The following is a 288,358-nucleotide window of genomic DNA, read 5'->3' on the forward strand; positions in this document are numbered from 1 at the left end:
AGGTGGCTATCAGCTCTACAACTCAGCTCCTCATGCACTTGATTCTTATTACCTGTCACATTAAAATGCCATTAACACAGAAGTCATCTCTAAATACATTGAATAGAATTAAATTAGTTTAATTGATAACAAATCTAGCTGTGGAGTCTTTTCTACCTTAGGCAAACTGAGAAACATTTTGCCCTTTTAGATCCCATAATCAGATTCCTAAGGAACAGTCAATAATCATTTTGCTAGCCAGAAATTTCATTGTTCTCACTGACGACGAAAATTTATCTTTGTGACTGAACCTGGCTCTGGATAAAAAGACTAATTGTTAGGGCTGCTTTGGGACAGTGGAGCTGAACGGTTGAAGAATAAGTGTGATTATGAGTGAATAAGACCTGTTTTGAACATTAATTTATACAAACCCTAGTAAGTACTTGATTTATCACTTCCAGTTTTCTAAAGCTGACTGCGTGGTTTGGAGATGTGATACTTCTGCTTTTATTCTGTGTTGAATACTTGTGGCTTTGTGAACTACAATCCTAAATGAAGTGCTAGGACAAAAAAATTAAATGGCATTATTACAATTCATAAATAATAATAATAAGGGACATTTATGTAGGGCTCTAAGGTTTACGGAGCCCTTGACCTACATGATCTCATTTGAGCCTCATAACAGCCCTGTGAGATAGATACTGCAGATATTATTTTCCTATTTTACAAATAAGGAAACTGACAGATGAAATGATTTGCCTGCCCACGTAGGTGATCAGAGATGGAATTGGAACACATTCCTCTGATTGCTTCCGAGTTCCACTCTCTATCCACTTCTTGTTGTTTTCGGTCATGTCCAACTCTTCATGAAGCCATTTTGGGCTTTCTTGGCAAAAATACTGGAGTTTTGTCATTGCCTTCTTCGGCTAATTTTACAGATGAGGAAGCTAGGGCAAACCGGTTAAGTGACTTGTCCAGGGTCACATATCCAGTAAGTGTCTGAGGCCAGATGTGAACTCAGAAAGCTCAATAAAAAGTTGGAATGATCTTTTAAATTAGTTATAAATGTTTTTATAATTTTGAATGATTGTTTTAATATTTTGAAGAAGGATTTCAGCTTTCTCTCCATGATTTTGCACAGCTTTGCTGCACTTAAATCCAATTCACTTGCAAGTCAAGACATCACCCTCCTGATGTCATTGGTCCTCTTGGAGAACAAAGGACAAGCAACAACAATCTCCATATGGCAGAGAGATAAAGATTTGATACGTCCTGCTCAATTAGCTTATGCATTTTTGAGGGAGGGAGAGAGAGGGAGGTATGCAAGACAAGCCACCTATGTGACAGGCATGAAATCTTTGAAACTTTGACAACAATCATACACTCAGCCTTCAAAGGTTTTAACTTATTGGAGCCTGTTACATTAGCACCCATAACAGCAGGGAATCCATCCTTATTCTGCTTAAACCTGGAGGGAATCTAATTCATTATATCTTGCTACTGTAGGATTTGGCAATATTGTCAAAATGGGCTACTTTCGTGATGTAGAATTGTTGAGAGGATATATTGAGTCAGCAGTCAAGTCTGAACAATCTACCCAGTTGTTCTACTTGTCACGGTCTGCTGATTGTTTTTCACTGGGAACATGGTCATGTTATGGTGAACTCGAAAACTCTAAAACAATGCTTCTAGAAGTATATATGGTTCAGTCAAACACTTATAAAAATCCTTTTTTTTCTTCTTATGGATCACAAGGCCCTCAATAGAAATACCTTCTGATTGTTTCACTGACAGCCACTTGCAGAAATAGGATCAGTGATGTATGAGACCTTGGATATCTTTTAGTTCAATCTCTTCCTTTTACAAAGTACTCTGGTTTCACAGGGCTTCCCTGTTGGGCTGTCTGGAGACAGCATCCCACGTGGATTCCTGGCTCCAAGGTCACCATGGCTTCATTGTGGATCATGGGAATTAGAGCCTGAATCTAGAAACAGGACAAATGAAACACAACAAACAAAGCCTCCAGTCCGTTTCTTGGAGAAGTGGGGTAAAAGGAAGAGCAGGGAAAGGAAATGTCCGTTTCTCCAACCCCCAATAGTTCTATTCATAGTACTCATGCTAAATCTTAACCTTTACCCTCTCTGCAGTCTAAGCAGAAAAGGGAGAGAGATTGTCTCAGTCTGGCAGTTTTTAAGACAAAGAAAATAGATGGAGGTAACTCCTGACCACCAGAGAAGCATGTGCCTCCATGTTAGGTAATCTGAACATGCACAGCAAAGCCACCATTACATACAAATAAGCAACTGAGGCCCAGAAAGGTTGTGACTTGACCAGGGTCACACAGGTATAAGAATCAGAAGTGGGATTTGAATTCGGCTCCCATAACTCCAAGACCAGTTGCAAAGTATTTTTACTGACCGGGCTGCTTTAACCTAACTGTGGCAGTCTATCCTTCAAGACCCATCTCAGGTGCCAGCTCCTTTATGAAGTTGCCCATATCATCTAATTCTCCCAATTACAAATGTTTCCCACCCTTTTTCCTCACTATCTTATCTCTCATAGCACTTTGAGAAATAGCAAGGAGTAGTGGAAGTAGCACCAGACCTGCAAATAGAACACACAGCTCCGATCTGACTCTGCTCCTTAGTAACCAGGAGACATTTGGTAGAGTATTCGAAGTCACTGGTGCACCATTTCTTCATATATAATTTCTCAGAGCCTTAGGGAACTATCGAAAACTTTGTTACAAAGCACCTGTTGATATGAATTAATGGAGGAACTTTCTGTACCAGGAATTCCTTGCATCCTAGCACTTTATATATTCATTCTCCTCTGCTTTTCTGTACCTATAAATCCAAATAGTAAACTACTATAGCTACCAGACAATCTGCAGCATTCTATTGGTTATGTATATATTTCTACATAATATTCAAGTGTATCAATTTTCCGCCCATATCCCTCAGTTGATCAAAAAAAGTCTTTTTCCCACAATGCATCATCCCCTATTTTTTTCTACCCCTACTTGCAGCTGCTTCTGTACTTTTCCCTCTGCACTCTTCCTTCATCCCTGCTTCTGGCACTTGCCTCTGTGACTTGGGTTTAAAGTCAGGAGAGATCTCTTTGGACTGGGAAAGGTCTGAATGGTGATGGAAGAGTTTTATAAAGGAGAAGGGACTCAGGCTGTACTTTGAATTTAAAAGAAGAGGAGAGAGAAAGGCCTAGAGACTTTGTAATGACACCTTCTTTGGCATGTGTCACTTCTAGTCTCCAAATTTGGCCTTATTTGTTTTTCTTAGCTAGTGGAGGATCAGTCAAGAGAGTAAATATAGGACCTTGTTAATGACTCATTTCGTAAGTAGTAAGGAACACTTGCCCACTTGTGTATAGCCATCCCACCCCAAGAGATAAAGAGAATTCCAAATCTCTACTCCATTTTCCTTTGATGTGAACTTTCACTTACATTTTTGGTCTTTCACTCATGCTAAATACATTCTGTTCACATCCTCTTGACATTCTCAAATGTCCATGTTTTCTATGATGTTCCTACTATGAAAGGGCAGCTGGTGGATAGAGGGCCAGGCCTGGAGTCAGGAAGAATTATCTTTCTAAGTTTGAATCCAGCTTCAGACACGTACCAGCTGTGTGATCCTGGGCAAGTCACTTCACTCTGCCTCAGTTTCCTCATCTGTAAAATGAGCTGGAGAAGGAAATGACAAAGCACTCCAGTCTCTGTGCCAAGAAAACGCCAGATGAGGTCATAAAGAGTCAGACATGCCTGAACAACAATTTCCAGAGGCTAAGCAATAAACAGTTCTTTGCCCACCTGCCTTACTTTGCAATGGACTTGTCTTGCTACTTATTGCCCAAGCATCCTTCACATATTTCTCTTCTAAATGGTTATTTTGTATGCCCCTGACAGTATGAAGCAAAGCTAATCAGCTTAACAAAACTATTTTCCCTGTATGGACAAGAGCAGATGTGAAAAATCTGATACTTTTTCCTTCCCAGATTGCAAATTTACACTGGGGTGATAAATACAAAAGAGCCGTTTTATCTGAAGAGGAAAGACCCTAACACCAGATGTGTTATAGTCCGCATGTGGAGGGCTTTGTTGAAGATTAAGGATACCATCTGGTTTATAGTATATCATAGAGAAGTTCTGGGCTGTTTCTGTACACTACCCACTCAAGGTTAGCAGCACTGCAGTGATCCCTGTGTGTTTTAAACGTCTGTGCCACAGAAAACATCCTAGATTCCCTGGGCTTTACAAAATATTATGTGGGCCTCCAGGGCTGCTTAAACAGCCTTTAATGTCGTTTTAAAAAAAAAAACTTCCAGGAGAATACGAGAAGTGTGCCTGAGAGGTCGTTTAATAGAGTCAGCATTCTTCCCAATCCACAATTCATTCATTCAACCACTTATAAAGACCCTACTGTGTGCCAATCACTGTGCTAGCTTCTGTGAATACAAAGATAAAAAACAAACAAAAACAAACAAACCCTTGACCTCAAGAAGCTTATATTCTAATGGATATTGTTTTGTTGTTCTTCTTCAGTAAATTAGTCTCGCCTGATTCTACATGACCCTATTGGAGGTTTTCTTGGCAAAGATACTAGAGTCACTTGCCATTTCCTTCTCCAGCTCGGTTTACAAGTGAGGCAACTGAAGCAGGCAAGGTTAAGTGAATTGTCCAGGGTCACATAGCAGGGTCACGTAGCTACCTCCTAAGTGCCCCGTAAGGGGATTGGACGCTTCAGTCATTTTTCAGTTGCCTCTGACTCTTTGTGAGCCCACTTGGGGTTTTCTTGGCAGAGGTGCTGAAGTGTTTCGCCATTTCCTTCTCTAGTCCATTTTACAGATGAGGAAACTGAGGCAAACAGGGGTAAGTGACTTGCCCAGGGTCACACAGCTAGGAAGTGTCTGAGGCCAGATTTGAACTCAGGAAGGTGATTCTTCCTGACTCCAGACCTGGCACTCTATCCTCTGTACCACCTAGCTGCCCAACTTAGGTTTAGTTAATAATAATAGGATTATTAAAATAAATTATGGTGGCTGATCCTCACAACCATCCTGTGTAAGGGAGTATATACATATATGCGTGTACATATGTATACATACACGTATACATGTGTATATATGTTCTATGTGTGTATATACCTGTGCGTATATATATATGTATGTATGTATATATAATTATAAATATTATTTTCCTCATTTTGTAGGTGAGGAAACTGAGGAATAGAGAAGTAGATCTTATATGGATAACATAGCTGGTTCGAGGCAAAGCCAGAATATAAACTACAGAATTTCTATTTTTAAATCTAGTGCCTTTTCCATAGGATCACAGATAAAAAGCTGAAAGAGACTTTATAAGTCATCTAGTCCAATCCCTGCATTTTCAGATGGAGAAACTGAGACCTTGAGAGAAGTTAATTGGCTGACCCAAGTCACACACAGAGCATCAGAGATGGGAATTTGAACCCAGGGCCTCAGACTCCAGAACACTATACCATAGCTGCCTCTGAACTTCAAGAATACATATTTTTTCCAGGATATACATGAGAAAGAGAGAGAGAGAGACTAGGAGAGAGACAGAGAGAAACAGAGAGACAGAGCCAGAGCCAGAGAAAGTAGACAGAGTAAGTAGATAGATAAATAGGATAGGAGAGAAGCAGAGATCCGATGGTGGGAGTCAGTTTAATGGGAGGAGTCTTAGCACAGTGCCTGGAACATAATAGTTGCTTAATAAATGTTTATTGATTTGTTGATTGACATGAAATTACAGGATTTGGGCACTAGTAGAAGAAAAACAAGTCACATTCATGCAGCACTTCATGTTTACAAAAAGCTTGACAGATATTATCTCATTTGATTTTCATAAGAACCTTTTGAGGTAGGCAGTATGAGTTGCCTTATGCCCATTTTACATATGAAGAAACAGAGGTTCAAAAAGATTGGTGACTCACTTAAGGGCCGATAGATAATTAGTAAATGGTAGATCTGAGATCCAAACCCAGATCTTCTCACTGAAAGCCCAGTGTCCTTTGCACTATGCCAGGCTAGATCCTTCGGAGCTACACTCAGGAAAGTGAGAGTCTCTGTTCATCCCTTCAATGCCATTCTTATCCAAATTATAATATAACTTGATATAATATAATATAAAAATAATGAGCCTGAACTACATCTAGTCACAACTGGCTATACCTAAAACAATATTAGTTACTGAAATGTGTACAGAACTCTTAGGTTTGCAAAACCTTCAGTCCTCAGCAAAGTAGTGCTATCACTTACCCACTTTACAGATGAGGCAGCTGAGGATGAGAAAGGACAAGAAGCCTGCCCAGGGACGATAGACTGGCAATCATCTAAGGCAACATTTAAACCCATGCTTTCCTGACTCTGAGACCAATGCTCTACCCCTGTGGCCAAGACCAATTTCTTTACACACTATAGACAGAGCATCTTTGCTGCTACCTGTCCCAGCCCTAACCACCCAAACAGTGCCCTTGCCACCACCCCTTGCCACTGTTTTTGTTCACCCTCTGTGCCAATGTTAATGGTTTCTAAACGCAAGGCTCCCTTTGCAGACCTTTCAGCTCAACACATAAACCACAGAGAAGGTTGCTTATGCTAATGAGCCCATCCCAAGCCAGGAGCTCTTTTTTTAGGTCTCCTCACATGGTGAGCTGAATTAATTCTTCCTGATAGATTGAAGGCACCAGTGTTCTCTTCATGCTGAGGAAGAAGTGCTGGAGGGTTTCATTGAAAACCTTTTCTGCCTAGTATGCAGAGGTAGGCCGTCTATGAGCACATGTCATTCCTTTTGGAATGAAACCTGTCAAAAACAGGATACTCCGAAACTGTTCGCTCCATTTTGCTGTACTCACTTTCCACCTCAATTAATTTGCTTGGGTATTTTTCAGTTCAGCAAATCCCCTGGCCTGGGTGAGTGTGTTGTTCAGGGCGTAGCCGACTGGCGAATCTCTGACTGTATTCTCCCAACCTCAGCACCGGAGCTCAGTGAGGCATATTTGGCAGGTACAAAGATGCTGCCTTTTCAGCTCATTAAAAACAGGAGTCAAGCTTCTTTTAAAAAAAATCAAATACAGTGGCAAAAAGTGCTTGGCTCACAAAGAAAAAAAGCTGCTTCCTTAGGGAAACTTTAGTGTGGTTACATTAGCATTGACTAAGAGACAAGGGTTGGTATTTTTAAATTCCCTGGGAAAACAGGTTTCTCAGATAAAACCTACTGATAAGAAAAAAAATAATAATGTAAGATTATTAAGGTGAAGACCACAAAGAAAGGCAAAGAGGGGCTCTTAAGATGAAGGAAATTGAACAGGAGGTTCTACCAGCAGCTAGCTGTGTGACCTAACTTAAATCACTTGACCTCTCTGGGCCTCCTTTTCCTTAATTGAAAAACGAAGTAATTGGACTAGGTCAGAAGTTCCTAACCTGGGATTCACATATCCCCAAGTTGTCTGTGGATAGATTTCAGGGGCTTCATGAATTTCTTTTATTACTATTTTGATAACTGTATTTCAATATAATTGATTTCTTTAGCACTCTTACATATTTTATTTTGGGCATTTAAAATCTTTATTCTGAGAGGGAGCCCTTAGCCTCCACCATATCACAGAAGTAATCTGTCACACACACATGCACACACACACACACACACACACACACACAGAGACACACACACAAAGAATCCCTAGACTGCTTATTTGTTGCTTGCCTTCTCAAAAAGTAGGGAACGGGCTGGAGAGAGGGAGAGAATTTGAAATGCAAAATTTAAAAAAAATGTTTTTTAAAAAAAGCACTACATGATCCTTCCGAAGGAATGCCTTTCCTTATCAAAGTCTTATGTTTCCATGGAAAACAATATATCGAACTTTGTGGTTCTCTTTTTAACACACAAACTTGTATATTGAGGCCCAAAAGTCACACAAATAGCAAGAGAGTAAAGAAAAAGCTTTGAACTCAGGTCCTCTGAATTCAAATACAACACACTTTCTTCCTTCAGCATATTGCCTCTTTACTGAAGGAAAGTTACTCCTATCCTTCACCCCAAGTACTCAATTTTTCATTTTCATCTTTGCTGGTCTCTCTTAGAGGTGATGGGAAATTAGCCACTGATAGAGAAGTGAATATTTGTGGCTTTAATACAATCTTCATATAACCTGAAAGTGTTCCTGTACCTCCCAAAGTACATGTAAGACCCTTGAGGGTAAGGGGGAGACCCTTTTGTTTGTATTCCTAGTGTTTTCTGCTCAACTGTTTTTTCAGTCCTGTCTGACTCTTCATGACCCCACTTAGGGTTTTCTTGGCAAAGATGCTGGAGTGGTTTGGCATTTCATTCTGCAGCTCATTTTACAGATGAAGAAACTGAGGCAGAGTTAAGCAACTTGTCCGGGGTCACACAGCTCCTACATGTCTGAGGCCAGATTTGAACTCAGGAAGATGAGTTCCTGACTTCAGGCCCAGCACTCTATCCACTGTGCCACCTAGCTGCCTCATTCCTAGTGCTTGATATATAAATACTAAATAACTGTTTGCTTATTTGCTTTCACAAATGCACAGTTGTAGGTTTTCATGGGTCTTAGAGAGCTAGATCCCCCAGTCTAACTCCCTCATTTCACTGGTGAGGAAACCCTAGGTTCAGAGAACCTAGGTCTTATGTTAACTAATTTATCATCTTATTACTATTATCATTTTATCTTCATTTCTTTCTGTCTTTTATCATTATTTTGTCCATAGTCTCACAAGTAGTAAGTAGCAGAGTAAGCTGGAATAAATGGTAAGGAGCAGGCTCTTCCCGTATTTTGAAAGCAGAATTGGATTTTGGAGCTGTCCGTGGACACATGTATGTGTGAATGAGGGCATGTGTGAAACCACTGATGTTTAAGTTTGTGGGAGAATATATTGCCTGAGGTCCCTTCCATGGCTAAAACTGTAATCCTATTACTCTTTGAACTCAATCGCCTTTCCTTTCTCTACAGATTACATTCCTATCTGCACCATGTGGCCATTCATTTGTCCCCAAGTATAATGAAAGAATGTACCTAATGGCAGAAAGTTCATTGTATTTGTGTTACTGTGACCAAAATAACCAAGGTACAACAAAAGAGGACCATTAGACCACTAGACCATTAGAACTCCAACCGCATTCACTGCCAACCTTAATGTCTTACGATTTGCTCATTTATCTTTGTTGTTTTGTTAGTATTTTGGACCTTTTCAACTTTTATACAAACAACTACAAATTTATCTTTATTAGTTTTGGCCTTATATTTATTTCTACTTCAAAAGATGTGGATTTATTTGTATTAACCTTATATTTGCCTCCTACTTCAAAAGATGTGGATTTATTAGTATTAACCTTATATTTGCTTCCTACTTCAAAAGATGTGGATCTATTAGTATTGGCATTGTATTTAGTTCCTACTTCAAAAGATGTGCATTTCTTAATGTGGATACCCCCTTCTCTACAACCTTTCTATACCTTATCAGATAGTTTCATATACTGCTTTTACCATTGCCAATGATCAAGGCTGGTCCTTGGTTATAATGGCTCATAGAACCCATATCCAAACTCCAGATTGTTAGGAGCTGCCAGACTTTCCTTGCTGCCCTACCTGCATAGCCTTAGAGAACCCTGGGTTACCTGAGTCACCATGAGGAACCAGATTGGGATTTTGGAGGAACCTGGCTCATTTAGATCATAAGGATTTTCTGATTGATCAGGGTTCTAGGATATAATCTATGGTTTCAAAAAGGTGGTGGGAGGGAAGCCATACTATGAATAAGCATATTTCTACTATGGTTTGCATAGATTTCAAGGGGAAGGTGCATTAATTTCATAGTTTAAAGCCCTTGGAAATATATTAGAAAGTATCTCAAAGGTTCTGCAAAAATCTCATACAACTCAGAATTTCCAAAAATGGAGTTGGTCATAAAAATTTCTTAACCTACATTGGACCTTAGACTTCATCTCATCCAACCCCCTCATTTTACAGATGATGAAAGTGCGGTCAGTGAAAGTAAAAGGATTTGCCCAAGGTCATGCAGTTAGCTGGTGGCAGAACCCACATAGGAAACTATGTTTGCTTCTTTTGTTGTGTTGTTGTTGTCTCCTTCCCACTATACCACTGGACATTCCTCATGGATGTAAAGAGTGTCATGAAAGAAGGTAAAGGGGTATTTCCTCAAAGATTTCTGCTTTCCTCTTTTATTTGATGTGGAACAGGGTTAGTTTCACAGATTGTTTCACAGAATTATAATTTCAGTGGAGGTGACCAGAGTTTTGTCCCAAGGCACCAAATTTAGAGGAAACTGATGGTAATTGCAGGTCTTCAGGATGCTGTGAAGAACTATTCTCCATCCTTCCTTGCCCCGTTCCATCAAGGTGGCTTCTCCAGCAATGGTCCCGCATCTATACCAGAGTCTCTGCAGAACTGCCACAGAGTAGTGCCCTAACCCTTTCAGCCTTTCCCTTAATACTTTAGACATCTTTCATGAATTTACCCCAGGAGCAAAAAATTCCTATTTCAAACTCTGCTCTTCAGCACGGAGAGTTAAAAATTGCCTAAAACTCTCCTCTCCTTGAAGGCAATTGTATAATTGTGTACTGTTTCACAGTTTGGGTTTTTTTTTAATCTCCTGAACCTTGCACGATGCCTAGCACAGAGCAGGTGCTCAATAAATGCTAATTGAATGGTTAAGCTCAACACCAATTTTACACAGTCAATTTCTGATAATCTGCATGATATGATTTAAGGGCTTCTGGAAAGGCTCCCTGCCCTTAAATATTTTTCCTATCCATAGTAAATGAAATTCTACCATTAAAGATTCATTCCTTTAGATTCTTTTCCCTGCTCCTATTTTAAAATTCAAACACACCTGGAGAGGGTAACACAATCTAATTCACACTAAAGTATTAATGACTTATCAGATACTCAAACAGGAGAAAGGCAGGCAGGGAGAAGGGAAGAGCACTGAGTATTTAAGAAAGTTACAGAGAATGTGGAAAAAGAGATAGAAAAATATTAGGGAGAACGGGTCAAAAAGACAAATGTATATTATTAATTCTGTTGGATACTATTACCATACCGAACAGGCTACTCACCATATTTAGAGGAAAGCAATCAAGACTTTCCATCTTTTTTCTACTCGAATTTCAAGGAGGTATTATTTCAATCAAATAAACATTAATTAGGAGTCTTGTCTCTGTTCCTTGGTCCAAACTGTTCCCCATGCTTGAAATATACTCTTTCCTAAGCTCCACATGTTAGGATCCTTAGTCTTGGTCAAGGCTTAGCATAGGTGTCACCTCCTACAAGCCACTTTTCCTGATCCATCTAGTTAAAGAGATAATTCATTCTTAGGACACCAAGGATGTCATGCTTCCCTTCATCATGAAGGCAGGATTTCACCATCTCTTCTTCATCCCACAAGGAAGCATGAGGGTCATACCTTCCATCATTCAAAGGAGAGAAAGCCCTACTTCTACCTAATCTAGATCTTCTCCTAGAGGAAGAGTACCTTCCCAGCTTCAGTTGACTACCACTTCAAGGCAAAAGGACATTGTCAATGTTTTTTTAAATGGCTGCTCCTTCTGTGACAATGATCCTTTTAGGGTATGGGGGGAGAGGGAGGGAAGGATAGAGGTAGTTGATATAGAATCATCCCAGTTCCCTGTGTGGCCACTGGTCCAGCCTGAGGTATCCACACAAACCATCTTTGAACCCCTTCCAGGACTGTATGGTTTAAGTGACATTTGGGAACCATACTCCCCTGCCAGTCCTGTTACCTAAAGCTGTCATCCATACCTGCATTTTATCATAGTCTACTCACTATCTCTTGGAGGGGAAAAGAACCTGATTCAGTTTTAGCTCTTTCTGGTTTACTAGAAACTCCTGACACTAAGAGTTATACATAAATGATTCTCTCTCACAACATGAGAGCATTTTTTCTACCAATCTTTTTGCTTGTCAGGATTTTCTAACTTTAGCTGGGTAAAAAAAAAGTGCAAGGTGAAGTATTTGAGTTGCTACCTCACTCTTATCAATTGTACACAAGGAGAGTCTTCTGACAGCTCCCATACCATCCCCACCCAAATCTCCAGCCACCTCTTTTTTTATTGCATTCAAACCATATGCTTGGCCAGATGGCATACCCACATCTTCTAGGGAATTATAAAATGACCTTCTTTAAAAGATTTTCTCTTTGGAAAAGATTAGAGAGAAAAAATTGAATTAACTCTGAGGCTGTAGTAATCATCTTGGCTTTGATTTCATTGAGCAGAGTTCTCATTTTCAAGCTGGTCTCTTAGTCCAGGACATAAAAGGTGAGCTGCTTTGGTTAATAGAGATTTTAAAAAAAAAAAACCATTAAACTCAAAGTCAGGATGCCTGGGCTATAGCTCTGCATTCCACAACAGTCCATGTGACCTTGGGCAGGTCACAGACTCATAAGATCATAACTTTAGAGATAGAAAGGATTTTAGATGTTATCAAATCCAACTCCATTTTACAAATTAAGGAAACTGAGGTCAAGTGACTTGCCCAAAGTCACACAGTTAGCAAATGACAAACCCAGGATTAGAATCAGGGGTGGGGTGGATCCAGTTCAAACTTGTTGGGAGAGCTGAAGTTAAATTTTCAGTGTGAGCATTTATACCCTGGAAATTGGCAATTACTACAAATGAGGTGTTAATTAATCATATTTGATTGTCTAGACCTAAGGAAGTGATGGAGAAAATATTAATGTTAATGAAATAGCAAAATAGCAAATATTAATGGTAAATGTAAATGAAAGTGTTAATAATACAAATTAAACTTAAAAGTGTGTATGCAGTAATACTGCTTTTTTTCCCCAAAAATCTAATTGTTAAACTTTTACTAGCATATCGCTGATTGGAGCCCAAGTTCTCTGACTTAAATCTGTGTGACTTTCCACCATACCACATGGTCCCTTAAATTATTAGAACTTAAAGAGAGTATAGAGGTGACTTAGTCTAACACCCTCATTTGGCAAATCAGGAAAATGAGACCAATGAAGACAAAATGACTTCCCCACGTTATTCAGACACAGTTATTCAAACTGGTTCAGTTTGAGCCTCATATTCCTCATCTGTAAAAGTGATAAGTACATTAACTTTGATTATCACTCAAGATTACCCCAGAAATCAAATGATGTCATGACTGTGAAAGCCTTTGAACACCGGGTTGCCCACATGTAAGATATTGTTTTTGGTACTGTTACATTGGATCTATGACTATCGAACCAATTCGTAAAAACCAGTTGACATTTTCCTAGGAAGGTAAATTCCACTTCACCAAGAGACCCTCAAAAATAGCATCAAAGAAGGTCAAATGAGATAATATTTGTACAGTGCTTAGTATAGTGTCTGGCACATGGTAGGAGCTATCCAAATGCTTATTTCCTTACACCTTCCAATATCAGGATAGTCTAATGACAATATACTGACTTGTAGGATTTCAATTTGGGTTTTTTTTTTTTATTTTTAAGTGATTAGTATTTGTAATTTGTCATCATTTAATAATTAAGATAATATTCATAACAATAACAATGATGTAACAACAACCACAAATTACAAACTGGATGAACCTCTTTTTTATATACATGTACTATCGTGTTAAACATATTTCCACATTAGTAATGTTGTGAAGAAGAAGGAGAACAAATGGGAAAAACCACAAGAAAGAAAAAATAATATAATGAAATTATATGAAAATTTTGCACATGAAAATAGTGTGCTTCAATCTGCATTCAAACTTCTTAGTTCTTTCTCTGGATGTGGATAGCATTTTCCATCGTGAATCTTTTGGAGTTGTCTTGGATCTTGTATTGTTGAGAAGAGCTAAGTCTATCATAGTCGATCATTGCACAATGTTGACATTACTGTGTACAGTGTTCTGCTGGTTCTGCTCATTTCACTCAGCATCAGTTCATGGAAGTCTTTCCAGGTTTTTCTGCAATCCATCTGTTCATCATTTCTTACAGCACAATAGCATTCTATTACATTCATATACCACAACTTGTTCAGACATTCCTCAATTGATGGGCGTTCCCTCAATTTCCAATTCTTTGCTACCACTGAAAGGGCTGCTATAAATATTGCGTACATGTGTGTCCTTTTCCATTTTTTATGATTTCTTTGGGATACAGACCTGATAGTGGTATTACTGGATCAAGGGGTATGGACAGTTTTATAGCCCTTTGGGCTTGGTTCCAAATTGCTCTCCAGAATGGTTGGATCAGTTCACAACTCCACCAATGATGCATTAATGTCCCAATTTCCCCACATCTTACCTAACATTTGTAATTTTACTTCTCTGTCATCTGGTAGGTGTGAGATGGTACCTTACAGTTGTTTTGATTTGCATTTCTCTAATCAATAGTGATTTAGACAAATTTTTCATATGACCGACTATAGATAGCTTTAATTTCTTTATCTGAAAACTGCCTGTTCATACAAGATTTCAATTTAGCCAAAGCCTGAGGCCAAAATTTCAAGTAGCCAGCTTTCAGAGACCTTTGAGAATTTCTGTTGTGATTAGAAAAATGACCACAGGCAAATGTGCAGCCTTCCTTTTTATTGTACACATAATTCTATTTGGTACTTTCCACATTCAAAATGTATCCTCAAATACTTGAAACAAATAAGGATTTTTTAATGGTATGGTGCAAGACTGGGGAACCTGCAGCCTCAAGGCCACAAATGGCCCTTTAGGTCCTCAAGTGCAGCCCTTTGATTGAATCCAAACTTCAAAGAACAAATTCCCTTAATAAAACGATTTGTTCTGTAAAACTTGTAGTCTGTCAAAAGGTCACCCAAGGACCTAGAAGGCCACATGTGGCCTCTAAGATGCAGGTTCCCTGCCCCTGGATGGCAGGAAGGGGAGTGTAGGGGTAAAAACTGAAATGAGGATTGGGGAGGGAAGGAAACTTGTGAAAGGAAGAGATAGCTTTCTTGTAATTCACCACTAGACTAAAAAGAAGCATTGGAATATTCTCATGATACCTGTGATCATGATTTGGGATAGTAAAATGATACAACCCTAGGGTCTGTTTGGAATAAATTAAACTTTGATACTAGAAGAATGAACAAGGAGAATGGTCAGAATGAAAGAGAATATAGTATGAAAGAAGGACATATATTATGGATCCACTTACATGCATTCATAAACAGTTTACCATTTGGACAAAACGGTCACTAATTACATCCTTACTAAAACTCTGGGCTCATTGGCTTCAAACTGATTTCTCTCTTTTCCTGTGAAAAAAAATGAGTGGGGTATCAAAATGGTGCTACAGTTAATCCTCAACTTTTGAGTAGGTAACATTTCTAGAAAACAGCACGAAAGTCAAAAACATGGATGATGATGCATTGAATTTATGGGAAACAGGAAATTGTTTCTGCAACCACAAAAACTGTAATTTCTTGCTATAGATTGCTGAAAATACACTTTTCTGCATAAACTCTTTATTAACAAAACATTAGTTCTGATTATATGCACGTTTCCTAATACAGTAACCATTAAATAACCCACAAAAAGCAAGACACAAAATAAAATTGGTAACATGCAAAACGTTTTCCCACTCGTAATTTTCTAGCAACATTTTGTGCTAATGTCTCAATAAAAAACCACATTATTTCAGATAATATTCTCTTTTCATAATACATGACATCTACAGTATCATAAATACTGTATAACAAGTAAACATCTTAAAACTAAAACATTTTTAAACTCAATCTTACCTTCCGCCTTGTCAGATGGAGTGTGAGGGCATTGTTACTATACTGGTGTAAACCACTCTACCTTGGTTGCCCTCTGAAAACCAAGGGAGAGGTTGCTGGGATTTTAGTCACTAGTGGCAGTGAGATCAGAGAAGTCTCACTATCACCTTACAACCCAGAAGACCTACACTATGCATTGGGGGCATGATTGCAACACAAAACTTGAATTTTAAAGGCAAACAATGAAAATATACAACAAATGCACAGGAAGTCCTTGACAATGATAGAGTGATCAAAACCAGGAAAGAGCATAGTAGGATCCAAGCCTCTCCACAAGCTTAATACATCATACTTCTCATTCCTTTTCTCTACTATACTTAGCTACAAATGTGTGTGCTTGCCAACGTGAAAGTGAAAATGAGGCTACTAATAAAATCACATGAAAAATGCTTGAAGTCTGGAAAGTTAAATGCCTAAATGTCGAAAATTGACTATTTAGAAAATGTATCTGTCAGATACTATCTCCAGATTCTGGTTCCAAACATAGAAGATTGGCCATAAGAGCCATAGTCACCACTCAAGTCAAATGTCACTAATTAACACTGCACCCAGATTATATCCAAACATTTGTAATCAGATGACCTTTCTTCCTCCTGTATATCCCCTAGGATTCTGCAGCTGCTTGGACTGCACACAATACCCAATCCACACTTTGCTCTCTCTCACCTATATCTTGTATTTTTTCATTCCCTCAAAAAACCATTGTTGTTTCTGGATGTTTGACCAGAAGGGCACACTGCCAGCTTTTTAATGCTGTGTTCAATTCTGACATTGTGATGGCCTGGGATTATGTCATTTGTGTTTCATTCAAAATGAAAACACAATACAGCAAAAAAAAAAAAATAAAGTCCTCATAGTGCCGTAGCTTTCATTAGAATGCAGGTCAATTCGCAGGTTCCCTGCACACACATTGTAACACAGACAACCTCAAATGGATTAGTCTGGTTCTCCTCCACCAGTCCAATAATGAGTTCAACTTCATTTTTCTGCAGTGATAATACTTGGCTTACTAGAAATGCTGAACTCTGGGAAAAATAAGCCTCCCATGGTGTGATAGACTAGTCTAAATTGGGTTGTGTATTTGGGTTCAGAAAAGAATGTTAGAAAGTTAAGAGATCATTGTGTCCAAGCTTCATAATTTACAGATGAGGCTACTGAGACCCACAGAGGCAAAACGGCTTTTCCAAGGTCACAAAGTTGGTCATTGTCGCAGATCTTATCACAGAATAGAGAAAGTTACTTTCTTATGTTTAAACAATTTGATTATGGTGCATATAGAATATACATATGAGGTGTTTTTAGTGGACATGCAGGGATTTATAATCCACTTTTTTTGGTTGTTCTGTAGCATACGAAGAGCAAACTCTAAAGGAAAAAATGAACAGCTAGACTGAGCTGAGAAAACAGAAATGCAAAAACACTTTGTAACTGAAAAGCACTGTAGCAATGTGGGGCATAAGGACTGGACCAGGTATTTCATCAGTGTGGGACAATGGTGCCAAACTCAAGTAGAAACTATGGACCACTAAACTAGACATAAGAATCACTGCAGGCTTTATATTCGTGCAGAAAGCCACGTATTAACATTATCTATGTTCTATTGTATTTTTACTTATTTTGTTAAATATTTCTCTGTTTCATTTTTTAAGGGGGGGTGGGGAGCACCTGATAATGTTGCTGCCAGAGGGCAATGCATTTGACTTAAGAGAACTGCCTAAAAGTGAAGCCACTTAAGTGACTTGGCTATGGTCACAGTCAATATGTGTCAGAAGTGGGACTTGAACCCAGGTTTCCTGGTTCTGAGGTCAACTCTTTATCCACTAATGTGGTAAGCTGTTATTAGTAGTTTTCATGATTCCTTTCTTCTGTGTTTGTCCACAGTCACATGACACAAGGGGTCACGTTTGAAGACCCTAGATTTGAAAGCTGCCAAATCATCCCTCCTGCTCCTCGACAAGTTGAGATGAGGAGGGATCCAGTGCTGGGATTTGGATTTGTGGCAGGGAGTGAGAAACCAGTGGTTGTCCGCTCAGTGACACCAGGTAAGAAAACCTGCAACCCTCCTGCCTCCTGCTGCTTCCCCTTCTAACCTTATCCAGCTATGAACTACAATGTAGGTCTCCTCCTAGAGCCCACCATAGGCATGGCCACCAAACAGATCCATTTATCTTTACAACTAGAGTTGGAGTGGTTCTTACAAATTTCTTGTAGAGGAAATTTCATTCAGCTGTACATTTTCAAACATGAGATTGGCCATTTTGATTGACCATCAGCAAAACTGATGAAATTTTATCCTTGGACACTGTTTCTTTAAGTGTGAACACATGATAGGAAAGACTATCAGAGAATCATAGATCAGGAGTTGGAAGGGACCTCAGAGGCAAGCTAGTTTGACTCCTTTATTTTATAGAAAAGGAATTGAGGCCCATGGAGATTAAGTCACTTGCCCACCCCAGCAAGTAATAAGTGGCAGAGGTTGAACTTGAACCAAGGCCCTCTGCTTCCAGTGTTCTTCCCACCATACCACAATGCCTCCCAAATAATTGGGGGGATGGGGGGAAGAAAGGCTTGTGCTATTATTGGTGCAAGAAATTCCGGATGCTGAAAATCCTTCTACCATTGTTTCATCTATTAAAGAAATTATTTATCCATTTCTCTGCTTGAGTCCTACACACACACACACACACACACACACACACACACACACACACACATTGTGCTATTTCTCTAATCCTTAGAGCCTTTAACATCATCCTTAAGGTATCCCTAGTTCCTCCACACCTTTGCAGAGTTCTGGAGCTATACCATTTAGAGTTTGTGGTTCCAAGGAAAAAAGTATGAAGGCTCATATCCCAAACTCCTAATCCAAAAGGATCAAATGTTCTGTTCTTCACGAACTTTACCAAGAGCTATTCAAGTAAACTCAAATTAATCAGTGACTGCCAAGGGTCTAAGTCTTCACTCATCTTATGTCATTCTCAAGATTCTTATGTCCTTCAGTATAGCATGGATTTTTCCATAACTATGGTACTTGAAAAATTGGTTCTTCCCTCATCTACACATCTGGTTGACTGAAATGATTGATTCATTTTTCTGTACTTGAAATATGGTAAGATAGTTCATGGCGGTAGTACATATCTAATGAAAAGATAGCTGACCTTATAGCCAGGACAGCCTGGGTTTAACATATGTGTGCATGTATACATATATACACACATATACATAAATACATATATGCATATATAGATACACATAAATGTATACATATATATTTTAGCTTATTTAAAGCTTAAAACTGCACTAAGTCTTTTGGGATACTGTGTGTATGTGTATATGTGTATAATAAATATAATAAAAATATAACTTGACTTTCTGTGGGCCGTATAATCAACTCTGAATACTTCACAGGCCTTGGTCATTTGGCCATCATGAGTCCCTTAGAGTGGCAATTCTCCCCTTCTCTGTTTATACTTTATAGCACCATATAATAACTTACCCCCTCTTGCCCCTGTTATCCCTTCCCAAATTCAAAGTCACTAATGCTTCTGGATAGGGAGGTTTGAGGGGCTAAGGATAAAAATGAAAACAAAATGATTTCCATTCATTTTTATCCTTAAAAAGTTAAATAATATGTGTTGCTGTCATGCAACTGACAAGATGTAGATTTTACTTCTGTGGAAGAGAACCCAGTCTGTTTAATGAAGTGCAAAGAATGACTTCTTCCCTGAAGAGCTCCACTGATTCATAATTTGGAAGGAACAAGGAATTGTGTGTGCAGAATTTATGTTTCAAATCCTTCAGCTATCAACCTGGTGGCTTTTAATGGGGAGGAGGTGGTTTGGGCTAATGATGGACATAGGCAGTTTCAAAATTGTATTTATAAGTTGGTTGTTTGGGACTTGGTTTGTATTTTTCCATAAAAACAATGTTCTGCATGGTGCTTGGTTTCCCTGGACAGCCCTATTTAACTTGGAATTGTGCCTGAAATATGGTCCCATTCTAGTAGTTCTATTGAACTTAATCATGGCATGTAATAATGTTTCTATGGGAAAATGTGTTGATCATTCTCTCTCCCTGGCTTGTGTCCCCAAACACATATACCTAACTCTACTGTATCCCTGGTACATGAATTGGGGATTCCACCTTTTTCATCCCTAGCACCTTTTCTGGAATAACCACTGGTAATGATTTCCATGGTCTGGGCATCAGACAGCGAGGAGGGGCTCAGACAATTTGATTCAAGTCAACCAGCACCTTTTATTTGCCAGATATTGTGGTGGAAAACACCCACTGATCTCAAGGCACTCGTTTATCTCATATCTCTTTTACCTACTATAAAACCTTCCTGGGAAAAGCAAAAAGATTTTTTTAAAAAACAGATAAAAGTAATCTATAAGCTTGCTAACTCTGCTAACTTGAGCTCTGCCAATGGCTAGAAGCAGTCCCCATCTGTCCCTTGGGCCTGCTGTCACCACCCTAGACATGCATGTACCTGGCACCGATCTCTTACTGGGTCACAGCACAGGTTCAGGACAGATCTTCTGTGAGTTATCATACCTTATCTCTAGGCATGCTGCCCACTTCCCTGCCCAGATCCCCAGTTTCTTCTCCCTGCTTTTTTTTCTGGCTTTCTAGTCTACACTTTCTACAACTATCTCTTGCCAAAAGGAAAGGCGATGCAAACCTTGCAGTCAAAATCCGACCCTTGCCTGAGCCTCTCTGCCCCAAAAACAACCTACACTAGTGTGGGGGTAGGAGAGAGGGCCAGAGTAAGATGATAAGAAAAGCCATTTATTGTCATTTATTTTCCCCTCCTCCTCTTTGCCCCTGCTGATTTGATCACAGCAGACTCTCCTATACTTAGCAGCAGGTGCCATGTTTGGAGGGTAGAGAGAGAGGCCTGGGAAAGTCCTAGATAGTAGAGAACTCTGCATAACGAGGGAAGAATCAGAAAAAGGAAAAGGGATTTCAACGTAACAGCTAAATTAAATAGGGCATCTTCCTTCACATTCATATTTCAGCTTGAAATGCATGAATCTAGAGCTACAATTAATATTCAAAGTAATGACTTCAGTGTGGTTGAATTCAAAGAGCTGATTATTTTGAAACAGGTAGTTAGCAATTGGTTACTCATGAATTTGATTATCCTAATGCTTGCTTTGACAGGTCATTAAAATGAGTTCTACAAATGATTTTATAAATTGCTTTGCGAAGGTCAATTCCACTTAAGTTTCAGTTTTGACACTTGTAACATGGATGCTCTCCTATGGATATAGTGGGATTTCTCTATCTCTCTCCACCCCTGACCACCCAAAATTAAATATGGATTTCAGTTTGTCCCATTCAGAGAGAAGAGTAATGAAAGCATAAAATAGGAAGCAATATGGTTTACAGGAAAAAGCACTAGATTATAAGTCAAGACACCTAAGTTTCAGGTCCATTTCTGCCACAAATAAGCCATGTGACCTTGAACATGTTGTGACTTCACTTCTCCAAATCCTCAGTTTCCCTATAAAAGCAAGAAGTTAGACTAGACGATCTCTAACATCCATCCAGCTCAAAATGTCTGTGTTTCTACCTTTATTGGCTATATGCTCTGTCATACCTAAAGACATGTTCATATTCATTGCTTTAAAAAATAATTCAAAAAATAATACCATTGACATTTGAAAGGAAAGACTTGGATTCTATCTTTATGGGGACTGACATCTGGGTGAAAACTGAAAAATTCAATCAAATGTCAAGTCCATCATCTACCTAGGTACATGTAAATAATATTCTACTTCCAACTGAATGATATTTTCTATTTTTGCCAGATGTTTGGCTCAGGCAGATGTGACTTTACCATATGTAATAGAATTTTAAAAAAAGACTTAGAAGCCAAGAACGTATTCAGTTCTTGAATCATAAATGAACACTCAGAGCCTTGAAGCATTGGCTGTGCACCTAGGGAGAAGCCCTTTGCTTCTAGAAGAAGCACCCTGATCCTTTTGCTATAGAAGATATCAGTTCTGCAAGAGAATTGTTTCCAAGTGCTGAGGCACAAGAAATGAGGCTGTCAGTGTGTTAACAATCATCAGCTAACTGGTACTTAACTCTCATTTGTCTCCAGGTGGCCCCTCAGAAGGAAAACTTATCCCAGGGGATCAGATCGTAATGATTAATGATGAGCCGGTCAGCACCGCTCCGAGGGAGAGAGTCATTGACCTTGTCAGGTAGCTGATCCATCTGTGACTTTGTCCTGTAATGTACAAGCATTATTACACTGTCCTGCCATAGAAATTGGCAGAGAGAAAGGTTTTTCCTATGGTTCAGGACTGAAAAACCAAAATAATACATTCAATTTTTAATGAATATCCAAACAAGTTCTGGTGAACTGTTCATTATGCATCTTAATGAAGAGAAACCCAAGGTACCTTTTCCCCTTTGACGAAGTATAGGTCTCAACTCATAAACTCTTCTATTTCTGTTGCTAAATACAAATCGGGTTGTTTTTCCTTCGTATTTTCCCCATGGATTGTCAAAGTACTCCCAGTTTATCATCAGAAGTTAAAACACCTAACTTCTGAACTAAACTCAAGTGAAATGTGTAAGAATAACTATGTGTATTTGTGTATGTGTACATCTCTCTGGATACAAATGAATGCCAATTCATTCAATTCTTTTCACATTTGAGTGTGATCCATTACTGAATTTTCAGAAAAGTAAGCAAGACAAAAAAAAAAAAACACCACGATGTGTTCAAATGTGCTTAGTTTATTTGTGTAGACATCTTGAGAGTGACTTCATTATTTCATGTGCCTGATAAAACACTACAGAATATCATTTGTATTTTTTACATAAGTAGTAAAACATTGATAGGATACATTATCTTAGGAATATATCAGTATTAAAACCTGGCTGAGAATTAAAGCAAACAAATGAAAAACAAAATAGCATGTTGGGAACTCTACTTTCTACTCTAGTTTCTGCTTTCTAGTTGCAGTAACAATAAATTATAGACATGTATTGAGAGGCCATGGGGTAGGTGGGATAAGCACCAGCCCTAGAGTCAGGATCCTAATCCCAGACCTGTGTGATCTTGGTCAAATTACTTTCTGGACCTCAGTTTCCTCAACTATAAAATAAGAGAAAGGATGTTGGACTAGTTGTACTCTAAGAACCCTTCCAGCTCTCATTCTTTGATCTTATGTGCTGTGGGAATATACTATAGAAGCAATCAACCAAGTGTTTTATTGTCTGTTATGCTCCACATCCTGTTCTAGGTACAGGTGATGTCAAGACAAAAATGAAACAATCCTTGCCTTGAAGGAGACTATAATGAATGATCTATAGTCATCATTTGAGTACCATATAGACTGAAAATTTCTAATCATGACTAAAAGGGCAGAAGAATTGTAAATAGAGTTGTAGGTCACTAATATATACAATCTAATGCTTTCTGTCAATTTAAATAGAGATAATTATCTTAGCCCTCTTACTTGTGTTCCTGTCATGGCTTCCCTCTACCAGATCCCATAAGGAAGTGGAAGTCACAGAGTAATGTACAGATAAAGTTTTCAGAGCAACATCTTAGAAATTTTATTCTCCCACATGACTTGGCTTGGGCATGACAAAGGGAATGCTCTATACTGATAGCTAAACTCAACTTGCCAGCAACCACATAAGAATTCTTATACCTTCCTTCTCTGTGGATTATGCAGGCATGCACCTATCATGCCTTCCTCTTTATCATCCTTCCAAATTCCTCTCCTCCCTTCCCAGAAGCACATCTGATAACAGACGCTCTCTGCTACATCTGTGAATTAAACTGTAAGGTTATTATGGTGCATTGTTCCATTATCTCTTTTCTCTCTGGATTCTAACTTGGTTTTTTTCTCTTAGAAGCAGCTAAAATTCTTCATTATTGTGCTTTTCTTTTTTCCATATCTTCCCATCTCCAGTCAGTTTTAGTTCCCAAATAACTAGTCATCAATTCTTAAGATTTTGCTACATCCCCTACCAAACAGGGGTTGGTGAGGACAGAAAAATAATTCTCATGATTTCTCTTAAGGCATTAAATTTATTATTGGACTCCAAGTTCTTGAACCCGAGTCTCTTCTTGCCTGAGGTTCACTTATCCCAGTCCTGAGCCAGTTTATTTCTTTGGCTATCAAAAACAGTGTATATTTTTAGAATGGTAAGGTGTACCCTTGAAGTGTCCAGGGATATTATAGAGCTGGCATGAGAGAAGGGCAGACCTAGGAGGCTTCTGTCCCAAGACCAGTTCAACTAATCTAGATAGTTCTTAGACAGGGAATTCCTACCTAAAAAATCTTAGGAGGAGGCAAAAACATGGAAGTGTCCCTTTGATCCTTAGCCCAGTGCCTTACACATAGTAAGCACTTAAAAGTAATTTCATTCAGTTCTCCCCCAAATGGGTTGGAGCTCCTCACCAAAGTAATAGACTCAATCAAGATTCTTAAGAGCCCTCCAGGCTCCCCTTCAGCAGTCAGTCCCAGGCTCATTTCACATTTAACCAACACCCCAGAGAAGACCCTGAACAGATGTATTTGTCTATGCATAGAGATACAGTAAAGGGATACCCCATGGCTGTACCACACGTCACAGAGCACACATTGAAATGTTTCGGTGTCCTGGTGAGGGGGCTGGAATGTTGCCCAGTTCCAGACTGCACCTGTGCAGTCCAGTCCACTAGGGAAGTAAAGCATCCTTTCTCATACAAGAACTAAGAATGGTTACAGATCCAACATCTTGGGAAAACACAACTGAACTAGATTGAAGGTAGTTTGGACATTTTGCTTTATAGTGGGAGTAGGATCACTGTGATATGTGGCCATTGAGCTTCACATCCTAAGGGACAATGAAACAAAATGGCAACATTTGGATTTTAGTTGGGCATAACTGCACAACAGAGACATGTCCTACGTCCTGTCAGCCATAAGGAAGTGTGTGACAATTTCTTAGCAGTCTTTCCAGAGTCATTCAAGAGAAAACAAAGACTTTTCCTTTCCAGCTATACACGCCAAGAAAGAAAATGGCATTATTTATCTGTGAGCTGGTTAGAATTCTAATAGACTAGCAAAAAAACAATTATCTGGTTCAAAAATAGCATTAACCATAGCATATTTCTTTAAATTATAATAAGTTCACAGAAAAGTGCTGAAAGTTCTCTGTACCCACTGCTAAATAAGACTTTAAATCCTGATGACTCAAAAAAAAGAGCTTAGGTCACTTGGATTCTAAGAAGAAGCAAGGTATAATGAATAGAGAGTTGACCTTGAACCCAAGAAGACCTTGGTTCAAGAATCACCCCTGGCTCATACTAGCCATATGACCTGGGGCAAGTCACTTAACTTCTCAGAGCTCTAGGCAACTCTCTAAGACTATGAGTTACCAAGAAGATACCAACCTCCACTGATAAAAGCAGTTCCTCCCTGGAAGCTCCTGTCAAGCATGAAATTAGAGGTCTAGTCCCTGTCCTCAAATGATTTTTATTAGGGGAGTTCTCATTGCGGTCTGTGCTTTTAACTTGAAGGTTAAACCTACATGCTTCTAACATTAAAGATTTGAACTACAATTTTCCTTCTTTAAAAAGGAGGGAGTGCGGAAAGTATTTAGCATTTACACCAAGGCCAACAGTCTGCATTTCTGCCTATTTCTCTCATTAGAGAGAGTAGGGAACTAATCAAGTAACTAGTAGTCTTTTTTTCACAGCATCGGAATGATTGTTTTGCATCAGTTGCCATTCCAGTGACTGTCATTAGTAGCAAAGCTCCTCATGGATTTCTTCTCCCTAATGAGTTTTCCAACACAGTACAATGACATTCTCTTAAATAGCTTGTTTCTGATACCAACTTTAATAAACCCAAGCACTGGGGACTCAGAGAAGCTCTTGGTATTAGACACGTTGATATTTCATTGAGCTTTCTTTCCAGTCTGCAATTTTAATGTTTTAATTCAGGATGAGGGAATCCTTGTGATATAAAAGCCCTCCTAAAACAGCGCGATGTTGAAGATTTTATCCTTCAAATAAATGGGGAGTTCACCCTTGTTTGGCAATCAAACATCCTCTACACAGATCAGGAAAGACCTGATGGTTACTATGTTTTGTACTAGTTTATTTTTACATTAAGGAATACTACAACAGCTGGGGTGAATGAGGAAGCCCTAAGCCTTGAGCTCATGTAAGAGTCAAGTGAGTCTGCAGGGAAATCTTACCTGCTTCATTTCCCACCCTGCTTTTTTTTGGCCTCAGGGTAGCATTTAATTGAAGCATGCACGTTTTAGTTTTGAGACCACATTTCCTAAATGACTGTATGGGGCTTATGGTCCCATTGGCAATTGGAAACTTCTCATTAACAAACACAGCACGTCCGTGCTCATTATCTTAAGTTTTGTTTAGCCCGGGTCACTTGTATGTTCATTGGGTGAGGCAGTTTGAGAATGAATCCCAAAGCTTCAGTTTCTTTTTTTCAATGTAGGTTTAGATGTTGCATTTACCAAATGTTCGAAGGTAAGGTTATTCATCATATTGCATTACATTGGGTTGGGTTGGTAACGATAGTATACATAGACACACCTGTGTCTCATCCTCTGGTTGTATCTCCAATGTATGCACAGGGTGGACCCCAGGAGACAGGTTACAAGGATTCCCTGCAGTAGAAAGATCGTTGTGCCTAATTAAAACCTATGTTCACATCTTGGCTCTCCTACTTCATTTGGGGACATTGGAAGGGTCAGTGGTTCTGAAGTCAGAGCCCCTGGGTTAACAATCCAACTTCTGACATTTACTGACCTGGTGAAATAAGGGAGTCAATTTAGCCACTCTGGGCTTCAACTTCCTTATGTGTAAAATGAGGAACATTGACAACGAAGTCCCTTGTAGCACAAACTTTTTGGACTCTATGAACTTGCGTCATGACTAAGAATAACTCAAAACCCTCAGCCTCTGTTTGCTCACGGGGGATTGGGGGAGGGGAAAGGAATAAGAACCTACTGTGTGCTAGGCATCACGCCAAGCCTCTTACAAATATTATCTCATCTGATCCTTATAACAACCCCACAAGATAGGTGCTATCGTTATCACCATCTCACAGATGAAAAAACTGAGGCAAACAGAACTAGCCCATAGTCCTAGCTAGTAAGTGTCTGAAGCCACTTTGAACTCAGGTCTTCCTGACTCCAGGCCCAGTGCCTCATCCACTATGCAACCTATAAAATAAGGATAATATATGTGAACTAAAAAGATAGAAAGTTGATCTGGCCTGAAAGCTGGGAAGATCTGGATTCAAATCCCACCTCTGAAATATAAGGTCTGCATAACCCTGGTGAAGTCACAACTTCTAAGTGCTCTGAGGCTATAAATTTCAGATAGCCTGCCTAGATAGAGTGGGGATGTATGGGGCATTCAGGGAAACCTCTGATGTGAGGTTTTGTCAAGCCCTTTTTCAGGCTGCTCCTTTGGTGTCCACCTTTGGTGTCCGCCTTCGCCCGATTCTCAACTGTAGCTCCAAGAAACTGTAACGTGCAGTGGCCACACTCCAGTAAAACTGTCTTGGCAGATGGGCTGAACCAGGTTGAGGGTAAAGGACAGGCCTCAAACCCATCGGTGATTTAGGGAGATGTCTGCTTCGAGTACATGAAGACTTTCCCTGACAGAATGAGAGGATGAAAACGATTTGTTCCAAAGGCCGTGAAGATGGCTGAAGTAGACTCTGTGGAGAGCTTAGAGCTTGGTCAGACATTGAAGATGCCAAGGCCATCCACAGCATCCTGGGTCATCGCCAGTCGTCCTGACTTTTGTCCTGACCCTGGACTTGGATGACTCTGGAAGAGAGAGTGAGGCTGCTGACCTCGTGCAATTCATCACTTAAATCCAATTCACGTGTTAAGTCAAGACATCACTTGTGATGTCATTGGTCCTCTTCCAATGAAGGACGAACAACAACATCTCAAGGAAATCTCAGGTCCAACTTCTCTTCCTGTATTTGTGCTGCTTGTCCTGTGGGGCTGTTAATGCGAAGCAAGTGCCACAATAGAGAGCACTTTGTAACCTTTAAAGCCCTGTGTTCATAAAAATCATTATACTGCCCTACATGAAGAGGATGAGAGAAAAAATAGGAAGAAAAGGCAAAGATCACATTAGTGCAGGATTCTTATGTAGCAACCCTCCCCCCCACCCCCACTGTGGATTTAGTTATTGAATATCAGGGTTGGAAAGGGCATTTGAGATCCTCAATTCAGGCTCTTCATTTTACAGGGGAGGAAAGTAAGGCCCAGAAAGGCGACTTGCATAAGGTCACACAACTTGTCCCTGGTTCAGCTACAACTTCAGTCCATGTCTCCTGACTGCCACTCTACACTTTAATCTTTCCAGTATAGCTGTATTCTGTTCCTCTTCATTTTTTTTGCCCTTTCCCCAAAAGCCACCAATCTCCAGCCTACTTGTTTTAAGCAAGGCAATCAGGGTTAAGCAACTTGCCCAGGGTCACACAGCCAGTGTCTGAGGCCAGATTTGAACTCAGCCTTCCTGACTCCAGGGCCAGTGCTCTATCCGCTGTACCACCTAGCTGCCCCCTCCAGCCTGCTTTTCTCCTGCCCTGTCATGACCTTCCTCCCCACAAAGGTGAAAACAAGCTACTATGGGCTAGTATAACGTGTCTATCAGGCAGGTAAGTGATGCAAGTGTAAGTGATACCTATGTAGAACGCTAGCCCTGGAGTCAGGAACAACACTTAAAACAACTCAACAACAATAACTTATCACTAAAGACTTAACTCATACTCTGATAATTTAACGATCTGGGATCTCACTGGTCTATTTCTTCACCTGCATGAATCCCTTCAGTCATTCCACTGTATGAGCTCAAACAAGGCATTTACCCTATGCCTTCTCAGTTGCCTCCTCTGTAGATGAGAGGGTCAAACCATATGGCCTCCACAGTCCCAGGTCTAAATCTAGGAACCTGTGATCTACCCCTGCCTTCTTATTCTATTGTACTCTTTTCATATTTCCTAGAAATTTTCTACAAGAGTTCAACCCCTTATGCTCAAGTCTTTCCTCTAGATTGTTTGATATTGTTTAGTTATGAGTGAAGCACTTGGGGTATCTATCATTAATACTGATTGTCCTGTGAAATTCCTTGCCTACTCATTCCTACTGTTCACTTTTACATTGCCCTTTGAGTAACGCTCATTCTTTGGGAGGTGTGATATTCTATGACTCACAGCCATACAGCATCATGGAAAGTACTTGGGAGGGAGGAGGGTTAGAGGCCTGGACCTCTTAGTGCATGTGCTCTATCAACAGCACACTACAGCTCAGAACTCCAGAGCTCAAACTATCCACCATCCTTACTTAGCCTCCTGAGTAGTAGGGATTATAAGCGTGATTCACTGCACCTAGCCTAATCATCTCTTAATCCAAATCTGATAGTCTTTTAGCAATCTTCTTACTTCTGGACCTATCTGCTTCATTTGATGCTGTTGATTACAGCTGATTATTCTCCTCCTAGATAATCTCTTTCTGAGTTTTCATGACATTTTTGTTGTTGCCGTTCAGTGGTTTCAGTCCTGTCCCATTCTTTGTGACCTTGTTTGGGGTTTTCTTGTCAAAGATACTGGAGTGGCTTGCCATTTCCTTCTCCAGTTCATTTTACAGATGAAGAAACTGAGACAAATAGGGTTAAGTGACTTTCCCAGGGTCCACTGTGCCACCTAGCTGCCCTCTCATAGCATTACTTTCTCCTGATTCTCCTCTTAACCTGCCAGACCAGTCCTTCTCTAGCTCCTGTGCTAATGTATCATCCATATCATTCCCCTAACTATGGGTATTCCCCAAGGTTCTCTCCAAGGCCCTCCTCTCTGTCTCTGTCTCCATCTTTGTCTCTGTCTCTGTCTCTGTTTCTGTCTCTCTCTCTCTCTCTCTCTCTCTCTGTCTCTCTCTCTCCCTCTTTCTGTCTTTCTCCTTCATCAGTTCAATTATCATTCTATTCTATGTAGAGAGCCTCAGTCTCCCCCTCCACCCACCCATCCCCAGAGTTTCTGACACCTATCACAAAATGCCTATGAGATATTTCAAATTAAATGGCCCAGAGACATCTCAAATGCAATACTCCTAAAACTAAACTCATTTCATTTTCCCCCAAACCTTCCCATCTTCCAAATATCCCTATTTCTGTCAAAGACACCATCATACTTCTAGTTTCCCAGGTTTATATCCTCAACATTGTTCTCAATGTCGTCATTCTGCCTCAACATTCTCCCTCCCTCAGTCTCCCTACAAAACTGCCTCCCTTAGTCTCCCAATATATACAATTAGTGATAACTCTTGGCACTTCTATCTCCACAACATCTCTGATAACATTCAAACACTTCTCTACTCACACAGCTATTGCCTTAGAGATATTGCCCTCCCCAACACATTCTAGTAGTTCTCTATTGTATCAAGAATTAAATAACCTACCCCCAGCCTCTTTCTAGCCCATTGAACATTACCCCCAAATTCTGTGGTCCAATGAAATTAGCTTTCTCTCTGTTCCTCAAACAAAACATACTGATTTCCAATCTCCATGTTTTTACACTGGCCATTCCCCCTTCCCCCATGTCTAGAATGCACTTCCTCTTCACCTCCTTCAAATAGAATCCCTCTCTTCCTTTATGATCCAGTTCAAGAACCACTCTAACTGAAGCCATTCTTGATCTTCTCCAGTACCCTTCTTCCCAAGTTACCTCAGATTAATTATTTTGTATTTATTTGTATTTTTCCTTTCTGTATAAATCATATACACCCACACATGCTTACATATACTTACATTGATGCTTGTGTCCCTTATTAAAATATGAGCAAAGATCCCTCTCTCCCAAGATTCTAAGATACTGGAAATACACCATGTCCTCTGGTTTCCAGTGATCTCAGTTATGACTTTCATTCTACTATTTTTTGCAATAACATTTTAACCTAGAAAAGTAACCAGTGATCAATTTAATTAATTAATTAATTTAATAACTATCAATTAATTTAACCCTGCCTCTTCAGCATATTGAATATGGTGTCATTCCTTGAATTGGCCATCCACCATCAGTTGTCCTAGACTTCCGGCTGCATAGAACCCTTTAACACTTGGGACATCTGGGGCTGATCCTTCCCAGAATTACTATATTTTGACCAAAAGACTTATCAGTCTGAAATTGTCACTCCCTTTTACCAGCCTAACATCACCATTTTGCTTTCTTTTGTCATTCATGGGAGCAAACTAGTAAGGCTCACAACAGAGTTGACTATCTTCAGTGTTTTGAAGCACTGTATATCTTTCTAGTAGAATAGTATCAGAATGCCCAGATGATGCTAAAATAGCCCATTCAGCTTCATCACTGTTGGGGAAAATTGCTACTGTGTCTTTTTATCAGTTTAGTCATCTGTCTGCAGTATGTGCTAAGCTAAAAATTTAGGTCTTACAAAATAACGGTCTTTTTATTTAGCTCTTCAGCCAAAATGTATCTTAATGTCTATATCTTCTAGAAGATAAATTATCTTTCTCTTTAATAAAATATCCCATTTTCTTATCCTCTGAGAGATGTAGGAAAAAACCACTCATCATTTTAATAACTGTAAAATTCTCTCTAAAAATTGGCATCCTTTTCTTTTCCTTAAATGATATGGGCATTTTAAAAAATTTTCTTTTCACCATTTGTTCATGAATCAAATTTTTGCTTTCAGAAACATTTGTGGGTTTTGGTGGATTATTTTTCTTGCCTTTTGGTTGTTTTATTACAGAAATTTATTTTTCTTAAGAAAAATTAAAGGGTCTCTCTGAGACCAATTTACTGCTATAGTAACATCATTTCGGTTTTTCATGTCTCCTGTAAAAGGCCTTTAATTGCAGTACTGAAATTATCCTAGTTTAGTTCATTCCATGGTGTTTTGTGTTGGCAACTCTATCTCATTCTTTGCAGTGTTGATTTTTAAAAAATCAAAAAAATTTTTTTCTAAACCTCTAAGGAATCCATATATTTGAAAATGACCACTCTCTTCTTCTTCACAAATGTCTTAAGAATCTTTTCCCTAGACAATTACAATCTGCAAAACTAAATGTGAGCAGTCTTCTATTTATGATAAGATATAAGCTTTTTGAGGGCAGAGACCATTTCATTTTTGTCTTTGTATTCCCAGAGTCTAGCACAGTGTATGGCACAGAATAAGTGCTTAATAAATGCTCACCGATTGATTATAATTAGGTTGTATTTAAGGGGCTAATTTTAAAAACTGATTGAAACTGAAACACACTTTCTCATAGAAACAATATTATAACTGACAGTCAGTTTTCCGGGTTAAAATGCTCTTGCAAAAAAAAATAGATAGAAATATGAAATAGAAAATGATAGTGTTATAAATGTGCAACTCCTTCTGAGTTAAATATCTGTTGTCTCCTGACCTAGAAAACTAACCATCACTTATAACACTGTTGCTAGGAGAAAACTCCATCCTTAGCACATGACAAGGAGGTAAGCTGGTCTTAGATTGAGAGCCCATGTATACTGGTCATAGATTCAGTGCTAAAGAAACACAGACAAGGGAAAAGATGTATATGTGGAAAAAGCAGCAGGTAGGGTCTTATTCACCATTCGCTATCCCCAAATACCACCTAGAAAGTTCACCCACTTAGAATGATAAAAGACTGAAGGAATGGAGTCTGGTGGTACTTGGAGAATTGTTGATAGGTAGCCAAGGAGATGCACCAGGGGATAATTTATGTGCGGACTCTCAGGGTCCATAAAGCAGTTCATTTCTCCTGACTATTTTTTATGTATGTAGGACATTAATAAGTTGATTATTCATAAGCAGCAAAGTCATTATATTTTAATAATTACTACAAATATAATTAACGATCAGGATTGTAGAAGGGACTTTAGAAGAAATAACTATCATAATCTAATTCTGTTGTCTTCATTTGTCTGAGTGTCTTTGCTCTGGTTTAAAAAAAACATTATCATGTCCTTATATATTAAGTTTTTCAGATCCTGCAGTATGTTGGGGAATATACAGTGCTCTTCATATTAGGAACTAGAAATATGATTGAGATTTGATCTTCAGATTTTAATTTCTCCTTTATTCCCTCCAGTGATACAAATATTTGAACACTTAAAAAGGAAAAATGTTAATCACTATAATATACTATGGTTTCTTAATAATGTAACAATAGCTAGCACTTTTATTTTCTCCTCATAATAACTACATGTGATAGGAACTATTCCCATTTTACATATGAGGAAACTGAGGCAGATGAATTTTTTTAAGTGTGGGCCCAGGTTCACACAGCTAGTATATGAGCTCATACGAGTATCTGAGCTCAGATCTTCCGGACTCAAAGCTAAGGGCTCTAGCCACTGCATCACCTGGCTGCCTCATCAATAATAACTCATACCAGACTGACTTCATTTCCTTTTTTGGTTATATCACTAGCCTGGATGATGCCTGGATTCCATCAAGAAAACTGATCAAGTCTCTCATGGTGTGGTTGTAGGCAATATATGGGCCAGATGGCTGTTTATGTGGATCTGGAATTGGTTATCTAACCAGATCCTGCAAGTTATGCTTAGTGGTTCAATAAGCTAAAAGAAAGACCCTAGTAGAATGCCTTAGGATTCTGTTCTTGGCCTTGTTCTCTTCAATATTGTTACTGATGACTTGAATAAAGGTATAGATGACATGTTTATTAATTTTATGAATGACAAAACATTAAGAGAAATAATATATGTGTATATATGTGCATTTATATTTGTTCATTCGTTTCAATTGCATCTGACTCTTTGTGACCGATTTGGGGTATTCTTGGCAATGATACTGGAGTGGTTTGCCATTTCCTTCTCCAGATCATTTTACAGATGAGGAAACAGGCCAAAAAGTGACTATTGCCCAGGGTCACATAGCTAGTAAGTGTCTCAGGAAGATGAGCCTTCCTGACTCCAGGCCCCGTACTCTATCCACTGTGCCAGCTTGTTGCTCTCGTGTGTATATTTTGAGAGAGAGAGAGAGAGAGAGAGAGAGAGAGAGAGAGAGAGAGAGAGAGACTGAGACAGAAAGTATGACATAATTAGAATCCACGATTACCTCAGCAGGCTAAAACTAAGAGTCAAATCTAATAGAGATCAATTAGAGTACTACATCTTGGTCCAAAAAATCAATTATAGAAATATAGAATGGGAGAATTGTGGCTCATAAAATAATTGATGTGAAAAAGGTGGAGATTTTAACGAACAAGTTCAATATGAACACACAGTGTAACAATGACCAAAAAAGCAATGTCATCTTAAACTGCATTAATGGATACATAATATTCAGCATGAAAGAGGGTACCACCACACACAGCATCTGGACTATTCTGTTTAGTTCTGGAGCTTGTCAAAAAGAGAGCACCAGCATGATGTGTCTCTAAGTACTCTAAGTACTTTAAAATATTTTCTCCTTTTGGAGACAATAAGACACAGAAGATAATAGATGTTTTCAAGTATTTGAAAGGGAAGTAGTATGTGGAAGAAGATTCACAGACTTGTTTTATTTGGTCCTAGGCAGATTTTAACTCAATGTAAGGAAAAACCTAGTGTACCTAGGTGGCACGATGGTTAGAGCAGTGGGTACGGAATCAGGAAGACTCCTCTTCTTAAGTTCAAATCTGGCATCAGATATTTACTAGCTGTATGGTCCTGGGCAAGTCACTTCACCTGTTTGCTTCAGTTTCCTTATCTGTAAAATGAGCTGGAGAAGGAAACAGCAAACCATTCCAATATCTTTGCCAAGAATACCTCAAATGGGGTCATGAAGGGTTGGGCATGACTGAACAACAAGGAGGAAAATCTATTACTGTCTGTGATCCCTTCAGATGCTAAGATTCTATGATTCTCAAATGGTAATTGTTTTCCACAATCAAAGTCAAGAATATACCAACTCTCAGCCGATCATAATCGATACCATTTCTCACTTGCCAAAGAAGATGCAACCATCAGGCTGGCAACCATTAATTCAGACTACTATTGATTATGACACTATGGGGCACCAAAATATAAATACAATTAAATTAATAATAATAACAATAGCTAACATTTATGGTTTGCAAAGTGATTCATAAATATTTCCTACAACAACTTTGAGAAACAAGTGCTTGTTATTATCCTCCTTTCACAGGGAAAGAAATTGAGGCTGGCAGTGGTTAAGTAACTTCCCCAAGACTACATAGCTAGAAAGTGTCTGGGATTGGATTTGAACTGAGATTTTCCTGCTTTCAGGTCCAGTACTCCACCCACTGTATCACCTAGCTGTCTATTTAAACAAACATTACATTTGTTTAATTAAGTTGCTTAAAAATGATCAAACAAGGATTTATTAACTACCTGCCATGTGTCATTCACTATGCCAGATAGAAGGCATACAAAGACAAAAAAAATCCCTTCCCTCAAGGATTTTATATTCTACTGGGAGAAAATAATCTGTACAAAGATGAGTAAATTAAAATATATGCAAAGTAATTTAGGCAGGGAGAACATTAGTAACAGGGCAAGTCAGGAAAGCATTTTTGTAGGAAGTCACTCTTGAGTTAAACCTTGAAAGGTATAAAGAACACCAAAGATCACGGTGAGAGAGACCTTTCCTAGCTTGAAGAATACCCTTCTGCAAAGACAGAGAAATAGAAGGTAGAATGTTATATATGGAAAACAGCAAATGAGTGAGTTTGACAACATGGAGTGAGTTGGGATTTTGTGAAATGAGCCCAGAAATGTAGATTGAAGCCAGAACACCAAGGGTTTAAATGGCAAACAGATGTTTGTATTTTTTCAAGAGGCAATGGATACTATAGTCCCTATGCTGATCCTTGAAATAAAAGGATTCAGACAAAAAGAATTGAGGATGTATTATCATTCAGTCACTGACAGAGGCAGCTTGTGCAAAAATGGACAGCGGTAAGAGATGAGCTATTACATTCATGAAACAACTCGTGCCTTAGTTTAGCTAGAATATAGCACATGTGTTTGGGAGTAAGACAAAAGAAGCTGGTAGCCACATCGTGGAGAATATTGTGCACCAAGATGAGAAGGCTGTTTTTGTAACAGAAATAAGAGAAAGCAATTAAAAGCTTTTGACAAGAAGAATGACACAGTGAGACTTGGGCCCTAGGAAGATTATTTAGGCAGCTTTGGAGGTAATAATGGATAAGTATTCCACAGGAGAAGATGTGGCGAGGTGTTAGTAAAGGGAGAATCCATGCATGTGTAACCATCCCAGGCCTATTTAAGCTCTTGGGATATGTTTGGGTCTTTACCTATCCAAACCCCACTTATCTCAAGTGCCCATTCCCCACTGGACCTCTTCAACTTCATCAGCATTAAATACATGATTAAATACTAGACTTTTTAAGAGTCAAGATCAGTTTAAAATGGAATACAAAGTAAATAACAAGAAATACCATAAACAATAGGCACTTTTACTACCCGCTGCCCAAGACTACAGATTCTCCCCCTTGGGTCCAGGCTGGATATGAGTCCACTTGGGTTTCTTTGTGTTCCCTTTTTAGCACAGTTCAGAAATATAGGGAACAAGTAGGATGTAATGACTTGGCCAATAGATGGGCACTGTAGCCTCAGAGCCCAGAAGGTGCTATGCCTCAGCACATGGACTCTTAACATTTCAGAGAGCCTTGTTCCTTCCTGTCAGGGATCAGGGATGAAATAATTCCTGGCTGTGCTTCTACTAGGAACACTGGCCCCCTCCAAATCAGATGCCGCTACAGATGGCATTAGCATTGGCTGTCTGCTAGCTCCAAGTTGAAATAGGCTTCACTCTATTTCTCCCTTGCCTCTCTTTCCTTAGCTCTCCTGTGATTTTTCTCCAGCCAACATCTCTTTCTCTTGCCTTTTCTCACAAGAGTTCCTCCCTAGCACTTCTAAATTTCTGTGCTGGAACTTCTTATCACCTTTCCTCCGCTAATCCCCCATGCCAACCCATGGACATCCCCTCTACTCCAGTGTAAGCACAGACAAGGTATCTGACTAGTAAGAAATGTCGCATTTTTCCAACTTTGAGACATAAATCAGGATATAACTTCTTGTACTTTTGTCATGAGTGAGATGAAATTAAGTCAAGTCAAAGATTAGCCAATAATAATCTAAAGTGTTTAGGGTCCTATATGTTTCAAAATGCCTGCTAGTACTACTGGTTTGTCCCATGAAGATTTTCTCTTCTGATATGATAATTATGTGATATTAATATTTATTATTTATAATTGGGTCAAATAAGTATATATTCTATTTGTCATAATTAATGTTAACAAATAATTAAGGCAGGAAATGATGATGATAATAAATCAATTAGAATTTCCATTTATATGGTATCTTGCAAGTTACATAGCATTTATTTTGCCCCTAGTGCCCCTGTGAAGTGTATTGAAAAAAAACCTGTTTGCTATAGAACTGAGGAAAGAGGGTAGTAGAGATCAAATCACTTGTCCAAGGTCACATAAATAGACAAGAGCAAAGCTAGGATTGGGACACATTTTTCCTGACCCTTAAGTCAAGTATTCTTTTCACTAACCACATTACAAACAGTTCCACATGAAATGTTTTTTACCCTGTGAGGCTACTTACATATAATTCATGACCAGTTTCCTAAGCCCTTCCTAATCATGCTGTTTCATCTAATGAGGTACCATGTCTGAGGCCTGCCTTCCTCACCAAGGACACAGCAACAAAGCCAGCAGAATTAGCCTTCCATTCATAGCCAAATAAGGAAAGAATAGCATTGCCTTCTGGTGCTTTGCTCAGTAAGCAAAAATGAAGCCCTAGACTCACATTGCCAGAACCTACAAATAAATTTCAAAGAGAAGGGAAGCAGTGCTAAAGGAAGGCTCTGAAACTCAAGAAGTATTTAGGCACTTTTAAGTGTACTACCAAAGCATGAAAGATGCTTATGGGTCTATGAGAGGTTCTGTGACCCTTTTGAAATGAAGATATGTTCTGCTCACTTTTGGTAAACTGAAGAGAAGGTGGCCTTCCAGACCATCACAGATAATCAATCAATAAACATTTCTTAAGTGCCTACTATGTGCCAGGTACTGTGCCAGTGGCCAGTGATACAAAGACACACAGCCCCTGCATTAAGGACTTCACAATCTCGGGGTAGACAACATACATATGTGTGTATACACACACACACACACACACACACACACACATATATATATATATACATATATATTGAGAGAGTGTGTGCATATATATACACATACATATATTAAAAAATAGATACAAGGTAATTTGGGAAGGAAGACCTTTTCAGCTAGAGAAACAAAGAAATGCTTCACATAGAAAGTGGTGTTTAGGCTTTTTTGTTGTTCAGTGTGTATTTGTATTATATATATATATATATATATATATATATATATATATATATATATATATATATATGTTATATATATATATATAATATATATATATATGTTATATATATATATAATATATATATGTGTGTGTGTGTATGTGTGTGTGCATATATACACATATATATATACATACATTATATATATGTATATTCAGTCATTTCAATTGTGTCTGACTATTTATGCCCATTTGGGGTTTTCTTGGCAAAGATACAAGAGTGGTTTAGCCTTTTCCTTCTCCAGCTCATTTTACAGATAAGGAAACTGAGGCAAACAGTGCTTGAGTGACTTGCCCCAGGGTCACACAGCTAGTAAATGTCTGAGGTTGGATTTGAACTCAGGAAGATGAGTCTTCCTGACTCCAAGCCCAGTGCTCTCTCAACTGCACCACCTAGCTGACCTGTTTGGGCTTAGCCTTGAAGGAAACTAGGGATTCTAAGAGACAGAGATGAAGAGGAAATGCATTCCAGCCATAAGGGAGCAACCAATGCAAAGGCAGAAAAATGGGACATTGAGTATCATTTATGAACTCTAGTAAGAAGACCAGACTGGCTAGAATGTAGTAAACATAAAGGGAATTAATATACGATATGGCTGGAAAGGTAGCCAAGAGCTAGGTTTTGAAGGGCTTTAAATACAGGACAGAGAAGTTTATGTTTGATCCTTGAAGTAATAGGGAGCCACAGAGGTTTATGAAGCAGACAGTGCTAGTAGTTGTGTGAGCAGAGAGAAGAAGGTGAATGAGAGAGCTTTGTAGAAATAGAGTTGATTTTTTAAAATTATAATTGATTAGATGTAGGGATGAGGAAGAGTTAGGAGTAGAGGATGACACTGGATGACTGGAAGAATGGCAGTTCCCTTGCCAAGAATAGTGAAGTCAGGTAGGGACAAAGGCATTGGGAATACTGGACAGTATTTGTTTTGGACAGTCTGAATTTCAGGTGACATGAAACTGGAGCTCAGGAACATGGCACAGCATCCATCAGACTAAGTGATGCAGTGGCTAGAGTGCTCCACTTACAATCAGGAAAACCTGTGTTCAGATCCTACCTTAGACATTCGCTTAGCTGTGCAACCCTCAGCAAGTTCCTTAACCTTATTTACCCTTAGTCAACAAAGGATAATAATAGCACCTACTCCATACGGTTGTGAAGATCAGATATGCTATAGAAAGCATTCTGCAAACCTAAAAGTACTATATAATTGCTTTTTGTTGTTCATAAGAATCAGTCATGTCTGCCTCTTTGTGACCCCACTGGGGTTTTCTTTGAAAAGATACTGGAGTGGTTTGCCATTCCTTCCCTGCCTCATTTTACAAATGAAGAAACTGAGGCAAACAGGGTGAAATGACTTGCTCAGAGTCACACAGCTAGTAAGTGTCTGAGGTCAGATTTGAACTCAAGTCTTCCTCACTCCAAGCCTTTCTCACTCCATTCACTGCACTACCTAGTTTCTAGATATTTATTATAATCATTATATTATTAATCAGCTTAAAGATGTTAATTAAACCCAATGTAAGCTAATGAAGTCACCAAAAGAGAGAGTGTTGAGAAGGAAAAGGGTACAGAACCAGTGGGTACTCACACAAGTAGGAGGCATGATATGGATGATCGCAGAGCAAAGAAGATGGAGAAGGAACAATTAGAGAAAAGAGAACAGCATCATAAAAAAATGGACAGAACCCAGGTGTACCAGAACATACTGGTAATCCCTGCTACTGGAGAAGGCTAAGGTTGGGTGGATAGCTTGAGTTCGGGGCTTCTGAGCAGCAATTGGGGATCTGCATGGAGACGGGAATTAAGATGATGAGCGTCTAGGAACAGGTTCAACAGGTTGCCTATGTAGAGATGAATCAGTCCAGGTCAGAAAAAATGGAGTAGGTTAAAGATTCAGTGCTAATTAGTATTAGAAGATTGTCCATAAGCTTCATTTATAGGCAAGGCAAAATAGGGAGCTCCAATCTCAAACACACACACACACACACACACACACACACACACACACACACACAAAATAGAGTATTCAGGAGGAGAGGGCATCCAACAGTGTCAAGTGCAAAGAAGAGGTAAATATGTATAAGGATTGAGAAGTCATTAGATTTATCAAGTAAAAGATTATTTTCAGTGGAGGGAGCATTTTCAGTTGAGGGGTGAGGTTGGAAGTCAGGTTGCAAAGAACTAAGGGATAGGTAAGAAAAGGAGAATTGGAGGCAAGAGGTGTAGACAAAGACAAAGTGCAGGCTGAGAAAGGGAAGACAGATATAGTATGATATCTTGAGGGGAAGATAGGCTCTATAAAGGATTTTCAAAAGATGTAGAAGGCTTGGGCAAGTTAATAGGCATGGATCCTGTAGAAAAAAAAAGATTAAAAAGAGTAGAGGCAAAGAAAGGATAATTGAGGAGAGCAATCTACTGGTGCAAACAGGAGCAGATGGGACCAGAGGTACATATATAGGAGATGTCTGTGAAGAGAATGCTGCCTCTTCATCAGAGACAGAGATAAAGAGATAATTCTTCAGACAGGGTACGAAACAATGCATTGTTGGTGGAGTTGTGAACTGATCCAACCATTCTGGAGAGCAATTTGGAACTACACTCAAAGAACAATCAAACTATGCATTAGCCTTTGATCCAGCAATACCAATACTAGGTCTGTAACCCAAAGAGATCATAATAAAAGGAAAAGGACCTACATATGCAAAAATATTTTTGGTGGTGGCAAAGAGTTAGAAATTGAGGAAATGTCCATCAACTGGGAAATGGATGAACAAGTTATGATATATGAGTGTAATGTAATATTATTGTGCTATAAAGAAATGATAAGCAGGTGGATTTCAGAAAAACCTGGAAAGACTTACCTGAACTGATGCAACTGATGCAGAGTGAAGTGAACAGATCCAGGAGAACATGATATACAGTAACACCAACATTGTGTGATGATCAGCTATGATAGACTTCTCAGTAATGCAATGATCTAAGACAATTCCAAAAGACCTATGATGGAAAATGCTATCCATATGCAAAGAAAGAACTACAGAGTCTGAATGCAGATCAAAGCATACTATTTTCACTTTTTTGGTTTTTGTGGCTTTTCCCTTTTTTCCTGTTCCTTCTTTCACAACACGACTAATGTGGAAATATGTTTACATAATTGCACATTATAAACTATATCAGATTGCTTCCTGTCTTAAAGAAGAGGGATGGGAGGGAGAAAAAAATTTGAAAATCAAACTCTTATAAAAATGAATATTGAAAACTGTCTTTACATATAATTGGAAAAATAAAATACTATTTACCCAAAAAAGAACAATTAATAGAAGACAGTTATGAAATGAAGGTGTTATGGAGGTCATTTCCAGGGTTCATGACCATTAATTAGGACAGAAAGTCTAGTCAGGCCACTATAGGAAAAACTCCTTTCAGGAGTGACAAATAGGGCCTAAGCCAAGCTAAGCAAAACACTGCATTAGTAATGACCCAATTGAGTGATAAGCAGCAAGAAGCAGATACCTTTAAGAGCAGTTAAAGGGATTTTTTTATACAAGGACTAAAAGTCAAATTGGGAGGCCAAAGCTATCTGCAATGAAAACTTTGACCTTCTCATTTTTGTGGCAGAGTACACAAGAAATCTGGCTCAATCTGAGCTTTAAGTCTTTCAGAAGATCCCATTTCCCAAATTACCATGGGTGGAAGAGGAATGAAACTATTATTATTAATATATATATATATAATATATAATAATTATGTATATAATTAATTATAATGAAACTATATTGTTAGAGTTATGGTTTTGTATTCTTTTACTGTTCATTTCTACTCCAATTAAATGATTTATTGTTTCTTACCTGAGTCTCTTGGCATAATTAATCAAATACTTAGAACTGAGTTTATTTCAGATATTTCTGCCTCTTGAACTGGATGAGGACAAGATAACCAAAGGGAAAGGTCAATTATTAAAACCTGAGTGTGAGAGGATTCAGTATTAGGGGAACAACAATATAACAGTGGCAAATGATAGGATCACTCCTGTCCTCACATAAGTTAACAATTCCCTATGGGGTATAAAATGATAAATGCATGATGATAATATAATATAGACTATAGTAAGAACCATAAAATTCATCCCAGAGGTAAAGATGTACCAAGATTAAATCAAGTATTACATGTAGTAAGACACTTCTTTAGGAGCTAGATGGGACAGTGAAAAGAATGCTGGGCCTGAAGTCAGGAAGACTCATCTTCCTGAATTAAAATCTGGCTTCAGAAACTTGCTAGCTGTGTGACCTTTCCCCTGTCACTTTACCCTATTTGCCTCAGTTTCATCATCTGTGAAGTGAGCTGGAGAAGGAAATGACAAATCACTTCAGTATCTTGGCCAAGAAAACCCTAAAATGGGGTCACAAAGACTGAAAAGACTGGGACACAACTGAAAAATGACTGAACTACAACTGGAAGCCACTTCTTATCTCTGCTGACCAAGTGGTGAAGAGCAGTGACAAAACACCAAGATATGATGGAAACCCTTCTCCAGATGGGCATCCTTCTCATTAGAAATGAGACGGTCCCAAGTCATAAGCATTTAAGAAGCAGTTAACACATTTTTTGCTGAATTTTCTTATCTTTATAGACCAAGGCATGAAAGATGAATGATAAAACACCCAGAAGTTATGGAAAACCTAACGCATCCTTCTCATCAGAAACCAGATGGTACCAAGTCATAAGCATTCCAGAGGCATTCAACACATTGCTTGATGAGTTGAACTGAATTATGCAAAGTACTGAGAAAAATCCCCAAGTATTTCAAGCAATACTGTTGTTACCTCCTCCTGAAGGAAAGGTATAGCATAATATGGCAGCTGTCTGGTTCTATTAGTCTTTTCATTGGAGGCAAGACTCAGAATGGAGTTCTCCCAGATTGAATGTGACACTCACTTGTCAGCAGCTGTCCCTGGAATCACAGGATCATGCTAGGCTCCAGTTTCATATTGCTGACATGACATTAAAAGCCACACAAGGTCGAGGAAAAGTAAGGGAAATCGTGCTGATAAACCCTGGACAAGGAATTTAACCCTGCTTGTCTCAGGGCTAAATCTGTAAAAGGAGCTGGAGAAGGAAATGGCCAACCACTCCAGTATCTTTGCCAAGAAAACCCCAAATGCAGCCACAAAGAGTTGGATATGACTGAACAAAACCCAACATTTATATGGTGCTTACTGTGTGTGAGGCTCTGGGCTTTACAATTTTTATCTCGGTTGATCATCCTAAGAAACGTGGGAGATGGGTGCCATGATTATCTCCATTTTATAGGTGAAAAGAACTGAGGCAACCAAAGGTTAAGTCAACTGCACAGGTCATACAGCTAGTAAGCATCTGAGGACAGATTTGAACTCAGGTCTTCCTGAGTAGAGGCTCAGCACTGTATGCACTGAGCCTCCTAGAAGGGATTTGAACCCGAGTCTTCTGACAACAGGGCCAGAGCTGCCTTCCATCTGACTGACTGATGAAATTTTTAAACTTTTCATTGAGCTATTTTAATATCTTGAGGCTAGAGCACAGTTCAAACTAAAGATTAGAAGAAATGAAAATTATCACTTTAATGACAGTTATTCTGTATACCAATTTTCTCACTAATGCGGCAGATATACATAGAATATTGCTTTAGAGATACTCTTATCTATTCCATCCTCCTCATTTAATATTGAGGAAATAGGATTTCAGAGAGACTGAGGGATTTGTCTAAGGTCACAAAAGCACCATGAAACCTTTATGAAGAAGATATGTCTAAAATCCTCTCAACTTCTCCCCTGACAGTTAGCACAATAATGAAATTCCCCACAACGCAGGCTATCCTTAATGTATTTATTTTATGAATTATTATTTCTTAAATTCCTCCCACGTGTAGCAATGCAAAGCTAGCACCTTTTTTTTTGGTAAATCACAGCTTTTCAAGATTTCTTTCAAGTCTTTCTTCTTAAGTGATTTCTTCAGATACTATCTTGTTGGCCAAATTACAAATCCAGTCAGCTGCTCAGTAAATCTGGAGATGTGAAATCAGGCTTCAGAATAGCTCTGTGGATAGTCACTTTCTGAGAGAAAGTAGTTAGCACAACTTATGTTTTTATGATGAGATGAGAGCAGTTTTTATTATGTCGTTACACAGGCTGGAGGCTTATTGGCTATATTTTTATGACTAATTTGAATAGAATAAAACATTCAGTATTTTTTGAGCTTCTTTTAAAACTAAAATTTTTTAATTTGTTTAAAAAAATTTAAGATTTTAAAAATCTTTTTAAAGTGACAAAGCAAATTAAACGTTAAATCTTTTCTTGCTTGGTGATTTTTACTGTTTTAGCATGCTTGAGAATTCACTTTGTGATGGACTAACAAAGTCAACATTCATCAAACTGTCAAAATAGAATCTTCCTAGGACACAAGTCTGACTACTCAAGAGCCCTCCATTTCTCCCTATTGTCTCTAAGATGAAATACAAACTCTTACTTTGACATTCAAAATGCTTTACATTTTGACTCCAGCTACCCTTCCTAGGCTTATGCATGCTACATTCCAGCCAAACAAAACAGCACTCCTTCTCCCACCTCTTTCTCACAGACTGTTCTATATACCTGGTATAGAACGCACTCCCTTATTACCTCTGCCACTTAGAAATGGGACTTCCTTCCACCTATAAGGAAGTGGGTGTCATAGTGGATAGAGTGCTGAAGTGGAGTCAGGAAGACCTAAATGTAAACCCTGACTGAGATACTTAACAACACAAGACACTTAACCTCTGATACATCAATTTCTCCAACTATAAAATGAGGATAATGATAGCATCTACCTTCCAGGGTTATTGTGAGGATCCAATGAGATGATATTTGTAAAGCATTTAGCACAGTGCTTAGGATATAGGAGGCACTTAATAGATGATTATTTTCTTTATTTTATTTCTTTATTGTCTTTCCCTATCCACTTTTGATTATCAGCTCACATACCCCCTCCTAAAACAAAAAAAACTTTTCTTGAGCCACCCCCCCATTGTTAGTGATTTCTCTCTTCTGAAATTATCATCTATGTACATAGCTGTTTACATATTGCATCCCCTAGTCAGAATATGTAAGCCCCTTGAAGGGAGGACTTTCTTTTGTCTTCGTATGGCTAGCACCTAGTAGTACCCTGCCCCTACATAGTAAGTGCTTAATAAATTATCCTTGGACTTAATTGATCGTCTCAAGCCCTAGTAGGGAGGGAAGATCTCTGAACTGAAAGTCAGAATAGCTGAGCCCTGGTCCCAGCTCTGCCAGTGACTGCCCAGGCAACCTTGCAAGTCATTTAATATCCCACTGCCTCAGTTCCATCATCTAGAAAATTAAAGAGGTTGAAGTAAATGATCTGTATGTTCCCTTCCAGCTCTATAATGTTCTGACTCCAAGTTTCAAGGACCATTAGAAGGGATGTCTCATTATACAGAATTATGGACAACCATAATACAAAGCCTATTTCTTTGGGCTGACCTTCAGATGGAGTTAATCTTGATCTATGAAATACTGGTTGCAGAAATGCTTGAGTGTATTATGCTTTTCTTTCATGCTTCGCTGAATATGGAATCAGAGGGCACAGGTTCAAATCCTAGCTCTGGTCCTTATTATTTCTCTGTCTATATTTTGTTTTCCTCATCTATAAAATAAAGAGGTTCGATTATATTGACAATTCTCAATCTTTTGGGGGAAAGGAAGGGAATAAGCCTTTATTTAGTGCTTATTATGTGCCAGGCACTGTCCTTAGTGGTGTAGAGATATTATCTCAATTGATCCTCATTATCAGTCTTATGAGTTTGGTGGTACTATGATTGCCATTTTGCCATTGAGGAAATAAAGGGAGATAGAAGTTAAGTGACTTGCCCAGGGTCACACAGCTAGTGTCTGAGGCTGGATTTGAACACAAGTCTTCCTGACTCCAAGCCCAAGATTCTACCTATTACATCACCTAGCGGCCTCTCTCAAGGTCCTTTTACACTTTTTAAAATTATTGACAACAACTCAAAAGAGCCTCTTTATTGATACTTTATTTATATGTCAATATTTACCATATTAGAAATTAAAATGTCTTAGTATTATTATGAAAATATTTTTGACCTCAAGGACTTACTGAATGGCTCCCTTAGGACCCCCAGGGAGTCTCACACCACATTTTAGAAAACCCCAAACTAGACGACTTCCAAATTTCTTTGCCAGCTCTAAATCCTGTGATATTGTGAAAAGAAGAGAAAGGAAATAGTCACTGACCTCCCTGGTTTACAATATAGGAGATAATAAAGTATGTAAAGTAGGTGATGCTATTTTTCTTCAAACATGCAGCCACCTTTAGGGAAAGCAAGTTGTGATTATGAAGATAGAACCCCTCTAAAAAGTAAAATGGGTGATGCTGGGGTAGCCCAATGGAAAAGAAAATTTCAATCTATCTTTTGTTCCTTGTTTTCACCTTTACCACGCACCTCCTAACCACGGAACTTCCTCTCTTACTGTTAGACAAAAATGAATGGAAGCCAGGTAGGACACTGTACAATGCAAAATTGGACAAGAATTCTATTTTGCAATAGGAACTTTTTGTACCTGTTTGTAATGTCACCTTCCCAGCTAATTTTAGCTGATCTTAGGGGCCTTGGATTATAGCTGAGTAAAGTAACAAAGAAAGTACTTTCCCCTGACATCCAGCATACAGAGTATCCATGATGATGTATGATCTAATAAGGCCCCATTATAGTCAGACTACCAAGCAATTTAAGTGAAAACAAGAAAGAACTGGCCTTTCCCTCAGTGTGCTGACACTACAGATCTAGTTGAGTGCATAACACATGCTTGTAGTGGGGGCCTTTTCTAATGTGCGGTGGGGGTTGGAGAAAAGACAGTCAGCATTTCTAGAGAAGTGGGAGTGCTCAAAAAACATAAAAAATAACTCTCCTAATGAGGGGAAAGCATACGGAGGTAACAAAAAGCTGGGAACAAAATGTTTTTGTTGTTTCAGACTCTTTGTGACCACATTTTGGGGTTTGCTTGGTAAGGATACTAGAATACTTTGGCACATCCTTCTCCAGTTCATTTTTACAGACGAGGAACTAAGACAAACAGGGTTAAGTGACTTGGCCCGGGGTTACACAACTAGTAAATGTCTGAGACTAGATTTGAACTCAGGAAGATGAGTTTTCCTGATTCTAAGCTCAGTACTTTATCCACTGACCCCCAGAATATGGGTCAACAATTGGGAAATAATTGACCAAATCAAGGCATAGGAATGAAGCAGAATATCATTGCATGCTACGGAATGACAATATGAAGAATTCTGAATAAATGCAGAGAGATTTATTTGAAGAGATGCCTAGTAAGGAAATCAGAGTAAAAAGAATGCTATACACTATGGCAAATAATGTCGACATGGATATATAAAAGAGCCTCCCCCCTGCCAAAAACAAAAGAAAACAAAACAATTATCAGTATCGGTACCATTCTGCCTAAGTTATGGAACACGTCTCTTTAGGTTAATAATCAATCATTTAAGCATTTAGTGATTTATCTTTTGCTTTTTTTAGGGAATAAGTACAGTAAAAGGGTTTATTCAAGTATGTGTTGGGAAGATTTTCTCGTGACAAAATGGAATATAACATTTTTAAGCAATGATGTGAGCCCCCAGTTCATTCATAATGATTAGAAATGAGTGACAAAAATCACTCCTAATTATTAAGGGAGTTTCTAACATTTTTGTGTGTACTTAGCCTTTAGGGCAACCTATGGACCTTTCCCATGAATAATATTTTTCAGCGCGTAAAACAAAATATAGGGGCAGCTAGGTGGCACAGTAAGTAGACCACCAGCCCTGGAGTCAGGAGGACCTGAGTTCAAATCTGGCCTCAGACACTTGACACATTTACTAGCTGTGTGACCTTGGGCAAGTCACTTAACCCCAATTGTCCTGCCTTCCCCCCTCCAAAAAAAACCCATAAAAATAAAATATATAGGATCACAAAGCAACCCAATTATATTTAAATAGTTATCAAAATATTTTTAAACACACACATTTAAGAACCCCACAAGAACTAATGGGATTATGGATCAGTGATGTCAATAACTATGTCTTCCAATACCTTGTAAGCATCTTTTGTACAAATTGCAATCCTTTATAGCTTAAGGTGTGTAATAAATGTCAGAGACCAGTGGCAAAGAAGAGGGAAAAAGATTGCCTGATCACAGTGCTCTAATAGGTTATTCTTCTCTGATGGTCACAAAACCATAAAGTGATTTAGTGTTGCAGATGTTATAATTATTTCATTTCCTTGAGATAATATTTTATCAGTTAATTTTTTATTTAATATTTTATTTTCCCCAATTACAAGTAAAAACAATTTTAACATTCATTCTTTTTAATCTTGAAACCAGATTCTTTCCCTACCTCCCTACTTCCCCACTCACTGAGAAGGCAAACAATTTGATAAAGGTTATTTATGTGCAGTTATGCAAAATATATTTCCATATTAGTCATGTTGTGACAGAAAACACAGACCAAAAAAAAAGAAAGCAGAAAAGCTAAAAAAAGGTATGCTTCAATCTACACTCAGATTCCATCAGTTCCTGGTTCGGAGGTGGATAGAATTTTTCATCATAAGTCCTTCAGAATTGTCTTGGATCATCCTGTTGCTGAGAATAGCTAAGTCCTTCACAGTTGATCAATGTGCAATGTTGCTGTTATTGTGTACAATGTTCTTCTGGTTCTGCTCGTTTGACTTTGTATTGGTCCATGTAAGTCTTTCCAGGTTTTTCTGAAATCATTCTGCTCATCATTTCTTATAGTATCTACCACAATTTGTTTAGCCATTCCCCAGTTCTTTGCTACCACCGAAAGGACTGCTGAAAATACGTGTTCATATAGCTCTTTTTTCTTCTTGTTTTTTTAATCTCTTTGGGATACAAATTTAGTAGTGCTATTGCTAGGTCAAAGAGTATACATGGTTTATAGCCCTTTGGGCATATTTCCAAATTGCTTTCCATAATGGTTGAATTGAGACACCATTAGTGTCTCAATTTTCCCATATCCCCTCCAATATACATCATTTTCCTTTTCTATCATATACACTAATATGAGAGTTGTGTGGTGCTATTTCAGAGTTGTTTTAATTCTCATTTCTCTAATCAATAGTGATTTAAAGCATTTTTTCATATGACTATAGATAGCTTTGATTTCTTCTTCTGAAAACTGTCTGTTCATATCCTTGCCTATCAGTTTGGAAATAGCTCTTATTTTTTATAAATTTGACTCAGTTATATATTTGAGAAATGAGGCCTTTATCAGAAAAAAACTTGGTCCAAATTTTTTTCACAGTTATGATTACTGTGTATTTATTTCCATCCTATTTTCCCCTGTTTATCCTACTCTCTCTCGCCTCTCACCTTGTCCATTCTCAAAAATGTTTTGTTTCTGACTACCCTCTCCTCCAATCTGCCTTCCCTTCTATCTCTGCCCCCTCTTCTCTTATCCATGTCCCCTTCTACTCTCCAGTAGGGTAAGACAGATTTCTATACCCAACTGAGTATGTATGTTACTCCCTCTTTGGACCTCTTCAAATGAGTGTAAGGTTCAGGCACTTGCTCCTATATTCCCCCTCTTTCCCTTCACTGTAAAAGCTCTTTCACACCTCTTTTATGTGAGATAATTTACTCCATTCTACCTCTCTCTTTCCCGTTCTCTCGCTTCACTCCTCTTTCTCATCCCTTAATTTTATTTTTTTAGATAGCATTCCTTCATATTCAACTCACACCTATGCCCTCTGTGTACATACATTCCTTCTCACTGCCCTAATAAAGAGATAGTTCTTAGCAATTAAAGTATCTTCATTCCATGTAGAAATGTAAATAGTTTAACCGTATTGAATCTCTTATGGTTTCTCTTTCCTATTTATCTCTTTATGCTTCTCTTGTCTCATATTTGAAAGTCAGATTTTCTATTCAGTTCTAGTGTTTTCATCAGGAATTCTTGAAAGTCCTCTACTTCATTGAATATCCATTTTTTCCCTGAAGGATTATGCTCAGTTTTGCTGGGTAAGTGGTTCTTGGTCATAATCCTAGCTCCTTTGCCCTCCAGAATATCCTATTCCAAACCCTCCAATCCTTTAATGTAGAAGCTGCTAGATCTTGTGTTATCCTGAATGTGACTCTGTAATATTTGAATTGTTTCTTTCTGGCTGCATATAACATTTTCTCATTCACTGGGAGCTCTGGAATTTGGCCATCATATTCCTGGGAATTTTCATTTTGGGATCTCTTTCAGGAAGTGATTGGTGAATTCTTTCAATTTCTATTTTACCCTCAGGTTCTAAAACACCAGGGCAGTTTTCTTTGATAATTTCTTGAAAAAAATATTACAAGCCCTTTTTTTGATCACGGATTTCAGGTATTCCAATAATTCTTAAATTCTCTCTCCTGAATCCATTTTCTAGGTCAGTTGTTTTTCCAATGAGATATTTCACATTATCTTCTATTTTTTTGTTCTTTTAATTTTGTTTTATTGTTTCTTGATGTCTCATAGATTTATTAATATTTATTTTTATTCCACTTGCCCTGCTCTAATTTTTAAGGAATTACTTTCTCATGTGAGCTTTTGTGCTTCCTTTTCCATTTGGCCAATTCTTTTTAAGGAGTTCTTTTCTTCAGTGAATTTTTATATCTCTTTTTCCATTTGGTCAATTCTGCTTTTTAAGGAGTTGTCTTTGGTGGATTTTTGTGCCTTTTTTTACCATTTGGCCTAGTCTTTTTTTAAGGTACTAATTTCATCAGTATTTTTGTGCCTTCTTTACCAAGCTATTGAATCTGTTTTCATGATATTTTTGCATCATTCTCATTTCCTTTCCCAATTTTTCCTCTACCTCTCTTATTTGATTTTTAAAATACTTTTTGAACTGTTCCAGGAATTTGGGGGAGAAGAAATCAATCCATATTTTTCTTTGAGGCTTTGAATGTAACAGTTTTGACTTTGTTATCTTCTGAGTTCATTTTTTTATCTTTCCTGCCAATATAGTAACTTTCTATGATCAGGTTCATTTTTTATTGTTTCCTTACTTTTCCAGCCCTTTTCTTGACTTTTAAACTTTATGTTAAAATGGGGCTCTGCTCCCAGGGTGGAGGGGACACTGTCCCAAGCTTCTTCCAAAGTGGTAAGATCTGAGAAGAGATGTAGCTGCTGCTCTCCTGGCCTGTGAGAGTGACTACAAGAACTCTTTTCTGCCCTGGAACTGTGATCAGGGTCCCTACTCTGCTGTGACCTCAAGCTCTGGTGTGCTAGTGCTTTTCCTTGCCCTGAGACTGTGACCTGGATATGAGTAAAAGCAATGCAACAGTGTCCTGCACACAATGTCGCAAAGGAACTCCTGTAATCTCCTTCTGACCAGTTGTCCAACCACCTTACTGTCTGTGGGTTGAGAGTTCAAGAAGCCATAGCTGCTGCTGCTACTGCTACTAATTCAGTCACCCCAAGATCTCCTGCTGGTTTGCAGGTCGTGCTTTGGAGTGTACTCTGGTTGATTAGTTGGTTGTGTCCTTCATTCTCAAAGAAGACCAAAAAAGACATCACTATGTTAGAGAGAAGTTATGGGGTGTCTAACTGTCACTGATCAGACCAGTATGAGCTTGGAATGCTTCACCACAGGTTGGGCACAAATAGTCCATGTGAACACTTGGAGTGGATTTTCTAAGTTTGTGCATCTCGCATTTCTTTTGAGCTACTTCAATTCTGTTTTACTTATAGAACACAGCATCTTCTCTGATGGAGGCATGCCATGCTGGGTGATCCTGTGCCAGTGTCTCCCATGTCATGCAATCAATTCCAAAGTTCTTAAGAGAGACCTTGAGAGTGTCCTTGTATCACTTTTTCTGACCACCGTGTGAGTGCTTCCCCTGTGTGAGTTCTCCATAAAACAGTCTTTTTGGCAAGCATATGTTTGACATTAGAACAACATGGCCAGCCCATCAGAGTTGCATTCTCTGCAGGAGAGACCTCAGTGCCTGCTATCTTATCCTGCCAAGTTATTTTCAGAACCTTTCTAAGACAGTTCAAACAGAAGCAATTGAGTTTCCTGGCATGGCGCTGGTTGACCATCCAGGTTCCACAGGTATACAATAACGAGGTCAGCACAATGGTCCCTGTAACCCTTCAGTTTGGTAGTCAGTCTACTACCTCTTCTTTCCTACACTTTGCTTTGGAGCCATCCAGACACTGAGCTAGTTCTAGCAATGTGTGTCTCAACCTCATTATCAATGTGTACATCCCTGGAAAGTATACTGCCAAGGTAAATGAACTTATCCACAATATTCAAAGCTTCTCCATTTGCTGTAATTGATGGTTCCACATATGGATGGTGTGATGCTGGCTGATGGAGTACCTCTTTTCTTGGTGTTCATTGTTAGGCTAAAATTAGCACAAGCAGCATAGAAACAATCCATTCTTTGTTGCATCTCAGCTTTAAAGGCTGCATTGAGTGCACAATCATCTGCAAACAAAAAAATCATGCACCAACACTCCATCTACTGTAGTCTTGAAGAATGTATTCTATTCTCACCCTGATGGGGCATACCTTTCCTGTCAACCTTCTAAGTTGTGTTGTGCTGGAAAATTGTTTCACCCCATCCTTTTGTAGGTTCTGACACTTCAGAATTCATTTTGAGGCTTATTTAAAGTTCTTTGAAGAAGAATTTGGGAAAGCTCAGGTGACTCCCTGCCATTTCTCCACCATCTTGGCTCCACCACCATCAATTCATTTTTAAAAAGCATTTCACATCTCCTTTGTGCAAAGTACTAAGCTCAGCATGTAAGGGGATGAGTTTTGAGGAAGGCCAATAGATTCATCAGAGAGCCTATACCCCAAATCTGTTCTCTTCGTATGGCATACCAGTGGACATACATAGTTGAGCATTACAAAAATTTCAAAAAGAGAGTCACCTCCCTACCAATGGGGAAGTGAGACTTCGAAGGACAACCAAAGTAAAAAAAAATGTAATTCATTTCAGTTCAACAAATCATATAGAGTACCCACCTTCAAAAATCTGACTACCTAATAGAGAAGATAAAACTTCTGAATAAATATATACATTATGTGTGTGTATAAAATCTGCAAATTACAGAATAATCAACACTTTAGAGGATGTAAAAAGTGCTTTGATATCAAATAACAAGAAGATTATTCCCAGATCTTGCAATAACCATTTTAGCTGTATTTTAATGCTTAAAAGGATCTGGGAGGGGGAAGGATCTGTGATTTCCATCCAAGGCGTTATCCTCCCTATACCTTGTTAGTTGGCAGGAGAGATGCACCTTTGTCCATAATGAGTATTTGTGACACATTTCAGAAGTAGTGTACCCAGTGATATACTGGAAAGTATCTTACAAATAGCTCTGAAATAAACTAGTATGCAGGACACATTTTTAAGTGTAATCTGCATTATTAACATTTTCTCTATCACTTTCTTAACTCTAAAGTAGATAATTAAAAAAAATCAATCCCTGATTTGAAACACTTGCCTTTTTCTGAAATGTAAATAGTCCCACCAAAAATTTAACAATGAGATCTCACGAGCCAATCTGAGCTGGATACAGCATATCCCTCAGGTTATCCTCAGTTTCCCCCACTTATATTCTTAGAAACCTAGTGATAGAGTACCAGCCCCAGAGTCAGGAGGACCTGAGTTCAAATCCAGCCTCAGACACTTGACACTTATTATGTGACCCTAGGCAAGTCACATAACCTTGATTGCATCAAAAAAGAAAGAGAGAAAGAAAGAAAGAAAGAAGGAAGGAAGGAAAGAAAGAAAAAGAAAGGAAGGAAGGAAGGAAGAGAGAGAGAGAGAAAGAAGGAAAGAAGGAAGGAAGGAAGGAAGGAAGGGAGGGAGGGAGGAAGGAATGAAGAAGGAAGGAAGGAAAGAAACCTGGTCATAAAGCCATGACCAGTGTCAAAAAAAAGTGTGTCATTATCTATTTGTATTATGAGATGGCAACTGGGCCAAAGGCTGAAAGTTTTCATTGCTCTGTTTTTTGTGTCTGTTTCATTTGTTTTATTTTGTTTTGATATTAAGAAACTGAAAGAAGGACTGAAGGATGAGCAGATTAATGTGAAAAGATATGAACTACAGGGTCTTGTATACTATTAAAGGAGAGATTGGTGACTTTTTTAAAAAGCAGTCTGAAGCAGGTATTGCTTCCAGTGTTATTGTTTGTTCAGAAATGCTTTTTAACCCAGTAGAATCCTTTGGTCTTATAATATGGTTATCCAGTTATCCATTAAGTTACATAACTATGAACATCTCTTCTACTCCTTGGTTTAAATGTTAATATAAAGACTTCTCTTTGTACTCCCACTAAGTAGAAGCTACAGATTCAGCCTTTATTAGATGAATATAGTGGCTATATTGTTTCATATGTCATCAAATGGCAAACTTAGGTAATTTAAATGATAAAACATGGTATTGACTGTCATATGAGTTAGTATAATCCTTGTAGACACATTTCCTATTTGCAGTCAATAAATGCATCTGAAGAATGCAACCTAAAGTGTATTTCCTAATCTGCACTAAAACAGATTTTGTACATCTCTCCCAACAAGCTTTCTTTTTCACTCTAATGTGTTTGTTTATAAATATTCCTAGTAATTCAAGTTTAATTAACCAACCAGGACAAAATCTTTATTGGTTCTAGATCAAGTAATAGAGGACCCAAAAGACACTGATCTTGTTACATCTGTCCCTTATGAGAGGAGATAAAACTGAAACATTCACTTCTCTTTTAGCTACTTGCTGTTTTTTCTGGTTATATTTGTGTTTATAGTTCATCTCTCCTTCTGATAAATGGGGGATTCTGTGAACAGAGCTCTCACATACTAAACCATAGCATATCACAGCTGAATTTTGATCACACATGCTGAAATTTTACTCCAGGGTGCTTCATTAGTGTTTAATGTGATATCAAGGATATTAGAAATGGAAAGGCTATTTTTTTTCATTGAACCCAATCAATAGGATATGCTCACTTCACATTGGGGAAACAACACTACAGACATATTTTTGATGCAGCACTTCAAGGTGTCTTGGGTAACTCAGAGTACTACTATTTCAAAATTGTACAACCAATCTTTTTCTGGGCAGGGGCAGGGGAAGGAGTGGATAGCTGACTCTCCTGTTTAGATTTTATTTTTCTACAATTACATGTAAAAGCAATTTTTAACATTCATTTTTAAAACTTTGGTTTCCAAATTCTTTCTCTTTCTCCCTTCCCAATCTACTCGTTGAGAAGGCAATCAATTAGATACAGGTTATACATGTGTAGTCATGCAAAACATATTTCCACATTGATGGTGTTGAGGAAGAAAACACGGACCCAAAAAAAAAAACTCAAGAAAAATAAAGAAGGTTAAAAAGTATGCTTGAATCTGTATTCAGACACTGTCAGTTTTTTCTCTGAGGATGGATAGCATTTTTCATCATAAGCTCTTCAGAGTTGCATAGGATCATTGTATTGCTGAGAATAGCTAAGCCATTCACAGTTGACTGTCTTACAACATTGCTTTTATTTGGTACACAGTACGTGTCACTTTGCATCAACCCATGCCAAGTCTTTCCAGGTTTTTCTGAGAGCATCCTGCTCATCATGTCTTATAGCACAATAATATTCCATCAAAATCACATACCACAGTTTGTTCAGTCATTCCCCAATTGATGGACATCCCCTCAATTTCCAATTCTTTGCCACCAGAAAAAAGCTGCTATAAATATTTTTTGTATACATAAGACCTTCTCTTTTTTGTTTTTTATCTCTTTTTGGATACAGACCTGGTAATGGTATTGCTAGGTCAAAGAGCGTCATGCATGGTTTTATAGCCCTTTGGGCATAGTTCCAAATGGCTCTACATAATGGTTGAATCAGGTTACAACTCCACCAACAGTGCCCTAATGTCTCCTTTTTCCCACATCCTCTCCAACATTTGTCATTTTCTTTTTCTGTCCTATTAGCCAATCTAATAGGTATGAGGTAGTACCTCAGAATTGTTTTAATTTGCATTTTTCAAATCAATAGTCAGAGCATTTTTCATATGACTATAGATAATTTTGATTACTTCATCTGAAAACCATTCCTATCTTTTGATCATTTATCAATTGGGAATTGGCTCTTATTTTTATGAATTTGACTCAGTTCTCTGTGTGTTTGAGAAATGAGGCTGTTATCAGAGAAACTTGCTACAAAATTTTTTTACAGTTATAATTACTGTGTTTCCCACTATCCTATTTCCCCTTCCCCTTAGTTATTCTATTGTCTCTCTCCTTGAACCCTGTCTCTCCTCAAAAGTGTTTTGCTTCTGACTACTGTCTTCCCCAGTCTGCCTTCCCTTCTATCACTCCCCTCCTTCTCTTATCCCCTTCCCCTCCTACTTTCCTGTAGGGTAAGATAGATTTCTATACCCAATTGTGTGTGTATATTACTCCCACTTTGAGCCAATTCTGATGAGAATATGGTTTGCTCACTCCTCTTCACTTCCCCCATCTACCACTCCAGCTTTTTCTTACCTCTTTTATGTGAGACAATTTGACCCATTCTGCTTTTCCCTTTCCCTTTCTTCCAGCTCATTCCCCTCTCACCCCTTAATTTTAGTTTTTAGGTTCACACCTGTGTCCTCTGTCTATGTACATTTCTTCTAACTGCCCTAACAATAAGAAAGTTGTTGTGAGTTACAAGTATAATCTTCCCATGTAGGAATGTAAACAGTTTAACCTTATTAAGTCCCTTATGATTTTTCTTTCCTGTTTACCTTTTCATGCTTCTCTTGAGTCTTGTATTTGAAAGTCAAATTTTCCATTCAGCTCAGTATTTTCATCAAGAATGCTGGAAAGTCTTCAATTTCATTAAATGTCCATTGTATCTCCTGAAGACACCCAGTTTTGCTGGGTAGGTGATTCCTTGTTGTAATCTTGAATCATTTGCCTTCCAGACTGTCCTATTCCAAGCCCTGTAGTCCTTTAAAGTAGAAGCTGCTAAATCTTGTGTTATTCTGACTGTAGCTCCATGATACTTGAATTGCTTCTTTCTGGCTACTTGCAACAATTCCTCCTTGACCTAGGAGTTCTGCAATTTGACTATAACATTCCTGGGAGTTTTCATTTGGGGATCTCTTTCAGGAGGTAATCAGTGGATTCTTTCAATTTCTACTTTAGCTTCTGGTTCTAGAATATCATGGTAGTTTTCCTTGATAATTTCTTGACAGATGCTGTCTCTTTTTTGATCATGGCTTTTATGTAGTCCAGTAATTTTTACATTATCTCTGCTGGATCTATATTCTAGGTTTGTTGTTTTTTCCAATGAGATATTTCACATTGTTTTCTATTTTTACATTCTTTTGGTTTTGTTTTATTGTTTCTTGATTTCTTATAAAGTTGTTAGCTTCCCTGTGCTCATTTCTAATTTTTAAGGCATTATTTTTGTCAGTGAGCTTTTGTACCTCTTTTTCCATTTGGCCAATTCTATTTTTTTCCTTTTTTATTTAATATTTTTAGTTTTCTTCATTAATTTTCACAAGAGTTTGAATTAAAACTTTTCTCCCCATTTCTACCCTCTCCCACACTCCAAATGGCATATATTCTGATTGCCCCATTCCCCAGTCAGTCCTCCCTTCTGTCACCCCACTCCCCTCATCCTCTTTTCCCTTACTTTCTGGTAGGGCAAGATAGATTTCTATGGCCCATTGCCTGTATATCTTATTTGGTAGTTGCATGCAAAAACTTTTTTTTCAACATCTGCTTTTAAAACTTTGAGTTCCAAATTCTCTCCCTTCTTCCCTCCCCACCCACCCTCCCTAAGAAGGCAAGCAATTCCACATAGGTCACATGTGTATCATTATGCAAAACCCTCCCACAATACTCATGTTGTGAAAGACTAACTATATTTTGCCCCTTCCTGTCCTATCCCCCTTTATCCAATTTTATCCCTTGACCTTGTCCCTTTTCAAAATTGTTTGCTTTTGATTGTCTCCTCCCCCATCTGCCCTCCCTTCTATTGTCCCCCCTTTCTATCTCCTTCTTCCTTCTTTCCTGTGGGGTAAGATACCCAATTGAGTGTCTATGTTATTGCCTCCTCATGTCAAATCCAATGAGAGCAAGATTCACTCATTCCCCCTCATCTGCCCCTTCTTCCCTCCCAACAGAACTGCTTTTTCATGCCACTTTTATGTGAGATAATTTACCCCATTCTATCTTTCTCTTTCTCCCTCTCTCAATATAGTCCTCTCTCATCCTTAATTTGATTTTATTTTTTAGATATTATCCCTTCATATTCAACTCATCCTGTGCCCTCTGTCTGTATATATATATATGCATATTTCCTTCAGCTACCCTAATACTGAGCTCTCGTGAATCATACACATCATCTTTCCATGTAGGAATGTAAACAAAACAGTTCCACTTTACAAAGTCCCTTGTGATTTCTCTTTCTTGTTTACCTTTTCATGCTTCTCTTGATTCTTGTGTTTGAAAGTCAAATTTTCTATTCAGCTCTGGTCTTTTCACTGAGAAAGGTTGAAAGTCTTCTATTTTATTGAAAATCCATATTTCGCCTTGGAGCATGATACTCAGTTTTGCTGGGTAGGTGATTCTTGGTTTTAATCCTAGCTCCATTGACCTCCGGAATATTGTATTCCAAGCCCTTAGATCCCTTAAGGTAGAAGCTGCTAGATCTTGTGTTCTCCTGACTGTGTTTCCACAATACTCAAATTGTTTCTTTCTGGCTGCTTGCAGTATTTCCTCCTTGATCTGGGAGCTCTGGAATTTGGCTACAATATTCCTAGGAGTTTTCTTTTTGGGATCTTTTTCAGGAGGCAATCGGTAGATTCTTTCAATTTCTATTTTACCCTCTGTCTCTAGAATATCAGGGCAGCTTTCCTTGATAATTTCTTGAAAGATGAAATCTAGGCTCTTTTTTTGATCATGGCTTTCAGGTAGTCCAATAATTTTTAAATTATCTCTCCTGGATCTATTCTTCAGGTTAGTGATTTTTTCAATGCAATATTTCACATTATCTTCCATTTTTTCATTCTTTTGGTTCTGTTTTATATCTTGATTTCTCCTAAAGTCACTAGCTTCCACTTGCTGCAATCTAATTTTTAAGGTAGTATTTTCTTCAGTGGTCTTTTGGACCTCCTTTTCCATTGGGCTAATTCTGCCTTTCAAGATATTCTTCTCTTCATTGGCTTTTTGGAGCTCTTTTGCATTTGAGTTAGTCTATTTTTTAAGGTGTTATTTTCTTCAATATTTTTTGGGTCTCCTTTAGCAAGTCATTGACTTGTTTTTCATGGTTTTCTCACATCACTCTCATTTCTCCTCCCAGTTTTTCCTCTACTTCCCTAACTTGCTTTCCCAAATCCTTTTTGAGCTCTTCTATGGCCTGAGACCAATTCATGTTTTTCTTGGAGGCTTTTGATGTAGGCTCTTTGACTTTGTTGACTTCTTCTGTCTGTATGTTTTGGTCTCCTTTGTCACCAAAGAAAGATTCCAAAGTCTGAGTCTGAATCTGAGTCCATTTTCACTGCCTCACCATATTCCCAGCCAACTACTTGACCCTTGAGTTTTTTGTCAGGGTATGACTGCTTGCAGAGTAGAGAGTACTTTGTCCCAAGCTTGAGGGGCTGCACTGTTGTTTTCATAGCTATTTCTACACAGCAAGCTCTGCCACAGCAGGGGTCCTCCTCCCCCAAGAACCATCAATCCAGACTGGACTCAGATCTTAAGCAGGCTCTGCACCCCCACTCTGATCCACCACTTAATTCCTCCCACCATGTGTGCCTGGGGCCGGAAGCAACTGCAGCTGTAGTTCTGTCCTCAGAGCTGCACCACCTCCGCTGCCCCCAGGGTGGTGGCCAAATCGCGAGCTCCTTTCACTCTGTCCCAGTAGCTTTTCGCACTAACCTTCTCTGTTGTCTTTGGTGTTTGTGGGTTGAGAAGTCTGGTAACTGCCACAGCTCACTGATTCAGGGCATTAGGGCCTGTTCGACCTGGCTCCTGGTCTGGTTGGTCCAGCCTGGCTCATGCTGGGCTCTGCTCCACTCTGCTCCCAGCTCCGTGAGATAGACCTTACCCAGTGACCATCCAAGCTGTCCTGGGCTGGAGCCCTGCTTCCCTCTGCTATTTCGTGGATTCTGCAGTTCTAGAATTTGTTCAGAGCCATTATTTATGGGTGTTTGGAGGGTCCTGAGGGAGAACTTTAGGCAAGTCCCTGCTTTCCAGCCACCATCATGGCTCCACCCCACCAATTCTATTTTTTAAGGAGATTTTTTCTTCATTGAATTTTTATGCTGTAGCAACAATGTGGCAAGCAGCTGCTGTAGGGGTGTGAGACCCAAAAGACCAGTGACATAGGAAGGCTGCTAGCACAGGTTCTTTGATCTGCTTTTCTAAGGAAAGCAACTTTAAGGGGTTAACAATCTCACTTTAATCAAACATACATATATCATTCACTTAGTTCAGAGAGAAAAGCCAACACTCTGAACTTCAGAGCAAATACAAATAGAAATTACAAACAGCAAATATCAACAAATCAAATAACACAACTCAGCAGACAGGCTTTGTCTAATCAAGACATCATGGTATAGTTACCAAAAAGAGAAGCACCAAGATCTGGGTTTTCTTCAAAGCTGGTGGGCTCCAGTGGCTACCCAAGTCTCCACATCAACACTCTTCCAGTGAGTGAGAGCCCCAAACAAAATGCTAACCTCTGAGTTTATATACCTTTCTTAGGACTTCACATCTAATCAGCAAAAGAGGATGGGTCTAATGAGGTCATGAATTGTAGGCTATCACAGTTGTGCAGCCAGTGATGGGAGGAACCCAGTTTGGGTTTTATCTAAAAATCTATATCTCAGGAATGTGCAGTAAGCTTTGCCAGGTGGGGACTGGTAGAATTAGAGGACCAGAACCTTTGTGTTTGTCTCTGAGATGCCTTCTCTGGGCCCAGCAGGCTCAGAGAAACTGTCTGCTGGTTCAGTAGGGCAGAGTTCAAGGGCAAAGGGTGATTCCCAAAGAGCCAGGTTCACAGAAGAGGGGCATAGCTTTATGACCTTCTCTCCTGAGACTAAGATTACCTAGGGTTGGGACTCTGACAGAGGTAATTTGACCATTCAAAATGAATTTGTCCAGCTTTCTGTGAGATGTTTCTTTGATCTTTGGAGTGTTGTAGTTTGGTCTTTTGACGACAGATTTTTACAGCTTTGAGTATGGTGTCGGAAGGGGAGCTGTGAAGGAGGGTCGGGGTGACACTTGTTTTCCTGTCAGTGGTGTCCCATTCAGCTTCCAAAGGACAACATGTTGAAAGGGCTGAGGAATAGCTCTGGCCAGGAGGCACTGTTCGGTTTCTGTATGAAAATCTTCGATTTGGAAATAAAAAGAAACTCTTAAAAAAAGGGGGATGGGCCTGGGGCTTTATACATAGTTAGCAAAAGGGTGTGGGCCTGGGGCTTTGCCCCTAAGTAAGACTTAATCAAAGGCTTTTCATTACTTTAGCATTCTAAAAGAGAAAACAGTAAATAAAAAAAGTCACACCCTAATTACCTGTACATATGCCTCTTTTTCCACTTGGTCAATTCTGCTTTTCAATGCATTCTTCTCCTCATTGGTTTTTTGTACTTCTTTTACCGTTTGGCCTAGTGTGTTTTTTAAGGTGTTATTTTCTTCAATATTTTTTGTGTCTCCATTACTAAGCTGTTGACTCATTTTTTCATGATTATCTTGTATCACTCTCATTTCTTTTCCCTCTTTGAGGGAATCTTTTTTTAACCTTCCATGGCCTGAGACCAAGTCATATTTTTCTTGAAGGCCTTGGATAAATGAGCTTTGATTTTACTATATTCTCTGAGTATGTGTTTTGATCTTCCTTGTCACCATACTAACTCTCTACAGTCAGATTTTTTTCTGTTGTTTGCTCATTTTTCCTATCTATTTCTTGACTTTTAACTCTCTGTTAAAGTGGGGCTCTTCATTCAGAGTGGAAGGCACACTGTCCCAACCTTCAGCAGTTTTGTACAGCTGTTTTCAGAGATACATCTAGGAACCTGTAAGTTTTCAGTTCGTCCAAGGTGGTGTGCTCTAAGGAGAGGTTTTTACTACTCTCCTGGCCTGTGCTCCAATCTGTGAAGGACCACAAGTACTCTTTTCTGCCATAGAACTATAGTGAGGGTCCCTAGTCCACTGGGGCCCACAAGCTCTAGTGTGCTAATGTGCCTCCTCATCCCAGGACTGTAGCCCAGATCTGAGTATGGGCAAAGCAACAGAGTCCTGCCCCCAGTGCCAGCAAAAGGAACCCTGTAATCTCCTTCTGATCTACTGTTCAACCCCCTTACCATCTGCGGGTTGAGAGCTCTGGAAGCAGCTGCTACCGCTGCTGATTCAATGGGTCCCAAGGCCTCTTCCCAGTTTTCTGGAGCCCAGTCTGTGCTGGACTGTGCTCCACTCTCACCCAAGTGCAACAGATCTTTCATGCTGACCTTTTAAGTTGTCTTTGGCTATAAAATTATTTCACCCCATCCTTTCTAGGTTCTGCCCCTCCAGGAATTGTTTTATGGCATTATTTAAAGGTGCTCAAAGGGTTTTTGGGAAGAGATCAGTAGAATTGCTGCCTTCACTCTGCCATCTTGGCTCTGCCTCCCTACAACCAATTCTAATAACAAAAGATAATCTCTCCCTGGACAGATAATGAAAAATACCAGTTTTGTTGAAAGATTCTAAAAAGCATAATGATGATTCTTTTAAAAATTCATTTCTTGCCATTCCAATTTCCTGCCTTCATTCTGTTTCTTCCATACATTAAAGGATGATTTTTCCATTAATGATGAAGTAAAGGAATTTGCAGCTAGCCCTGGGAACTAACATTCCCAGTTATCTTTTTTCTCTGATTGCTTTTGCTTTGATTTTCTTTGGTACTCTGAGTTCTCCAGTCTGCAATTTGCTGCTTATAAAGGCATTATAAAATCAGAATAACAGGTCATTTGTGGCCACGGATTTTAAGTAATGCAGCTGGATTTGAAGAATTATTCTTGAATCCTTTGCAGCACCTGGGATTTCTTGATATTTTTTAATTTGTGCAGTTATCCAGGAGTCATACCTCAACAAGTGATATTTCATACAGATATTTTTATGGACTTCTAGAAAAAATTAATAAACTATGCATTGAGGCAAGTAAATGGGAACAAAGGAACTAAGCTGTCCTCCTGGCAGTAAAATTATTCTGTATAAATATACCTATCCTTCTAAGTGAATGGAAGGTCATTTTTATAAAACAAACTACGTTTAATGCTCATAGCTAATAAGTTTCTTCCTGATATCACATACCTATATACACAAACCAAACCCTTTGTGCATGCTAAAGTCTTTCTACATAACCTGATGGGCAGCTAGGGATTCCTAATTCTTCTTGTGTCACACACCCCTTTAGAACTCTACTGAAGTCTGCAGACTTCATCTAAGAATTAAATTTGTTGCCTACATTCATAATTTCAGTGAAAGGTTAATGAAAATAAAGTTGTAACGTTTTTCCTATCTGAGCTCATGGGCCCCCTAAAAGTCTATCCCCATGGACTTCCTTCTCTGTGCCCGTGTTAAGAATCCCCTGACTAGTGTATAGAAGCTAGCATTGGAGTCAAGAAGAAACCTGACTTCAAATCCTTCTTCTCCACATATTCACTGGTGGCCATGGGCAAATCATTTAACCTCTCATTGCCCACAGGCAACTCTCTAATCCTAATTTGCAGATTAATTGCTTTCCTGATCTGTATTGATAAAGGCAGTATTTACAACAGGACTTCTCTACACTAATAATAATAAAGTAGATAGTGCACTTAATAGAGTACCAGGCCAGATACTTACCAGTTATGTGACCCTGGACAAGTCACTTTACCCTGTTTGCCTCAGTTTCCTGATATATAAAATGAGCTGAAGAAGGACATGGCAAACCACTCCAGTATCTTTGGCAAGAAAACCCCAAATTCTGTCACAAAGAATTGGACACAACTGAAATGATTGAACAATAAAGTTTTAGAGATGAGAAAAGTGAAGCTTAGACAGGTTGACCTAACCAGCAATGATGCAAAATCTGAAGGCGAGTCTTCCTGACTTCAAGCTCAATACTCTTGCACTATGCCAACAATAAAATCACAAATGCAAAGCAAAAATAAATCTTGTGTTAGTAATATTACTCTTCAATAGTTAACACAAAAAAGAGGTCACTACTAGGATCCTTTATATACAAGACTTTCTGACACCCTCAGGATAGGCAATTAAGGTATACCACTACTCAAGTCTTCTTACCTACCAACCTAGAACTTCAAAGAAAATGCCCCTCATCCTTGCAGCTTCAAATATTGGCCTTAAGTGGACCTCTACACAAGATATGTGTTATTCAAGATAGGACTCTAGCTTTTCATTTCCCAATACAGGCAGATTTTGAATTTCTTACCTATACATTTTGATTCAATAGAAATTTTCTAACTTTTCCAAATATTAATGTGAATTCAATTGTAAACTTCTGGGAAGTCATACAGTAAATGTTGGGAATCAGGATTTGAATCCAGGTCTTCTGCTCCAACACTGGCATTCTTTAAACTATGTCACATTCTTTGGAGGGACAGAACACTTGAAGCCAGGTATTCTGGCTTCAGGGCCACATGGCTAGAACATGGCTACCCTGGCACAGAAATCCAGGAGCCCTGGCTCCTAGCCTGGTATTTATCCTACAATTATTCCATTCTACTTTCTGAGGGTTATCATGATTGCAGATTCTCTGTAATGAAAGGTAAATCATGTGCCCTATGTCTAAATCGTGTGCCCATTTTGACCTTATCATGATATACATCATGAGATGTTGGTCTATGCCTAGTTTCTGCCATACTATTTTCCAGTTTTCCCAGTAATTTTTATCAAATAGTGAGTTCCTACCTTGGAAACTAGAGTCTTTGGGTTTATCAACAATAGATTACTATTGACATTTATTACTGTGTTTTGTGTACCTAATCTATTCCACTGATCCACCACTCTAGTTCTTAGCCATTACCACATAGTTTTCATGATTGCCACTTTCTAATATAGTTTTAGATCTAGTATGGCTTTCATATTCCTTTGCATTTTTTCATTATGTCCCTTGATATTCTTGATCTTTTGTTCTTCCAGATGAATTTTGCTATTATTTTTTCCAGCTCTGTAAAATATTTTTGGTAGTTTGATTGCTATGGCACTGAATAAGTAGATTAATTTAGGTAGAATTGTCATTCTTACTGTATTAGCCCAACCTACCCATGAGCATTTGATATCTTTCCAGTTGTTTAAATCTAACTTTTTCATATTAAAAGTGTTTTGTAATTGTGTTCCTGGGTTTCTTTTGGCAGGTAGACTCTCAAATATTTTGTATTGTCTATGGGCATTTTAAATGCAATTTCTGTCTATCTCTTGCTGTTGGGTTTTGTTGATATTATATAGAAATGCTGATGATTTATATGGGTACCTTTTATATCCTGCAACTTTGATTAAGTTGTTAATTATTTCAAGTAGTTTCTTAGTTGATTCTCTAGGATTCCCTAAGTATACCATCATATCACCTGCAAAGAGTGATAGTTTTGTTTTCTCATTGCCTATTCTAATTCCTTCAATTTCTTTTTCTTCTCTCATTGCTAAAGCTAACATTTCTAGTACAGTATTGAATAACGGTGGTGATAATGGGCATCCTTGTTTCACCCCTGATCTCCTGGGAAAGCTTGCTGATGATTTTAGATAGATGCTACTTATCATTATAAGGAAAACTCCATTTATTCCTGTGCTCTCTAGTGTTTTTTAATAGGATTGGGTGCTGTATTTTGTCTAAAGCTTTTTCTGCATTTATTGAGAGAATCATATGATTTCAGTTAGTTTTGTTATTCATATGATCAATTCTGCTGATAGTTTTCCTAATATTGAACCAGCTTTACATTCTTGGTATAGTGTATTATCCTGGCAATAAATTGCTTTGATCTCTTTGCAAATATTTTATTTGCAATTTTTGCATCAATATTCATTATGGAAATTGGTCTGTAATTTTCTTTCTCTGTTCTGGCTCTTCTTGATTTAGGTATCACCACTATATTTGTGTCTTAAAAAGAATTTGGTAGGACTCTTTCTTTATCTGTTTTTCCAAATAGTTTATATAGTATTGGAATTAATTGTTCTTTAAGTGTTTGGTGCAATTCATCTGGCCCTGGAGATTTTTATTAGGGAGTTCATTGATGGCTTGTTTAATTTCTTTTTCTAAAATGGGGTTATTTAATTACCTTATTTCCTCTTCTGTTAATCTGAGCAATTTATATTTTGTAAATATTCATCCATTTCACTTAGATTTTGAGATTTATTGGCATACAGTTGGCAAAATGGCTCCTAATTGTTGCTTTAATTTCCTCTTCAATAGTGGTAAATTCAGCCTTTTCATTTCTTATACTGGTAATTTGTTTTTTTTTAATTAAATTAGCCAAAGGTTTATCTATTTTATTGTTTTTTTTTCATAAAATCAGCTCTTAGTTTTATTTATTAGTTCAATAGTTTCCCTACTTTCAGTTTTATTAATCTCTCCTTTGATTTTCAGAATTTCTAATTTAATTGGGGATTTTTAATTTGTTCTTTTTCTAGAAGTTTTTTTTTTTGGTGTTCCATATCCAATTGATTGATCTCCTCTTTCTGTGTTTTGTTCATGTAAGCATTTAGAGATATAAAATTTCTCCTAAGAAGTACTTTGGCTATAACCCATAAGTTTTGGTATGTTGTCTCATTATTGTCATTCTCTTTGATGAAATTATTGATTGTTTTTATGATTTGTTCTTTGACCCATTCATTCTGTAGGATTCATTTCCAATTAATTTTTAATCTATATTTCCATGGCCTTTTATTACATGTAATTTTTATTGCATCATGATCTGAAAAGGGTGCATTTAATATTTCTGCCTTTTTGCATTGAATTGCAATGTTTGTATGCCCTCATAAATGGCCAATTTTTTTGTAGGTGCCATGTACCAGTGAGAAAAGAATATATTCCTTTCTATCCCCATTCAATTTTCTCCAAAAGCCTATCGTATATAACTTTTCTAAAATTCTATTCACCTCCTTCTTTCTTATTTATTGTTTGGTTAGACTCACTGAGTTCTGAGAAGGAACAGTTGAGGTCCCCAATTGTATAGTTTTGCTGTCTGTTTCTTCCTGTAAGTCACTTAACTTCTCTTCTAAGAATTTGGATGCTATACCACTTGGTGCCTATATGTTTAGTATTGATATTGCTTATTGTTTATGGCACCTTTTAGCAAGATATATTTTCCTTCTTTATATAACTCTTTTCATTAAATTTATCTTTGCTTTTGCTTTGTCTGAGATCAGGATTGCTCTTCCTGCTTTTTCTACTTCAGCTGAAGCATAGTATATTCTATTCCAGCCTTTCACCTTTACTCTGTGTGTATTTCTCTGCTTCAAATGTGTTCTTGTAAACAACGTATTGTAGGATTCTGGTTTTTAATCCACTATGTTCTCCACTTCCATTTTATGGGGAAGTCCATCCCATTAACATTCACAGTTATGATTACTAACTGTGTTTTTCTCCCCATGCTATTTCTGCCCCCCTTTATACTTTTCTCTCTCCTTTCAACGTGTCCCTCCTCACCAGTGTTTTGCTTCTGACTGCTGCTTCCCTCAGTCTGCCCTCTCTTCTAGCAGCCACTCTCCCTATCCTTTCTGATTTCCCTTACAACTTCTTTCCTCCCTTTTCTTTCCACTTTCCCCTCCTACTTCTGTATAGGGTAAATAAATGTCTATACCCAACTGAGTGTGTATGTTATTCCCTCTTTGAGACAAATCCAATGAGAGTAAGGTTCAAACAATGCTCACCACTCCCCTCCCTTCTTTTCCTTTGCTGTGATAGGTCTTTTGTGCCTCTTCATGTGATGTAATTTATCCTATTCTGCCTCCCTCTTTTCTCTTCTCCTAGCACAATCCTTTTTTTATGCCTTAATTCTTTTATATCACCACATCAAAGTCAACTTACACGCGTACCTACTGTCTATGTATGCCCCTTCTAACTGTCCTAATATAAATACGGTTCTCAAGAGTTACAAGTATCATCTTCTTGTGTAGGAATGTAAACAGTTTAATCTTATTGAATAACATATTGTTGTTGTTGTTGTTGGTCTTTCCTTTTCACCATTTTATTCTTTTCTTGAGTCTTATATTTGAAGATCAAATTTTCTGTTCATCTCTGGTCTTTTCATCGGGAAAGTTTGAAAGTCCCCTATTTCATTGAATGTCCATCTTTTCCCCTGAAATATTATGTTCAATTTTGTTGGGTAGTTGATACTTGGTTGTAATCAAACTCCTTTGCCTTCCAGAATATCATATTCCAAGCCCTCCTATCCTTTAAGGTAGAAACTGCTAAGTCCTGTGTAATCCCGACTGTGGCTCCTTGATATTTGAATTGTTTCTTTCTGGCTGCTTGCAGAGCAAGCTTGATAATTCTAGAATGTGGCTACAGTATTCCTTGGAGTTTTCATTTTGGGATCTCTTTCAGGAAATGATTGATGGATTCTTTCAGTGATCATTTTACCCTCAGGTTCTAGGATAATTTAATCTAGGCAATTTTCCTTGATGATTTCTTGAAAGATGCTGCCCAGGCTCTTTTTTGACCATAGCTTTCAGGTAGTCTAATAGTTATCTCTCCTGGATCTGTTTTCTGAGTCAGTTGTTTTTTTCCAATGAGGCATTTTACATTTTCTTCTATTTTTTCATTCTTTTGATTTTGTTTGACTGATTCTAGATGTCCAATAGAGTCATTAGCTTCTACCTGCCCAATTCTAATTTTTAAGTAATTGTTTTCTTAAGTGGGTTTGTGTATCTTCTTTTCCATTTGGCCAATTATATTTTTTAAGGAATTGTTTTCTTCAGTTAATTTTTGTCCTTTTTCTAAGCTGTTGACTCTCTCTTGAATACCTCTCATTTCTTTTCCCAATTTTTCTTCTACCTCTCTTATTTGACTTTTAAAATCCTTTTTGAGTTCTTCCAAGAAGGCATTTTGGGCTTGATACCAATTAATATTCACCTTTGAGGTTTCTTTTTTTTTTTGGAGGGGAGAAGGCAGGGCAATTGGGGTTAAGTGACTTGCCCAAGGTCACATGGCTAGTAAGTGTGTCAAGTGTCTGAGGCTGGATTTGAACTCAAGTCCTCCTGACTCTAGAGCCAGTGCTCTACTCACTGTACCACCTAGCTGCCCTGTCCTTTGAGGTTTTTTATGTAGACATTTTGACAAAGCACTCCTATTCTGAGTTTGTGTTTTGATCTTCCTTATCACCATAGTAGCTTTCTGTGGTCAAGGCTCTTTTTTTGTTTCTTTCTCATTTTTGCCTAGTTTGTGGCTTTTAAAGTTGAGGTCTGCTCCTGGTGCACAGGGGGCACTGTCCCAAGCTTCTTGTGTGGGGCGCCAAGGGGCCTAGGCACTGGCTTTATGCACTGGGACCTTAGGTGATAGTGCTTGCTTACTGTACTGGGGTGGCCCAGCCTATTCATGCCTGTTGCCTGGGGTTCTTGGGCCCACAATTTGCCTTCTCTGCTGGAGCTTGAGCCTTCACTTCTGGCCTGCAGAGCCAGGACTGAGGGGCATCAATCATTGATCTGTGATGTGGCTAAGAGCCTCTCATTGGCTTGCCCAGACATTGTCTACACTGGGTTGCCCTCCCCTTTTACCCAAGTGAGACAGACCTTTTCTGAAGTCCTTCTACCTTAAACTGAAAAATTGTTTCACTCCATCTTTTTGTAGATTCTGTTGCTTCAGAATCCATTTAGAGGCTTGATTTAGTGTTGTTTCTTAGGGAAACTGGGCAGAGCTCAGGCAACTTCCTGGCTTATCCCTTCCATCTTGGTTCTGCCCCTAATTATCATTTTAAAATACTGTTATTAGTTATGGTTATATCAAAGCCCTTGACATGGGAGATTCATTCACTAGTGAGCAGCAAATACATATGTAAAGAAGGTTTTCTCTTCCCATTATTATTTCTTTGTGCTAGGGCATGCTGATCAGTGCTCTAATATAAAAAGCCCCAGAATGGGATCAGTTCAAATCCCTGCTCAGCCACTGGCTAAGTCTGGGTCTGTTTCCTCCTATTTAAAAAGGATTAGTTGAGACTATTTGATAAGATTTAAAACTAGATAGGAGATTCATTATCTAATCTAACCTTCCTTTTGCACATGATAAAAAGAAATCTAGAGAAGTTGAGTTTCTTGCTGAAGGTCACACAGATAGCAATTAGGAAAAACAAGTCTCAAACCAATGTTCTTTGATTGCAAATCCAGTATTCTTTCCATCATTCCAAGATGGTGTTCAAGATCCATCCTAGCTCTCACAGTCTGATTCTAATGTGATAATTATTGAAATAGATTTATTCCAACTTCAAAGAAATTTCTTTTTGTTTGTTTTTTCTGCGACCAGACATTGCTTTGAAAAATATTGTTTCCCCATTCCATTAAATTTAAAAAAAATTACGTAATACCTGCTTTGTAAACAAAATACTTTCATAGGGACTGCAAGTAATTTTATGACATGGTCTCTGCCCTCAAAGAATTTAACATTTAATAGAGAAGATAAGAAATCCATACAAATAAATATAACTCAGGACAGAATATGATTAGTCCTTTGCCTTTTTGTTCAGTCATTTCACTTGTGCCACAAAGAGTTTTTCTTGGGATTTTCTTGACAAAGATACTGGAGTGATTTGTCATTTCCTTCTCTAGCCCATTTTACAGATGATACAACTGAGGCAAACAGGGTTAAATGACTTGACCTGGGTAACACAACTAGTAAGTGTCTGAGGCCAGCTTCGATCAGGAAGATGAGTCTTCCTGACTCCAGGCCCTATTCACTATCCCACCTATCTGCCCTGATTAGTCCTTTAAGAACTAATGAAATGTTTAAGTACTTTAATGAACTAAGGGCAGACGAGTGCTCTAGCGGATAGAGGACCAGGCCTGGAGTCAGGAAGACTCATCTTTATGAGTTCGAATCCAGCCTCAGAAACTTACTAGCTAGGTGACCCTTGGCAAGTCACTTAACTCCAGTTTCCTCACCTGTAAAACGAGCTGGAGAAGGAAATGGCAAAACCCTCCAATAACTTTGGCAAGAAAATCCCGAATGGGGTCATGAAGAGTTGGAAACAAAGGAAACTGCTGAACAACAACTGACTGACTGACTGGCTAACAGTAGCATGTGGCTATAATTGAAGAGAGAGGGTGGAGGCAGAGAAAACAGTTTGAAGCCTATTAGTCAAGTGAGAGGCAATAAACATGAACAATATTAATAACAGTTCACATTTCTATAATATTTAAAAACTGACAAAAGACTTTACTCGCAAGACCCCTGCGGGATTGGTATGACAAGTGATATTACAGATATTACAGATAAGGAACCAAATAATTTGCTTGCTGTCACAAAAGGAATGAATATCAAAGTCAGGCTTCAGATCTAGGTCTCCTGATTCTTATTTCAGCATTTTGGCAGACAGACAACCACATTAGCTAGACTTAGAAGCTGATTGATTGTAATTGAAAGAGAGAGGGAGGAGCCAAAGTTCTTGAGCCTGGTTGATGGCAGTCAGTACAAGCAGGTGGTAAAGTGGATAGAGTACTGAGTCTGGAATCAGGAAAACTTATCTTCCTAACTTCAAAACTGGCCTTAGATATTTACTAGCAGTGTGACCCTGGGCAAGTCACTTAATCCTGTTTCCCTCAATTTTCTCATGTATAAAATGAGCTGGAGAAGGAAATGGCAAATCAAACCAATATTTTTACCAAGAAAACCCCAAATGGGGTCATGAAGAGTTGGACATGACTGAACGACAGATGGCAACCAATTTCTTTAACAGAGAAGATAATGGGAAGAGCAGGTGTGACCGAGAGGGAAATGTGAAGAGTGCAGTTTAAGAATGTTGAGTTTAATTAGAAGGATATTCCCATCGAGGTGCCCAGTTAAAAATGTAGGTTTTGAACCTAAAAAGGGGTCTGTAAGTTTAGAAAGTCATCAGTTTGGAGATAATAGTGAAAGACATCAGGGATTGCTACCAGTTAGAGCTCTGGACCAGTATATGTCAGAGGCAAGACTCACACTCGGGTCTTCTTGATACTAGGACCAGCCAACCAATGTTGTCAAACTGAAATGGAAACACAGGCAACTAAGCCATATTTAAGGATAATAAGCCATACATAAGGATTCCTGTACACCACATAAAACTGAATATTATTTTTATCTATATTTTATTGTATTTTTATTTATTTTGTTACTTCTCAGTTACATTTTAATCTGGTTTGAGCCACAATCAAGATTGTGAGCCATACATCTGACATATTTACACTGAAATATGCTACCTCAGGTTTAAAAATAGAGACAGTTATGTGGACAAAGTGAACTTTCTAGGATTTGCTTATGAGCCAGTCTGGCAGAGTGGTTAAAGAACTGACCCTGAAGCTGGGAAGACCTGAGTTCAAGTCCTGCCCCGATACATATTGTCCATGTGATCCTAGGTAAGTCACAACCTTTCAGTGTTAAACACCTCCATAAGTCACCACCACTTATAGTCTCTAAGACTATATGCAACAGAGAAGGTGCCAGCTTGCATTGGCAAAGAGACTTTCCACATCCAGAAATTCCCTATAGTAATAAAATTTCAGGTCCAGTTCTTATCTCTATTCCCTTCACACACAGAATGATGCACATAATTAATATGTTAACTACAAGTTGGGTCAAATAGCCAGAATACACTACTGCTACCTTCTCAATGTAAGCAGAAAATGAAAACAGCCTCCAACATGTTGGTTGAACCATAAATCTCAATGGGGAACTTTGGGAAGGACATAGATGAGAGCAACTCAGGATGGGTGGGTGACAATCAGCATCACTGATGGGGATCTGGAATCAGTGAGATCACAGGCCCATTGGAAGTTCTGAGACTAGAAGATGAATTATATGGCAAAAAACTGGCAGTCAGGAGGCAGTGCTGAGGCTCTTATTTTAAGACTGCAGATGAAAAGTAAAAAAAAAAAGGTCTGAACTAGTGTAGTTAACATGTGAATAGAGAGAAGGGTATAGATGGGAGAGATGCTGTCTCTGTGAAGAAAATTATAGGGTTCTTTATATAGATCTAGGAGGCATGTGCATGAAGATAATTGATCTCTGGGTCAGCCAATAAGATCACAAAAAGAGATGTAGAGACTAAAGAGAAAGTGGTCTAAAAAAGCTGTGGGGACGTCTGTGGTTAAGGTGTAGGACATGGATGATGAAGAGAAGGCGAAGGGAACAAGCATTTATTAAGCATCTACCATGTGCCAGGCACTAAGTGCTTTACAAATATTATCTCATCTGATCCTCACAACAACTTTGGAATGTAGGAGTTACTATTATCCCCATTTTACAGTTAAGAAAACTGAGGCAGACTGAGATTAATTTACTTGTCCAGAGTTACAAAGCTAGCAAGTATCTGAGACTGTATTTGAATTAAAGTATTCCTGACTCAAGATAGTATTGTATCCACTGAACTACCTAGCTGCATCTTATGACTGAGGAAGACTACTCCAGACAGGGAGATGAAGAACCATGCCACAAAAAACTCATGAAGGAGAGGAATACCCAGGGGAAGATACAGTCAGAAGGATGAAATACCATAGGTCCATCAAGAAAGGTAAAGACTGAGAAAAGGCCATAAGATTTAATGATTGAGAGATTGCGGATGACCTTGGAGAGAGTGAGATAAAATTTTATAGGTGAGATAACTGATGTCAGAGCACCTAAGTGGTGCACAGTGGATAGAGGGCCTGGAGTCAGGAAGATTCATCATCTTGAGTTCAAATCCAGCCTCAGACGCTTAATGGCTGGTTCGACCTGGGCAAGTCACTTCACCCTGCTTTGACTCAGTTTTCTCATTTGTAACATGAGCTGGAGAGGGAAATGGCAAATTGGTCCAGTATCTTTGCCAAGAAAACCCCAAATGGGATCATGAAAAGTCAGACATGACTGAAACAAGTCAAGAACAACAACCGATCCTCAGAAAAGTTATGGGACTTTGTAGTAACAAAGTTAGCAAGTATCAGAGTAAAATTTGAATCTGTGTTCTTCTGCCTCAGGTTCCAAAACTCTACCAGTTTTGCCATTTGAAAAGACAAACACATGCTATCTCTTCCCTGAAGCCTTCCTCAATCACTCTGGTCCATGATGGTAATGACAATAACTCATTTACTCTGTGAGATAAGTAGTACACACACCATCATCCCCATTTGAAGCTCAAAGACTTTAAAGTCTCTTGCCCATGATAATTCAGCTAGTAAGAGCTGAAGCCAGAGCTTCGTCCCAGCCCCTGCCCTCAGAATACATATAGTATACTACGCTTGCTTTCTCTCATGCGCCTATCATGCATTATGGTACATCATGGTTATTTGTGAGTGATATGCATCATGCCCCCTACTAAACTGTTAGCTCTGTGAGGGCATAGATCACATCTTACCAAGCCTAGTACGATGTTCTGCCCATCGTTGGTACATGTTTATTGACATTCAGTCAATCCTCAAGTACTGGCATGTCTCCAAGGAAATCCCAAGTGTTCTGGGCCATGAATTTCGAGTAAAAAGGAACCATAAAATCATTGTAACTGCTGACTGGATCCAATTCTCACTGGATTCAACTCCGTCTATAGAGGATTTAGACAGTAGGAGGTAATATGGCTCCACCATGGTTATCAGTCACACCAGGGAAGGTCTAAACCATCCTATGCCTCCTGGGAGCTCATTTAAATCCCAAGATTTACTCCTTTCCTCCTCAGTGATCAAAATTCAAATATGGCATGCCTTTAAGAGTGAAGGTACCTTTCTGCATCCTATTCCAAATCTGCCCTTAGAAAATTCCATTTGGGGAAATCCTGGTAGAGGTTTTTGTTAAAAATTATTATTTTTATTGACTATTAAGGGACTGAGTAGTAAAGTGAGAAAGGCAATTTTTTGCAGTAACTTCCTTACCTGTTCTGTTATTACTTTCCACAATGGTTTTATGATACATATGCTGAAAGATGTACTTATGTGATAAATTACAGAGGCTTCAAAGGAGCTGTTAAGGTCTTTTGGGTAAGTGAAGTAATTTTTTAAAATGCCCTTAATATGTGTTTGCAGAATAGCCTCTTAGAGCTGCTACTGTTTCTCAGTGATGAAAAAATAAGGCTTTGAAATAGTCTCAAAATACATATTTACATAGTAGCATTTCCTTACCAACTTCAATATGTTGTTTCCCCTTTTCATAAGATGTTATTCTGTATTTTTCTTACTATTTTTCCGCAAAATATTGTGATGTGTTCAGAGCCTTGTTCAATTGGGTTTCATGCTGCCTTTTTTCCATGCCTGAGTCTGTATCATCTGTTCACTCTTTTAAAAAACATGATATAATAACTTGTAACTCTCTTCACTCTTGTATTCTTCTTTTAACCCTTCCATTTTTACCTTTAAATTTACTCATGTACTTATTTGCCCAATAACTCTCACTGAGTTATCTTGAAAATTAATTAAAGCTCTGTTCAAGTTTAAAAAAAAGTGGATACTGAATATTAAAGCTGGACTTTGATTTAGAAAGACAGATCTATCTATTTTGATTTTCATCCTCCTTAATCGCTTTGGGTTTGAACATAATGGCTTGTTTTTTGAAAACAGTAAAAGCTCCAGGGATAGCAAAGGACAATAATTGTCACTGTACAATGTTTTGATTCTTCCTGTCCTTGGAAACAGAGAGAATCAAATTAGGACACAATAAAATTCAAAGCGAACAGTAGGGGTAAGTAGTGTGTGTAAAAGGACAGCTAGGTGGCACCATAGTGCATAGAGTGCTGGGCCTGGAGTCAGGAAGACTCATCTTCCTAAATTGAAATCTGGCCTTAGACACATACTAGCTATGTGACCCTGGGCAAGCCATTTAACCCTGCTTGCCTCAGTTTCCTCACCTGTAAAATGAGCTGGAGAAGGAAATGGCAAACCACTCCAAGATCTTTGCAAAAAAAAACCCAAATAGGGTCTCAAATAGACACGACTGAAAAACATAAACCAACTTATTACCCTATATTTGGCAGCAGAGATTCTGGGTTTGAATCCTAGCTCTGTGACCCTGGCCAAATCACCCTCTCCCTATGAGTCTTGGTTTCCTAGTCTATAAAATGAGGAGGCTGGGCTTAGGACCTTGTAGGCTCTAAATTCCACAATTAATAGGGAGAAAGGAATTAATTCATGAAGCAGGTGTTAGTGCAGTGGATAGACAACTGGACCTGGAGTTAGGAAGACCTGAGTTAAAATCTGGCCTCACACACTTAATGGTGATGTGACCCTGGGCAAGTCACTTAACCTAGGTCTGCTCAGGTTAACAGTAATAATAGTAGCTTTTATCAGGCTTGTTGTAAAATACTTTGTAAACTTCACAGATCTATATAAGTGTTAGCTATTAGAAGAACATGAGAAACAGTCTTTAGGGTGCTGAAAGGAAGAGGGCGTTCTAAAACTTGCCTTTACTTTATTTTCTGATTGTTTTGAGCCATGACAGAGGGGCTGCTGGATGACTGGGTTTTTTTCCCCCTGAAAGGTTGTTATTTCAAGACTTTGCCTATAATAACTGAAAGTCCTTCGTAAGCGACGCTGGATTTTGTTTTTCATGTGGACACACCAGAATGCAAAATATTATTTTATACTGCATAAAGAACTCTAAAAATCTGACCACAAGTTCATAGCATCCAGGATTCCAGATCAATTTTCCCTTTTGTTATAGTTAACATAAAATAATTGGCTACTCAAACATCACAAATTCATTCTACCCAATGGCTAATTTGTAGGAAAACCTTCCTAGTATAAGACTGAGTTTATGTGGTATATAGACTTTAAAATGTTTTGTTAATCTTTCTACCTTAATTAAAATGTCATCTTCATCGACTGGAAATATATTCGCTTTCCAAGTGGGTTAAGGTCTGACCAGGTTTTCTTTAGACTAAAGTCTTTTCAGAAGGACTACCTTAGACTTAGCTAGAAATCCAAGACATCCATCTTTACCTTCCGCTAAGGAGTAACATTCAGACCCTCAGCTGTTCATAGGTTAAATATTGTCTCTATGGAGCACTTCGAGGATTGAAGTTTCTCCAAAGAGTGGTTCCTAGCCAGAGCCAAAATTGGAGTATCCCCCTTTTGTTATTCACGAGTCTAGGGGCAAATTGGAACGACTGCTTTGGAAGGATGATGTTTCATTCCTTCCACTAAAACTCTCCTCAGCTGTATCATCAAGGCATGCAGGTGATCCAGAGTTTATGAAAATAAGGTCAATGAAGCAGAGACTCCAGCAGCTCCTTCCAAGCCGGAAAAACCTTTGAGTCCAGGTCTGGTACTAGACTCAGTCAACAATGTTTGTTAAGTGCCTGTCATGTACCAAATGCTGTGCTAAGCTCCGTGCCTGTCATTTGGAGACTATCAAACAATCATCAATCACTGAACATTTATTAAGTGCCTACTATGTGCTAGGCACTGTGCCAAAAGAGGCAAAATAGGGTCCCTGCCCTCAAGGAGCTTATAATCTAATAGGAGAGAAACATGCAAACAAATACACACAAAGCAAGCTACATGCATGATAAATTTTTGTCATTCAGTCATTTTGGCTGTGTTCAACTCTCTGTGACCCTATTTGGGGTTTTCTTGGCAAAGATACTGGAGTGGTTTGCCATTTCCTTCTTCAGCTCATTTTACAGATGAGGAAACTGAGGCAAGCAGAGTTAAGTGACTTATCCAGGGTCACATAGCTAGTGTCTGACAGCAGATTTGAACTCAGGAAGATGATCTTCCTGACTTCAGGTCTAGCACTCTATCCTTTGTGCCACCTAGCTGCCTCATGCATAACAAACAGAAAATAAATTAAAAGAGGGAAAGCACTGGAATTAAGAGGTGTTTGGTAGAAGGTGGGATTTTAGTTGGGTCTTAAAAGAAGCCAGAGAGGTCAGTAGACAGAGCAGACAGGGGAGAGTGTTCCAAGCATGGAGCCAGCCAGAGAAAATGTCCAGAACCAAGAGATGAACTGTCTTATTTATGGGACAACCAAGAGACAAGTGTTGCAGGATACGCTGGCTATATCTCAAACGAATCATGGGGTAGACCATCAGATGATGCATTTTTTTTTCTGCAGCAACTGATGAAGGTTGTTCCCTGATGTATGGAGAGGTCAAAGGCAATGTCCACATAGACAAATGCACAAATCCATTAAGAACTAAAATATAATGATTTCCTTATGTAAAAACTTAATGTTTTTATCTTGATTAAGCTCAAAGAAAAGTATGACTTCTAAAATCTCATTTTATTTTCCTGACATCCTTCTGAAAATGAGATATTGCCCTTCTATGTTCTTGAAGTAACGATAATCTTTTCAGAATTATCTCTGTTGAAGTCAGATACACTCAAGTCATGGTCATCTGTTTTTTAATTTCATATATAAATCAATCTGATCACAGACACACAAAACTAATTCCACTTATTTATAGTACGTTGATTGGACAAATTTCCCCTATTTCTTTCATGGAAATGTGGTTACCACCAAGGTCGTTTAACTTATATTGACAAAGCAAAGCAAGGTTAGATGTACCACAAATTTTATTTTATTTTTGGAATCAATTGGGGTTAAGTGACTTGCCCAGGGTCACACAGCTAGTAAGTGTCTGAGGCCACATTTGAATTCAGGTCCTCCTGACTCCAAGGCCGGTTTCTCTATCTACTACACCACCTAGCTACCACTTATAATTTTTTAGAATGATAAATGAAATAGGAATAGGAATCATAAACACTGTGGAGGTATTACTCATTCACAGCAGGGTTAAGATTAGGATTTAAGGAGTTATTGTAGGGACAATTAGTTGCCAGAAGACATAGGTTTACCAATTACTGTTACTAATTTTCTTTATGACTTTGGGACAAATAACTTCCCTTGTGAAGGCCTCAATTTCCTAGTCTGAAAAATGATGGTATTACAGTAGATGCCCTCCAACACTCCTTCAAAAATTAACATTCTATTATTACATAAGATTGTCACACAGTGCAACATACTTCAATGAACAATAACTGCTTGGGCTTTCATTTCCAGGATTACTGCAAAAATCTCTGAATTTGTCTTGCTGTCTCCAATATCTCCTTCTCCATTCCATCCACCTCCCCAGCATCAGTCATTGATCTAAACGTATTTCACTAAGCAAAAGCTCCAGTGACACACTACCGTGTCTAGGATGAGATACATACTCTTCAGGTTTGGTATTGAAAACTCTTCCTGAGGCAGTCGGTGGCACAGTGAATAGAGTGCTGGCCCTGGAGTCAGAAGGACCTGGGTTCAAATCTGACCTCAGATAGCTATGTGACCCTGGGCAAGTCACTTAACCCCAATTGCCTCCATACACGGGGGAGGGAGGGAGGAAACAAGGAAGAAAGGAAGGAAGAAAAGGAGGGAGTGAGGGAGGCTCTTCCCAATCTGGCTCAAGCTTAGCTTTCTAGTCTTAATACATAGTATTACCCTTCATATGCTCTACATCCTAGCCAAGCTGATATACTTACCAGTCCCCATACGTATCATACGTTTCAACAATCTGGCTGGCAGCTTCTGTGGGGGTATAAGATTCACCCACAGCCAGCACCCAGAAAGCTGCCAACAGCACAGGTTCTTTCAATCTGCTTAATTAAGGAAAGCAAGGTGAAGGGGTTGACGAGCCTACTTTTAATTCAGCATTCAAATATTATTCAGTTAGTTCAGGGGGAAAAGCCAGCACCCTAAACTTCAAAACAAAATGCATACAAATTACAAACATCAACAGACTTTGTAACATACATGCACACACATACTTCTACACATCTGCATGCATACATATACATACGTGTATGTATTGTGTATGTGTACACACACACACACATACATATACTAAGTGTCTGGCACCAATTATAGCCAATAAATGAGTAAGCACTTGTTAAGTATTTACTAGTGACAGGCACTATGCTAAGTGCTAGAGATACAAAGAAAGGTGAAAACACCGTTCCTGCCATCAAGGAGCTCACATTCTAACAGAGGAAACATATTACCAGATCTGTGCATAGTAGATTGAAGGTAATTTCAGAGGGAAGGGGGAAGAAGGTGGGCCTTCTGAAAAAAGTATGGTTTAAATCAGGCCTGCACAATCTGAGGCCCACCAAAGGATTTTGGGAAGCCCATGAAAAATAGTAAAGGATGTTTTCCTCTACATTTTCGCTGTAAGTGTCCCATGGGGCGCAGGTTGTACAGGCCTGGTTTAAACCAGATCTTGAAGGAAGCCTGAAAAGGGAAGGGGCAAAGAATTTCAGACATGGGGACAGATAGTAGAAATACACAAAATAGCAATAACGGGTCTTGCGTGCACAAGAGTACTTATTACACGCTTATTGATTATCTAATTGAAAAAATATTCCTCTAAAAGCAAAAATAGTAATATGGTATTTTAAGGTTTGCAATGTACAATCCACATCATGGGGGTTAAGGGCACAGCTTCCCCACACAATCTGGAAAATCCACATAAAATTTTTTGTCCCTCCATTTGTACCAGAGAAGATGTATGAATCATTAAAGGTATTAAAAAGATTAAGGTATTAAAAGTATTAAAAGATATTAAAGGTATTAAAAGATAGAATATGTTGATATCATACAATACTATATATATATATATATATATATATATATATATATATCTTTTATGTGTTTCTGAGTTTTTAAACTTTTTCTGTGTTGTCTGCTAGCCTTCATGTGTCACCTGTGGCTTCTGCAAAACTTCCCCAAAATTTCCATTTAATTTCTTATTTCAAAACCAGAATGGAGAGAGTCGCAATGTGGATAGAGATAACTGTACTTTACAAATATCATCTCATTTGATCCTTACAAGTACCCTGGGAGGTAGAGGCTGTTATTTCCCACATTTTACAAGTGAGTAAACTGGGGCAGAAAGAATTTAAGTGATTTGCCCAGGGTCACAAAGTTAATTTATTTGAACTCAGGTCTTCCTGATGCAGTGGATAGAGCTGTGGACCTAGAGTCAGAAAGATTCATCTTCCTGAGTTTAAATGTCACCTCAGATACTTCCCAGCTGTGTGACCCTGGGCAAGTCACCTAACCCCGTTTGCCTCAGTTTTCTCATCTGTCAAATGAGCTGGAGAAGGAAATGGCAAACCACCGCAGTATCTTTGCCAAGAAAACCCAAATGGGGTCACAAAGAGTTGGACACAACTGAACCACAGCAACAACCCCAACAACAAGCAGCTTCCTGACTCCAGGACCAGGGTTCGATCCCCAGTCCCTCCTCAGCTCCCTAGGGCCTTAGATGCCTGAGACTTCTAATCACGCCCAGACGTTTGGACAAATCCTTCATTTTTCTCACCTTACCCGAAGTAAGAACATTCTTTCCCAAAGGAGTCTGGTGCTGTGAGAATAGACCTATTTAGTGTGTCTACCTGACAAAACAGCTGAATAGGAGAAAGCTTCCAGGATTCATTTTTAATGTTGGCTGACTCCATACAACAGGAGATTTGCATCTAGATGGAAAGGTTAGGGATTACACACCTGGTGAAGCATCTCGCTGGAGCTTTTTCAGCCAATATAAAAGAATGTGGGATGGAAAGATAAATAGATGCTTGTCAAGAGTTGCCACAAGGCTTTCTAGAAAATGCCTTTGGCATATATATTCTCAGAATAACTGGAGGCATCACTACACGAAACTATCACATTTTTTTGCAGTCCCACCTCCACCCCCACGTGTCTTTTATTTATATTAATCTGGAGACATAAGGAAACTATCTACCAAGGGAAGGGAAAACTGCGACCTCAAGGCCACATACGGCCCTCTAGGTCCTCAAGTGCGGCCCTTTGACTGAATCCATGAAGTTTGGATTCCAAGGGTTACCTATTTGAGGACCTAGAGGGCCACATGTGGCCTTGAGGCTGCAAGCTCCCCAGCCCTGCCATTTTCTGAGTCCTGTGGTTTAAACCTCAGGGAAAGTTGCCATTAGATGCCCACCAGCTCAAATCTCTCCTTCTCCTTGGAGACTTCTCTAAACACCCCAGCTTGAAATTTGGCGTTCAGTCATTTTCAGTCATGTCTGACTCTTCATGAATACACCTGGGGTTTTCTTGGTAAAAACACTAGAATGGTTTTCCATTTCCTTCTCCAGCTCACTTTACAGATAAGGAAACTGAGGTAAACAGGGTTAAGTGACTTTTCCAGGGTCACACAGCTAGTAAGTGTCTGAGACTGGATTTGAAGTCAGGAAGATGAGTCTTCCTGACTCCAGGCCCCATGCTCTAGCCACTGTACTACCTAGCTGCCCTGACATTGCTTAACATTGCATTATGCTGCACAGTTCCCTCTTGCTCACACCTGCTCTTCCCCTTATCTTCCCTAACTTTGTTAAAGAAATTGATTGTCATTGTTCAGTCATGTCCAACTCTTCCTGACCCCATTTGGGGTTTTCTTGGCAAAGATACAGGAGTGGTTTGCCATTTCCTTCTCTAACTCACTTTACAGATGAGGAAACTGAGGCAGACAGGATTAAGTGACTTGTCCAGGGTCATACAATTGGTAAGTGTCTGAGGTCACATCTGAACTCAAGAAGATGAGTCTTCTTGACTCCAGGTCCAGCTCTCTATCTCCTGCACCACCTAGCTGCCCCTAGCTTAAAAATAGGAGCATAGGATTTAGGGCTAGAAGGGGCCAGAAAGGTAATGTAGTATGATCTTCCCCTTCTCAAACTTTCTGAGAATGCTTTGTCCCTTTGTCACATTCTAGGTGGCACAGAAAAAAGAACACTGATTCTGCAGCCAGGGGACCTGTGTGTAAATCCCATCTCTGACACTAACTCTCTGTGTGTCATTTACCAGATCACCACTTCCTTGCGCCTTGGTTTCTTCATCTGTAAAATGAGGCCATTAAGCTAGATGGTGTCTGAGGACCCTTCCAGCTCTCTATCTAAAATCCTATTGCCTCTCATTATTGGACATGTACCCTTCCCCTATTTAATTGTAAACTCATCAAAAGCAAGGCATCTTTTCTTTTTTTCCTATGTATCTCTAGCACTTACCACAGTGTCTTAGACATAGGTATTAATAATGGATTTGCAAAATTAAACAGGAGAGTTATTGTCACAATACATTTTTAGCTCTAAACAAAGGCATTGACTAAAAAAATGTAAGAATGCCCCTTTCCCATTGACTTAGGAGTCACCATCCCACAAGTAATCATATCTTTTAAACCAAAAATCAGGTTTGCCTGAGGTTTGCCAAAGGACATTCCTTTCCCAAAGTCTCAAGAAGACTTCTTTTTCTTGAACTCGGGACTGTTCCATGAGTAGAAATCTTAATTTATTGGGCAGTATTGCCTGAAGGGTGTGGGATGTTGCCAAGCAATGAAATATAAATATCTGTGTTGGCATAGCACCCCTCATCCAAAAACCCCTATACTCTTAGAACATTCCTTTCATGTATGGGTTGGACTAAATGGCCTCTGAGGTCCCTTCCAATTCTCCAGTTCTGTTATTGTGTGATCCTATGTTTCCCACAACATCCTTGAGAGCTTGGTGTAAGTAGGGTTGCTAGAGACCCAGCAACTAACAGAATTAGGTGATTTGCACAAGACCTCATAGTGAGTCACTGTCAGAGCCAGGAGTAAAAAGCAGGCTGTATTTTATCCTGGGAGGCTGAATTCACTCTTGACAAGTGTATCAGAAACCTGCTTTATAAACCCACTCACTCCCATGGTTCCCTGAGTCACAGCCAGAATTCATATCAGCTTCAGCAGGAGTTATTTTCAGTACCTCTGGGATGGGAGTCTTGGACAGATGTTTGGAGTGCCTGCATTATGAGGTATGGTCTGATTATTCCACCTCGGGCAATAAAATAAGCCGTCAGAATCACTGGGCTAATACTGCCTGTCGTGTTCCTGGAGGACACAAGGGACAGGGGAGAAACTGCTACCATTTTCTTTCAACCTAAGCTCAGAAGTACAGCAAAATTACCATCTTAATAACTGACTTCTAACATCAGAACTATCGTTCTTACCTCTGGATCAAATCTTCTCAACCACTGAGTTAGATACATCTGTGAGTTGAAAATCTAAGTTGGCTTGTTTTGGCAAACAAGGCTTTTCCCATAGTTGGTATGCTGTAGCAAACGAGGCTTTCTCCAAATCCTGGCACCTCCCCAAGGGGAATGCACTAAGGTTCCTACTTATTGTCTTGTCCCTCTTCTCCTTCCCCTTTCAGTACTTTTCTTCCAAGTCCTGATACCATACTTAGAATTTCCTTTTTGATGTAAATGATCCAAGACTCTGATCTGTTGCAGCAAAGTAAGCTTTGAGTTTTTTCTCTCATCTCCCAATTCCCCATATCTACTCTCTTTCTAATCATCAGTTGTTGCTGCTGTTGTTTAAGGGAAAGGGGTTATTTGTATGTTTTTAAATTGTCATTTTTGTCTTTTTTATTATTGGAATTTATTTTAAACAAATACAAAATAAGAAAATTTTAAAAAATTAGCCGCCATGGATACAGAACATAAGAGAGGATTCGATATAAAGCAATAAATTTCCACTTAAAGAAAACCTTTATAATAAATACTACACATTATTTTCAAAGCTGTCCATCTTTTCTTTGCTTCCTTGTTTGTTTTCTTTTGTCCTCTGCTATACTTTTTACTTTGTTTTTTTTTTCTCCTTCCTCCCCCACCCCTTACCAACAGAAGGCTACAAGTAAGTGTGGATACATACATATATACATATACAAATATATATACATATATGGATATATACACACATATATACATACACATATACTTCCATATATACATGCATATACACAAACATATATACTTACAAATACACACATACATACATACATACATATACATAGATTTCCATAAACATACACATATATACACATATATACTCAGAAGCATATACGTAAGACCACATTATGCTTATTTCCACTTGCCTTTTTATCTGTAGGTGGATAGTATCTTCCTTTATAAGTCCAAGTCTTTCAATATTTTTCTATTATCCACCAGCTCATCACTTCCTACACCAAATCAATATTCTGACCCAATCACATTCTGCCTGGGAGACTGTCTATGAGACTTTTTTCCCCAAGTTTTCTGTATTCCCTTTATTCTTGGCTGTATGGGCTTTACTTATGCAAGAAAATTTATTAAAGTATTCAAAAGTATCCATTTTACATTTCAGCCCTGTTCTCACCTTACAATATGATTTAAGGTCTGATACTACTGAATCTAGTTCCTTCACACATTTTTCCCCTGGTTTCCTTGTAACTCCTGACCCTTTGCTCTTCCAAGTGAGCCCTGTTATTATTTTTCTGATTCAGTAAGATAATTTTTTAATGATTTAATTGGGATGGTACTATATAAATGAATTGGTTGGGTAAAATTGTCATTTTTATTATATTAGCTTTATCTACCAATGCACTGCAAAAATTACTTCAATTATTTAGATCTAACTCTGTATAAAAGGTGTTTTGTGTTTATATTTGTATAGTTCCTGTGTCTGTTTTGGCAGGTATACTCTCATAGTTTTTGTACTCTCTAGTTATTTTATATGATCTAAAATGATTAATATATCTGACACATAGTATAGTTTCCTTATTTTTCTCTTTTGATTAAATTTGATTTTACCTTTAACTTTGTCTGAGATCATGATTACTATCCCTCCTTTTTTACATACTAAATTCTACTCCTGACCTTTATTTTATGTTTTTGTGTATCTCATTTTTATAGCATTTCCTAAAAGCAACATATTGTTGAATTCAAATTGTTAATCTGCTATCAGTTTCCATTTTATGGGTAAATTCAACCCATTCACATTCTAAAATATAATTACTTGTATATTTCTTCCTATTTTCCTCACTATCCTTCTCACCCTATTCCTCACTCTTCTACTTTACTTCTGTGTGCTACTTTGCCCTCCTATTCCTTAACCTACCCCCCTCCAAGAATCTGTCTTTTATCCCCTCTCTCCACCCCTACCCTCTTATTTCTTTCTGAATTTAGAAGATTTGTATGTGTTGTTCCCTCTCTATCCCATTCCCATTAATCTACATGGCCTTTTATACCCACTTATCCTATTCCCTTTCCCTTCTTTATTTTCCCCCCACCTGCCTATTCCCTTGCCCTCTTATTTCTTTCTGAATTTAGAAGACATACACACACACACACACACACATATTATATATATATATATATATATATATGTATGTATGTATGTATGTATTCTAGATATGTATGTATTTTTCCCTCTTTAACCCATTTCCAATGAGAATAGGGTTCCAGAACTACCCAGCCTCCTCCCCATCTAATCCCTCTGTATCAGTTCTTCCTCTTGCACCTCACTTTTATGAAATAATTACTCTTTTGGCCTTTTCCTACATCTTTTTTGCTTTTTAGAATCACATTATACTCAGCTCTACCCCAATCTTTCTTTTAAACTACCCAATTACTAAAGGCAATCTTACTCATATGGTTTATATTCCATGTATGAAAGTAAACAATTTGTCCTTATTCAGTCCCTTGTAATTAGTCTTTGATGTTTATCTTATATTTCCCTTGAATCTTGTATGTCAAATTTTCTATTTAGTTCTGGTCTTTTGGTAATAAAATCCTGAAAGTCTGTCAATTCATTGAATATCCATTTTCTTTTTGTTCAGGATTATACTTAACTTTGCTGGGTATGATATTTTTGGCCATAACCCCAGTTCTTTTGCTCTTCAATATATAGTGTTCCAGGACCTGCAGTCTTTTAGTGTAGCCACTGCTACGTCTTGTGTAATTCTAATTATGGCTCCACCATATTTGAGTTGTTTTTTCCTTGTTGCTCATAATATTTTCTCTTTAACCTAGCGGTTTTGGAATTTGTCTATCATATTCCTATAGGCTTTCCCCCAAAGATCTTTCAAGTGGTGATTGGTGGATTTTTTTTCTATTTCTACTTTCCCTTCTTGTTCTAACACTTCAGGACAATTTTATTTAATTATTTCTTGTATTCTTGTATCAAGATTCTTTTCTTAAGTGCAGCCTTCAGGTAGTCTGATTATTCTTATGTTTTTTCTTCTTGATTGTTCTCCGGATCAGCTTTTTTCCTATAAGATGCTTCACATTCTCTTCTATTTTTTCAGTCTTTTATATTTTGTTTTATTATTTCTTGGTCGCATAACTGCTGGCTTCCCCTTTCCTAATTCAAATTTTCAAGGAGTTGTTTTCTTCCTTAAGATTCTAGATCTCCTTTTCCAGTTAGTTGACTTTCTTTACATAATCTTTTTTCTCTTGGATTGTTTTTACTTTTTAAAAATTTTTCATCAATCTCTCTGATTTTTGGAGTCTTTTTTGAATTCTTTTTTGGGCAAGTGACAATTTGACATTACTCTTTGGGGCAGGAGAAGCTCTTTTGCTTCACTTTCTTCCTCTAAAGATGAATCCCAGTCTTCTCCATTGCCATAGTAACTGCCTATGGTTGGGTTCTTTCTCCTTTGCCTGCTCATTTTTCTTAAATTTTTTTAGCAGCTTATTATTATAATCACCTCCAATCCTAGCATGTGGGGGAATTGTGCCTCTGGCCTTAGGTCCTTCTTACTGTTATTTCTTGAGCTTTGTCCCGGGTCCAACCCATGCACTCCTTTCCCCCTCCGAGCCACAGATAGGGCCCCCAGCACCCTATGCTGGAAATACTCTTGTTCCCTGAGTACAATCCAGTGTCTGTGGCCTTCAATTCTCCCCTCTGGTCTGGAACTAAGACCAAGAACTCAGCTCTCCTGTAAGCACCCACAACTAGCAATGTCCCCGCTCCACTGCTTCTGCACTCACCGGGCATGTGCTGGTTCCTTCTTGCCCAGGACCACATCTCGGCAGCACAGCTGGGCCTGGCATCCTTTGTCAGCAGAGGCTCCCTCAATCTTCTACCACTCAGATGCCTGACTCCCCACACTCTCCAGGAGGTGAAAATTCCTGTGGTTAAGGTTGAGGATACCTCTCAGCCCAGCTACGTCCAAGGCTCCCTGCTTTTCTGTTTCAGTGGAGCTAGCCTGGAGGTGTTTACACTTCACTCAGGTAAACCTCCATTCTGGTATCTTTCTTCAGATCTTCTCTGGTTGTTCCAGGTGGACCACTGTTCTGCCCTGACTCTCATTTATTTCTGCTACTCTATGTTGACCCTGAGATGCTATTTTGTCTTGTTTGTGGAGGAAATCTGGAGAGCTTAGAATTTTCTGATGTACTCCACCATCTTCCCAGAATCCTCTCCTTTGTATGATTTTTAAAATCTGCACAGTGATACACAGAGTTAAAGGAGGTTTCTGAAGGAATAGTGACTGAAACCAAGTGGGGTTCATCTGGTAAGATTCCTTAGAAGTAATTATTGGTCAGTGTTCTGAAAGAAGGGGATATTGTTAAAATAGAAATGGGGCCATTTTAGGTGGCAAGCATAAGAAAGCCTCTAGAAGTTTGTAATAGTATTAATAATAACTTTTACTATTTTTATTATTGTTTATAACCATATATCTAGATTTGTAGATGAGAAAACTGAGGCTTTGGAGAAACTTATGGGCTTTGTCCATGATTACATAATTAATAATGCCCAAAAACCCAAAGCTTCCTGTATCTAAGTCCAATACTCTAATCACAAAGCAACACAGCCTCTCATGAGTCAATCAAAAAATAAACACTCATTAGGCACCTACTGTGTGCCAGGTATTGCGCTAGGCAGCTGGATAGGTCACCAGGTTTGTATGGCTAGAGCAAACAATCATAGCATTTTAGAGGAGTAGGCTTATCTATCACTTGTTCCAACCCCCTTATTTTACAAATGAAGAAACTGAGTCCCAGGAAGGTGTATTTGACTTCCTCAGTGGAACACCAGTAATTAGTGGCAGAGCTGGGTCTCATTGCTCTCTGTCCAATGCTCATTTTTACTGTACCTCGCTACCAAGCTGAGCTGTAACACAAAATGAGGACAGTTAGATAAGGAGAGGCTAATTGGCAAAGAGCCTGGAAGCCCATGATTAGGAGTATTCATTTGATTTGAGAGGCAATTTGGAGCCATTATAGGCTTTGGAGAGGAGAGTGTTATGATCAAAATGTTATTTTGGATAGGTGATTGGTGTTACTGTGTGGAGGGTGGGTGGGAGGGGGCTGAGGCCAAATGGAGGTCACCACTTCCCAACAACATTTTTTTTCAAAAACATTCCTTCCCCCTCCCTACTCTGAATTTGGTTAAGTTCCAATGAATTGACTGGAAACTTCATTGTTAGTTGTCATGGAAAACCATTTACACTGCCTCTAACATCAAGTCTGATGTGTCCATAGAGATGGTGATATGAGTCAAACCTCTGTTGTAGTGGATTTTGACAAGTCTATTTTTAATCATGCATCTTGAGACACGCCATTTAAACCAGAAGATGCATTCGTGTCCTTTGCATGCTAAAGCTTTCAGACACCAGAACCTCTGAGTGCCAAATTGTAATCTCTGCTCTTGGAACAAGGGATTTGTTCTTGTATAGAGAAAGCATTTCTCAGTGCATACAGATCACCAACTTGGGCATGTGAAATCATTACACATAGAACTTAATTACAGCAAAGGGAAGAGCGATGTCAGCCCTAATGACCATCCATGTTAACCATAATTGAAGGAGTGCTCTTAGTGAAGCCAGTCAGAACTGAATGTGCCACCTAGCTATTCAAGATCACATAGGTGGAAATCATTTCACCTCAGACCTAGGCTTTAGGTTAAAGAGGTTAAATTCCCACCCTAGCTGACTCAGACATAAGGATATGCAGTGACCCAGAGACACTTTACATGATCTTTCTTCTCTGGTACATTTCCTTTGCTTCTTTTCCCCTCCCCTCCCACCCTCAGACCCTCTTCCTATCCACCCATTAATATCTTTTATTTGGCAATCTCCAAGTCAACATACAATAAGAAAGAGAATTTGAATTTACATAATAGCTTCCTTCCAAGAAGCTCAAAGCACTTCTCCCATATATAATTTGTCCTCACAACAATCTTCTGAACTAAGAAAGGGTCTATCATTAATATCATCATTATAATCATTATCGCTAGACCTGTTTTACAGTCGCAGAACTGGCTGGTGAGAAATTCTGGTGACATGACAAGTTTCTTACACAGTTTTTGAAAACTGGCACATATATCGATGATTACAGTAGAAAAGATTTCTACTTCTGCCACTCCTCATCAGTGGCCATGTTGCACACACCACTAAATTCACTAACCCTCATTTTAATCTTATTTTTAAACTACATCACAAGCTTCAGATTGTTAGAATAGTGCTAGATTTGAGCAAAAGGTGGCAGAGCCTACAAAAGAATTCTGAATCAAACATGAATATGTGCTAAGAAATAAGTTCTAAGAAAGTTGCTGTCAAAGCAAATTGATTTGAATTATGTAAGACCATTCTCATTTTCTTTTTAAAGGTTTGACTCAGGATAAGAGCTATGCTTTATAACAGCCTTAACTTCTCAAATGACAATACATATCTCTTTCTACCCTTATACATTCAAAACTTCAATTGGTTTCAAAATTTTAACAGCTATTTTTTTTTCATCTCACAGAATTGCTTATGCCATTCCTAGATCTCCCATATTAATAACACTTCTGGTAGATGTGACCTTCAAAGGACCAAACCACTATTTTAGTTAATATTTTCCACTGATCCAAACATTATCTTAATCATTTACTGACTTCCTTAAGGAAAAAAATCACATTTATGCCTTTTGTTTTATATATCATAATCATTTCTAGGGATATCCTCCACCTCCACCCCATAAACAATCTCTTGTAATAGCCACAAAAATCATTTAAGCAAAAGCACCCAGCATAATAAGAGGCAGCTAAGTGGTGCAGTTTATAGAGCGCCAGGTCTAGAGTCAGGAAGACTCATTTTCTTAAATTCAAATATGGCCTCAGACACTAGCTGTGTGACCCTGGGCAAATCACTTAAACTTGTTTGCCTCAATTCTTCATCTGTAAAATGAGCTGGAGATGGCAACGGCAAATCGCTCCATTATCTTTGCCAAGAAAACCCCTAATGGGGTCACCGAGAGTCAGGCACTACTGAAAAAATGACTAAATAGCAACAAAACCCCAACATAATGACTGTGTTTAATGGTGTATTCAACATTCTGTTCTCTGTTCTACCAGCTTTTGCTTCTCTGTTCTCTGGGACCAAGAGTAGAATCATAGGATCAGCTATCTCAAGCTAGAAGAGACCTCAAAAACCATCTGGTCCAATTGCCTCATTTTATCCATCAGGAAACTGAGTCACAAAGAGATTAAGTGACTTGCCTAAAGTCATACAATTACTGTCAGAAATGGAATTTGAACCAAAGTCCTCTGACTCCAAAGAGAGTTCAGTTTTGTTTTAATGTTCTTTTAGTAAATATCATTGTAAGTCACCATACCCATTGCTTTACCAATTCTGTATATATCATTCTGCATGAATTCACATGTATCTCCATTTTTCTCTAGATTCCTCATATTCATTGCTTTTTATAGCCCAATAAGCTTCCATTACCTTAATATGCTACAGTTCATGCAGCCATTTCCCTCAATCAAAGAAGCAGCTTGTATTTTATTCTAGAGGCCATAGGGAGTCACTAAAGGTTTTTGAGTTCAGCAGTGACACGTTCGAACAGATAGAGTGTTTATTAAGTGCTAGGTGGCAGCTAGGTGACACAGCGGATAGAGCACTGGGCGTGGAGTCAGGAAGATGAGTCTTCCTGAGTTCAAATCTGACCTCAGACACTTTCTAGCTTTGTAACCCTGGCAAGTCACTTAACCTGTTTGCTTCAGTTCCCTCATCTGTAAAATGAGCTGGAGAAGAAAATGGTAAACTGCTCTAGTATCTTTGCCAAGAAAACCCCAAATGGGGTCACAAAAAATTGGATATGACTGAAAACAATTGAAGAATAATAGCAAAAGTAGCATGGAAACTTAGAGCCTTTCTTGTAAAACACACACACACACACAACAACAACAACAAACACTTTATCCTGCTTACATCAGTACTTCACAAAAGTGATTATGGTTCCTCCTCATTTTGCAAATTCTTTCTGTATGTAAGTTCACTTGAGATGGGTTCAACTAGTGAGTGGAAACACCAAGAGAGGACTTTCACTTTTGGGGTTGTGATAAGGGATACAAACTATTAACTTAAACATTCCATCTTGATAAAGGCCACACTATATCAGTATAACTCCAAACCGCCTTAATGCTAAGCTGAAAGATGATTGCACATATTCCCCAGATAACTTCTTACTTCACAACTAAGATGAATTCTTCATTTTACACATAAGGAAACTGAGGCCCAGAGAGGTTAAATGATTAATCCAAGGAGGTCTGTAATAAGACCTGCCCAATATTTTTTTCTCTAAGAGGCTGTAACCTCCAGCTGATTCACTAACTGAATGAGCCACAGGGGTGGGGCTTGCTATCCCTATGTTTGAGATACTCATAAATAAATAGAGTATACAAAGCTTCCACCATGCATTTCAGCTCCCCACCGATGTGAATTTCTCACTGTTTCTAAGATCAGAACAATAATTTTTCATACCAGTATTTGTGGTATGAGAGGAATTCCTAACATCTAGGAACAAGTTGTCATTTTAGAAAATTATAAGCTTTTAAAATAACTAGCAAGAAATTGCTGAAGTACAATCAGCCTGCAAGAGAATACCCATTATGGGGCATGAACAACTGTGCATGGTAATTGTGCAGTTTGTCCTTTCCACTGCAGATCACTGCTTTTATCTCTGGGTGCATTTCTTATATCTGATCAAACCAGCAAAATCTGCCCTCTTTGGAATCCCCTTGCTCTTCCAGAGGAAGTCTTTTGATGTTTCTCCCTGGAATTCCTTGAGAGAGTCCTTCAGATGTTTTCAGACAATTAAAATGTTCTCTGATTTTTAACCCTTCAAAACAAGGCACCACCCCCCCAGAGGTACATATAGATAAAAGCAGGGTGAGAGGTAAATCTAAGCAACAGGAAAATTAACAAGAATGCATGCACTAACCCCTTTGCACTCCCAAAACAATGTGGTAGGCTCAAATTATCGCTGGCTGCCAGCAGGGCTTCTTGGCCCACCTGTAATTATGGCATAATTCATGCTGCTTGGTTTAGATTCACTTGGTGAAGCAGAAACCCATTCATCCTCCCAGCATCACTTGCCAACTTACACAGCTTTGCCCACTCCTTAAGTAACCTTTTTCAATTTATTCACTAGCCTGGATGTATAAGGTTAAAATTTATCTCCTGTTCAGCATGATATCTAATGGTCACAATAGCACTTATTTCTCCATACACCTGCAAAGAGCATGCTTCGATGAAAGAATTCACTTCAGGGGACCTTTTTGTTCCAGGCATTAGTGGGATAGAAGTAAGTGGAATCAAGGAATAAGAATTCTCCATAAATGCTGTTAGAGGTCAAAGAACTAAGGAAGCTTTGTCTCTTCTTCACTGATGTAGGCAAAGTTGGGTGAACACAGAAGGGAAGGAGAAATATGGCCAAACTGGAAAGCTTTGCTACCATTATGGTCCTTAAGTTCAATGGCTCCACATCCTTTTTCAATGATTCTCAATCTTTTCCATAATGATCGTTTTCTAGTGTTCTAATGATTGTTCACTTAATCTCTCACTACCTTGTCCCAAGCCACCTGTGCACTAAAACTCTACCCCTCATCTATGAATTGTCCATAACTAGGGTAGGTATCTAGAGAAGATACCCCACTATGGGAAATTTCAGGGATGCCAACAAGCCTGTCCTGGGAGGCTTCTTTCTTTCTCTGTTCTAGCTCTTCCTTGGGATTATTTCTGTCTTGCTTGACTCACTCCTAAGGTAGTATTGGTGGAAGCACTCACCCCAGGGATGCCTCAGCCTCCAGGGGTTACTCCCATGATAAATCATTCTATCAACAAGTATTCACTAAGCACTTACTCTGTTCTACATTCTGGGGGCACAAAGACAAAGTTCCTGCTCTCTATGAGCTTACATCCTCTCCAGAAAGACAAGTACACATCTAAGTATTTTAAAAATAAATACATAAATACAAGGTCAGCCAGTCAAAAGGCATTTATTAATCATCTACTAGGAGTCAGGCATTGTTCTAAATGCTAGAGGTAATAGGTTATGAGGAGAAGCACTAGCTTGCTTGAGCTGAGCGCTGAAGGAATCTAAGTCTTCTAAGAGATAGAGATATGGAGGGAGGAATGGCCATGGCAATACAATGGAGATAGAGAAGTAACAAGAAAGTCAGTTTGACTGAACCATAGACTATGAAGGAAAACAATGACTCAACAAGACCTGGAAGTAGGTAAAGGATTTTAAGAAGGATAAGCCACTGGAGTCTTTGAGTAACGAAGTGACATGATCAGTAAAATCTCTTTGGCAGCTATGGGAGATATGGAACGAAAAGAAGAGAGACTCGATGGAGGGAAACCAATTCAGAGGTTGTTGGTGAGCCTATTGCCCAGTTGCTGACAATTTCTCAACCAACACATGCCCCAGGTGAAAAAATTGCTAGTATATTTATTTATCCCCATTGCTAAAAAATTTCCAAGAGCTATAACCTCCTTTTCAATAGTTACAAATATTGAAGGCTGCAAAGAAGAAACTATTTGAGGTAGAATGAGGAGGTAGAGCTTCACCCCATTCATTTCACACACAAGTCAGTCTTGTCCTGGCTACAGAGCAAGCACTTTTTCTTACAATTTATTTTTATTTTATTTTTTCTCCATTACATGTAAACAATGATTTTTAACATTTTTAAAATTTTGTTTTTTGCTTTTTTTGCGGGGCAATTGGGGTTAAGTGACTTGCCCAAGGTCACACAGCTAGTACAAGTGTCAAGTGTCTGAGGCCGGATTTGAACTCAGGTCCTCCTGACTCCAGGGCCGGTGCTCTACTCACTCATTTTTAAAAATTTTTAGTTCCAAATTCTCTCCCTCTTTCCTTCCCTTCACTCATCCTTAAAAAGGTAAGCAATTTGATATAGATTACAGATTTGGCAATCATGCAAAACACTTTCATATTAACCATGTAGCAAAAGAAAATGCAGACCTAAATTAATCAGAACACTAAAGAAAGTTTAAAAAGATGCTTCAACCTGTATTCAGACTCTACAAGTCCTTTCTTTTGAGGTGGATAGCATGTTTCATCATAAGTCTTTCATAATTATCTTGGATCATTGTATTTGAGAATAGCTAACTTGTTCATAGTTGATCATCTTACGATATTGTATTTACATGTACAACGCTCTCCTCGTTTTGTTCGTTTCATTTTGAGTCAGTTCATATAAGTCTTCATCATATTTCTGAAGCCATCCTGCTTGTCATTTCTTATAGCACAACAGCATTCAACCACAATCACAAACAACTTGTTCAATCATTCCCCAATGGATTGGCAACCCCTCCTCCGGTTTCCAATTTTTTGCTACCACAAAAAGAGCTACTATAAACATTGTTGTACATGTAGGTTCTTTTCTTTTTCTTTGATCCCTTAAAGGGTATGCACAGTTTCATAGCCCTGTGGGCATAGTCCCAAATTGCTCTCCACAGTGGTTGGATCTGCTTATAACTTCAACAAGAGTGCATTAGTGTCCCTATCTTACACATCCACTCCAAGATTTGTCATTTTCCTTTTTTGCTTAAAGCAGTTACTTTGCAATCCATAGCTCCAGTGTTTGTAATGCACTCAAGACATCACCCATGGCCCCCAGTTGGAGAAAACATGGCCTAAGCTATTCCTTAATGTCCTTATTCCTTAATTCCTAATTAATGTCCTAATTCCTTAATGGGAAATATCCCATGTGAACAGAGTTACTTGTTGTCGTTGCTCATTCATTCAGTTGTGTTTGACACTTTGTGACCCCATTTGGGGTTTTCTTGGCAAAGATACTGGAGGGGTTTAACATTTCCTACTCCAGTTCACTTTACAGAGGAGGAAACTGAGGCAAAAGGGTTAAGTGATTTGCCCAGGGTCACACAGCTAGGAAGTGTCTGGGGTCAGATTTGAACTCTAGGCCAGGCACTCTATACACTGTGCCACCTAGCTGCACTGGTAGCAACGACTAATAAATGACCAATATTAGCCTCTGAAAAAGGAATCTGCTATCTAGGCTTAACTATGGGCCTTCCCCCTTCCCCTTCTTCCTACAGACTAGTCTCTCTGTCTGTCTCCATGTCAGATAGATAGATAGATAGATAGATAGATAGATAGATAGATAGACAGATAGACATATAGATGGATAGATGTCTGTATGTATATGTGTCTTTGTGTGTGTGTGTATATGTAGGTATATATCTATACACACATACATATTATATACACATACACAAACACGCACCCTGGAATTCCAATATGTGTGTACATAGTTCATATATATAGTATGTATGTATGTATGTATGTATGTATGTATGTTTGTATGTATGTATATATGTATGTATTTATATGTGTACATATGTATATATACATATATGTATGTATATTTAAACATGTGTATATGTGTACATGTGTATAATTATACCAACCTCACTCTGAAAATCCATAAACACCATGGGACTGGTAGTTCTTTACAATTACTACGGGAGTGAGGATTGCTGCCTCTAGTGTCCTGATGAGAAGCAGTAACCTGCAGTGAGGCAATCAACTCTTCTCCTTCCTGTGGTCAGTTCCAGTAAGAGCACACAAGCCTCTAGGATGGTAAAGAATTTAAATTGTAGGTTTTTAACTAACCACTGGTGTAACTGGCAGAATTTTTTTTTAAATCATTCTGTGTGTGAAAGCAGCATGGCTATTTCTGTAAGCATAAATTCCTCCCAGTCCTCCCTGCTTTCAGGGGACAGCAGCTGATACCCTCCCAGTCAGAGAATCATTGACACTTGTTGCTCTTAAAGGATCTCTGATATCACCTGGTCCAGCACATGCTGGGATAAAAACCCTCTCACCCACCCTTTCCAGATGCACTATGCTCAAAGATCTCCAAAATGACAGGAAACTCAATACCTTCAGAGGCAGCATATTTCACTTTGGAATAGCAAGTTTTGTTAAGAAGTTTTCCTTTCAGTCAAGTTAAAATCTGCAACATCTCTCTATAACTCCTACTTACTGCTCCAACTTCTGCCCCCTGAGACAATACATAAAAGGCTAATGCTTCTTCAATGTGTTAGTACTACAGATGCTTGAAGATGGTTATCATCTCCATCCCCCTCCATCCTCTCATTCCCACTTCAAAGCCTTCACTTCTATAGGCTAAATAGTCTTACTCCCTTTGACCTATCCTCTCAGGATCCTCCCAACCAAGTGGCTTCCTGATTAAACCTCTTCTGAATATGCTCCAATCCACCATCGTGTTTCCCAAGATGTGGCACCCAGGACTAACCAAAACATCCCCAAAACACCATAACATTGCAATATGGCCTAATATGGAATTTTTCACATTTATTTATTTTATTTTTTAATTTATGAAATAAAATAAACATTTCAATAACATTATAATAAACAAGATAATTGTACATGAAATGGCAAATTTATTGTGTACATACAACTTGCTGTTCCTTTTAAATATATGATAAAGTTAACATATAAGTTTCTCTTTTTGTTCTTCCCTCCTTCTCTCTCCCACCCTAAAGATTTTAGTTTTCTGGCTGCAATATTGCACTGCTGACTGACTCCTATTAAGCCCAGGTGTTTTCTGCAGGAGCTAGTGTTTACCCATCTCTCCCTCCACCTTGCACTCATGCAGGTGATTTTTAGTACACAGGTGAATGATGCTATGTATGCTCAGATTAAATTTTGTCCATGGTCACAATTTGTCCTTTGGGATAAGAGAAAAGATTGGGCAAATTGACCTGGACAAGAAATGACTAATATGAAGAGAAGAAGGAAAACAAAACAATAAAAGTATGCGTGTCTCAGAAGGCTTGAGAAATACTGGCTGAAGAATAGCAGTGACCAAATCCATTCCCTTCCTCTTCCAAAGCAAAGCCATCTGCCCCAGTACATGCTCTCAGGACTGGCATGAGGAGATCTTCCATCTTTTCTGAGCAGGAGGTCTTAAAATCTTAATTATGTCAGCAGTACACATGGCCATAGTTTCTCTAGATTCCCTGCTCTAGATACCAAGAAAAAACCATTCACATTAGAAAATTTTCACGTCACTTTCACTCTTCTCACCTGTCAAATCAAGAGGCTGGACTAAGGGCCCTTCTTATTTTCTGTAAAAAGAAAATATGAATATATTTATCTGGTATTTGAACCAGAGCATTCTTTCTGGCCAGTCATATCAATTTTTTTGCCCTCTTAGTTGTGAAATTACCTTCCCATGAGCCTTTTAAGATTAGATTATTATACTCTTTGTTGTACTATGTTATGGAAATGTTTGCTTTGTCCCATAAATAAAATATAAAAATTTTAAAAGACTAGATATGGTTTGAAATTCATCAGGCATTCATTTTAAAATTATTTATTAAGCACTTGGTGTGTGCCACTGGGATAGCCAAAGACAAAAAGACAATACAATTTCTCCCCTTAATGACCTTTGTGATCTCTTTGTGGAAAACTATGAATAGGGAAAATTATTTAGGCTTGGCTGTAATCACTGCTGCTGGGGATAGTGAGGCTGGAAGACCACTTGAGCTACAGAATTTTGAGGAATAATAGGGCTAAAAGGTGATGGGGTATCCACACTAAGTTTGCCACCATATAGAGAACCCCCAAGAGCAGTCAGGCTGCTAAAGACAAACTGGTCCAAATTAGAAACAGAGCAGGTCAAAGCTTCCAGGCCGATCAGCAGTGGCCACTGTATTTCCAGACTGGGTGAGATAGGGAAACCCAGTCTAAGGATGGGAAGAGGTGGGGAGGGGAGGGAAGAGAAGGGGAGAAGATGGAAGGGAAGATATATACAAAGTAATTTCTATTTCATTGTCTTTGTATCACAAGCATCCAGCTCAGTCCATACTATATAAAAAGCGCTTAATAAATATGTATTAGTTAGTTGGTTGATTGATCATTTTAGGGGAAAGGCATTGGCAACTAAGAGAGAGGCTTCCTACAGGAATTGACGCTTGCTCTAAGCTTTGGAGAAACTGAAAGAAACCCTCCCCCAATCTGTGTGACCAAAAGAACAATAATGAACCGGTACACCATTCTATGGGGTCAAGATGCCCTAAATTTCACCTGTTAGAAAGGCAGTGGTTCTCTATATTAGACTCACAGGATAGTTATTACCAGATTCCTGTGGTGGAAGAAGACAAAGAAAAGACCATTTTCATCTCCCCAGCTGGATTTTACCAAGGTCAGTGTATGCCTTAAGGAATTAGAGGACACCTTTTGATGAGGAAATAGTTGGAACATGAACTATCTGCAAGTGTTGGTGTGCCTGGGCAACATCATTATATTTGGGGAGGACAGAAGGACAGAAGGCAAGGATGATGAAAATGCTGGATCAGCTTAAGGATCAGAACTTTCTTTTTTTTTAATTTAAATTTATTTATTTAACATATTTGGTTTTTAGCATTGATTTTCACAACAGTTTGAATTACAAATTTTCTCCCCATTTCTACCCTCCCCCCCACTCCAAGATGGCTTATATTCTGGTTCCCCTGTTCCCCAGTCAGCCCTCCCCTCTATCACCCCCCTCCCCTCTCATCCCCTTTTCCCTTCCTTTCTTGTAGGGCAAGATAAATTTCTACGCCCCATTGCCTGTGTATCTCATTTTTTAGTTTCATGCAAAAACTTTTTTCTTTTTTTGAACATCTGATTTTAAAACTTTGAGTTACAGATTCTCTCCCCTCTTCCCTTCCCACCCACCCTCCCTAAGAAGTCGAGCAATTCAACCTAGGCCACACATGTATCATTATGTATATCCCTTCCACAAAACTCATGTTGTGAAAGGCTAACTACATTTTGCTCCTTTTCAACCCATCCCGCTTTATTGAATTTTCTCCCTTGACCATGTCCCCTTTCCAAAGTGTTTGTTTTGATTACCTGCACCCCCATCTGCCCTCCCCTCCATCATCCCCCCCCTTTTATTTTTTTTTTATCTTCCTCCCTCTTCTTTCCTGTGGGGTAAGATACCCAACTGAGTATGTATGGTATTCCCCCTCAGGCTAAATCTGATGAGAGCAAGGTTCACTCATTCCCCCCTCACCTGCCCTCTCCCCTCCTCCCACAGAACTGCTTCCTCTTGCCACCTTTGTGCGAGATAATCCACCCCATTCTATCTCTCCCTATCTCCCTCTCTCAGTATGTTGCTCTCTCATCCCTTAATTTCATTTTATTTCTTTTAGATATCTTCCCTTCATCTTCAACTCACCCTGTGTCTGCTCTCTCTCTTTTACATATATATATATATATATATATACACACACACATATATATATATATAAACAGACATATATATATACACATACATACACATACATACATATACACATAGATATATACATACATACACATTCACTTATATGTATACATAAACATATACATATATATATGCATATTCCCTTCAACTACCCTAATACATGAGGTCTCACATCATCTTTCCATGTAGGAATGTAAACAAAACAGTTCAACTTTAGTAAGTCCCTTGCAATTTCCGTTTCTTGATTATCTTTTCATGCTTCTCTTGATTCTTGTGTTTGAAAGTCAAATTTTCTATTCAGTTCTGGTCTTTTCACTGAGAAAGCTTGAAAGTCCTCTAGTTTATTGAAAGTCCATATTTTGCCTTGGAACATGATACTCAGTTTTGCTGGGTAGGTGATTCTAGGTTTTAATCCTAGCACCATTGACCTTCGGAATATCGCATTCCAAGCCCTTCGATCTCTTAATGTAGAAGCTGCCAGATCTTGGGTTATTCTGATTGGGTTTCCACAATACTCAAATTGTTTCTTTCTGGCTGCTTGCAGTATTTTCTCCTTGATCTGGGAGCTCTGGAATTTGGCGACAATATTCCTAGGAGATTTCTTTTTGGGATCTATTTGAGGAGGCGATCGATGGATTCTTTCAATTTCTATTTTGCCCTGTGGCTCTAGAATATCAGGGCAGTTCTCCTTGATAATTTCTTGAAAGATGGTATCTAGGCTCTTTTTTTGATCATGGCTTTCAGGTAGTCCAGTAATTTTTAAATTATCTCTCCTAGATCTATTTTCCAGGTCAGTGGTTTTTCTAAGGAGATATTTCACATTGTCTTCCATTTTTTCATTCCTCTGGTTCTGTTTTATAATATCCTGATTTCTCATAAAGTCACTAGCTTCCACTTGCTCCAATCTAATTTTTAAAGTAGTATTTTCTTCAGTGGTCTTTTGGACCTCCTTTTCCATTTGGCTAATTCTGCCTTTCAAGGCATTCTTCTCCTCATTGGCTTTTTGGAGCTCTTTTGCCGTTTGAGTTAGTCTGTTTTTTAAGGTGTTGTTTTCTTCAGTGTATTTTTCAGTATTTTTTTGGGTCTCCTTTAGCAAGTCATTGATCAGAACTTTCAATTAATAAATGGCAGTTTTGGAGCACCTTTTTAAGCAGGTGGCCCTCCTAGTATCTTGTCAAGAAGTGAGCAACAACCCAGAGAAGATCGAAGCATTCCTAACTTGGTCACATTCAGTGTCATTGAGATCTAATGACTTTTTCTAATATTTGGCAGCTATTAACACAAATCTATTTTTTAAACTGCTTTTGCTAAGCAGTGATCTAACTTGAATACATATGTTTAAAGAGCATAGAAGCAGAAAGGCAAGAAATTTGAAGTTGTCTTAAACCCAACAAAGTTTTTTGGAGACCAATGGGACAGAGAGATGGGAACAAGCTTTCAAAGACCTGGTCAGTTGCTTCAAACATGCATCAGTATTTGCTTATATATACACTAGAAAACTTTTATCTTGTAGACATATTCCGACCCTGGAAGAATTGGATACTGTTCCATACCTACAGAGTGACGGTCACCAGAAATCAAATGTATTTGCAGCAGAAGCTTGAGCAACTTTGTGTAACAACAGTGCTACTTGCTGCTTCTGTGGCTGTGTAAGACCAATAATACCAGCACACAGGAGGGCTGCTAACACAGATTCTATGATCTGCTTTTCTAAGGAAAGCAACTTTAGTGGGGTTTACAATCTCACTTTAATTAAACATACTTATATCATTCTCTTAGTTCAGGGGAAAAAGTCAGCACCCTGAACTTCATCGAAAACACAAACAGAAATTACAAGCAGAAATTATATAAACAGAGCAAAATAACACAAATCAGCAGACAGGCTTCTAGCTGTCTGTCCAAGCCATTACATATATAGCTACCAGAAAGAGAAGCACCAACATGTGGGTTTTCAAAGCCAGGGGGCTCCTTCACAGCTACTCAGAGTCTTGTCTGGTCAAATCACAGGACACTCTTCCAGTGACTGAGCCCCCAAAGCAAAACGATAACCTCAGAGTATATATACACTTCTTCAGGGTCAGAGGGCATCACGACCATGTGACTCAAACCCATGTGACTTAAGCTTTCTTGTGACTTAAGCAGGTCATCAAAGACTCCAGATTCAACCAAAGCCTCTTGATTGAAACAAAGGCAAGACTCAAAGGTACTTAATTGCCTTAGTGCTGAGAAATAATCCAAAACAAAAGACAACAGAAAGTCCCACTTTACTTGCCATTACACTGTAAAAGTGAAAATCTCGTATACAAGCTAGAAATCTTGGCTTTGAAGTGAGTTGACATTGAAAGTTCAATGACTATGTATGGAGAAAAGTTACAAGAGTGACCTGACAATAATCCACTACACAGACTTGTATTCTGACCAGTACCTAGTAGTGCCAGAGAAGGAGGCAGAGGTAGACAACTATGTATTCAGCATATTTTCCACCCAGGGAAGACAAATATGGATTCAAATGTCCTGTCCTACATATCATGTGACCATGAAGCTATGATGCTCCCTAATGATGGAATGAACTCTATTTGTATCACCCAAAGCAGATAATATCACCAAGAAAGAGTATGGAGAGACTAGAGGACATCCAGGACAGAGCCTTGTGATGAAATTATACATGTGGGTTAGGACACAGGACACAGGTGATGATCTCAGAAAGAAGACTTAGAAGTGTCCACCAGCATATGATTGTAATAGAATAACCTGGAAAGACTTACATGAACTGATGCAAAGTGAAATGAGTAGAACCAGCAGAACTTTGTACACAGTAACAGTAATATTGTAAGATGATAAACAATGAATGACTTTGCTATTCCCAGTAATACAATGTTCCAAGACAACTCTGAAGGACTTATGATGAAAAATGCTATCCAACACCTGAGAAAAAATTGATGGAGTCTGAATAGAAACCGAAGCATGCTTTTTAAATTTTCTCTCTTGTTCTTGGGGTTTTTTGTCTATGCTTTATTTCATAACACGACTAATATAGAAATATGTTTTGCATGACTACACATGTATAAGCTATATCAAATTACTTGCCTTCCCAATGAGGGGAGGCAAGGTTGAGAAGGGAAGGAGAGAATTTGGAACTCAAAATTTCAAAAATGAATGTTAAAAATCATTTCTACATGTAGTTGGGAAAAAATAAAATACTGAAAGTAAAAATTTTGAAATACTGAAAGTAAAATAGTAAAAATAGTAAAAAAAAAAAAAGTCACAGTAAAAAAAGTAAAAATAAAATATTAAAAGTAAAAATTTAGAAATTTTTTAAAAATTGTTCACTAACCAAAGTCACATGAAGCAATATGTTCATTGAAGTCATGTGAGCAAATAAGGCCACCAAGTAACAAAGCAAGAGAGAATAGAGACATAAGAATTAGTCATTTAGTAGTATCCTCCCTAAATTGTAGTGCCATTCTTTATATTATCCAAGTTAATGAGTCATCCTAACAGCCTTTTAGGCATTCTCACTCACAATGCTTTACAACTCTACACATTTTTTCTTCATTTTGCATGGTAGGCAACATGTTCTGTTTTAAAGTCATTTCAAATGCACTTGCTATGCAAATATGTTGTGTCATTGTTAAGGAGTCCAATTTTTCAGAGATTGATTATCTATCCCATGGATTAACTAGGCTCTTTGATTGCTTTTTTTCCCCTTTTCACTACTTTCCTTTGTCTTTTTACTGATCATTAGCAGGGGGAGAAGTGGTCAAGGAAGAAGAAGTGAAAATCAGAACTGTCAACTTTGCTTCTTGTCAGGCACGTCTGATAAGATGAAAGGGTTGGAGCTATTGACAAAATGACATCTTTGATTCATCCTGGGATTTCACTAACCCATTCACTCCTGTCTCAGTTGGCATAGGTCACTCTTGTGGTTCCCTCACCCCATTTGCTTCCATAGAGTCCCTGAAAATAGCTAAGAAACATTGAGACTCTTTTCTTCCCATAGAGGACTTTGAGGTAGAGTCAAGGTTCAGGGCCAACAAACAGAGTGTTAACAAGTCAAGTAACTGGTGACAATAGTACTGAGTAGTAGTATGCTGACTTTTTTTTAGTGCTTTGGAATTTGATTTGATAGCTATTTCTCCTTTTCTCTGGCAATGGGTTTAGAACCTGTTAGGAAGAGATGTGATACACAGTTATTATCACAACACAGGATATTGAAAAGGTCAACTAGAGGAGGCATTAAATTCCTATTCATGTTACATCTTGCTTTCAACTATTTTCCTGAAAATGAGAGTAGATACATGGTTCATTCCATTGGTTGTAGTTCTTCTTTGCAACTTGACTATTGTGAAAATATGTTTAGTGTGAAGGTATATGTAGAACCTATATCGGATTGCATGCAGTCTTGGGTGGGGAGGGAGAAGGAGAGAGAAGGAGAGAAAATTTGAAACTCAAAAACTTGAGGAACTGAATGTTGGGAACTAAAACTAAAAATTAATTTTTAAAAATGAAAGGAGATAACATTTTCCTTTACCTTGCCGTGAACAGACTACAATGTCTAAACTGATCCCAAGGGACCAGAAACCACAGGATTTTAGTCTCCCTATCCCTGTCTCCAGGGTAAGAGGCAGAAACAAAATGAAAGGTGGAAAAAGTGCTAGAGAAGAAATATCTCTTCCAATGGTGCTTCTTGGATTTCTCAGAAAGACCACTAAGATCTCTTCCAAGAACAGGAAATTTGAGGAAAACTAAAGCCCTTATGAAAATATGTGGGTGCTATTAGAGGGGAAAATCTACGTGTAGCCTTCAAAGTAGACCCTGAAAGTGTTGACATAAAACTGTGAATGAATAAATGTATGTATGAATGAATGAATGACTGAAAAATATTTTAGGATTTACAGTATGCCAGGCACCAATCTAAAATCTGGGAGTGCAAATGCTAGCAAGCAAAACAATCTTTGTCCTGGAGGAACTTACATTCTAATAAAGGAAGACAATGAATACACTTAGGGTAGCGGTGGTCAGGGGAGACAGGGGGAAAGTATTCATTAAGCTTTTACTATGTGCCAGGCAGGCATTGTAAAGAGGACTTTACAGATATTTTCTCATTTGATCCTTACATCAATCCTATGAGATGGGTATTATTATTCCCTATTGAGAAAACTGAGAGTTTAAATGACTTGTCCACGGTTACACAGCTAGTAGCTGAGGCCAAATTTGAATTCCAGACTTTCTGACTTCAGATTCAGTGCTTTTTCCACTGCACATAGGAGCCTGCCTAAGGTGAGGAGTGTTATATATAGGGAAGTCATGGAATCAGTGATTGTAGTCACAGGACAATGCCAAGTCTTGGCATTTCTACTTCATGATATCTCTAATATATGTCCACTTTTTTCCTTTCCCCTAGACATCACCCTGGTGCAAGCCCTCATCACCTCATACCTAGACTTTTGCAACAGTCTTCTGATTGGTCTCCTTGCCTCAAGTCTCTCCTCACCCCTCCATCTTCCCCTTAGCTGCTAAAGTGATTTTCCTAATGTTCAAATCTAATGATGTCAATCCCCCTCTCCCTACTCAATAAACTCCAGTGGCTCCCTATTACCTTCAGAATCAAATGTAAAATTCTTTGATGGATCTTCAAAGGCCTTCACACACTGGTCCCTTTCCTAACCTTTCTAGTCCTCTTATAGCTGACTCTCTTCCATGTACTTTACAAATCCAATGACATCCAGCCTCCTTGCTGCTGTTCCTTACACAATGTATTTCTTCTCCTGACTGCTTGCTTTTTCACTTACTGGCTGTTTCTCAGGCCTGGAATTCTCTTCCTCCTCACTCCTGCCTTTTGGCTTTCCTGTCTTCCTGTCACATTTCAAATCCTACCTTTTATGAGGCCTTTTCCTAACCCTTCTCCCACCAACGGCTAGTGCCTTCACTCTGAGATGATCTCCCATTTTTATTGTATATCTCTTGTATGTATAGTTATTTACATGTTGTCTCTCCATTAGAATGTCACTTCTCTAAGGGTAAAAACCACATTTTTGCCTTTCCTTGTAACCCTAGTTTGTTTGCCTTTTATTGGATCCCTAGTTCCCCAGTACCTGGGACCCCATAAGTATTTAATAAACACATTGATTGGTGTGTTCTGTCCAGGAATGTCCATGTTAATTTGATTACTGCTGTCAGAGAATTGGGGATAAGATAGAAGAGGATGCATGTGCAATGACATGAAGACAACCATGAAGTTGCATGGTGGGGCTAGGTTCTGGAGAAGAAAAAGTGGGTGCTTACCAATCAGATTCCCAGGGCCCTGGGATAGGAGCTTAAGTTCTAGGTAGGAGGGAAAGGAGGCTGGAATGCAGGAGCATGACATTTTAAACATGATCTGTGGTTGTGTGGTGGGCGTGGATACTTGGCAAGTGGATAAAGGGAATATCTACCATGTAAGGTTGCATTAGACATTTGACGCCAATAACATAATTTCTAATTGTTGCTCCCCATCTCCCTGTTTTCCTCACATCCACGTATGTACTTTGGGACTGCTGGAGCATGTCCTCATGGATGTTTGTACTTGGGGAGAGAATGGAAAAAGAGGAAGACAGGGTAAACCAATTAAAAACAAGCATAATAACATTGTACAATGATTAATGATGATAGACATAGCTCTTCTCAGCAATATAATGATCCAAGACAATTCCAAAAGACTCTTGATGGAAAATGCTATCCACATCCAGAGAAAGAAATGATAGAGTCTGAATACAGATTGAAGCATTCTAGTTACACTTTCTTTATTTTTTATGTTTTTTCCTTTTGTTCTGTTTCTTCTTTCACAACATGACTGATGTGGAAATATGTTAACATGATTGCACCTGTATAACCTATATCAGATTGCTTACAGCCTTGGAGAAGAGAAAGGGTATGGAGAGAGGGAGAAAAATTTGGACCTCAAAAATCTAATAAAAAAATGAATGTTGAAAAAACTATCTTCACATGTGTTTGGAAGAAATATTATTTACTATATTATTTGCTACAAAAATACTATTTATATTTTTAAAAATTTAAATTGAATTATAGAACACTGATAATTAAAGTTATTTGTTTTTGTGGGTAGAGAAGCTATTCCACATGAAAGAACATTATAATCACACAAGAAAAAATTGTTCTATAAATTCTGAAAGAATATTGATTCTGTTTCAAATGGACCTGTGTGTGCTTTCATCCATTTAGGAAGCTTCTTGTGAAGAACTTCCCCCAATAATGCAGACTGGCACCTTCTCTTCAGTTTTTAATCTTGCACAGTTGTTTGAGGCAGAAGAGGTTAAGTGACTTACCCAGAGTCACACAGGCAGTGTAGGGCAGAGAGGAGATTTGAACTCAAGACTTTCTGCCTCTCTATCCACTATGCAGTACTGTCTTTCACAACAAAAACACTAGCTGTTAGGAATTGGTGACATTAAATAATAAATCATTTAAAACTTTGTATACAATTCTGAAAAAAATAAGCATACTCCAATGGGTCTCTGATCTTATATATGTGGATGTGCCCTAAATAATATTAATATAATAATTATTATTACCATTATTATTATTATAGCTCACATTTATATAGTGCTTACTGTGTGCCAAGTATTTTACAGTTGTTTCATTTGATCCTCACAACAACTCTGGGAGATAGGTCTTATTGTTATCCTCAAGTCACACAGACAGTAAGTGTCTGAAGCTGGATTTGACCCAGATCTTCCTGACTTTAGGCCCAAAAATCCAACCACTACATCATTTAGCTACCTATGGGGAAACTACTCTTTTTCTCTTGACATTGTAAAAGATTTCTGGGGCTCCAGAACCTATTTCTATCCTATCAGACCTTTGATTCATAATTGTGACTTCCAAGATCCACTATCTTTTGCTCTTTTTCACTTTAAAATATTTTCTACTCCAATCATTTGTAGGATTCAAGTAATTGGGATTATAGCTACATATGCATCAGGTTTTTGTTTTCATGCAGAATTATCTGGGATAGTCAACACGGAGGACCAATCTGAATGGATAGAACAAAGCATTCTAATAAAGACAACATGTGCTGATTGTCTTTAGATGGTCAGTGTTCTCGTTTGTCTTTTGAAAGCCCATCACTTGAGCTGGATTCCTTTTTTATAGCTGGTCACCTTACATAAGTCTGACTCCTACAGAAATTAAAGCCACTTACTTAAATTTAAACCTCAGAATGTTCCTCTTTGAGTTGTCATCATCATTGTTGTTTTTTTAAAAAAATCAGAATTTTTAAACATCCCTAAAATGTTTTAGCTATTAATATTTTTTATAAATTCATTGAGTGGACCACCTGTTCTGTTCTCTTGGGAGAACATATTTGAAAGTCAGAAAACAGGCAGGCTTAAAGATAAATTGTAAGTTGATTACAAATAAATTGGAGAATAAGAGTTTGCAGCATTAAAGTATTTCTTTTCACTGAAGGACTCCATCGACTCTATCCACCAAGTTGGTGAAGGCCTTTGGGAGGTGTGAAAGGTGATCAAATGATGACCTGTACTGATCCTATCCATGTATGCAAGTTGTCATTTCCTTACACATTTGTTCTTTTAGTAGTTGCCAAACATAGAAAATGAATTAAATTTTAGATAGGAATAAAGGGGGTGATGGGAGGCAGAGTAATTCAGGAGGCTTGCCAAACTGGGCTTCTCTGTGTAATGGTGGCCTTGGGGAGCACCAGCTTCCTCATCACTTGGAATAGAGAGGAAGTTCATAATGCATTCAGAGCCCCACCTCTCTTGGATTTGGGCTTCTCCCTCACTCAGCCTGGCTCTCTGCAGTAGAAGCACATCCAATGAAATTATAAAATGAAGCTTGATACTACAGCATGCCTTGCAGCCACTGATGTTTGGGGTCCCCAAAAATGTTTCTGTGGAGGCACAAAGGACTCTGCAGGAGGAAGGGCTAAAGAAAGACTTTTGCGGCAACAATGAAAAGAAAATAATTAAAGGTAAACTTTGCAGAAGAGGTTTAAGGTAAGGTTATATTGTATTTCTCCCAGCAAGTCAGCACAGTGACTCAGGCATTAAAATGACTTTATAACCAACTCATTAAATCATTCTAGAAGAGTTTGGCCCTTAAAAGGGATCTATTTTGTGAAAATAGAAAATTCATTCACTAGGAATATGATGACATAATGTTTTGTTAAGTGATCCTGTACTGGTAACTGGACTGGAAATGGGTTGGGCAAGGATATGCTTGCCTGTGGGAAGTAGGGGAAGAGGTGGGAGCAGGGATGAGGGAAGAAAAGCATAAAGATATTTGGTTATTCTGCTAGTGGTATTGTCCCTTCCTGGGTTTTATCATCTTGGTGTTACTTCAAAATCATTTTAGAGTTTGTTCTTCTTTTCTTAGTGATGGTTAGTTGGGGGACCTAGGAGATCCAGGGGACTATGGATTTCATTCTACCTGCCTGACAGATTTTAATTAAATAACTAGAGATGAGGGTGGCATGATATTGAGGATGAAAGACAGAATTTCACTGCAGCATATAAGAATATTTGATTTCAAGTCAAACTTAGTTATTCATTTAAAGTATATAATTAAAGTCAACTGGGGGTACATACTGTAAATATTTCAGAGGAGAGTACCAAAGACTACAAATGAAGACAATGTAATTGAAATGCTTTAAGAAATGTTCTCATTATCAAATTAATGCTATTTGATGAGTGATGTTTATTCCTAAAGTTCCTAATAGGAAAGTGCAATGGTGAGCAGAGATCACTGGAACAGAGTATTTTTGAGAAACTTCATGAAACTTCTTCAAATTTCCTATGCATATTTGTCAATCTCCAGGTGTTGGCATGCTACAGATGGCATGACCATGGCCTTTAGTCTATGCAACAATCACAACAACATGGACTCTTAGAGACAGAAGGCACTAGAGAGAATCTAATCCAATCCCTTCTTTAGACAACAGAGGAAATTCTGGCCTAAGAGAAGCTAAGCAACACACCCAAGGTCACACAGCTAGTTAGTGGCAGAGAAAAGAGAAGTCAGGCTCTCTAAATTCACAATTTGGTGAATCCAAAACAGCATGGACTGAACTCCAACAAACTCTGTTTTCTGCTTTGCCCCCAAGAGAACAAGGAATACACCTGGTGGTCTCAGAAATAGCCTGTAACCCTTTGTGATTCCCTGCTTCTTTATCCTTCCTGGTCTGCTTCACCTCCTTGACAAAAACATACACACTTGTGTCCCTGATCTTTCATTACTTCTCAAAAAAACCCATCTTCCAATTCACCCAAACCATAATCCCACCATGACCCACATCTTTTTTTTTTTACCTAGTAACAGAGATACATAGGAATTCCTTGGGAGGGAGAAAGGGTTAGGATGGACAATTAGGCAAGAAACTTATTATTTAAATAGAGTATTATTTTAATTCAGTTCCATTTAGTTGAGTGGGGAGTTCTGTTGTAGTTGCTTCCTTCAACAATCATTTATTAAGTACCTACTGTATTCAAGCATTGTACTAGGGGTGGGGCAAAGAAAAAGGGAGAAAATAGGATACAAATTGGAGATAAAATATGACCATGCCTTTGTAGAGCTTACAGTCTAATAGAGTGTTATAACCTGCAAAGAAGAGAACACTACAAGACAAAATAATACATGATCACTAGTTAGTTCATCAAGGGCTCCAGCAAGGGGGATCAGGGAGAGCTTTCTAGAGACTCAAGGAGATCCAGGGAGGGAAGGTGAGGATTTAGATGACCTTTAAAAGATGGATAACAATTCATTATGTGGAAGAGGAAAGTACTTCCCAGGATCACACAGCTAGTAAGTGTCTGAGGCCAGATTTGAATTGAGGTCCTCCTGAGTCCAAGCCTGCTGTTTTATCCACTGTGCCAGCTAGCTGCCTCCTATTTCCAAGTACTCTACTATATCTATTTTATCACCTAATTGCCTTATAGAAAGCAAGATGAGTAAGGTAGGGGAAAAGGAAAATATATGTAGGACAACAAATAACCTAGTTTGGTTGGATCATAGGGTAGGTAGAAAAGAACATTATAAAATTGGACTGGACAGGGCAGCTAGTCAGGAAGACTCATCTTCCTGAGCTCAAATCTGGCCTCAGACACTATTAGCTATATGACCCTGGGCAAGTCACTCATCTCTGTTTGCCTGAGTTCTTCATCTGTAAAATGTGCTGGAAAAGGAAATGGCAAACCACTCCAGTATCTCTGCCAAGAACACCCCAAAATGGGATCACAAAGAGAAACAACTGAACAAGAAGATTGTGAATGCCAGGTTTTGGAAGACCCTGAATGCCAGGCTAGGCAGCTTTGTTTTATTTTTACAGAAATTGTGTGTGTGTGTGTGTGTGTGTGTGTGTGTGTGTGTGTGTGTGTGTTGAGCCCAGAAATATTTATGATTCTCGATTCACCAAATCCAGATAAGAATCCCTCACATTGTCTGATCATCTCCCCCTCAGATAAAAATGACAAAAACCTTAGTTCTTAGAGTTGCTATGCTCTGCCACTTTGTCCTTGTAATTAGATTCAGCATTATACGTAACCCATTCTAATAATAATGCTTGAAACTCATGCTAGTCCTCTCTGTCTGCTGTCCAGCAGCTGTGGTTCTGAAAATGAGACAGTAGCATTGTAGAATGGATTGAAGGGACCAGCTTCATTCTCACTGTTCTTTCACTTGCTCCTCATTCTCCCCTGAATTTCTATTCCATTCCTGTTTCCCACCGCTCCATTGATTTCCCCCCAGCAATATGTCAGTAGGACACAGCAGCAACACAGCCAGAAGAGTGTGCAGGCCCGACAACAAAGCAGTTAGTGTTACAAATGTGATTTGTGGTGGGTTGTCTAAGGAAGCAGTCCTTGCATACAGATCATCTTTTCTTCACACAGCTAAGCAATAAATCATACCACCAGGCAATTAACTGCAATCTGAGGAAAAGAAAGCCTGGTCCTTCTCCACGAAGTTGCAACTAGCCTTTCTCTAGTTAACAAATGAGAAACAGAGAGACAGGAAGGCAGGCAAAGTCAGAGAGACACAGACGTGGAGAAAGATAGAAACAGAGAGAGCCAGAGAAAGAGACAGACAGAGACACAGAAAGGGAGAGAGACAGAGAGAATGAAAGAGAACAAACTGCAACCAGTGATGTAACAATATAACAATTATTATAGATGGTTTGCTATTTGGGGGCAATTAAACCATTGCATAATTCAGTTACTAACTACCAATGCGCTCCCTTTGCTACCAAAGCACTCCTTTTAGCCTGAAATCTTCCCCAATAGTTTCCTCTCTATAATGTTTATGGGCACAGTATACTATGCACTGCTACTGTTCATTAAGTGAGTTGGCACAATGTGGTAGGTGATGTACACCAGGGCATGATTTTCAGCATACTGCTTTTACATAAAGTGCCATAAAGATTTTTCAAACTGATGTTGACCCTTATAAGATAATTAGTTTCCCAAGTAGCTGAAGTAATTTCAGAAATCTTTCTTCCCTTCCCCCCGACCATTGTGAAAAACTGCCCAGATTAATACTGCAGATATGGGGAAATTTTTAAAACAGAAAAGAAAATTGGAAACACAGAAGGGGAGAAGGAGAAATCAATTTTCTTAGCAGGAAAAAGGTGCAAAGAACAGATTGAGCTGATGGTTTTAAAACTGTTCCCTACTCAACAGAGCATTATTTTAGTGCACAACTACATGGTGAAGCAGGTAGTACCTCCAAATGTGAACTGCATGGGAAGTTTTAAACCAGGTTGTTTGTTACACTTGGGATACACTTTGATTTTAGTTGTCACAGCAGATTCAAAGCTTGTTTTGTGGCTTTCTGATCTGTTCTGTCCTGGGATTCCAATGAATACTTGCCAATGGATCACAGCATCTCATCTCCAAAGAAAACTATCGGAGCCTTTAGAGCCCTGGTTCTCTATATTTCATAAGTGTTTGTTTTTCCTCTTTTACAGAAACTGCAAAGAATCGATCCTCCTCACTGTCATTCAACCTTACCCTGTGAGTGTGCCGTGAGTAAATAGCTCCCTGCCCCCACATACTGTTAGGCTTCCATTTTCTTGGCATTTTCAGAGTTGTCTTTAATCAAAATGTTGCCAAAATGTGGCAACATGGGGGAAATGATTTTTAGTTGTTTTTATTTCAATCTACATGTAAAATTTCAAAAGTGTAGGAAAGTCCCAGCTTGAAAACTCTTCCTAGGATATGGATTAACAACTCATTTGTAATATAGTCTTAGAAAGCTGCCAAGAGCACTTACCTGTGGCCACACAGCTATTATTGGCCAAAAGCAAGACTTGAACCTAGTTCCCACTCCAAGTTCAAATTTCCATCAGATATGCCAAGCTTCTTTTCCATGTGCCTTCCTTCTACTAGCTAAAAGAGTTATAGAGATTCTTTCAATATATATCCTATTTGGAGATAGCTTTCATGAGTAAGGGCAGCTAGGTAATACAATAGATAGAGTATCAGGCATGGAGTTCAAATCTAGCCTCAGATTTTTACTAGCTGTGTGACTTTGGGCAAGTCACTTAACCCTGTTTGCTTCAGTTTTCTAATCTGTAAAATGAGTGGAAGAAGGAAATGGTAAACCGCTCCAGTATCTTTGCCAAGAAAATCCCAAAATGGGGTCACAAAGAGTCAGACATAACTGAAATGACTGAACAACAGTAATAAGTATATGCCAAATAAATATGAAGGAAATAAATACAAGGCAATTTCCTACAAGGTAATTAGGGAGGGAAAGCACTAGCACTGAGGGAAAAAAGGAAAGCTTCATGTAGAAAGTAGCACTTGCACTTGACATTGAAGGAAGAGAGGGATTCTACAAGGCAGAGGTGGGAGGGAATTCATGCTGGGCATGAGGCCAACCAATGGAATGATACAGGAATAGGAGGTGAACTGCTATGTGTGAACAATAGCTAGATCCATTTGGCTAGATTGTACAGTACAGGGAGCAAGAGCAATGTATGCACAGACAGAAAAAAGCTGGAAAGTTAGATTGGGAAAAGGTTTAAATAAGTGCAGACACACTTAAATACCTGAATAAATAAGTAAAAAAAAGGAAAGATGGAGAAGAAGGAAGGAAGGAAGGAAGGAAGGAAGGAAGGAAGGAAGGAAGGAAGGAAGGAGGGAAGGAAGGAAGGAAGGAAGGAAGGAAGGAAGGAAGGAAGGAAGGAAGGAAGGAAGGAAATTGTTAAAGACTTTAAAAGCCAAGCAGAGGAATTTATACTTTATCTTAGAGGCAATAGAGAGCTACTATAATTTATTGAGTAAAGGAGTTACATGGTCAGAGTTATGCTTAAGGAAAATTACTTTGATAGCTATATGGATGATGGACTACAGTGGGGAAAGACCTGAGGCAGAGAAACCAGTAAGGGGACCCTGAAATAATAATAATAGCTAACATTTATATGGTGCTTCCTATGTTCCAGGCCCTGTACTAAGTGCTTTATGTTTATTGTCTCATTTGATCTTCATCACAATTTTGGGAAGTAGGTGCTATTATTATCTTCATTTTACAGATGAGGAAACAGAGGCAGACAGCCATTAAATGGCATGCCAAGAGTTACACAGCTAATAAGTGTCTCAGGCTGAATTGGAGCTCAGATCTTTCTTAGTCCTGATCTAGCATGCTATCTGCTGTAACACCTAGCTGCCTCATCAGGCTAGGTGAGAGGTAATGAAGGCCTGGACTAAGGTTGTAGCTTTGTGAGTGGAAAGGAATATGGTGTGAGAGATATTGTATAGATAAAAATGGCAAGATGTGCCAATTGATTAGATATGTGGGGTGAGGGAGAGTGGTCAAGCAGAACTCCCAAGATTCAAGGTACCAATGGTACTAGAGGGCAGATACTTCTAGTTACTGAGACATTGGGGACCAAAATCTTTCCTTCTCACCCCATGGTCTACATGCATGACATCTTCTCAGTGTCCTCATTATCTTGAGCTCAGTCTACTGGTCTGGTGCTGCATACTAATTCATTGTGGCTTCTGAGACCCAGACATCAGTTATTTCCTGATCCCATTTCCTGGACAGAATTCTCTACTTCTATACTAGTGTTCAGAGTGTCAATGATGGGAGATGATGCAACTGCCCCCATACTGATGTACACTCATCACAGGACCCTAGAGGATTGAATCTTCCTCTATCCTAGAGAGGACAAATTCCTAACTCCTATTTCGTTATCCATGTGAATTGCCATCTTCTGAGGCAAAAAATCTCTTCTCCCTACTCTTTCAACCCATAATTTTATCCCTATCCACCTCAATCCTATTCCTTCATAGTCTATATCCTTCTCTGCCTTTCCATTCCATGGCATCCTCTGAAAGCTCTGCTCTAGAGTTAACAAACTCTCCTTTAACCTATATCTCTTACCTTCAAATTCCTATTCTTATGTGTCACAAAAACCTTGCCATCTCTGCCAATCACTGCATTCTTGACTACTCTCTCAAGTCTGGATGCTCCATATCTCATGCCCACCTTTAGGTCACTGAATCAGGGGCAAAAGTAAAAATATTCCTTCTTCACTGTCACTTCCAGCTCATCCCTTTGCTATCATTATTCAGCATATTCTCATCATTTGAAGGTTACTCTATCTGTCTCTATTCCTCCATCTCTATCACTCAATTCTTCTGTATTACCTGTTCAGAATACTAGTCATAGCCCTCCACCTGCCACCAAGTCAGTAAGTGCCTGGGTTATAGTCTTCCTCTCTGTAACACCAATGTTAATAGCAGCTGCTGTGAAAGTATAAGACAAACAACACCAGAACAAAGTAGAACTGCTAGCACATGCTCTTTGATCTGCATTTCCAAAGGAAAGTAACTTAAAGAGGTTTACAATCTCACTTCAATTAAGCATACGTATATCACTCATTTAGTTCAGGGGAAAAAGTCAGCACCTTGAAATTCAGAGAGAACACAAACATAAATTACAAGCAGAAATTATATAAACAGAGCAAATAACAAAAATTAGTAGACAGGACTTCTAACTGTCTATCCATAGCAATATATACATAGTTACCAGAGAGAGAAGCACCAACATCTTGGTTTTCAAAGCCGGGGAGCTCATTAATGGCAACCCAGAGTCTCGTCTGGACAAATCACATGAACACTTTTCCCATGAGTGAGCCTGAAACAGTAAGGCAATAATAACAATGTAGATGATAATCGTCAAAATGCCTATGTAGTTCTGTATCACAAAGTATAAGAGACTCTCCACATAGAAGGTAGAAGAAGTAAACCATTTATTCAGACACCAGAGAACCATAACCCACATTTATCCAGTCTACCACAGCAGTAAAATATTCCACATACAACATCACAACCTAGAGACTCGCCATCCCAAAACTTCTCTGACCCCCTGCTGGGGTCTTCCCCCCAAAAAACTCACAGTACAGCTAAGTCAGCCTGTTCAGTTCTAACAATCATGAGGGCGGCCATTAGCAGCCATAATCTCTTTCTCTCTCAGCATTTTCTCTGACACAACTTCCTTTTCTTTTCAGAAAGTTCCTCTCACCATGTAACTTAGGCTTCCTGTGATGTAAGCAGGTCACATGGCCTATTAATGGGTGGGAAAGATCTTCAAATCTAATTGCTACTACAGAGCCCCAAAGCAAAATGCTAACTTCAGAGTATATATACACTTCTTCAGGGTCAGCCCACAGAGGGTGTCACAACCATGTGACTAAACCTCACGTGACTTAAGCCTTCTTTTGACTTAAGCATGTCATCAAAGACTCTTGATTCAATCAATTGCTCTTGATTCAAACAAAGGCAAAACTCAATCAAAGGCACTTGATTGCTTTAGTGCTGAGAAGCACTCCAAAAGAAAAAAAACAGCAAAAAGTCTCACTTTGCTTGCCATTACATTCCACTCCTCCAGGATCCTTAGCCTTACAATCTAAATGGCTATGGATCCCAGTACAAATAGAAGCACTATATTTTGTGATCCCATCACATAGTAACTTATTAGTAAGGTTGCCACATAGTCTTAAATAAAACATATCATTCAGCATATCTTATAGCATTTCTCAGAATACCCACACAGCATATATCATTGTTCAATAAACTAAATCATAACATTCATAGTAACATCCTTAAGCAAAACATCATTCATTAGCATTCCCCAAAATACTTGTTTATACAACCGGGGGGTCCCAGACCAGGGTCTTCCCTAACACAACATATAGTCCTTAAGAGGTAGCAGAAAATACAAATACCAACCACTTCTAGGTCACAGCAAGTTACAATCTCTTCAGTCAATACAGAGTATCCAAGTAAAGTCCTTCTTGGGGGTGTGTCCTTCTCCCCACATTGCTCCAGCCCCCACTTCCAAGTCCTGAGGGGCGGGTGGGCAACAGAGCCAACAGGGCGGGATCCTTGGGGGTCCATGGCACTTCCCTTCGCCCACCATAGACAACTCCACCCTCCCCCTGGTTCCCATCCCAGGGGAATGCAGCAGAAAAGCACACTCATAGCCTTACTGCAAAGTTTTTATCTTGCTCCAGGGCTGAATTCCAAACTCCTGGGTTCCTCTTCTTCCAGCAGGAGCCCCAGTGCAGGCAGCTCTCCATTCTCAATCTCACCTCCACATGCAAGCAGCTCTCCACTCCTGATCCAGGGCTCCATTCCAACTCTACTGCTGCGGCTGCTTCCAAACACTGCTCCAGCTGTGGCTTCAAGATCGGGAGGGTGGTGGTCCTGCCTGAGCTCCACAGAACCATAGCCACCACAAGTATAAAGAACAACCCAATAACTGGGAAACATCTAACTGCTATCCCAGGCCCCCAAAACCCCATACTTTCCTTTTAATTTATGCAGATCCTGTCGACTATGCCATTTTGTAACACCAATGTTACTAGAAGCTGCTGCAGAGGTGTAAGACCAACAACACCAGAACACAGGAGGGCTGCTAGCACAGCTTCTTTGATCTGCTTTTCTGAAGGAAAGCAACTTAAATGGGTTTACCATCTCACTTTAATTAAATATACATATATCATTCACTTAGTTCAGGGGGAAAAGTCAGCACCTGTCAGAGAAAACACAAACAGAAATTACAAGCAGAAATTACATAAACAGAGCAAGTCAGCAAATAGGACTTCTGTCTGTCCATAACAATACATACATAGTTACCAGAGAGAGAAGCACCAACAACTGGGTTTTCAAAGCGGGGGGACTCCTTAACAGCTACTCAGAGTTTCATCTGGCCAAATCACAGGAACACTCTTCCCATGAGTGAGCCCCAAAGCAAAATGATGACCTCATAGAATATATATATGTGTATGTATATATATATATGTGTGTGTGTGTGTGTGTGTGTGTGTGTGTATGTATATATAGTGTGTGTGTATGTATGTGTATGTATATGTGTGTGTGTATATATATACATATATATACATACATATATACATACATATATATATATATGTACTTCAGGGTCAGGCAACAGAAGGTGTTACAACCATGTGACTCAAACTCGTGATCTAGGCTTTCTTCTGACTTAAGCAGGTCATCAAAGACTCTTGATTCAATCAACAACTCTTGATTCAAACACAGGCAAGACGCAATCAAATTCATTTGATTGCCTTAGTGCGTAGAAGCATTCCAAAAGAAAAACTAGCAATAAGTGCCACTTTGCTTGCTATTACACTCTCAACTACAATATCTTTTGTCCTTAGATACTTGCTGATGTCTCCTCAAACACTGTGGCTTCCCAATTGCTCATCCTTCTTACCTCCCAAACATCTTCACTCTGTCTTAGCCACACACAGAAATGGTTATACTTTAGAACTTAGTATCACAGTTGGAACTGAGCAACTTCCATGACTCCGAACACTAAAATTCCTATAATTCCATAACTTCCTAATCTTATACCTTTCCCTCTTTTTCTCTTAGGCTTATTCATCCTCATCACTGTGACCTTCAGTCTTTCTTTTTTTTTACTTTATGAAGGTAGCATACATTTTTTTAAATTTATTTAATATATTTAGTTTTCAGCATTGATTTCCACAAGAGTTTGAATTACAAATTTTTTCCCCATTTCTACCCTCCCCCCACTCCAAGATGGCATATATTCTGGTTGCCCCGTTCCCCAATCAGCCCTCCCATCTGTCACCCCACTCCGCTCCCATCCCCCTTTCCCTTCTTCTCTTGTAGGGCAAGATAAATTTCTATGCCCCATTGCCTGTGTATCTTATTTCCTAGTTGCATGAAAAAACTTTTGTTGTTGTTGTTGTTTTTGAACATCTGTTTTTAAAACTTTGAGTTCCAAATTCTCTCCCCTCTTCCCTCCCCACCCACCCTCCCTAAGAAGGCAAGCAATTCAACATAGGCCACATGCGCATCATTATGTAAAACCCTTCCACAATACTCATGTTGTGAAAGATTAACTATGTTTTGCTCCTTCCTAACCTATCCCCCTTTATTGAATTTTCTCCCTTGACCCTGTCCCTTTTTGAAAATGTTTGTTTCTGATTACTTCCTCCCCCCATCTGCCCTCCCTCTGATCATCCCTCCCTTTTTATCTTCTTCCTCCTTCTTTCCTGTGGGGTAAGATAGCCAATTGAGTGTGTATGGTATTCCCTCCTCAGGTTAAATCCAACAAGAGCAAGATTTGCTCATTCCCCCTCACCTGCCCCCTCTTCCCTTCCTACAGAACCACCTTTTCTTGCCACTTTTATGCAGTATAATTTACCCCATTCTATCTCTCCCTTTCTGCCTCTTTCAATATATTCCTCTCTTATCCCTTAAATTGATTTTATTTTTTTAGATATCATCCCTTCATATTCAACTCACCCTGTGCTCTTTGTGTGTGTGTATATATATGTATATATATATATATACATATACATACATAGACACAGACATATGTGTATATATATGTATACACACACACACACATATATACATATATATATATATATGTATATATATACACATATGCATATTCCTTTCAGCTACTATGATATTGAGGTCTCATGAATCATACACATCATCTTTCCATGTAGGAATGTAAACAAAACAGTTCCAATTTAGTAAGTTCCTTACGATTTCTCTTTCTTGTTTACCCTTTCATGCTTTTCTTGATTCTTGTGTTTGAAAGTCAAATTTTCTATTCAGCTCTGGTCTTTTCACTGAGAAAGCTTGAAAGTCCTCTGTTTTATTGAAAATCCATATTTTGCCTTGGAGCATGATACTCATTTTTGCTGGGTGCGTGATTCTTGGTTTTAATCCTAGCTCCATTGATCTCCAGAATATCATATTCCAAGCCCTTCGGTCCCTTAATGTGGAAGCTGCCAGATCCTATGTTATCCTGATTGTTTTTCCACAATATTCAAATTGTTTCTCTCTGGCTGCTTGCAGTATTTTCTCCTTGACCTGGGAGCTCTGGAAGTTGGTGACAACGTTCCTAGGAGTTTTCTTTTTGGGATCTATTTGAGGAGGCGATCTGTGGATTCTTTCAATTTCTATTTTACCCTCTGGCTCTAGAATATCAGGGCAATTCTCCTTGATAATTTCTTGAAAGATGATATCTAGGCTCTTTTTTTGATCATGGCTTTCAGGTAGTCCAATAATTTTTAAGTTATTTCTCCTGGATCTATTTTCTAGGTCAGTGGTTTTTCCAATGGGATATTTGACATTGTCTTCCATTTTTTCATTCCTTTGGCTCTGTTTTATAATATCTTGATTTTTCATCAAGTCACTAGCTTCCACTTGCTCCAATCTAATTTTTAAAGTAGTATTTTCTTCAGTGGTCTTTTGGACCTCCTTTTCCATTTGGCTAATTCTGCCTTTCAAGACATTCTTCTCCTTTTTGGAACTCATTTGCCATTTGAGTTAGTCTATTTTTTAAAGTGTTGTTTTCTTCAATATTTTTTTCAGTATTTTTTGGGTCTCCTTTAGCAAGTCATTGACTTGTTTTTCATGGTTTTCTTTCATCATTCTCATTTCTCTTCCCAATTTTTCCTCTACTTCTCTAACTTGCTTTTCCAACTCCTTTTTGAGCTCTTCCATGGCCTGAGACCAGTTCATGTTTTTCTTGGAGGCTTTTGTTGTATGCTCTTGGACTTTGTTGACTTCTTCAGGCCATATGTTTTGGTCTTCTTTGTCACCAAAGAAGGATTCCAAAGTCTGAGACTGAATCTGGGTGTGTTTTCACTGCCTGGCCATGTTCCCAGCCAACTTACTTGACCCTTGAGTTTTTCATCAGGGTATGACAGCTTGTAGAGCAAAGAGTACTTTGTTCCAAGCTTGAGGGGATGTGCCATTGATTTCAGAGCTATTTCTATACAGTCAGCTCTGCCACACCAGCACTCTTCCTTCCTCAAGAACCACCAACCCGGACCTGATGCAAATCTTCAGCAGGCTCTGAACTCCTGCTCTGATCTGCCACTTAATTCCTCCCACCACATGGAGCTGGGGCCAGAAGTAACTGCCACTCTAGTTCTGTAGCTGCACCTCCCCCACTGCCCCTGGGGCAGTGGCCGAACCTTGAACTCTGTCCCCCACAGCTTTTCCCACTAACCTTCTCTGTTTTCTTTGGTGTTTGTGGGTTGAGAAGTCTGGTAACTGCCACAGCTCACTGATTCAGGGTGCTAGGGCCTGTCCTGCCCGGCTCCTGGTCTGGTTGGTCCTGCTGCCTCCCACACTGAGCTCTGCTCCCCTCTGCTCCATGCACAATAGACCTCATCCAGCGACCATCCAGGCTGTCCTGGGCTGTATCCCTGCTTCCCTCTGCTATTTTGTGGGTTCTGTAGTTCTAGAATTTGTTCAGAGCCATTTTTTATAGGTTTTTGGAGGGATGTGGTGGGGAGCTCAGGCAAGTCCCTGCTTTCCAGCTGCCATCTTGGCTCCACCCCTGGAAGCCACTAGACCTTCAGTCTTTCAATCCCTCTCTGATCTCCCAACCTATTACCTCTTCTCTGTCTTCACTTTCCTCCCCTGACATTCTTGACCTTGTGGTTAACCAGTTTAAGTAAAGATTATCTTCTGTCTTTGAATCCTTTGTCCCTTTGTCCACTCATGCTTGGCTAAAACAGAACCCTGCATAACTCCCACTATCTTTACCAGGCTTTCTTTCTTTACTTGATTACATATAGGCAAGCTCATGATGTATGAGTCAAAATCTGTGTGTGCGTGCATGTATGTGTGTGTGTGTGTGTGTGAGAGAGAGAGAGAGAGAGAGAGAGAGAGAGAGAGACAGAGAGAGAGAGAGACAGAGAGAGAGAGAGGAGATAGTCCATTCTCCTAGCTTGGTTCAAGGCAACACTAGTCCTCAGATGGACACAAACGCAGTTGAATGTGAGGAAGTCAGGGAGGGAGTGATAGAACAAGCAATCATGCATAAAAGTATAAGACTTATCAAGTGAAAATTTGTATTTATGAGAGTTTATTTGAGGGATAGCAGTGAGGGCTATTCCATCCTGGAAACTGGCATGTGTAAATTGGAAAGAGTAGGAGAAGGATGGAATGGAGGACTAGAGGAAGGGGAAGTCCCCACTCCTTAATTCCCTGAGTCTGGATTTGACCACAATCCTTTCTTCTGAGGGTCAACTGAAGCCTTCTGTCCCAAAGAAAAGAGCTGCTCCTGGTGGTAGTACTTGGAAGGGACTGGGTGGGAGTGATCCAGAAACTGAAGATACAGCTTCCTATGGGGGAAAGAGCCCCGGATTTGAAAACAGAGAACCTATCTATTATTTCTGAACCCTTAAGAAAGTCATTTGATATCTGAGCTTCTGTATCCTAATCTGCAAAATATAGGAGTTTGATTATTGATGTCAATCAGCAAAAGGACTTACCATGTTTCAGGTACCATGATAGGCAGGGGGGTTACAGATACAAAGAATGAAACAATCCCTCCCTTCAAGAAGTTTCCATTCTAATGGGGGAAAAACAAATCCACATATACATTCATAAAGTCTAATACAAAATAGTTATATACCGTTGTTATTCTTGTTGTTGTTCATCCTTCGCTCTCGAAGAGGACCAATGACATCATCAGGGTGATCTCTTGACTTGAGTGCGAATTAGTAGCTTATGAAGGAAGGTACCCAGCTGCTAGTTGGGCAGGGTTCAGAAGAAGTCTTCATGTAGAAGATGATGCTTGAGTTGCTCCTTGAAGAAAAGAGGAATTCTATGGGGCAGAGATGAGGAAGGAGTACATTCCACTCATGGAGGACAGCCAGGGTAAATGCAGAGAGAGTACCACATGTTAGGAATAAAGAGGACGGTTTAGTTAAAGGACTGATTTCATAGAGGGCCATAATGTACAGTGAGCCTGGAAAGATAGCCAAGTCATAAGGGACTTTAAAAGCTAAACAGAGGAGTCTACATTTTATCTTGGCAATATTAGGGAGCCATTTATGGAGTTTATTGAGTAAGGGTGTGATGAGGTTAGATCTCTACTCAAGGAAAATCTTTTTGGTAGCTGTGTGGAAGGTGGACTAGAGTAGGAAGAGATTCAAAGTATAAATTCTAAGGTCCCTTACATCTCTACATTTAGGAATCTTTACTACCACACTGTTGGAGAAATTCAAAACCAAAGCAATGGAATACACTTCAAGTTTGTGCTATGCAAACAAACAACCAACAAGCATTTATTAAGTGCCTACTACATGCCAGGCACTGGGAACATCAAAACAAATAATCCAACATTTTCAATTTGACCTTCACTTCTTCATTACAATCATTATATTTTTCCGTGAATAATTCTCTATCACCCTCCCCACAACTTCTGTTCCAAACTTACTCTTCTGCCTTCAAGCCATCTATGCCATCTTGTTTCCTACTTATTTTGTTACTCATTCATTATTTCCCTCTTTTACATATTCAATTTCTTCTTGTCCATTAATTCCTATAAGTATTCTCAGATCTACTCTGTCCTAAAGATGGGTCAGTCTTCACTTGACTCTGCCATCCCTTCAACCTATCATGCTGTATCTTCTTGTTACAGCTAAATATCTCAATGCTCATCTATACTTGTTGTTTCCATTCCCTCATCATTCACTCACATCGCAGCCCCCTGTAATCTGGCTTCCAACCCACATCCCTCACTAAAACTACTCTTTCCAACATTACTAATGATCTTTTAACTGCTAACTCTAATAGCTTTTTAACAGTCTCCATTCTACTTGACATCTGTGCCGTTTTTGATAGTATTCATAACCCCCTTCCCTCTTTCTGGATGTTCACTCTTCCTTTGGCATCTGTGACACTTCTCTCTCTCTCTCAGTTCTCTTCTATGTGTGTCTGATTTTTCTCAGTCTCTTTAGCCAAATCACCATGTATCTCTCACCCACTAGGCATTGACATCCATCAAGATTCTATTCAGAGTACTCCTGCCTCTCCATTCTGGAACTCTGGTGATCCCATTAGTTACCATGGGTTTAATTCTAATTTTTATTCAGGTGCATCCCAAATCTCCCTATTCAGCCCTGATCTTCCTCCTGAACAGAGTCCTACATTGTTAACTATCTCCCCCATAGGTCACTCGGACACCACAGAGGCAGCTAGGTAGCACAATAGAGTGCTAAACCTGGAGTCAGGAAGACACAGGTTTAAATCCCACTTCAGACACTCAATAGTTGTGTGACCCTGGGCAAGACATTTAACCTCTGTCTGCCTCCATTTCCTCATATGTGAAATGGGGATAGTAATAGTGCCTGTTTCCTAGGATTCTTGTGAAGAAAAAGTGAGAAAATAATTGTGAAGCATCTTATAAACCTTAAAATACTATATGCATTCTAGCTATTATTATTAATTAGTGTGTCTAGCATGAAACTCAGTAACTTTCTCCTAAATGCACCCCTCCCGTAGATTTCCCTTTTGCTGTCAAATGCATAACTATTCTTCTAGACAACCAGCTACGAAGCTTTAAATCTTCCCTGGCTCTTCCTTCCTCACTCTCCTTATCCAATTAGTTGCTAAGTCTTGCCACTTCTACAGAACCTCTCACATTCACTCAAATGACCATTACCCTAGATCAAGCCCTCATCACCTCTCACATAAACTACTAAAATAGCTCCCTAAATTGGTCTCTCAGCTTGTAGTAACTTTCTTTCAACCTGTCATCACATAGTTGCCAAGTTAATGTTCCTAGGGCCACTGAGTGGACCATTTCACTTCCCCACTCTAAAACAGTATTAATAATAAGCTAAAATTTATATAGCACCTTCTATGTGCTAGTTAGTGTGCCATGTGCTTTACAATTATTATATCATTTGATTCTCACCATAACCCTGCAAGGTAGGTATAATTATTATCCTCATTTTACAGATAAGGAAACTGAGGCAAACAGAGGTTAAGTCACTTGCTTGCCCAGGGTCACACAGCTAGTAAGTATCCAAGTCCAGAATTGAACTCAGGTCTTCCTGAGTCCAGGCCCACCCCTCAAAGCACCATACCACCTAGCTGCATTGAGTCCCTATTACCTTCAGGACAAACTCAATCTAGCCTTGATAGCCCTTCACAAATATGGCTTCCACCTAATTTTTCAGATTTACTTAATATTATTCTCCCCATGCTCTCTACCTTCCAGCCAAACTGGAAGCTGTTCCCCACATTCAGTCTTATGTGTAACATCACTTACCTCTATCCCTTTGCACAGGCTATCTATCTGTACCTGGAATGCAGGTACTCTCCTCATCTCCACCTGTCAGTACCCTAACTTTTCATAGCTTAGCTCAAATGTCAGCTCCTTTAAAAAGCCAGGCTTGATTCCTCTCATTTGCTAGTGCTCTCTCTTTCCTCATATTCTCTCTATGTCTCTCCATCTCTGTTTTTGTCTCTGTCTGTCTCTTTATCTCTGTCTCTATCTGTCTCTATCCATCTGTCTCTGTCTCTCTGTTACTCTGTCTCTCTCTGTCTCTTTCCCTCTCTCTGTCTTTTTTATCTCTGTGTCTCCGTCTCTCTGTCTCTGTGTCTCTCTCTGTGTCTCTTTCTGTTTCTCTCTTTTTCTCTGTCTCTGTCTGTTTCTCTCTGTCTCTGTGTGTGTCTCTCTACATATGTCTCTGTGTGTCTGTCTGTCTCTGTCTTTGTGTCTCTCTCTGTCTCTGTCTCTGTCTCTCTGTCTCTCTCTGTCTCTGTCTCTCTCTGTCTCTCTCTCTCTCTCTCTCTCTCTCTCTCTCTCTCTCTCTCTCTCTCTCTTTCTCTCTCTTTCTCCCCTCACATGTTGTACTCCACCCTCAATAGAATATGAGTTCCTTGAGGACTAAAGATACACTTCCTTTTGCCCTTACATCTCAAGCACCTGACACAGTGCCTGGCACAGAGTCGGTGCTTAATCAATGTTTATTCAATTAAGTGGAATATGAATCATAGCTAAGCTTTTGCAAAGATTGCATGATTTATTTCTTAGGTGATAAAGTTCAATGTTTCTTTTTCACTTAACTCTAAGGCACTCACATTTAATTATTTTCTGCTGTCTAAAACATTTCTGTGGCACCAGTCTGAATATTTTCCAATGAGAAAGACATTGAGCATTTGTGGTTGTTGATAGGACTTAAAGTCTGCCTTTTATTTGGTTAAATTATCCTTTCAATCCAATGGAAACATGAAATCATTACCATCCTGTTCATCCTTGCTAACATCTGAAAGCTTACTTAACAAAAATATGATGTTTCATCCACTGACTTCAGTGAGAAGATTGGAAGGAAAGGCAAGTCATTTGATGCACAATACGGGAAAAGCCCTGGACTTAGAGTCAAGATGAACTGTATTCAAATTCTGGCTCTTATGCTAGTTGTATGATCCAGAACAAATCATTCATTTCTTTAAGCTTCAGTTTCTTCATATATAAAATGAGGGTCATGATACTTCTACTATCTCCATGATGGGATGGTTGTTAGGGAGTAATTTTATAAACCTTAAAGTTCTTTTGAAATGTGAATATTATGATGATGGTGGTGGTGATTATTACATCCTTTGAAAATGTCTCACTGTTCATTAGAAACCCTCCTCTCTCTGTATCTGTGATTGTATATTTGAAATCAAAATTCAGCAACTCATCCCAGGGAGGCATGTATTATATGTGACTTAGAGTAGTTGCATCACAACTTTTTAAAGCATCTCTCCCCTCAAACTGCGTTTTTCCCTAATCCATTTCTTCCTTTATGGAATAGCTTTCTACTCTTCTCCATTTACTCAAGTTCTTCCAATATTTTAAGATCAAGCTCAAACCCAACCTTCTCAGCATAGTGTAGTAAAGAGCATAAAATTTTGAGTCACTGGAAGGACCTGGGTTTGAATTCTGGCTCTGATATTTACTACCTATGTGACTTAAGGCAAATTAACTTAACTCTCTGCATCTCATTTTTTTCTTCCTTTGTAAAATGATGAGGTTAGACTAAGTGCTCTATGCTAACTCTACATTCATGTGATAATCCATATAAAGCATGAAACACGCACACACACATACACACACACACACACACACACACACACACACCCCTCCAGTTCACAGCGATCTTCCCTCTTCTGAATCCACTGTGTTGTTGTTGTTGTTCAGTCATTTCAGTCACGTCTTACTCTTCATGACCCAATTTAGGGCTTTCTTGGCAAAGATACTGAAGTGGTTTGCTATTTTCTTCTCCAGCTCATTTTTACAGATGAGGAAACTGAGGCAAGCAGGGCTAAGTGACTTGCCCACAAGTCATAGAGCTACTAAGGGTCTGAAGCTAGATTTGAATTTACAAAGATGAGTCTTCCTGACTCCGGGTGCAGTACTCTATTATACCACCTAGCTGGCCCCAAAGGGGCACAGTGACTGCCTAATTGCTAAAGCCAGTGTCCTCTTTTTGGTCCTCATCCTCCTTGGCTTGCGTTAGATACCATCCACCACAACTTCCTTCTTAATAGCCTCTTCTCTGTTTAACTTCTGCAAGATCCCAGGCTCTTGGGAGCTACTCAGGATTTTTTTTAAAGATTTAAAAAACAGACAGTGAGAAAATTATGTCTCCTCTTGCAAGTCAATATGCTCCATTCTGGATCTTCCCTTCATATTTGCCATATCTTGCTGTGTCAATGTCACTCTTGTGCGGTCTGACCATGAGAGCTTTCAGAGAGTGTAATGGGCTGACTCACTAGAGGTTATTAAGCAAAGGCTGCATGATGACCACCTATAGAGCATATTGCGGAGAGATTTTTGTAAATAATAATAACTGACATTTATTTAGTACTTTAGGTTTACAAAACACTTTGCAAGCATTATCTCATTTTACCCTAAAAATAACCCTTGGGGTGATAGATGATGTTGTTACACCATTTTACACATGAGGAAACTGAGGCTGAGAGTGGTTCAGTGATTTGCCCAGGGTCATGTAGCCCAAAAGTATAATAAGATGGATTTGAACTCAGATCTTCCTCACCCTAGGTCCAGTGCTCTGGCTATTACCCTACCTAGCAATTTAGATAAGAGCCGGCCTAGATACTCCCTGAGATTTCTTCTAATTCTGAGAATCTTTGCTTCTGTATCTTACTACTGTTTCTATTATTATCACCTACATTGTACACAATTTCAGCTCTATGAGTGAAACATTTAGTTATGAAGCTATTAATATAAACATATATTTTGAATGTGCTCACTTTATCCACAAATAAAGCAATTTGCTGTTTAATTCACTAAATTATTCCTACTCCTGATGCTGGGTTACATTTGTTTGCTAAACATAGTCCAGATTCCAGGTTTCATGGACAGAAACAGATGATCCAGTGGACTGAAAGTCAATAAATTCTACTTTTATTACTGACAATAAAAATTAGCATTTTAATTACTTTTACAACTTGCTGCCCGGCATTTTTATGTTTGATTTCCTCTGCATAATATTACCAAATAAAGAGATGGACTCATGTTTGAAACCCTTTTGCCAAATTCAATATGTAGGTCTATGCCCATGCTACCATGGCATGGCATGGTGTAGGTATAGAATGAGTCCACAAACAGCTGGTAGGATCACAGAGAGGGCCACACAATGGCAGTAGTTCCCAGATATCTGCCACTTCTATTTGTAGATTATACCATATATTTGATTTTATTTCTGAAATTCCATTTTTCAAAGAGTTTAAAAATCAAAATGGGAAACTTGCTCCTTTTTTAGACGAATTTTTGCATTTTATCTATGCAATGTTACTTTTTCCAGTGATATTATTTATTCCCATAATAGCTTCATTCATTTCATAATCATTTATTAAGTGCCTACTATATCCCAGGCATTGAAGATGCCAATACAAAAATAAAATAGTGCCTGTGCTCAAAAAATTTACATTCTAGTAAATAGATGATATAGATGGTGCAATACAACATGGGGCTTGGAGTCAGGAAGAGCTGACCTCAGATCCAGTCTTTAGTCACTTAGTAGCTGTGTGACCCTGAGCAAGTCCCTTAATTTCTGTTTTCCTCAGTTTTTCAACTGTAAAATGGGGACGATAATAATAATAGCACTGACTGTGTTGTTGTGAGGATCAAATGAAATAATATTTACAAAGTGCTTAGCATAGCACCTGGCGTATGGTGAGCCCTTAATAAATGCTTGTTTCCTTCCTTTTACTGGCGGGATAGATTAGCATCAGTTCAGAGAGTGCCAGTTTCTCTGATCTTGCCATGATAAAGATGTTTGGTATGTAAGTTTGTGTCAGGGACTTCTCAGACTCCTTGTATTAGGAAAATGTAATGGTAAGAGACGTTACCTTCTAAATATGCTAATGGACTTACATCTCTATCTTTGGGTACAGTTACATGAAGGTTACTAGCGCCTACAGCTTTCCACCTCAATAGTCACTAATTGGGCACTGAGGACATTGAGAGCCTCTGAAAATGGAAATCGTGGAGAAGATACAAACTTTAAATAAGACACCATCTCTCTCTCTCTTATGGAACCTTTAACCTAGGAGGGAGATACGCCGTATATGCAAATAAACATAATGTAAATGATACATGATACATGCACAAGAGAAGTAGAGGCTGAAGAGAGGGCAAGAATCATTCTTGGCTGGGGAGACCAGGAAGCTTCATGGAGCAGATGAATTAATGGATAGGACTTCCAAGAAGAAGAGATAAGAGATAAAGTAATCCAAGCACAGGGAATATTGTGGACATCAGCATAGAGGAAACAGCTTCAACAGCTGCAAAGAATACATTCATACTCTATGCTGCAAGATGAGGGCAATGTTCTTATCCAACAGGAATGCAAATAAGAGAAAAAAACAGGGAAAATGGAGCTACTATTAGTATGATCCACCACATGTGCCACCAGTTGCCCGCACTTCTGAGATAAGCCAAATTTTACCTCTATTTGCAGAGGAGGAAACAGATGCAATGAGACCGGGCCAACCATCCCCGTACTGAAAGCAGTCTTTCAAAATCCTTCCCATTCATTCCTCTATTCAAGAAGCATTTTTACTGGACCTGTCAAGTTCATGGCACTAACCTGAGGACTACAGGGAACAGGAAAAAAATTAAAGAAAACAGTCCCTACCTCCACACTGTCTGATTGGAGAGAGAAAGTATACATACACATAACTGATATGAAATCAATCCTCAAATTTCTTAGCCCAAGTATCTTTTTTCCATTTTTGCATTTAGCACAATTGAAACATTTTCTTTTCTCTAGATAATAGTTCCCGATAGATGGCTGAAATTATTATCACCGTGAAATATTTATTGCGCTCCCTCAGAATGCATGTCACTGTACCAGGAACTGTTTTAAATAGATATCAATGAATAGTGAATCCAGGGATTCATTAACACTGTTTTCTAGTGGTAGGTTAGACAATAATTTTTTTTGTAATCTACTTCCTTCTTTGTTCTACACTTCAGCATCTAATCTACTGACTTTTTTTTTTTACTGTCATCAGAAATAACAGAGAACTTGCTTTTTAAACACACATACAAAAGCACACATATGCGCATACACACATATGCAGGTATTTTCTTTCCTATTTTTCACTTGGCATCAAATTATGTCTCCACCATCTAGCCTCTCATCCTGTTGCTTCCATTTCCATCTTTCCCAAAGCTCCTAAGCTCTTCTTCCCAAACCCCACACACTAAGACTGGAAGGAGAGTTCACTAAAGAAACCAAAAAACTTAGCCTAGTTACCTGAATACATTGAAACATGTAAAAGAAAGTTCTTTTTTAATACTAATCACCTTTTGTTAAAACGATATTGCAAAATAAAGTGAAGCTACATAACAAATCCTAAGGAGCTAGGATTAGATGGAAGAAAGGCCAGTCAATTACTGAGAAGTCTGAATTATAGAATTTTTAATAAATATATTGTTATTACTTTTAAATATTCAGAGTAATGCCAAGGGCTAAAAATGTACTGTAAGATGGAGGTCCCATATGGCCTTTTTAAATAAGTAGATAAGACTCAATTGTAACTAATGCTATTATTCATTTACTCTCTAGACAATGTGTTGAAGTATGTTTGGTCTTAAAAAGTCTGAATCCTTCCCATACGATACTTTTAATTTGCTGATCTGTGATATTTACTGGCTCTGTAACCATGGCTAAGTCATTGTACCTCCCTAGTCCTCACTTCCCTCACCAATAAAATGATAGAATTGGATGAGATAGACAACCTCTGAGGCCCTTCAGCTTTAAGGTCTATGTTCTTCACAGATCATACACAAGTGACCTTTATCCTAGCCCAGGTCCCATTTTTCACAAAGTCATTTTTAGGGAAGTCCAAATTAAAGAGACCTTCCCTTCAGTACCGAAGTGTCTCATGACCACCTAGTCCCATAGCATCCTCCTCCTGTGTCTCTCAGACTGTACCCTTCATTGACTTTTATGGATATCTGCCATTTATCATCATCCCGTCATTTATCTCCATCTCTAAGTACTTTGTGCAAAGGCACTACACACCAAGTTATAACGAGATACTTTTTATTGTAAATTAATGAAATGCTTTTGGGGGAGGGAGAGAATTGGATTCAATCAGTGGCTTTTTTTCAAGATATTTATAATCCAGGATTAACTGATTATCTTGGGAATAGCAACTTTAGGTGTTAAGCTCTTTCAAAGGCAGTTTTGGTAGATTAAAAGGGGGGAGGAGAAAGGGAAGTACTTCAAGGAAAATAAATACTGCTAGAGGTGAGCACATTGACAACAGCAGAGAACAAATGGAATAACCCTGGAGTCATTTATCTCACAATGGTACTCCATGTCTCAATATCCCTAAAAGCATCGATGTATTATAGTCCCTATGTCATAATTTATGCATATAATCATGAGAAATTAATGGTAATGAGAGCTAACTTACATAGCTCTTACTATGTGTCAGACACTGTGCTAAGCACTTTACAGTTATAATCTCATTTGTTCATCACAACAACCCTCAGATATAGATATCATTACCATTCCCATTTTACAGATGGGGAAATTGAGTTACAAGAGGTTAAGTGACTTGCACAGTGTCAAAGAGCTAGTAAGTGTCTGAGGCCAAATTTGAACTCAGGCCTTACTGACTCAAGGTCCGGTTTTCTATCCATTGCACCACTGCAACACCCAAAAAAAAAGTTGCTATGTTGAGTATGCTTTTACTAAGGCAGAGAAATATGTAATGCATTTTAGGAAGATGTCTCTTCTTTTGGAAGAGGTTAAAACTGCTTTTAAGGTTTTGGTATTTAAAGGAATAAATTTCAGTTATCTGGAAAATTCACCTATGTGCTCATTCCCTAATGATGATGGATAAGTAAGATGTTCTGTCTCAAAATAGCTCGCCTAATGTCATTCAATATAGCTGTCACACAGACACAAAAGCTTCACTTATGATAAACCCGTTGTGTCAATGTAAATACCACCTGCTTCAATGCACTAAGGAAGAATAATGTTTTCCCTTCTGCTAAAAGGTGGCGGCATTTCAAAAGCAAATTAGACCTTCCCTATATTATTTTTTGTTAATCATTATTTATCATGGACCATAAATAGGAAGATAGATGAGGGTACTATAACCTATGGATTTTTTCTTTGCAATAGAATTTTCTTAATCATAAAATTTGTCAAGAAAAATTGCTTATTTGATTGACTGTTTCTTTTTTTTCTTTTTTGGTTATTTGCTTCTGAAGAACAACCTATCAGAAAATAATTTCTGTCCCGATGCTTTAGATAGAGAGCTTCTGTCTCTAAGGATTAATGTACTGTAAGTTTCTCTAAGTGCTCAGTTCACCACAAAAAGGAATGGAAATTAATTACTGGACTTTGATGATATTCAAGCCAAAGATTCCAAACAGAACCCCTAAAAATGAACCCTGGAGGGATATGAATAATTATAATTTAATTAGTCTACCTGTACTGAATTTAAGATGAAAATAGTTGATTTTGCTGCTTACTCTCATTTGCAAAGGGAATATATAATGTAATATATAATGTATGAATATATGAAGAATACAGTAAACTGGAGATGTGTAATTCAGTGTCTGTCCATAATAATATAAATCTGGGTTTTGTCCCAAAATATGAAATTACCTTAGACATAGATTTCTATAATTAACAATCATGTCTTTTAAAAATATATTGGGGAAGTATGTTATGATAGCTATTAATGATAACTATTATTAAAATAGCATTACTGATCACCACAGTGTTAGGTAAAAACCTGAATTGTAGAATCTTGAAGTTGGAAGGAACATGCTAGATTATGTAGTTCAACCTCCTATCTCATTTTAGGAATTTCTTGCCTCTACTAAGCCACAATTGGCCTCCCCATAACTACTGACCTTTGGTCCTGTTTCTGCACTTTCTGAAATCTAAGACTCCTTCAACATGATACGCCTTCAAAATTTTGAAGACAATTACCACATCCTTCAGTGAAATAATATCTTCTGCAAACCAAAATTATTTTCTTCAACCATTTTGTATGATGTCACTTCTAGACCCTTTGCCATCCTGATTACTCTTCCTTGAATGATACACAGCTGAACCTGTCAATGTATCTTTTAAAAATATAACAGGCGCCCAGATCAACTCACAATCTACTTACCACTATTTACATTCATGCTCAAGCTTTGGGTCCGTTAGCTTTTCCCCACACACTGTCTTTTCTCACGCAGAAACTCAGAATTGTGCCAACCAGATTTTATGTCCATTAGGGCTTGCTCATTACCATGCCAAAAATTCCATGGACGTTATCAGATCATCCAAAGCCTACAACTTCTCCAATCGGCTACCTAGCAAAGGGTCCTCTGCTTCTGCCTGACCCTAGAAACACCACCCCATGCACCCAAGATGAAACTGCCTCCATACATTCTGCTTGGACAATATTCCTTTCACTCCTTCTAAATGAGAGAATGATCTAGGAAGATCTTCATTTGGATGCCCATCCTCCTTCACCCTCTGAATGTGCATTCGTCTCCAAATATGTGCACTCATATACCTATTCTTCCTCATCCTAGTTCACCAGTATGTAATAATAATAATAATACCCGGCATTTACATAACGCTTAAAACTTTCCAAAGCGCTTTACACAGATTACCTCATTTGATCGTTACAACAACCCTGGAAGGGAAATACTATTATTATCCCCAATTTGCAGATGAGAAAACAGAGGTCAAATGACCAACCCAAAGTCACACACAGCTAGTAAGTCTCTGAGGCGGGATTTGAACTTGGGTTTTTTCCTGACTCCAGGATCACTATGCAACTTAGCTGCAACATCTATTTGCACACATTAGCTCCGATCTCTATTTCACTTCTTCAGTAACCACGTGACACAGTCACAAATGTACCAAGACTTTGCTTCATTGATTCAATAATGATACCAATCTCCATAACAAGTACACACAGGGACCAGATCTTACTATCATAATCACCCCCTTTGGGACAATATCCCAACCTATGCCCAAGAGATAGTTTATAATTGTACATAGCTCTACAAATTCTGCATTTTTTCCTCTCAGCTGTCTGCCTGGCCCAAGGATTCTCAATCTTAATAGTATAGTACCCAGAATGATGCTTCAGCTATGATCTCACCAGCAGACTACAGTGGAACTATCCCAGTGTCATATACTGGTAAAGACAAATTGGATCTGAAGTCAGAGGAGTTAGGCTGAAATCCAGAGGAACCAGCCATGTACAACCTGTGTGACCTCAAGCAAGCCTCTCTGGCCTTCCTTTGTGTCTACAAAATGAGGGTGCTGTTCTAGATGACCTCTGAGGTCCTTTTTAATCTCTAAATCTATGAAACCATAAACAACTCCCTCATCCTGGGCCTCATCCTTGGATTAATGCATCCTAGGTTTGCATTAGCCTGATGAGTAACCATATCATTCTATAAACTCATATTGGGCTTGCTACTAAAACCTCTTAAGCTTTTTCCCCCATTAACTATAATAGTAACTGACACTTATATGGTGCTTTAAAGTTGTTTTGAAATATTTATTGATAGCCTTTGTTTTTACATCATCATTATGCCCCAATATATCTTTTCCACTTCCCCCACCCGGAGATCCATCCTTTATCATAAAGAATTAAAATATGAGAAAATAAAAATTCAGTAAATCTAACCAACACATTAATCAAATCCAACAGTACATGCCGTATACCACCTTTAGAGTCCCTCTGCCTCTTCGAAGAAGAGAGAGATACACCTTTTCAAATCTCTTCTATGGCCAGCTTGTCATTCTAATTCCCATTTCTAATTCTAATGTCCCATTTCAATTGTTACTGTTGTACTTACCATTTCCATTGCTGTGTTCATTATGATGTATTATTTTCCTGCTTCTGCTTATTTCCCTTCATATCAGTTCATATGACTCTTCCCATGACTCCCTGTCTTCTTCATATTCATAATTTCTTACAGGTCATAAATATTAAATTGTAGTCTGTTTAGCCATTCCGCAATCAATGGCTATCTACTTTTTTTTCTAGTTCTTTACTACCTCAAAAAGTGCTACTATAAATATTTAGTGTATGTTGGCCCTTTCTTTATGTCTGTGTCTCCTTGGTCTATATGCCTAGTGGTGAAATCTCTGGGTGTGGACATTTTAGTCACCTTCTTAGGACACTTCCAAATTGCTTTCATACAGTGCTTTCAAAATGTTTGCAAAGGAATTTACATTCATTATCTCATTTGAACCTCAAAACCTACACCATAAAGTAAGTACTATTAGCAATATTACCTCTGTTTTACATGAGAAAAAAATTGATACCCAGCATGATAAAGTGACTTAAAGTGACTTTCCCATAATTAAGAAGATAGCAAATGTCAGAGGCAGTACTCCAAACCAGATCCAACACTCCAAGCCCAACACTTTCTACCACATTACCCTTTTATTGAAAAACCACCGCCTTCATGAATTGATTGTTTGAACCTAAGTTCAAAGATTTCATATTTATACTAAATTTCAACATGTTAGATTGTGCCCATCATTCTCTACCGTTCATGGTTTAGCTCCTGATTTTGTCTTACAGTGTAGTAACTATGTCTCCTAGCTTTTTGCCATGTTCAAATTTTATTAGCAAGCCATCAGTGTCATCCAAATCATGAATGAAAACTCTGAACAGACTTTCTTTTTGTTGACATCTATTAAATAAGAATTGCCCTTCAGGTACAGTCATTCAACCAGGTACATGTCCACCCAACCAGAGTATCATCTAGCCTATATTTTTTTCTTCTTGTTCACAAAGATACCATGAAATAATTTATCAGACACTATGCCCAAATCTAGCTGTATTATATGTATAGGATTTCCCTGATCCACCAGTCTAATTATGCTATAGAGGATTTCCTGGAGCCCATGAACTTGTTGTGGTGGTGGCATTTTTGTTTTACAACCACTTTTCAGTATGATTGGTTTCCTTCTTAATCCGGATCCATAGGCTTTATCATCTTGCCAAAGGAGTCCATGACATTAAAAAGTTAAGAACTCTTGATGTAAAGAAAAGGAAGTAGATGAGTTTGGTATGGCTTTCTTTCTACATGCTCACAAACCATCCATATGATACACCCTAGAATTACCAGGAAAAGACATCAAATTTACTTGTCCACAGCTTTTGGAGCCCATCTTTACCCCCCCTTTTGACAGTCAGGACCTCAGTCTATTCCCCACCTTCTGACATCTCCAGCACTCTCCACAATTATTCAAAGATTACCAATAATAGTAATTCAGTGATTATATTCTTTCCATCCCATTGGATGTCATTCATCTGAGTCAGTTCAATTTAGGATCATAGGCTCATAGGATCTAATATGATCCTAAATCAGACTCCTGTGCTCTTACTACATTAATTTAATTATGAACCTTGGTCTTTTATTCCTTCCTCTTCTTCAGTCCTTTTTCAGTTGTGTATGACTCTTTGTGATCTCATTTGGAGTTTTCTTGACAAAGACATTGAAATAGTTCCGCATTTCCTTCTCCAGCACATTTTACAGATGAAGAAACTAAGGCAACCAGGGTTAAATGACTCACCCAGGGTCACACAGCTAATAATTCTGACTCCAAGCCCAGCATTCCATCCAGTATACCACCTAGCTGCCCCTTTTTCCCTTATAACATGTTTATTCTAGTCTTTTCAGTTTAAAGAACCTTATCTTGATGCAAAAGATGGAAGCAAAATAGAAACTTGAATAGTTCTGTTTTCTTCTTTTTCCCCATTAGCATTACACCTTCCACTTTGTTGCCAAATGGTCCAAGAACAACCCTGACCCTCCTCCCATCATTTCACTGTTTGTCTACCAGCAAGCCCAAATCTCTAGCTTGCTGATACTTCCCTTCAGATTGTCCTTACCATTTTACCTTGACTTCAGGATCCTTTATTCTCACCTGGGTGTGGGAAAGGACAAAGCTTCTTCTTTTAATTGTAGAATTAAAGTTCCTGGTGCTATATGCAACAATACTGGGAATTAGACTTCTTTTGGCTCTATTCCATTCATGTCTGACTTGTCTTTCAGATCCCCACTCAGCCCTGCCTAAAGCTTATAAACCACCTTCTTGATCTTCCAGTGGATTCTTCAGAGGTTTCCCTCCTTTCAGTAGCATCCAAAAAGTTCCTTCCTGTTCTCATCTTCCATTTCTTCCCTATCCTAACTCAACCCACACCCCAATTCCCATTTTAATCTTCTCAGGGGCATTCAAGGTCCTAAGATTGAACAGTAGGTTTAAATGATTCATCTTAGTCTATTCAGAATGAATTTAGATTTCAAGAACTTGAGGCAGCTAAGTGGCACAGTGAATAGAGCCCCGAACCTAGTGTCAACAGGACCAGAGCTCAGATCCAGCTTCACACACTTAGTAGCTGTGTCACCTTGGGCAAGTCACTTAATGTCTGTTTCCTTTAATTTCTTCATCTGTAAAATGAGGATAATGATAGCACTTACCTCCCAGGATTGCTGTTAGAATCAAATGAGATAATCTATGTTCTGTGCTTTGCAAACTTAAGTTTGGCTCGTGTGAGGAAGGGAAGGTAATGTGAGTGCACATGTTTGAGATAAATGCATTTTCAATGAGTGTAGGGAGGATGGGCATCTAGGTGAAGGTTCTTCATAGATATTCTCTCATTACAGGAAGTGAGAGGAATGTTGCCCCAGTAGGATATCAGCCTACAAAAGGAGGTTAATAATAGTCCCTACTTAATGGGTGGCGGGGGTGGGATAGGATGGAGGGAAATACAGTTAGTCTTTCACAACATGACCATTATGGAAGTGTTTTGCATGACTATACATGTATAAACTATATTGAATTGCTTGCTTTCAATGAGGGTGGGTGAGGAGGGAGGAAGGAGAGAAAGGTGGAACTCCAAAGTTTTTAAAATGAATGTTTAAAAATTGTTTTTACATGCACCTTGTAAAATAAGATATACAGCAATGGGGTAGAGAAATCATCTACCTACAGAAAGTAGGGGGGAAGGGAATAAGAGAGAAGGGGTGGGTGATAGAAGGGAGGGCAGACTGGGGAAAGAGATCATCAGAATGCATGTCTTCTTGGGGTCAGGGAGGGAGAGATGGGTGAAAATTTCAAATCAAAATCTTTGTGGAAATTAATGCTGAAAACTAAAAATAAATTAATTTTAAAAAATAAAAGGAGATAGGGAAAGGACCTACTTAAACAAAAAAAAAATGTGTATAGTGGGGTCTAATAAAATGGACACAGGAGGATTTGAAAAAATATAGTCCTTACTTCCCAGAGTTGTTATGAAGATCAAATGAAATAATGTTTACAAATGTTAGTGCAGTGCCTGACACATAAATGCCAGCTATTGCTGTTGGCATTATATTATTTCTGAATGGTCTCTTTAAAAATATTTCTTGCCCCCAGGTAGAGTCATCTTAAGCAAATTCTATCTGGCTCCAAAAATAGATCTACTCTTTCATTTTTCTACTTCTTATTCCAAACATGCTTTTAAAAGTTATTTTTATTGTTCTTAGGATTTTTCTTTGTAACCTATCCTGAGTTTTATTGTGGGCCTTTGCCCCTTCTTTTTGTTCCTTCTTGGTTCTGTCACCCTATTCTTGTTTAGTAGATGTTCTAATAAAATAGGGCCTCATCGGTGACCCCCTTATGCAACCACATTGGTATCTTTTGATATCTAATTTGGGGGTGGAGGGGAGAAGTACTATAGCGATCTCCTGAACTCAACAAACCATCTCCTATCTTTGCATGTTTGCACAAGCCATCCCCCATTGCCTGGAGTGCACTCTGTCATCTCTGTCCATCAGTCCTATCTTCCTAAGGATCAGCTCAGGTGCCCTCTCTTCCATTAAGCCTTCTCTGGTATATCATTAATGTTATCTTCCTCTTCATATTTCTTTATATTTAACTATTTGTATACATGCTGTATCCACTTTTCTCTTCCCAGTAGAACATAAGCTTCTTAGGGGCAGGGACTATTTGATTTTTGTCTTAATATTCTCAAAACTCTGCACAGTGTCTTTCTCATAGAGGAATTTAAGAAAAATATTGGTGGTATTTTGGTCTTTGAACCAAGATTCCTTAGTGAATCAATTGAGTGATCCCAGAATTAAAATTGAGAGTTCATTCATTCTGCTACCCTGGACCACCCTCCCTTTCAAAGTAGATTAATCCATTTTGCTTTTGAACGTCAAAGAAAGAATACTCTCTCTGTAGGTCTGTTTCTCAATAAAAGAACAAACATTTAAATGCAATGATTCATGGAGATAAGATTAGATGATATCATCCAAATTTGAGAGAGTTTGGGAAAGGCAGAGAGGGAACAAAATATCCAGCCAGTTTTCAATTGGCTGTGATTTGGCTGATGACTGTGAGCTAGGATTTACTCTCCACTCCTGTCCAGGCAGATCCTTGCCACCAACAATAGACTGAGCCAAAAGGATAAATACTGAGGAGTAAATACATGGATGTATCTGTACGTGTCTATTCCCAAAACAGATGCAAATGATAGCTGAATTATCCATTGTTTTTAATTATCTATGCCTCTTTCCCCTCTATCTGAACAACTTATTCTCAGCTGGCTTTGTACAAGGATAGCATTAGACAATGCCATCATTTTCTCTTCACAGCTTGCCTGATAGGGCTATAATGAGAACAGAGCTTATGCACTCATGCAAACAAACACGGTTTAGAGCAGTCACTTAAAAAAAATACTTGGAAATGTGTTCCATGACACAGAACATACTTTTGGTATTTTTCAGCTCCCTATTGGCTATAGAATATACATCGGGGCTGGTTCTTTGTGAAACACTGCAGCATAGTTTATGCATATGAGGATATGTTTCTGTGTTCATTGGTAACTTTTTTGCCATACTTTGATTTAAATGATTATTTAAATTTAGTTCTTTGAATGGCATGTGCCAAACCTTATATTTTTAGGTAATTTTAAGGAACTTATGAGAACAAGAAGAGAACCATTATGTCACAGGGACGTATAGGTTCTATTCCAAATTAATCTGAAAAAAAAATGTTCTTTCCCTTCCAGTCTCCCAAGTCAGCATTTATTAGTGCTGCAAAAAAGGCAAGGTTGAAGTCCAATCCTGTTAAAGTGCGTTTCTCAGAGGAGGTCATCATCAATGGCCAGGTTTCGGTGAGTTTAAAATTCTCTTCTTTGTGAGGCAGAGATTTGTTAAGGTCATAGATATTCACTCAAATTTAATCTTTATGACTGGAATAATCAATCACCAATAGTCACTTGCTGATTATGCACTAAGGTCTATTTTTAATTACAATTTCTTCTGCTTTATTTTTTAGTAACTCCATACTAGATTGTAAACTCTTTGAGAGTGGGGGACCATGTCTGCTACTTCCCCCAACATTGACACAAAGCCTTATACCAATGGTAGATGCCCAATAAATATTTATTGAGGGAAGTAGTTACCAACTAGGCCAAATTCCATCAAAATGAGTGGAGTATTCTATACCTATTCCCATAGTCTAAGATAAAAATCCATAGATCAATAAAACAGAAATAAAAGAGAATGCCTAAGTTCTTCATTCATGTTCTTGAGCTAATATCAAACATACTAGTACTAATTATGTGTGCGCACATACCCACACATGTACATCTTTCTTCATCCTTTCTGACTGTTGAATTCTTATGCATCCTTTAAATCCCAGCCCAGGTGCCATTTCCTACATGATAACCTAGTTTGCAATGATTTTCGTGCCCCCTCCATACTTCACATAGTCTTTTGTCTTGTGCATCCCTTAATGTACTTAGCATATGATGTTTGGTATAAAAGTTAAATACATAAGTGTCTCATACCAACTGGCCAATAATAGGTCCCAGCCCAAGCCTCACTTACTCACTGTTTGGTTTTGGTGGCTCAGAGTGAGTGTAAATAGCAATTGTTGCTGTTCTGGCCAAAAGTTCTGAGGGTCTTCCCTCCTAGACTGATTCTTTCTGCAAAGGCAAACTAGGCCATCTTTTGTCTCAATTCTTGCCTAGCCTTTAACTGCTGAATGGGTTTTGCCTTAGACAAACTGAGACCTGAGAAAGACCTTAGCTTCAAAAGGCCAAGGTCTCTCACTGCATCCAGGACCATCACCAGTCATCTCGATCTATGTCTTGCCACAGGATTCCAATGACTCTGGAGGAAAGAATGAGGCTGATGACTTTGCATAGCTCTGCCTCACTTAAATCCAATTCACTTGCCAGTTAAAATATCACGTTCCTGATGTCTTCGGTCTTCTTTGAGAAAGAAGGATGAATAACAACAGTGTTAAACTACATGAGGGCAGGGATGATATCTTAGGAGGCAGTGTTGTATAGTGGAGGAGTACTGATCTAACTACAAGTTAGGAAGACTGAGGGTCATGTGCTGCCTGTGTCACTTACAGGCAGCATGACTATCATCAAATCACTTCATCTTTGAGGTTACTCATCTGTAAAATGGAGATATATATATATATATATATATATATATATATATATATATATATATATATATAACAGTATAACTCCAACCTCTTATGGTTGTCTTGAGTCTCAACTGTTAGATATGCAAGCTTTCAACTACCACATGAATATCAGTTATTATCATCATTTAAACGGTCTCCACCTAGCACAAGACTCTGCACATGGTCAGTGTTTTTATTTGTTGAATGAAATGATTAATGAATGACTATGATGTTCATTTAATTTCCTACCAAAAAACACAGGTTATTTTGAATTTTTTTAAACTAACAACAAATATATTCAAATTTTTGTCCCTTTGAAGTTTATTTGCTTGTAAAACCACACCGGAATTGTGATTATGCAAGCTACTTTCCAAATTTGCCCCATATTTAAATTACTTTAAAAGTCAATGAGTCCATTGTAGGATAATATTTCCACCATTATGGATCAAATTTCTTCATTTCGTAATAGATCTGGTTTCATAAGTTCTTTGGTCAGAAAATCTTCAGAAGGGTCATAGATTTAAATCCTGGAAGGAATCTTAGAGATTATCTAAAATTTTGTATGATGACTAGTTGTTCATATGTTATCTTCCCCTTCAGAATATATGCTCCTTAATATCAGGAAAAGTGTGCTTTGCCTCTCCTCACATCCCCCAGCATTTAGAAAAGTGTCTGGCACATACTAAACAGTTAAATGCTTGTTGGCTGGTGCAGCCCCTTCATTCTACAGAGGAGGGAACTGAAACACAGATAATTTAAGTGACCCCCCCCCCAAGATCAAGTATTTCAACTCCTGCCTGTCTAAGGCAGTGTTTGAACCTAGGTCTACTTGACTCCCAAGTCCAATTCCCTATCCACCCTGCCACACCTAAAGGTTGTCCCTTGACTAACATCATGGGCATAGTAAATGATCAAAGTCAAGACTTGAACTTATATCATCTGATTCCAAGTATATCACCCTTTTCACCATTTATCCATCATTGAATGGCCAGCCTTTTAATGATAAGCCTCTCTTAAGGGCAGCTAGGTGGTACTGGGCCATGAGTCAAGTTCAAATCTGGCTTCAGACACTTACTAGCTTTGTGACCCTGGGCAAGCCACTTAACCCTGGTTGCCTCAGTTTCCTCATTTTTAAAATGAGCTGGGAAAGAAAAGGTCAAACTACTCTAGTATCTTTGCCAAGAAAACCCCAAATATGGTAATAGAGAGTCAGACATGAGTGAAAAAACTGAACAATAACAACTTTCTAAATTTAGCTAGACTGGTCTTTATGGGACGTGTGTGTGTATGCGTGCGCACGTGTGTGTGTGTGTGTGTGTGTGTGTGTGTGTGTGTGTGTGTGTGTTTTCCCCATGCCCCTACTTAAAGTCGCTCCAACTTGGTAGAACCTTGTGCTGTTGGCAAAGTATTCGACACCTCAGGACTACCTCCATCACATCAGGAGTCATCACAGGCATCCGCCATAGTGGAGGATTTGCTCCCTATTGGCTATAGAATATACATTGGGGCTGGTTCTTTGTGAAACACTGCAGCAGGCAGATTCTGTCTTTGCTGTCACCCACCTCAAGCTAGCCCCTTAATCTCAGGTCATCCCCTCACCTATCCTGCTTCTTGCTCTCAGAGTGCCCAGAGTGTCAACTCATTTACCAAGTGCCCTAATCCAGGGAGTTTTAACCTTCTTTGTGTCATGAACACCTCTTGGCAGTCTAATGAAGACTGTGGGCCCCTTCTCAAAATCATGTTTTTAAATGGAGAAATTAAAATTTATAGGTTTCCAAAGAAAGTTTCTTATATTGAAATGGATGTTTTTAAATTAAAAAAGATGACTCAAGTTGATGGTCCCCAAGTTAGGACCCCCTACATTAATCTATGCTAATGGCCCTCCTAGGTTACATAGGTGCATTTTAACTCTATTTCAGGAGAAAATATCCAGCCAGGCTCCAGACTTCCTCCTGGGCTTTAGGTCTTAGATAAAACAGAAGCAGATCTGTTCTTTGGCCAAGACAACACAGCCTGTTGCTAAACAAGCAAATACCTTGTGCATCTGTACAGGGAAAATTATTCCAGAAGCTGCTTTGACAGACAGTTTCAGGCAGTTCTAGGAAATAACAAGGCTTACTGGAGATGGTTCTTTCCCTGAAACCCAGGGCCAGCTGACGATTGCCTCTAGCAGCTTCTCTCTTATAACTGTGGAATTAATGTCATGGGATACAGGTTGATAGGTTCACCCACACCTATGCCTTTGTCACTCCTTATTCGTCTCTATGATCTAACCTCCTTCTTCTATTCAGATATAAGCTAGTTCATCCAAATTCATTAATACTTGGCTCCAAACCCACAAAATCCAGTCAGTATTCAGTCCATCAGATTTGTAAGTGAAGAACACAGCTCAATATAGTGATTCACTGAGCTCTTTCAAGTGTAGCTTATTTATATTTTGTCCTTTTCCACTCCCCCCAAATGTCAATATTTCCACTCAAAGAGAGAGAATTTAAAAGGGTAAATTTCTATAGTTCACTACTTAGCATATATCACACCCCAGTGTCATTTTTTGTGTTCTTTCTAAACATGAAATGTTGATTGGGGACTTCAGAGGATTCTAACCATAGGGCTGGCAGTCTAACTCTCTTATTTTGTAGTAGAAGAAACTGGGGCCTAGAAAGCTTCCTTAACTTACCCAAAGTCACTCAGGGCAGAGCTAGGATTTGAAACCAGGTCCTCCAAATGCAAATCCATCACTCTGCCCTGTACCGTGTTGCTGCCTCCCTACGTCTGGCTGCTAGATGGCACAATGGATCAGATGCTGAGCCTGAAATCAGAAAGATCTGAGTTCAAACCCTTATTAAGCTGTGCAACTCTGGACAAGTCACTTAATCTCTATCTGCTTCGGTTTCCCCATCTCTAAAATGGAGATAAGTTACAGCACCTACCTGACAAGGCTGTTGTGAGGATAAAATGTGATGATATTTGTAAAATGCTTTGTAAACCTTAAAGCTCAATATAAATGCTAGCTAATGTAATCTGTTACTGTTAGAAACTGAACAAACTAGTCACTTTCATATGCTTTCCCTTCCTGTGGTATATTCAAAGAATATCCTATATTAGTTTTTTAATGTAGAAAATTTTTTTAAATTATCTTTAATATTGTTATTTGGAACCACCAAGGCAAAAGCATGCTAATATTTACTGAATATCAATTTGTAAAAAATAATCTCAAATGCTTAGCACTGTTAAATGTTGTCAATGTTTGGTGCTAAATATTGTCACTTGAAATCAAAACAATTATATTTATACAATTCAGATTTTATGATAATGCATCCAGACCCCAAAACATGTGATGAATTTTGTCCCAGAATTTCTCTTGTCTCTAACAGACCAATCATTTATGGCTTGAGATCTGGAATTCCTGCTGAAACCAAACCTTTACTTTGCCTTTGGTCATCCTGGTAGGTTGCAGGATCCTCAAACCTTTAATATTGGTCATTCTGGTAGGTTGCGAGACCTCCATTTCCTCTCACTGCAAGTAGTCTCAAAAGATAGGCTCAGAAATATAGGCTCAGAATTTGAGATATTAAATTATCATATACTGATTACCTGATGTTTGAAGTACCCAGACTTCACTACAGATATGCAAGAATCCCTAAAGGAAGAATGTGTGGGACAGCCCTCTTAATACTCTCTCTACCTGGAATAGGAGATAAACCAGCTGAACCCACCGACAGGAAAATCTATGGACCCAAGACTATTGTAATAACACTTCTCTTCTTCCTTAGTATTCAGTTACTCCCTAACCACAAGAGTATCAGGACCAGTCTAAGGAACACCTGCAATCATTGTATTGTTCTTCTCTACTTAAATGTCATATATTGCTTAAATGTGGGCTCAGAGGTTTCTCAATCAATCCGAGTCACATCTTCACAGCATGCAGAGTTATAGGAAAACTTTCCCCCAAGCTTGGAAGGAAGGTTAATGTTGATCAGTTATAATCCTAGCCTGGAAAGAATAATGGTGTATCATCCTCCAATAGCATCTGTATCAGCTCACTTCCCACTCACTTTAGTTCAGCTGCATTGCCTTCCCCACTGAGCTAACAGCAGGGATGACCAGAATACAATAGATTATAGTTTTGGCTTTGTCAAATGACTGCCCATAAGAAAATTATGGGGTTTTATTCATTGTACTACTTTTACTATGGAACAACTCTTTAATTACTCAGAATAGAAAGATACTAATTTGGCTGACTTGCTCCTTTCCACAGGAAACAGTAAAGGACAATTCACTTCTTTTCATGCCAAACGTTCTGAAGGTCTACTTAGAAAATGGGCAAACCAAGTCATTCCGTTTCGACTGCAGCACTTCAATAAAGGTAAACCTATTTGGCACAAGCTTATGCGGCATACTATGTAGCTTCGACGATAAGTCTTTTGAGGCACCTCACCTTTGTCTATTCTTAGTCGGTTGCCTGTATGTCAAATGTGAATGCTTAAAAGCTAATGAAGTTCTGCTCTGTTTTGTGCCTATAAAAAAAGAACATTATATGGCGTTGGTGAAGTGAAAACGGAGGCAGTAATCTTCATGTGACTTCGGATTAATTAAAATTGTCTACGTGTCACTAAGATGACTTGGTATACTGCCAAACGCCAGCATGATTTGTCAGCAAAGTCAGAAGCCAAGTAGATTAAGATGTTGCCTACTAATTGAATATCAACTACTTTGTCAAGCAGCAAAATAGAGGTGTAGGGTGATCTGATGATAGGTTTCTTCTTCTGTCCACATGGTTCAGTTTTCATTTCTTAAAACCTATTTCATGGAAATGATGGAGAAGTCTGGAATAATCTAGATATAATAATATATTGTATATTATATGTAATATATCTTGGGTTAAGGAATAACTTAATTTAAATAACATATTTGTAAGAGGCAACGTGGAGCGGTGGAGAGAGGACTGACTGGCTTACAGTCAGTAAGACCTGGGTTCAAGATGCTCTTCTTACATGTTAGCTGTGTGATCATGATTAAATCACTCTCAGTGTCACAGACAACTCTGTAGAGCTGAAAGTGAGCTAATAGTAGTAACCACTGACATATAACACTTTAACAATTACGAAGGGGGAGCTAGGTGGCACAGTGGATAGAGCACCAGGCCTGGAGTCAGGAAGACCTGAGTGCAAATCTGGCCTCAGACACTTACTAGCTGTGTGATCCTGGGTAAGTCACTTAATCCTATTTGCTTCATTTCCTCATCTGTAAAATGAGCTGAAGGAAATAGCAAACCATTCCAGTATCTTTGCCAAGAAAAACCCAAATGGAGTCATGAAGACTCTGAAATGACTGAACAACAACAAAAAGATTACAAAGTGCTTTGTATATATCCCATTTGATCTTCACAAGAACCCTTCGAAGTAGAGGATCCTGCTATCTCCATCATACAGATGAAGAAACTGAGGCTGAAAGAGTGACAAGTGACTGGGAGTCCAGGAATACACAGCTTACTAGCATCTCAGGCAGGGTCAAATTCTGGACACCATGATTCCCTGTCCAATACTTCTTCCACTGCTGTAACTGCTAACAACTGCATCTGTGGAGGCTGCTCCTGCTCCAGGACTTCCCCAAACCAATGAAGTCACATTTGCACATACACTTGTATAACATTTTACAGAAAGCTTTCACATATATTATCTTATAGGATCATAGAACCTATGATTTAGATAATAGCTCTAGAGCTGAAAGGAATCATCTAGTCTAACCCCCACGTTTTACAGATGAGGAAACTGAGGGCAATGGAGGTTCAGTGACTTACCCAAGATCACACAACCAGCATCGGAGGTGAGATTTTGATCCTATCAACAACTCTTTTCAATCTCCATTTGACCATTAAGAGAAACTGAGGTTGAAAGAGACTAAATTCTTTATTCAAGTCGAAGGGCTTTATGGGTGGCAGAATGAGGGACTAGCTCTCAGGTCTTCTGATGTCCCACTGTCCACTGTTCCACTGTCCATCCACCCCTCAGGAAGCTTTAAAAGCAATCAATTTATGCCAGTCACTGGTAACTTTCAGACCATTCCGTGGTGCGGCAAAGGAAATGATGCTTTCTTATCTGCCCACTAAGAAGAAAGTGCATATGGCTTCTGTGTTCTTTTTTTTATTGAACAAAAATGTTTTTGGATTTTGATTACTCCCTAATGCTCCATCAGCTCAGGGCAGGTTTTCTTCATCTGGAGCCATAAAAAGGATTTCAGGATAATAAAAAGTACCTGGTGATGACTGAAAACACTAGGAGGAAAAGGATCTGCATTTGTTTTTGAATTCTATGAAGTGTCAGGCTGCCTCTTCCCTCCCTCCCAACATACACACACACACACACACACACACACACACACACACACACACACACACTTCTACTTATGTTTTGTGTGAATAACTCACTTGAAATACAACACAAGTTGTTGAATTAATAATTGTGGATGTGACATAAGGAAACATTTTATAAAAGCACTATCTACATTTACATTGTCTATTATCTCTGTTTGCAAATGGCTTACTTTAAATTGCTGTTAAGCATCTGGTAATTCAGCAGGTATTAGAGCTGACAGGAGAAGATTGATGCTAGTAGTTTTTACTTCCTCTTGAATCATTTCAAAAGAAACATTTACATCCTTTATGGGGGATTATTAATTTGTAACAGGTTTCAAATGAAGAATCCATTTTTCCTCCTGCCCACCTCCTAGCCATTGGGGGAGAAAGGTCAAATCATGAGAAATGCTTTACGAATGATGAATTTGTCCTCCACTAGGCTATGGCTCCTTTTAAAAGCATTTGGCTTTTTTCTGTACATCAAATTTAACCAGTCAATTCTCTCTCTTTGGGGACTTCAACAGACTTCCCCTAAGCAGTAAGCTCTATAGGGAAAGGAAATATGTCTTTGGTTAAAATTTGTATCTCATCCCTCGCCCCACGCGCTATGCCCAGCGCAGTGGTCTTGCCACGGTAAATTCATAATGAATGCCTGCTGAACTGAATTAGTTGAACTCCTTATGATGGAGAGGAAGGCTACAATGATTTTCTAATATAAATAAATATAAACTTAAAAGAGGCTTCCACTGTGCATTATCTTGTATTTTATCTAATAGGAACCCAAATGATTTCAGATTACAGATAACTCAAACAGTGTTGATTTCCTGAGTGCTGCAGATGGTTGTGAGGAGGCTGGGGGAAGGGCAAATACTCTTAAAAAACAGGGTGGGTTTTTTTTTTCTTAAAAAGTTATAGCCTTTATTTTTAAATTGCAATTTAACAGTATCCTGGCTCACAGTAGGGTAGGTGTAAATAGAAATAGTATAGTTTTATTATTTCTCTTACACTTTGTAATGAAAGTTTCCCAAGATTCTTCACTCCAGATTCACAATAGGGAATAGCTATTGATGCTAATTTGCTAATATTATCCCTGGTGGAAGAGAATGATACCCTATAATGTGTATTTTGGCACACACAACAACTAGAAAACTCAATTTAGTTTTTCCCTCTATGGGCCTTGAGTTCGCTTTAGGAATAGAATAAACATACAGTCAGGAAGGGTGGCACACATCTGTAATCCCTGCTACTGGAGGAGGCTGAGGCTGGTGGATGACTTGAGCCAGAGAATTCCGAGCTACAGTCAGCTTACCAGTTGTCCAAACTTAAGTTTGACACCCATATGGTGATCCATCTGGAGATGAGGTAGAGAAGGGACAGAACCTGCCCAAGTCAAAAAAATAGAGCAAGTCAAAGCCATCTTTACCTTTACACAGGTAAGATCAGGCTTGTGAGTGACCTTTATACACCTGACCCAGGCAAAACAGGTAGACACAGTCTCAAAAAAAATGGAACATGCATCTTGAACACAGGAGACAATAACTGTTGAATTAAACTGAAAGACTCTTCCTATTAGATTCAGTTTAAGCAAAGGCACTATTGAGAGTAATTTGGGGCTCCACATTTTTAAAGGGTATGAAGAGGGCCAAAAAGAGCACAATCAAAAAGAGTCAAAGGATTGGGCAATGAAACCTCTGAGGAAATGTTAAATACCTACAGAGGATTTATCTTGGAGAAGAGAAGCTTAAGGGGTAACACAATAGTTTTCAAGTATACAAAAAAGTAAAGAAGGGAGACCTGTCATAAACTGTTGTAACAAACAAATATAAAAGAAGCATTCCCTGACAGGAAGTATTGTTAGACCCTGGAGTCGGTGCGTGTTTATCGAATCCCCTTCATGGGATATATTTAAGAATAGCAAAGCCTGTTTCAAGGCTGGTTTAAGTGTATTCCTCCTTGGGCTAGACTAGAAAATCTGTTATAATCCTTTCTAATAATGTGATTCACGTCAGTAATCTACAATTCCACATCTACAGAGATTTGTCTAGTAACCTCTCTAGCACTCAGTAACGTAAAAGACCTTGTCTGGTATGGGGGACAGGGAGAGAGGACCACATGTTTCTAGTTCCCATAACTCCATCTTTTAAGGCTCAGAAGTATCCACTAGGTCTATATCCCAAAAAGATCATAAAAAAGGGAAGAGGACCCACATGTACAAAAATATTTATAGCAGCTCTTTTTGTGGTGGCAAAGAATTGGAAATTGAGGAAATGCCCATCAGCTGGGGGATGGATGAACGAGTTGTGGTATATGAATATAATGAAATAGTGTTGTGCTATAAGAAATGATGAGCAGGCAGATTTCAGAAAAATCTGAAAAGACTTACATGAACTGATGCTGAGTGAAGTGAGCAGAACCAGGAAAACATGGTTCACAGTAACAGCAACATTGGGCAATGATCAACTATGAGTGACTTAGCTCTTCTCGACAATACAATGATCCAAGGCAATTCCAAAAGACTCATGATGAAAAATGCTATCCACATCCTGAGAAAGAACTGATGGAGTCTAAATACAAATTGAAGCATATTATTTTCACTTTATTTTTTCATAGCTTTTTTTTCTTTTTGTTCTGTTTCTTCTTTCATAACATGACTAATGTGAAAATGTTTTACATTATTTCCTATATTAATATATAGCTTATATAAAGTTCCTTGTTGCTTGGAGAGGAGGGACGGAGGGAGGAAAACATGGAACTCAATCTTATAAAGAAATGAATGCGAAAAACTGTCTTTACATGTAATTTTAAAAAATAAAATGCCATTTTTAAAAATAAAAAAACTTCTAAAAAAAGACTCAGAAGTTATCACCAGCATCAGATCTCAGATTCACCTAAATAGAACTTAAACATCTGTAGCTTAAATTAGAAAAGCTTTTAGGTCACACTAGACTCATTGAGGGTGTTGATACAATTTTGATAACATCTTGTAACTGTTTCCTTAATAAGGATGTCATCTTAACTCTTCAAGAAAAGCTTTCTATCAAGTGTATTGAACACTTTTCCCTGATGCTGGAACAGAGGACAGAAGGAGCTGTAAGCAGACTTCTCTTGCTACATGAACAGGAGACTCTTACTCAGGTCTGTGAAATAATACACTCAAGTAGTCACTAGTCATTAGTGATATATATGTATATATATAGGGATTGGCTAGTTTCTGTATTATCCATCTCTCAGATGACTTAAATTAATTAACTGTTCTACACACTGAAAGAAACACCAATTACTGATCTCCATAAGTGATTACCCACTTCAGGATATTTCCTCTTTAGTCGATTTTTCATAAGCTGTCCATTTGTCTAATAAACAATTGTTTTTGAAGGCTTCTATGGTTATTCATTGGTGATATGTCTCTGAAAAACCATATTTATACTGAAGTATTTACCTTGCTTGGAAAATTGTTTTTTTCAAATCTTTTAAAAAAAAGAATAAAAAGAGGTTTCTGATATTATTTAAATGAGACTGTGATTGTGTCAAATGGTGTTCCATTCTGTGTAGCAACCTAAGAATATTTTTAAAAACTTGAAATTCCTGCCTCAATTCTGCCCACTCTGCATATGTGAGGCTGCCATGAGCCCCGGCTTGCTTATTGCCAACATGTCATCACCATCTGTTTGCTGATAAGACAAATAGTCCTGTTACCTGCTCCATTCAACCATAAACTCTGTATCCACTATCCTAGTGAGGACAATGGAGGCAGGTCCAAGGATATCGACTCAGAGTGGAAGGTTGATGGAGACATTTTCTGGTGGCCACTCTTAGACATAAGGTCAAGTTGGGTGGCCCAGAGTTGGAAGAAAAAGAAGATAGAGATGACAAAAAGAGGCCTTTATATATATATATATATATATATATATATATATATATATATATATATGCATAGGCATTTTGTATGTAAATAATTAAAAGCATTCATCTAACTGCCATTTATCAGTCCCCCTATAGATTTCTGCTTCATTGGAATAGGCCAAACATACTGTGATGGACTTGTCATGTGTTGCCATTTAGACTGATCTGTATGCTCATAGGCTTTCCACGTTTATATGCTATTCCTGATGCCTGCGTATAGATATAGATGTGCCCCCAAATACATTTAATCCCTCTCCCAGATCTCCTACCCTTGGAAACAAATGCATCTGTTTATGCTTTAGCAGTAGTGAATAACCAATGATTTACTAAATCCCCCATGTGAAATGTCAGCTGCTACAATGTGAAGCTAATAAAACCAGCACTGTGTTTAATATAAAACTGTCTCTCAACCACTTGATGTCTCTAGGTGATAACCTTCAGAACAGGCTAGCCTATAACCTATAAAGGAAATCTTTATGCTCATTTGGATAAGCAAAGGAGTTTGTAAAATCATTTCTAAAGCTAGATGGTGCTAATTTTTTTTATTGCAGCAGTTTGTGTCCAATGTTTATATCTTTGAATCTGAAGTGATAGAATGAAAAGAGAAAGTCGCTAATCTTTACCTGCCTAAGAAAGACCTTTGGGATCAGGACCCATGATGGAATATCTATTTCAAGGCATATTTCCTCTGACAGTATTTTTGTAACATAATGACCACAAATAAAACACATATATGCATAGCAATGAATACATGTGAAAAAATATATTCGAAATATTTTGAAGTATGAAAATCTAGGGAGAAATGTCTATAAGAAATTATAAGCCTTAGAATGCAAGCACTGGAAGGAAACTTAGGGATCCTTTAGCTTGACCCCCTCATTTTACAGATAAGGAAGCCCAAAGGGGTGAAATGACTTGTCTAAATAACAGGTGAGACAGTCAAGATTTGAACTTTGTTCTTGTGATTTAAAATCCAGGCCCCTTTCAACTGAGCCATGCAGCAAAGTAATGCAACATCTTTTCCAAGCATTTGAATTTGACGAAAATGCTCAAGGGATTTTTAAGCAAATGTGTTTAAAAATAATTAATACACACTGATTTAATGTCAATCTGACATTTAGACAATGCAAACAGTTTAATATTCGTTTGTGCCTTATGAAGTGTATTGTGTGTTAAACAGAGTATTTACTGAGGTTTTCGATGAAAAAGCGCTTTCAGCCAGACTCTAGTCTTCTTGCTGTTACCTTCTTCTAATGAATTCAGAGCAATGGTCAAATTATACTAATTAATTTCTAAAATCTAATCCCTATCACTTCTGCAAAGTAGAGGGGGAGCAGGGCAGGTAGAGAAGGAAGCCTTTGTTATTATTCTCATTTCTCTTTTCAACAGTTCCTTCTATGGCAAAGATTTGAAGGGTGCCTTAAGGAGATTTTCATTGGTCAGTTCCACATTATCTGTCACTCCTAGAAAAAGGAATTGAGGGGAAGGGTCACTATGAGACTGGCAGTAATTCAAAGATGAAAAATCTTAGTTTCAGAAATGATTGGCCATGGGGCATACAACAAGTCAGTGACAGAACTGGCTTATTCTTGGCAAGACAAATGCATATGATTTATGGCTTTACCATCATGAAAAGTTCAGAAGTGAATATGGACTTTATTAGCTCAAGAAGTGATAGGAGATGAAAAACAATAAAGAGGCAAGGTTTTAGATCAATTCATGCATAGTAACTGTAACTGATACTAAGGGGAAACTAGGGATGCTATGGATACAACCCTGACCTTTTCTGGTCAGTGTTACAAAAAGCAAATAGAACTTCTGAAAAAATACCCCTTAATACCATGGTCAGAGATGGAATAAGGGATGGATGCAATATTGTTCTGGCCCAGTACTGAATTCCTTATTATCTCTTATGAACCCCACTATACTGCTCCACTCATTAGATAAGTATTTCCCAATCCAGTCTATAATGTGGCCTTGAAAAACACATAAATACTCTGCTGTGGACCACTTACACTCCCCACCATCTCAGTTAGGTGGATGTCAGAGTATCAAGTAAGAGATAGGTAACTGGAAAGAAGAATGGATCTAAAGGTGAAAAAAGCAAGATAAATGGGACACTTGTAAGTTTTTAAAGTTCACAACTTTTAAGAAATAAAAATAATCAATTACAAAAATTTTGCGAATTGAGAAAAATTTGCCAATAACTAGCAGTTGGAAAAATTGAACCAGACCATTCTGTAATTTGTTTTGAATTTAAATTTTATTTCGTCTTGTTTCATTAGGCTCTTAAGTTTATTGTTTTCAGTAAGAATGAATTGGTTAGCGAATTGCTTTGTCTTTTAGTTGGCTTTCAAAATCTTTTAAACTATTTGGAATGTTAAGCTTGTCATTTAAATGACCTCAAATCACAGAACTTGAAACTAATTGAAAAGCGTGAACCTTAAATTTTGATGTAAGTACCAAATCTTCCAGCAATCCTAGCTTCCTCTGAGGTATCTTTCCATGCCCTTAGATAGGATTCCAATAGACAATGAGTGATGAGGAATGCATGTGATTCCTTCCTAACTGTTTACACTATGGGATACATACGTCGGGAAGAATATTCAGTTGTAATGTAAATACTTAAAAGAAAACAAGAGAATGGATTGCAAAGTGTGAGTAACTGGAATAATGCTGCTCTCTAATGAACTTCAAATATTTATGCTTTATTCAGGAAAGAGAAAGCATTGTTTTAGTGTCCTTTGATGATGACCTTCTTTCTGCTTCTAGCATTGAAAGATTTTTGTGTCATTGATTCAATGTCTTAGGTGACACAGAGACCCAGCTCCCATAAGATGAGATGTCTTTTCCGAATTAGCTTTGTCCCAAAGGATCCCATTGACCTTTTGAGAAGAGATCCAGTTGCTTTCGAGTATCTATATGTGCAGGTATGTGAAAAATATGACTGGTTTGTTATTATATATTTATATATATGATATATACCATATATGTGTTATATATGCTATGCATGTAACTCTTTTATGTTCTTTCATTGAAGGACTTCTTTTGCCTCTTCTCACCACATGTAACCTCAAATGTATTATTCGATAAATTCAATTTACTAAACACCTAATATAAGTCAGGCACAGTGCTAAGTAGTAGGGATACAAGTAAGAAAATTAAAGACAATCCCTGCCCTCAAAGAGGTTACAATCTAATGGGGGAAAAGAACGCACCAAAGGAAGCTGGGAAGAGGAGAGGACACACCAGTGAGCATGGAGGGGCAGATGACACACCGGAGAGTTCAAACCAAGCAAAGCTGCAGATGAAAAGTGGAACAAATTTGTTCTGTGAAGTTTGGATTCAGTCAAAGGGCTGCCCTTGGGGACCTAGGGAGACACATGTGGCCTCAAGGCCACAGGTTCCCCACCCCTGACGTAGACCATTCATAGAGCTTCTTTTTCAGGAAAGAATTTATATTCTTCTTCACCAACTGCCCATTATATATCATTTGAATGTAAAGTTTTATTCAGTTATACACTAGCATGACTGACTATGCCTGGAACACTTCTCCTTTAAGTTTCAGCTAAAATCCCACCTTCTATAAGAAGTCTTTCCCAGTCCTACTTAACCTTAGTTCCTTCCCTCTGAGACTATCCCAATTTATCCCCTATATATCTTGTTTGTACATAGTAGTATGCATGTTTTCTCTCCCGCTCCCATCCCCATGATTGGACTGTAAGTGCCCTGGGGTCAAGATCTCTTCTTTGACTTTTTTTGTATCTCCAATTCTTAGCACAATGCCTGGTACATAATAGGTGCTTAATAAATGCTAACTGATTGAGTAGCACCTCACCTCTCTGGTAATTTCATGCTTGGGGCCTTTAAGAATCCATAATAATTGTCAACTTGAAAGTAACCAGAAAAGCCAGTGGGTGAGAACTAGTGTTGGAAATAGCAGAGAAAACCTGAAGACTGAGGACTACAGGAGTATGAAGTCATCTACCTAAGGAAAGGAGTGCTATGCTTGGCTGCTGATGGTTATGACTGAGAATACCTCACCAATCAGGGTTGTGACTGACAAGACCTCACCAATCAGAAAGGGGAAAAGGACAGAAAAAAAAGGAGAGGACAAAAAAGTGAAAGGACAAACTAAGCCTCCTTCCTTCAGTAAGCCATGCAAAGCAATGGTTTACTTTATATATGATGCTGAAGGAGAAACCCATATTTAATATTAAAGATCCTGAGTCATCAAGAAAAGGTTTAATCACATTCAGTGTCCTCAACTTACAAAGGCAGGCCTTGATATTTTAGAAAGATTTCCATTTTTAAAAAAGAAATCCAGTTTGAATAAAGTTTTTGACAAGTGAAAAGTTACCTTCTGGATTTTTCAGTGCCTTCCCATGTCCAGAATATCTCTTCATTGAACGTGCCAAATAACCAGGAGTCACCTTGTAATTAATTCAAGTAAAATATTGTTCTCTGCTGAGAAGACTGTTTTATTAGAATTTACCCATACCAGGAACCTATATTGTCATGATTCCTCTGCTACAGTAGTGATATTCTAGCTTAAGTGACCAGTCATTACTTCAAGAACAGAGAAGTCAAGTGTAAAAGCAAGAAATAAAGGCCAGTACGACAGTTCGATGACTGCCAGGCCTGGAGCCAGGAAGACTCATCTTTGAGAGTTTAAATCCAGCCTCAGACACTTACTAGCAGTGTGACACTGGGCAAGTCACTTAACCCTGCTTACCTTAGTTTCCTCATCTGTAAAATGAGCTAGAGAAGGAAATGGCAAACCACTCCAGTATCTTTGCCAAGAAAACCCCAAATGGGGTCACAAAGAGTCAAACATGACTGAAATGACTGAACAGCTCTGTGTGTGTGTGTGTGTGTGTGTGTGTGTGTGTGTGTGTGTGTGAGACAGAACCATCAGCAGCCAATGAATGACTTTATAGTTTCTATAGTCCTCAGTCTTCAGGTTTTCTCTGTTATTTCCAACATTAGTTCTCACTCGTAGGTTTTTCTGTTTATTTTCAGGTTGAGAATAAGTTGTTATTTATATGCATCAGATAGATCTTGAATTTCTGTCATCATATATGCATGCCTGTGTCTAATCTTATAAGCAGGAATAAATAGCCTTTGCATGTTAAAAGCCAGAGGCAAAGTAATCCTACATCTTCACATTTTGATAGTGGTATATAAATGACCTCTTTCATATATATATATAATATTATATAATATATATATATATATAGTATATAGTATATATATATATATACACACACACACATTTATATATTAATATTTCTTATATAATATTTAATTTGTATTTGTTGTATGATATAACATATTTATTTACATGTTTATAATGATTATATATAGAATATATTTATGATTATATATGATATACATGTATTAATTTGTGTTTATTATACATAATATATTTTTATGTATTATTTTTTTATATTTATTATGTGATATATATCATACATATACCACTATCAAGAAATGAAGAAGTAGGATTCCTCTGTCTCCAGCTTTTCACATCCAAAGCCTGCCCTTGCTTATATGTGATTAGACATAGATATGCATATATGATGACAGAAGTCCATCATCTAATGCACACCCATAAGCAGCTTAGTCTTAATCCAGTGACTTACTTATTTAACTGATGGTTGGGGTTCTTATCAGAAGCTCCAAATGCATTCAAAATTCATCCAGGGAACAGAGGAGTAAATACAAGCATAATGCATAATTTTGCCAGGAAAAGACAAAGAGGGAACAATTTAAAGTACCAGAAGCCCTTAATGAGGACACTAACGATTACTTAAATAAACAAACTGTTAGGTTAAAAAATAGAAGTGTCAGCATAAATATTGTCAACTAATCGCTAGTTCACAGAATTTAACATAAATTTACAGTAAAAGCGAATTAATTCAGGCTGCACTCATTCATAGGCATAATAATATGGACATGGGCTGGACTGAAATTGACCTTCGTGCTCTCTATGAAGAAAGGAATTGATCACTAAACAAAATAACAAGAATGTATAACCTACTCAAGAGAACAAAATATTTTCAAGCACTTTAATAATACTCATTTGCATATTAACAATTAACATGCAGTTGTAAATTACATTTATCTCTCCATCACAGCAGGCCCTGGGTAGTACCTCTATTTGGAAAGTACTTTGCTGGCCATTAGGCTTTTTTTTTCTTTTAAATAAATACATTTGATTCCCTGCCCTCCTCTTTCATCTTCCCTATCACAATAGTCTCTGGGAAATGTCCACTCTCCTTGCCCAATAGTCTCCAGATTGAACCATTTCCTATAGCAAAGAGAAAAACCTAAGAGAGAGAGAGAGAACCTGACATTACCCAAAATGCATATCTTCTTCCACTGTCCTAATCAGTTTTTGTTTTGGGATGTATTTAAAATTAATAAAAACTCTTTACAAATATTCTATAATATAGATATTTTAACAATTCAGACTATCTCCCCAATGAATTTGTTATATGATGTATGTGACTCATTGATAAATAACGTAAGTGACCGACAGCTCCTACCAAAAAATGGGCTTTAAGGGGACAGGAGAAAGGGATATCAATAGACTCAGCCCCAATTCTGAGGGACTCTCAAGTGTCATAGAAGCAGCCCTGGGGGGGGGGAGAGGGAAGAAAGAAGTGAGTATTTCCTTCACTGTTCAAGAAGTTTGAAGTGACTCTAGGGAACCCAAGCAACGGTGGTCCCCAACTCTGAGATGTAAAAAAATCAACAAATTTTATAGTGATATCCCTATGAGGTCTATAACCCAAAGAGATCAAAGAAAGAGGACATATAACCACTTTTTTGTAGTAACAAAGAATGTTTACTGGTAGGGTGCCCATCAACTGGCAAATGGGTAAACAAGTTACAGTCTATGAATGGGATGAAACAGTATCATGCTGTAAGAAATGACTGTTTCAGAGAAATCTGGGAAGACTTGTATAAACTGATGCAGAGTGAAGTGATTAGAACTAGAAGAACAATTTATGCAGTAGCAACAATATTGTAAAGACAAACATTTTTGAAAGACTTAGGAGCTCTGTTCAGTACAGTGGCCAATCATAATTCCAAAAGTATTCATCATGAAGCATGTTACCCACCTCCTGAGGCGGAGATGAGACTCAGGGTATAGACTCCACTTTGGTGAACATAGACAATACAGGAATTTGTTTTGCTTGACCATGTTTATAACAAGGGTTTTGGTTTTTCTTCCTTTCTCAAAGGAGAAAGGGGGAAAGAAGAGTGAGAAGGCAGATTTATCTTCATGAAAATAAAATAAAATTTGATTTTTAAAAACTACTATTATAGAGGCCAACAGAAGAAGGGCAATCATAGCACTGAAGAAGCTGAGAAAACGCCCTTTCCTCTTCTTGCTTGTCTCATCTGTGGCCCAGGGAACTTTGTAAGATTTACTCATTCAAATGGCCCAGGTCCAGGTCTTCTTACTCTCACAAGTCTGATGACATCTTCAGCCTTCAGATAAGGGGTCAGTGGGCAAAGCCAAGAATAGAGACAGTATAAATGGAAGAAGGTAATGTTTCTATCAATAAGCAAGTATTACTATGTGTCAGGCCCTAGGGATACAAGAACAAAGAATGAAACAACTGCTATTTAACAACGAGCTTACACAACAGTGAGATAAGTACATGCAAAAATGTTTACGGCATAAATAAACGAGTAGATGAGAAAGACCAGAAATTTCATCTAACAAACTCCATACCTGCTATTCTGTTGCTACTGGTTTGTCCTTCATCTCCTTTTTTTCCTAATCAGTAAGCTTTTTTTAAAAAATGTATTTATTTATTTTTAGTTTACAACATTCAGTTCCATAAGCTTTTGAGTTCCAAATTTTCTCCCCCCCCACTCCCTCCCCTCCCTCCCCAGGATGGCAGGTAATCTGATATAGGCTCTACATATACATTCACATTAAACATATTTTCACATTAGTCATGTTGCAAAGAAGAATTAGAAGCAACATAATGAACTACAAGAAAGAAGAAGCAAAACACCAAAGAGAAAGAGCAAATAGTATGCTTCGATCTGCATTCAGACCGTTATTCTTTCTCTGGATGTAGATAGCATTTTCCATCATGAGTCTTTTGGAGTTGTCTTAAACTTAGTGTTATATAGTCTACAAAAGTTAGTCATTGTACCATGTGGCTGTAACTGTATACAATGTTCTCTTGGTTCTGTCCCCTGACTGAGGATATTTCTTGCATTGATCCTTTATGACCCACAGGCTGCAACTCCTTCTGCTCTCTGCTGCCCCTGTCTGCCTCTTTTGTACACAAGCTTCCACCACTGTTCACTGCTTCATCTTCGTCAGAGACATGTTCTGAATCGTATAATGAGATAGCCAGGGCCAATATGTCTGTGGACTTAGTAACACATTTTCATCTATTTTTAAGATGTTCCCATAGTCAGGATCCTAATAGGAAGCCATGAAGACCTTCTGAAGACTTCATCAACTCATAGTTGGACCTAATTCCAACTCCAAGGGTGCCTTGGTCCATGGAGACCAGTGAAGCAAAATAGAAATAGTATTGGATTTGGGGTCAAAGAACCTGAGTTTGAACTCCAGCCCTGCCACTGACTACCTGTATGACCTTGGACAAGTCACAACCTTCTGGACCTCAGCTTCCTCATCTGTAGAACGAGTGGGGTTAGGCTAGATGACTTCTAAGGTCCCTTCCTGTTCTGAATTTACATTCTTATGACTCTTCCCTATCTCAGGACTCAGGTACTCTTGGTAGATGCCACATTGTGAGGTATGTCCATCACATGATGACTACTTCCCACTGAGGTTTTTTTGTGGAATAAAGAGAAATATCCCTTTTCCATTTGGCATTCCAATTATCCTCATCTCCTCCTTGCCCTCACCAGCCCTGCCAATGTCTTCTAAATAATGTCAAGCCATAGTCCCCTGAGCCTGAGAGAAGACTTAAAACAGTTTTTAAGAAAACTGGAAAGGAATGTGGTTTTCTTGAATAAATGAAATACATGAAATGTTCAACAGTACATTATAAAGAGAGTGAAAGTCTGAACAAACCCTACTGAGTCATTATTTTGATCTTCAAATACCTAGGTGCCATCTCTGGCTATGTAAGCTGAACACCACACATGCATAGATTGTGCCTTAGAGGTCTCCTCCCGGTAGACAGCTTTGCATCTCTCACAGCATATTGTAAAAGTGTATGCCACTATTCGTGTCAGTATATGGTTCGCACCTTCATTCGAAGCACCTGTTTTGAAATTCTGCATCCAAATTACTAATTCTTTAAAGGGAAAACAAGTCAGTAAATAACATGTCTGGTATCACCCTTGTGTTGTCCTTGTGCTCACAGATGCAATTCAATTAAAAACATTTGGCATTTTGCCAATAAGGAGGGCAGAACCACCTCCTTGGTTGGGGGAGGGGGGGTCGGGGTGAAGGAGGAGGTGTTTGAACACTTTGGAAAAATACATCACCTGTTCCTGAGGTTACAAGAGAAAATCGTGAATCCAGATTGCTTAACATGATGCTCCCTCTGCTGGTTTGTTTGCAGAGCTGTAATGATGTGGTACAGGAGAGATTTGGGCCAGAGCTGAAATATGACATCGCCCTGCGTCTGGCAGCATTGCAAATGTACATCGCCACTGTCACCACCAAGCAAACCCAAAAGATCTCCCTCAAATACATTGAGTAAGTATGTCCCAGCATGGGGGAGAGGCCAAAACTATTTGGCATGGGTTGGGGTTTAAAATGTCTGAAACCATTTTAGATGAGTTTCTGCATTCCCATTGAGATTTTATGGCTGGAAGATAGACAAGAGAATAGGAGAATATATATTCAGTAGCTTATCTTCCGCAGCCTACTCATTCTATCTTTAAAATGACTTCAATACCTCATTGTGGGGTACAAGTAACCCCAGGTTCTCAAAGGCTTTGATAGCAGAGTACAATTTCTGGCAGGTCCTATAAAGCTGGAAAGACTGGAAATATAATCCAATGATTATCTAAGTCTTTTATCACATAAACAGCCTAACTCTATGAGAAAAGTACATCACACACACACACACACACACACACACCACACCACACACCTCTGACCATCACCATCAAGTGAAAAAAAAATTTGAACACTGGATTTGGAGCCAGAAGACAGGTTCAAATGCTCACTACCTCTCTCTATCTCCTATTTCCTACCCATGTGACCTTGGGCAAGTCATTTAACTTCTCCTTGGTCTCAGTTTCTCCTTCAGTAAAATGAGGGGTTGGAACTAGATTACCTTCTAAGGTCTCTTACAGCTCTAAGTCTATAATCCTATGGTGTTGGATAAGTAAATTGGATTGTTAATTATTAACAATTAATTAAGTTGGATTAAGTTTGACTCCAAATCCAATTTACCTCCATTTTCTCTTCTACAAAATGAGAGATTGGGCTAGAAGATCTCTAAGATCCCTTCCAGTTCGAGATCCTAAGGCATGGAAGAGTTGCAATCTGCAGTGGTGGAGAGAATACCAACACCAAGGAAATCAAGGTTCTTTGGGTATTGCAGCACCAAGTTGAAATGGGAGCACCCTGTTCAAGTGACTCTATGTTTTTAAGTCTAAAAAGGGTTATCTGCTTTCAAGGCTAGATACATTCCAGTACGGTCCGAAAGAAAGTTGTGTTTACCACTAACTTCCAAAGCAGTTGAAGGGGAATTCTGTGGGCCAGTTCCCACTTTAGGTGCATCAGCATCTTTTGCTCCCCTTCTTCGTGCATCATCTTTAACGGCCATATTTTGACACAAGGCCGTGTCTCCAATGTCTTCTGTTTCTGACTGGCAGTGATATATCCAGTAGACTGATCTTCACTTAATCCGGACAGAGTGTAATATACATGGCAAAGAAAAGGGGACTGTTTAAAGCACAGGACAAGGCTGGATCAAAGTCTCTGTGCATTTGAGAAAGGGCAAAATTATCACATAGCCCTAGCCTCTACAGCTCCCAAAAGCCATTAGTAAATTAAATGAAATCTGATTGCCTCAAATGCCGTGCTTTCCCGGGTCCTTCTAATTACTAACAGTAGTAGTTTTCCATTTATTGATTGAAAAGCTTATTTGGGGTCTCAAACACTACATGGGCCACAGGGGGTAGAATGACCTTTTGCTGATGGAACACACACAAGCAGAGATGAAGATGGAGACAGAGTTGTGCAAATTGGACTGGAGCAGATGCCCTGGAGAATTTACCTAATGCTTTCTGGATCTACAAAGGACAGGCCCAATTTAGGAGCGCTCTCAAAATCCTAGGGCCAACTGCCAAGGTCTACTTGGGATCCAGAGGTCCACAGAACTTCTGTACATTAGCAGTAACCATGGGTCAAAGGCCAGACAACGGTCCTCAGGCAATGAAAATCCATGGCATAGTGGAGACAATGTTGGATTTAGATCCAGTATCTGGATTTCAATCCCACCTTGGAAAACTATTAGCTGTGTTACGTGGACAAGTGACTTAACTGCTCTGAGTTTCAAATGTGGACACACTCCTGCAAGAGCCATTTTTCAGGGTCTGAGGAGAGGCTCAAGTGAAACAATGTATGTAAGATGCTTTGTAGACTTTATTAAATATCAGTTATTATTTCCTGTTTACGTGATTAGATGAACCCAGCACTGACTATGGTTTCAAAAACTCTAATTCTCTCTGATCTACAAACATTTGCAGTGGCCTCGCCCACATTTACTAGTATTCCACCCATATTCTGTTCATTTGACTTCAATTATTAAGTCACGGAAGCATTTAATTCAGTTACAAAGTAAATAATAGTAGCCATCATCGTTTTTCAAATGGCTTCAGTTTGGGGGGGGAGGGTAAGGTTAGGCATCTCAGGTAGGGGAAAGGGCTGAGTTATATTGGAAAACAGTCATGAGAGAAATACAAGAGCTCCTAGACCCATAAATTCCCTTGCTATCTTTGCCTTCTCTTATTATCCCTCACATTTCTAGGCTGAGAATCATAGGCTTTAGAGCTAGAAAACACTAAGGGATTGTACACTCTCCACTCCCACATTCCATACAGATTTTAAAAAGATCACTCCTATTTATATAGTGCTTCCAGATTTAGTAAGCACTCTCCTCCCAACAGCCCTGTGAGGACCAATATCAACATCTCCCTTAACAGATGATAAACTGAGGCCCAGCGAATTTAAGTGACTCGCCCATGGTCACACTGCTCAGTGGGGAAGGGGAGCCTGGAGCGCTCCTCCCCCCACACACTGTACTGTTTCCAGTGCACAGTTGGCTGCTGCTCAGGACTCACAGAGATCTCACCCATAGATTCCCATGGCAACTGAATAAAAAAGAAATAAGAGGAAAGAGGGAGAGCACAGTTAAAATTTCCTTCAGTCCGAGGTATGCCTTTGTTTATGCCACTTGCCAGGTTTCACTTCACCCTGACCTGGTTGCCATTATTCCTTGGACTTTGTGACTTGAGAGGTAAAGGAAAGAGGTCAGGATTTAGAGCCCAGCAAGTGGGCTTCGTTTTCTGACTCTGCTGCCTACTCGCTCAGACTTCAGGCAAGTCACCCACCTCTATGTCTATCTGTCTGTCTCTCTGTCTCTCTCTGTCTCTGTCTCTCTCTTGCTGTCTCTCTGTGTGTGTCTCTCTCTCTCTCTGTCTCTTTCTCTCTGTCTCGATTCTAATTCTCTCTGTGTGTCTGTTTCTCTTTCTGTCTCTGTCTCAATCTCTCTTTGTCTGTCTCATCTCTCTCAGTCTGTCTCTCAGTCTCTCTTTGTCTCTCGTTCTCTAGAAAATGAAGAGGTTGGATTCACAGACCTCAAAGGTCACTTCCAGCTCGGAATCTGATTTTGCCGTTGTTGTCACTGTTTTGTTTCAGTCATGCCCGACTCTTCATGACCCTACTTGAGGTTTTCTTGGCAGAGATACTGGAACGGTCTGTCACTTCCTTCTCCAGCTCATTTTACAGATGAGGAAACTGAGGCTAACAGGGTTAGTGACTTGCCCAGGGTCACACAGCTAGTGTCTGAGGTCAGATTTGAACTCAGAAAGATGAGTCTTCCTGACTCCAGGCCAGGCACTCTATGCAATGGGCACCACCTAGTTGCCCTAAATCTGTGATCCTGTTATTCTATTTTCCTGTCCGGTCTAAGTGAATGTTAACCGGTAGGGCCTTATCACCAAGGTGGCCTCCCCAGCAACTGCTCTTCCCTCTCTTCCTGCCGCCTCCCTGCGGCCCCCTCTCTCAACTGTAATTGATGGTCATGTGGACAAAGAAGAAAGGATAGGACTGGAATAGGGGATAAGAGGGGAATAGGGCAGAGAAAAATGCAATAGCTTTTCTGGGAGAAATTCTTTAGGTATATAGTGGCTTATTCTAATCTGGCCCAAGGTATACACATGGAAGAGAAAACAGAAGGCAGGCAATAAGCATTTATTTAGCACTTACTGTGTGCACTGCACCAATCACTTTACAATTCTTATCTCATTGGATCCTCACACCACCCTATTGAGGGTTGATGTAGCTGCTATTACTATCCTATTTTACACGGACCGGGGTTAAGTGACTTGCTCAGGGCCACACAGCTATACGTGTCTGAGGCTGGATCTGACCCTGACTCTGGGCCTAGCACTCTATTCACTGCCTTATACGAAGTTATATAGGTTATAAAGACAGCAGGAGATAGTGGATAGATCATGGCCTCAGAGCCAGAAAGACCTGTTTTCAGGTCCCAAGTCTGACATATTCTGGCTGTGTACCTGTGACCAATCCGTTTCCCCCTAGGAGCGCTAGTCAATTCTCTAAAAGTACTATAGGATGCAGAGAAGGAGCCAACCTGTTTTGGTAGCTCCAATCCCCGGGGTTGTAGCGCAGCACTTTGTGGTGTGCCTATGAGCTCTTGAACCAGGGCGGTTTTGTAATATAAGAAGGTTCTTCACTTCCTTCTGAGGTTGTTGTTCAGCCATGTCTGACTCTTCATGACCTCGTGGACATCGTCCATGGAGTTTTCTTGGCAAGATATGGGAGAGTTTTGCTGTTTCCCTCCCTAGTGGATTAAGTCAACAGAGGTTTAGTGACTTGGCCAGGGTCACACAGCTAATAAGTGTCAGAAGACAGATTTGAACTCAGGTTGAAACTCCAGGCCCAGTACTCTAGGGGCAGCTAGGTGGTGCAGTGAGTAGAGTACCAGCCCTGGAGTCAGGAGGACCTGAGTTCAAATCCAGACACTTGACACATTTACTACCTCTGTGACCTTGGGCAAATCACTTAACCCCAATTGCCTTGCCCTCCACCCCTCCAAAAAAAAAATAGTAATAGCTACTAGTTATATTTACATTTACCTTCAAATTAAATTATTAATTTATTTATAGAAATATATTTATATATAAATTATATAAATAATTAATTTAATATAACAATATAAATAAATTATATAAATATATCAAATTTATATAAAGAATGAAATACTTTTCAGCCTTGTTTAATGAAGTCAAGCATATAAACAAAATGTGAGTGCCTCGAGGGCAGAGATTATTTTCACTTTTGTCTTTCTGCTCCTAGAGCCATACCACAGCACCAGGCACATAGTAAGTGCAACGGTTGAATCGAATTGAACTAAATTGTTCTGTGCTAGGCACAGGAAAGATTTGGCAGACATGTCCTATCCCATAGAACTCGTATTCTGGTAGGGACATAAGACATGAGCAGAGATCCTTATAATACACTTTGTAATGTGATGCGCATATTAGGGTAGGGTAGGAGTTGAAGTATATCGTTATCAAAGTTACTTTATATGAAAGTTATCAAACAATTTATACGACTTACTTCAAGGATCTGCCATTGTTAGGGGGTCATTCCTCTGTGAATACGGATCACAATCCCTCTACTTAATAGGCAGTTTCTGTAGTTTCTGTGCATAAGAATAATCATCATTTAGTGTCCGCTTCTCTAGTTACGAGCCCTCTCCACTTATTTATCCCCTCTCCCTCTCTGTCTCTATCTCTTTCTCTTTCCATCCATCCATCCTTCACAGGGTCTCCTCTGTTGTTGTTCAGTCATTTCTAGTTGTGTCCAACTCTCTTTTCTCGGTAAAGATACTGGAGTGGTTTGCCATTTGATTCTCCAGCTCATTTTACAGATGAGAAAACTAGGCAAACAGGGTTGAGTGACTTGCCCAGGATCACACAGCTAACTGTCTGAGGCCAGATTTGAACTCAGGAAGATGAGTCTTTCTGACTCCAAATCCAGCATTTTATCCACTGGGCCACCTACCAGTCCTCACAGGACCTATACTTCCATTCATATAGCACTTTATTTTTTTTAGCATTTTATTTTTAAGAGACATTTTTACTTCCATTATCTTATGTAATACTCAAAAGAACCCTGTAAAATTGGGCACAAGTATTACCGTCTTCATTTTACCGTATAAAATGATAGACCATTAGAAATGCATTTCATCCAACTGCATGTGTTTTATGGATAAAGAATCTGATGGGAAGCGATTTGGCCAAAGTCAGGAGGCATGTTAGTGACCGAACTTGATCCAGGATACAGACAATTCTCTTATAGCCCAGTCATCTTTCTGCTCTCAACTGAACAGCTGCTCGCATCTCAGAACAAATCTTTGATCCCATTTTTAAAGCCAACAATCAGGTTATGTCCCTCTTCCCACAGTCTTACAAATAAATATATCCATTTCTATGTAGGCTAAAGGTTAGCCAGAAATCACCAGCTGAATAGATACTAAACAGTTCTGCAGCAGTTAGGAATAGTATGGTAGAGAACTAAGGTCCTATTTCCTCCTAAGAAACAGTAGTTACCACAGCACCAGAATGGTCGTTACTGTTAAACCAAAATATGGCTATGAAACATCACGTGCTTTCTTGCCTATCCCAGAGAGTCTCCATTTTTAGCTAGTACATGTTTCTCTGAATGCTCTAACTACCACTCATTAAGATGCATTATGGGAAGAAACAGTGTGACTAGAGAGGAAAGGAGATGCTGTTTAGGTGGAAGGGCTGTAGATTAAAAGCAGAAAGGGATCTCAGAGGCCATCTAGTTCTACCTCATTTTACAAATGAGGAAACTGAAGCACAGAGGAGTTAAGGGACCTGACCAAGGTCACACAGGTCAATGTCCAAATGACAGAGGCAGATCCAGCTCTGTTTACCCCCCCCCACACCCGCAGCATGTTTGGCAGAGAGACCAATACAGAACTCTAATCAGTGTGTCCATAGATCAGACCAAAAAAAATTATTTTTAAGGACACAAATCAGACGGCTATTCCTTATACTCATTTAGTCAGGCAGACAGGCAGTTTTATTGAGAATTTCCACTAGGAAAGGTGCTATGTCTGGGTACAAACGAGAGATTCTCAGGCCTTGCTCTCAAGGACCTTACACTCTAGTTGAGGAGAAAGACAGCCTCAAAATGAGATTTAGAAGTGAAATAATAATGAGATTTGAATCACAGATCAATAAGCATCGTGAGATCGCATACACTATGTGCCAAAGTATTGGCATAGATAATAAGTACCATAAGTTCAGAGAAAGAAGACAGTCAGGTAACTCTGAGAAAAGTTTGAGCAGTGAAACAGGGGAAGCAGTTTAGTCTGTGAAGTGTGAATCAGAACGCATGGGTTCAGGGCCCAGCCCATTACAAGTAAACTTGGACTAATCACTTTAATCGACATTTATTCGGCATCTATTATATGCAAGGTATGGCAGCATAAAGAGGAGCATAAGAACAAGGCATAGAGTACATACTGAGAATAGGAAAGGATTTAAGCAATTATCTAATCTAACACTCATTTCACAGGTAAGAAACCAAATTCCAGATTAGGATCAATGACTCACCCAAGGTCACAAATAGCAGATTCTAGAATCTCCTTTGGAAGGATCTCAGAGATTGTCTCATCTGATCTATACCTAGACAAGAATTGTCTAAACAACCATTCAGGTTCTGCCCTAGATTTCCAGTGATGAGGAATGCATCACTTCCCAAAGCAGCCCATTCTAACTTTTAGACAGCTCTAATTACATGAATTATAGAAATATTTATTACTTCAGTCCTCAAATATTTATTAAGCACCTACTACATGCCAGGATTGTGCTAAGAACTGAGGACACAAAAAAATTAAACTCAGTCCCTGCTCCCAAGGAGCTCACACTTTAATGGGAGAGACAACACACAAACAGCTAAGAAGACATATAGGATAAATTAGACATAATCAACAAGGGAAGGTATTAGCATTAAAGGGAATTGCATGGAACCAGAATTTATTGGAACTTACTATGTGTGCCAAGCACCTACTATGTGTGCCAGGCACTGCTAAGCACTTTACAAATGTTATCTCATTTGATCTTCACAACCCTAGAAGGCAGTTGCTATTATTATCTTCACTTTACAATTGGAGAAACTGAGGCAGTCAAGGATTAAGTGATTTACTCAGGGTCACACAGTGAGGAAGTGTTTTAGGATGGATCTTCCTGAGTACAGGACCATTGCTCTATGCACTGCGCCATCTAGATGCCTGTATTATAATAACTAACATTTATACTGTGCTTTAAGTTTTGCAAAACTCTTTACAAATAACGTTGTTTAGTCATGACCCATGGGCCATAGCGCACCAGCACTGTCCATGGGGTTTTCTTAACAAAGATACTGATTTGCCATTTCTTCTCTGGTGTTTTAAAGCAGAGAGCGATTAAGTGACTTGCCCAGAATCACACAGCTGGTAAGTGTCTGATTTGAACTCAGGTCTTCCTGACTCAGGCTTAGAGCTCTCATCCACTGAGCCACCTAGCTGCCTCAGTTACAAATATTAGCTCATTTTATCCTCACAGCAACTCTGAGAGCTAAGTGTTCTTGTTGTCCCCCTCTTACAGATAAGGAAAGTGAAACAGAGGCTGAATAACTTGTCTAGCATCACACAAGCAGTACGTCTCTAAGGTCACATTTGAACTCAGGCCATCCTTAGTGTAAGACTAGTACTCTATCCACCGTACCATGTAACTACCTGGGGACTGGGAAAGACTTGAAGAAGGTAGGCAGGCCTTTAGCTGAAAGGCAGCCGGAGAAGGCAGGTGGCAGAGGGAGAAGAGGAGGGAGTCGCAGGCATTAGGGGGAAACAAGTCTATTTTTTAAATTTACTATTGCCTTTAGATTTTATCGCACAGTTATTCCCCCTTAATTCCCTACTTCTTGACTCTTCCTCATAACAAAGAAAAACCTTTAAGCAAAGCCCAGCCCACTCAGCTGCATCTGACAGTGAGTACCACATTCACATTCATAATCCCCACCCCTCTACTGAAGGAGGAAGCTTGTTTCCTTATCATTTATCCAGGACTGAGATTATTCATTGTGGTTCATCAGAGTTTGATTGCTTTTTATTGTTCGTATCCTTAACACCCAGAGTCAATGTGTATGCTGTTCTCTTTATTCAGCATCACTTCATACAAATCTTTCTGTGTTTTTCTAGATTCCTCATAGTCTTCATTTCTTATGGTACTATAATATTTCATTCAAGGAGAGAGATAGAGACATTTAGCTCTGGGTTTATCCAGCCAAAATAAACAGAAAAACACAGAGGACATAATATTAATAAATGCCTAGAATAGAAACAGGCACTTTGTTTGCCTGAATCCACTGGAGAAGAAAATGGCCAAACACTCCAGTATCTTTGCCAAGAAAACCCCTTGGACAGTGTGGTCGATGGGATCAGAAAGAGTTGGACATCCTGAATGACTGAACAATAAGAACAAAATAATAGAAATACGATATTAATTAATGAATAGCTCACATTTATATAGTGCTCTAAAAAGACTTCTGTACAGCATCTGTATGAGACAACATTACCCTAATTTTAAGATGATGAAACAAAGACCCAAAGAGATCAAATAACTTGCCCATTACTACTAAGTGTTGAGGGTTGCTAAGTGGTTCAGTGGATTAAAAGCCTCAAGCGGAGTCAGGGAGACCTAAGTTCTGATACCTACTAGGTGTGTGATCCTGGGCAAGTTACTTACCTTGTTTGCCTCAGTTTCTCATCTGTAAAATGAACTGGAGAAGGAAATGGCAAACCACTCCAGTATCTTTGCCAAGAAAACCCCAAATGGAGTCACAAAGAGTCTGACACAACTGAGCAACAAGAACTAATTGTCCAGAGCTAGGATTAGAACCCAGGTCTCTGACTCCTTCTAGTCCCATACCTTTTCATCTATACTTTGCCTGCATTAGAAAAACAAGGATGTTGTCGTGGCAAAAACACAACAAACAACAAAAACAAGAAGAAGAGAGACAGAATGATAGAAGCAAGAGCCAAAAAAACAAGCACAATTAAGACAGACAGAAACAGCAACACAGATGAATGCATTACTTCAGATATAATTGGTCCCCACCTTTGGGTTGACCTTAAAATTAAAGCCTTTGTATAAGGAAAGACTTGATGAACTGATGCAAAGTGAAGAACGCATGACCAGAGAAACAAGGTACCCAGCCACATGGATAATAAGAACAAAGGACAACACCAAGGAAACAGTTGAAACTGAAAGCTATGAAATTATAATGACCTAACTTGGCAATTATAAAGAGACATATGAAAACGAACCTCCCAAAAAATAAAACAAAAAAAGTACCCTCCCTCTCTTTGCAAAGGTGGGAACTATAGGTGAGAAACAATTACAGATTCCAGTTGTTGATTCATTAATTAGTTAATTAAAACAACAACAAAAAAAAACCATTTTTTTCTCTCAGTTTATTGTGTTTTGAAAAGGGTGGCTCTCCAGGAGGGGAAAATTGAAGGGGATACATTGGGAATGGTAGGTGATATAAAAATAAAAGATACTAATAAAAATTTCACTTTAAAAAATGTAAAGCTGTTGCTAATGATTTAAATATTGTATCTCCTGAGCACCAAAGACATGTTGTCTCCCTCGCCTCCGAATTTATCCACTCTCTGCATCCTCAGGGAGTTCATTTGTTCAAACAAACATCACAACACCACTTAGCCCTCAATAACAAATAGCCCAGGAATGTGAAATTAAAGATATGCCTTTATTGCAGGAAAAGAATGGGGATTAGAGACTTTTCTTCCATCTGCTGTGCTGCAAAGCATGAAAGAAAAGAACATAAAGAAAGCACTTTCCCACCTTGTCAAAGCAAATCAAAACTAGTGCCGCCGGGGAAAAAGGTATTACATTTGCATCTTAATAGAAAATACATTTTATAAAGGGAAGGCTGCATGCATTAAAAATGTTTAAAATTAGTCCTTTGGTAAAATACTTAGCACCACATTTTCAGAAGCAATAATACTGTTTAACTTCTGTGTTAACTTTAATGTTTTTCCAAGAACAATGAAAAATAAATATATTTATTAAACCACAGAATATATTGAAAGTGACAAACCAATTGTTTGCTACTCACAAGGCCTAGCCCATGTTATTTAGTGTGTGTGTTTTCCCCCTTTAGGGCCTATGGCTAATGAAAACTTTGAGTATTACCTTACCTTCTCCATCTCCTCTGAACCTAACACTAAGTGATTCATTGGGTTTTTTTTCTCTCTGACACTAAAGAATAATGGATAGGTATAGAGATTCCTTTCTATAAAACATGCTTCATTCACCTAGTGATAGGTCTGCCAGGCTTTTTTTTAAAAATTTAATACTCATTATAAGCATAAATAAAATAATCCCTCATATTAGTGCTACATATGCTTTTAAGAAGAGAAATATGACTTGAGCATGTTGCATCGTTGGTAGATACAGAGAGCTCTGGTTTATGGATGATAAAAAGGCAGGTAACTAAATCCGCCTGGTTATAGTGGTTTCTTGGAGATAGAAATAGTAGGATCCTTCAAACATTGGCCTACAAATTGGATGCAGTCTAACAGCCCGAGAAAACACTTACTGGGTTGACACTGACCATAAAAGCTTTTGTGAATAGAACATAAATCTGTATTTATTTATGTTGGTAATTTTCTGGTGTTAATGTCAGATATTATATCATTGTTTTAGTACCTAAAGCACCCTGGTTTCTTCCCCATTCCTCCATAGCTTCCTTTAAGAAACCAAGAAACAGTTTCAATACTACATAGGTCAGAGGAATAATGCCTCCTCTTTCATGATGAAGTCCTAGATTTAAAACTGGGAGGAAACCATTTCATTGTGTTTGAATTCTTATTCACTATTCATGGCCTATTTCTTTTTTTAAAGTCTTTCGCCCATTTGTCCTCCAACCTGGACCTGACTAATCTACATAATTATCTGGCTCACTAACACATTCCAGAGAAGTTACATGGCTAATAAATGATAGAGCCAGAAGTAAATCCAGGGTCTTCTTTAATTCAAACCTTCTGTGACTCACCCTCTCTGCCTTCCCTTTCTCCCTTCCTTCCCTCTCTCTCTCACTCTCTCATTTCCTTCCTTCTTCCCTTCTTTTCTCCTTCCTTCCTTCTTTCCTTTCTTCCTGTCTTCCTTTTTTCCTTCTTCCTTTCTTCCTTCCTTCTCTTCTTCCTTCTTTCCTTCTTCTTTCCTTCCTTACTGCCTTTTTCTTCTTCCCTGTCTTTCCTTTTCTCCTTCTTTCCTTCCTTTCTTCCTTTCTTTCCTCCTTTCCTTTATTTCTTTCATTTCCCTTCTTCCTTCCTTTATTCTATCCCTCTTCACTTCCATTCTATTTGTTTCCCTTAATCTTTTTTAAAGTTTTATGATATCATTTTCCTTCTATCACTATCACTTTCCTAATGCCTCCCCCTACATCCAGCGAGAACTTTCCCCTCTTTAAAAAAAATACAATTAATCAATACATTAACCACGTCTGACAATGTATACCTCACTCATATCTATAGTCCATTGCCTCTCCATCAAAGGGCAGGAGGCATGCTTCTGAATGACCCTGCTACCCAACCACAATACCTCTCACTAAAACACATATCCATTTTATATTATCTCTATCAGTCTTTCCACATATGAGAACCAACACTGGTGAAGGATTTGCCACCAGCTCAATTCTCTAAATGCTTTATTTTTCTAGAATGAATCATGGCATGTACCAGCACTAAATAATTAAGACCGAAGGTACAATTATGTTTATGGTATAACTGGTAATTCTGTAGCACTGAAAGTGCTTTGCTGACATTATCTCAAAAGATCCTCAAAACAGCCTTTCGAGACAAGTTTTACAGGTAATATGGCCCTCATCTTACAAATGAGGAAACATGAGGTTTTGATTTGCCATGATCACACTGCTTACAAATATCAGAGACAAGCTTCAAATCCAGGCAGTAATTGACTGCAAGTGAAGCATTCATATGTTTCAGTCAGTATTTGAGGCTTCTAGCAACATACATTGAAAGATAACATTATATAGTCATTTCCAGATAAGGAGAGTGTGTGTATGTATATACACATACATACATATACATACACGCGTATACATACATACATATTTGTGTGTATACATAGATTTTATATATATCTTATTCTTTTCACTAGTAATAAACATTGCTGATAGATTTTAGACTTCTTGCTTACTGGTATCAAACAAGGACTCACATCAAAAGCACCTTATGATACAGATCCCTACATTTTTAGATTTGTATAGAAGGAGTTTTATCTAGATTGAATTTCATTTGTAAATGATTCATGTGATTCAAATTCAGATTCTTGGAGGTAAATGAATAAAATATGAACTTCCACAGGAAATTCAAACATTTCCACAATTCAGTCTGAGTTTAGAAAGTTAATTTTCTCTGAGAACTTATAAAGACCTAAAGAAACTTGGCAGAGGTAAAGTGAGGAGCTGGGATTAAATAGCTTTCTACAAATGCAGGTGCTAGAATTAAAAAAAAAACCCTAAGCCCCTACAAATACTGAATAGGATGTGAACCTCACACAGTTCCTGTTTTGCCAGCTTCCTCCCATTGGTGAACCAGAGTTTGGAGAAAAGCCTGTCTTTGTCACTGATTACAGTGAGAAAGCTCCAATCTGCTCTTGAAATCCTTCAGTGAGCAGATGTTTAATTTGAACATCTTAACTTCCTGTTCTCTCTTTTTGGAAGAGCTCCAGGGCTGCTGAATGCCCTGATGCAGCCCATCCACAAGGCTGAATCCTTCATACATTTCTCCAAACAAGTGAGATTTTAATTTCAAGATTGCAAGCCACGTTCCTTCATCAGGAAATCGAATGTGCTGGGATTTTTTTTCCCTCTTGCCAGAGAGCCCTTGTTGTGGGAGCCTCATCCCCTTCATCCAGGCGATCACAGTTCCATTTCCCCTTGGGTTTGTTCTTGGTTCCCTTCTGCCTCCCAAGCCTATGACAATAACATCTTAGGCTTTCCTTTCTCCTCAGCTGTCGGCTTTGCAAGCAAGGTCCATTATCTCAAGTTCCTCAGTGATCTTCGATTATACGGGGGTCGTGTGTTCAAGGCAACATTGGTGGTAATTTGTTTTTCTTTTCTTGACTTTATGAAAAGTCTTTATAGTCTGCGTACCATGATTACAGAAGTCTTCCTGCACGAAGCTCGGTCTGGTAACAGAAGCGGATCAGTGCAGGTTCTTTCCTAGGGTTCATTTCTAACCTACTTTGCTGCAGTCTGAAAATATCAGAAGAAATGTTGAACTAGATAATACCAGCTGCAAAGTGCCCTAGAAAAATTTACAGACCCAGAAAAAGAAAAAAAATTATTCTAACAATGGTTTCCATTTAAATAACTGAGGCAGCAACAGCTTCTACATTTTAAAAAATCCTTATTAGCTGAATACTCCAATGATTCATATGTTCATATATATTGTTATGTGATGTGATAACACTTATCTTCTGAATAATTTATAATGTATCCTGGCCTCAGTATAGTCATATCCTTGATTCATCTAACTGTAGGAATTAGTAAAGCAGCACAGAAACATGTTGTAGGCAAAATGTAATCTTATTTTCAAAAATTATGGTTTTCCCAAAGGCTGACTGTTTTTTGTGTTCCTATTACAGCAGGCAGAAAAGCGCTCAGAAGTGACTTTACTAGTTGGACCCAGGTATGGAATAAGTCACGTCATAAACACCAAAACCAACTTGGTGGCTCTTTTGGCCGATTTCAGCCACGTCAACAGGATTGAGATGTTTACAGAAGATGAAGGCTCCATTAGGGTGGAACTCCATGTGTTGGATGTGAAAGTAAGTCTCATAGTTCTAGCCATCAGATGGTACAATCTTCCTTTACACAACGTGATTGAACAGTGGATGTATAGGATTTTGGATCAGGTGTTGCAATGGATAATCACTAATCCACTGATCTTGGAATTAGGAAGAGCTGAGTTCAAATACTGCCTCAGATGTTTATCAGCTGTGACCTTAGACAAGTCACTTAACCTCTCTAGGCTTTGGTCTCCTCGTATGTCAAATGGGCAAATGGGAAGGCTAGACTCAATGGCCACTAAGGTTACTTCCAGCTTGAAAATCCATGATCCTTTGGGTATATGTCAGAGAGAGAGATTGAGAGAGAGAGACAGAGAGAGAGAGAGAAAGAGAAGAGAGAGAGAGAGAGAGAGAGAGAGAGAGAGAGAGAGAGAGAGAGATGGATAGATAGATAGATAGATAGATAGATGTTGCTGTTGTTAAGTTGTTTTTTCAGTTGTGTCCAACTCTCCATAACCCCACTTGGGCTTTTCTTGGCAAAGATACTGGAGTGGTTTGCCATTTCCTTCCCCAGCTCATTTACAGATAAGTAACTGAGGCAAACAGGGTTAAGTGACTTGCCTAGGGTGACGCAACCAGTAAAGGTCTGAAGCCAGATTTGAAATCACAAAGATGAGTCTTCCTGACTCCAGCCCAGCACTCTATGTGGCCTCCTGGAGGGCAGCAGTTGCTTCATTTGTGTCTTTGTGCCTAGACTAGTACCTGATATACAATAGATGTTTAATAAATGTATGTTGATGGATGGATGACTCTATCAATGGTGCTTCCAAAGTTCAAAGCAAATGGGTTCCAGAATGTCTCAGAGGGGCAATATAGAACAGTGGAAAGTTCATAGGACCAAGAAGAGAGATTCCCCCCAAATGGTTGTATGACATCAGTCAAATCCCTTAACATTTGGGGGGCCCCAGTTTCACCTTTTGTAAAATGAGAGGGTTGTACTAGTTCTGAAAGTCTGTGATTCATGCATGAGGCCCCTTCCTAAGCAACTCAGGTGCTTGGTTTGTCGGACTTAATGGAACCAAATTGAATTGAATGTTGATATCAGACCAGTTGTACTTTTGAACTCCAGGGTAAAGCTGGGGGAAATGTCTTGTTCCACTTAGTCCTCTTTCTTGGAATTCAACCCCTTCTTGTTAAACTGGGACTTGCTGTACAATTTGAAAACAAAAGTTATCATATTTGTTCCTCACAACAACCTTGTGAGGGAAATAATCTCAGCTTTATTAGCTGCGTATTACATAACAAACTGAGGGTTAAGTGACTGGCTCAAGATCATATACTTAGCGATGCAGGGCCTGAATCTAGCTTTTATGCCTTTGGTTCAGGGCTTTCTCCACTATATCACTGAGTGTGGATATCATTGGAGGAGGAAGGAGGGAAGACGGGATGGAGGTATAGTAATGGATGTGATGGGGGGGAAATAAAAGAAACCCTTTTCCCGAAATCAAATGTTGATTAGACCCCCAAAGGGAAGCCAATATTCCCTCGCCACCTCACACTCACACACAAATATACTTTTTGGGGGAGGAGAGAGGGAGGAGTACAGGAACACAGGCCTGATCTAGGCCTGTGATTTCTAGGTATAGAAAACTGCCAGGGTTCAATACATACTGATCAACATTAGAGTTGTTTCGGGCTCTGATAGATTGATTGACTTGTCTGGGGCCATACAAATAGTATATGTCTTGAACCCAGGCTTTCCTGACTAAGGCCAGCTCTTCCTATCCCTATGACATGCTGACTCCCTACTTAGATTTGGCATCCTAACCTGTGCTAGTGTTTATGCTGAAAAAAACTAGTAGGCCCAAGTGAAAGAAACTCAACCAGGAAAGATGCCCCTTGTAGTGACCCTACAGGGTGAGAATTGAGGAGGAGAGAAAATACATGAGCAGTTTTAGAATGATGCTTCAGAGCAGGAAGGGATAGACAAGAGCCCATAGCCAGCAAAAATCTAATAACAGGAAGAACTTGGAAAAATCGATGAGGGCATTTTGTTTCAAGAAAAAAGAGGAAGCCTACCAAATACTCTAATGGATATGTGTCATCATCAGTTTGGATGCTCCCTCCAACAGTGTAAATCCCAACCTATCTATCTCCTATCTTCCTTGTGCTCAGGAAAATTCTTTGTACTAAATTCAGTGAAATTGTCCAGACAAGATCTTTACGTAGAGAGCGAGTTAGATGTGAAGTCATGGAAGTAGAACTAAAGCCTTGACAAAAAGGATTGTGCTCTCTGGGGGACCATAGAAAGTAAGAAAAGTTCAGGGAAATTGATCTTTGACCTACTCCCAGTCCAGAAATCCAAAAATGTAATTTCAAGGTGTTGATGAGGTATTAAACTAACATAAAGACAAGTCTGTCATGATTTTTTAGGAGGTGTGAGCACCTTTCTCTGAGTGAATCACAAGGAACAATCCCATTGGCTAATGGAAGATAGGCACCCCCCTCCCCCAGTCACCTTAAAAGGCAGTCAATTTGTGACAGTGAGGGCATGCAGGTTCAGGATGACCCTGCAGATGGTCAGAGTGTCTAGCAGTAATTTGCCAAGGGAGCTCCATCCCATCCAGCACCTGGAGAATTCTTTGATTCAAGAGCTTTTGAGGTACAACGGAGAGATATGAGATACACCCTCAAGATGAATATAGAAAAGGGATAGGCATAGATACAGAAAGGCATCCTCCTCTTCCCACTCAAGAGAAGAAACAGTTTTGAGGAACAAGACTCCTAGCAGCAGAGAAGAGAGCCAACTATAGACTTGAGAGAGAACTAGCACTGATAAATCAAGGGTGAAGTTGTGGAGAGAAGCAAACTCCGGGACCCCACCTGAATAACCTTCCTATTGCAGACATGCTGTACTTAAGTAGAGACACATGAGGACTCTATAAAGACAATAGGGACCACCAGGCCCTGAAGTACCAGGAGTTTTGAGTTGCCTTTGCTACATGTATATCCTACACTTGTGTCTCATTACCATTGTACTCTAAATTGGAGCCCACTCAAATTTAGTTTGAGTTTATGGAGTGGGGCTTGGGGTGGAGCATGACATTTTGTAGCTACCGTTCTTAGTTAATGTCTTTGTTAAATGTCTATTAATGGGAAGCACACCAGTTGCAGCTCACAAACTATGTTAGGAGTGCAGTCTCACAGGGTTACCCCTAAAACTGGAGCTGCCCCCTGGGGACCAAGCCAGACAGTGTGAGAGCAAGTTGGGGGAGTCCAAGACAGGGGATGCCACACTACTATTAGCATTTAGGTTGAGGGTATAAATATGGATTAAGAAGTAGAACGGGATATTGTTGATACCACTGGCTGCACTAGTCTATTCCAAGTTGAAGTTAGCCTGAATACAGGTATACCCAAAGAGCTCTACATGAGGTTCACATTTGAAGTGACCAGACATACATACTGGTGGGGCACTGGACAGGAAATGGGAAGGGAACTAAGCAGGAAACAATGCTTTTGGGAGCAGCAAGCATGGGAGGAGAGGCTGCACTTCTGACATCGGGGCATGGGAGGCTGGTTTTCATCTGGAGCCACTTGGGGGGCAAGGTAGATGTAGTTGTATGTTGATATACATATTGTGAAAGGCAGTGTGGTAAAGAGCTGGGCCCCAAAGTCAGGAAAGCCAGGTTTATATAAAATCATGTCTGATATTTAATATAATATCATCTTAATCAAATCACTTAAGCCCTCTGAGGCTCAGGCAATGCTCTAAGACTAATTTACTAAGTTATAGTTGACTGAGAGAGTTCCCAAAGGGCATAGGTCACAGCTCCTTGAAGTATTCATGTGTAGGGAGTTATGTATATATGTGCATACTCACATATATGAATGTGCATGTATACGTTCATATTGTATTATACACTCATATACATGTATGCATATAAACATACCTAACTACCCACACATAAATACTTCAAGGATCTGTAATCTATGCCCTTTGGAAACTCTCTCTGCCAACTATAACTTTATAAATTAGTATATAGTGTGAACATACTCACGTGTGTATACACACACATACATAGAGGATATATATACCCACAACATAAAAATTATGTATACAGACACATATATATGCAATGCATATATGTGTGTGGACATATGATTATATGCATTATGTGTGTGTGTTTTGCTATGTATATTATGTGGTGTAGGTATATTTATGTATGTATGTATATGCAATACATACCTATATTACTGTGTGTTTCTTATCGTATTGTAAAATGAGCTCCAAGAAGGTATGGGCAAGTCATGTAATATGTCTCAAACATATCCATTCATTCAAAAAAATCCCAGTCCCTTTACTACCAAAGTGGGGGAAAGCACCTGTTTAGTTCTTTCTCCTTTTTCCTTTTACTTTGCCCCCAGTTTCTTGGATTTAGCATCACTATTTCTAGAAACATCTAGCAAAGATTTTTGTCAACACCCATCTCTGTTAGGCTCAGTGATTTTACATTTTATTTTTAAGTATGATATCATCCCCTGTTTCTGTGGTCTTGTTTCTTTTTTGGCTTCTCAGTCATTTCCAACTTATTTCTACAACTCTCTAAGACTAATTTTCACTCTGATCCTTAAACTTTATCTTCTTGCTATTTTCAGATTGGAGCCTGGTACCTGGTAACCAACTTCCTGTAACTCAGTTTCCTGTAACTTTGGAGTGAAAATGAAAATACTTTCTTTCCAGAGTGACTGTATTTGATTTTGTTGTAGTATTTGTTTTCTTTTTTTTAACAAGATTCATGCAATAAAACTTTACATTTTCTAGGATTCTAAATGAATTCGCAATTTGCAGGTTCTTCAAAGACTATCTCCTGAATATGTATATGAAAAGTCTTTCTATGCTGGGCATGTCTAACTTATTCATTTGTTGTTCTCCATTGAAGCATTTGCAAAGAAACACTTTTCACGTACCCTTCATAAACATAGATGTCTAGACACTGACATTTCAATAAGGTGTTTTAAAATGGACGACCTTTAACTAAAACTTTCTCTTGTTTTTAGCCTATTATTCTGCTAATGGAACCATCAGATGCAATGAACCTTGCCTGTTTGACAGCTGGATATTATAGGCTACTGGTAGATTCCAGACGGTCAATATTTAACATGGCCAACAAGAAAAATGCAGGAAACAGAGAAACAGGTATTCTCTTAAATAAATGTGACTACCTCCCATATCTATCCCCATTTATTTTAGATGCTATAATTGGCTGAATAGGACCTGAAGTCAAGAGACATCAGTTCAAATTCCACAGCTCTGACACTAACCGGCTATGTGACCTTGGGTTAAAGATTTAACCTCTCTCAGCCTCAGTTTCTTCATCTGTAAAATCCATTCTGGGGCTGTTATGGGTAAAGTGACATGTAAACTTTAAAAGACCTATAGATAAGGCAGCTGTTATGATGACAAGAGAATTCAAACCTACTCCCCCCAAAAAGTAAAACATGATATGAAGATTTAACAGATATCTTTAACTAGCTTAACCAGACTAATGAAAAAGAGAGAAGAAAAAGAATTCTAAAAACCAGGTGTCATAATTTCTGTCACATCCCGCTATTGTGACACTAGTGATATAACACTTGCCCCAAAAAGAATTTTATTGATTTGAACATAAACTGTAAAGTCATAAGTAATGTGGTATCATTTGTTCTTGAAAGCAAGAAGCACCGTGTGGGAGTGAGGGCAGTAGGCTTGGAGACAGAAGACCAGACTACAAACCCTGGCTCTGCCATTAACTGTGAAAGAAACCCTGAGGAAAATCACTTACCTCTCTGCTCCTCTGCTTACCCATGTATAAAATGGGAACAGTGATATTTGCACCACTTATAGGTTATTACAAAGTGCTCTATAAACCTTAAGTTGGTATCTAAATGTAAAGCTATTTTTAGTGTGATAGAAGTAAAAATGGATCAAACTACTAACAGTCTATATATCAAAGTATTTTTTCAAGGTTAAGACATTGGGGCAGAAAAACCTAATAGTTATATTAATTATTCCATCCCAGAGATAGCTCTTTTCCTTGGAACCACTCCTAGTGCCTTCCATGCTTCCTGGCAATGGGACTGCCAAGGAATATGATGGTGGTGGTAGTATCTTCCCACCCTCCCCAGCAGTCATTTGGGCTGTGGCAGCAGGAATGTGGGAGCAGCAATGGCATCTGGGTAAATCAGTTACCTGCATAACTCAAGGTGCCCATCATTTCACAGGCCAGACGAACCCCAGAATTGGTGTTGCTGCTTTGACGAACCTTCAAAATTAACTAATGACCCATGACCATGGCTCCCAGGTGCCAATCTGGAGCCTCGTTTTTCATCTCGCTTTCTTGGCTGGATTCTCAGACCCCTGACAGTGTTTAGGAGGTGAAGAGGGAGTGAGGAAAAATATCATAACCGTGTTTTTAAATTATTATTGTTTTCTATGATGATAACAATAATTAACATTTGTATAGCACCTACTATGTGCCAAATGCCAAGCTAAGTACTTTATAATTATTATCTCATCTGAGCCTCGCACCGCCTTGCAAAATACATTATTGTCCCCTATTTTACAGATGAGGAAACTGAGGCAAACAGACTTGCTGAACATCACACAGCTAGTGTCTGAGCCCAGATTTGAACTCGGGCCTTTCTGACTCCAGGCCTGGCACTCTATCCACTCACCGTACCACCTAGCTGCCCCTGGTACGACAATGCCATCATACATGTACATTATAGGCATTTAATAATGCCTTCCCCAGAACTTCTTTATAGGTGTATACAATGGGCACTTAATGCTTTCCCCAGAACTTCTTTATAGGTGTATGCAATGGGCACTTAATGCCTTCCCCAGAACTTCTTTATAGGTGTATGCAATGGGCACTTAATGCTTTCCCCAGAACTTCTTTATAGGTGTATACAGTGGGCACTTAATAGTACTTTCCCCAGAACTTCCTTTTTACCAAAGAACCATGGGACAGATATGGATTGTCAAGACAGAGAGTGGGGTAAAATCATCTAAAGGCTAAAATAAAATAGCAAACTAATCTTAATTGCTTTTTTTAACCAGTAAAATTGAGAAATGTAAAACATTTTTCTTGACTACCTCTCAAATTAAAAATAAGGAGCATGAGAGCAGACAGATAGACTTCAGTGCATTGCATGGGCCCTCCTTGGAGGACTTAGGAGAAAGCTTGGTATAATATGCCTGACTAGACTTAAGAAGGTTGGGAGCTTGGCTTCAAAAATGAAACAAAATGAGATCCATGGTCCATCTAGCAGTTAAGAAAGAGAGGTTTACTTAGGTGTAGCAGGGGAAAGACATACAGAGCAGGGTAAGGTTGTGTTCATTCAGCTGACCATAGCTTTCCCGTGCCCATCATGCTACTGATCTGCTTGACGTAAGCCTGAGAGTGGAACCAGGTGATTACCCATAACTTGGTTTTGGTCCCGAGGGCATCAGAAAGCTACATCGACTGCTTGATGTATCGTCCCTTTTAATCCTGTTCCTCCCCTGAGTCAATGAAATCCCCAAGACCATTTCATTAACTTTTAAGAAAAAAATAACAAGTCCGAACCATATGTCAGGAAACAGGGGCAGCTATTCCTTCTGTCAAATGTGGGAATAGGCCAAGAACGTAATAAATGGTTGTGAAGCTCAGTAGGTAGAGGGAGCAGCCACACAGATGAAATCACAGATCCACCAGATACCAAAAGGTAATTGCAAATGTTATTTAGCAAAGTCATTCATTAAAAAAAAACATTTTTTAAACACATTTTCTAAACAGTAAGCATGCAGGCAACTCAGGTGGCACAGTGGATAAAGTGGTAGGCCTGGAGTCAGCACGACCTGAGTCCAAATGTGCCCTCCAATACTAACTAGTAGTGTCTCTCTGGGCAAGTCACTTAACCTCTGTCTGCCTCAGTTTCCCCACCTGAAAAATAGAGATAACAACAGCATTTACCTCCCAAGATTTCTGTGAAGATTAAACGAGATAACATTTGTGAAGCACTTAGTGCAGAGACTGCTACATGGTGTGTGCCTACTTTACAAGTAAATGTCATATTGTATTATCAAGATGCAAAGGTCAATTAATACAAGCTAATTAATTTTTAATTAATTAATTTAGTTAATTAACTAGTTCAGTTCTATGTTATGGCAAGTTACAAAGAGGGGCTAAAGACCAAAGAGGAGGGAAACAAAGAAGACAAGATGGATAGACTGACAGGTATGCATAGACACACACACACACACACACACACACATACACACACACACACACACACACACACACACACACATACACACAAAATACACATTCTTACAGAGGAAAAGATGCCCATAGAAACAGAAGGAGAAGGAAGTGGAAGAGAATTTCAAAAGCATTTGGAGCAAGTGTGCTCACATGTTATTCACTTTGGCTACAAGTATCAGAGAAGATTCACTGACCTTAAAATAAAATAAAGAATCCTCCAGCACTTTAACCTGATCCTATCACCCTGAGTTTAAGATTTTGGGGGGGTGGGGTTTGTTTTCAAGTTTCAAAGTTCATTTATTTTGTAAATCAAGCTATTTTTTCCTAGAAGGCTAAAACTTGTAGACGTGTATAAAGAAATTGCTTACATTTTAGGAGTTTCCTGAGTCAAAAGGGTAAGCTTTATGAAAATGTACCATGGAACCAAAGGCTCACTGTATGCTTCAGTCAATGCTGTCCAGAGAAGCAATAATCAACCTAATTTACTCATACTGTTCCTTTAAAGGGCTATAAGTATCACCAGAATTTTTGTAAAGTTTATTTTAATATTTACTTAAAGTTTGAGAGCATAGCCATTCTTGAAGTTTTCTGTCTTAATCACTTTTGAAGGAGAAAAGTCCTAACTTTCTTAGTCTGGAAGACAGAGAAAAGAATATCTTGTTCTTCTGGAATAGCAACACCATCTTTTAACCTTTCAGGGTACCATGACTAAACATTTTAAAAGCCACATTGTGTTTTCAGGACTATAGGTACCTAGGCATAAATAATATCCCTTCTTGGTAACTGAGGGCTCAGTGAAATTCAGCTGTTTCTCCACTCCCATACTACAGCATCAGATGTGGTACATTTGAGCTAGTCGTATTAAATGCAGGTCTTTTAGCTAGCCAAAATCAACTCTTTAACCAAAAAGTCTTTAGCTTTGTCTACACACATGTATAAAATGTTTGGCTAACCAAACATACGTGATACTGAATGAATTAGATTAAGAAGCTTTCAACAGCCATCAGAGAAACTAGAATGCCCTATAATGTGTCTTTGTGTGGGTCTCTCTTTAGGTCCTGAAACTAAAGGAAAGCATAATCTCCTTGGCTCTGATTGGAACTGTGTGCCGCAAATGACCACTTTCATTGCTGATGGGGAACAAGAGCCACAAATAACATATATAGACTCAAAACATAAGAATGTCGATCTCGCCGATGATACCTTATGTCCAAAAGATCACAGGCATCTGTACATAGAAAATACCTATAATCCAGATGACCTTGACCATCACTTGTCCAAACAAGGTGACCCCACCAGTGAAGTGGAAAGCAGAGGCCTTGCTCAGCAATCATTGCTGTCGCTTTCGGGTCTAGAGACAAGTCAAAAAGCACAGGATTCTCCCAGGAGTGCTAAAGTATCTTTTATTTTTGGAGAGCTTGCCTTGGATGATATTAACCCCAAAAACCTTGGTTATGAAAGACTACTAGATGAGAGTCCAGAAGTGCTGGAAAAACAAAGAGCTCTTTACATGAGCAACGCCAATGATATCAAAGGCTTGGATTTCTCTCCAGATGCCGAAAGCATACAGTTTGTGACAAACTCTGTTTATGCAAACATCGGAGATGTGAAGAACTTCGAAGCTGCTGAAGGCATCGAAGAGCCTTTGCTGCATGAGATCTGTTACTCGGAAAACACAGATGATGCTGAAGATGAAGATGAAGTGAGTTGTGAGGAAGATCTCGTGGTCGGAGAAATAAATAGGCCAGCCATTCTCAACTTGTCTGGGTCCAGCGATGACATCATTGATCTCACCTCCCTTCCTCCTCCTGAGGGTGATGATAATGAGGATGACTTTCTGTTACACTCCTTGAACATGGCCATTGCCGCTCCTCCACCTGGCTTCAGGGACAGCTCCGATGAAGAGGACTCTCAGCACCAAACAACCCAGTTTAGGGAGGACAAGGAACAGGCCAGCAGCCTGCAAAATGATGAAATTCCTGTGTCCCTCATTGACGCTGTCCCTACCAACTCTGAAGGAAAGTGTGAGAAGGGGCTAGATGATGCTGTAGTCTCCACTCTGCAGGCCTTAGAGGCTTTAGCAGCTTCAGAGGAACAGCAGACAAATGACAATTCAGGTTCTTTCATGATTGTTACATTCATTCAGTGATAATCATACCATTTTATCCCTGCAAGCCATCTGCCCTAGGAAATATTCATCCCTGTTATGTTGTATAGCCTCCTTGACGCATGTCCCACTTCATAGCACGTACTGGACCTACTGTTACAGGGTCTTTTTTGTTTCTGTTTTGGTTATCGTTATCGTTGAAAGTTTTTTTTCAGTGTTTTGTTTTTGTTTTTTTCTTTTTTTTAACATGTGGCACTTCCCCCACCCCTTTCCAGAACAACTGTGCAATAAAGTCAGAATCCTTTTTTTTTAAGGAAAAAAATATGTATTTTTATAAGAGATGAATCCCATTTTCTTACATGTATTCAAGTGCCTGCAATACCTCCATTAATTGGCTCTTGTTTTTTATGGTATACAGGTGTAGCAATCTTGCGAGCTTATAGCCCTGAGTCTTCCTCAGATTCAGGTAATGAAACTAATTCTTCGGAAATGACTGAGAGTTCTGAACTGGCCACAGCACAGAAGCAGTCAGAAAGCTCCACCCGCATGTTCTTGGCCACTAGTGAAGGCTACCATCCCCTTGTAGAAGAACAGACGGAATTCCCCATCTCCAAAACCCCCTCGGGAGGCTTGCCCGTGAAGTCCTCCCAGGCCCTGGCTGCTCGACCGGCAGCCGAGCTACAGTCCAAAGCCGTGCCTTCAAAGCAGATTCTTCCCTCAGACAACATGGAGATGGAGCCAGAAACCATGGAGACCAAGTCAGTCACGGACTATTTCAGCAAGTTGCACATGGGCTCAGTGGTGTATTCTTGCACCAGTAAAAGGAAAGGCAAGCTGGCTGATGGGGAAGGGAAAATGGCCCCTGATGGGGCAGTGATGGGAAAAAAGCAGCAGGGACCTAAAAAAGCAGAGATGGAGGAAAATGCCAAAGGGAAATTTGGTACGCTGGCTTCACGAGACAGTCCACGACTAAGCACTTTTAACCTGGAGAGGACTGCCTTTCGCAAAGACAGCCAAAGATGGTATGTGGCTGCTGATGGTGGAGCAGCTGAAAAATCTGGACCAGAGGTAGGGACTGGGAAGGCCTTTCAAAGAGTGTCTGGCCTTGGGACACTGGAAACTGAGTGTAAGGATGAAGGCAGTTCTGAGGGAGATAAGAGTGGTGCTCCCGGCCTTGGCCAAGGTGAAAGCTTTCTGCCTGACATGACTTGTGTGTCCTCAGCCAAAGACGTAAATCATCATGAGGATGCCGATCTGTCTGCCGATGACCATCCTTCCAAGCTTCCTGAAGCTGAGCAGGGGGTGGCTCGCCTCTGTGACTATCACTTGGCCAAGCGTATGTCATCTTTGCAAAGTGAAGGACATTTTTCTCTGCAGAGCTCCCAGTGCTCTTCGGTGGATGCTGGGTGTAGCACAGGGAGTAGCAGTAGCACCTGCCCTACCCCTGTGGAATCTCCCCTCTGCACCTCGGAGGGGAAGCACATTATCTCTGATGCCTCAGGGAAGGGTATGAGTTACATTCCTGCAGATGAGAGACCTGCTGGGCTTCCCAACCCCGGGGCCACTTTTAAGGAATTGCACCAACAGACTGATCCTATGTGCCACCGGATGACAGTGCCTGTTATGCACACAACCGTTAATGCTGAGCCACTGTTTGGCACTTTGAGAGACGGATGTCATCGGCTCCCCAAGATTAAAGAAACCACAGGTACAGCACCAGAGAAGTGATGATTTTGATTCTTTGGGGTATCACAAGACAGGGATGTGTAAATAGAATTTACCTTAAACTTGAAAATGAAAAAGTGACCTAAGAAAAGGTGCAAAATATAAAGGCAGGCAGTCAATTTAAATAATCTTACAGTCCCTGACACTTAAAAACCTTTTAGGTAACTAGATTGAAAGCCATTTTAAGATTGCATTTACTATTCGCATTTATACTGTCTATACACTTTTAGAATTTAATTGAACAACACTGAATCCCTTTTATGTCCAAATACTACATGTGGGCTTTTATTTATACACAGTATGCATGACTTTAGGAGACAGCATTGACCTCACAAATGCAGTTCAATTCAGCAAGACCCCTACTGTATACAATGAACATAGTTGTTTGGTTTCATCTTCTATGGACCTCTATTAATTATTTTATTATCAGGGAAAGAAAAAGAATGATTGTTGAGATTTGGAAGAGACATCATTTAGTTTATCCTGTTGCCTTCAGGTCAGGCTATACCTACGGTCAAATGTCCCAGATTTTCCCAGAAAGCCTCAATTTTAAATGCTCTGTCCCATAGTCACTATTAACTATCAAAATGCCCCCAAATTGCAATATTTCAGCAAGTAGTGACTGAATAAGCCAAGGCAATAAAGATTACAATAAAAGCATACTTCAGTTCCAAAAGACTGTAAGCGACAAAAGACAGGATATCATAAGTAGGTCAGTTACATATGGCTCTAGAGATTATCATAATTCAAGTAACTGTGGTGTTTCTGGTACACATAGCACAAGCACAGCAGCGGCATGGTCCTATCTCCAATGACAAAAGCCCATGAACACCATCATATCTGTGTGGTTGTGGCAACAAGGTAAAGATGACTGGTGATATATCCTGATTTTTAGTTTGGAACCCATGGTCACTCTAGCTATACTTAAACCATACTAGACAGGCTTGTATACATAATATTTTTAAAGACCCCTAGAAAGGAAGGATTCCATAGTGTCCTTTTCCAGCATCCAAAGAACGTCAATGGCAGAAAGGTAATTTTCACAGTTCATGTAACTCTTGCCAAATTGATATGCCTTTTAGCCCAATGCATGGGCTAAGTGAATTCGTAGGAAGTGAATTCTTCTCAGAGTGTCAATCAAAGTGCATTTCAACCAGCTGAATAATCAATCTCTATGTAGGATGTGTTGCCTAAAGGTGCTATTCAATCCTAATAGCTAAACCAAATATCCACCTACTAATAGCAGTTTAATTCATGAAGCTGTCATTATCTCCTATAAGCAGATTATGCTACTCAGTTTTATGAATAAATCAGTTGTCTTTGGATTGGCAGTTTTCAATATTCTCTCATTACACTGGGCATTGATTGCATCCATTAAAAGTGTTACTCTGATACCTCACCTTGGTTTGGAGGATTCCTGTAGAGCTGACTCTGAGCAATGTAGACATGGCTTTGCTCCCAAAGTACAACCCATGGTAGGAGGAGCCTGAATAGAAAGGCTTCAAGATATAAGATGGACAAAGGACCAGATGTCCACTGTATAAAGACCTAGCTAACTAACCATGCAGAGAATCATCACCGGAAGACTGACAACAAGGTGATGGTTTGGGGAGGGGAGAAGCAACTCATGAAATCATCTGCCTAAGACACCCATGGAGGGGTTGTGATCTTATACAGATCTATGGAAATGCATGTATGGCATTTATTGAGAAACAAAGTCATGCCCTGTAAACTTGGTATGAATTTCCCAAAATGTGCATGTAAAATAGCTAGGGGTCCCCTAGACACTGAGGCAGAGATGGGTGTCAGGGTGATGCTTAATGATTCTCTCTGCTTTCCTACTCCCCCTAGTGTAGCTTTCACAGAGCCTGGGAAGGGAAGACGAGGAGGCATGTCTTCAGCTTGTTCTCAACATCCTAAAGCTGATTCCATCATGCTATCATCCAACATTCACTCTGAATCAAAGGTGCCAAGTCCAAATCAAGACCCTAATGATTTTCCCAAAGCGAACCAGGCCTACGGAGTGGCAATGAGTTTGTGGCCATGTGAGCTGAGGGGAGGGAGCCTCCGAACGCCGCAGAACAGAAGGGTTCTGAGACGGAGCAGCAGTGTCATTTCGGGATCCCCGGGAGTGGAAACATTTCTGGAGAGGAAGAAGGCTGCTATTGGCTCAAAATGTTCTGGCATCCCAGAAGTGGCTCAGTCCAAACCGGAAAAAAGGGTCGAAATTCCCCTAGGCAAAAAGTTAACCAAAAGTTACTCACAAAATTCCATGCACTTAGGCCCTGAAGGAAAAGAGAAAAGGAAATCTTCAGGGGCCCACAAGGACTCCAAGCTGTATAGAACGTTACCTTTGCGGAAGCTGGAGGCCAGCAACTGGAGATGCCGGGGGCCCTTTAGTCATTGCTTCCTGAATAGAGGGCAAGATGAGGATGGGGATGAGGAGGAAGAAACCGGTGAGGCCCGTCGTCGAGTCTCCTGCCTCTATCAACCTGAACTGTCCCATGAGCTGCCAGAACCAGCCAGCCCATGCCTCCCTGCTGAAATCCAGAAGAAGGCGATGGTGGTGGGGGAGACCTCCAAAGTTCTCCCGGGCGGTGCGCAAGCCCCCAGCAGCCCGGTCTCGGACTTGAACTTGAACCCCTGCGAACTGGCTTTCGAGGCGCGCATCACAAGGATCAGCACCCTGAAGGAGAGCAAGTACGAGATGCCCAACGGGTTCCTAGCCGCCCAAAACGATGCCAACGAGCTGCTCTGCCTGGTCCGGTCCTGTGCCGGGAAGAGAGAGGAGTCGTCGCCCAGGGCAACCAGGCGCGACCTGAAGCTCTCCCAGTACAAGCAGCTGTTATCCATAGAGTCCAGACATCTGGGAAGTGCCTGCAGGAAAATGGCCATGGCGGACAAGAGCCCCGAGGAGATGCTGGCGGCCGTGACCTCCAGCTTCCAAGTGCTCTGCTGCCTGACCGAGGCCTGCCTACGGCTGATCAAGGTTGTGAGTTCTGAAGCACAGCGGCAGGAGATCGTGGCCAAGATCGATGAGGTGGTCATCAACTACATTTGCCTCCTGAGGGCCGCCGAGGTAGCCACCGGGAAGACGTCCGCGGACCCCAGCTTGCGACTCTTGGCCCGACACTCGACCACCATGGCTGCCATTGTAAGCACACTAACACGTTCTCTGAAGATGCTTTTAAATAAATAAGTAAATTTAAAAAAAAAGGTGTGAAAGTCACTTCATGAGCGACCTTTGCAAAGCCATACATAAACTTTTATTTACTCTCTCTGTACTGATGAACAAGATGTTCTCTCTCTTCTTCTCTGTATATTTTGTTATTTTATATAAAAATAGGTATGAAAATCAAAAGTCGCATTACTGAATATCGAACAAGTACTAATCAGATGTATTCTGTTTATAAAGTTCTCTCTATATATATGTAAAAGAAGTATAGGAAGAGGGTGGTGACTTTGGCTATTTTTCATATAGTCCAAACAGGTCTATGATGTGAAATTTTAAATACTGCAGTGTCAGAAGAAAAAGAAATGTACCCTCTGCCCCTTCTTCCAAGTTTATACTTGGGAGCCACAACATTCATATTTAGAAGCAAGAAATTGAATCATAATGTATATAAAACAGCAGTTAATGTTTTAAAATTATAATTTTTAAGCATTGGAAATAACAAAAAAGACATTTAAAAACCCAAGAAGCTATTATAAATTATTAGAAAATATATAATAAATTGATTTTTGTTCATATCACCTGGTTACTTGTTTATTTTCTCAGCCCTAAGATTTCTTGGGAAAGGATGTTACTGATGTCTTCCAGTCTTTCTAATAGAAAATTCCATGGGGTCAGGATGTCCAAACAAATAGGAACTGGGTATAATTTCTCAAATATGAATTGGAGAGAGAGGGGAAAACGATGGGAGGAAGGGAAGAATTGTTTCTACTCTGTTAATTCATTTTTCTCATGCTGTTTACATCTCAGAAGTGAAGACAGGTAGGTTATTAGATAATCTATGGAAGCTGCCCCTAATTCTGAATGTGGGTTTTGAGATGATCTGATTGTAGAGAACAAGAGGACCAACATAACAAAAATTGAGTTATTTGATAGGAGAAAAAAGGTCTGTTTTGCACAAAATGTCAAAACATATGCCCTAAAGACTTAGTTGCTTTTATTTCTACCTCAATTGATGTGCTTTTACTCAGTGAGAAACACTTCCAGAAATAGCAAGTAGTGTGAATAGAAACTAATTAGTGATCATGAAGAATAAATGCAGACCCTGAAATCTAAACCATATCATGCACCAGAACCTTGGGTGGAAGGGCGACTTTGGAGTCAAAAAGACTGTTCCCTACCTGGGTGACCTTAGATTGCTTTACCTCTCTGGGCTTCTTTCTTCAACTGTAAAATAGAAATGATGTTCTCTAAGGTCTCTTCTAGAGCTAAATCCTATTTAGTGCACTCACTGCATGGACAAAATCCTTATTTACTTATTACTTCATCTTTGTGGACAATATGGGATATTGACCACACTTTTCAATATAGTTATTTTATGTAGAAATAGATATGAGATTCAAGAGTCACATTTTCTAAATATTAAACAAGTACTAATCAGGTATTTCCTATTTGTAGAATATATTCTACAGAATATAGCTTAAGTTAGTTCATATTGTAACACTGATGCTCTTTCAGTTCATGGTCAGTGATGTCTCTTTAGATCATGTCTTTAATTCCTTTCCTAGCATTCTGTGGAAAAGAACTCATGGCCTTCCTGGAAATATGGAAAAGCAGTGAGAAGCAGTAAGTGTATATTTAGCTAGAAAATGGTAGGTACATTAGAAGGGCTAGGTGTGTCAACTGACACAATCAATTGACACAAGAATTTTTGTTTATAATTTTGCTATAATTTACTAAAGTTTCTTCTATCTTTGCTTAATGCATTTTGAATATAAAGAATTAAAAGCCGATATTAAAATTTTACTTTGAAATTAAAAAAACACATCCTATGTCTCTAGTATGTGCTAATGTACTGTGTCAATTGACACAGCTTGATTTTTTCTGAGGTATTATTAAATTCTGGCCCTTTTTTATTGGCCCAATCAACTGGAAATTATTTTTTCCCCTGGTGACCGTCTAAGACAAAAAGAACAATGGAGTCAGAAGGCCTGGATATTACATCACACTTCTGCTACTTCCTACCAGCTGTTTCAGAACAGCAACTCTCTGAGCTTTGGTTTCTTCATCTATAAAATTAGAGGTTGAATTAGTTCATTTCTAATGTCTATTCCAGCTTTAAGTACACATTGTGGTGTCATAACAAAGTCATTATATCATCATAAAATATAATCTAAATCTATCTCTATGTTCTTAAGCATCTAAAACTTTCAGAAAATAATTGAAAGATCATAGTGGTCATAACTTACATTTATATAGCACTCATCTTCCTGAGTTCAAATCTGATCTTAGATACTTACTGGCTGGACCCTGGGCAAGTCACTTAACCCTGTTTGCCTTAACTGAAAAATGAGCTCGAGAAGGAAATGGCAAACAACTTCGGGATCTTTGCCAAGAAAACCCCAAAGAAGTCACAAAAGACTATGAATCTGCGCAATTACACACAACTTTATACGTATTGTCTTTATCCCCACGGTAAAGCTGTGTGATAGTGCAAGGATTAACCCCTTTTAAGAGATGATAAAATTGAGAGATTAAGTGGCTTGTGTCCAAGGTCACACAGCCAACAAGTTTCAAGCCAATACTTGAACCTCGGTCTTCTAACTCCTATGCCTCCAGGTATAGGTATTCTGTCCACCATTGACAGCCTGACATTATTATATAACCTCTTGAACTAGAGACTTATACTATCTCATACAAGAAATCATTCCTAATAAGAACTAGCTAAAAACACTGGGGTTGTTTAACCTAGAGAGGAAAAGAAATAGAGGGAATATAGTGGCCTTCAAATGTTTGAAATGTTTCATGTGGAAATGGGATTAGACAAAAATAACCCTAGAAGGCTGCTGAACTCAGAGTAAATGTACTGACCAATCTCAATCCCAAAGGACAGTCAATGAAACATACTTTCTTCTTCTTGATACAGTGGGGGTGGGGGTTTAGGAGGGGGGATTGTGGGTAAAGAGTTTCTTACACCATCAGCTTCAGCAACTGGAACTTTTTTACAAGGGAGGATTTTATGGGGGTAGCAAATATATTGCTAGGTGGAATGGTGAGTAGAGTGCAGGGCTTGAACTCAGAAAAACCTGAGTTAGAATCCTGACTCAGACACTTATCTAGGTAAATCAATTTACCTCAGTTTCATTACTTATAAAATGGGGGTAATAGCTCCTACCCCACAGGGTTGTTACAAGGATCAAATGAGTTTATATTTGTAATGTGCTTTGTAAAACTGAAATTTGAGTGGCAAGGTGGTGCATTGGATAGAGTGCTGGGCCTGAAGTCAGGAAAACTCATCTACCTGAGTTAAAATCTGGCCTCAGACATTTATTATTCATTGTGACACCAGGCAAGTCATTTTACCCTATTTTCCTCAGTTTCCTCATCTGTAAAATGGGCTGGAGAAGAAAATGGCAAACCACTCCAGTATCTTTCCCAAGAAAACCCCAAATGGGATCACAGAGTCAGACACAAATGAGACTGAGCAACAACAACAAAAAAAATCTAAAACTAATTTACAGAACTTAAAGGGCTACATAAATGTTTATTATTATTATTGTTTGCATCCCATCTTTTTTACTTATTAGCTTTGTGACTTTTAGCAAGTTACTTAACCTTATGTAAAACAATTTTCATACCTGAAAGTGTTTTGCAAACTTAAAAACCTATATTACTTGTTATTATTTGGATTCCAGCTTAGTTATTTATTATTACTGTGACTTTGTAAACTATATAACCTCTGATTCTACTATTATTATTAATTATTATTATTACAATTAATGGTCATGATAATCTATTTTATTTTCCACAAGTCCAGGAAAATCCACACCAATCATAGCAGTTTGAATTAGAAAAATTGTTTTTATCCTGACTTACAGAATAGTTTATTTCATTATTTTCAAGTACCTATTTAAAGTATGTTTAAAAATTTATAATCATTCTTTGGGAGCTCTCTCACACACACATAGTCAATTAGCACTAAATATGTCAATGTTTATTATGTATATCCATACATTGAAAGTATTTGAAAGTGCTTAAAAATGTTTTCAGTTATTTTAACACCCCATCTTGCTCATACTATCAGTTTGCCTGATCTGTTAAGAAAATATTTTATTTGCTAAGCAAAGTCCTTCTACACAGATGACTCCAAAATGTGTATTTCCAGCCATGATGTATTAACCAAGTCTCATTCCTGTATCTTTAAAATTTTTTTTACATTTCTTCTTGAATATCTAGCAAAATCCTTAGCCTCAACTCATCATGGAATCGTAAGCCTTAAAAGTAAAAAAGTCCTCACGAGATAGTCTGGTTCAGTCCTTTTCTTCCTTTAGATGAGCAACTTCTCTGAGGCACAAAGAGGTTAATTTTCTCCCCACAAATTGAATCCCATTTCCCTGGACTTTTCCTTCATTGGTACCACTAGTCACTCAGCTTGAGGAACCACTGAGTTATCTTTGACACTTCGACTCCTCCCTCCTCACCACATATTTCCAATGAGTCACTAAGTCCTATTAATTCTTCCTTGAATAATGCTAAATTTACATAGTACCTTAAAGTTAACAAAATGCTTCCCTTACAATGACCCTATAATGTACAGTATATTATATTTGTATATTATATATATATATGTAAAATAGATAGATAGGTAGATAGATAGATAGATAGATAGATAGATAGATAGATAGATAGAGGGATGGAACTCAGGAAAAATAGAAGAATGGAAGGATAGATGGATAGATGGATTTCAAGTATTATCCCAATTTTTCAGATAAGTAAAATGAGTCTTAGGGAGGTTAAGCAATTTGTTCATGACCACATAGCTAATAATCAGAATATGAATTTAAATCCAAGCTTCTCCATCTCAAAGAACAAAGCTCTTTTCACTATGCAATGCTGTTTTTTAAATCTTTGAAATTCCTCTAACATCTGTCCTTTCTTCTTTATTCCCACTGTTGTCATCCTAATTCACCCAACCTGTGATCACAACACACTAAAAATATTGTTTTCTAATCAAATTTTAGGAAAGACAGTGACAAACTGGAGCACATCTAGGAAGGCAACAAGAAAGAGGAGGGGCTTTGAAACTGTCCCACACAAAGATTGGTTGAAAGAATGGAAAACATTTATCCTGGGGAAGAGAAGACTTGAGGGGCAGGTGATCTTTTGTTTCAAAGGCTGCCATAGAGAAGAAGAATCAGAGCTGTGCCACCTGCTGTCTCTGTGACCTTGGTCAAGTCACTTGTCCATTCTGAACTTCTGTTTCCTTGTCTACTAACTGAGAGGTTTGGACCAGATGGCCTGTATGATCCTTTCCAGCTCAAGTCTATGATCCCATGAGGTTTTTTTTTTACCCTGAAGGGGTTTAACTTAGAGTAATAGGTGGAAGTTTCAGGGTCAGATTTCTCCTTTGCATAAGGAAAAACCCACTAATATTAGTGTTGTCCAGAAATGAGATGGACTGCCATAAGAGGAAAAGAGTTCCCCATCACTGGAGGTCTTGAAGTGGAACTGGGGTGACCAAGTCTAAGAGATTTCTTAGAGTAAATTCTTGTTCACCTACAGGTTGGACAAGAAGACAACTGTAATTCCCTTAGAATCCTTCCTACCTCACTTCCTACCTCATATCTTGTTCTTTTTTTCCAATCCATCCCAAAAACTCTGTTTAATATCCTTCAATGGCCTCCCATTAACTCCCAAATTTCCCCCCTGTAATTACAGATGGTCCACAATTTCTTTCCCCAGATCTTTCCTATTACATTTGAACACAAACTTTTTACTACCACAAGGTTGCTTCACTGCGCTGTAAATGTGTTACCATTTCCAATTCAATTCAGCAAACGCATTAAGCTTTCTATGCTTTTGTTGACTATTTGTTAAAATGATCTATTGAGTGACTGGTGCTATTCTAGAATGTTCTTACTACTCTATCTACCTAATTCCTGCTTTACCTTGTCTGGAAATAAACCTCTTTCATGAAGCCCTGAACTACATCCATAACTATCTCTCTGAACATTACCAAGTACCTTTACATCTACTTTGGGCACATAATCACATCTTGGTTTATATTTTTATTTAAACATTTTATTGTATATGTCTCGTCTACCCAACTAGGTTGTTGGCTTTTGGAGACTAAGGGCTATGCCTCATATTTCTGAATCCTCCACAGTGCCTAATACAGTGCTGGGCATATGGTAATAAATATTTATGTCCAAATTGAAGAAGACACTCCTCATTAGTGTGGCTGCTAGAGAAGCTGCCTCCATAATGAGCATGCAGTTTCCACTCACACCATTTATTTGCATGCAAAATCCAGTGAAATTTCTCTCCAAATTACAAGGCAGTACAGGGTTGGGGCGGTATACAAAGTGACTCAGCCATGCACCAGAGAATTTTCCTGGGGATTTGTCTGCAGCCAAACAATGCCCCTGAAGAATCTGCCCAGGGAGTACCACCCTACATAATATTCTTACATAGTGAGAAATTTCCAGGAGAGTTCAACTCTCCCTTGTTGCCTATTTTTACTTCAGTAGATATTGAAAAAGACTTTTGAGAATCCATAAATTAATTTCACTGACAGGGATCCTGGCTTTACAGACTTTGTTAGGTATCTGAAGTTTGGGGTTCCAAATTTGAAATGAAAATTTTAATGACCCAATATGAAAGTCATCATCCAAAAAAATCCAATATTTAGCAAATGTGCTAACAGACTTCACAATAAAATTGTGTGTAAACATTTATAATGAATCATAAATAAATACCAATCGAGCATTGATGTTGTCAGACCAAATTCCCTTACCAGGCTTCATCTTTCTTTTGTGAAATGACTGATTATCTATTTAATATTTTAGCTTTCTAAAACCTGATTAAATTGGGAATTATGATCATCTTAGATTTGCTGATTTGACTTTTTTAATCTGTTCATTCTAATTTTACACCCAGAATGGAAATGACTCAAAGGGTCTCATTAGAGAAATAGAATGATGAGATCAGAGCTCTGCTAGCCAAGTAGTAGGCATATGTGTTTGTTCCATGGAACCTGAAGTCCAAGTACCTACAGAGTTCGGACTTAGTTATTAACTCTGATGGTTGGGTCCAGCTGTCTTTGTACATAGGCCCAAGTCTTTATGTTCCAGTTTCAGTTACTGTTCTGGCCTAAGAGAGGATATACAGGCAGGAAGATGACAAGTATAAAGATATAATGCACTGATAGATTGCAGCAGTGGCATTAGGCTTTTTGTTGCAAATAAAATCAAACAAATAATGTAGTTATGCTAGCCTTTCAAAGCCCTCAAGGCTCAGGATCCTGGAGAAATCAGACTGTACCAGTAAGGAAAGAACCTCTGGGAGAGTTTGAATGACAACAAAAATTGAAATGATGAATACCAGCAATTGTTCAGCTTGTGTATTTTTTCTTAGGAAAGACTACCTAATTTTTTTGTCTGTGGTTTCATATATTTCAGCACCAGTCATGAAAATCCTTGAATATGCCCTATAAAATACACAGGGTGGGGTCCTTTATATTCTTCTTTATTTTATAAAATCTTGTTTTGGCTGTATGAGCAGAGTTTTAGGTCTGACACATCAGAATGTCAGAGTTCACAGAAGGACCTCAGAGGCCATGTAATCCAGTTCATACCTGAGCAAGAATTCCATCTGCAACATCTCCAACCAATTCTGTATAGCCTTGGGCAAGTCAGTAAACCTTAGGGGCCTTTGTTTTCCCATTTGTAAAATGAGAGTAAAGTACTCTATATTCTCTGTGTTTCCTTCCAGCTCTAAATCTATGAATTGGTCATTCAGCCTCTACTTAAAACCCCCAGCAAGGAAGAGCTCACTACCTCCCAAGACAACCCAATAGACTTTGGAATAGCTTTCATTGTTATGATGTTTTCTTTTGTTTCCCCACCAAGTCTAAATTCACTTCTTGGCAAATTCCAGCCATTGTTTGTACCACTGCCCTTTGGGCCAAGAAGAACAATCCTTCTCCCACATGATAAGCCATCAAACACTAGAAGACAGATATTATCTCTCCACATACCCTGGTCATCCAGTTTCATAGTCTCAGCTCCTATAAACAATTCTCACATGACCTTTCACGAATGTGGTTACCCCTTCATATTCTCTATTTTATCAATGTCCTTCCTAAAAAACACTAAATGTAATTCTCCATATGTGGCACGCATAAGGCAGAGTATAGTCATACTATCAACTCCCTAGCCATATACAAGAGGTTTCTTTTACTATAGCCTAAGATCATAGCTGGGTGGCACGGTAACTAGAGGGCTGGTCTGGGAGTCAAGAAGACTCATCTTCATGAGTTCAAATCTAGCCTCAGATACTTACTAGCTGTGTGACCCTGGGCAAGTCACTTAACCCAGTTTGCCTCAGTTTCCTCATCTGTAAAATGAGCTGAAGAAGAAAATGGAAGAGCACTCCAGTAATTTGTTAAAAAAAAATTTAATATATATTTTTTTCATTTTAATAATATTTTATATTTCCCCCAATTGCATACAAAAACAATGTTTAACATTTGTTGGGTTTTTTTAAGTTTTGAGTTCCAAATTCTATCCCTTCCTCCCTTGAGATAGTAAACAGTATGATATAGGTTATACATGTGCACTCATGTAAAGCATTTCCACGTTAGACATCTTGTGCAAGACCCAAATAAATAAACAAAAGAAGAAAGTGAAAAATGGTATGTTTCAGTCTATAATTCAGACATCAGTTCTTTCTTTGGAGGCAGATAGCATTTTTCATTATGAGTTCTTTGGGATTGTCTTGGATCATTGTATCACTGAGAATAGCTAAGTCATTCACATTTCTTCATCATTTCACAGGTCTTCATCACAAAATGTTGCTGTTACTGTGTACAATGTTCTGGTTCTGTTCACTTCATATCAGTTCATTTATGTCTTTTAAGGTTTTTCTGAAATCATTCTGCTTGTCATTTCTTATAGCACCATAATATTCCATTACAATCATATGCCACACCTTGTTCAGCCATTGGTGGGCATTTCTAATTCTTAGTTACCACAAAAAGAGCTACTATAAATATTTTTGTACAAACGGGTCCTTTTCCTTTTCCTTTTTCTAAAAATCTCTTCAGGATATATACGTAACAGTGTCATTGTTGGATCAAAGGGTACACACAGTTCTATAGCCCTTTGGGCATAGTTCCAAGTCACTCTCCAGAACTATTAGATCAATTCACAGCTCCACCAACAGTGCATTAGTGTGGCCTGACCTGTTCTTGAAGAAGCCATGCTGGCTTTTGTGATCAAAAATTCCCTTCCTAAATCTTTAATAGAGATCTATTTAATAATACATTCTTAAGTTCTGCAAGGAATTGAAGTCAAGCTTATAGCGCTATGGTTTGCAGATTCTACTCTCTTCCTTTTTTAAAAATATCCAACATCTCCCCCACTCTCTAGGAGATTGCTTTTTCTTTTTTTCCCAAAATCACATTTGCCAGTTCTGTCACTACCATAGGATGTAGTTTGTATAGGCCAAGTGACTCCAACTCATCATTTTTATCATCTTCTTTCAAAATTATAATAGTTGTGCTTTTAAGTTTTTTTTTTAATTTAAATCATTTTTATCTGACTCTTCAACTCTACCAGCCTTTGAGAACCCTTTACAGTTACTATGCTTCCTAACAGTCCCATGTACCAAAATTCAATAATACTGTATTTCTCTCTTACCCAGATTTTCTGACTTGCTTACAAAGAAGTTGACTTAACTTTCCCTCGGTGACTGGCTTTTGGTGACGATCCTGCAAGCCATCACCGATCCCCAAATCTAGCTTTTATTCCCTATTTCCTCCCTGACTTTTTTTAATAATGTGGTAACTTGATATGTACTTTATGTTTTGCATCTAGAGCAGCAGTTCTCAAATTGTGGTCTGATGACCCCTGAGGGTCCCCAAGACCCTTTTAAGTGGTCTTTGAGATTAAAACTATTTTTATAATAATACTAAGATTTTTTTTCTAATAAACACTGATAGATGTAGCCCTCAAACAAGCAGAAGCTCTTTGGCATCCTCAGTTACTTTCAAGAGTGTAAAGGGGTCCTAAGGCAGATAGGTGGCACAGTAGATAGAGTGCCACGGGGCTGGAGTCAGAAAGACTCATCTTTCTGAGTTCAAATCCAGCTTCAGACATTTACTAGCTGTATGACCCTGGGGGAGTCTCTTAACCCTGTTTGCCTCAGTTTCTTCATCCGTAAAATGAGCTGGAGAAGAAAGTGATTCCAGTATCTTTGCCAAGAAAACTCTAAATAGGGTCACAAAGAGTCAGCCACAACTGAAAAACAACTGAATAACAAAAAAGGGGGTCCTGAGACCAAAGGTTTGAGGACTGCTAATCTACACCAGATGATGGCAAACTGCAACCCACAGGCCAAATATGGCCTGCTGCCTATTTTTGAACATAGTATGAACTAAGAATGGTTTTTACATTTTAAAATTGTTTTGTCATGTTTTAAAATAGTAAAAACCATTCTTAGCTAGAAAGCCATACAGAAATAGGCAGCACTTTACCGATGCCCTAATCTAGGGTATCAAACCTGGAGTCCAAGGACCTGAGTTCAAATGCTGCTCCTCACAGTTATTGTTTAACCCTTAACTTCAGTTATTTTCATCTGGAGTCAGAAAGACTCCTCTTCCTGAGTTCAAATCCAGCCTCAGATATTTACTACTATGCGACCCTGGGCAAGTCACTTAACCTTGTTTGCCTCAGTTTCCTCATCTGTAAAATGAGCCAGAGAAGGAAATGGCAAACCATTCTAGTATCTTTGCCAAGAAAACCCCAAACGGTATCACGAAAAGCCAGATATGACTAAAAACAATCTAATAACAGCCACCATAACAAAAACTCCCTGAAGATGGGGCTCCAGAATCTCAATTATCTCATCTAAAAATAGAAATAAAACTACTTACACTAAGTCCTGTGCAGGGTTCTTTTGTGTAAAATTCTTTGTTAACTGGAAAGCACTTTCGAAATAGGAGGGATAGTTATTGTCCTTATTAATGGTCAGTGGAAGAGTAATTTCAGGTCTGAGAGCCACTCAATTCATGTCAACTCAAAAAACATTCAAGGCCCATGGGCACAACACCAGAGCTATGAAGACAAAATACAACACAACACAGCCCCTGCCTTCAAGGAGTTTGGGTTGTTGCTGGGTCGTGTCCAACTCTTCCTGATCCCATATGGGATTTTCTTTGCAAAGATACTACAGTGGTTTGCCATTCCCTTCTCCAACTCAATTTACAGATGAGGAAACTGAGGCAAACAGGGTAAAGTGACTTGCCCAGGGTCACACAGCTAGTAAGTATCTGAGGCTGGATTTGATCTCAGGTCGTTCTGACTCCAGGGTTGGCACTCTGTCCACTGCATCACCTAGCTGGCCCTCAAAGAATTGACCTTCTGCTATATGTCCTACGCTGAAGTTTTATAAATGTAGCTTGAGCACCCTATTTATCTTCATATACATACAGAGAATTTAAAACTGAAGGAAAACCAAGGAACTCTCTAATCCAACCAAGCTAACGATAATAGTAGTAGCTGGCATTTATATAACATTTTAAGGTTGTGCAATGTACTTTAAAAGTAATATCTAATTTGATTCTCACAACAACCCTGGGAGGTAGGTGCTATTTATTATCCCCATTTTAGAGGTGAAGAAATCAAGGTAAATAGGGCTTAAGTGATTTGCCCAAGTTCATAAATGTCTGAAGCTGGATTGGAACTCAGGTCCTCCTAACTCCAGTTCCCGGGCTGTAGCCACAGCTGCACCAACAAGTCAGCCATCTATCTTTAGTCTAACTTTGTCGTTTTGTAGATGAGGGAAGAAAGGTTCAGAGGCATAAACTGGCTTGCCCAAAGTCACTCGGTATACACCAGTTTTTTTGGAAGGTGAATGATCAAACTTGTACCCATCTCCTGACAAAGGTGGACTCAAGATACAGAATAAGACCACATTTTTGGATAAGGCTGATGTGGGATTTTTTTTTTTTGGCTTGATTCTATATTTCTTATGAGGATTTTGTTTTTCTTTTCTTTTTTTCTTGATAGGATGTGGAAGAGAGGGGGAGAGAGACAGAGACAAAGACAGAGAGAGACAGAGGAGAAAGACACAGAGAGAGAGAGAACAGAAAGGTAATGAGAGAACACATGGAGAAAAAGAGAAAGAGACTAGATAGAATGAAGAGAGAGACACAGACAGAGAAAGCAAGAGAACAGAGAAAAAGAGAACACAGAAAAAGTAGAGGGCAAGATGAAAAGAAAGAGAACAAAATTTTTCCTGATAAAATAAGCCATATTACCTCTAGAATTGCCCCCCCCAAAAAAGGGAGATGTGGATCTGAGAGAGAAGAAGAAGAACAAGAAGAAGAAAAAGAAGAGGGGAGGAGAGGAGAAGAGAAGAGGGGAGGAGAGGAGAAGAGAAGAGGGGAAGGGAGAAGAGGAGAGGAGAGGAGAGGAGAGGAGAGGAGAGGAGAGGAGAGGAGAGGAGAGGAGAGGAGAGGAGAGGAGAGGAGAGGAGAGGAGAGGAGAGGAGAGAAAAAGGGGAAGGGAGAAGAAGAGAGGAGAGGAGAGGAGAGGAGAGGAGAGAAGAGAAGAGAAGAGAGAAAGAGAGGGGGTGGAGAGAGAGAGAGAGAGAGAGAGAGAATGAATAAATGCTTATTGATTTTAAAATATTTTTCCAAAAAATTCAAAAACAAAGTCACAGAGATTGCTAGGAGGGCCAGAACTCAAACTCAGAACCAGCACCTCCAAAACCAATACTCCTTCCACAGCAGTGCTATTCAGGGTGTACATGGATCTCTGATATGGGTATTAAGTGTCTCTTCTGCCCCCTAGAGTACAATCACAGAAATATAATTTCCACCTAGTCCTTTGACATAGAAAGCTGACATTTCTCTACCAATGCCAAGTATTACTGATTATTATTAATCCAATACAATACACATTTGTTAAGAACCTACTATGTGCCAGGCCCTGTTCTAAAGCACTGTGCTAAGATCATCATTGATCGTTATTACTCTTTGCCGATCAGTGCATCACGCCTTTTCCCTCAGAAGCATCTGTACCTCACTTAGCACTGGCCAAATATCGGCAGAAGCCTTTATTTCACTCCTTTTAAATAAGTATATTTGGTGGCTGATTCGCATTCTACACAGGCGCGATTGAAGACAATTCCCACTGAAAAGGCCTGTGTAATAAGCAGTGAAACAGCAAAAGGATACTATCGAGATTCCCATAGAACAAGGTCCAGTCCTAGATCAAAGGGTAAAAGTGACAGCTCCTCTTCCTTCATTCGTTCGCCTTTTGACATGTTTGCAGATAGTTACAGGCGATCATCTCTTTTCTAAAAACTGGTACATTGGAATGGATGGATGGAAAAGCATTAAGTTTATGCAGACCTCTGTGTGATATTCTATAGGTACCAATAGAAAATCAAAATAATATCTATTTTCAAAGAGCTCACATTCTTACAGGGGAAACAGGACATATAGGAGGTTTCAATTGCAGTGGGAATGGTATGGCCCAGTGAGTGATCCTGTGTCCTCATACTTTATGATATGTAAATATTTATGGCTATGTGTATGTATGTATGTGTCATATGTAAGCAAGGAGAATAGAGTGCTCTAGCCTGATGCCCTAGGTCTTTTCTAACTCAAGTCTGTCTTCACTCATTAGAGTTGTAACTAAGGTACAACTGGGACTTTGTCACAAGCGATCAAAATTTAAAAGGTGATAATAGTACTTTGACTCCTTCAGCAGCAGAGAAATAACCGAAGGTAGCAGCTAGTTAGCAAGACTAATTAATTCTTTTTTTAAAAAAAGAAGCTACCACATTGTCTCTCTGTTTCCCCAAAGCTGTGCCTCAGATGAGTTCCCCCCAGCCCAAGTACACCCTGCTCCCATCCTTGACCCCACCAGCAGCCTCCTAACTTTGAAAGGTCCAGGGGTCTCTCCCTCCATGAGACCTTGTATCTCAAAGTTTCTCCCCTCCCCAAAATTTGAATTGATCTTTAAATCTGATTTAAGTGCATGTTGCTTTTCATCATGTTTTGTGAAGATTGCCCCAACTGTCAAAATTCCTAATTATAGCTCTGACACTCAGAGTCCTATTTCAGGCATTAGCTCATGAAAGACCAGTCTCATCCTCAACCTTCCCCTCTGCTTTTAATCCCAACATACCTCTGACTTAACTCTTATCCTAGCCCTAATTTGACCAACCCGCGTTCTCCTTTGGTCTAAAAGACAGCACAAACTCTGGCTCTATACAGGCTCAGGGAGGCACCTGAAGTAGGAGAAGCATCTGGATTCACTACCTGCTGCCTTCTCCCCTTTCCCCCAGTTTACTCCCTTCCCGAGCCCAGACTGAGCCACAGGCACTCGGGTTAATGCAGAGTGACCATGCGCTTCTTTCTTTTCATAGATAATACTTCTACATGTTTATATATGCCAAAAGGACGGATTGCTGCATAGCGGCTATGCTCATTTTAAGACTCTTAAAACAACGATACGGCAATGCCTATGTAATAAGTTCAAGTGTAAATGATAATAGCTAGCATTACGGCACTCTAAGATTTGCAAAGTTCTTTACAAGTATAATTTTATTTGATCCTCACAACAATCCTGGGAGGTAGGAAATAGTATAAACTCCATTTTACATATGAGGAAACTGAGGCAAACAGAAATTAAATGACTTGGCCAGCCAGGGCTATATAGCTAGTAAGTATCTGAGGCTGGATTTGAACTCAGGTCTTCCTAACTCCAGACTCAGCACTCTATCCACTTCAATACCTAGCTACCCTTTAATAGACTCATAAACACAGCTATTTTCTAAATAGTCAATACTATGTGTTGGGGAAAATAAAGTCCTCCTTTCAGCATTCCCTTAACCTGGGACATTAATGAGACTGTCTCTGTGGCAGCAGCCTTGAAGGAGATCCCTTCCAAAATTTAACTTTAAACAGATCATTTCATGCTCAGCTCACTGTTATGAAAATTTGGAACTGGAAGATTAGAAATCATAAGTTCAGAGATAGAAGGGATCTCAGAGGTCCTCCTCCTTCCTCATTTTGAAAATGAGAAGACAGAAAATCAGGGAAGGAAACTGTCAAAACCTAGTAGGTTCTTCATAAATGCTTAATGAAGCAACTTGCCAGGGCTACATAGCTAGTAATTCCTGAGACAGGATTGGAACCTGCATCCTCTGACTTCAGAACCAGTCTTCCTTCCACTGTTCCATGTTGCCACTGACCTTAGTAACATTACCTCTTCGTAGAAGAGCTACTTGAGACTTGAAGATTCAGCAGCTTATTCCCATTTCACATGGTTAATTAATAGCAGGAAGAGCTAGGCTGGTCACCTGTCAAGGACAGGTGGCAACCAGAACACTCCATTAGTACCCTTGTGATGTCAGGAGAAAGTGGGAAGACTCCCAGCACATTGGATAAACTCTACTTCCCTACCTCCTATGGTAAACTTCAGGATCACGTAGGATGGGCAGGCATGCATTGTGTTGCTTCTATATTGCACAAGGAGCTAGGTGGTGCAGTATATGAGAGTCTAAGCCCAGAGTTAGGAAAACCTGAGTTCAAATCTGCCTTCAGACATTTACTAGTGGGGTGACCCTGGAAAGTCACTTAACCTTGGCCAGCCTTAGTTTTCTTCAACTGCAAAATAAGGCTAATAATAGAAATATCTCAAAATCTTACTGTGAGGATCAAATGAGACATCTGTAAAGTACTTGGTACACTGTCTGAGACATAAATAGGTGCATAATAAATGCTTGTTTCCTTCCTTCCTGTATTATTGCACGGAACTTCTGAATCAATGACTTAGAACCAGATAAGTCATGTATTTCTACAAATACCTACTAACCTTCAAATGTATATTGTGAACATTTATGAGACAGATGAGCTGAAATATTTTCATTTGACTTTTAAGTCATCTAGAATCAGAGCCTACAGTATTATAATTATCATCCAAAGATGATAAGGGGCATTTTAATACTTATAGATGCACTTTCTACGTCTCTACTTCTGACTCTGTCCATCTGTACTTCTCCGCCTCTGTCTCTGTTTCCCTCTGTCTCTCTCCATCCCCACCCCCACCAATACCTGCACACATACACTCACACACACATACACACACACGCACGCACACACACACATGCATGCACGTGCATGCACACGCACACGCGTGCACGCACACACACACCCCAAGTAATATTTCTACAACAGCTTGTCAAACTGCTTTCAGGGACAGTGACTACAATAATTATGAGATATTGACCTGTGTGCAAGCAGACTTTTATTAGTGCTACATTCATAAACTGTCAGGGTTGTTTCATATCAGAGTCTGACTTTTCCATTTCACTTCCTTAGGGGCTAAAGATAATGTCAGAGCAAAACGAGACTTCAGAATCCCAATGGCTGGTGACTTACTAAAGCTTCTGTTTTGAGCAAGGTTTGGAGGAACCTACATTGATGTCATTGAGACTTCCAACAATTTTCCTTTGTAAGAGACAGGTTTTAAAGAGATTGTCTCTGTTAAGGGTTCTCAGATGTCATCATGCCTTAGAATATCCTGAAGCTTTCTCTAGCTTCACGTGTTCCAAATCAAACCTCTGTTTTTAAGAAAAGAAAAGGAGAGTTTTATATATATTGCTGGAGTTTCCCATTTGACATGTGCTAAGTTACATAAAGAGTTGGAAAAATATAGAGAACAGAGAAAAAGGATAACTATTGGTGGAGATCAGGTGGCAATCATTAACTGAATGGGAGGGTCAGCTAGGTGGCACTGTGGATAGAACACCAGCCCCTGGAGTCAGGAGGACCTGAGATCAAATCCAGGCTCAGACTAGCTGTGTGATCCTGGGCAAGTCACTTAACCATGATTTCCTCAAAAAAGAAAAAAGAAATGAATGGGAAAAAGAACAATAGAAGTTTGAGTGGAAAGTAGGAAAAGCCCTCCTACTGATGTCCAACGACTTCTATTCTGGCAAGTAATCCCTCCATGTTTTTTCTCCTCTTATTGTCTTTGTTCATCTGGAATGCTCCTTTCCCCTAATTATCATACCATATTTTCTAACACTGGATGAGACCTGAGAGATCATCTAATTGAAACCACTCATTTTACAAATGAGGAAAAGGGGGTCCAAAAGGTTGTCAGGCAATGGCAGTACTGAGATTGTTAAAATACCACCTGTTCACTAAATCATAGCTCAAATGATTCCTCTTTCACAAAACTTTCCTGATTCTATCCAGATGGTAGTGCGCTCTCCATCCCTAGAGTGCTCACAACACTTTCTTGGTTCCATATCATCTTCCCTGTGACTTTTATTCCTCAAGCAACCTTCCCTGCAGACCATTACCAGCTCCTTCATGTCATAGTAATTGCCTTTTTAACTAGCCAACTTTGAGCTACTGAGACGAGACAGGAAGACTATTTGGCATCACTATGGAAAATGGAAGGCTTGTGTGGCTCCCCTCTGCTTCCTGGTTTCGCCCTGTTTCTGAGTCCCCTGGCAATCAAAATGACTTACCCACTACCCCATCAACCATTGTATTTCTGTTCTTAGAAGTAGGGCTGGACCATTATTGATAATAAATAGTACAATCTCAGGGGTCAAGGTTCACATGTAGCTTCCAGGTATCCCAGTGAGGCAGAATACCTCCATGCCCTGAGGATTTTAGCTTTACTACATGGCTGGCCTATACAATGTGAATAATAAATGAATACACACTTAAAAAAAGTTCTCTGCTGTGCAGCAGGGTGGAATGATGACTTTATTTTCTGGCTTATTAAAGAAGGGTTACAATTCTGGAAGAAGATTGCAACTTGAAAGCAAAAAATTCCTTATTATTGCAAAGGATGAAAATCTCACCCATTTATGCTACTATGAATGAATGATTAGGCTATACTTTAAGATTATTCTTGTGTTACACAGTATTAATGCTCTGAATCAGAAATTGAAATGAAATAAGACATTCTAATTGCAACTTCTAATCATGCAGAAGTATCACTAAATCACAGATGAAAATGTCTTAAATAAAATAACATAATGAAAGAATAGCTATAAAGCTGACAGGAAATTTCCAACCCTACACTTAGAAAATTCCAAGGAGAGAGCAAAAAGGGAAAGTCAAAAATGCAAGAGAACCAGGCAGATAGGAAGAAAATAGGCCACATTTTATTAAATCATATTGCCATCATGATACATATCAGGGGTCCATAAACTACAGTCCAAAGGCTAAATCTGGCCATCACTTACTTTGGTACTTTGGTACTGCTGGCCAGCTAAAAATGGTTTTTACATTTTTAAATACAATAAAACTTTATTTTAGAATGTAAAAACCATTCTTAGCTTACAGGGGGAGGACCAGATTTGGTCTATGGGTCAGAGACCGCCCATAACTGATACATGTTACTTTCTGGACAGATATTACTTATTGAAGAAATTTTAATTAATTGCACCATGGCATTGTGGGAAAGGACCTTGACTTGGTGTCAGAAGATAATGGTTTATATCTTCTTTCCAGCATTTACCAGCTATGTGACTGACAAGTAACAACCTCTCTGAGTCTCGGTGTCCTGATATTTAAAATGATGTAATAATACCTATAGTACCTACGTGGCACAATAAATTGACAAGTATATGGGGCGCTCAGGGAAGACTAGCATCTCTTGTGTGAGGGCTTTTCAGGGATCCACCTTTGGTGTGTACCTGTCACACAACTCTCACCTGTGGCTCCAAGAAGCTGTAGCATGCACAAGGGCCACACCTTGGTAAAACCACCTCCACAGACAGGCTAAACTAAGTTGAAGATAACTGACAAGCCTCAAACTGGTCAGTGAGTTAGAGGGATGTCTACCCCCTACCCCTTGACACCTAGTCAAGGTACTTTCCCACTGTGCCATGGTGCAATTAATTAAAATTCCTTTACTAAGTAATATTTATCCAGAAAGTGGGATATATCAGTTATTAACAATCTCTGACCCACATGACAAACATGTGAAGATTTCTACTATTAGAATGGGTGGATAAGAACAATTTGTTCTAACAACCATGAAAGTGGCAGAAGGAGGCACTATGGAGTGCTCAGAGCTTGGTCAGACATCGAAGACACCAAGGTCATCTACTGCACCCTGGGCCATTGCCTGACTTTTGTCCTGCCACTGAATTTCAATGACTTTGGAAGAGAGAATGAGGCTGATGACTTGGTGCAGCTCTGCCTCACTTAAATCTAGTTCACACACAAGTCAAAACATCAAAAATGAGGGACGACCAACACCTACCTGATAGCATTATTGTGAGGAAAGGTAAGATGGTGGTTCTAAGTAGAGGATTCTGAACTTTACCAAAGAGCCAATAGGGAGCCACTGAAGATTTTTGAGTGGAGGAGTGGTATAATGACATCTACATATAAGAACAAATATTCTGGTGACGGTAGGGGGGAGGAAATAGGAAGGAAAAGAGAGTAGATGTAGAAAAACTTGTAAGTAGACTATCATGATAGTCCAAATGGGTAGTGATAAAGGCATGCACCAGTGGTAGTGGTAGTGGGAATAGAGAAAAACAAACATGTGCAAGAGGTATTGAGACAGTGAAGTCAAGTAAACCTGGATATGAGAGGTGAAAGAAAGAGAAAAGTTAAAGGTAACTCAAAAGTTATGAGCTTGGGAGATCAGATGAATGTTGGAGACATAAGACAGCTAATGGCACAGCTGATAGAGCACTGGGCCTGGAGTCTGGAAATCTGAGTTCATAATCCATCCTCAGTCATTTATTAGGTGTATGACCCTGGTCAAATCACTCAACCTCTGTTTACCTCTGTTTGCCTTTGTTTCCTCATCTCTAAATATCTCCTAGATTGTTGTGAGGATCAAAAGACATAATGTTTTAGCACTTAGCAGAGTGCCTGGCATATAGTAGGTGCGATATAAATACTTATCCCCTCCTCCACCCTATATACTCATGAAGAGAGGAAGACCATATTTAAAGGTTAAGATTACAAGGATAGTTTGGGATATGTTGAGTTTGAGATGCCAATGATACATTCTGCTGGGGATATCCTGCAAGCTAGTTGTCAGATTGTTGGAGATTCAAGCCTAGAAGTTAGTAGAAATGTCAGGGTGAAAGAAATAGACTTGAAGCCATGAGACTGTCAAGGAAGAGAATAAAAAGGAAGAGAAGAGGATCCAGGGCAAAAGTTTCAAGAACACCTACACAGAGGGTCAGAGAGAGGCAGAGTGGCATAGCTAGCAGTGCAACATAATGGACAGATTCCTGGATTTGGAGTCAGAGAACCTAGGTTTGAATCCAATTCTGCCATTTATTATTTGTGTAACTTTGAGGATGCTGCTTAGCTTCTCTACATGCCATCTCCTCCACTATAAAATGAAGAATACGAATTAGCTATATCTTGAAGTTCCCTTCTTGTTCTTATACCCCAAATCCTATATTTTTATAGGAAGGTAGGAGATAAGTCATTTGCAGTAAATGTGGGGATTGGAGATTAAGTGGAAAGAAGAAAAGTAGTCCTGAGAAATGAAATAAAGAGTACGTGAAGGAAAAAGTATTGTGGAACAATAAATCAATCAGTCAACATTTACTGAGTACTGACTATGTACCAGGCACTGTGCTAAGTACTAGGGATACAAAAAGAGACAAAAGACAGTCCCTACCCTCAAGGAGCTTACAATCTAATGAGGAAGACAATAAGTAAACAAATATAGATGAAGCAAGCTATGTACAGGATAAATAGGAAATAATTAACAGAGGGAGGGCACTAGGATTGAGAAGTACTGGAGAAAGCTGCCTATAGAGGGGGAGATTTTAGGTAGGACTTAAAGGAAGCCAGGGATGTCAGTAGTCTGAGCAGAGGAGCGAGAGCATTCCGGGCATGGAGAACAGCTAGTTCTAAAGCCTAGAACCTAACCCGGAGGTCAGCGTCACTGGATCAAAGAATACATGTTGGAAAGTAAGGTATAAAAAAACTGGCAAGGTAGGAAGGGGCTGAATTATGAGGGGTTTTGACTGCCAGCCATAATATCCCACCCAATGTTATACATCATGAATGTGAAATCAGCACTATTGTGTAACTTTCATCAAGGATGCTCAGTCACTCTGGAGCAGCAAAAAGATAAATTAGATGATGGAGGTTTATCCACAGAGGTGTTGTAGGCAGGGAGACAATTCAAAGCTTAGAAAAGGCAGGGAAGCAAGATAATCTAAGACAGAAGCTAATAAAACATTAAAATGACAGGCCATTGGAGCAAAGCTATATATAGAGATAAATGAATACAGTGTTGGGGAGATGGACTGAGTGACACGAAGTGGGTCAGGGCACTGAAGGTCACAGTAAGGGTAAAGAGTATGTTTGGTTTGAGTAAATCTGAATTTGAATAAAATAATTTTTGAATTGATGGTTTGAATAAATGAAAGAGGTTGTGGTTGTAGAATAGAATCTCAATGAGAAGTAAGATCTGAGGTATGACAATGTTGGTGTGTAGCTGGGGTAGGGTAGGAATGTTCAATTATTATATTCTGCATTATAACTATTTCTGTTAAGTCTCACCTCTTCTAGATTATAGTCTCCTGCAGGACAGAAATCATGCTTTATACCTTTTTCTGTCTTCCATAGTGCTGAATCCTCTGCCTTACACATAGTAGACACTCAATGAATATCTTGTCTAATGAATGAAGGAAAGAAACCCATACACAAATAAAAACAAATTCTCCAAACTAGGGGGAGGTGATTGTTTTAATATGCAGGGTTAAAATGTACCCCCACTAAAAACCAGAAATGCTCTCTCTGGCCCACTGAAGATGACCACTCACTCACACAAAAAGTAACAAAACTAAAACTTCTGAAAGAATTTAAGCTGCTTCCCCTGGGTATCCCTTCCTTTCTTCTCTAAACTTTTCTATACTTCCACCCCACTCTCATCTCAGAGGCAAGAAGTAAGGCATGCAAAACCATTATCAGCACCTTAGCCACATTTCCCTCTTGTTTTATCCTCCTTTTTAGTTCAGGAGAAGCCATGAAAATAGCTACACAATAGTAACTCTAGTTCCATATCTTCTTCCTCTTTTTATTGACTCTGTTTCTTTTCATAAAGAAGCACTCAGTGCAAACTGTTGGGCTTCTTCCAACCCAAGAATGATTGCTGTATCTGAGCAAAAGAATATAAAATGCTAGAATATGGTACTGAAATGTTGAGAAATATTGCCTAACAATGAATTTATCATACAGTTGAAGTTCCACAGGAAACTAGTAGGAGGTCTGTCACTTCAGACATTTAGAATGATCTTAGGGAAGAGTATAACAAATGAAAGTTGTACTATGGGGAATAATCCTTTCCTAGCAAGGGAATAGACTATACTATGTAATTTATTTCTTGCATGGGCAGTGTCCACAATTTGGTACAATGTCACAGCTATCAAAGAGAACAACTAGTAACTCTATTTTTTAATCTCAGGTATTTCCTGGGAAACACATCCATGCCATAGAAGACATCTTTCTCCACCTTCTCAAGGCAAATAAAGTTTTGTGCTATAAGGAGATGATTTTTACTCTCATTTCCTCCCTTTAGGATAAGATGGAATATTAACTTATCTAAGCAAAAACAGAGAGCAAATTTTTATATTGATAATGGTGGTGGTGGTGATATTGGTGGCAGTACTATTAGTAGTATAATCTAATCTCTCACCCTCTCAATATATTAGGAGAAGGACACAATTGCTTCTTTACCCAATAGGAGGGAAAATCTGTCCTGATCACACTTCTATCTCTCACTTGATCTCAGGGGTAGGGAGATATAGAAGTTTCTTAGAGAAGGCATCTACTCTCTGCTGGCCCCAGGGTCATTAGGTCTCTGCTAGAATGCCTAGGTTTGGCAATGCCATGGCAGCACAACTCCATGTGGCTCCTCTTCCTTCTCCTCACTTGATCTGCTGCTTGGCCTGTGTATCCTTTCTCCAATGAACCAAATGCATTGCCTGCTCTCCTCTTTAAGTGTTCAACTACAAACCATTCCTTCTTGGAAGAGATAGGAATGGACAATTCTGCTCCTTTCTCCTCTCTTCCTTTTTCAGGAATAAGAAACAAGGATAATAGAAAAAGAGTGTTGAAGGGTATTAAGGGATCAGAATTAGGGAGAGTCCCTTTCCATTAGCATAAGGGGCCTTAAAAGGGGAAGAGGATAACACAAAGGTGAGTTGTCAGATGCCCCTTTTCTACAGAAACAGCACAGGACCAGAAAGGATGGGCTGGTGCTATAGCATGGTTAAATCCAAGAAATGAATTCTTCACATTAAAAAAAAGGATAGCATCTAGTGGGCTAGAAGCATCTACTTGCTGCTGCTTCTCTTACCATCCTTGCTGTAACTCAAACCCCAACCCAAAGCTCTGAGATTAGTAGTCCAATATCAGTTACTTCTTTTTTTAAAATTAATGGAGTGACAGAACCATTTTTCCAACATGTCCCTTGAAATTCAAGGATTGAATTCCAGAACTTGATGTGTTGTTAAATCCATGCTTTTGTGAGTATGGGTCTTCCCTGAGCAACAGTGTAGATGTCAATGAAAGTTCAAAAATGTTTACATGTTTGTATCCCATATAGCTCTTGTTAATGATTTTACAAATGCCCCATTCCCATAGTTTTGGCAAATGTCTAGAAATTCATACTAGTTATGGAAGGAATTCTGTGTTAAAAAATCATTCCAACTATTTCTTCTCTCCCTTTGTCTCAGTAGGACATTCTGTGGTATTTAGTCATCTTCTTTACATAGAGGAAAGATGCAATTTTCACTACAGTGTAACCCTGGAAACTACAGCATATTGGATAATTATAACATAGACTTTTTTTTCCCTAGGAATAATAATATGATTGGGGACTGGGTATCTGACTAAGGACTTCATATAAAACAAATAAAACCTTTGGCTAAAAAATTTGTGAAGACAAAAATCTCTAAAATTACTAAATGTATCTTAAAAAAAAAATCATGCTCCAAGTATCAGCACCCTGGCCAGGGGCAGGAGAGACACTGAGAATCAGCACTATAGCTAAGGACAGCTCTGAGCAACCTGCAGTTGAGAATGAGTAAGTATATAGGTTCTGTGCAGGGGACTTAACGAGAAAGGGAGCTAGCTTACTCCCAGAAGTAATAGACTGGCTGTTATTGTGTATCATTGTAGCAGTATCAGTTATTTTTGGAGAGTGACTCAGATGCAGGTGAGCCTCCAGGGTTCAAGAAAGACATAGCTTCACAGTCAGGTTTCCTGTGAGCTTTTCCTACTGTAGGCATGTCTCTGTGTATTTCCATTAATACATTTACCCTTGGGAGGTAGCTGAGGGAACCTAGTGCTTATCTGTCTTACTACCACCTTGGCATCTTGTGTGCTGTGGCTGTGGTACCTCCGCTTTGGCTGTGATGATGTAAACAAAAATTTCCCAGCCAGAGGTTTCCTACTAAGCCATCAGAAAACAAAGCCAACTGAGAATGGAGCAGGAATTTTCCATCTGGATACAGTTACTGCATTAAGTTTTTTTTTCCAGGATTGTACTTATTTGTAATATGGTAGGATTTTTAAGGGATAAAAGGAGGAATGACTTGAAAGTGACCATGATTGTTAGGGGGACATTTATAAAGCATTTAAAAAGAACACTGTATGCATAAAGTAAAAGATAAGTTGAAAAGTGGTATAGGAGTAGGGAAAGAAAAAAGCCATTTATTCATCTTGCATTAGTGCTCATGAAGTGTTTTTGCCCCCCAAAAAACACCATGAAAATAATTGCATTTTATGAACAAACATGTTTTAAAGGATGAGAAACTGGAGGAATTTTATAAAGAATTTCTAAGATCCTTCCCAAATAAACCAGTATATACTTTGATACTTAATGACTTCATTACAAGAACAAGTATTGGGAAGGAAGGCAATAATGTGTGGGAAAATATGGTTGAGGAATAATAAAAGAATGGTTAAATATTTGCAGATCACACAGCAGCCCTGCATCTATATATCAGAAATACTGGCTTTGAGAAAAGAAATGAAGTTCCTGAATGTAGCAATCATCAAATGACATTTAAAGATGGTATTGATTACATTGAACAGACAGAAAATTAATAATTATTGACATGAATGTTGCAAAAATTAAAATAAACACAAAACTAGAAGATTTAAAAAGGTATGAGAAAAAAGTATGATATGTAATTAAAATTTTACCTATTTAAACAAACTGTTGGTGCTGAAAAATAGGAACCATATGGAGGAACAAGCATTAACACCAATTATAATGGTTTCCTAAAGACATTTAACCAGTGTGAATCAGTTTCCACAATGAGGAGACCATAAGAGCCTAGAATCTTCATCAGCCATCAAACACTCAATAATCTTGTTAAGTGAAGAGCTGTGATAGTAAAGGGAAAAGACAACTTTGTATATAAATTCATTTATAAAACCTTACAGGGAAGAATGTTGGAAAAGTATGAGCAGTATTGCCTCAGATCAATAGCAGTATGATGGGGGGCAGAGCCAAGATGGCAGCTGGAAAACAGGGACTCGCTTAAGCTCTACCCCAGATCCCTCCAAATACCTGTAAAAAATGGCTCGGAACAAATTCTAAAGCTATAGAACCCACAAAATAACAGAGGGAAGCAGATCTCCAGCCCAAGATGGCCTACATGGTCACTGGGAAGGGTCTATTGCACCTTGCTGGAAGCAGGGCACAGCCCAGTGTGGGCTGCACCAGGACAGACCAGGCACTGAGGAGATCAGGCAGAGCAGGCTGTAGGGCCAAAAATCACTGAGCTGTGGCAGTTACCAGACTTCTCAATCTACAAATGCCAAAGACAACTTAGCAGGTCAGTGGGAAAATTTCTGGATCAGGGTGAGAGGAGTGCGTAGTCGGCCCCAGCCCCAGGGCCACAGAGGCGGTGCGGTGTGGCAACAGCAGCAGCAGGAAGCTCCTGTGGCTGCTTGCAGAGGTCCAGCTGCAGATGCTTCCAGCCCTAGGCCCACTCGGTGGGAGGAATTAAGTGGCAGATCAGAGCAGGAGTGTAGGGAGCACTATGCTGGCACAGAGGTAGGGTTCTGCTGCTTTGCCCTGCTTGGATCTGGGTCACAGTCCTGGTTGGCGGTTCTTAGGGGAGGAAGAGTGCTGGTGTGGCAGAGCTTGCTGTGTAGAAGTAACTGTGAAAACAGCAACACAATGCCCCTAAAGCTTGGGACAAAGCACTTGTCATTCTGAAGGCAGTCATACCCTGACAAAAACCTCAAGGGTCAAGTAGTTGGCTGGGAATAGGAGCAAGCAACAAAAGACTCAGACTATTGCATCTTTTTTGGTGACAAAGAAGATCAAAACATTCAGCCAGAAGAAATCAACAAAGTCAAAGAGCCTACATCGAAAGCCTCCAAGAAAGATATGAATTGATCTCAGGCCATGGAAGAGCTCAAAAAGGATTTGGAAAGGCAAGTAAGAGAAGTAAAGGAAAAATTGGAAAGAGAAATGAGAGTGATGCAAGAAAAACTTGAAAAAGAAGTCAATGACTTGCTAAAGGAGACTCAAAAAAAAAAACACTGAAGAAAATAGTACCTTAAAAAATAGCCTAACCCAAATTGCAAAAGAGCTCCAAAAAGCCAATGAAGAGAAGAATGCCTTAAAAGGCAGAATTAGCCAAATGGAAAAGGAGGTCCAAAAGACCACTGAAGAAAATACCACTTTAAAAATTAGAATGTAACAAGTGGAAGCTAGTGACTTTATGAGAAATCAAGAAATTATAAAACAGAACCAAAAGAATGAAAAAATGGAAGACAATGTGAAATATCTCATTGCAAAAACCACTGACCTGGGGAATAGATCTAAGACAGATAACTTAAAAATTATTGGACTACCTGAAAGCCTGATCAAAAAAAGAGCCTAGACATCATCTTTCAAGAAATTATCAAGGAAAATTGCCCTGATATTCTAGAACCAGAGGGTAAAATAGAAATTGAAAGAATCCACCAATCACCTCTTGAAAAAGATACCCAAAAGAAAACTCCTAGGAATATTATAGCCAAATTCCAGAGCTCCCAGGTCAAGGAGAAAATACTGCAAGCAGCCAGAAAGAAACAATTCGAGTATTGTGGGAACAAAATCAGGATAACACAAGATATAGCAGCCTCTACATTAAAGGATCAAAGGGCTTGGAATATGATATTCCAGAGGTCAAAGGAGCTAGGATTAAAACCAAGAATCACCTGCCCAGCAAAACTGAGTACAATACTCCAGGACAAAATATGGATTTTCAATAAAATAGAGGACTTTCAAACTTTCTCAATGAAAAGACCAGAGCTGAAGAGAAAATTTGACATTCAAACACAGAAATCAAGAGAAGCATGAAAAGGTAAACAGGAAAAAGAAATCATAAGGGACTTACTAAAGTGGAATTGTTTTGTTTACATTCCTACATGGAAAGATGATATTTGTAACTCATGAAACCTTTCTAAGTATTAGGGTATTTGAAGGGAATATACATATATATATAGACAAAGGGCACAGGGTGAGTCAAATATGAAGGGATGATATCTAAAAATAAATAAATAAATACAATTAAGGGGTGAGAGAGAAATATATTGGGAGAAGGAGAAAGGGAGAGATAGAATGGAATAAATTATCTCACATAAAAGTGGCAAGAAAAAGCAGTTCTATTGGAAGGGAAGAGGGGGCAGGTGAAAAGGAATGAGTGAATCTTGCTCTCATCAGACTTGACTTAGGGAGGGAATAACATACACACTCAATTGGGTATCTTACCCTACAGGAAAGTAGGGGGGAAAGGGATAAGAGAGTGGGGATCATAGAAGACAAGGTAGAGTTGGGGAGGAGGTAATCAAAAGCAAACACTTTTGAAAAGGGACATGGTCAAGGGGGAAAAATTGAATAAAGGGGGACAGGATATGATGGAGGGAAATATAAATTGTAGAGAGGCTACCAAACTATATTGTTGGATAAAATTTCCTCCTCTGGAAATCTCCTATACCAATGAAATCACAGGTTGAGTCTTTAAGCTTATAGCTTCACAAAATACCAATGAAAAGCAATTTGAGGAAAAAAAAGCTTAAAGAAAGCTTGGCAAGAGACTCAAGTGAACAAAGTCATCCTGAAGTATCACCCTCAGGGCATTTAAAGATAAGGCTGGGAGGAAGAAAACAAACAGACAAAAATGGCAAAGATAAATAAAGATTTTTTTATAACAAATGCTCTTCAGCATCAAAGAGAGTGAAGCCACCAAAATTGGATTCAAACAGCTGAGTTTCCTATATGCTTAGAGAGGGCAGTGAAATGTCACTGAAGAAAACAAAGCTGAGAAAAATAGTGTAGTAGACTAAGAATAAACAGAGGAAGAATGTATCGGAGCTGACACAGTTTTGAAGGTGTTGAGAGCCTGATTTTCAAGGTATCTTTAAGAGAGGAAATACCAATCACTTGAAAAAAAAGTACCTTATTATTACTCACATCCAAAGGTGACCAAAAGAATTTTAATAACTACTCTTCCATATGCTTACTTTCCCACCTATATACAATTTTCTAGGAATAATCTACTTTAATTTTCTTTGATGATAATATGAAAAGAAAAGAGTCAGACTTTTTCAAATAATATTATGGAGTTTACCAAGAGAAAATTGACTAGAAAGTATAAAAAATACAAGACCGCAATGTTTAATGTTGGCTGACTATGAAAAAAGTATTTGATCGAATAGAGCAAAACATTATCATAAAGGCTATCCTGCAATAATGTTTCTTCCATGCAAATATCAAAATCATAAAAATATGATTTGAAGGGTGCTACAGAGAGAATTTTATTCAATAACACTTTCATTAATATCAAGTGAAGCATAAAATAGAAAGATGTAGGGTACTTGCAACTGTTGTAGAGTATGTCCAGCAGAGTCCAAATTGAAGAGGAAGCCTCTGCAGATGGTAAGGTCCCTCAGATTCTCCTGTTTGCAAATGACATTGCAGTAATTGCATCAAACCCCAGGACACTGCCAAGCCTCCTAAGTGACACTTATAACCATTCAAGAGTTTGGTCTAAATATTACACAGGAAGTTTTATACAGGAAAAAAGTGGATGAATAATGTTATCATCCAGATTGTGATATACAAGTAGAGTTTGTCCGACAGTATGTATGCTTGGATAGACGCTGTAAATGGACAATGAGCTGAGTTCATAGTTGAACAGAAGGAATATGGACTGTATTGCCTCGGAGAAAGTGAATAGTTTTTTAATGATTCCAAACTTCTCCCTGAAACAAATTCAAATGTTCAGATGATGTCATTTGGCTACAAGTCATAGAATGTTACAATCTCCAGAGAAGTGAAGTTGAAGAGTATTCAAAGGGTAATGGAGAGGCTGATATGGGGAATGTGAAGACTGCAATACTATGAATAATTAGGAATTATGGTGGAAAAACAACTTAAAAGATATCATCAGAAAAGTGAATAACTGGGAAAATATGCACTAGACATATGGCAAGATGGAGGGATGATTGATGGCCCCCATAAGTGCTCCATTGGTGTTCCAATAATGTCAAAGGAATATGAGGGCCTTTAGCATATATGATGGCCTGCTTATGGCAGATTTATATGAGGACATGGATAAGAGTCATAGAAGATACGCAGGCATGGATGGGTTGCAATATGAATGAAGTCCCCACACTTCTGAGAACAGAGATCTATTGTAGTAATTAAAGTATTTTGAATGAAACTCATGCCACTATATATTCCTCAAGTGAGAAATAATGACCTGGGTAGGCCTAAGGCTTCCACATCAGCTATCATTGCCTCTCTCGAGGAAAGAATGGCAGAGACTCTTGATAAGATTTGCTAGAAGTCTTTTCAGAATCAGGTTGAGCAGTGGTCTTCCTCATCAACCATCATGATTATGGTTGCCCCAAAGCACCCTGACTTGGCTCATTGTTGTTGATTAGTTGTGCCTGGAATGGTTTGACATTTCCTTCTGCAGCAGATTAGGCAAACAGAGGTTAAGTGACTTGTTGAGGGTCACACAGCTAGTGAGTGTCTAAGGTCATATTTGAACTCAGATCTTCCTGACTCTATCCACTGAACCATCCAGCTGCCTCCACTTGCCTCGTTACTTCTACATGAATGTACTTATTAAATGAACAAGAGAAACAGACTATCTAAGAATGCATTTGAATAAATATGTCCTACTTAGGCACCAGTGTGAAGAGCATATTCCACAGATTCAAGTAGAATTCATTCAGTTGTTTTGCAATGATTTATACTGTATGCCCAAGAAGCATATCTTCCACATGAGTCAGATAAACATCCCAGAATTTGTGTTTGATCCAAAAGGATTACGGATAGCTCTGATGTTTATGGCCACTACACATATCTGAATTCTCCAGCAGAAGTTCTAAGATACTTGCAAAATTTCATATGAAGAGTGAATTTTTATTGACAATTCATTCTTGGGGATTATAGAATGTTTCATGTGCTTGTTGAGGGAGGGAATATCATACAGTCTGAGACAGAATTGATTTAATGTTAAAGAAAATATTTATGGTGACTCCCTAAGCTTATCATCTATATCATGGTTTCCCATTCTCTGTGGATATGGGCATTCCTACTATTGAAGCCACTCAGATTCAGAGCCCACCAGAAAGGAGTGGTTAGAGCAGTGTATGCATGTTTCTTAGGCCTATATTACTCTCCTCAGTTAACTTTGGTGAGAGAATCTGCTTGTTCTCAAGGCTCTACATTTTTGGCAGCCTAACTTGGCGGGAATGAAGCACCACATCAAAATGTTCACATATCACAAGAATTTCACTTACTTTAAGGAGTCCCAAATCTTATCAGATCATCATAGCCAATAAATATTGTGATTTTTTTCTAGATGACTAATACATCTACAATGGAAAATACCTCTACCAGTGTACTATCATGAAGCTCAAGACCCAATAAAGAAGAAGCCAACACTGTACCAATATTCACCCCCAGGGTTTATAAACTAATTTCTTAAAAATGGAAAGAAAAAAACACCAATCCTCAGCTGAAGAGAGGTTTTGTGACCTCATCATGATATTCTGTTATAGTCAAATGCCCAAGGATAATGAGAATCAAGAATTGAATTTGTCAGTATAATTGATGGTGTGTCCATTGTTAGCATACAAAGAGATTCCTGTAGAAGCCATGGGAGCTCCCCTAGTTTTTGGAAGTACCACCTAAACTGTCACATTAAATGGGGCTTGACTAGATCTAAGATTTACCTTCCAGACTTATTACTAGGGATTGTCATACCTGGAGTAAGTACCACAAACTGTGGCCCAGGCAAAAGGCATGAAACCACTACCACCCCCAGACAGAAAGGGGAACACAGTAATCCTAGGACATTAGTTCAAAACCACTAGTAGGGAGGCTGCTATGCATGGAGTGTGGGGGCAGGGGTGGTGTGGAAGCAGGGCAGAGTAGACCAGGGCCCACTCAAGCCCCACCATTGGTCACTTTCTATTTTAACTACTAATTCTTGTTGACGAGGTGCTAAGCCGTATTGTTTGTATGCCACTGAAGGATGATAAATTCTGTCAGTACCCTCTTTTTGTTTCATTCTATTTTATTTTATTTTCAGTTCTAAATTCTTTCCCTCTCATTTCCCCTTCCCCATTTTATTGAAAAGGCAAGAAAAACAAAACCCTTACAAAAATGTATAGTCAAGTAAAGCAAATTCCCACATTAGCTATGCCCCTATATATAGATAGGAGAGAGGGGAGGGAGGGAAGGAGAGAGGGAGGAAGAGAAGAAGAAGAAGAAGAAGAAGAAGAAGAAGAAGAAGAAGAAGAAGAAGAAGAAGAAGAAGAAGAAGAAGAAGATGAAAAAGAAGAAGAAAGAGAGAGAGAGAGAGAGAGAGAGAGAGAGAGAATGTTTCATCATGAACATTCTGAAACTGATTGGTTGCATCATGTTGATCACAGCTGCTGAGTCTTCAGTATTCTCTAACTTTGGTACTTTAAGTCAAAGTCCTAGTCAGACTACCCTATTTGGTTGCCAGGTGTAGCAACAATCTGGCTGCAGCTGCTGTAGGGGTGTAAGACCCGCCAACAACTAGCGCACAGAAAGCTGCCAACACAGGTTCTTTTGATCTGCTTTACTAAAGAAAGTAACATTAAGGGGTTAACAATCTCAATTTAATCGAATACACAAATATCATTCACTTAGTTGAGGGGGAAAAGTTGGCAGCCTGAACTTCAGGGCAAATATAAACAAATTACAAACATCAACAGACAGACCTTATCTGATTCAAATCTCAATGCATAGTTACCAGGGTTTAACAGTCTGAACATCCAGGTTAACAAGCTGGGGGGCTCTTAACTGCTGCCCAGAGTCTCCATATCAACACTCCTCCAAGAGTGAGAGAGCCCACTCAAAAATAGCTCTGTTCTCTCTTTTTACACACTCTTTAGCCATCATCAAACATCATCTGAGGGACCAGAACTCAGGCTCCTACTGTCGGCTCTGGTCTTAGCAACTCCCCTTAGGACCCTGAGGGCTTCACACTCACATAGGCTTAGCACCTAGTAGATAGGGGTTTGGGTCTGGGGTTTAGCACCTAGTAAGACTCAGTCAAAGATACCCAACTTAATTGATATTACACCGGGGTAGTTTAGCCCAGGCTGCTTTGGGAGGGTAGAAGAGTGGGAAGGGAAATGAGACCAATAGTCTTTTTGCAGTAGACCAATTCTCAAGAATATGCTACTTAATCTGATCCCATGTTCCAAGTTATAATATATAATAGATCTAGAGTTGAAAGGAACTACTGAAGTCATCTAGTGGTCCCCTCTCATTTTATAATGGAGGAAAAAGAGGATCAAAAAGGTTAAGTGACTTGCCCTTGCCCACATGGATTATAAACATCAGAAGTGGAATTTGAACCCAGAACTTCCACTGTGTGTGTGTGTGTGTGTGTGTGTGTTTGTGTGTGGTATGTGTGTGTGTTTCAAAGAAGGTTGTTTCTCCAAGAGAATGTCCCTCAATTGGGGAATGATGAAACAAGCTGCAGTATATGATTGCTATGGAATATTATTGTGCTATAAGAAATGACCAAGCAGCATGATTTTAGAAAAAGCTGGAAAGACTTATATGAACTGATTCAAAGTGAAGTGAGCAGAACTAGCAGCACATTGTACACAGTAAAAGAAATATTGTTTGATGAAGAACTGTGAATGACTTAGTTATTCTCAACAATCCAATGATTCAAGACAATCCCAAAGGACTAATGATGAAGCATGCTATCTGCTTCCAGAGAAATAGCTGATACTCTCTGAATTCAGACTGAAGCATGTTATTTTTCTTTCTTTCTCTCTTTTCTTTCTTTCATCCTTTTTCTTTTTTTGTTCGAGTCTTCTTGTACAAAATGACTAATATGGGAATGTTTTACATGACTGCACATGGATAATCTATATCGGATTGCTTACCATATTGGGGGAGGGGAGGAAGGGTGGAGGGATAGAATTCGGAACTCAAATTTTTTTAATGTTTAAAAAATTATTTTAACATGTAATTGGGGGAAAATTTTTAAATTATAAAAAAGAAGGTTGTTGCTGTACTTGCATGGACTTCTGTGCACATGGGAACCTAGAGTTTACCATCAAGTTCTAAACAGGATTTCAAAAGTCACTAGGGGTTCAACTACTGCTGGGTACTACCTATCATCTACAGGCCAACGAACATGTTGAGCATGCAAACAAAGTGTGAAACAATATCAATGTTATTATGCTGCACCCTTGGCCTTTAAAAAGATGACTGGAGAATATAGAAAAGAACTTCTGGGAAATATAAAATACAAAAAAAAATGCTCTTCAATCTCTTGAGGTAGATGGGGGAAGGGGAAGCATATATATATATATATATATATATATATATATATATATATATATATATGTATGTATAGACACACACACACACAGCCCCCCTCTCAGCTTCAGAGATAGCAGCAAAGCAGTAGTAATAAAATGGTGAAGGATCTTGAGGGCCAAAAGCCAAGGAGTAGTAAGAAATAAATTTACAGTATGTAGAAATGAATTTGATCCTTCCCCTTCTTTTGTACCATGAGTTGTGTGGCTTGTGAAGGCCCGGGGCGGGGGGAGGGGATTGATAATTGATGCTCTATCAATCTGGAGTCCTTCCCCTTTGTGGAGATGGGGAGGAACCCAGGTATTACTATCTGGAGTAATGGGAAGATTGGGGGTGGCTAGAAACAAGGCTCTCTAAAAAATCCTAAGCGCTATACATACAAAGGATTAAAAAAGTTTCTGAAGAAGGTAGAGATCTACTGGGAAGGGAGAGAGTTGTTTTGTCTATTCAAGCTTGGACTATTTATCGTTCTTTGCATTTTCTATTGATAGATATAAAACTTGTCTTATATGCTAATGACCTAATAGCCTAAAAGCTTGCATGGGGAGTGAAGACCTTTTACCTTTTCTATAAACACCTAGGCACATGCTAAATTCAGATGTTCACGGGGAAGCAGTAAAACCCTGAGTGGAGATAAAGTGAACCAATGAACTGTCAGCCCTCTTTACTAGAACTTATTCTGGCTTCCCAGGAAGGCTCCTTCTTCCAACACCTGTAGGCTTTCTGATGGCCCTTTTATGCAGTGGTCAGATGGCTGAAGGGCCATACTACTGTTCCCCTTTGGATTTCTTTATTATTTTTCAATTGAGTACCTTTTTAGGTCTTTTACAGAATACAAATTGGAAAGCTGATCTCTTCTGTAACCTTTCAAATTGCCATCTTAACCAGAAGTCTGAACTATAAATTTTAACTGACTCCTCTTTGTCCTTTGCTTTTCTCCTTCACACATATTTCTGTATTCTCCATTGAGAGCTGGGCCAAGGTATAGGATTTAGAAATTTTACAGTTAGCATAGTTTAAGTTGGGTTTTGGGGTCTAATTCATTTTGAGGTTCAACAACCTCAAGAGCAAGCTTGAAAGTCACAAGTGATATGTACGGTAGTAGGAAGTGGGCAGCAAAGGAGATTCTCACTCCTTTGTCTGTGTATTAGTTAGAGGAAAAGCATAATATAGCTATGAGCCCCTTACCTGAGGGAGTCACTCACTTTCCTGCAGTCTCTCCTTCACAGTCTCCTTGAGACTGAGGATAACAGTGAAATGCCTAGCATTAAATAGGGCTGCCTGTACTCACTTCATCATTGCTGGCAATCATTATTTCATCAAAGTATATCAAAGTATAGCTTTTACCTATTTTTCTTTTTCCTTTTTGATAGACTGAAAGATATTTCCTCAAGGTCAAGAAAATGACTCTTTTTATTCTCTGAATGATCAAAAGCTATAATATGTTTTTGAGAATGCTTAAAAAAATTATAGGAAGTCAATGGTCTAAAGCAGAACTCAGTAGGTTATAACAATTTACAGATATTAGTGTTTCTTACACATGCCTAGGGACAGCTAGGGAGGCAGTAGATAGAGTGCCAGACTTGGAGTCAGAAAGATTCATCTTCCTGAGTTCAATCTGGCCTCAGACAGTTACTAACTGTGTAACCCTGGGAAAGTCACTTAACCTTGTTTGCCTCGGTTTCCTCATCTATAAAATGACCTGGAAAAGGAAATGGCAAACCACTCCAGTATCTTTGCCAAGAAAACCCCAAATGGAATCATGAAGAGTCAGACACAACTAAAAAATGACTGAACAAAGACGTGCCTAGTTTGTTGACATAGCATGAAGTACCAACATTCATCTGCAATGAATATTTTTCCTATTTACAACAAAAGCTTTAATAAAGGCTCAGAACTTCAGTGAATGGAGTGATACAATTTAAAATTATTTGCAAACTAAGAATTATGAAGCATTTCAGTCTTTTACCTCTCTTTGCATAGGTACCTAATCATGTAAAATATCTTCATTTCAGTATTAGATTTTGCAGATATTTGGTCTTCCAAGCTTGCTGATTTTTAATAATGTTTTTGCTGAAATGAAATGGAAGAGCCAATTGAAAAGATGAATTTTAGATATCCAAGAATTTAATAAGGAAGATGTTACAGACTATTACACTAAATTAATACACATTAATAGAAACAATTCTCTGGCTACCAGAGTGGGTCATTCACATTAAAAATGAGAAAATTTCCATTTGTAATAGATTCCCTCCAAGACGCAGAGTGGCATAGCGCATAGAGAGTTGGCCTTGGAGCCAAGGAAGACCTGAGTTCAAGAACTATCTTTGACATACAATGGTTGTGTAATCCTGGGGCAAGTCCTTTAATCTCCCAGTGCTCTAGGCAACTCTGAAACTAGAAGTAGTAAAAGGAGTTTTCTTCTGCTGTTGTGGTTGTTAAGTCTTTTTTCAGTAATGTCCAATTCTTTGTGACCCCGTTTGGGGTTTTCTTGGCAAAGACAGTGGAGTGGTTTACCATTTCCTTCTCCAGCCCATTTTACAGATGAGGAAACTAAGGCAAACAAGGTTAAGTGACTAGCCCAACTTAGAGTTCCCTAAACCAATGAAATTACAAGGTTGGCTTTTATCACCTTATCCTGTCAGATGCTTTAAAGTGATTAGGCTCAAGGGTCTCTAAAGTCTTCTACGACTTTATCATATGGCTTCATTAAAACTGCAAAAGCCTGTCACACCCTGAAGCCTCATAATCGCTCATGCAAGAGACCTTCCTTCCAAATCGATGCAATTCACTGTCCTGGACCAACATGTATGAAAGTCTCAGAAATGGCCTCATTTATACTGAGCATCAGAAAGCAGAGTACAAAGGAACATGTATTGGGAACCGAGGAGACAACCCTTGTTGCACAGTTAAATAGTACTGAACAATGTGAATTCCACATCTCTTACTACCTGACAGACTAGTTTTATTCACGAAGATGGAAATTCTCTGAAGTGAGGGAAGGAAAGAGAAGAAAAGAGTCAGTCAGATGGAGTACAGTAGAGTTCACTGTTTACCAACCCAAAGTATTCTATAGATAGTAAAACAGTTAAATTCTTTCCATGCTCTGCAACAGCATTTTGAGCCCTTTCATGGAGTCAAGGAATGGGTAGTAAGAGTTTGGGGTGAAGAAGAGAGTTGGGAATGAGAGGAACAAAATGAGGGAGAAGGGAGAGGAATCAGCGTGGAAGTTCACAGGGTGGCTTAAGTAAGGACTTTTCAACCTTTTTGTCAGAGATTCTTGTATGATGTGAAAGGCCCAGTTGCACTTTGGAGATTTATGTATAAATATAATTAGACTGATTGACTTACCTTCCCTTCCAAATCTGGGAAAGTCACTCTATGGCACCAACCATGGTAACAGTCACAGAGCATACTGTTGTATAAAGGTCTTGACATGTTTTTATATTCTGTCAAATACTATGGGACAATATATTTCCTCATAATGGTTTTATATGGGATCCTAGAGATAATAAACTACTAGAGTTTACTGAATGGGGGTAGGGGGTGACATGGTCAGAACTATGTTTTAGGAATATCAATTTGACAACTGACCCTGGGGAGAGATCTTGACCAATCAGTAGTCCAGATGTGTCATGATAAGAAGCTAAGTCCCCAGAGCTGACTACTAACCCAATCAGTAGTGTCCCTAGGGTCCAACTTGCTGACATTTCAGGGTTCCTGCTACTCCTTCACAAGGACTATAGTCACCTCAGAATACACAGAGTCCCCATTTTTTTATTACCCTGGCTAATATTTCCTTACTTGGCCATCCTTTCTCCCCTTCCAACCATGTCATGCATGAACAATGGGCTGGGCATTGAGGGTAATTAACATTATAAATATATGATAAATAATATAACAATGAAAATCATTCTTCTCATTCTGTTTGTTGGAATTTGGATAGAAGTAGTCCTGGGACATTAGTAAAATCAAAGCCATATTTAAACGCTATTATTCTTTCAAATATTTAATGCTCTGAAGCAGGCCTGTACAACACATGGCCCATGAAGGATTTCAGCCACCCTGCGAAAAATGTAGAGGATGTAAAAGAAAGTAAAGATATCACGAGTGCTTTGTCCATGTCCTGCTTAACCCACCTTCCACTTGTAACTATTGTGCCCGTCATGTAACTTGGGTTGCCACTGTGCCCTCTCTCCTGTTTATCACGTGATCCATGGCAACCAACCATCATCAGTCTGTCTCTAGTCTTAGAGGAACAAGAGTTGTATCTTTTCACTGTGTTTTTGGTCGTTACTAAATATAAACAGTAAGAAAAACTGAAAAATGTATTAAAACTTGAACCACTTAGAAAAGTAATTTTTAACATTAATGTGATTCCATGATAAGTAAAAATGTTAAGTAATAAGTGTCATTGATATTAATTGAAATTTCTCCTTTTAATATGGTTTATTTGCAAAATAGTTTAATCACTAGTTATACCTTTACTAGGAAACTGAGCTGCTAGAAACCTATCTGCAGCCTGAAGAAGTTTAGCCTGTTTTAATTTGGGCCCCTAACTACTGCCAAGTTGTGCGGGTCTGCTCTGAAGACTATTACAGGTTTGGATAAAATAACTTGCTTTTGTAGCTGAAAAACAGTTTTAGAATATAAGCTCATCTTTCTGTAGTATCACTGAAAGCATACTCAGTATCACTCCAATAGTAAACATGACAACGCTGTAGATAGACAGAAAGACACAGATATGTGTACACATATGTGTGAAAATGTGTACGTATACATATATACATATATTTATTTGTAAATCTACATATATACATATCTCATGATATATATGCACACACGAGTGTGTGTCATAATGTTCCCATTATCACTTTGATTTCCGCTGCTAGGTCTCTATGCTTTGAAAGTCTTTTTAATACAATGTAGCTTAGAGATTAGGAGTATCTGGTATGTCATCTATCAAAAAATATTGCTCTTAAATTTTTATTTTATTTCTGAGTTCCAGCTTATTGGTTGAGTTGTCCAGGATATTTTGAGGTCCATGTTTGTAGTGTGAGGACTTGTCATGAAAAATAGCGAGATTCATACATTTTTGTGTATGTATGATGTGTGTATGATGTATGTATATATGTAAATACACATATATATCACATATGCTATATTGATCATTCAGTCCAGGCTCCTTAAAAACAACCTTCCTGTAGTTTTTGGTAGCAATGGCCTGGTTCTAAATTACAAAGCCTTTCCTGTTTCTCTCTCTCTCTCACTCTCTCTCTCTCTCTCTCTCTCTCTCTCTCTCTCTCCACACACACACACACACACACACACACACACACACACACACAAGACCCAATCATGACTCAGTGGTGCACTGAAGATTTCATGAAGCTATTGCTCATGGGTAGCCTTCATCATCATCATCTATTACTATTATCATTACTACTACATTATTACTATTATTACCATCTTCAAAAGGCTTTGTACAAAACTGGAGATGTTTTCACCTTTCTCTTGGGTTGCATCTAAGAAATGACATACGCAAACTTTACACCTCAAAGTACCTTTGAGCACACCCTCCCGCTAATAGAGATGCATCCCATCTTTCAGCTATACAAAATCCAAAATGGGGTTCCCTGAGACCTCCATTTTTCTGTATCTTGCCAGTCTTGCAACATTTTAATGGCAAGGATACATTGTTTCTTCCCAAGGAAGGCTGACCTTCAACTATCAGCTCAGGCATGTGCCTTCTCTGTGAAGCCTCCTGTTATCTTTCTGCTTAGTCTTCTAGTATCCCACTGTCCTCAAATTCCTATGTATTTTCTCTGTCTAAGTTGCATTCCTCCATTAGAATGTAAGCTCTTTGAAAGCAGAGACTCTTTTACAGGTTGTTTTTCTCTTTGTATCCCTAGGGTCTAGCACAGCTCTTGGCACATCAGAGCAACTTCACAGAGGCTTAAAACATTGAATTGGATTGGATTGCAAGGGGCAAAAATCAGTAAATCTTGAAGGAAAAAAATACTTTTAAAATGGTTTTCCATGTAACTGGTAAGACAAAACACTAAAAATTCCAAAGTTTATTTAATTCAGTATAAATATAGTCTATGTAGTTATGAAAATAAACTGGACTCTGAAATCCAAAAAGAATTAAAGCAAAGAGAAGATCATAATGAAATTTCTCTTGTGCCTTTCTCTGTCTCTTCCTTTTATCTCCCATTTTGGTCTGTTATGAAGGTGATAAGAGTATCCATAAAAAGTGAAGAAAGTTCAGAGAGAAAGGGGGGTGCCATTGGCAAATGGGGGAGGGCATTTCTGTGGTTCAGATAACTTTTGTAAAGAATTTGCAAAGCTGAATTGAAATTCCAATTCGTAATTTATAATCCCAGCTGATTCTTTTCATTGCCTTCCCCTCCCTGATACAAAAATAAGACATCACACTGTGATTAGAGAATGAATGATTGACTCCTTGGGGCCCCAAGTTTTGTGGTATTCCAGATGTTGCCAAGCCTGGACGCTGGACAGTAACTCATAAAGTGAAATGAGAAAAGAGTAACGTTGTCAATCAGTCTAGATATTTATTAAGTACCTACCGTGTGCCAGGCACTGTGTTAAGCATCAAGACAGGAGCTGCTTCTTAATCTTTTTTTAATGTCATGGGCCCTTTTGTTGTGTGGTAAAGTCTATGTAAACTTCAGAATAATGTTTTTAAATCCATAAAATAATGTACATAGCATTAGAGGAAACCGATTATAATGAAATACAGTTATCAGGCATCTAGGTGGCACAATGGATAGAGCACCAGGCCTGAAGTCAGGAAGATTCATCTTCCTGAGTTCAAACCTGCCCTCAGACACTTACTAGCTGTGTGACCCTGGGCAAGTCACTTAATCCTGTTTGCCTCAGTTTCCTCATCTGTAAAATGAGCTGGAGAAGGAAATATCAAACAACTACAGTATCTTTGCCAAGAAAACCCTAAATTGGGTCATGGAGTCAGACACTACTGAAATGAATGAACAACAACACAATTATATATATATATATATATATAAGTTCTTGGACTCAAGGTTTAAAACCCCTGCAAAAGATCTTGTGTTTAAAAGGGATCAGAGACCCAGGATACGTGCCAGAAATATTGTTATCCTGGTGAGTAGGGCTGGGTATATTTGCCTGGTCAGCTAGGCTGAAAGAATACTGGCTCCGGAGTGAAAGAATATAGATCCAGCTCTAATCTCTGCTATCTATTACCTGTGTGACCTTCAGCAAATCGCCAAGACTCCTGGGATCCAGTTATTTCATCTGAAAGATGAGGAGACTATACAAGATGGTACTGCTAGTTCTAAATATATAATTTTATAAACTTCCCATCAGCACCCAAAACGAATGGGCAAGGCTCCTACTCCTCTTGTGCTTTCCATGTCCCCCTCAACTCTACCTTTCATTCCATTTTAGAGTGATTTCACCTGGATAAATCTATTTAGGAGATGTTGCACAGAATAAGATTTTCTCTAACTTCTTTCTCTCCTATTTCTTCCACATGCCCCAGCACCAACACCCCTAGAAGATGACGTCACCTTCCCCTAAAAACAATAACTTTGTCCTAACTTCTCATTGGCTGCTGCTTTGAAATAGGATTATCATAGAAAGCCACAGGGAGAAGCACTTAGAATGGAAGTGTGCAATGACTCTGTGCCCAATATGACTCTCTAGGGGAAATTGCCGCCTAACTGGTAAAGTCAATGAATTTTTTAACCCACCAAACTTAATGATACATAAAATTATTGCTTGAGTAAATATTTTTACAGTTGTCCTTTATCAACAGTTTTATTAAAAGACATTTTCTCATGGGTTTCATTTTTAGGGGAAAATATATACTTTTCAAAACAAACTGTTAATGGTCTCCCTTTATCATGAAGTTTTCCTAAAGTTTATTTTTGGAACTTTAAAAGAAAATCCTAATTCTCCAAAATAAGTTGCCTAGTTAATAGAATAATTAAATCATATTTCCTTGAGATTCTTTAGAACGTGAAGGTCTAAAGCCCAGTGCGTGCTTCCTGAGATCAAGCCTGAGTGGATTGGCTCTAACGCACAAGGGGTGGGATAGTGTGGCAAACGGCCACTTGGGGGCAACAGAGAGTTCAAAGCAGGATAAGCAAGTCCCTGAAGCCAGAAGACTGCTCCAAGGCAGAAAAAGACCAGACAAGCTGAATACTGATAAAGACAGAAAGGGAAAGGAAACGCTATAGTCTATAGTCAAAATCAAAGGACACAATGAACAGGTTCAGGGTTCACAGAAGACATAGTGGAGACTGGGGATGTATGAAGCCAGAGAGAGGAGCAGCTATTTCAGAACCAAAGAAAACTTAGAGAGTTGCTAAATGCAGGTCAAGGTTATAAGGAAATGAGTATTTCAGGACACGTTCTGTACTCCGTTCTCTTTTAAAGCACAAGTGTACTCCCAATAGGCAGCTAGGTGGCGCAGTGAGTAGAGCACCAGGCCTGGAGTCAGGAAAACATGAGTTCAAATCTGGCCCCAGGCACGTACTAGCTGTGTGACCTTGATCAGATCATTCAACCCTGTTTGCCTCAGTTTCTTCATTTGTAAAATGAGCTAGAGAAACAAATAGCAAACCGCTCTAGTATCTTTGCCAAGAAAATCTCAAAGTGGGTAACAGAGTCAGACGACTAAATAACGAAAGTACTTCCATTGGCTATAATGGGAGGAATTTAAAAGGTCCTTTACTAACCTATGTGAAGTCTGACAGTCACATACTAAGGAAAGGTGACACATCAATGTTTGCATACATCCTAATTCATGTAAGTATTTAGTCTTTGTCCACTGGCAGTAATAAATCTAGAAAGAACTGAGAAAAGATATATTCTCACTGAATAATTCCTACTGTCTCACTTTATCCCGTAGCATCACAGAAATCCCAAAAGGAGTAGATGCTTTCCAAGGACTGTATTCATGCTCCAGCTCTAATTACTGCAAATTGTGTCATCTGCTTTCATCTCTGTGGGTACTCCCTCCACTGAAGCCAACCACAACCCTAGGAGGCTTTAATAGACAGTCATCATGAACCGAGGTTCAGTAACAAAGGAAATCATCTCCTGAGAGGACAATTTGTTGGTGATTAGCCTTTCAGACCTCAGTTAGGTTGGTCCTCAGGCAATAAATAATCATCTCTGGGCCTTTTCAACTTAGTGGGACAATACACTGTGGGCTTAGATTTGGATAACCCGGGCTCATCCCAATGCTGTGACGAGACATCAGAATAATTAATCAGTAAGTATTTGTTTAGTGCCTACTATGTGCCCTAGGGATACAAATAAAAAAAATTAAATCATCCCTATTCAAAAGAGAAGGGGAAGACAAGCAATTATAAAGCATCTACTATATGCCAGGCACTGTGCTAAATGCTTTACAAATATTATTTCATTTAGCCGTCAAAACAAGCCTGAGGGGTGGGTACTATCATCATCCTTATTTTACAGCTGAAGAAATTGAGGCAAATAGAGATTAAGTGATTTGCCCAGGGTCACACAGCTAGTGCAGCTGGATTTGAACTCATGCCTCTGTCCGTTCTGTCACCTAGTGACAAATAGGGAATATTCTAATAGGGAAGTAACAGTAAGACTGTGCAGTAGGATTATACCATAGACTATAAATGGGCCATCATGCATAAACTGACTTCAACATTTTCTGCATAAAAATTCAAGTTTCAGCCTCTCTTTACCATCGACGTCTGCCCTCTTCCTGGCTTTCCTTTCTTTTGCTATTCCCAATTCTGGTACCAGCTGAACCTGAACCTACCTCTAAAAGTAGCCATCCTAACTGTGAATCATCTTCCATTTTGACTCTTTCTTTTAATCAGGATGTCCTTTATTACAATGGTGAGCACCTTTGGTGAGTATATCAAGCAATCATTTATGACATGCCTATACTGACAGTCAAAGGGCGTTCAGGCCAAATAATGTCTGTGATTGCATCTATCATAGAACATTATATGATTTCTAACAAATGTGTGTGAGTCACCTTGTTGGAGGAGATCCTTTAAGATTACATTTTGCACTATTACCAAAAAGAATTTGCATTTTTCATTCGTGTCTATTTGCAAGTGACATTGTACTGATTGCATTGAGTCCTGGAAACCTCTAGGGCTTTCAGTTCAATCAGTGACCACTCAAAAGAGCAAGACCCAGTAAGTCAATCTTCACAGAAAGGACCAAGTAAATGAAGATTATAAAGTGTTGTTGGATCAGGAGTCCATTGGGTTAGTCCATTAGTATCATTCAGTCATTTTCCAGTCATTTCTGACTCTTAGTGACACCATTTGGGGTTTTCTTGGCAAAAATATTGGAGTGGTTTGCCATTTCCTTCTCCAGCTCATTGGAGGTGAGGAAACTGAAGCAAATAGGGTTAAGTGACTTGTCCAGGGTCACACAGCTATTAAGTATCTGAGGCCAGATTGGAATTCATCCTGACTCCAGACTGGGCACCAGTACCTATACCTTGTATAGGCACTGAATATGTGCAATGAACAAGATACGAATTGGATAGTAGAAGGAGAAGAGATTGAATTACATCTGGGAAACAGCACAGAATGGTCAATGATCCTAAATTACTCCCTTTCAAATGTCCATCTTTTATGCATCAGTGTTCCCCTCGTGATACCATATGACTGTGAAATATGGAACCCCATAACCTCATAAGCATCAAAATTGCAGGAGACCCAAAGTGTGATTGAAAGACATATGAAGCATATAAGCTGTCTGTAACATATTAAAAATAATGGCTTGCATGAAAGAAAAAGCCAAACTAGGTCCTAATTAGTGTGAAATAATGAATATAGTGAAATGGTCACATTATTTGAAGCTGCACTGCATATCTATTGGGCTAGAACCAATATTTTACATGATTATAACTTCAAATAGCACAAATTTGAATACACATGACCATTTCACAGGTTTTGTTATTTGCATTAATCAGCAGCTGGGTGATTAGAGACTTCATCAAGAATAGATAAAGCAGAAAAGGAGGTAAGCCACTACTGGATGAAGAGATAAACTGTCCAAGAACCAGAGGGTGGTCTCCAGTGTATCAGGTAGGTGCTATGCAAGAGCCTCCAAGTCTAGGACTGGGTGGTTTTTCCTTTTGTATCTCTAACACTTAGCACAAGGCCTGGACCTCAGGAGGCACTTAATAAATGTAGAATTGAATTCTTGTCTGAAGACACGGAGAAGACTCACTAAGAGAAAGGAGAAAGTGCGAAAGCTCTGTAGTCTATAACCAGCGGAAGTGGTAACCGCATAGATGAGAGCACAGATTCATTGAGGTATAATAATAATGTGATTTCAGTTGTTTTAGTCGTGTCCACCTTTCCATGACCCCATTTTGGTGTTTTCTTGGCAAAGATGCTGGAGTGTTTTGCCATTTCCTTCTCCAGCTCATTTGATAGATGAGGAAACTGAGGCAAGTGGGGTTAAGTGACTTGCTAGTAAGTGTCTAAGACTCATGAAGATGAGTCTTCCTGATTCCAAGTCCAGGGCTCCATAGGCTGTGCCACCCAGCTGCCGCCACAACAACAATAGTTCACATGTTTATAGCACTTTAAAGTTTGTATTGTAGTTTACATAGATGGTCTCCTTTGATCCTCACAAAAATCCTATGATTGTAGGTGCTATCATTATGCCGATTTTATAGACGAGGAAACCGAAGCTGAGAAAAGTTGAAGGATTTGCCCAAAGTTACACAGTAACTTGTAAGTTACTTAGACAGTGAGTGTCTAAGGCAGGATTTGAATGTATGGCTCCAAATCTGGTACTCTATTCACTGGGCCACCAAGCTGCCTCTGGATATGATAATGATGATGATGGTGACGATGATGATGATGATGATGATGGTGACGATGATGATGATGATGGTGACGATGATGATGGTGATGATGATGATGATGATGTTGATGATGATGATGATGGTGATGATGATGGTGACGATGATGATGGTGACGATAATGATGGTGACGATAATGATGGTGATGATGATGACATTTATATGCAGACATATAAATAAACAAAATATATAAATAAAATTATTTTATTCTAGGATTTACACATACCCATATGATAGCTACCAGACTACTATCAAAAATACTGATGTAAATTTTTCCCTATTTTTCCTCTCTTATCATAGATGTACTGATTTTCTTAGTTCAGAAGATACAGATAGGGTCTGGACTTGTGATTTCAGGTATCCAGAACACCTGGAAAAGGAAATCAGGCCAACACTTCTCTGCACCCACTGAAAGATAGCCATTATATGTCAGAGGCTGGACTTGAATCTAGGTTTTCCTGGCTCTGAGGCCTTCTACTCCACTTCACTGCTTCTCTATCCATGCAAAATCTTTTAGATTTTTTGTAGTTGAAATCATGCCTTTTCTCTTTTATATTCTTTTTTATCCTTTGTTTAAGAATTGTCACCCTAGCCATAGACTTGAAACAAAGCACCTCTCATTCTCCTCTTTTTTTAAAAATAGTGGAGCTTTTATTAGAGACTGAATATCTATTTGGCATTTATTTTGGCATAAAGCATGAAGAGCACCCTGGGAATAAATCTGTTTCCTGCCAAACAACTTGCCAGTTTTCCCACTAATTCTTACCCATTAGGGAATCCTTCCACACTTAATTCATGTTCTTTGATTTACCAAATACACCAATACTGACTTCTATGGTTTATGATTCTTCTTTTTTAATCCATTACAGGAATTTACTTTTTTATTATTTTTAATCAATCCCAAATATCTTTGAGGATTACTGAAGCAGTATGGCATTGTGGATAGCAAACTGCCTTTAGAACCAGGAAGACTAGGGTCCAAGTCCCACCACTGACACATCGTGGCTACATAACTCTGGGTGAATCACTTAACTTCAAAGTGCTCCAGAAAATTCTCTATGACATATGTTGAAGAGAAGGTGCTGGTCTCCATTAGTGGAGAGAGTTTCCTTAACTGGGAGTTCTCTACACCAATGAAGTCATACGTTCACTCACAATTCCTTAATAAAGTTAGAGGCCTAAAAGTACTATTCCTCCTTTATTCCATCATCATCATTATTATTATTATTATTATTATTATTTTCCTGGAGATTCTACATTTTGTTCTTGCAAATAAAGTTTATTATTATTTTATCTAGATCTATTAAGTACTCCCCTGGTAATTTTTATAGCAGTAAGCATGTAAATTAATTTAGGCAATATCAATATTTTTATTATGCTAACAAAGCCCAACCATCAGTAATACATAATGCTCCAAATATTTAAGTCTTTCTTTGTTTCTGTAAGAATATTTTGTGGTTATATTTATATAAATTTTGACTGTATCCTGGTAGGATGACTTCCAGATATTTTAGGCTTTATACAGTTGATTTTTTATTTTATTTTTAATTTATGAAATAAAACAAGCATTTCTATAACAGATGAGAGCACAGATACACTGAGGTACAACAAATAAAAAGGTACAATTAAAAAAAAAAGATTTCACATGAAATTGCAAATCTGTTATGTAAAATTTGCTATTCCTTTTAAATATCTAATAAAGTTATCATGTAATTTTTTCCCTTTTTTTCTCCTCCCCCCCTCCATCCTAGAGATGGCTACCATTAGACACAAATGTGTGTGTGTGTGTGTGTGTGTATGTAAAATCATTCTATGCATACTTCTATTTATCATTTCTTTCTCTGGATGCAGATAATGTGTTCCTTCATAGGTCTTTTGTAGTTAATTTGAGTTTTGAGAGAGAGAGAGAGAGTTGTTTTTAATGGGATTTCTCTTTCTATCATTTCCTCCTGGTTTTTTGTTATTGCTATATAGAAATGGTGATATTTTTGTTTTATATTGTTATCCGCGTTTAATAAAGCTATCAGTCATGTAAGTGAGGGGTTTTTTTGATGATTCTCTGGAGTTTTCTAAGTAGATCACCATATTAACTATAAATGTGGGTATTTTTATTTCTTCTTTCTTTATGTTTATGTTAATTTCTTTTTCTTTGTCTTATTGCTATCACTAACATTTCCAAAATTATGTCAATATATAATCAAATATATTATATATAAACATAATTTATAACATATATAAAATATGATATGTAATCAAATTATATAAAAGTAAGGAGAGAACATTCTTGTTTTACTCCTGTATTTAGTATGAAAGTTTTGGTTTCTCCTTTGCAAATAATCCTAGCTTTTTTTCTATTAGATGCACCTTTTTAGCAATCTTTAAAGTATATTTTCCCTATTTTTAGCTCAAACAAATGTTATATTTTGTTAAATATTTTTCTGCATCTATTAATATACTCACATAGCTTTAGTTGCTTTTGCTTTTAAAATGATTAATCACATGAATTACTTTGCTAATTTGAAACATAGTCATATCCCCGATATAAATCCAGCTCATTTACAATGAATAATGCTTTTGGATATATCACTACAGTCCTCTTTTCCAGGTTTTGCTAAAAATTTTGACATCAAAATTCATCAGTGATATGATTCTTTCTTTGCTTTATCCCTTCCTGATTTAAATATTATAACTACATTTTTATCATAAGGGCAATTCAGTAAAGTATCTTCTTTTTCCATTATTTAGACTAATTTTGTGGCATAGGTATTAATTGATCTTTAAACATGTGAGAGAATTCACTCATAAGTCCATCCATCAGTCAATCGGTAAGCAACCATTAAGTGCTTGCTATATGACTGGCACCATTTCCCCAGGGATGCAAAGAAAGGCAAAAAAACAGTCCCTGACTTCAAGGAATATAATTTTATAATGGAGGAGACATGTACAGGGCTAGATACATACAAGATATATCCAGAGTAAATGGAAGGTAACCTCAAAAGGGAAAGAACTAGCAAATGGCAGCGCTGGGAAAGACTTCCTGTAGAGTTTGGGTTTTTAGGTGAACCTTGAAGGAAGACAGGGAGTACTAGTCTCTTCTAATATGATTTCTCTCCTTTTGCCTTCATCTTCTTTTTTCAGGAGCAGTTCCCTTTTGTGGTTGCTTTTTCAGAAAGGGAATCCATATTGCTCCTGCCCTCTCAGCAACATGACTAATGGAAGTATGATATAAAAGGCGGTGGAAAAAAGAATAAGGAATACGTTTGGGAGAGGACATCTTTCATGGGATCAAATCTAGCAAAGCTTAAAAGATACAATTCTACCAAAGTTGTTCAAAGACAAAAAAATGCAGTGCTCCTAAGAATCCTCAAGCATAAAAACGCAAACACTAGAGGGTTGGTCTTTCTCGGTAGAGATGCAAGTAAGATAACATGTGATGTAACCATAGAGTATGGTTTTCCTAATTTTTTCCACTTTCTCCTCTTCTTGATAATACAACTAAAATGCTTTTTCAGAGACAAATTTTATAAGTATATCATGTACTGTGTTGATTTCAACATAGCTCACGTCTCTAAAATAAGACCTTTCCAAAAGAAAAAAATGTTGATAAGCATGCAATGAAAAGCAAACACTGATTTTAAGTTACACTTAAGGCTTATATAGACCAGATTTGCTAGAAGTGTGAGTGCCAGAGAAAGAGAGGGAGAGAAAGGGGGGAGAGGGGGTGTTTTAAGATTTCAAGCCTTGAAGGACAGTTGATTAACAGTTTTTAAATTAATACAATAAGCCATTGGTACACATCTCTAATCCTGGCTACCAGGGAGAGTGAAGCCAGTGGATCTCTTGAGCTTGGGAGCTCTGAGCTGTAGTTGGCTAAGCCCGTCAAGTGTCCACACTAAATTCATTAATGTGGTAAGCACCCAGCAGGGAGGAGCCTCAGGCTGCCTAAGGAAGTATGAACTATCCTAGGTGTGAAATAGAGAAGGTCAAAACTTCCCTCGCAATCAGAGTGTGACCTGGCCCATAAGCAGCCCCTGCATTCCCATTTTTAGCAAGATTAAGAGACCAACTCTTTTTAAAAAAAATTTAAATCAGTAAAAATCAATATGCTATTTTGGAATTGTACACTTTGAGCTCATAGCAATTTTTTATTCCTTCAAGGTAGTTTTCTTTTAGCTTTGGGAGTAGAATATTTTTGTTATGTGAGAAATTTAAAAAAAACTAGAACAGGAATAAGAAGAGGTAAAAAAAAATACAACTTAAAATGAAGCATGAATATTATGAAGAAACATGAGAACAACTAGGTACCCTTGGGTACAATTAGATAGAAATATTACACGCTTCTTCGTGATGATGCACAGACATTCAGAGCTGGAATTTGGAAACTTATTTTGGATACAAGTATAAATAAAGAAGTTCATGCTCAAGGGTGAAATTTCATTCATGTTGCTCCCTTCCCAGAGCAGCTGGAAAATGATAAAAAAGCTCAGGCTTGGGAGAATTTGAAAGATTTGTAGGCCCAAACTCAAAGGCAAAGAAAAGTAAAACCAATAAGGCATAAAAAATATCACCTATGTAAGCCACAAATTTCTCTTTTTCTCCCGAGCCCTTCTCTTTTCACAGATCAGCATTTGTTTCTGGCACTCACTTTCTGAAACACATCTTGGTTCCATTCTACATAGGCCATGACCAGTCAACTAGCATGTCAGCAAGAAGAGAGACCATTATCCAAGTCACCCTGGATCATCATGTAGGTGTCATCCTTGAGACTTCACTCTCTTTTAGTCCCTATATCCAATGTGCTACCAAGTCCTATTGATTTAGCCTATGTAATATTGTTTCTACATGGCCCCTTCTTTCCTCTGACGCTGCCATCACCCTGATGCAGGCTCTCATCACCTCAAGGACCGTTATAATAGCTTGCTGGTTGATCTGCCTTCCACAAATCCTCTACTCACCTACCAAGTTTACCTTCCTAAATCACAGGTTTGACCATGTCATGCCCTATTCATAGGGTATCCTATCACCTCCAGGATCAAAGATAAAATATTCTGTTTAGCATTCAGAGTCCTTCCTAGACTTCCCTGACCCACCTTTCCAGTCTGATTCCCACCCCATACTTTGCAACCTAGTGACATCAGCCTTCTTACTGTTCTTCAAACAAGATATTCCATCTCCTGACTGAAACAAATGAAAAACCCCAAGAGATAGAGTTTCTAGGTAACTAATAATAAATTTGTTAATTAGACTAACTGGCAATCAATAAATTGATGGCCAGTGGTTTTGCTTGATAACCAAAGATGCCCCATGGAGAAAGCTTTAAAATAACCCTTGAAAGGGAATTCCTTTGACAACTGAAAATCAGCCCTGATTGGTGGACATTTAATGAGGAGGTGGGCTAAAAGTATTCAGCACCTCCTGCTTAATTATGAGACTCAGGCTTCTCCAGTAATCTGAACAGGGGAATCCATCTCCATCCAGACCACTGTCGTTAGTTTTCTCCTTCATGAGCTGGGTCATCCTAAATTCTAATGGAGGAGATACAAGGACAGGGTAAGTTCTTACCCCTGGGTAAGAACCTGCCCAGACTGAATTCTGTTCATATTCTAAACAGAAGTTAGGTCTCCTAGTTGGGGTGGGGTCCCACCCAAGATTAATGAGGATGTTCCTTGAAGGCTAGGGGTAATCTCAATCAGTCATGTCCTTCAGAAACTAACTTTAACAAGAACTGGGCCTTAATAAGGAAATTAAGGAGAAAAGCCTGGATCCCAATTTAATAATTGTTATCAATATAATAATAAAATAGTAATTTCCCTCATGACTCCTGGCGTTTCCACTAGCTGTCCTTCATACCTGGAATGTTCTCTCTCCTCATCCCTGATCTGGTCTCCTGTACACAACGTCAGGAACAAGAAGCTAGAATATCTACAGTAGGTTACATTTATAGAGAGCTTTATGGTTTACAAAGTACTTAACTCACAACACCCCTGTGAAGTATGGAGTGCCAATATTTTTATCCCCATTTTGCAGAAGAGGAAACTAAAGCCAAGGTCTTAGAGCTAGCAATTGGTGGAACAAAAACCTGAACTTAGGTCTTCTGACTTCAAATCCTGCACTCTTTCCACCTTTACCAATGATTCTAAAGCAACAAGCCATCAGTTCCCAAAAAGCCGCTGAGTTCTTACAAGGAAGGGGTGCTAGAATCTATATGCACACAAAGCATGGTCATTGTGTCATTGCGTATTTTCTCAACCAATAGATACTAATAGTACAATTATTATCCTTTGGATAGACATGACACTTTTTTACATTTAAAATGGCTGCTTCCCCTTAAAAGAGGTTAGAACGACTGAACTACTAAAGAATAAGCAAAAATATAGTCCTCATCTTGGCCTGTATATGTGCAGTACCAAATACAAATATAATTTAATTTTTTATATATTAGCCAAACTAATTATTTGACATAATGTAGACCATACCTCTTTCCCTTTCCTTTCCTCCAAAGCATGCTCACGAGCACACAAACACACATGCCCACACACGGCTCTAGAGTGTGACGTAGGATTCTTCTTGGGGGGTGGGCAGTGGCAAATCTCGCTGTTCATGGATCCTGGCTTTCTGGGATTTGATTTGGCAGCTGTTTGGTTGCCTGTTCTGATAGTTTCTTCAATAGCTTTTAAAGCCACTTAGGAAACTGAATTAGCCAGCAGCCACACAGACCGCCAGTTTACTACTGAGTGAATCTCTGACCAAATAAGGCATAAATCTGGTTTTGGCTTAACATCAGAATGGGGACAGGGGAGTAATAGATTTTCTCCCACTCTGTAGTTCCATGGGGCACATTTTTGTGTACAGCAAGACTAGGTGGGGGAGAAATCGGAGTATTTTAAGGATTTGTGAGCTCCTTCAAACAGTTGACAAAAATATAAGGACAGCATTTTGAAGAACTAGCTACTGACTCAGAAAGGTGGGGCATTTTATATCACAGATGTGCTGCAGCATAGAATAAAGCTGAGGGTTTGCATCTTGGGAAGCACATAGATCTATAGAAAGCTAAGCTCCTCACTGAAAAATTGTATATATAGTGAGGTTTGGAATAAAACTGATTCCACTGCAGAGAAAGATTTTCAGAGCCTAACTGCATGAGTTTCTGAGAAATGGAGACTCAAATAGGTAGCACTGTTTCTTCCATTCCTGATAGGGACTAAGAAACTATTGTGGGGGAAGTCTATGAAGAGATATAGTTGGGAAGAGGACTTGAGATTCAAGAGAGGAGCAGTCACAAGGGTGTGATGGAGCCAGCTCAAACTAGCTTGGGAGAAGATGATTGTTAAATTTTCAGCACTTTGATAATTAGCAAACAAATCAGAGCTTGAGTTATTGTTTTGTTGATTGTCTAGGCTTAAAAAAGTAATGGAGAAATGATGCTTTTTTTTTTTTTACATTAGCACATAACCTTTGAGAGCAGAGGACATGGAAAATAAAGAAACAAAGTGAAGAGGGGTGGCCGGATGTGGCTGGTGTTAAAGGTGACCAGGCTCTACTGTGGTGACTGGTACCTTTGTGCCTTCCCGAAAGATCACCGAAGCTATGGTCCTCCACCTTATCACCACCCTCTGCCCCTCTGGAGGATGGAGCCATGAATTCAAAATCTCCATTTAAGGAGAAAATTCAGTTCACAACACCTTATATCTCACCTGGCTGTCCCACTTTGGTACTTTTCTCTGAGTTTGCATTGATAACAATAGACTTTTCCACCATGCTCCTGCCTTGGGTACCTTCCCCCTCCCCAACCACCTTCCCCTAAATTTTCAGCTTCCTTTTGTGTGTCTTCTTTATTAGAATGTAAGCTCTTTGAGGGAGAGACTATCTTTGTTCACATTTGTATCACCCACCCAATGCTAGCTGATCTTTGTCAACTAAAGCAAATGTTACAGCTGTGGACAGAACCTGAAGCATATCTGATCGATAGTTTCCCTTGACTGATAACTGAGGAACATTTAATACCATTTTATATCATTTTTTGCAATTTCAATAAGACCCAGAGCCTGAATTAATGATAGCCTGGACCTGGGCTTCTTTGTTCTCTAAAGTTTGCTCAGAGAATATCTTTTCTCTGTCAACGAGGCCAGATCCGGCTGACCTAAGGACATTCTTTCTCCTGTTAGCTATTAAAAGATGAGACCCCAAACGTGGAACATAGAACTCGTTAGTCTACAAGCAGTCATACCCTGCCGAAAAACTCAAAGGTCAAGTTAGCTGTTTGGGAATATGACCAGGCAGCGAAAGCACACCCAGATTCAGTCTCAGACTTTGGATTCTTTCTTTGGTGACAAAGAAGACCAAAACATACAGCCTAAAGAAGACAGCAAAGTCATAGAGCCTACAACAAAAGCCTCCAAGAAAAACATGAACTGGCCCCAGGCCATGGAAGAACTCAAAAAGGAGTTGGAAAAGCAAGTTAGAGAAGTAGAGGAAAAATTGGGAAGAGAAATGAGAAGGATGCGAGAAAACCATGAAAAACAAGTCAATGACTTGCTAGAGGAGACCCAAAAAAATACTGAAAAATACGCTGAAGAAAACAACACCTTAAAAAACAGACTAACTCAAATGGCAAAAGAGCTCCAAAAAGCCAATGAGGAGAAGAATGCCTTGAAAGGTACAATTAGCCAAATGGAAAAGGAGGTCCAAAAGATCACTGAAGAAAATACTACTTTAAAAATTAGATTGGAGCAAGTGGAAGCTAGTGACTTTATGAGAAATCAGGATATTATAAAACAGAACCAGAGGAATGAAAAAATGGAAGACAATGTGAAATATCTCCTTGGAAAAACCACTGACCTGGAAAATAGATCCAGGAGAGATAATTTAAAAATTATTGGACTACCTGAAAGCCATGATCAAAAAAAGAGCCTAGATATCATCTTTCAAGAAATTATCAAGGAGAACTGCCCTGATATTCTAGAGCCACAGGGCAAAATAGAAATTGAAAGAATCCATCGATCGCCTCCTCAAATAGATCCCAAAAAGAAATCTCCTAGGAATATTGTCGCCAAATTCCAGAGCTCCCAGATCAAGGAGAAAATACTGCAAGCAACCAGAAAGAAACAATTTGAGTATTGTGGAAACCCAATCAGAATAACCCAAGATCTGGCAGCTTCTACATTAAGAGATCGAAGGGCTTGGAATACGATATTCCGGAGGTCAATGGAGCTAGGATTAAAACCTAGAATCACCTACCCAGCAAAACTGAGTATCATGATCCAAGGCAAAATATGGACTTTCAGTAAAATAGAGGACTTTCAATCTTTCTCAGTGAAAAGACCAGAGCTGAATAGAAAATTTGACTTTCAAACACAAGAATCAAGAGAAGCATGGAAAGGTAAACAAGAAAGAGAAATCATAAGAGACTTACTAAAGTTGAACTGTTTTGTTTACATTCCTACATAGAAAGATGATGTGTATGATTCATGAGACCTCAATGTCATAGTAGCTGAAAGGAATATGCATATATACATATATATATATATATGTATATATACATATATACATATATAATTGAATGTGCATGTATGTATATATGTATGTGTATCCATATATATATATATATATATATATATATATAAAGAGAGAGAGAGCAGACAGGGTGAGTTGAAGATGAAGGGAAGCTATCTAAAAGAAATAAAATCAAATTAAGGAATGAGAGAGGAATATATTGAGAGAGGGAGATAGGGAGAGAGAGAATGGGGTGGATTATCTCACATAAAGGTGGCAAGAGGAAGCAGTTCTGTGGGAGGAGAGGAGAGGACAGGTGAGGGGGGAATGAGTGAATCTTGCTCTCATCAAATTTGGCCTGAGGAGGGAATACCATACATACTCAATTGGGTAGCTTACCCCACAGGAAAGAAGAAGGAAGAAGATAAAAAAAGAGGGGGGGATGATGGAGGGTAGGGCAGATGAGGGTGGAGGTAATCAAAAACAAACACTTTCGAAAGGGGACAGGGTCAAGGGAGAAAATTCAATAAAGGGGGATGGGTTGGGAAGGAGCAAAATATACTGAGTCTTTCACAACATGAGTATTGTGGAAGGGTTATACATAATGATACACATGTGGCCTATGTTGAATTGCTTGACTTCATAGGGAGGGTGGGTGGGAAGGGAAGAGGGGAGAGAATTTGGAACTCAAAGTTTTAAAAACAGATGTTCAAAAACAAAAAAAAAGGTTTTGCATGCAACTAGAAAATAAGGTACACAGGCAAAGGGGCATAGAAATTTATCTTGCCCTACAAGAAAGGAAGGGAAAAGAGGATGGGAGGGGAGTGGGGTGACAGAAGGGAGGTCTGAATGGGGAACAGGGCAACCAGAATATATGTCACCTTGGAGTGGGGGGCAGGGTAGAAATGGGGAGAATATTTGTAATTCAAATTCTTGTGAAAATCAATGCTGAAAACTAAATATGTTAAATAAATAAATTTAAAAAAAAAAGATGAGACCCTAATCCCGAGAGAGACTACCTCTCTATATATTCTACGGGTATATGCAATAACTGACCTTTGTCAACACTCTTGTCTTTACAAACCTATTCCATTAAGGAAAATCTTTGTCTTGTGGTTAAACATACATGGGGATCATAAAATTGAGTAACATGCTGAATCGTGATTGTTCTAAAAAATATAAAAACCTGTTCATGTTTCTGTACAAGTCAGTCAGAGTCTCTCTGGCTCAATCCATGATCATGTCTGTCCACTACGCCAAAAGGGAATGAATAAATAAATAATATGAATTTTTCTACCACCTAGCTCTGTTTGCCTCCTTTAACCAACTTTCAGGTTTAACATAACTCATATGAATGATGAAGTGACTTTTTCTCTCTCTTTTTTGAGCAGTCAAAAGTTTTTTTCTCTTATTTAAAGTTGCTTATTTGTTGTTTGAATTAATACTTTAAAGCCAGCTTATTCCAGATATTAAAGTTATGATTGAGTATAACTTCCTTTGATTTGTGTATTTCATTAAATGTGAAGGAGGGATGGTGAGAGAGAGAGAGAGGGAGAGAGAGAGGGAGGGAAGAAGGGAGGGAAGGAGGGAGAACGATTAGTATTGATATATACAGAGAGACAGTAATCTGAACCCTCTGTTTAAAACCTTAAATTTAAATTAAATTCTAGCATGGCAAGAGGCTCTGAGGGAATAAGAATCTTATTTATATAGATTTCTATTTTTTGGCTATATTTTGTAGAAATATCCCAAAGCTGGGCAGAAGCTAGATTCAGGATTTTTCTCTACCCTTAGGCTAAAATGTATCAGTACCGGAGAGGAGACTGGGTTGTCAATTCACCCTTTGCTTCATTGCCTTTTGGGGTGAGGAAGAAAGGAAGTGAACAGGAAGTTAGAATTGTCTGATGGGAACAGAAAAAGCATTGCTAGGCCTGGCCAAAAGGAAGGCCAACTTCAGAGATGAAAAGAGCAGAGGCCAAGAGAGAAGATACAGAGAGAGAAGAGACAAAAGCAGGAAAGAGACTCCAAAAAAGCAGAGAGACAGACGATAAGCACAAGCAAAAACTTTTTAACTCTTGGCATCTCCATGAAACTTCCTCTTCGTATATCTGGGTAGTCAGTTCCCCATGCCTGGGGTACATGCCTTCCTCTTCTCCACTCTCCTCCCCCTTCCTATTACCTCCCTTCTGAAGTCTTCTTTAACATGCCAGCTAAAAATGTTCTTTCTCTCCTTAAATTTTCCAGGATTCTCCCCTGAGCTCTCCTTTGTGAGAGAAATGATTATTAATGCAAAGGATTTGGGGATACCCAGAGGTCCCCCCCCACCCTTTTTCTAAAGTCCTGATTTTAAAATTTCAGTCTCTTGAAGGACATTGCCAATAATGAGACTGGACTAACTTTCTTGTTCAGATCCCACCCAGGTGGAGTAGCCATTGTGTTCTGCTCAGGCTTAGGTGGGACATAAATTATTTTCATAGATTGACCAAGGCTGGGGTTAACTTAAGAACTAAACGACATAATCAAAGTTCAGGTCCAGCCCCTCATTATAACATTTATTCTTTCATTAATTGCTAACCGATCAGAGTTGGTTGCCATCCTTTTGAACACTCCTCTTCTAAAAGAACATATAAGCTATGAGCCAACTGCCATGATTGTCTTTGGTCTAAGAAAGAGAGGCCAAATGACCACCCTTTTACTAAAGTGATGGCATTATTAATAAAATGATTAAATTACCCAGAAATTATATCTCTCAAACCTTTTTAAATGCCACATTTGCCACCACCCTAACCTATCTTGTATTGTCCTTATCTAGGTACACACCATTCTTCTACTCCTTCACACTGTCCAAATCCAAACTTTTCTCACCTTTGCATTTGTACACAATAAGCTGCTCAATAAATATTTATTTCAAATTTTTTAATATGTCTACATTCCAAGGGTGTGGACCAGAGGAAGGAGGAAGTACTTTTTCTTTCCCTTTTTTGCCTTTGGTCTCCAAAACCAGCTAGAACATATGCATTGAAAATAGCAGAGTAGAAGAGCAGAATTACGAAACGAATAATAATAATATTTACATTGCACCTACTATGTGCCAGGCACTCTACTACGTGCTTTACAAATATTATCTCATTTGATCCTTACAACAACCCTGGGTACTGCTATTATCACCATTTTACAGTTGAGGAAACGGAGGCAAACAGAAGTTAAGTGACTTCCTCGATGTCACATAGCTAATAAGTATGCAAGGCTGAATTTTAACTCAAGTCTTCCTGACTCCAGGCCCAAAGCGCTAGCCACTGTGCTACCTGACTGCCCAAGAATAAGAAGTATGGGTATGGATATGAGTCCTTACTCAGCCACTTCCTAGTTCTGTGCTACCACAAAATGTGTTTCTATTTGTATAATTCCAAATTGCTTTCTAAAATGTTTATAACCTGCCTATCTTCTCACAACCTTTCTCACAACAACCTAGGAATTATGCAAATAAAGTGATGAAAATATCCATACCATATGACACAGAAATTTCATTACTAGGTGTATACCCCAAGGGAGTGACTGTTAAAAATAAAATAAATAAAATTTTAAAATATGTTCCTAATGTACCAAAATATTTATAGAAACACATTTTGTGGTAGCAAAGAACTGGAAACATGATAAATGTCCTTAGTTTGGAGAAAGGATAAACAAAATGTGGTACATGAATATATTCCTCAGTTTTGCTGATTTTTTTCTCTTTTTTTCTTTAAAAATAATGCTTATCATATAGGATGGTATCCTGGGAGGAGAGGAAGGGATACTGAGTGAAATCTTAGTGATGAAAAAACAAAATATATAAATAAAAACTTATTTCTAAAAAAGAAATAATTAGTATTATTAATGCACAGAAACTTGGAAAGACATACGTAAACTGATACAGAATGAAGAGCCAAGAAAAAAAATATATATATATATATAATGGTGGCCATCTCTAGGGCAGGGTGGGGGAAGGGAAGAAAAAAAGGGAAAAAAAGAAATTTACATGTTAATTTTGTTGTATATTTAAAAGGAATAGCAAGTTGTACGTAGATTAGCAGTTTCATGTTCAATCATTGTTTTTATTATATTATATTATGGAAATGCTTGTTTTATTCCATAAATTAAAAATAAAATATAGTTAGAAAAGAAAACTATAGACATGCACAAATGATTACATTGCCCCCCCACCCCGACTTCCCCACAGCCTAAAGACCAGGTTGTCATACTTCCATCCCCCTCCCAGGATGCTGGAGTATCTTAGAGGAGTTCAGAACATCTTAATCTATGCCACTGGCTCAAGTCTCCAACAACTGTATTCCCCCTTGGGTCCAAGCACTGTAGTTTCACTTAACAGCCTAGCCATCAGAGTAACTTTTACAAAGAAATATTTACTTCAAAGATATAACCTGAACAAACATATAAACACTCCCTGCCCCTCCCCAACACGTAGTGGGCATAATCCTCCCTACAACACCACAGTCTCTGGGAGTAGAGATGGGGATTGCATTCACAATTTAGCTCAGTTCCTATATAGCCATTAGTCCCACTAAGTTCCAAGTCCCCCCAAACCCCTACTCCTCACCACCACCTGCTTGCCCCCTGGTTAATCAGGGCTTTTCTGCTGAGCTGGCTGCAATATCTAACCTAAAATCTTGGGCTCCAGATCCAAGGTGACTTAAGTTCCCAAGTCAGGGACTTCATCCTCCGTACCCAGAACTGAAAAGGACAAACAAAATAACACCAAAACCCAAGCCACATTGTCCTAAGAGGAGGTAACAAGTGGCCCTTCCCTGACTAGCTTACTTCATGGTACCCATGCTGAGGGTGAATGAGACCTTCATCCCGAAGGAGAGAAATGAGACCGTCCCAGTTTGGTAGTTTTAAAGACCCAGTCAGTTCTGGCTACACAATCAACAGCAAGAGGCCCGTGTGGTAGGCAAATGCAGAATGTGTCCTCCCAGAAGTAGGTTACTAACCTCTTTCATATGAATGCCTCCATCTAAGGTGATCTGAGCATACTTTCAAAGCCCAGTTACGTATACAATGACAATAACAAAATAAATGGAAAGAACAACCAGAGAGAGAGAGGCAGAGGGAGGGAAAGAAGGAAGGAAGGAAGGAAGGAAGGAAGGAAGGAAGGAAGGAAGGAAGGAAGGAAGGAAGGAAGGAAGGAAGGAAGGGAGGGAGGGAGGAAGGGGAGGAGGGAGGAGAGAAGGAAGGAAGGGAGGAAGGAAAGAAGGTAGAGAGGGAGGGAGGAGAGAAGGAAGGAAGGGAGGAAGGAAAGGAGGGAAGGAAAATGAGAAACAGGAGAGACCTTCTGGAAGAAGATATTCTGAGTTCCCCCACCATGTATATAGGGTGGGAGCAGCCTCTTTACTTTGTCTACACAGCTCACAAGTCTTTAAAACTGCCAAATTTGGACAGTCTTGTTGATCTCTGTTCACCAGAAGCTTAGGCACTATGCACTGAGCTGGACACTTCCAGCTATCTCCCCTCCCTCCTTTTGGGGGACTCTGTGGTTGAGAGAATCAGGTTTAGGGTTTGGGTATGATCTGTTTGCCCCTTTCAGTTCTAGGAGCAGGTGGTGGGGTCCTTGGACCTGGAAGCACAAGCCATGGTGACCTTAGAACTAGGATTCCAGGCCACATGTTACAATTAGCACGGCAGAGAAGCCCCGAGAAGCAAAAGGAGTGGGACACAAGCACAGGTGGGCCTTGGACTTGGAACTTGTTGGGATCGTGTCATATAGAAATTGAGTCAAGCTGTGAACTTAATTGCCTTCTTCTTTCCAGAGACTAAGGTGGTATAAGGTGGGGAAGGAGTATACCTCCCAGGTCTTGGGATAAGGAATGTTTGTATGTTTGTTCTTTCTATGCTTTCGAAGTAAATATTTCATTGTAAAGTTAATCTTTGGGCAGCTAGGTGGTGCAGAGGATAGAGCGCCAGGCCTAGAGTCAGGAAAACTCATCTTCCTAAGTTCAAATCTGCCCTCAGGCACTTACAAGCTGTGTGACCCTGGGCAAGTCACTTAACCCTGTTTGCCTCAGTTTCCTTATCTGTAAAATGAGCTGGAGAAGGAAATGCAAACCACTCCAGTATCTTTGCCAAGAAAACCCCAAATGGAGTCACAAAGAGTCAGACACAACTGAATAATGACTGTACAACAACAATCAGTCTAAGTAGTTAAATGGAACTGGAATGCTTAGGGACCTCCCAAAATTGGGGAACCCAATTAGTTGTGGCTTAAGCCAATGGAGCAGAGATTAGGCACCCCTTAACCTACTTAAAGGTACCAGAGAAGCCTGGGAGAGGGATCAAATGTAACCTACTGAGCCTTTAAGAAGTGGAGGCCATGATAGTTACTATTAATACATTTATGTTTTTTTGCCACACTTTGCTGTGCCTCCACTTTCCCAGAGAAGTCCCTGAGTACCAAATTATGCTTATTCAGTTTGGAAGATCTTGCCAAGTCCTTTGTAGAATTTCTATTGTCATTCATCCTCTGCAACAGATGCTATTGCATAAATTGCAATTATCTTCTTGGAAGTCTTTTTGCTTATATGTGCATCACGAGCACTGCAAGCCTAGATGAGCAAGTGTCCCATGAAATTATGTTTTTGCTACCTTAGGAAGCACAAAGAAATTAAATCTGCAAACTGTTTTATTTGCCTCTCCAAGGACAATCTGTGTGCCATCCTTCCATTTAGCTGCAATGTCTTTTTTTATTTTCCTGGTTTCATTTGAAGCATGAATGTTTATATTGGTGTCATTCAATTCCCTCAGTAGTATGTCAACTTATTGGAAAATGGTGGCAATAAAAAGTCATACCGACCTTGACGGGGCTTAGAATCCACTTCCCTTGCATCCAACAAAGAATTGCCTCCGCAGTTCTATTCTGGAAGTTGTCCTGACTACGTCGAGGCACATAAGCGCCCCCTGAAGTCTTCTTTCAGAAGTGTTTCCATTCTTCGCACACTCGTCCACTCCTTAGGCATACGGCTCATCATCCACGTGATGCTATTTTTCTTTCTCACACTCTGACATCTCATCCAGTAACTACCCCCCTTTCTTTCATTCCCTATAGCTCCACAATGATCACTCAGGGTACCAGTTCACCTCACCTTTTCCACCACAAGATAATCAGTGAAGACAACATGGCGACTTCCACTGGGCAGTCAGTGATATTAAATAGCATTTAAAAGGTACACCTCAAATATGTGGTCCTATATCCTCATCAACCTTTACACGTACTTGGAATGTTCTCTTTCCCCCTTCTTTACCTGTGAAACTTTACCTATGTTTTAAAGCCCAACTCACCTCCTCCGAGGAGCCCTCACTAACGTATACCCCTTCCCCATCATTAATGGCCTTCCCCAACTTGGAGGTCATACAGTGCTTTCCTGGCACCTCTCCTACATACCTGTCATATATTATTTTGTACTACAGTTATTTGTGTATGTGTCATATCCCCACGAGGCTGTAAGGTGGTGCTGGGCCTAGAGTCAGGAATACCTGAGCTTCAATCTAGGCTTTGGACTTAGCTGTGTGACCTCAGGCAAGTCATTTAACCCTGTTTGCTTCAGTTTCCTCACTGTAAAATGAACTGGAGAAAGAAATGGCAAACCAAACCAGTATCTTTGCCAAGAAAACCCCAAATGAGGTCATGAAGGGTCAGACACGACTGAAAATGACTGAATAACAAAAACACATTCCCACACTGTATCATAAGCTTCTGGAGGACAACAATTATGCTTTATCCAAATTCTGCGCCTCTTCTATGGTTTAATACACTCCTGTGCATACAGTGGTTGCCAAATTGTTAAACTAAATTTATCTTTGTATCTTCTTCATGGCTTAGTACAGTGCCTTGTGCATAATAAGTATTTAATATGCTAATGTTTAATTAAATTTAGTTACCTCATAATTCTGTCTAGTGTGAAACATATCTTTAGTTATTGGAAGGCATCATTCCATAAATCTGAACAAATTATAGGGCTTTGGATAAGGCAGTTCATCTTTGTTCTTCTAATAAGATTCTTCAACTGTAAAATAAGCGTTGGGCCACATCAGTATTTCTAAACCCAAACTCTACTAAGAATTGATGTGAAATATTTAATTTCTCTACTGGTGGATTTATGATCTCTTTCTTTTCATTTTTCTTTCCCTGTCTTCCCCTCTCCCTAGAGAGAAGACATTAGCATTAAGGGGAATTTTAGCTGGGACTTAAATGAAGTCAGAGAGGACAGGAGGGGGAGATAAGGAAGAAGAGAATTCTAGGCATGGGAGACAGTAGGTGAAAAGGCACGAGGTTGGGAGATGGAGCATCTTGTGTGAGGAACAACAGGGAGGCCAGTGTCACTGGATCAAAGAGCATTTGGGTAGAGGAGCAGACAGGGGAAGGTGTAAGAAGACTACCCAGTAAGGTAGGAAGGGGTCAGGTTGTGAAGGACTCTGAATGTCAAACAGAGGATTTTATATTTTATCGTGGAGATGATGGGGAGCCACTGGATTTTATTGAATAGAAGGTAACATGGTTAGACGCGTGCTTTACAGATATTGTCTCTTATTTTATCCTCACAACAACCCTTATAAGGAGGTTTTATTATTGTCCCCATTTTGCAGGGCAAAAAAAACAAACAGAGGCTGTGACTTGCCTAGGGTCATAGATGTAGTAAATGTCTGAGGCTAGATTTGAACTCAGATGACTCAATCCACTGGAACTTTAGATATGAAGTGACAAGGACTTCCACCTTGTCAGAATGTCAGAAGAGAGAAGGACTAAGATAGGAGTACTATAAGAATAAAACCAACAGGACTTGGTAACTGGTCAGATGTGGGTGTTACGTTTGAAAATTAAAATAAACCAAGAGACAATGGTCCAAGCATTTATTGTCTGAGAAGAAAAACTTGCAAAGCAGGTGGGGAGTGAGAGTTAAGGGGAGAAAACATCTGTAGACATAATAAGCTAAGGGGCAGGATGATTAGAAAGTCCCAGGCAAGGTCTTGAGTCTGCAGCTGCTGCTCAAGGCTTCCCTCGAGCTGGTCAAGGCTGGTTTTGCAGTTTCTGGCCGCTCCAAGCAGCTCCAGGTTTGGCTAGAGTTCACTCACAAAGGATCACAGGTATGTGGGGCAGCTTTGGGCTTCAGAAGTCTTTCTGACTGGCTGGTTGTTGTGTAACTCTGACAGGTTAGTATAGTCATTACAGAGCCCGTGTTAACAGTCTTTAAAATAGAATTAAAATCAATTTTCAATTTTACATAAGAGAGAGTAAGGAGCTGAGGATGACATTCAGATTTTTGAGTCTGAGTGACTGGGAGGCTGTTAATATGCTTCCATATAAGCAGATAGGGAGAAATAGAAGGTTATAGAGAGAGGGAGAGCGGTAGTGAGGTCACAAGATGAGGGGAACACTTAGACAACATAGTGTAGGGCAGCTAGGTGGCACAGCGAGTAGAGCACTGGCCCTGGGGTCGGGAGGACCTGAGTTCAAATCAGACCTCAGGCACTTGACACACGTACTATAGCTGTATGACCTTGGGCAAGTCACTTAACTCCAATTGCCCTGCCTTCCCCCCTCCAAAAAAAAAAAAAAAAGAAAAGAAAAAAGACACCATAGTGGAAAGAGTGCTGGAACCGGAGTGAAAAACTTGTTGTTAAATCATTTTTCAGTTGTGTCCAACTCTTCATGACCCCATTTGGCAGTTTTCTTAGCAAAGCTACTGGAGTGGTTTGCCATTTCCTTCTCCAGCTCATTTTGCAGACGAGGAAACTGAGGCAAATAGGGTTAAGTGACCTGTCCAGGGTCACACAACTAGTATATGTCTAAGGCCAGATCTGAACACACAAAGATGAATCTTTCTGACTCTAGGCCCAGAACTCTATGCACAGAGCCTCCTCACTGCTCCTGGAGTAAGAAAGACAGGAGTTCAAATCCTTCTTCAGATACTTACTAGCTATGTGATCCTGGATAAGTCATCTAACCTCTGTTTGCCTCAGTTTCTCCCATTGTAGAATGGGGATAATAATAGCTCCTACCTCCCAGGGTGGTTATCAAGATCAAATGAAATAATGCTTGTAAAGTTCTTTGTGAACCTTAAAACACTTTATAAATGCTAGCTAGTATTTGTGGCCAAGGCAAAGCAGGGGCAACTCACATCTACTATACTACAGAGCCAATGTCTCAACTAGACAGTGTTGAATAGGACTTGGCTGTTCTACCACCTCCAAATTCTGGTTCAGCTTTGAAATCCAATTAGGAAGCTTCACATGAATCATGTATTGTCTTCTTCCTCCTTGAGGAACAGGATGTATCAGAAAATAGTCTCGAGACAGGACAGAGTCTGAAACTCTCCAACTCTTTAACTTGGAGGTACCCAAGAGGGAAGCCAGGTGGCACAGTGGATAGAATTTTAGTCTAGACTCAGAAAGACTCCTCTTCCTGAGTTCAAATCTGGCCTCAGATACTTACTAGCTGTGTGACCCTGGGCAAGTCACTTAGCCCTGTTTGCCTCAGTTTCCTCATCTCTAAAATGAGCTGTTGTGGAAATGATGATACGATTTGCAGTTGACTTTGATTTGAGTGAGGGAGGTCTGGGCAAGGTCACCAGCCTCACTTTCTCCTCCAGAGCCATCTGGGTCCAGTGGAATTGCCCCATGGAAAGGGATAGTTGGTTTGTATCTACCCAGCAGTTTATATAGCATCTCCTCCACTAGAATGTAAGCTCCTCGAGGGCAGGGACTATGTTTTTGCCTTTCTTTGTATCTCCAGTCGGCCTGATCTATATCTGGCCACTGGACCCAGATGGCACCAGAGGAGAAAGTGAGGCTGGTGACATTGCACAGAGCTCCCTCACTTAAATCCAATCCGCTTGCATGTCATGGCATTACCTCCCTGATGTCCTGGTCTTCTTCGAGAAGGAAGGACAAACAACCACAGCATGTCATGGCATCACCTTCCTGAAACAGTGGCTGGTATTTAGTTGGTTGGTTGTTGTCCTTCCTTCTCGAAGAAGACCAAAATGACATCACTCTGCTAGAGTCAAGATTTAATGAGTCCGACTGTGACTGATCAGACCAATACGAGCTCAGAAGGCTCTACCACAGGTTGGGCAAAAATAGTGTGTGTGAACATTTGGGGTGGATTCTCTAAATCTGCATACTTTGTGTTTCTTTTGAACTGTTTCAATTCTGCTTTGCTCATAGAGCACAACACCTTCTCTTGATGTGGGCATGCCATGTTGAGTGGTCCTGTGCCAGTGTCTTCCATGTCATACAATCAATTCCAAAGTTCTTGAGAAGCACCTGGAGTGTCCCTGTATCACTTTTTCTGACCACCATGTGAACGCTTGCCCTGTGTGAGTTGTCAATAAAATGATTCTAATCTTTTTGGGCAAGCATACATTTTGCATTTGAACAGTGTGGCCAGCCCATAGGAGTTGCGGTCTCTAAAGCAGAGTTTGAATGCTTGGCAGTGTCTGGTATCTCATCTTGCCAGGTGATCTTCAGAATCTTCCTAAGACAATTCAAATGGAAGCAATTCAGTTTCCTGGCATGGCGCTGGTAGACTGTCCAGGTTTCACAGGCTTACAACAATGAGGTCAGCACAATGGCTCTGTAGACCTTCAGTTTGGTAGTCAGTCTAATGATACCTCTTCTCTTCCACATTTTCCTTTGGAGCTTCCCAAACACTGAACTAGTTCTGGCAACATGTGTGTCGACCTCCTTATCAATGTGTACATCCCTGGAAAGTACACTACTAAGGTAAGTGAACTTATCCACGGTATTCAAGACTCCACCACTTGCCATAACAAACTCTGTGGCACAGTGGAGAGAGTGCCGATCCTGGAGTCAGAAGCACCTGAGTTTGATCAAATCTGACCTCAAACACTTACTAGCTGTGTAACCCCGGGACAAACCTGTGCCTGGTACTTAATAAGTGCTAAATAAATGCTTATTGCCCGACTGACTGACCTCACACCCAGGTGTAAAATTTGCCTTGTGGGAAAGGAGTATCTCGGTGATGAGGACTTGGGTGGGATCGCCAGGGATCTCCAGTCAGGGTAAGGGAGTGGTAGTTGCCATGGGCAGGAACCTAGACTACCCTTCCATAGGAAAGCATATCCCAGATGTCTGTGAGCCAGGGAAAAGCTTTTCTCACCTAAGACTAGTTACAGTTCTGGTGGTCTGCCCAGGGGCAGACAGAAAAAAAGGATAAAAATTGTTGGCCTTTGCAACATTCTAAGTGTTGTAAAATGTTTTGCCTGTCCTTTTACCCTTCAAACAACCCTGTGAGGTAGGAACTACAGGCGCACCTCATTTTATTGTGCTTTATTGCACTTCATAAGTATTGGGGTTTTTTTAAACAAATTGAAGGTTTTGGCAACTCTGCATTAAGCAAGTCTATGAGCGCCATTTTTCCAACAGCATGTGCTCACGTTGTGTCTCTGTGTCACATTTTGGTAATGCTCACAATACTTCCATCTTTTTCTTGTTATTATTGTGGTGATCTGTGATCAGTGACCTTTGATGTTACTGTTCTAAAATGGCAAACTTAAACTATAAATGTTGTGTGTCTTCCCCCATCTCTCTCCCTCTCTTTGGGCCTCCCTACTCCCTGAGACACAACAATATTGAGATTGGGCCAATGAGTAACCCTACTCTAAATGTTCAGGTGAGGAGAAGTCAATCTATATGGCAAACTTCATTGTTGTCTTGTTTTAAGAAATTGTCACAGCCACCCCAACCTTCAGCAACCACCACCCTGATCAGTCAGCAGCCATCAACATCTGGGCAAGACCCTCCAACAGCAAAAAAAATTACGAGTCACTGAAGGCTCAGGTAATGGTTAGCATCTTTTAACGATAAAGTATTTTTTAGTTAATGTATGTATTTTTTTGGACATAATACTATTGCACACTTAATAGACTACAGTATAATATAAACATAACACTTATATGCACTGGGAAACCAAAAATTTTGTGTGACCCAATTTATTTGATATTCACTTTATTGTAGTGGTCTGGAACCAAATTCACAGTATCTCTGAGGTATGCCTGTACCTGTATCTTCATTTTACTGATGAAGAAACTGAGTCAAATACAGGTTAAACGACTTGTATACAGTCAGAACTCATAAGGGTTAGAGGCAAGATTCAAACTGACGTCTCTTAAAATCCAAGGATCTTTCTAAGATATCACATTACCTCTCAGAAGGCTCTCAGTTGTCTTTCTGCTATTAATATCGTTACATTGCCACCTCATGGGGATTAACCAAGAAAAGATCTTTTTTTCCTCCTAAAAAGTAAGCTCTGCTTCACAGACTTGCCTTACTTTCTCTTCTCCTCCAAGACACCCATTCCTCCTACCTGGTCCGCTGTAGTCCAGCACAAATGGACAGTCGAGTATCCAACTAGTCCTTGGTTTGTTTGGTTTTTTGGTGGGGAGGGAGGACAATCAGGCTAAGTGACCTGCCCAGGGTCACACAGCTAGTAAGTGTCTGAGGCTGGATTTAAAATCAGATCATCCAGAGCCAGTGCTCTATCCACCTAGCTACCCTTCCAGCTAGTCTTTACAATGATGATGGTGTTTTGCAAGTCTAAATTATACCCAGGTGAGGCCTGGAAAAGGAAGCAACACAGGGTAGTGGGAAAAACACTGGACTGGGAATCAGGAGACCTGGGTTTCAGTCCCAGCCCTAATAATAATTAGCCATGTGATGATGGGCCAGTCATCTGGGCCTCTAATTGGCCATTTTTTTTTAAATAAGAAGGTTTGGCTAAATGATTTCTATTTTTTTAAATCACATTATTTTAAACTACAGGTAGTTACTGTCTCGGGTTGTTAAGTTAGTTTGACTCAGCCTCAAACACTCCCCTTCAGGTGCATCCTGCTGTTACTTCCTGGCTGGTTCTCACGCTCCTCCTATAGGTCACTGCCTTCCGGCATTACTTTGAATACTAGGGCAAAACAGAGCTATCTCTTTCATTCCACTTAGGCATAAAGATAAAGAAAACATGTGCTTCCTGCTCCCCAGGTTCACTTGCTCTGGCTCCAGGCCAGAGCCACTTTTTGGAAAGTCAGTTACATTACAGTCTCATCTGATGCTCCTTGGTGCCCACTGGGAATTTCTGATTAGCCTTTCTCCTCATTACGGTCTCTTATCCCATTACAGAGCCTTCATCTCAATATGACCATCCTGAGCTCTTAGCCTCTTAGGTCTTTTTTTTCTTTCTTCCACAGTTTCACTTTTAGCTCTGTTCTTCATGGGGAAAAAAAAAAAAAAAGAATTCTTTATAAACTCTGCCTCCTTGTAACATGAATCCACCTGATTTGGTACTAATATTCCTGCCCTTTCTTAGGAATCAAAAGCCACCTTCTTGTCCTTGTAAGTGTCAGAAATATCTACTTCTAAAATGTTAAAATATATTAGATTTGACAGTTAGCTTTTGTAACATTCGCCTACGTCATCTGACTTTGCTCACTCTTCCCTCTCTGTTCCCCTCAATCCATACTCACTTTTTTGGAAAGGTGGATATTTTTGTCCTGAGGTCTGCCCCAGAGACTTGAAAATAATGGTAATTATAATGATAATAATAATTATTAGATATATAATTATAATAGCTAGCATTTATATATAGTGCTTTAAGATCTGCTAAGCACTTTAAATTTGTTATCCCGTTGGATCCTCACAACAACCCTGGGAGATAGATGCAATATTATTATCCTCATTTCACAGTTGAGAAAATTGCAGCTGAGAGAGATTAAGTGACTTACCCAGGGTCACACAAATAGTTTGTATCTGAGGCAGGATTTGAACCCAGGTCTCGCTGACTCCGGTCAAGCATTATTCCGTGTACTACCTAGCTGCTTGCAAGAACAAATAGAAGTTGGATTGGGAGTGTATTTATCAAGCGTGCCACCTAGAATCCAGGGGTGGGGAACCTGCGGCCTCAAGGCCACGTGTTGCCCTCTAGGTCCTCAAGTGACTCTAAACTTCACAGAACAAATCCCGCCTTGAAGTTTGGATTCAGTCAAAGAGTTGTACTTGAGGACCTAGAGGGCCACACGTGGCCTCGAGGCTGCAGGTTCCCCACGCCTGAAATGATTCCAAAGGTCGCTTTTCCAACTCAAAACCTATCACTATGATGATTAAATAATACAAACTGAATAATATTTTCTTTTCACATTGCATTATTCCTATTGCATCCACAATAAAATATAAACTCATTTCCTTGGTACTTAAAACTTCATAATATAGGGATCAAGAATGATTCATTGAGGCAGGAAAAAAAATGAACAATACATTTTTCTCCTTGGTTTCATGAACATCACAGTGAAAGACTTGCCTCTTTGCCTCAGCAAGGCATGAGATTAAAGGTTTTCCAAGAGAAATACAAGAATATCATATTATCTGGCTACATTATCTGTTACATAAGAAAATTAAGGTTAAACTGAGAGACAAGATTCTGAGCATGTAGACAATAAATTAGGTCAATGGCCTCTCTCAATGACCAAAGACCTTGAGTAGGGTTGACAGTGTCTTTTAAACCTAGGTGTGTCTTCTTTCTGATTGGCCTCTCAGTACATCATCTGGACCTCCCCAGAGAAAGGTAAAATAATCTCGATTGGCAGCTAAGTGGCAGAGTGGATAGTGTGCTGGCCCTGGAGTCAGGAAGATTCATCTTTGTGAGTTCCAATCTGGCTTAAGACACTTAGTAGCTGTGTGACCCTAGGCAAGTCACTTAACCTTGTTTTCCTCAGTTTTCTCATCTATACAATGAGCTGGAGAAGGAAATGGCAAACCACGCCAGTAGCTTGCCAAGAAAACCCCAAATGGGGTCAAGAAGAGTTAGATGGGACTGAAAATGACTAAACAAGAAGACATTTTGATGAGGAGGAAGTGGGATAAGGGTCACTTCATCTCCTCTCCATTAAGAAAATGGGAATAAGGGGCAGCTAGGTGGCACAGTGAGTACAGCACCAGCCCTGGAGTCAGGAGGACCTGAGTTCAAATCCGGCCTCAGACACTTGACACATGTACTTAGCTATGTGACCTTGGGCAAGTCACTTAACCCCATTGCCCTGCCAAAAAGCAAAGCAAAGCAAAGCAAAGCAAAGAAAAGAAAATGGGAATAGTCCTCCCATAACAGGATTAGGTTGTAGAGATGGAAGAAGTCTGGAGCAGCTTTGGTTGAATCAACTTGAATTTGAGTTAGATGGGTGATGTGTGAGGTTACAAAGGTAAACAACACAAGGGTGGAGATTCAATTCACAATAGAATTGACTCTTGAATGGAAGTAATTACCAGGCAAAAATTTGGCAAGTTTCTCTGGAATGTAGGTGAAGGGTAAAATTACAAAGATTAAGGTTTTGTTGTTCAGTAGTTTTTCAGTTGTGTCTGACTCTTCAACTCTTCATGACCCCATTTGGAGTTTTCTTGGCTGGAGTGATTTGCCATTTCCTTCTCTAGCTCATTTTACAAATGAGGAAACTGAGGCAAACAGGGTTAAGCAACTTGCCCAGGGTCACACAACTAGTAAGAGTCTGAGGCCAGATTTGAAAGCCCAGAACTCCATCCACCGTGCCACCTAGCTGCCCAGTTACACAAAATGGGAGAGTATTAGACCTATGTCAACTTGATTTAAGTCTCAAAAATAGAATTAAAATCAATTTTCATTTTTATATGCCACTAGGGACGATTCTTCTCTTGTAACAAGTAATGTTTATAGAATGTTATCAGAGGACTCAAGGATTCTAAAACCCACTATGTTTCCCAAAATTACCCACTTCAGATAATCCAGTCCAAACCAGAAAGGAGATATTCCCTTGTGAAGGACAGGAATTCTAGTTCTTTGATTGTGAATCATTTGCAACGCATAGCAATGACCTGCTTGAGAAACAAGCTGAAAAGAATAATGCAAAATCAAAGCAAGGAAGACAACCCCCACTATTTGCTTCCTTATTTAGTCTTTACAGATATAAGTAGATCTAAAGCTGTTCCTATATCACAATTAGGGCTAGATGTTTGGTTAGTCTATAGGAGAGTTCTGATAAATAGAAGTATGTATAGAATGGTTTTACATATATACACATATTTGTGTCTAATGGTAGCCATCTCTAGGGTGGAGGGGAAGGAAGAAAAAAAGGGGGGGAAAGAAAGTTACATGATAACTTTATTATAAATTTAAGAGGAATAGAAAGTTGTACATATTAATATCTGGTATGGCTAGGCCACCTTCTCTAGCATTTCTTTTCATTAATACCCTAGATATTCTAGACCTCTTGTTTTTCCAGATGAATTTTGTTATTATTTTGTCCAGCTCAGTAAAATAATTTTTTGGTAGATCGATTGGTATGGCATTGAATAGATAGATTAATTTAGGTAAAATTGTCATTTTTATTATATTAGCTCGGCCTAACCATGAGCAACTGATATTTTTCCATTTATTTAGATCTGATTTTATTTGCGTGAAAAGTGTGTCATAGTTATGTTCATATAGGCCCTGGGTTTGTCTTGGCAAATAGATTCCCAAATATTTTATAGTGTCTACAGTAACTTTGAATGGAATTTCTCTTTCTATCTCTTGCTGTTGGGCTTTGTCAGTAATGTATAGGAATGCTGAGGATTTATGTGGGTTTATTTTATATCCTGCAACTTTGCTAAAGTTGTTTATTATTTCAAGTAGTTTTTTACTTGATTCTCTAGGATTCTCTAAATAAATCATCATATCATCTGCAAAAAGTGATAATTTAGTTTCTTCTTTTCCTATTCTAATTCCTTCAATTTCTTTTTCTTCTCTTATTGCTACAGTTAAAGCAGTCATCAAAACTGCCTGGTACTGGTTAAGAATCAGGGGTGTGGATCAGTGGAATAGGATAGGTACACAAGTAGGAGAAATCAACAAGTTTAGCAATCTACTCTTTGATAAACCCAAAGAGGCCAGCTTCTGGGCTAATAATTCAATATTTCACAAAATCTGTTGGGAAAATTGGAAAATGGTAGGGCAGAAACTGGGCATAGACCAATATCTTACATACCAAAATAAAGTCAAAATGGGTTCATGATTTAGGAGTAAAAGTTGATACTCTAAGTAATTTGGGAAAGCAAGGAATAGTTTGCTTATCAGATTTATGGAAAAGTAAAGAATTCATGACCCAACAAGAGATAGAGAGCATTACAAAACGCAAAATGGATAATTTTGATTACATCAAATTGAAATGTTTTTGTACAAAAAAAGCCAATGCAACAAAAATTAAGAGGGAAGCAGAAAATTGAGAGAAAATCTTTGCAACTTGTATCTCTGATAAAGGCCTCATTTCTAAAATATACGAGGAACTGAGCCAAATATATAGGAATGCAAGCCATTCCCCAATTGAGAAATGGTCAAAGGATATGAACAGGCAGTTTTCAGAGGAAGAAATTAAAGCTATCTATAGGCATATGAAAAAATGCTCTGGATCACTACTGATTAGAGAAATTCAAATCAAAACAACTCTTAGATACCACATCTCTCCTGTCAGATTGGCTAAAATAACAAAGCAGGAAAATGATAAATGCTGGAAAGGATGTGGGGAAATTGGAACATTGTTACATTGCTGGTGGAGTTGTGAGCTGATCCAGCCATTTTGGAGAGCAAGTTGGAACTATGCCCAAAGGGCTATAAAAATGTTCATACCCTTTGACCCAACAATACCACTTCTAGGGTTGTATCCCAAAGAAATCACACAAGCGGGAAAAGGACCCATATGTACAAGGATATTTATAGCGGCTCTTTTTGTGGTAGCCAAGAATTGGAAATCAAAGGGATGCCCATCAATTGGGGAATGGCTGAACAAGCTGTGGTATATGAAGGTAATGGAAGACTATTGTGCCATAGGAAATGAGGATGATACAAACTTTGTAACAACCTGGAAAAACCTACACGACATAATGCTGAGTGAGTGGAGCAGAGCCAGGAGAACATTGTACACAACCACAGATATATGGATTCCATGAGGACCAACCCTGACATACTTCGCTCTTCTCAGCAACGTAAGGTGCAAGGACAACTCCAGGGGACTCACGATGGAGAATGCTATCTTCATCCAGAGAAAGAACTGTGAAGTTTGAATGCAGATTGAGGCGCACTTCATGCTCGCCTTTTCTCTTCTCTTTTGTTTTTGTTTCTGGGTTTTTCTTTTTTTTTTTTTTTTGGTTCTGTCTCTTCTTTCTCATGATTCACTCCATTGGTCACAATTCTTCTCCACAACTTGACTAGTGTATAAATTAATTCAATGCGAAGTTATACATGGTAGTTATATAAGATTCCATGCCATCTTGGTGAGGGAGGGGGGAAGGAGGGGAGAAAATCTGGATCTCAAAATTATGTAGAACCGTGTGTTGTAAACTAAAAATAAAAAAAAAATAAAAAATAAAAAAAGAAAGTTGTACATAATAGATTTGCTGTTTCATGTATACAGTTATCCCTTTCACATTGTGACTTTCCCCATCATGGTTTCCCTATATCTGTTTCAATATATCTTGGGTTGGCATAAGAAATTAAATGGGAATTTTGGGGGAGTTTCGCAGATGACATACAAAGGCCAGCAGATGACACAGAGCCTAAGACCAAATACTTAACCCAAATTTTACAATAAGGTATTGTAAACTCCCCATAAAAGAAAGAAAAAAATTCTGACTTTTTCTCTAGTACAAAGGGAGGGTCAAAAAATCTTATGCAAATTTTCCATATTGGAAGGGTAGGGGGATAACTGTAATCATGTAATCATCTTTTTTTTCCTATTCTACTATGTTATGGAAATGCTTGCTTTATTTCTTAAGTTTAGAATAAAATAAATGAAAATTTTAGAAAAAGGAAAGTTCTTCACCATAGTCTCTGTATACCCACATACAAGCTCTAATTTAAAGCTCTTAGATCAAGTCTCCACCAATTTAATTCAACAATTAAACAAGTATTTATTATGCACTTACTATGTGCCTGGCCCTATGCTAGGTTCTAGATATTTAAAGACAAAAATGAAATCTCCCTTGTCCAGAGCTTACATTCCCCCAGGGGAAGAATATGAAGGGCAGAGCTGAGAAAAGGGTACCTTCTAGATATGGGGACAACCCATGCAAAGGCATAGATATAAGATGAAATATTACAAAAATCAGCAAGTGGGAAGTACAGGCAATTCAACAGAAGTTTAGAGTACATCAGGGCAAGTGAGATATAATCAGCCTGCAAAGATAGACTGGAGCCAGACTGTGAAAGGTTTTTACATGCCAAAGAGATGAGTTTATAGTTTAACCTAGAGGCGATTGGGAGCCACCAGAGTTTCTTGAGCAGGAGAACAGCAGGGTCAGACTCATGCTTCAGGGATATCAACTTCACAGCTATGTGGGGGGAAAATTGTCAAGGGGAGGGGATTGGAGACTGGAAGGTAAATTAGGAAATTGTTATAACAGTCTAAGTGAAAGGAGAGGAAGATTTGAACTGGGGCACTTGGGGTATAAAAGAAGGGTACAGATGAGAGAGATTTTGTGTAGATGGAACTCAAAAGGCTCTAGTGCAACCTGCACTTAGCTCTTCCTCAGGTCACTTATTTTCTATACTACTTACCCCAGCACTTAACCATATGCTTATATAACCATACTCTTATTTATTATTTGTCTCTTCAAGTAAAAACTCTGGGTCAGCATGGCATAGGGCAAAGAGTGCTACACTTGGAATCAGGAAAGGCCCGAGTTTGAATCCTAACACTGATAATTAATGGCTTTGTGGACAGATCGTTTTGTTGTTTCGTCCATTGGTCTTGTCTAACTCTCAGTGACCCTATTTGAGGTTTTCTTGGCAAAGATACAGGAGTGGTTTGCCATTTCCTTTTCCAGAATCATTTGACAGATGAGGAAACTGAGGCAAACAGGGTTAAGGGACTTAGCCAGGAACACACAGCTATTATGTGTCTGAAGTCTGGATCTGAACTCAGGTCCTCCTCACTCCAAGCCTGGGAATTCATCCATGGCACCACCTAGCTGCCCAATGACAGCAACAACAAAGGAAAATCAGAAGATCACAGGATTCAGAGCCAGTAGGGACTTCTCAGCCTAATAGCTTCATTTTACCAATGAGGAAATTGATCCTTGTGGAGGTTGAATGATTTGACCAAGGGCATACAAGTAGGAAGTGATGATGCCAGAATTTGAAACCAGATCCTTTGACTCCAAATCCGGGTCTCTCTTTCCATCACACTGGATTACACTTACTTGTTTAAACTTTGATTTGTTCATCTTTAAAATGAGAATAGGGCAGCTAGGTGGACCAGTGGATAGAGCACCAGCCTTGGCTATCTACTGCCCTATATCTCTCCTCCATTTTATAGCCCAACCCCTTAAGAAGGCCGTGTAAAATCAATGCCTACTCTTCCTTTCTCTCACTCTTCTTAACTCACTGCAGCCTGTCTTCCCAGCTCATGGTTTAATTGAAACTGCTTTCTCCAAAGTCACCAATGATCTTTTAATTGCCAAATCTAACCGCCTTTTCTCAATCCTCATTCTCCTTGACCTCTGCGCAGTCTTTGATGGCCTCAGACATACTGAGACCTGAAAAAAAAACCTTAATTTAGAAAGGCTAAGGTCACCCACTGCATCCTGAGCCATCACCACTAGTCTTGACTTTTGTCTTGACACTGGACTCCAATGACGCCAGAAGAGAAAGTGAGGCTGATGGTTTTGCCCAGCTTTGCCTAACATAAAACCAGTCCATGAGCAAATCAAGATATCATCCTCAGGATGTCATTGGTCCTCTTCAGGAATGAAGGACAAGCAGTAATATGCCTTCATTCAGGAAGACCTGAGTTCAAATCCGCCCTCAGACACTTACTAGCTGTGTGACCTTGGGCAAGTCACTTCACCCTGTTTGCCTCAGTTTCCTCATCTATAAAATGAGCTGGAGAAGGAAATGGCAAACCACTCCAGTATCTTTGCCAAGAAAACCCCAAATGGGGTCACAAAGAGTCAGATACAACTGAAACCACTCAACGACAACAAAAATGGGGATGATATGGGACTGTTGGGAAGAAAGGGGCTTTGTAAAGATTGAAGTGTTATATGAATGTGAGTTATTATTATTACTTTTTTATATCCCACACACAACCTGTATATACTACAGATACAAATGTTCACTTAATTAAGTTTTAACCCTCTTTCTGAAATTTTTATTTGCAAGTCCAAAATTTAAGCTAGACATACTTGATCAATCTTTCAAAAGACAAATCACGCAAACGAGAAAATATATCAGAGTTTGTCATTAACTATGGAACATTAGCATTTTAGGAAACTGACTTCACTGGTAAACCAAAAATATTTATTAGTTATTTCTAAATATTAATTACTTTTCTAAAGGTCTTTATCATAACTGAAACACAGAAAGATATCTTTATTGAATATATAATTTCAATTTTAAAAGTGATTTATTTTCCTAAGAACTTTAGAGAAATTCGAAACATGTTGAACTTATCTAGCCCATGATTGTCAATTAACTAGTTTACATTCTTGTAAAAATAAAGGATGAGAAAAAATGTAGGGTAGAGAAAAGAACAGAAAAGTCAAAAGGAAACAGAGAAGCAGGACATATTTGAAAGTAACATGTGGAATTTATTTTATACTTTTCTAAAGCAAGCTGCATATAATAGAGATTTAGGATTTCACATGGGATCTTTTTCTGTTCTATTCTGTATATGGAAGTATTTGGGGTTTTCTGGTGTTTCTCAAGTATAGAATAAGAATTAAAAATAAAAAAGTTTGAATACATATATATGAAAAACGCTATTATAACTTGATACTTTTGTCTGAAGTTGCAGTGAGGACAGGGCTAAAAGAGAATGGATTAATTTGTCACTGATATGTTCCTAACGTAGCTAGTGAGAGGTCCACATGTGGTGAGGGTGTTCTCCCACCTGTACCATGGGAGTCTCATTACGTGGCCTGAAAGGAGGCAAGACAGACATCTCTAGCCTCTTCTCCCCCCACTCTTCTCCAAGGGGTACTTTAATTCCATCCAGGAGGATGAGCAGGAAGTTGGGGCCAGAGGCTACTCTCTCTCCTGAAAGAGACAGGTTACCAGGCTAGAATTAAATTTATCTGCTCCTTTAAATATTGGGAATGGAGAACCCCAAGCTCAATATGCAAGGCTTGATGCCTTTCCCACTAAATACCAGTTCCACAATGAAGGCATAGCAAAGAAACTCATTTATCCAAATCATAGCAAAACAGAAATCAGAGAAGGTATACATGGGAGAATATATACCTAACAATACAAAGTGAAGGAGCTTTCCTATCAGGAGCAAGATAACTCAGCTCAACCAAGAGAGAGAATTCTAGATTTCACCCAAGGTGTAATTCCGTGAAGTCTCTAATGTAGCAAGCTAGGGATAAACACATCATGGAAACTGCCAAGTGCTCTCATGTTTTCCCTCCCACAGTCTTTTCCAAATTGACCTCTTTCATCGTCCTTCTTGAAGCTGGAAGCCAGAATAGACCAAGGTGACCCAACATTTGAAGAGTCCCACAGAATACTGAAGAAATCTGGAGCTCTCCTACCTCCCATGCAGGGCAGGGCATTCATCTCCACTTATAAAGAGTCTCAAACCAATGAGATTTGGGACAGGGGTTATGCTAGAACCAAATTAAAGAATTCTAGTGAGGCAAAGGGGGGTGGGGTGGGAAGCAGCAAAAGCAAAACCAGATATTCAACATATATGACTATAATATTAACAAAAAGAATTCTGAAAGGAAGATGAGTAATTTTAACAACCAATCTTTGCCACAGAGAACAGATAATGAAATACACCTCTCTCTTATTTTTTTAAAAAAGTTTTTATTTTATTTTTTTCTCAATTACATGTAAAAACAATTCTAACATTCATTTTTTATCATTTTTGAATTCCAAATTCCCTCCTTCGTTCCCTTCCCAACCCCCTCATTGAGAAGGCATGCAATTACATGTGCAGTCATGCAACACATTTTTATATTAGTCTTGTTGCAAAAGAGAACACAGACAAAAAGAAAAAAAATCAAGTTAAAAAAAGTATTCTTCAATCTGCATTCAGATCCTATCAGTTCTTTTTCTGGTGGTAGATAGCATTTTTCCTCATTAGTCCTTCAGGATTGTCTTGTTTCACAGTTGATAAATGTACAATATTGCTGTCACTGTGTACAATGATCTCCTCACTGCTTCCTTCACTTTGCATCAGTTCATGTAAGTCTTTCCAGGCTTTTCTAAAATCATCCTGCCCATCATTTCTTGTACCACAACAGTATTCCATCACAATCATACACCACAACTTGTTTAGTAATTCCCCAGTTAATGGGCATTCCTTCAATTTCCAATTCTTTGCCACCACAAAAAGAACTGCTATAAATATTTTTGTGTATATAAGACCTTTTCCATTTTCTTTGATCTCTTTGGAATAAAGACCTAGCAGTGGTTTTCCTGGGTCAGAGGGTACAATTTTATAGCCTTTTGGGCATAGTTCCAAATTCCCCTCCAAAATGGTTGGATCTGTTCACAACTCCTCAGTGAGTGTTCCAATATTTCTACATCACCTCCAACATTTGTCATTTTCCTTTTCTGACATATTGGCCAATCTGATGGGTGTTATATGGTACCTCAGAGTAGTTTTAATTTGCATTTCTGTAATCAATAGTGATTTAGAGGTTTTTTTAAATATGATTATAATTTTGATTTCTTCTTCTGTTCGTATCCTTTGTCCATTTATCAATTGGGGAATGACTTATATTCTTTAAAATTTGGCTCTGTTCTCTATATATCCAAGAAATTAATTCCTTCTTCTTCTTGATAGAGAGGCAGAATGTTGGAGGAACAGCATATCACTCACTTGTATCAGTTGTTTCTGCAGGACTATTTTTCTTTACCACAAGAAAGACTTCAATTCTAGTGCTATTGGAACAAGGAGGTTTATATTCAGAAATGACCAATGTAAAAACAAAAGGCACAAAGAAAACTTTTTTAAATAAAAATTTGAGCTGACCCTACTCTTCCTTCAGTAAGAATAAATAAACGTCAGTTTCCATTCTAACATGGTAATCCTCATGAACACACTCAACCTTACTTAACCAGAATGCTTGAAGAATAGAGAATTCTGGTAAATTCATTTTTCTGCTTTCCTGAGTACTAAGCAGAAAATCCTCTTGTTGCAAAACTCTTTAAAATATGTTAACAATTTACAGAAATAAAAAAATAGGGAAGCTATATCTCGTGTCTCTGCCGCCTGCCTCCAACTCAATCGTGGCACTAATACATTGAGCTCAGTGGAGAAAGAGCTTGGGCAAGTAAGAGCTTAACCAGTATGGCAGACTGCATATCCCTAAGTAAAACTAATCAGAGATGGGCAAAGGTAACCCTAAGAAGCCAATGAATAAAATGTTTTCATATGCTTTCTTTCTGCAAACCTGAGTGAGGCCCATAAGAAGTTTTCAAGAACTTCTCGAAATTTTCCAAAAACTTATCAAAAAAGAGGAAGTTACTGAATGGTGGTGATAGAAGAATAGTTTATAAGTGGTAATGCAGAATAAGAGTTTTCTGACTCCCCCTTCCCCACCCCCGCATCAGTAATTAAGGTGGGACTTTTTGCTGTTCTTCTCTTAAGTGCCTTTGTCTGAATGGGGCAGATAAAGTGGGATCTTGCCTTGGAATCTTTCTCAGCACTAAGATAATCAGAAGTCATTGACTTGTATATGGTGGTCCTAGGGATTAACTTTCCCACACCCTAAATGGGATTTTTCGCTGTTCTTTGAGTGCTTCTCAGCACTGAGGGTGTATAAGATCCAAGGTTGGCATCTGACTTTTGAGGCACACTCGTGGAAGGAGTGTTGAGACTCTGGACAAGCCATAATTGCCCCCCCAGCTTTGTAACCCAGAGAGATGTTGGTGATTCTCTGGTAACTATGAATTGTGATTTGAATCAGACAAGGTCTGTCTGTTGATGTTTGTAGTTTGTATTTGCTTTGAAGTTCAGAGTGCTGGCTTTTCCTCCTGAACTAAGTGAATGATATTTGTATGTTGGATTAAAGTGAGATTGTTAACCCCTTTAAGTTACTTTCCTTAGTAAAGCAGATCAAAGAACCTGTGCTGGCAGCTCTTGTTGCTGGTCTTGTTCGGTCTTACACCCCTAGAACAGCTGCTAGCAAGATTGTTGCTACAAACCCCCACTACCAGTGAGGCAAGGGTTCTGAGTGAAAGTACAACTAGTAATGGAAAGGATGGTCAGAGATGTGGTATCATGAGGAGGGATCCAGGTCTCAGTCAGTGCCAGAAGACAGAGGGAATGAGAAAGGAAAAAGTTTAAGACAAAATCAATTTTGTTAATTATAGGGCAGGTGTTCCAGAAAGCACAGAGGAAGGGGTGGGCAGATTGTTGTTCAGTCGTGTCCAACTTCTTTTGACCCCATTTGGTTTTTTCTTGGCAAAGATACTGAAGTGGTTTGCCATTTCTTTCTCCCGTTCATTTTACAAATGAGGAAATTGAGGCCAACAGGGTTTAAGCAACTTGCCCATGTCAAATAGCTAGTAAATATCTAAGGATGGATTTGAACTCAGGAAGATGAGTCTTCTTGACTCCAGGCCCAGCCATCTGAGTTTAAGATGCCCATAGGACATACAGGTAGAGATGCCTTACTGGTTACATTTGGTAACGTGAAACAGGAGTTCAGGAGAGAGACTAGGGCTGGATATATAGACTGCTAAGTCATCAGGATGCATACTACAAGGGAATCCAGGGAGATCATTGGATCATACAAGACTGTTTGGAGAAAGAACAGAAGAACCAGGATATAGTCTGGTACCATAGGGGCATCATAAGTTTGCACAGAAATTTAAAGCAAGTGTTTGTTGCTTCATAGAAAACATTAGTTGCATACAGGGATGTAGTTCATTTTCATCTTCAAAAGTCTTTGAAGCAACTCAAATAATTGTTGTTCTGCTAAGTGAATAATTGCAGCTGTTTTATTGACATTCTGAATATTTCTGTGTCTATACATTATTTTAATTTTTTAAACAAATAAAATATATTGGTACATATGCCTGCTTTAGTAAGCAAAGCATATTGAATATAATTTCTTGGATAACAACATCTTGCAGCATTTCAGAAACATCATTATACAGGATATAACAATACACAGTAAAAATTGGACTGAATTTCTGAATATGCTTTGTAGACTTTTTTTTATTTTGTTCTGCTTTGAGTTTTTTGATGTTTTTTTTTCTTTAAAGCATATCCCTGACTTTGTGACCATTTGTTTCATTCTAATCAAGTTCATTAAGGTTCCAGGTAATTGAGTTTGTACTGTTAGTCTCAGATCTATCTCACGTCCTATCAGGCAGCATTCTCCCAAAGACATCTATAGCACTAAATTGACAAATCAATCTTGTAAGAGTGTGTTAATTAAGTAAGCCCTCCAAATAAAACAAAGCAAAACCCATGAATATACTTGTTTATATATTTGCTTTATTTCTTCGTCATGATGATTTACTTAGGAAGCCATAGCCAAGTCTACAAACCATTTTGCAGCATGTGATTTGATACAGAGAGAACTGCTTTGGGTAGACCTGAGAATGGCACGAGAAAGTCTCTCTGAATTTACAAATGAAGAGACACTCCTATTCTGAAAGGGGGGAAATCTCTAGTCCCTGATGTAGATGTCAGCTTGCAGTTGAGGCCAACAGAGACTGTGAGAAATGGGTGGTTCATCAGCTGACCAGAATCCCAATGGAGCCTATAAGCCAAATGAAGGAATGTGAATTCATAAGGTCATTGATCTAGAAGGGTCCTCAGAGGCCATCTGGTCCAACACCCTCATTTTACGGAGGAATAAACTCAGGCCCAGGAATGTTAAGTCACTTGTCCACAATCAAGGAGGCAATCAGGATTTGAACCCAGATATTATTCAATAAGGGGAAGGGAATTTGGGACATTCAGGAGGGACAGAAGATGACGCTTATTGAAGAAAAAGAAACAAAGAAAGAAGGAAGAAAATTCTTCAAGAGGAGAATATTTCCAGAAAGATTTAGTCAGATAAGTAGGGGACAAATGCACATTGCTGCCATCATGACTTTATTCCTATTCCTTTGAGTTCTAGTCCAAAGTTTAAGAATATATTCAATATCTACCTTTAGGTAAAAGTCAATAAGGAAGTGCATAAGCTTTTTTATGGGTCTTCTGTCACAAACTCATGTCCTTCAAAACCTAATTTACATAAAGGACACTCTACCCATTCATAGCCAAGTACAGAATTCAAAATCCTTAAAGATTAGTTTCATATTAGGAACTTAATAACTATTTCTTAAATTGGTTGAATATGTTATCATTGAAGGGGCTGCCACTGTGCAGACTTTGTTGTCAATAGCATTGAGTGTATAAGTTGACTAGTGAATAATGAGTCTCTGATTGTAAAAACTTGATCTGTTAAACCATGGATACAATACGGTTTTCTATAGCAGAAAAATCCCAATAGAACAGTTGGCAAAAAATTAAAGCATCCCCCAAAACACCAGCTTTATAAAAAGTAATCTTTTTATTCGTGTAGTTTCATGTGGTGTTTCAAATATTGTAAACTCTCAAACTTGGACATTTTCAAAATGGGAGAACTGCCAGTATTCAGTGATGGTCTATATGCAAACTAACTGAGAACAAATAAATTCTTAAAAGTTTCCTTCAGCTTTCTTCATGCTAACACTTTGAGAGAGAAACACAGACAAACAGTGGAAGCTGCTGTACCCAGAAAGCTAGAGAACCAGGTTCTAATTCCTTAGTTCCTCCCCACTTCAGCTCATGAGGATAACAACAATATGGCACATGTAAGTGCTTTCAGGCAACAGGGAAAAGGGGTAAGAATAAAAGATAAAAGAATAAATTTATATTACATAAAATTAAAAGGCTTCAACACAAATAAAACAAATAAAGGTAAGAAAAGAAGTTGTTGATTGAGAGGAAATTCTTTTCATGAATAAGCCTGGAGGGAGAAAATTATATTTGGAGTCAAAGGAACAGGGTTGAAAATTGACTCTGAGCCATTCCCCAGTGCATAAATGATCAAAGAAAATGAACAGGCATTTCTCAAAGGAAGAAATCCAATCTAGCAACAACCATACCCCCCAAAAAATGCTCCAAATGATTAATAATTAGAGAATTGCAAATTAAAACAACTCTGAGGTTTCACCTCACACTCATCAGCCATGCAAAGATAATAAAAGGAAGATGACAATTGTTAGAGAGGCTGTGGGACAAAAAGCATGCTAATACGCTATTAGTGGAGCTGAAAATGGTCCAACCTGTTCTTTCTTCCTTCAGCTCTTCCATATGGCAAGCAGAGCTTTCAGTAACTAAATTCCCTGTGAGAGAGTGGGGGATTGGAGGGTGTTCTTTCCCTCCAATATGTGGATATTCCATGTGGATCACAGATTTAATTAGATAAGTTTACATTTGGGCCTCCACCTGCCTTTTCCATTTTGTGTTTCCTTTACTGAGTATGTAACCAAACATAATTCTTGAAATGGACATGTCCAGGCTGAGAAGTCCTGGCTCCAATAAGCGGAAATGACCAGCAGCAAGGAAAGCTTCTGACTCAGAGAAGACAGACATCAACAGGAAGAAGGGCCTAAGGCCCTACCCTACCTTGTCAGAAAACATGGACTTTTAGAAAAACAATGCGGATCTAAAGTGAGATGCAAAATGTCTAATCGGCAGTCCTGAAAATTGCTTCATCTTTAGATGAGGATTGAGCATCAGCTTACCAACAAATTATAAGAGTAGTTATAATTTGAGTTTTTGAATGTTATTTTTTAAGTCTTTCTGCCAATGCATGCCATTAATCTTCAATGTCTTTTAGTATTTATTTTGTGTAGGCTTTACCTGATTTATGGTATGCCTGATTTATAATACACACTGGAATACCTTACTACTCTCCCCAGTCCCCTTTCAGGGAAAGTCTTGACCTGAGCCCAAATCTAAGCTTTAATAATTTGCATTCAGGTTTTTTTGATGAAGGTTAGGGAGATGAAAAGGTGTGGGGGGAAGCCAGCCTCTCACAGGACTAAGCTCAGTTCAATCCCCAACAGAGTTCAGAGCAGAGGAGCCCCTTAGAAGGAGAAAGTGTGTGCTTTGCTCTAGCACCTTGGGTCTAACTATGCTTCTTAAGGTTATAGATACAAATATATAGATACAAAAAAGCTAGCCTCATTCTTATTAGAAACCAGCCTCTCACAGGACTAAGCCCAGTTCAACCCCCAACAGAGTGCAGAGCAGAGGAGCCCCTTAGGAGGAGAAAGTGTGTGCTTTGCTCTAGCACCTCGGGTCTAACTATGCTTCTTAAAGTTATAGATACAAATATATAGATACAAAAAGAGCTAGTCTTCAAGAGACAAACGGTCAAATAATATAAACACACAATTCTCAAAACAGGAAATGCAAACTATCAACGGCCCTATTAAAGAATGCTCTAAGTCATTAATAATAAAGGAAATGTGAATTAAGATAACATTGCGTTTTACTTCATGCCTATCAGATTGGCAAAATAACAAAAAAGATAAAAGATGATCAATGTTGAAAGGGCTATAGGAATACAAGGACTGTTGTAAGATGGGCACAGAATTGATCTGACTATTCTGGAAAACAATTTAGAATTATACTAGAAAAGTCACTATTTTATATGCCTTTGCTGTATTGATGCTACTCTTAGATTAGTATCCTCATTTATGTATGTTATTTCCCCAATAGAATCTAAATTCCCCAAGGAGAGAGAGTGTTAAGATTTTTCTTTCATGGCACTTGAAGCAGCTAGGTACACAGTAGAGAGAATACTGGGCCTGGAGTCAAGAAGACCTCAGTTCAAGTCTGGCCTCAGACACTTACTAGCTGTGTTTCCCCGGGCAAGTCACTTCACCCTGTTTGCCTCAGTTTCTTCATCTATAAAATGAACTGCAGAAGGGAATGGCTAGCTACTCCATTGAGTCTGCCAAGAAAACCCCAAATGGGGTCACAAAGAGTTGGACACAACCAAAAACGACTGGACAGCAAAAATCCATGGCACTTAACACATAGCAGATCTTAACAAATGCTTACTGATGGATGGATAACATGACATGTGAGGAAACTGAGGCCCAAAGAGGTTATATAATGTGTTCAAAGTCACAGTATACTCCAAGGGACTAATTGCTTTTTCTTTGTCCTTCATTGTCAAAGAAGACCAATAACATCATGGAGTAAAGTCTTGACTTGCTTATGAATTGGATTTAAGTAAGGCAGAATTGCACAAAGTTGTCAGTCTCACTCTCTCTTCCGGAGTCATCAAAGTCCAGGACAAAAGTCAAGACAACTGGCAATGGCCCAGGATACAGTGGACGACCTCGTCATCTTTGATGCCTGACCAAGCTCTAAATGCTCCATAACACCTGCTTTATCCCCATCGGGGGTCAATGACAAAGGGAAAGGTCCCATTAATACAAAAATATCTATAGCAGAATTTTTTGTGGTATCAAAGAATTGGAAATAAGTGGGTGACCATCAATTGGAACGTGACTAAACAAATTGATCTATGAAGGCAAAACAATACTATTGCGCCATAAATAACAAAAATGAAGAATTCAGGGAAACTTAAGGAGACCAATGACATGATGCAAAGCAAATGATGCAGACCCAAAACAATTTACATAAGGACCACAATAGTGTCAAAAGACAATCAATAAAGTAAGTGAGTAATCAAGACTTCAGCAAAGAGAAGATGAATTAACTGTCCCTCTTCTCAGAAAAAGTAAGTGGGCTATGGGTACGGAATTAGGCATACACAGTCAGGCATGGCTAATGTGTGGCTAATGTTCTTTGCACTACTTTGTTGGATTCTTTTAGGGGAGGTGAAGGCATTAGGAAGTGATAACAATAATTTTTAAAAAGAGAATCAATAAAATATTTCTTTAATTGCAGAAAGAGGGTGCAATAGAAAATGAAGTATTTCTGAGAATAACTGAAATCAAAGATTTTCTGGAGAATAAAGTACTAGCCAGTTACAGCCTATTTATTATATGTTCTTAGGTTTTAAACAAAGAGTACAAATTTCCAGCTCATATTTAGTTACAGTTAAATGGAAGAGGACATTTATGAAATAAAACTACACCTTTACAGATTTGCTCTGTCCCCAGTTTTCTTAGAATCTGGAGTTAATTCAGTTCCCAGAAACACAAAATGCATTAAGCAGTGACGTCTGCCAGGAAGAGTCCAGCCAAATCACTCCCTCTCTCTCCCTGTGCCTCCTTCCTGTCCTTCGATGGCCTTTCCTTCTTAATTCAGTTTGCAGTCATGTCCTTAAAGATGGCCCGCAGGATAAGGTCACAACTACACAGTCATTTTCAATGAAGAATTTATTTTATGCAGTTTTACTTCAACAGTAACAAAATTCACACACACATACACACACGTACACACACACACACACACACACACACACACACGCACATGACAACAACAACAAAACATTAGTTTACAGCCATTGCTGTAACTTCCATGAAGCCAATCAAACTACCTAGAGAAAACATAAATACAGTTCTATAAGGCATGGGTAGATGAAGATATGTGATAATTTACACTTAAAAATAGTTTCTTAGAACAGACCAATTTTCTTCACAGAATGTCTTCTCATTAAATGAGTATTAAGACCTTAAATCACAAATACATACAAAAACTATTATTGTACAGACTACTGTCCAAAAAACATCTTTTTTTAATAGATTGCTTCTGGTTATACTAACAAAGTTAGGGAAGGGGTAGAGAAAAATGACTAAATGAAAAAAGCACATGATTTATTACACACCTGTGTAAGGTGGTGTGCTAAGGATAATATCAGAGAGCATAAAGCATGAGGTAGGTGTCCCTTCCATAAAAACCTTAGAATCATAAGTAGCATCTTCTATATAGAGCCGTTCCTGATCTTTCCAACTCCTAGTACTCTCCCCCAAATTAGATTGTAGTTATTTGACATATATTTGGTATATCCTCATATATGTATATGTTGTCTCCCCAAAAGAGTGTAAGTTGCTTGAGGAAAGGGACTGTTAAATTTTTATCTTCATATCTATGGCATATAGTAGATGTATAATAAATGCTTGCTGACTTTAATAGATAACATTTCACATCTGGGGAAACTGAAGCCCAAAGGGGTTAAATAATTTGCTCAGGGTCATTAATAATAATAGCAATAATAATAATAATAATAATAATAATACATTTATGTAGTACTTACTATATGCCTGGCATTGTGTTAAGTGCTTTGCAATCTTTATCCCATTTCATCCTCGCAACAACCCTGGAAGGCAAATGCTATTATTATTCCCATTTCACACATGAGGAAACTGAGGCAGGCAGACATTAAATGATTTTTCCAGGGTCATACAGCTACTGTCAGCAGGTAGATTTGAACTCAGATCTTCCTGATTCCAGATCTAACACACTATCCACTGTGACATCTATTAAGTAATCCAAGATAGAATTTGAACCTAGGGCTTTAGACTCCAAATCTAATTATCCTTATCGGCATACAAATACTTAAAAATAAGAAATAATTACTATTACTATTCATATATAAATCAAATTTTGCAGATTTTTCACATACTAATTATCATATTTGTTTCAGGGAAGATATTACTCCCATTCAAAGATGAAAAGATAGAGGCCAAGAGAAACTAAATGACTAGCCCAAGGTTATCTACCTAGTACACAACAAAGTATTTCTCTTGTAAACCAATTAAGGCCAAAATAAGCAATTTCTTATTATAGATAAGTAATGTGACTGCAATGGCGGTATCCCTGAATAGGCAATAGCTAGCACATATAGGAATAGTTGTTCTAGAAGCACACACAAGAATAAGTATATTCGTGACCCTTTCACTTGTTTCAGATGTTCCTGAATTTTGGAAGGTGCTCCAGTCAATAATCCCTACATATACACAAATGGAAACACACATCAATACATGAGATAAAGAACACCTGCTAAATCATGCAAGAACAGAATCAATATCTGTGCTGAGCTTTACAACTCAGAGGGCTAACCACAAACCCAATCAGCCTAATTTCATTTCTCTTTTCATAAATCTTAAAGTAGTAATTAATGAAGATATCTCAGAAGTAGGACTACCTCAATAAATTTTTTTAAATATTTTGTCTAATTTGAATTTAACCAACACCAAACAAATGAGCATTTCCATATTCAAAGTAGAATAGAAAAAGAAGATTTTACTTAAAACTGCAACTCTCCATTATATCTTGCTGTTCTTTTTAAGTATATAATAAATTCAACATGTAAATTTCAAAGCTACACTCCATATATGTTTCCCTGTGCATTTAAAAAAATTATTTCAATAGCCCCCTTTTCTTCCTTTTCTTTTTTCCTTCTTTTTTTCTTTTTGGGAAACCTATTGTTACTTCCCTCTTTCCTTCTACCCCAAATTGCAAAAAGAAAGGAAGGAAGAAGGAGAGGAAGGAAGGAAGGAAGTTCAGATGGAAGGAGGGAAGGAAAACAAAAGTAATTGCAAATATGCCAAATTAAGTAAAACAAATTACTACACTGGTTATGTACTAAATGTATATCTCAATCTGTACCCTGAATCTATCACTACTTTGTCAGGATGTGGGTATTATGCTTTATCATTGATTCTCTCTATTCACAGTTGGTCATTACATTGATCATAGTTCTTAAGTCTTTCAAAGTTGTTTGTTTTGTTTCATCTTTATGGTGTCGTATCAGTAAGGCAAGATTCATGACCTCAAGGATGACCATGCACGTGCCTGTATGGTTCAGAATCGCGAAGTATGAAAAACACTCTAAGTAGAAGGCAGGGGAAGAATAACATTTACTTACACACCAGAGGATCCAATCCCAAGACTAATAACTCCAATTTGATATAGCAGTAATTATATCCCAAAATCAGTAAGCCCATCTCAATGTAGCAGCAAGGAAATTATAATACAGTATTATAGCAAGGAATCAAGTCATCCTGTAACCTTCCGCCCTGCTAGGGCCTTCTCATAAACAATCACTAATGAATCCTAACTGTGTGCTTGCCTGCTTTCTCACCCTGCTCGGTTCTCTGGTCTCCTAAGCTTCTTGGTTTCCACTCTCCACTCAGCACCGTCTTCTGCAACTCAGAGTTTTTACTCCTTCTCCTTGGGCTGAATTCTGAATTCTGGCTTCTCTTCTGACTTCCCAATTCTCAATGGCCACTTTATGAGTATACATACTCTTTTTAGGGCCAGAGGGCTTCAGACACAATCAGCAAAAGGGTGTGGGCCCAGGACTTGGTGCCTAGTAAGTAAAGGGAATAGGCCTGCCTACAAACAAGCCTCTAATCAAGCTTCCCTTAATTGCCCCCACCTGAGGTCTGTTGAGCATGTGGGATAGGTCTTTAATCACTGATTGGCATCACAAAGGCATGCCTGCCTCTAATCAAGCCTCCCTTTGTTGGCCCCATCTAAAGCCTATTGAAAGATCTTTCACTTACTGATTGACCTCACAGATGGAGCTGTTACTGTGTAAATTGTTTTCCTGGTTCTGTCCACTTCACTCTGTGACTATCCCTTTCACCATTTCTTATAGCCCAATAATATTTCATTGCAATTATATTTCATAATTTGTCCATTCATTCTCCACTTGAGAAATACCCTCTTAGTTTCAAGTTTGTCATAATGACCAAAAGAGCTGCTATAAGCATTCTTGGGTATCTGAATCTTTTCCCTCTTTCTTGATCTCTTTGTGGTAGCAGCTCAGTAGCACTGTCATTGAGTCAAATGTTATGCACATTTAGTGATGTGGAGGGCAGAATTACAAGCTGCTTTCCAGAATGGCTTGACTAATTCACAACCCCACCAACGGTTCATTAATGTACCTATTTTGCCCCTTTCCCCCTTCCAACAATGATCCTATTCCATTTTTGTCATCTTTGTCAAACTAATGGTCATGAGAGGGAACCTCAGAGTTCCTTTAATTTACATTTCATTCATTATTAGTGATTTAAGGAATTCTTTCATACAATTATTGGTAACTTTAATTTTTTCCTCTAAGAATTGCCTATTCGGAGTCTTATACCATTTATCTATTGGATAATAACTCTTGTTTTTTATAAATTTGAATCAGTTCCTTATATATTGTGGATATAAAATTTCTATCATGGAAACATGCTGGAAAGATTTTTATATACTAAAGGAATTCTTTATGAAAATGCCAGGATAATGTGAAATATAAGTTAGTAACATCTGCAGAACACATTTAATTCAATATATAAAATCGAACAATTTTTTTCACTTTATTTTATTTTTCAATTTATAAGCCCATGCAAAGAGGGCTTTGAGACATGGGTTGCAAGTATTTTTGTACATTCAGGTTCTCTTCTTCTTTCTTTGATATCTTTTGGGTAGAGGCCCCAGACAAAAATTACTACATCAGGATTTAGTGTCTTTTTGGACCTAGTTTCAAATGTTGCAAAAAAAAATTTTCCAGTTAATTACTTTTCTTCTAATTTTAACCACATTGGTTGTGTTCATGTAAAAACATTTTAATTCTATGGAATCAAAGTTGTCCTTTTTTGTATTCTGTGTATAGAGCACTAGGTCTGGAATCAGGAAGACCTGAGTTAAACTATGAATCCTGATAGTCAGTAGCCATTTGACTCTGGACAAGTCCTTTAACTTCCATCTCTCTGTATCAGTAAGGCAAGGTTCATGATATCAATGGTGACCATGTATATGCCTGTATAGCTAGGAATCAAAAAGTACAAAAGACTCTCTGTATAGAAGGTAAAAGAAGAAAATATTTATTCAGACACCAGAGGATCAAATCCCAAAAACAGTAACCCCAATTCAACATAGCAGTAATTGTATTCCAAAACCAGTAAGTCCACCTTGATGTAACAGCAAGGAGATTAAAACACAATATCACAGCAAGGAACCAAGCCATCCTGTAACCTTTCCCTCTGCTAGGGCCTTCCCGTAAACACTCACTCACAAATCTTAACTGTCTGCTTGCTCATGTCCTCTCCTCTCACAGTTCTGAAAGCCTTGCAGTCCTCAGAGCCCTTCTGGTTCTTTCTCTGTCTCTCTGTCTCTTCCAGTTCTCCATCTCTTCCTGTTCTCTGTCTCTCTCAAAGTTCTGTCTTCTTCTCACAATTCTCTCTTCTTCACAGCTCTCTCTTCTCTGAGCTAAATGGTTACCCACAGGGTATATATACCTTGTTTGGGGCCCTGGAGCTTAGCACCTAGTAGCAAATGGGTGTGGGCTTGCCTACAGACAAACCTCGCCTAATCAAGCTTCCCTTAACTTGGCTCCACCTGAGGCCTATTAAATGGGTGAGGAAGATCTTTAATCAAGATTAGCATCACACTCCCTCAGTTTCCTCCACTGTAAAATGGAATAATAACAACACGTACTTTATAGAGTTGCTATGAAGCTTAAATACAATAACATTTGTAAAGCACTTAGCACACTGCCTGGTACATAGTACATAATAATTGCCTATTTTTTTCCGCCTTCTCTATCCATTGTTTGGTCATGAAGTCTGCCTCCATCCATAGTTGTGAAAGTTATTTCCTTCCTTGATCCTATGATTTACTTATTATGAGACCTTTTACATCTATCATTTATCCAATTGGAACTTATCTTTGTATATGGTGTGAGTTGCTGGTCTATAGATAGTTTCTGCTAGACTTTTACAATTCTCCCAGCAGTTTTGTCAAATAGTAGGTCTTTATCCCATGGGTTAGGGTTAGAGTTATAGGTTAGGGTTAGGGTTAGGGTTAAGGTTAGGGTTAGGGTTAGGGTTAAGGTTAGGGTTAGGGTTAGTAACACCAACATTATGTGATGAACAGCTATGACAGACTTCACACTTCTGAGCAATGCAAAAGACTTGTGATGGAAAATGTTATCCACATCCAGAGAAAGAACTATGGAGTCCAAATACAGATCGAAGCATACTATTTCCACTTTTTGTTTGCTGGTGTTCTTTCTTCCCTGTAGTTTTTCCCTTTTGTTCTTATTCTTCTTTTCCTAAATGACTAATGTGGAAATATGTTTCACATTATTTTACATGTATATAACCTTTAAAAAAAGATAGCTTTGTTTCTTCTTTCTGTATGTTTATTTTCTCAATTTCTTTTTCTTGCATTGATATATTTGGCATTTCTGGAACTATATCAAGTGATAGGGGTGACAATGGGTCTTTCTTTTACCCCTTATGTTTTTAGAAAGGTCTCCAGTCCCTAACCATTACATATGTAACACAGGGAGCTTTTACAAAAGAATACATTTATTTCAAAAGGTATAATCACAAATATATAAATTTATTCCCCCAACACATGAGAGACATAATCCCTCTACCCCTTTGTACCACCTCAGTCTCTGAGGAGGGGAAGATTAGGTTCATAGTTCAGTTCAGTTCCCATACAGCAAAGTCCCAGTTCCAAGTCCAAAGATCCTCCTTGAGCCAGAATCCTGACATTCTGGCTTCTCAGGGTTTCCATGCTGTCCTGGTTGGCTGCACTGCCCTGTCTGTAATCCTGACTTCAAGGTCACCATAGCTTGTGTTCCTGGTTCCATAGGTATTACCTCTAGCACCTGAAACTGAGGACAAACAACAGAGAACAGAAACAAATACCACCAGACCTATTTCTCTGAGACATGGTAAAAAAGAGGTAAACAGGAGAAGGATTTTCCTTCTTTTCTCACTGGTTCAGTTCATGGCATCCATTCTGAGAAAGGGCGGTGTGGGTAGGGAGGGAGCAGGAAAAGAAAGCAGCTGAAAGAAAGCAAAGCTGAAAAAATTCTTAGAAGTGAAGGAAGTCAATCAAGAAGGCTACCCCCATCTACATGAAGATAGATTGGGCTCCATGTTAGCCAAACTGAGCACACTCAGAAGACAAGCGTGGGTTACAGGTCTAATAGCAGCTTTGGATTTAGAATAATAGCATATTTCACCACATAATCGTCACAGATTGTATGCCAAACTTTTTGTAAAAATGTGGGGTGCAACCATTATGCAAAGCTTTTTTTTTAATTGTGCCGGTATTACTTAAAAATCATTTATTACTAAACTGTCTTTGGAGCAAGATTAGGATGCATGGAATACTCATGAACATACATTAAAATTGGGAAGATGCAAGTTTTATTATATCACATGACTTACTCATGGCAGCTTCGCCTGCCAGTCATCTCCCCTTAGGCCTATGGTTCTTCATAGGATTGAATGACAATACAATTGGTATTGCAGCACTCTAAACAAACCATGAAAGCTAGCTTTTGGAAATACGCTGACAATGTGCTGAGAATTTAGGCTTATGGCCTGCCATGCCTGAGAGAGAAATGGGTATCCATATGCTACTGGAGAATACATTGCTGCTCTGTTTACCTTTTAAGTGGTATGAGGAACAGAATTATACCATGTGACAATCACGTGATAAAAGGTTATAAACCAATTTTTGGACTGAAAAAACAGGGTACAACAATTATGTGGTGGTGACGATTATGTTTACTACATTGCAGAAAGGTCCGTTTATTCCTATGGTTTCTAACAGAAGTAGGAGTTGGATTTTGTCAAAAGCATTTTTCAGGAGGGAGGGAGAAAAAGACAGATAGACAGATAGAGGTGTTTTTGTTTGTTTGTTTGTTTGTTTGTTGTTGTTGTTTTGGACTTGGAACTGAGACTTTGCTGTATGGGAACTAAGCTAAACTATGACTCTAATCTTCCCCTCCTCTGAGACTGAGGTGGCACAAAGGGATATGGGAATTATGCCTCCCATGTATGTGTTGGGGGGAGTAAGTTCGTTTATTTGTGATTATACCTTCTGAAGCCAGAGAGAGGAAAAGATAGGAAAGAGAGAGAGAAGGAAGGGGGGAGGGAGGAGGAGAGAGAGAGAGACTGAGATACTTACTAAGTGATTACTTTGTACCAAGCACTGCGCCAGCAAGTAAAACAATCTTTACCCTCAAGGAGCTTATATTTTAATAAGGGAATAAATCTTATAAAATGGGAGCTAGAAAAGTGAAGGGGGGAAGGGAAGGAAAAGGGGGAAGGGTATCTGAACATCTGGAAGGAGGAGGATGAGACTAAAGAGAACATCCTAGTGTGAGTGAAGTAAAGCATGGCTCAGTTCCTTTCCAAAATGGTGGTCCCAGAAGGGAGTCACTAA

At 38.9% G+C, this 288,358-nt stretch overlaps 1 protein-coding gene across 1 annotated transcript; it reads left to right on the top strand.

Moving 5' to 3' along the window:
- The first annotated feature begins 17,690 nt into the window (after positions 1-17,690).
- FRMPD4 (FERM and PDZ domain containing 4) lies at positions 17,691-192,963 on the top strand. The gene is given in 16 exon segments (XM_036747287.1): positions 17,691-17,847; positions 21,918-22,020; positions 113,770-113,815; positions 141,710-141,814; positions 147,386-147,493; positions 152,486-152,617; positions 156,196-156,315; positions 162,961-163,097; positions 173,461-173,586; positions 173,633-173,650; positions 176,757-176,829; positions 177,377-177,559; positions 182,582-182,720; positions 186,864-187,925; positions 188,334-189,623; positions 191,497-192,963. Coding segments are annotated over 16 exon segments (5,142 nt in total). The 3' UTR covers positions 192,840-192,963.
- The last annotated feature ends 95,395 nt before the right edge of the window (positions 192,964-288,358 follow it).

Source organism: Trichosurus vulpecula, chromosome 2 (genome assembly GCF_011100635.1).
Source record: "Trichosurus vulpecula isolate mTriVul1 chromosome 2, mTriVul1.pri, whole genome shotgun sequence".
In the NCBI taxonomy this organism is placed as follows: Eukaryota; Metazoa; Chordata; class Mammalia; order Diprotodontia; family Phalangeridae; genus Trichosurus; species Trichosurus vulpecula.